General features: G+C 44.3%; 1 protein-coding gene across 1 annotated transcript; it reads right to left on the bottom strand.

Moving 5' to 3' along the window:
• Nucleotides 1-87,536: 87,536 nt before the first annotated feature.
• LOC130356349 (synaptotagmin-2-like) lies at nt 87,537-256,967 on the bottom strand. Its single transcript, XM_056557741.1, has 9 exons — nt 256,839-256,967; nt 216,998-217,186; nt 185,142-185,314; nt 158,055-158,177; nt 157,313-157,480; nt 146,844-147,011; nt 145,062-145,179; nt 127,659-127,792; nt 87,537-95,005 (listed from the first exon to the last, which is right to left on the bottom strand). The coding sequence occupies exons 1-9, from the start codon at nt 256,894-256,896 to the stop codon at nt 94,799-94,801; spliced, it is 1,338 nt and encodes a 445-aa protein (XP_056413716.1). The 5' UTR covers nt 256,897-256,967; the 3' UTR covers nt 87,537-94,798.
• Nucleotides 256,968-257,286: the final 319 nt, after the last annotated feature.

The raw sequence follows: 257,286 nt of genomic DNA, 5'->3' as shown, positions 1-257,286 counted from the left end.
GTTTAGTCTTGAGAAGAGACGTTTAAGGGGGGATATGATAAATGTATATAAGTATATTAATAGCCCATACAAAAAATATGGAGAAAAACTGTTCCAGGTTAAACCCCCCCAAAGGACGAGGGGGCACTCCCTCCGTCTGGAGAAGAAAAGATTTTGTCTCAAGGGGCGACACGCCTTCTTTACCATAAGAACTGTGAACTTATGGAACAGTCTACCTCAGGAACTGGTCACAGCAGAAAAATGTTACAGCTTTAAAACAGGGTTAGATACATTCCTGGAACAAAATAACATTAATGCTTATGAAGAAATATAAAATCCCATCCCTTCCCCAATATCGCGCTACACCCCTACCCTTCAATTCCCTGGTTGAACTTGATGGTTGTATGTCTTTTTTCAACCGTACTAACTATGTAAACAATATACCCCCCGGTGACCCCCCGACCTATGATGGCCCCGACATACGATAATTTTAACATGCGACTGCATCTCAGAGGCCATCACATGTTGAAGGCAGCATCAACATACAATGCTTTTCTATGTCGGGGCCATCGCATAAACGGCTATCCGGCAGCGCAGACTGCTTCAGCTGCTGCCGGATAGCCGTTTACAGTGCCCCGTGTGCTCCGGTTATGGTCTCTTACCTGTCCTCGGGGCTCCGGAGTGTCCTCTTTGGGATCCCCTGCATCGCCGGTGCTCTCCTTCGTAGTCATCACGTCACCGCGCACGCCGTCCCGTCATCCAATAGGAGTGGCATGTGTAGTGACGTGATGGCGGTGACGGAGAGAGCGGATCCCGGAGAAACAGAGACGTCCGGAGTGCCGGGGACAGGTGAGTATAACTTCCTATTCTTTCCATTGCACAGATCCCTCAACATGCAATGGTTTCAACAAACGATGGTTCATTTGGAACGGATTACCATCGTATGTTGAGGGACCACTGTATACGTGTATATATATATATATATATATATATATATATATATATATATATATAGTAAATTTGGGTAGCCGTATTAGTCCAGTGATGCAGATGCAAATCAAAAAATGTTGCAATATCTTGTAATACCTTTTTTATTGGACTAACAGAATTTTTTAGAGACAAGCTTTCGGGATTCCTCCCTTTATCAAGCCCAAAGCAAATCTAAGCTCACAAGCAGAAGACACAGGTTACATCTCACAAATATGCAGGGGTTAAGGCAATAGATGTGAAGAATTCACACTAAGATGGGCCATAAATTGTCCTGCTACAGGAACATACCCTACATAGTTTGCCTCATCACTGAACAAAATCTTCTTTATAAACTGAGGGTCCTGTTCCAATTTTTGTTTTGCCCATTCTGCAAATTCAGTGCCATCTGGGTCATCCTCGTTGAGATGCTGCAGTAGCTGGAGTTTGTAAGGGGGCCATTTGTGAGTAGCTAATATCCGCCGAAGGGATGTTCGACTAATGCCACTCTTCAGTGACATGCGGAGAGTGCTACGCTGTGGGCTCTTGCTGAATGAAGCTAGGACAGCCACTGATGTTTCTTCATTAGTGACAGATTTCATGCATCCACATTTTGGCAAATCCAACACTGAACCAGTTCACAAAACTTAGCAAGCAGTTTGCTAACTGTAGCATGGGAGATGGGTGGTCCGTAGGGTGTCTTGCATTAAAAATCTGCTGCAATGACCCGGTTACTGCGTTCACCAGACATCAACCAGGAGCGGATCCAGAGTCGAGTCTCGGGAGGGGCACTATTAAAGTATTTTGTGTTGGCAGACAGAAAACAAGGTGTTGCTTACGGAACTTACAATATTATTAAATGTATCATACAGTCCTAACCTTGTTTAAGACTCTTAGGCCATGTTCACATGTCAGAATAATTATCAAATATACCAATTGCCGCAGAATGGGAAAGTGCTAAAGAAGTTTTTACCATTTAAAACTACAGCTTCCAGTATGACCTAAGTAGTGGTAAGGGGATGCTGGGAGTTGTTGTTTCACCCATCATTACTGCAGAACTTCTTCAGTGACTACAGCTCTGATGGGACACACACAGGAGGATACAGAATGACATCAGTGACTACAGGTGACGTCTTCTCTATAGTCTTTCCTTATTTAATTCAGATGTACATACCACCGGGACTTGTTTCAGCTAAATGTTCTCCCTGCAGAACCTGATGCCCAGACGTCTCCTCACTATGTCAGCGGATTCTGATCCTCTATATGAAAACAATAATTATTAGAATACTGCCAAACACTGTATTCTTCGAATATAATACTGGCACATACCTTCTGAATATAATTCTGACACACTGTACCTCCTGAATATACAACACACTGTACCCTCTGAATATAATACTATCACACACCGTACCCTCTGAATATGATACTACCACACACTGCGCCATCTAAATATAATACTACCACACACTGTGCCCTCTGAATATAACACTACCACACACTGTGCCCTCTAAATTTAATACTAACAAACACTGCACTCTCTGAATATAATACTACCACACACTGCACTCTCTGAATATAATACTACCACACTGTGCCCTCTAAATTTAATACTACCACACACTGCACTCTCTGAATAGAATACTACCACACACTGCACTCTCTGAATATCATACTACCACACACTGTGCCCTCTAAATTTAATACTACCACACACTGCACTCTCTGAATAGAATACTACCACACACTGTACCCTCTGTATATAATACTACCAAACACTGCACTCTCTGAATATAATACTACCACACACTGCACTCTCTGAATATACTACCACACACTGTGCCCTCTAAATGTAATACTACCACACACTGCACTCTCTGAATAGAATACTACCACACACTGTACCCTCTGTATATAATACTACCACACACTGCACTCTCTGAATATAATACTACCACACACTGTACCCTCTAAATGTAATACTACCACACACTGCACTCTCTGAATATAACTTGCTGTGCAGTGCACACTCTGAATAAAATACCCAAATGTATTGTGGCCCATAAAAAAATGTACCACCCCAGAAATTCCTCATAATCTACAATATACTTCTGAAATGCAAAACACTCTGTGCCTTCACATATAGTAATAATGCCCCATCTTGTGCCCCTACATATAATTATTATGACCCGTCCTTTTCCCCCCACATAATAATGCCCTGTGCCCCTAACATATATTGCCCCCTGTGCTGTGCCCTTCACATATAATTCCCCGTTCTTTGCCCCTCACATATAATGCCCCATCATGCGTCCCTCACATATAATGCCCCCTGTGCTGTGCCCCGCACATATAATGCTCCCCGTGCTGTGCCCCTCACATATAATGTCCCCTGTGCTGTTCCCCTCACATATAATGCCCCCTGTGCTGTGCCCCTCACATATAATGCCCCCCATGCTGTGCCCCTCACATATAATGCTCCTGTCATATGCCCCACACATATAATGCCCCCTGTGCTGTGCTCTTCACATATAATGCCCCCGTTCTTTGCCCCTCACCTTATAATGCCCCATCATGCACCCCTCACATATAATGCCCCGTGCTGTGCCCTTCACATATAATGCCCCCGTTCTTTGCCCCTCACATTTAATGCCCTCATCATGCGCCCCTCACATATAATGCCCCCTGTCCTGTCCAGTCAGGGGGCATTATATGTGAGGGGCACAGCACAGGGGGCATTATATGTTTGGGGCACATGACAGGAGCATTATATGTGAGGGGCACAGGACAGGGGGCATTAAATGTGAGGGGCGCATGATGGCGCATTATATATGAGGGGCACAGGATGGGGGCATTATTTGTGAGGGGCACAGCACAGGGGGCATTATATGTGTGGGGCACAGCACAGGGGGCATTATATGTGATGGGCACAGAACAAGGGGCATTATATGTGTGGGGCACAGCACGGGCATTATATGTGAGGGGAACAGCACGTGGGGCACAGCACAGGGGGCATTATATGTGTGGGGCACAGCACAGGGGGCATTATGTGTGGGGCACAGCACAGGGGGCATTATATGATATAATGCCCCCTGTGCTGTGCCCCACACATAATGCCCCCTGTGCTGTGCCCCTCACATATAATGCCCCCTGTGCTGTGCCCACACATATAAATTATATGTGTGCGGGGCACAGCAAAGGGGCATTATATGTGTGGGGCACAGCACAGGGGGTATTATGTGTGGGGCACAGCACAGGGGGCATTATATGATATAATGCCCCCTGTGCTGTGCCCCACACATATAATGCCCCCTGTGCTGTGCCCCCCACACATATAATTTATATGTGTGGGCACAGCACAGGGGGCATTATATGCGAGGGGCACAGCACAGGGGGCCCCCCCTGTCATGTGCTCTTAACATATAGTGCCCCCAGTGCTTTGCCCTGCAGCACCTCACATAAAAAATTCCCCTTTCTCTCCCCCTCCAATACAGTGGCACATATTCCAAATCCCAAATCCCCTGGGCCTTGAGCATACTCTTCTTACTTACTGCATGCTGGCCGCGGGGACAGGATTTCCGGGCGCCGGCGCGATGATGTGACGTCATCGCGCCGGCCTACAGAGGATCGCGTCCCCGCAGCTCACACGCTGTGTACTCACAGCGTGTAACTGCCTAGGTTAGTGAATGGTGGAGCGGAAACTTACAGCTTCGGCTCCACCATTCTAGGGGGCGGGGGACAGCAATCTCGGGGGGGGGGGCAATTGCCCCGTTGCCCTCCCCCCCCCTGGATCCGCCACTGACATCAACACAATTTCTATCCGCTCCTCACGTGCTAACCTCGACGACATGTCAATGGCTGTAAACAAAGATAAACTTGAAATAACTCATGAAAGAATAAAGTTACATTAAAACCAAGCACATCATTGTTTTTCTTGTGAAATTCCCAATACGTTTTATGTGTCACATGACCCTCTTCCTATTGAAAAAACAAAAGTTGGATTCAAAATGGCCGCCATGGTCACCACCCATCTTGAAAAGTTTCCCTCCTCACATATACTAATGTGCCACAAACAGGAAGTTAATATCACCAACCATTCTCATTTTATTAAGGTGTATCCATATAAATGTCCCATGTGTGTGTGTGTATATATATATATATATATATATATAATATGAAAAGTTAGAAATTAATCTTGCATTCACCGTTTCTGTAGATAATTCTTCATACGTTCAGAGAAGAGGGAGAACAGCACTGGGTCCCAGCTGTTTAGTGCGGGTGATCGCCCGGATAACCATATATATGTTAGCCTTGACAAAGGCTAACATATAGCCGAAACGTTGCACTGCTGGTAACAAATAAAAAGACAACAGCTTGCTTTACTTTGGAGTCTGCTGCTTTTGTGCTGTGACCAATTAGTATGTGGATAATTCTTCATGCGGTTATTCCGTTCTGGCAGGGAGATCCGGGTGATGCGGGACACTCAGAGCCAAACAGCCGTTTTCGCACACAGCCGTGCACTTCTTCCACCCTCAATTAGGTCACTGCATGTGTGAAATAAAGAAGGGGAAGCTGTCACCAAGGGAACGTATAAGCAATTAATCCCAAGTGTAATAAAACAGGTTAAAAAGGCAGACCATCTCTGCAAATAACTTTCTATTCAGGACAATAAACTGAGCAATGGAAAAACTTTACAAGAATCAATTCTTTCATTTAACCCCTTAACGACGCAGGACGTATATTTACGTCCTGAGCCGGCTCCCGCGATATGAAGCGGGATCGCGCCGCGATCCTGCATCATATCGTGTCGGTCCCGACGCTCATCAACGGCTGGGACCCGCGGCTAATAGCACACATCGCCGATCGCGGCGATGTGCGGTATTAACCCTTTAGAAGCTTTGACCGCCGCTTCTAAAGCGAAAGTGAGTGACCCGGCTCAGTCGGGCTGTTCGGGACCGCCGCGGTGAAATCGCGGCGTCCCGAACAGCTGACCGGACACCGGGAGGGCCCTTACCTGCCTCCTCGGTGTCCGATCGGCGAATGACTGCTCCGTGCCTGAGATCCAGGCAGGAGCAGTCAAGCGCCGATAACACTGATCACAGGCGTGTTAATACACGCCTGTGATCTGTGTAAAAGATCAGTGTGTGCAGTGTTATAGGTCCCTATGGGACCTATAACACTGCAAAAAGAATGTAAAAAAAAAGTGTTAATAAAGGTAATTTAACCCCTTCCCTAATAAAAGTTTGAATCACCCCCCTTTTCCCATAAAAAAAATAAAACAGTGTAAAAAAAAATGAAAATAAACATATGTGGTATCGCCGCGTGCGTAAATGTCGGAACTATAAAAATATATCATTAATTAAACTGCACGGTCAATGGCGTACGTGCAAAAAAATTCCAAAGTACAAAAAAGCGTATTTTGGTCACTTTTTATACCATTAAAAAATGAATAAAAAGTGATCAAAAAGTCCGATCAAAACAAAAATCATACCGATAAAAACTTCAGATCACGGCGCAAAAAATGAGTCCCCATACCGCCCTCTACGTGGAAAAATAAAAAAGTTATAGGGGTCAGAAGATGACATTTTTAAACGTATAAATTTTCCTGCATGTAGTTATGATTTTTTCCAGAAGTGAGACAAAATCAAACCTATGTAAGTAGGGTATCATTTTAACCGTATGGACCTGCAGAATAATGATAAGGCGTAATTTTTACCAAAATATGCACGGAAGCCCCCAAAAGTTACAAAATGGCATTTTTTCTTCGATTTTGTCGCACAATGATTTTTTTTTCCGTTTCGCCGTGCATTTTTGGGTAAAATGACTAATGTCACTGAAAAGTAGAATTGGCGACGCAAAAAATAAGCCATAATATGGATTTTTAGGTGGAAAATTGAAAGGGTTATGATTTTTAAAAGGTAAGGAGGAAAAAATGAAAATACAAAAACGGAAAAACCCTGAGTCCTTAAGGGGTTAAGGACCCAGCCCAAATATACCTTAAGGACCCGGCCATTTTTTGAACATCTGACCACTGTCAATTCAAGCATTAATAACTCTGGGATGCTTTTACCTTTCATTCTGATTCCAAGATTGTTTTTTGTGACATATTCTACTTTATGTTAGTGGTAACATTTTGTCGATACTTGTATAATTTCTTGGTGAAAAATTTCAAAATTTGATGAAAATTTTGCTTTTTTTTTTTTTTACTTTGAAGCTCTCTGCTTATATGGAAAATGGATATTCCAAATAAATTATACATTGATTCACATATACAATGTGTCTACTTTATGTTTGCATCATAAAGTTGACATGTTTTTACTTTTGGTACAAGTTCAGCAGCAATTTTCCAATTTTTCACAAAATTTTAAAAATCTGAATTTTTCAGGGACAAGTTCAGTTTTGAAGTGGATTTGAAGGGCCTTCATATTAGAAATACCCCACAAATGACACCAATTATAAAAACTGCACCCCTCAAAGTATCCAAAATGACATTCAGTAAGTGTGATAACCCTTTAGGTGTTTCACAGGAATAGCAGCAAAGTGAAGGAAAATATTCAAAATCTTCATTTTTTACACTCGCATGTTCTTGTAGACCCAGTTTTTGAATTTTTACAAGTGGTAATAGGAGAAAAAGCCCCCCCAAAATTTGTAACCCAATTTCTCTCGAGTAAGGAAATACCTCATATGTGTATGTCAAGTGTTCGGCGGGCGAAGTAGAGGGCACAGAACGGAAGGAGCAACAATGGGATTTTGGAGAGTGAATTTTGCTGAAATGGTTTTTGGGGGGCATGTCACATTTTGAAAGTCCCAGCAGAAAACCCCACATGGCATACCATTTTGGAAACTACACCCCTCAAGGCACGTAACAAGGGGTCCAGTTAGCCTTAACACCCCACAGGTGTTTGACAACTTTTCGTTAAAATCGGATGTGTAAATGGGAAAAAAATTTTTTCACTAAAGTGCAGTTTTCCCCCCAAATTTACCATTTTTACAAAGGGTAATGGGAGAAAATGCCCCCCAAAATTTGTAACCCCATCTCTTCTGAGTATGGAAATACCCCGTGTTAGGACATCAAATGTTCTGCGGACAAACTACAATGCTCAGAAGAGAAGGAGTCACATTTGGCTTTTTGAAAGCAATTTTGCTGAAATGGTTTTTGGGGGGCATGTCGCAATTAGGAAGCCCCAGTGGTGCCAGAACAGCAAAAAATACCCACATGGCATACCATTTTGGAAACTACACCCCTTAAGGAACGTAACAAGGGGTACAGTGAGCCTTAACCCCTTAAGGACATAGGGCGTATCCATACGCCCCCGTTTCCAAGTCCTTAAGGACCGAGGGCGTATGGATACGCCCTGAGCATTTCCGGCCCCCACCGCTAGCCGGAGGGGAGCCGGGGCCGGATGCCTGCTGAAATCGTTCAGCAGGCAACCCGGCATATCGCCCAGGGGGGTCATTATGTCCCCCCATGTCGGCGATTGCCGCAGATCGCTGGACAATTCAGTCCAGCGATCTGCGGCGGATTCCGGGTCAATCGGGTCTCCAGTGACCCGATGACCCGGAATTACTGGCTGATCGGGGCCGTCAGAGACGGCCCCGAACAGCCAGAGCCTGCAGGAGTGAGGTGGCACTGGTGCCACCTCACGATCGCCCTGATTCGTCGGCCGGATTACCGGCCGACCAATCAAGGCGCCTGCTGTGGGTGTCACTCCCGCAACCCGCTCCGCCCCTCTTCCGGAGGACGTGAGCGGGTGCGGGAAGACGACCCCGGGTGCTGGGGACCCCGGTCCCCGGCACCCCTGTTGGGATCGGGGCCCCAGGAGCGACGGCGGCGGCGAGGGACAGTCCTGCAGTGTGGATCGTTGGAGGTGAGTGACAGCCTCCTGCTGTTGCTTAGCAACAAGGGCATTCTGGGAGCTGTAGTTATGCAACAGCAGGAGGCAGACCACCACAACGCCCAGCATGCCCTTATGGGCATGCTGGGACTTGTAGTTTTGCAACAGCTGGAGGCACATTCTTTCTATGGAAAAGTGTACCTTCAGCTGTTGTGTAACTACAACTCCCAGCTTGCACAATCAGCTAAAGTGCATGCTGGGAGTTGTAGTGGTGCATCTGGTGGTTGCATAACTACAACTCCCAGCATGCCCGTTGGCTGTCGGTGACTGCTGAGAGTTGTAGTTTTGCAACAGCTGAAGGCACACTGAGTTAAGTAGTAAACCAGTGTGTCTCCAGCTGTTGCATAACTACAATCCCCAGCCAAAGTAGTATGCCTCCAGCTGTTGCATAACTACAACACCCAGCATGCCCTTCCGCTGTCCGTACATGCTGGGGGTTGTAGCTTTTGCAACAGCTGAAGGCACACTGGTTGCAAAACACTGAGTTTGTTACCAAACTCGGTGTTTCACAACCTGTGTGTCTCCAGCTGTTGCAAAACTACAACTCCCAGCATGCACTGATAGACCGTCCATGCTGGGAGTTGTAGTTTTGCAACAGCTGGATGTTCCCCCCCCCCCCAATGTGAACGTACAGGGTACACTCACATGGGCGGAGGATTACAGTAAGTATCCGGCTGCAAGTTTGAGCTGCGGCAGATTTTCTGCTGCAGCTCAAGCTGCCAGCGAGAAACTACTGTGAACCCCCGCCTGTGCGACTGTACCCTAAAAACACTACACTATACTAACACAAAATAAAATAAAAAGTAAAAAAACACTACATATACACATTCCCCTACACAGCCCCCCTCCCCAATAAAAATGAAAAACATCTGGTACGCCACTGTTTCCAGAACGGAGCCTCCAGCTGTTGCAAAACAACTACTCCCAGTATTGCCAGATAGCCACTGACTGTCCAGGCATGCTGGGAGTTTTACAACAGCTGGAGGCACCCTGTTTGGGAATCACTGGCGTAGAATTCCCCTATGTCCACCCCTATGCAATCCCTAATTTAGGCCTCAAATGCGCATGGCACTCTCACTTTGGAGCCCTGTCGTATTTCAATTCAACAGTTTAGGGCCACATATGGGGTATCGCCGTACTCGGGAGAAAATGGGCTTCAAATTTTGGGGGGTATTTTCTGCTATTACCCTTTTTAAAAATGTAAACTTTTTGGGAAAACAAGCATTTTAGGTAAAAAAATAATATTTTTTTTTACATATACAAAAGTCATGAAACACCTGTGGGGTATAAAGGTTCACTTAACCCCTTGTTACGTTCCCCGAGGGGTCTAGTTTCCAAAATGGTATGCCATGTGTTTTTTTTTTTTTTTGCTGTCCTGGCACCATAGGGGCTTCCTAAATGCGGCATGCCCCCAGAGCAAAATTCGCTTTCAAAAAGCCAAATGTGACTCCTTCTCTTCTGAGACCTGTAGTGCGCCAGCAGAGCACTTTTCACCCCCATATGGGGTGTTTTCTGAATCGGGAGAAATTGGGCTTCAAATTTTGGGGGGTATTTTCTGCTATTACCCTTTTTTAAAATGTAAAATTTTTGGGAAACCAAGCATTTTAGGTAAAAAAAATCATTTTTTTTTTACATATGCAAAAGTCGTGAAACACCTGTGGGGTATTAAGGTTCACTTTACCCCTTGTTACGTTCCCTGAGGGGTCTAGTTTCCAAAATGGTATGCCATGTGGGGTTTTTTGCTGTCCTGGCACCATAGGGGCTTCCTAAAGGTGACATGCCCCCCAAAAACCATTTGTCGCTCCTTCCCTTCTGAGCCCTCTACTGCGCCCGCCGAACAATTAACATAGACATATGAGGTATGTGCTTACTCGAGAGAAATTGGGTTTCAAATACAAGTAAAAATTTTCTCCTTTTTACCCCTTGCAAAAATTCAAAAATTGGGTCTACAAGAACATGTAAGTGTAAAAAATGAAGATTGTGAATTTTCTCCTTCACTTTGCTGCTATTCCTGTGAAACACCTAAAGGGTTAAAACACTTACTGAATGTCATTTTGAATACTTTGGGGGGTGTAGTTTTTATAATGGGGTCATTTATGGGGTATTTCTAATATCAAGACCCTTCAAATCCATTTCAAACCTGAACTGGTCCCTGAAAAATAGCGAGTTTGAAAATTTTGTGAAAAATCGGAAAATTGCTGCTGACCGTTGAAGCCCTCTGGTGTCTTACAAAAGTAAAAACTCATAAATTTTATGATGCAAACATAAAGTAGACATATTGTATATGTGAACAAAAAAAAAATGTATTCGTAATATCCATTTTCCTTACAAGCAGAAAGCTTCAAAGTTAGAAAAATGCTAAATTTTCAAATTTTTCATCAAATTTACGGATTTTTCACCAAGAAAGGATGCAAGTATCGACAAAAATTTACCGCTATGTTAAAGTAGAATATGTCACGAAAAAACAATCTCGGAATCAGAATGATAACTAAAAGCATTCCAGAGTTATTAATGTTTAAAGTGACAGTGGTCAAATGTGCAAAAAACGCTCCGGTCCTTAAGGCCAAAATGGGCTCCGTCCTGAAGGGGTTAAGGGGTTAAAGGGGAACTCCGGTGAAAAACTTTTTTCTTTTAAATCAACTGGTGGCAGAAAGTTAAACATATTTGTAAATTACTTCTATAAAAAAAATCTTAATCCTTCCAGTACTTATTAGCTGCTGAATGCTACAGAGGAAATTCCTTTCTTTTTGGAAAACTGATGACATTACGACCACAGTGCTCTCTGCTGACATCTCTGTCCATTTTAGCAACCATGCATAGCAGATGCATAGCAGATGCATAGCAGATGCATAGCAGATGCATAGCAGACGTATGCTATGGGCAGCATGGTGGCTCAGTGGTTAGCACTGTTGCCTTGTAGTGCTGGTGACTTGGGTTCAAATTCCCCTAAGGACAACAATAAATAAAGTATTATTATTATAATAACGTCAGCAGAGAGAACTGTGCTCATCACAGAGCATTCCAAAAAGAAAAGTATTTCCCCTGCAGTATTCAGCAGCTAATAAGTACAGGAAGGATTAAGATTTTTTAATATAATTAATTTACAAATATGTTTAACTATCTACCACCAGTTGATTTAAAAAAAAAAAAAAGGTTTTCACTGGAGTACCCATTTAACTACCTACAGGTGTTTGACAACTTTTTGTTAAAGTTGGATGTGTAAATGAAATATATATTTTTTTTTTTCTAAAATGCAGTTTTTTCCCCAAATTTTACATTTTTACAAGGGGTAATAGGAGAAAATGATCCCCAAAATTTGTATGGAAATACCCCACGTGTGGACGTCAAGTGCTCTGCTGGCGAACTACAATGCTCAGAAGAGGAGGAGCGCCATTGAGCTTTTGGGAAGAGAATTTGTTTGGAATGGTGGTCAGGGGCCATGTGCATTTACAAAGCCCCCCCCGTGGTGCCAGAACAGTGGACCCCCCCCATATGTGACCCCATTTTGGAAACTACACCCCTCCCAGAATTTAATAAGGGGTGCAGTGAGTATTTACACCCCACTGGCGTTTGACAGATCTTTGGAACAGTGGGCTGTGCAAATGAAAAATGTAATTTTTCATTTTCATGGACGACTGTTCAAAAATATGTCAGACACCTGTGGGGCGTAAATGCTCACTGTACCCCTTATTACATTACATGAGGGGTGTAGTTTCCAAAATGGGGTCACATGTGGGGGGGTCCATTGTTCTGGCACTATGGGGGCTTTGTAAACACACATGGCCTTCAACTCCGGACAAATTTTCTCTTCAAAATCCCAATGGCGCTCCTTCTGTTCTGAGCATTGTAGTGCGCCAGCAGAGCACTTTACATTCACATATGGGGTATGATCTTACTCAGAAGAAATGGGGTTACAAATTTGGGGGGGATTTTTTCCTATTTTCCCTTGTGAAAATGAAAAATTTAGGGTAACACCAGCATTTTAGTGCAAAACATTTTCTTTTTTTCATTTTCCCATCCAACTTTAATGAAAATTTGTCAAACACCTGTGGGGTGTTAAGGCTCACTATAGCCCAAACTTGGAGCAGGAAATTTACTGTAAACCTGTCCGTGTGGATGTACCCTGTACGTTCACCTGGGGGGGGGGGGGGGGTCAAACCTCCAGCTGTTTCAAAACTACAACTCCCAGCATTACTGACAGACCGTGCATGCTGGGAGTTTTACTTTTGCAACAGCTGGAGGCACACTGGTTGGAAAACCTTCAGTTAGGTTCTGTTACCTAACTCAGGTTCTGTTACCATACCAGTGTGCCTCCAGCTGTTGCAAAACTACAACTCCCAGCATGTACTGATCACCGAGGGCATGCTGGGAGATGTAGTTATGCAACAGCTGGAGGTACGCAACTACAACTCCCAGCATGCCGAGACAGCTGTTTGCTGTCTGGGCATGCTGGGATTTGCAGTTTTGCAACATCTGGAGGGCTACAGTTTATAGACCACGGCACAGTGATCGCCAAACTGTGGACCTCCAGATGTTGCAAAACTACAAATCCCAGCATGCCCAGACAGCAAACAGCTATGTGGGCATGCTAGGAGTTGTAGTTTTGCAAGATCTTGAGGGATATAGTTTAGAGACCACTGTATAATGGTCTCAAACTGTATCCCTCCAGCTGTTGCAAAACTACATATTCCAGCATGCCCAAACAGCTGTCTGGGCATGCTGGGAGTTGTAGTTTTGCAACATCTGGAGGGCTAGAGTTTAGAGACCACTTTACAGTGGTCTCAGATTGTAGCCCTTCAGATCAACTTACCGGCTTCCGTAGGATCCAAGGAGCCGTCCTCTTCTGCCGCACGACATGCTGCCCGCCGATCACCGTCACCCGCTGCCTCCGGACGGGCAAGTGGACTTCGGCGTTCGGTCCCCTTCGTTTCCCCATTCTGCCCCGTCGATTGTGGGTGGGCAAGACGGGGAAAACGAAAGTTAACCCCCCACCCCCGATCTGCTATTGGTGGTCACGTCTAGACCACCAATAGCAGGGATTGAAGGGGTGGCACCTCTGCCACCTCACTCCTATCTTTTCAGGGGGATCGTAGGTGTCTTAGACAATCGCGATCCCCCTTATATTCCGGGTCACCCGGTCACCATAGACCCGTATGACCCGGAATAGGCGCAAATCGCAAGTGTGAATTCACTTGCGATTTGCGCCGATCGCCGACATGGGGGGGTCTGATGACCCCCCTGGGCATTTGCGTGGGATGTCTGCTGATCGATATCAACAGTCACCCCGGTCCGGTCCCTGCCCGGTGCGCGGCGGGGACCGAAATTCTCACGGGCGTATGGATACGCCCTGGGTCCTTAAGTACCAGGACGTCAAGGCGTATCCAGAAGCCCTAGGTCCTTAAGTGGTTAAAGGTGTATTCCAGGAAAAAACTTTTTTTTATATATCAACTGGCTCCAGAAAGTTAAACAGATTTTTAAATTACTTCTATTAAAAAAAATCTTAATCCTTCCAATAATTATCAGCTGCTGAAGTTGAGTTGTTCTTTTCTGTCTGGCAACAGTGCTCTCTGCTGACATCTCTGCTTGTCTTGGGAACTGCACAGAGTAGAATAGATTGAAAAAGATTAGGGAAGTGTGAGATGTACTCAATCTGGTGTGGTGACCGAGAACTTCAGTCTGGGTATAATCAGACTACTGAGGACGGACCTAGAGGGTCCGAAACGCATCTAGTCTTAAGGCAGTAGACACCATTGCAAGCACTATCATCACCAGCTGAACCACAGGATCATCACAGCGCGCCAGGATTCTATTACGCGCCCAACACGCTCACCGCCACGAGGAGAAGCCGAGCACCAGTGACCGCAGACAGCCACAAACAAGCGGCTTCGTTTCCAGAGTGAGGACCGATATCACAAAGTCCATAGGAGTGACCGGGTGAGAGGTACATAGTACCACAAGATATTTCTTCCCCCTTTCCACTACCCAGCCTTGCAACTGCTGGAGCTTCCTCCTTTTGGCCCACTGCCAATCCATGGCTCCCTCACTCTGTTAGAGACAGCACGCACCCTCGCAACATTGACACACTGTGTCCCATTGAATTGTACTACCAACTACGGTCGCAGCACCGCTACATTGTGACTTTGTTTCTTCTTTCTGGCATACGGTCGCAGTACCGCTACATTGTGACTTTGTTTCTTCATTCTGGCATACGGTCGCAGCACCGTGGACTACTTGACTATTTCACACATCTCTACGGCCGCCGTACCGAGAGCAATTGACTTGGTCTGTTATACCTTGCGGTCGCAACACCGGGTTCATTTACCTACTATTGCACATTGTATAACTATTCAGTGCTTTTCATCTACTGACCTTGTTATGAATTACATTTATGAATTATTTTAACTGTTTCATATGCATTGGAAAGTATAAGCGCTAGGGCCCAGCGTTTTTTCCTGTTTTATATTATTAAATTACAAATAAATTACGCTTTTATCTATCCAAGTAAGAGCCTTTTCTTTTATTTTCACCATCCTCTATCTCTCTTTCATCATCCCCCTTCTCCTTCAATCATTTCCTTCTCCCCTATACTTCTCTCTCCCATATACACCGATCAATATATACACACACATCCTGCAGTTTATACAGAAACACCTATCATCACAAACATTCATTATATACATACATATTCTCCAATTTATACAGTAACACTTACCATCCCCCTCTCCAATCATTCACAAACACCTATCAAGATACTTTTCTCCCCCATACTTTTCCCTCTCTCCCATATACACCGATCATTATATACAGATTCTCTAGTTTATACAGGAACACCTATCACCCTCTTTCATTATATATATATACATACCCTCAAATTTATACAAACACCCATCATCACCCTCTTGAATTATTCATAAACACCACTATCATCATTACATATTCACAGACAAAACCATATAACACATTTCCATCACACTCAAGACCTTGAGAACCAGTCACCCCCATTTATCTTTACAGAGTAGAATAGGTTTGCCATGGGGAATTGCTTCTACTTCTACTACTTTCTGGAGCCAGTTGATATATATATAAAAAGTTTTTTTCCTGATAACCCCTTTAATCCTGTCGAGCCTTGTGCATCAACCTGCAGGATTCAACGTGTCTCCCATTCATGTAGGAGGTCGTGTCGATCACCGTTAGGTGGAATATCTACTTTTTCTAAGCCTCCAAACCTCATAACCTCAGCATTGCTACCGTGTTCATTCTTAATGTGTTCCATTCTTGTATCTCGTGTAAATAACCTCCTAGATTACAGAAGACTAAATTTAGAAAGTTAATTTGTTTTCCCTTAGCCTCCTCAGCAGCACAATGTGGGGTGTGTCTCCGCCCCTGTGAGCAAATGGGACCTGGGATTTTTTAATGATTTAAATAAAAAAATACCCCGGGACCTCCCCCCCCCTGGTATAAAGCACCAGGATCGCACTAGAACAGTGAGTAGATTATAAAGCAAAAAGAAAATAAGGGAGGGAAGCTTGTGCTACTGAGGAGACTAAGGGAAAACAAATTAACTTTCTAAATTTAGTCTTCCCTAGCGTCCCTCAGCAGCACAATGTGGGGATCTAGCAAGAATCACCCCTAGGGAGGGTTTTCCTGCATAGCAGTTTGTATAATAGACTTAGCGAAAGTAGTTTCGCTAGACAAAAAGGTATCCACTCTATAATGTTTTAAAAAAAAAAAGTGAGTGGAGAGTTCCAGGTTGCGGACTGGCAGATCTGTTCCAAGGAACAGAATTACGCTCTGCCCAAGAGGCAGAAACAGATCTCGTAGAGTGCGCTCTGGTGAACTCTGGTGAAGTTAACCCTCTAGAGGTATAACATAAATTTATGCATTCGCATATCCATCTTGAAATGGATGGTTTAGATGCCTTGGCACCTTTCTTTACACCCTGGAATAAAATGAGGGGACCTTAGGCAAAAAAGAAGGTAGGAATCTCAGAAGGACTCTGTCCTGCAAGAAAACTGTGTAAGGTTCTGCCGCAGCTAATGCTTGAAGTTCACCAACTCTCTTGGCGGTGGTGACAGCTAGAAGTAGCACCACCTTAAGAGTGAGGAACCTAAGTTCCACTTCCTCTAAAGGTTCAAAGGGTTGAACACACAATTGTTGCAAGACCAACGCCAGATCCCAGGGTGTCACTGGTTTCACCGCTCTAGGACGAATTCTAGTGTTGGCCTTGATAAATGACTTTATCACTGGTTCCTGAAACAGTCGTCTTTGTAAGGTCGCCGACAGTGCGGCTAGTTGGACCTTGATGGAATTTGGAGAGAGACCTTTGTCAAATCCATCCTGTAAAAATTGGAGAATTGATGGAGTGGACGGAGAAGAAGCATTGATCTTCTTGGTGACACACCAGGAGAAAAAAATCCTTTTGATTCTAGCATAGGCCTTGTTGGTTGCCTCACTCCTAGAGTGAGATAGTGTTTCAAGGATGCGGTCCGAAAACCCTCTGGCTTTTAATAAGGACCTATCAACTTCCATGCTGTCAGATTGAGCGTCTTGAGATTGTGGCAGAATTGAGTGCCCTGAGACACAAGATTCTGCCTGACAGGAAGTTTCCAGTATATTCCCTTGCTCATCTGAATGAGCTGGGAGAACCAGGATCTTTTTGGCCAAAAGGGAATGATGGCAATCACCGAGGCCTGATCCTGCCTGATCTTCATTAATACCCTGGGTATCATCGAGATAGGAGGGAATATGTAGGCCAGTTTGAAATTCCATGGAATCGACATTGCATCCAGATAAAGAGGTTTGTCCATCTGGTAAAGGGAGCAGAACTTGTCTAGTTTGCGATTGGATCTTGTGGCCATAAGATCTATTTCCGGGAGACCCCAGCGGTCTATGAGCTGAAGGAATATATCCTGGTCTAGAGTCCATTCTCCCGGTACCGTAAGACCTCTGCTTAGACGGTCTGCTATGATATTGTGTACTCCCCTTATGTGGACTGCGGAGAGCCTGAGAACTCGAGTCTCGGCCCATCGAAAGATCTTTGCCACCTCCTGAAGCAGTGGAACTGATCTTGTCCCTCCCTGCTTGTTTATGTAGTAAACAGCCGACATGTTGTCCGTCCTTATTTTGACGGCTTGTCCCAGGAGAGAGGGGGCGAAGTGGAGAAGGGCATAATATATTGCCCTTAGTTCCTTTATATTGGAAGAAAGAGGAAGTTCTTCTGTACTCCACCAGCCATTCACCTTTCTCCCTAGCAGGTGGGCTCCCCATCCTGACCCTGATGCGTCTGTCGTTAAGATTGACCACTGAGGTTCTACCAGAGACATTCCGTCCTGGGGGTTCGCCCACCAGTTTAGAGATCTGCGGACTGTGGGAGAAAGTTTTAGACACCTCTCTAGAGAGGAACTCCTCCTGTCCCAGGCCTGGAGAACCTCTGTCTGGAGAGGTCTCATGTGCCAGAGTGCCCAAGGGACAGCTTCTACTGAGGAGGATAGGAGTCCTAGGAATCTCATGAGAGTCCTCAGTGACGCTTTGCGGGGGACTCGAAGGAATTGATATCCCCTAGATATCCTGTCCTTCCGTGCTGGAGACAGATAGATTCTCATGTTGTGGGAATCCAAGTAGAACCCTAAAAAGGTTATTTCCTTTGTGGGGAATAGTTTGGACTTCTGAAGATTCACTATCCAACCTAAACTGTGGAGTAAGTCTAGTGTGGTGGTGATGTGATGGCTGAGCTCCTCCTGAGTTTTTGCTAGAAAAAGCCAATTGTCTAAATAGGGTATGATTCTGATGCCCTGTCTTCTGAGAATCGCCATCATGGATGAAACCACCTTTGTGAATACGAACGGGGCTGTGGAAATGCCAAATGGCAGAACCTTGAACTGGAGATGATGGAGAATTCCCTTGATAAAGACAGCTATTCTTAGGAATTTCCTGTGCCCTGGAAATATGGGAATGTGAAAATAGGCGTCTTTTAGGTCTAATGACGCCATGTAATCGTCTCTCAGAATGAGGGATTTTACTGATCTTATAGTCTCCATCCGAAATTTCTTCTTGACTATAAATTGATTGAGAAACCTGAGGTCTATTATGAGGCTCCATTTTCTTCCAGGCTTGGGTACTAGGAACACTGGGGAATAGACCCCCATGCCCCTCTCGTGTCTGGGAACAGGTTCTACCGCAGAACTTGAGATAAGCTCTAGGATGGCTTCCTCTAAAGCCTCCTGTTTTGCAGAAGCTAGAGAGGGGGATATTAGACACCTCTCTGGAGGGAGATACGTTAGGGGAAGGAAATAACCATTCTCCACTACATTTATGACCCAAACATCTTTTATTAGAATTTTCCAAGCCTTGAGAAAAAAATGAAGGCGCCCGCCTACAGGTAGACTTCTCGCGTCAGAATTCTGGCTTCTTTGAGCCTCTGGCTCTTGATGATCCCTTCCTTGTGGATCCTGATCCTCTGCCACGTCCAGAACCTCTATATTGCCTGTTACCTTGTGGAGATCGATCTCTCCTGGGTTGATTATAGCGCCCGCGAAAGGACTTCTCTGATAAAGGAAGGTTCTTCCCCTTCTTATTGGAGAGCTCCTCCATAATGGTGTCAAGTTCAGGACCAAATAATTTAGCCGGATTGAACTCCAGATTACCAAGAATGTACTTGGAATGACTGTCTCCAGGCCATGGTCTTAACCAAAGAGCCCTCCTAGCAGCTGAAGAAAGGGCCATGTTTCTAGAAGCTAGCTTCACCTGTTGACAATTTGAGTCATATAGGTAGTCCATACCTAGGTTAACATATTTAAAGGACCTAAGTAAGTCCTGTCTACTGACCCCAGAGTCTATGTCATCCTGTATTCTTGAAAGCCAAGATCTCATAGCTCTTATGACCTCAAAGGAGGCATTCCCTACAGCACACTGGCTGGAAGATGCTGTATACGATCTTCTGAGAGTGACCTCCATGCGTCGGTCCATGGGATCCTTGAGACTAGAACCATCATCAGATGGGATAATGGTTCTCTTAGAAAGTTTGGCGATGGCGTAATCCACCTTTGGTGGGTTGACCCAATCCTTAGATCTTTCTTGATCCATGGGGTAAAGAGTTTTAAACTTTTTATTTATAACAGGTGCCTTCTCTGGGTTGATCCATTCTGCTTTCATTAAGTCTAGGACCGTGTCCTCAATCGGGAAAACTCTAGGCCCCTTGGAGGTAGAAGGAGCGTCCTCGCAGGTGGCTGGTGCATTCTCTGCTTGCACAGCTCTGATAAATTTCGGAAACTTCTCCATAGGAAAAAATACTTTCCCCTGTAGCTCCTCTTCCTCTGAACTAGATGATTTTGTCTCATCTATAACCCTGAATTCTTCATCAGAGTGTACAACTACAGGCCTATCGCTTAGTCTGGGCTTCTTCTTAGGAGGAGGAGTGTCACGATGCCGGCTGGCAGGAGGTGGATCCTCTGTGCCAGAGAGGGATTGGCGTGGACCGTGCTAGTGGACCGGTTCTAAGTCACTACTGGTGTTCACCAGAGCCCGCCGCAAAGCGGGATGGTCTTGCTGCGGCGGTAGTGACCAGGTCGTATCCACTAGCAACGGCTCAACCTCTCTGACTGCTGAAGATAGGCGCGGTACAAGGGAGTAGACAGAAGCAAGGTCGGACGTAGCAGAAGGTCGGGTCAGGCAGCAAGGATCGTAGTCAGGGGCAACGGCAGGAGGTCTGGAACACAGGCTAGGAACACACAAGGAAACGCTTTCACTGGCACAATGGCAACAAGATCCGGCGAGGGAGTGCAGGGGAAGTGAGGTATACATAGGGAGTGCACAGGTGAACACACTAATTAGAACCACTGCGCCAATCAGCGGCGCAGTGGCCCTTTAAATCGCAGAGACCCGGCGCGCGCGCGCCCTAGGGAGCGGGGCCGCGCGCGCCGGGACAGGACCGACGGAGAGCGAGTCAGGTACGGGAGCCGGGGTGCGCATCGCGAGCGGGCGCCACCCGCATCGCGAATCGCATCCCGGCTGGAGGCGGTATCGCAGCGCACCGGGTCAGTGGATCTGACCGGGGCGCTGCAGTAGCGAGAGTGTAGCGAGCGCTCCGGGGAGGAGCGGGGACCCGGAGCGCTCGGCGTAACAGTACCCCCCCCCCTTGGGTCTCCCCCTCTTCTTGGAGCCTGAGAACCTGAGGACCAGACTTTTGTCTAGGATATTGTCCTCAGGTTCCCAGGATCTCTCTTCAGGACCACAGCCCTCCCAATCGACCAAAAAAAAGGTTTTCCCTCTGACCTTCTTGGAGGCCAGTATCTCCTTTACGGAGAAGATGTCCGAAGAGCCGGAAACAGGAGTGGGAGAAACAAGTTTGGGAGAGAAACGGTTGATGATGAGTGGTTTAAGAAGAGAAACGTGAAAGGCATTAGGAATACGAAGAGAAGGAGGAAGAAGAAGTTTGTAAGAGACAGGATTAATCTGGCACAAAATTTTGAAAGGACCAAGATAGCGTGGTCCCAATTTGTAGCTGGGAACACGGAAGCGGACATATTTAGCGGAGAGCCATACCTTGTCTCCGGGAGAAAAAATGGGGGGAGCTCTTCTTTTCTTATCAGCAAACTTCTTCATGCGTGATGAAGCCTGTAAGAGAGAATTTTGGGTCTCTTTCCATATGGTGGAAAGATCACGAGTTAACTCATCCACAGCGGGCAAACCAGAGGGCAAGGGAGTAGGGAGGGGGGAAGAGGGTGACGGCCGTACACCACGAAAAATGGGGATTTGGAAGAAGATTCAGAGACTCTGAAGTTATACGAGAATTCGGCCCATGGTAGAAGATCTGCCCAGTCATCCTGGCGGGAGGAAACAAAATGCCGTAAATAATCACCCAGGACCTGGTTAATTCTTTCTACTTGCCCATTGGATTGAGGATGATAAGCAGAAGAAAAGTTTAATTTAATCTTGAGTTGTTTACAGAGAGCCCTCCAGAATTTTGACACGAATTGGACGCCTCTATCCGAGACGATCTGCGTGGGCAACCCGTGAAGACGAAAAATGTGTACAAAAAATTGTTTTGCCAACTGAGGCGCTGAAGGAAGACCAGGAAGAGGAATAAAATGTGCCATCTTGGAAAATCGATCAACGACCACCCAAACAACAGTGTTGCCACGGGATGGGGGTAAGTCTGTAATAAAGTCCATACCAATCAGAGACCAAGGCTGTTCGGGGACAGGCAGAGGATGAAGAAGACCAGCGGGCTTCTGGCGAGGAGTCTTATCCCGGGCACAGACAGTGCAGGCCCGCACAAAATCAACAACATCCGTCTCCAGAGTCGGCCACCAATAGAAACGAGAGATGAGTTGCACGGATTTCTTGATGCCCGCATGGCCTGCGAGATGGGAGGAGTGACCCCATTTGAGGATTCCGAGGCGTTGGCGTGGAGAGACGAAGGTCTTCCCTGGAGGAGTTTGCCTGATGGAGGCTGGAGAAGTGGAGATCAGGCAGTCAGGAGGAATGATGTGTTGCGGAGAGAGCTCTACTTCCGAGGCATCCGAGGAACGAGAGAGAGCATCGGCCCTAATGTTCTTATCGGCAGGGCGAAAGTGAATTTCAAAATTAAACCGGGCAAAGAACAGAGACCATCTGGCCTGGCGAGGATTCAGCCGTTGGGCAGACTGGAGATAGGAGAGATTCTTGTGATCGGTGTAAATAATAACTGGAAATTTTGATCCCTCCAGCAGATGCCTCCATTCCTCAAGTGCTAATTTAATGGCCAGTAGCTCTCGATCCCCGATGGAGTAGTTCCTCTCCGCCGGAGAGAAGGTCCTAGAAAAAAACCCACAAGTAACAGCATGCCCGGAAGAATTTTTTTGTAGAAGAACCGCTCCAGTTCCTACTGAGGAGGCATCAACCTCCAATAGGAAGGGTTTAGATGGGTCAGGTCTGGAGAGCACGGGAGCAGAAGAAAAGGCAGACTTGAGCCGTTTAAAGGCGTCTTCCGCTTGAGGAGGCCATGACTTAGGATTGGCATTCTTTTTGGTTAAAGCCACGATAGGAGCCACAGTGGTGGAAAAATGTGGAATAAATTGTCTGTAATAATTGGCGAACCCCAAAAAACGTTGGATAGCACGGAGTCCGGAGGGGCGTGGCCAATCTAAGACGGCAGAGAGTTTGTCTGGATCCATTTGTAGTCCCTGGCCAGAGACCAAGTATCCTAGGAAAGGAAGAGATTGACATTCAAACAGACATTTCTCCATTTTGGCATAAAGTTGATTGTCACGAAGTCTCTGAAGAACCATGCGGACATGCTGGCGGTGTTCTTCTAGGTTGGCAGAAAAAATCAGAATATCGTCCAGATACACAACAACACAGGAATATAAGAGATCACGAAAAATTTCATTAACAAAGTCTTGGAAGACGGCAGGGGCGTTGCACAGGCCAAAGGGCATGACCAGATACTCAAAGTGTCCATCTCTAGTGTTAAATGCATTTTCCATTCATCCCCCTCCATGATGCGGATGAGATTATAAGCACCTCTTAAGTCCAGTTTGGTAAAGATGTGGGCACCTTGGAGGCGATCAAAGAGTTCAGAGATAAGAGGTAGAGGGTAGCGGTTCTTTACCGTGATTTTATTAAGACCGCGGTAGTCAATGCAAGGACGTAGGGAGCCATCTTTTTTGGACACAAAGAAAAATCCAGCTCCGGCAGGAGAGGAGGATTTGCGGATAAAGCCCTTTTTTAAATTTTCCTGGATGTACTCAGACATAGCAAGAGTCTCTGGGGCGGACAGAGGATAAATTCTGCCCCGGGGTGGAGTAGTGCCCGGGAGGAGGTCAATAGGACAGTCATAAGGCCTGTGAGGAGGTAGAGTCTCAGCTTGTTTTTTGCAAAATACATCAGCAAAGTCCATATAGGCCTTAGGGAGACCGGTTACAGGGGGAACCACAGGGTCACGGCAGGGAGTACTGGGAACCGGTTTAAGGCAGTCCTTGAAACAAGAGGTACCCCAGCTCTTGATCTCCCCTGTGGACCAATCCAGGGTTGGGGAATGGTGTTGAAGCCAGGGTAGTCCAAGGAGAATTTCGGAAGTGCAATTGGGGAGGACCAAAAACTCAATTTTTTCGTGATGAGGTACGATGCACATTAGGAGGGGCTCCGTGCGGAAACGTATGGTACAGTCCAATCTTTCATTGTTAACACAATTGATGTAGAGGGGTCTGGCGTGACTGGTCACCGGGATGTTGAACCTGTTGATGAGAGAGGCCAAAATAAAATTTCCTGCAGATCCGGAATCCAAGAAGGCCATAGTAGAGAAGGAGAAGGTAGAGGCAGATATCCGCACAGGCACAGTAAGACGTGGAGAAGCAGAGTGGACATCAAGGACTGTCTCACCTTTGTGCGGAGTCAGCGTACGTCTTTCCAGGCGGGGAGGACGGATAGGACAATCCTTCAGGAAGTGTTCGGTACCGGCACAGTACAGGCAGAGATTCTCCATGCGGCGTCGTGTCCTCTCTTGAGGTGTCAGGCGAGACCGGTCAACTTGCATAGCCTCCACGGCGGGAGGCACAGGAACGGATTGCAGGGGACCAGAGGAGAGAGGAGCCGGGGAGAAAAAACGCCTCGTGCGAACAAAGTCCATATCCTGGCGGAGCTCCTGACGCCTTTCGGAAAAACGCATGTCAATGCGAGTGGCTAGATTAATGAGTTCATGTAGGTTAGCAGGGATTTCTCGTGCGGCCAGAACATCTTTAATGTTGCTGGATAGGCCTTTTTTAAAGGTCGCGCAGAGGGCCTCATTATTCCAGGATAGTTCTGAAGCAAGAGTACGGAATTGTACGGCGTACTCGCCAACGGAAGAATTACCCTGGACCAGGTTCAGCAGGGCAGTCTCAGCAGAAGAGGCTCGGGCAGGTTCCTCAAAGACACTTCGAATTTCCGAGAAGAAGGAGTGTACAGAGGCAGTGACGGGGTCATTGCGGTCCCAGAGCGGTGTGGCCCATGACAGAGCTTTTCCAGACAGAAGGCTGACTACGAAAGCCACCTTAGACCTTTCAGTAGGAAACTGGTCCGACATCATCTCCAAGTGCAGGGAACATTGTGAAAGAAAGCCACGGCAAAATTTAGAGTCCCCATCAAATTTATCCGGCAAGGATAGTCGTAGGCCTGAAGCGGCCACTCGCTGCGGAGGAGGTGCAGGAGCTGGCGGAGGAGATGATTGCTGAAGCTGTGGTAGTAGCTGCTGTAACATCACGGTCAGTTGAGACAGCTGGTGGCCTTGTTGCGCTATCTGTTGTGACTGCTGGGCGACCACCGTGGTGAGGTCGGAGACAACTGGCAGAGGAACTTCAGCGGGATCCATGGCCGGATCTACTGTCACGATGCCGGCTGGCAGGAGGTGGATCCTCTGTGCCAGAGAGGGATTGGCGTGGACCGTGCTAGTGGACCGGTTCTAAGTCACTACTGGTGTTCACCAGAGCCCGCCGCAAAGCGGGATGGTCTTGCTGCGGCGGTAGTGACCAGGTCGTATCCACTAGCAACGGCTCAACCTCTCTGACTGCTGAAGATAGGCGCGGTACAAGGGAGTAGACAGAAGCAAGGTCGGACGTAGCAGAAGGTCGGGGCAGGCAGCAAGGATCGTAGTCAGGGGCAACGGCAGGAGGTCTGGAACACAGGCTAGGAACACACAAGGAAACGCTTTCACTGGCACAATGGCAACAAGATCCGGCGAGGGAGTGCAGGGGAAGTGAGGTATACATAGGGAGTGCACAGGTGAACACACTAATTAGAACCACTGCGCCAATCAGCGGCGCAGTGGCCCTTTAAATCGCAGAGACCCGGCGCGCGCGCGCCCTAGGGAGCGGGGCCGCGTGCGCCGGGACAGGACCGACGGAGAGCGAGTCAGGTACGGGAGCCGGGGTGCGCATCGCGAGCGGGCGCCACCCGCATCACGAATCGCATCCCGGCTGGAGGCGGTATCGCAGCGCACCGGGTCAGTGGATCTGACCGGGGCGCTGCAGTAGCGAGAGTGTAGCGAGCGCTCCGGGGAGGAGCGGGGACCCGGAGCGCTCGGCGTAACAAGGAGCAGTGGTTAATGAATCCTTCAATTCTTTGATGGAAGAAAAAACGAAATCCTTAACCCAGCAGAACATGTCCTGCATAGAAGGCTCAGTGTCTGGTGGTAACCTGGGGCGACATGTGGAACAAATAGGATAATCGTATCCGGCTGGAAGGGGAGTCTTGCATGAGTTACACTCCAAATGCTTCCTCTTGTGGGAGGATTTCCCATGGGTCTCCCTGCGCCCTCCTGAACCTCCTGAATCCATAGAAGACATCTAAGAGGTAAGAGAAAGGATTTAAAATGTAAGGAAAAAAATCAACTCGCAAGTATAAATGAACTCCTCCTACCAGGGCAGTAAGAATACGTATTTCTCAGGTATATTAAGTGTGGAAACAACACACCGAATAGGGTAAACGTCTAGTAGCTTTCAGACAATAGTCTTCTGGCTCCAAGAGACCAGAGCCAGGCTAGGGGGCGTTTAAATAGCTGCAAATTGCACTAAAAAATATAAGCCCCTCCCACTTCCGGGTCCTGTGCCCGGAAACTTAATAATAAATCAAATCTCTTACCTCAACTCTAGGAAACCTTTACCTAACCATATCACCTAAGCACCCTTGATCTCTAACATATTTGGGCTCCCCCTAATAAGAACCGACTCTATACTGCTCTGTACGGATCCGCCGGAAGTGACGTCCCGCAATCCTCGGGCTACAGGAAAATGGCGCCGAAACCGGAAGTGCGGCTAGCGTGGGGCCCGCGAATCCTCCCGGACCCAGGAAAGATGGCGGCGTGCAGCAAACCGGCGGATCACCTGCAAGAAAGGAAAAGAGAAAAGAGAAAGTAGGTAGGGGGAGCGTGGACGTCCATGCTCACGCTAGGACAGACAAAAAACTCACTGTTCTAGTGCGATCCTGGTGCTTTATACCAGGGGGGGGGGGGGGGGGAGGTCCCGGGGTATTTTTTTATTTAAATCATTTAAAAATCCCAGGTCCCATTTGCTCACAGGGGCGGAGACACACCCCACATTGTGCTGCTGAGGGACGCTAGGGAAGGCACTGTTCGCATTGGAACGGCAATAATTGCAGTGTCCGCATTTTTTATTTCCTTTTGGAAAGCTTCTAGTGAGCCAATTTTCTTTGTTTTTCTTACTTTTTAGATTATTATTCTTGTTGTTAATATAATCTTGAATAGTCTTGTTTCGTCTATATGTGATTATAGGTTTTCTTTCTGCAATTTCTTTTAGTTACGGATCTTGTTCAATAATGTCCCAATATTTCCTTATGGTTTTATTCACATATTTATTCATTTGGGTGTTCTTAAAAGAAAAAATGAACTTTTTTTTTCAGATTTTTGTAATCTTCTTTTGGACCCTTGTAGAAGTCATGCTCTCCACTTTTTCATATGCTGACTGTATTACTGCTTCAGGATAACCTCTTTTCTCTAACTTTTTTTTAAGTTCATTTGCTTGTGTTTGATAGATGTTTGGGTTAGTGTTATTTATTTTTAACCTAATAAATTGACTGAACGGAATACCGTTCAGTACATGGATCAGGTGTGAACTTGCATAATGTAGTATAGAATTTTTTGCTATTTGTTTTCTGGATCCTTGTATTTCTAGGCAGTTGTTTGTCGCTACTAATTTAATATCCAAAAATTCCATATATTTCCATATACGCTTGTAAAGATCATATTTACTTTATTCACATCATTTAGATACTCAACAAACCTCCTAAAATCCATTTATGTTCCTTCCCAAATTATTCATAGATCATACACATATATGTGGTATGACTTAATGTTGCTTACAAAGGGATTTGATAAGGCATAAATGTATTCTTTCTCCATAATCGCTAGAAATAGAGGGGTATTCCAGGAATTTTTTTATTTGACTATGCTACAGGGGCTGTAAAGTCAGTGTAGCTCATAGTAACATAGTTCATAAGGTTGAAAAAAGACCAAAGTCCATCAAGTTCAACCTATAACCCTAATGAGTCCCTACTGAGTTGATCCAGAGGAAGGCAAAAAACCCACATACTAGAGGTAAAAATTCCTTCCCGACTCCAAATATGGCGATCACAATAAATCACTGGATCAACGTTCTGTCCCTATAGATCTAGAATCCATAACCTGTAATGTTATTGCTCTCCAAAAATGCATCCAGACCCCATTTTAACAGATCCCTCTATTACAGAGTTCACCATGACCACATCCTCAGGCAGAGAATTCCCCAATCTCACTGCTTTTACAGTAAAGAACCCCCATCTGTGCTGTCTATACCTGTGTGTGACGATTTTCTCACAATTCTTCTGTGATATTCACTCTGATATTTATTTTTATCAGCATACAAAATGACAGTTGTCTCAGATTTTTCCCAGCTTACAATGCGGCCGAGACCTGACTCACTAGTCAGCTGATGACAGGGAGCCTGTCTGTTTCAGTGGGTGGAGGGATCGCTTGGTGGAAGAGGGATCAATCTACAAATAATGCAACAGCTGTAGGCACCCTGATTGAAAACCACAGATCTTTTTATGGATGCAGCTCATTTATGTTTCAATGGGTGGGGTGGCTGATGTGTGGGAGGGAGGAAAATGGAATTGCGGGATTTGTAGAAAAAAAAAAAAGAAAAGTCAAACAGGAAATACAAGTTCACAAAAAGCTAGCCATAGTGTTATGGTAATCTCACAACATAGCCATTTAGCCCCAAGACAAGCACAGATCCTTCCTAAGCATATCCATTACTGCCTGCCAGGTACGTACTAAAATCACCTTATGGTGGATAACCCCTTTAAGTATGAGCATAATGGCATCACATACAAAATCTATACACTCTGGGGTTTTGTCTGTGGAGGCAAGAAGTGTCCGGATAACCTGTACATCCGCATCATGAGGGAAGGAGGTGTACAGGCTCTCAATGTCAATAGAGGCCAATGAAAAAGAATCCTGCCAAGCATAATCTTCAAAAAAAAAGAATAATATCTCCTGTATCCTTGACCTAGTAGGGCATTGTATTTAGAAGAGGACATAGCATCCAATCTATGTATTTGGATAGATGCATAGTCGCAGAGCCAATCCTGGCCACAATCGGGCGGCCGGGAGGCTGGCTCTGCGACTTATGCACCTTAGGAAGCAGATACCACTTTGGTTTTGCGGGATGCAATGGAATGAGTTTCTCTGAAGTTTTCTCACTAATTACTCCTTTATTCACATTAATTCTCAAAAGTGAAGCTAGCTGGGAAAGATTTTTTTTAGTAGGATCAGTTTTAATTTTCTCATATACTGAGATATTACTCAGTTGACATTCTGCCTCTGCTTTGTATTGTGCAGCATACCAAACTACGACACCTCCTCCTTTGTCAGCCCAGCTCTCTAGAATGTTATCTTGTTCTGCTAGCCATTTCAGCTCTTTAAGCTCCTGTTCAGACAGATTTTTCATGCTATCTGGATAGATTAAACATTTCAAATCCTTTAGTACAGCTCTGTTGAATAAATCAAGGGAACTCCCCTGCTGTATGGGGGGATTGAACTTGGAGGGAACTCCTCCTATGAATAAATTAGGTGTAGAATTTTCATCCATGACTACTATTTCTTCTTCGTCGGCCAGATTCGCTAAGGTGTGTATATTTGCTAGATATTGCGCATCACACTCTTGTATAACCCTAAAACCTAAAAGAAAGAACTGATGTCCAGTGCTTGCTCCTGTATAAAGGTAAAATTCTTTATTCAATTATAACACCAACAGGTACAGAAGACACAGTAGTCACAGGTAGGTGATGCGTTTCAGCCCACCAAGGGGCCTTAGTCATACTAAAACCTAAAACCTAAAGGACCATGTGACATTATGCTTCACAAGGTTTCAATGATTCATCTCGTCGTATTGTGAACTTTTTCTCTTGAAGAAATTTATACAGTACAAGTAAATTTTTCTTATAGATTTAAACATGTCAATTTCAAATTTTGTGTGATCAAAATTTTATATAATCCCCAAATGTAATCCTTTTGCTAAAGCACCAAAACAGTCTGGAGACAGCGCCACATTTGTAAGATTTATTATGTTGTTACTTTTCTCCAAGAAACGCTCTTGCGTTTCTAGTATCTCTTCTGTTCGTTTTCTCTTCTTATGTTTTCCTCTCCTTGTTTTTCACCTAAAGGGAGATCCATCTGATCTTTATTAGGTATGTCTCTTGGGTTCTCATCGGACATACTGTTGTCAGAATCTGTTGTCCAATAATCATTACTTCTTTTTTTGTATTGCATTCTTCTATTCACTTTATTTTTATTTCTAAAAGATGTGTTATCCTTCAGTGAAAAAAAACGATGTAAAGCTTTTCCATTGCTCAGCTTATTGTCCTGAATAGAAAGTTATATGCAGAGATGGTCTGCCTTTTAACCTGTTTTATTACACTTGGGATTAATTGTTTATACGTTCCCTTGGTGACAGCTTCCACTTCCTTATTTAACACATGGGTGCAGTGACGTAATAGAGGCCGGAAGAAGCACACGTCTGTGTGCGAAAAGGGCTGTTTGACTCTGAGCGCCCCGCATCCCAGGGATCTCCCTGCCAGAACGGAATTACCATATGAAGAATTATCTACAGAAACGGTGAGTGCAAGCTTAAAGGGGTACTCCGGCCCTGAGACATCTTATCCCCTATCCAAAGGATAGGGGATAAGATGTCTCACCGCAGGGGTCCCACCGCTGGGGACCCCCGCAATCTTGTATTCACCACCCACCTGTTTGAACTGCATGCCACGGTGCCAGCTCACAAACAGCCGGGTGGTGACCACGGGGTCGGAGTATCATGACATCACGACTCCGCCCCCTTGTGACGTCACCACCCCCCACCCCCGCTATGCAAGTCTGTAGGAGGTGGCGTTAAAACCAAACAGAACAATCCACATGAAAGTGCAGGTAGGTAGTGAGGCACCATAGCGGCTCTAGGCCATACGGGGGTGCCCGTGCATGGTCCTTGAAATGGCAGCTCACAAAAGGACCGTCTGCCAGGATAACAGGGACAGAGCAACAAGTCCCAGGGATGCACAGCCCCAGGAGGTCAGACCCCAGAATGAGGAGCAAAACAGAAAAAAAATGGGGGGAGAAAGGGGATAATACTCAGCTGCAACTTGGGGTCAAATGTCCAGACCAGTAGGGTGGTGCAGCGTCCTCAAGAAGACTCAGCAGTAAGGGGATCCTCGCTGGCACCACACCCAGTCAGCAGCTTCTCCTGGGTCAGTGAAAAAGATAGCTCAATCACCATCCACCACACGGAGCCTGGCCAGATAGGCCATGGAATAGGCGATTCCTAGGTCTCGCAGCTTCTGTTTAACTTCCACAAATGTAGCCGTGCGGCGTTGTAAATCTGTGAAGAAATCAGGAAAGATAGAGACCCTGGCGTTGTCATAGGTAAGGTCAGGAGCCCTCCATGCCAGCCGAAGAATAAGATTACGGTCGTGAGTATGCGGGCCAGTAAGGACCTTGGAGGAGCCCCAGGAGGAGGCGGTTTCGCAGGGACGCGGTGTGCCCGTTCCACAATAAAGGTATTTAGAATATGGCGCATCAGAGAAGGGGTACTCCAGTGGAAAACTTTTTTTTTTTTTTATCAACTGGTGCCAGAATGTTAAAAAGATTTGTAAATTACTTCTATTAAAAAAATGTAATCCTTCCAGTACTTATTAGCTGCTGAATACTACAGAGGAAATTATTTTCTTTTTGGAACACGTTGCTCTCTGCTGACATCTCTGTCCATTTTAAGAACTGTCCAGAATAGGAGAAAACCCCCATAGAAAACATATGCTGCTCTGGACAGTTCCTAAAATGGAAAGAGATGTCAGCAGAGAGCACTGTGTTCCAAAAAGAAAAGAATTTCCTCTGTAGTATTCAGCAGCTAATAAGTACTGGAAGGATTAAGGTTTTTTTTAATAGAAGTCAGTTACAAATCTGTTTAACTTTCTGGCACCAGTTGATTTAAAAAAACAAACAAGTTTTCCACTGGAGTACCCCTTTAAGCCACTGCTCCACAAATGCCCCCGGGTAGAGCCCTCAGATCTCTCAGGCATGCCTATGTATATTGTTCCTTCTCAGCCTGTTTTCCATGTCATCAGCCTTCTGCCTGCAGAGCTCAAGCTGAGATGTCATGTCAGTTATGAAGCCAGGAATAGGAGCAAGCATGTCTTCAACAGTAGAAATCCTCCCCTCAGCGTGGGTGACCCTCTGCCTCAGGGCTTGCATATCTTGCCTCAGGAGACCCATGTCTATCTTAAAGGGGTACTCCGGTGTAAAAAAAAAAAAATTTAAATGAACTGGTGCCAGAAAGTTAAACAGATTTGTAAATTACTTCTATTAAAAAAATCGTAATCCTTCCTGTACTTATTAGCTGCTGAATACTACAGTGGAGATTATTTTCTTTTTGAAACACAGAGCTGTCTGCGGACATCATGAGCACAGTGCTCTCTGCTGACATCTCTGTCCATTTTAGGAACTCTGGACAGTTCCTAAAATGGACAGAGATGTCAGCAAAGAGCACTGTGCTCATCATGTCAGCATGTGTCATGTGTTTCAAACAGAAAAGAATTTCCACTGTAGTATTCAGCAGCTAATAAGTACAGGAAGGATTAAGATTTTTTAATAGAAGTAATTTACAAATCTGTTTAACTTTCTGGCACCAGTTGATTTAAAAAAAAAAAAAAAAGTTTTTCACCGGAGTACCCCTTTAACCTCCTCAATCTTGCCTGTAAGGGTAGTCTGGCAGGAGGTGATATGTGATTGCAGCGAGCAGCAGCGTGGGTAAAGGAGCTATCTCCTCTGTGTCCTGTCCGCACCACCTTTATTGAGGGCACGATCATGCTTTGGTGGCATCCCCAGCAGATGTGAATGGGTACGGACCGACAGGTGAACCAGGATCAGGTCAGGATTTCTCCGGGAGCGGGAGCTACAGCACAGTGTGTCCGCTCATGTCCAGTGCAAGCCACGCCCTTTCCTGCAATTCAATATTTATTCCTCTAATTCTGTATATTTAAAAATATCCCATATGTGGCCCTTTTGCGCTACATGCCTCACATACCAGGCTCAGACATGAATGAGCACTTTGTGGATTTTGGCACTCTTTTATTTAGGATATTTTGTATACCTCTTATCAAGATGCAGAGGCCTTTGGGTTCCAAAATATTTTTGCGGGGCATTGATGTTTTAATTGGTACCATTTTGGGGTACATATGTTTGGGGTATGTATATTGTATGAGGTGGTACAGATAAAAAAAAAATTAGTTTTGCCATTGTTTTTTATTTAATTTTTTTTACTGTGTTTTACCGAACCGCAGACTAAAAATAACATGTTATTTATACTGCATGAAGAAGCATGCAGTATAAATAACATGTTATTTTTAGTCTGCGGTTCGGTACAATACCTGATTTCTATACGTTTTTTATGGTTTATCACATTTACATCACAAAAATGTTTTAGTTAAAAAATTTGGAGTGTCACTATATTCTGAGAGCTGTAACTTTTTTTCATTTTTTTTTTACCAATGGAGCTGTTGTGAGGGCTTATTTTTTGCAGGATAAGTAGCGGTTTTCAATGGTACTATTTTGGTATATCGGACATTTTGATCACTTTTTATTACAGGATTACCAAAAAGGAATAATTTTGGCAAGATTACTCTTTTATTTATTTATTTTTACAGTGTTAACCATGCGGTATCAATGACATGGTAATTTTATTCTGCAGGTCGGTATGGCTCATTTATGTACTTTATTTGATGGTTTATTACTTTTACACTATAAAAACTTTTTATACATCACCTTTTTCTGAGAGCTGTAGTTATTATTTTAGTTTTATACCGACAATGTTGTGTGATGGCAAATTATTTCTAGGAGGAGTTGGCGCTTTTAGTGGTACCATTTTGGGGTACATGGGACATTTTGGTTACTCTTCATCTTAGTTTTAAAAGGTGGCATTGATATTAAGCCATACATTTGGCAATGTTTTTATCAATTTTTAAATAATCACAGACTAGCATTGCAAGATGTGGCTGATAAAAAAGAATAAAGTACTATGTAGCAAAACTGTTTAATTGGATGTGTGAAAGTGAATGACTGGATGCACGTGCAAATTGAGGAATACAGTGGTGAATGAACAGAGGAAAAGAGTAATTATATATAAGGATAAATATCATATAGCTACATAAATATGAGTGTAAAGAGTAATTATATATAGTATAATGTAATATAGTATAATATAATATGGATGAGGAGATGGAAGGTAAAAAGAAGCAAATTATATACTGACATATTACTGCCATAGTGAAACATAGCTGTAGGCATGGTATAGAACCTGTTTCCAGTAGGTTAGAACATTATTGGTATTCAATTATAACGTTATTGTGTCACAACAAGTAGAAAAAGACCTGGATAGAGAAATGCCAACAAATGAATGAAAATGAAAAAACACATGATTAGCAAATAGATTCATAGATATTGGCTTAACCCCTTAAGGACTCAGCGTTTTTCCGTTTTTGCATTTTCATTTTTTCCTCATCACCTTCTAAAAATCATAACGCTTTCAATTTTGCACATAAAATAACATATGATGGCTTATTTTTTGTGCCACCAATTCTACTTTGCAGTGACATTAGTCATTTTACCAAAATATCCACGGCAAAACAGAAAAAAATTCATTGTGCGAAAAAATTTAAGAAAAATGCCATTTTGTAAATTTTGGGGGCTTCCGTTTCAACGCAGTGCATTTATCGGCAAAAATTACACGTTATTGTTATTCTGTAGGTCCATACGGTTAAAATAATACCCTACTTATATAGGTTTGATTTTGTCGTACGTGCAGGGAAAAGTATACGTAAAAAATTCTCATTTTCTGACCCCAATAACTTTTTTATTTTTCTGCGTACGGGCCAGTATGAGGGTTCATTTTTTGTGCCGTGTTCTGAAGTTTTTATTGGTACAATTTTTGTATTGATCGGACTTTTTGATCGCTCTTTATAAATTTTTTCATGATATAAAAAGTGACCAAAAATACGCTATTTTGGACTTTAGAAATTTTTTGCGCGTACGCCATTGACAGTGCGGTTTAATCAACAATATATTTTTATAGTTTGGACATTTCCGCACGCGGCAATACCACATATATTTATTTTTATTTGCACAGTTTTTTTTATGGGAAAAGGGGGCTGATTCAAACTTTTATTAGGGAAGGGGTTAACTGACCTTTATTAACTTTTTTTTTCACTTTTATTTGCAGTGTTATAGCTTCCATAGGGGGCTATAACACTGCACACACTGATATTATACACTGATCCCTGCAAAGCCATAGCGATGTCTAAGCACCGGAGTACCCCTTTAACAATAACTAGCCTCTATGAGTTTAACAGGAAAAAACGTAAAAGCGCTAAGTGCGTATATGACACTTAAATTAGATAAATAAAACAAAAATCCGAAACCTTAAGGACCTCACCAGAGATACTGGTGCTTTATTGTGGGATGATAATAAAATATATAAGATATGAACTTCCGGTTCTGGCGCCAAGCTGTGCGGACGTGCGGCACCTCGGCTTCTCTTCCGCCAACGATATACCAGGCCTAATCACTCGCATTCTGTGGCTCAAATCTCACCTTACCTATGGGCCGTACAGATAGCAATAAAAAAGGAGTCTGATTCTTGAGAAACAGGAGCGGTCGTTCTGGCATGGCTTTCTCTCCAGCCTCCAGCAGGGCTGCTTCCCCATCCCCCTTGCTCTCGGGGCTTCTGGAAGGGGAAGAAATCACTGAACGTTCTGGCACTGACTACGCAGCTTTAGCAGACACCATGGTGGAGTGGATATTACCGAGGGTGAAGGAAGCTCTTATAGCCACAATGCAATCCACGCTCCAGGATATTCGGCACTCAGTATCTCAGCATGACTCCAGGCTGACCGCAATAGAGGAACGCATACGAGTGGCTGAGGAGGCAGGGGATGCTACGAGGACCTGGGTCTCAACTTTGGAATCTGAATGTCGACGCTTATGGGATGAAGTGGAGGATCTAGACAACAGGTCCCGCAGAAGCAACCTTCGGATAATCGATGTTCCGGAATCAGTCCTGGCTGCTGACCTGCTACACCTCTATAAGTACCTTATCCCCAAGAAGTCACCAGACGCCGCAAGCTACTCACACCGTTATGTACTGCCCAGTACAAAAGAACATTTGTTTTGCCCTCCTCTACCCAGCCCTCCTGCGGGTGTTCTTCAGAGACGGATCGATGGCGACGTACCACTCTCCTGATGAAGCTAAGGCTGGCCTGTCCAATATCCTGGGTCATTCATCGGTTCATTGTGCACACAACTCAGCTGGATTGCCTCGTCGAGTACGGGAGGCATCGCCTGGTCCCTCTGGACCTACATCCTCTGCTTCTGTTCCACCTGTTGACAGAGATGCCAGAGACCCCTGGCATCTCCCACCAAAAGATCGTAGAGACCGTTGATTCCTTCACTCATTGCTACCTTCGGCTACCGTAACACTTGCTCACGGGTCACTTGGGCCTGTTGCACCCATCTGTGACCGGCAGGAGTCGGACACCCTGCACTTCAACAAAGACCCTGCTACTGGACAGGCCTGTATATTGTTGCCCCGGCTGCTAAATATTTGTGTTATTAGTTAGGGGGGGTAGGGGGGTGGTAGGCATTAAGGAGTGGGTAAGGTATGGTTGGGGTAGGAGGCAGATATGTTTTATAATTAACAATTGTCTGCTCATATTACAAAAAAAAAAAAAACGCTATTTCTATTTACAGTTGTTGAACTATGTAATGTTTAAACTGCCTGGCATGGCTCGTCTGAGCCATACTTCTACTGAGCAGTCAGTGGCCCAATGGGATTGTTACTATTCTATCATTGAATGGACAAAGTTCTGAGTATGTGCTCCTGGGACCCGAGAGAAGGTGCGGGGGGGGGGGGGGGGGTTGCATCTTTTCAGCGTTTCCTAGTCTGAGACACACTCCATCAAGGGAGGGAAGTTCTGTCTACAAGTTTGACGTAGAGAATTTAGAGTATGATATATTTATTTCACGTGTTTAGAGGAGAGGTTGCTTATGTGCTCTTATTGGGATGTGCCCTGATAGCATGGGATTAGTGGAAGTCCACAGGGCAAGGTGTGATACTGACCCTCAAGGGGGAGGGGGATTCACCCATCAATCTTTGAGATTTGGTTCTCTGGATGTTAGTTGAGGGGGAGGGGTTGGGAAGGGGGGTCAGGGGGTTTAGCTTTTCTATTTCTGACTACCTTGAGTGTCCCGTTCTATGTGTCCTAGCCACTGCATCCTACCTTTTAAACTTCCATGCGGATAGTCTCATGGAATGTGAAAGGGTCCCCTCAAAAGCGCAGCTTGGTCTCCCCCGCCCCCCCCCCCCCCCCCCCCCCCCCCACCCACCCCCCCCCCCCCCCCCCCCCCCCGTAACATCACTATGCTTAAAGACGGATCTGGCGCGTGCCATAGAGATCCAAAAACTATTAGTGGGATTCTTTGCAGCTACTTTCTTGACCTTTATTCCCAGCCATAACAGGGACCGGATAGTTTAGGAGACTGGTTGTCTCAGAGCTCTCTCCTCACCCTGACAGAAGAGGAGAGGGAGACCCTGGCGAGACCGATTCAGGGCAAGGAACTGAGGAGGGTAGTGAAAGGATTGCAGCCCCATAAGGCCCCGGGACCCGATGGGTTTTCAGGAGACGTCTTCAAAATCCCGCTCCAGGAGGTCTTGCCTTCTCTCCTTTCCCTTTACAACACTTACTTATCTGGAGCGGATATGCCAGTTTCATTCAATACTGCCTATATCAGGGTCCTACCTAAGCCAGGGAAAGATGTGTCGCAGCCAGAGGGCTATAGACCCATATCTTTGATCAATGTTGATCTTAAAAAAGTCTCCAAGATCTTAGCTGACAGGTTAGCTGGTGTAATGCCTCGACTGATTTCCCTGGCTCAGGTGGGATTTATCCAAGGTAGGTCAGCTGTGTCTCATATCCGCACAGTACTAGTGGTCTTGGATGACATCAGTTTGCACCCCCACAGCTATGCTCTCCCTTGACGCCGAAAAGGCCTTCAATAATGTCCGTTGGGATTGGCTGTGGGCGGTTCTCCGGAAAATGGGCTTTGGGTGTCTGTTTGTTAATTATCTGACAACTTTATGCAGGACACCAGTGGCACGTATTCACACCATGGGATTTCTGTCTGATCCCTTCACTCCTCAGAAGGGGACGAGACAAGGGTGTCCCTTGTCCGCTCCTCTTATTTAATTTATTCATAGAGCCCCTATCTAGGAAACTAACCGAGGCTAGGAATATTCAAGGAGTGTCAGTCCGGGGTAGCAAGGTGTCCCACACACTTTTGGCAGACGACCTACTTTTGTTCATGGGGAACCCAAAGGGTGACTTGGATTGGGTTTTTAATTATTGGGAAGACTTTGGGAGGGTGTCTGGATTTAAAGTCAACTCTTCTAAAAGTGTTCTGCTTGATTTGTCCCCAACCCCAAATGCTCTGTCGGAAAGAGATTTATCGATATCTTAATCTCTCAGTCGCACTTCTTTTAAATACTTAGGTATCTGGGTGGGTCATACACCGTCATCCCTCTACACTCTGAACTATCCTCCTTTGCTGAGAAAGATTGTGGAGGAGCTGAACCGCTGGTCTTCTCTCCCCTTGCCCTTAATGGCGAGGTGCCTCAAGCTTCTCCAAGTTACTATACCCCATGCAGACCATTCTGGTCCTGCTGAAATGTGCTGATATTCAAATGCTGACCACGGCTTTCACGAAATTTATATGGGCAAATAAAAGACCATGGATAGCCCTCCGTAAGCTAATGCTCTCAAAGGAAAATACAATTTATTGTGTCTATACAGACATTGCATTGACTGGTTGAGGGGTGGCTCTTGGTTCTCTAATACTGGGTAGGAAGCGCACATGGCACTGCCGTGGACTTTGCCGGATTTGCTCCATACTAAGTTTGCTGCTTTGCCGACATACATCCGCGGTAGTGTTTTGCTTCGCTACACTATTGTAGCATGGAAACAATGCAGGGATTTGATGAAGCTGCCCTTCTCTTTAAGCAAACACATGCCGATATGGTGCCGCCCAGAGTTTCCACTGGGACAGACCAATAGCTTATAGACTAGGTGGAAGACGGCAGGAATTCTTCAAGTCAGATGCTTACAACACCAATTCGAACCCCGTTATATGTCCTTTTCAGAGTACTCTGACACATCATCTGCGGGAGAGCATTATCTTCTTTACTGTCAATTGCTTGCCTTTCTGAGACCGCGCCTGTCCGATCTCTCTAAGGAACATGTTAACGCTTCATTTCTTCCTCTGAACCTTACCACTCTCTGTCCTGTCTCTACCGCTACCTTAAATGTCAGGGGAGTGATGCGGTTCAATCTTCGCTCATTAACTATTGGAAGAACAAATTGGGAGTGTTGGATTTATCCCTACCTATCTTCTAAGATTGGGCTAAAGTCAGGAAGGTGGTGACAAATGAGGGTTGGAGGGAGACGCAGTTTAGGCTAATGCATCATGCCACATATAGTTTTACGTTACCCAAAACTGCTAACCGTCCAGATAGACTGGAACATTGCCTGAACTGCGGGGAGTTTAGGACAGATCTCCTACATGGCCTGGTGCTCTGCCCAGTCATGGCTCGCTTCTGGACAGACCTTTTTCATTTAATGTCTAACAAGCTGACTATACATCTTCCGATCTCGCCTAAAGTTATAGGGGGAAATTTATCAAAACCTGTAGAGAGGAAAAGTTGCTGAGTTGCCCATGGCAACCAATCATAGTTACATAGTATGGTTGAAAAAAGACATACGTCCATCAAGTTCAACCAGGGAATTGAAGGGTAGGGGTCTGGCGCGATATTGGGGAAGGGATGGGATTTTATATTTCTTCATAAGCATTAATGTTATTTTGTTAAGCATTAATGTTAATCAGATCGCTTCTTTAATTTTTCAGAGGCCTTTTCAAAAATGAAAGAAGCAATCTGATTTGTTGCTATGGGCAACTCAGCAACTTTTCCTACAGACAGGTTTTGATAAATTTCCCCCATAGTCCTTCACTTTCTCCAGATGATATACCAATAACCTTGCTTGTCCATACGATCATACAGGTGGCGAAATGGTGCCTGCTAGCCCATTGGCTGGATCCGAGAATGCCTACTGTATCTGAGGTCATATCTCAATTGAAACAGTATATGTTCCTGGATCAAACTGAAGTGGCTTGGACAAAAGTAAATTCTGGCAAGCAATTTTTTGAGAAGTGAAAGGCTTTCATGATAGCTTTTCTAACTGACGTGGAGATTACCCAAGTAGTGGAACCATTCCGCCACACTGTTTGGTATCAGACTAGAGCGCTTGCAGGAAATCTGGGTAGATTGCACTAGCCTGACTGCCCCTTACCCGCTAGATAGGATGACTGCACAATTCTGTTAGTCAGTTCTTTAGAAGTGAGGAGGTGATAGTTTGGAGGGGACCTCAGCTTTTCCCCTTTTATTTTATAAAAAAATTTTCTTTAGCTTTTACTGGCTTGAGTTATAGCCACAGCTTTTTGCTTAGACGAAAGGACGTGGCACTCAAGGTCCCTGGGACCTTTGGGGGGAGGGGGGATATCTATCTGTTGGTTAGGAAAGTTTGTTTGAATTATACACGATAAAATACATTGTTATGATTTGGCAGGCTGGAGGTGGATCCACTGTGTCAGCGAGGGATTGGCGTGGACCGTGTTGGTGGACCGGTTCTAGGGTTGCTACTGGTTTTCACCAGAGCCCGCCGCAAAGCGGGATGGTCTTGCTGTGGCGGTAGCAACCAGGTCGTATCCACCGGCAACGGCTCAACCTCGCTGACTGCTGAGAAGGCGTGGGACAGAAGGACTAGACAGAGGCAAGATCAGACGTAGCAGAAGGTCGGGGCAGGCGGCAAGGTTTGTAGTCAATGAGGATAGCAGAAGATCTGGAAGACAGGCTTTGGACAACACTAACGCTTTCTCTGGCACAAGGCAACAAGATCCGGCAAGGAAGTGCAGGGGAAGTGAGGTAATATACACAGGGAGCAGGTGGAAGCCAATTAGACTGATTGGGCCAGGCACCAATCACTGGTGCACTGGCCCTTTAAATCTTAGAGAGCTGGTGCGCGCGCGCCCTAGAGAGCGGAGCCGCGCGCGCCAGAACATGACAGCCGGGGAGCGGGACGGGTAAGTGGCTTGGGATGCGATTCGCGAGCGGGCGCGTCCTGCTATGCGAATCGCATCCCCATCGTGAATGACAGTGCAGCGCTCCCAGTCAGCGGGTCTGACCGGGGCGCTGCAGAAAGGAGAATGCCGCGAGCGCTCCGGGGAGGAGCAGGGACCCGGAGCGCTTGGCGTAACATACATGAACAGAAGGCAATAGACCCATAATAAATTAAATCAATTTCCCTACCCACCCACCCTCGTGCACTTATGCCGAAACAAGGGTAAGGCCCGAAGCTATAGTTTGTAAAATTTTGAAAATGCTAATAAAACTGTAAAGAAAAAAAAAAATGAAAAAAAAAAAAAAAAATATATATATATATATATATATATATATATATGCATAAAATATATGTGCAGGATTAAGGTGGCAGATGAAAGTTCCTGTTGAATATCAGTTAATCTGGCATCTACTACTCCGGCACTGGTGGCAGGAGATGGTAAAGTCTGTGGCTATCAGCCTAAATGCTTCACTGTCACTGACACAAGAAACATGTCTAAAGAATGGTATATATAAGTACTTATTGATCATCTCCCCAAATACATTGTGGATGTCCTGTATAGGGTCAGCTCTAAAATCGTGAGGATGGCTGGCACTGTCTGTGACAGTCCCTCTACACTGCACCGCTGCCGCACTCCATTTTAGTTAGCGGAGAATAGACACTTGTTACTCCGATCGGCAAGACCGGAACACCAGCGGAGAGGCGTCTGACGTCAGGAGAAGGTCCACGTGGGGTGAGGTGTTGGGAGCAAAGGCCGGCTGTTTGATTGAAAGTGCATGAACGGGATACTGCTATTCAGTTCTTTTCCAAAGATGGCAAACTTATTGCAGTAGTAGTGCGTATTCAAAAGTCCACAATCTAAACGTGTTTCAGGGTACTAATACACGGCCCTTCCTCCTTTTTTTATATATATGTTATATATTTCATTATCATACCACAATCATGCACCAGTATCACTGGTGAGGTCCTGAAGATTTCGGTTTTATTTATCTAATTTTCTTAATAGCACCTAGGGGTATAGGTGAACATACGATCTAGCCTCGGAGCTAGGAAAATACGCCCCAGTACGGTTACACCTGCATTAGGCGTTAAAAGCCGGTGACTAGGCCTTTTAGTGCTCACACTTACTGGCCCCTATTAGCTTCAGAGTAATGTACTCCAGTACAGTTGCAACATAAAGTGTCCACTCTCTCTCCCTCTCTCTCTCTCTCTCTCTCTCTCTCTACTGTCCCTGTCTATCTGCCTGCCTGCAGTGATGTGGGCATCAGTTGAATTGATTCGCCGCTGTAAAGATCTTTCTCAGGAAAATCCTAAAAAATTTGGATTCGTCCGATTCGATTCGCTCATCTCTATAAATAACATTAAACTATACTGCACTAACACTAACTAACCAACTATATAATTATCATAAATACCATTAACTAATAAATTGCAATGTAAATTCTCAGATCTTTCAAAAAACTCTACACAATGCAGTAATTGCATCTTAATCTTCATTGAAAGAAATTTTTTGCCGCCTATCCCTCCCCAGTGCCTCAGAGAGAAACCCAATGGGCTGTAAAACTAAGATATTGTCCCTGCCCATGTCTTCTGGTCCAACCATCCATTGTCAGATGCACCCTGTCGCTAACAGCGTGATCCAGTGACAGGGATACATTATGTACAATGTGCTGGCCTAGGGCAGGGACACCGGTCCTGGTGAAGAAATGGCGGCTGGGGACATGCCATCTGGGTTTGGCCTGCTCCAACATCTGCCTGAATGGATTGCTGTTCACAAGATTAAAGGGCAGCAGATGTTGAGCAATAACCCTAGCCAGAAGCCTAGTGAGTGAACACATGCATCGCTTCCTGGGTGGGGGGGGGGTAGGGCGCTGTGTGTTCAAATACGTCGACAACTGGCAGCTGGTGCTGAACGGCAGTGGAGGACATAGAGGAGGGTGCAGTGGAGGCAGAGATCTGGCTGCCGGTACCAGTACCTCTACGAGAGGGAGTGGGGGAGTAGGAATTAATGGTTGGAAGGGGTTGAGGTGTCTGCAGTACAGTGGCAGGAACTGCTGTCCCCTGCACACTGCTGGTGGCGCTGCTACCACCACCCCACATCTGTTCCCACTCCCACCAGTGGTTGACTCTCAGGTGCTGGGTAAGGGCAGTGGTACCCAGCCGAGCCACAAACCTCCCTATCCTCATCTTGGCATGGCAAAGCTGATAAATGACTATAGCAGCATCATCTGCTGCCAGTGTGAAGTAAGCCCAAATAGGTGACTTACACACCGACCTCCTGTCAGATGGGGTGGTGCTGACTGGCACCTGTTCGGGCTCAGTGCGCACAGGTGGAGCTGGCTGCTGTGTCTTCCTGCTGCTGCTGACTCCTCCTGCTGCCTTTACCAGTGGAGCCTCTGATGCTGGTCTTCCTGGTGACCTGGCACACCGTTTCCCTAGGCTGCCTACCTTCCTCGTCACTGCTGCAGTGAAATGACAAGGGAGGTGACACCCACCTCTTCGCCCCCTGATATGTCAGACTCAGAGCGAAACTCTGGTGGACTGAGGGGAACAGCAGACGTGGAGCCCCTGACCTAGGTGACTAGGTGCGGGGGTTTGTTGGCTAAAACCACCCGCATCAGCTGGAAGGGATGTCACAGGGGTACTGACAGCCGTTACCCCCTCCTCCTCCTCCATTCCTTCCAAAAGGTCCTGAGCATCAGTACTGAAATCCAATTCATTACCTCCCCCAAGAAGTCGCTCTCACTGTTGCTGTGAAACAGGAAAAGTCTAGATTCTTGGGAGCTGGTCCTACAGGTACCGGAGTGCTGCTGCTCAGAGCTGGGGTAGAGGAATCCGTGGCACTAGCTTGTGCCACGAGAGCCACTACTACCTCGGCATCCTGAGAGGAAATGGGGCGGCTGCCACCACCAAACATGTCCCTAATGAGGCGGATGCCCCTGACACCTGTGCCCGACCCTCTAGAGGAGCTGCCCCGTGCTGGCTGTGGTCCAGCACTGGAACCGACTCCCCTGAATGGCCATGTGAACTACACATAGTAGCGGTGGGGAAAACTTTATTGGGATGGGGACTCTGGGGCAAAAATGTTATGAATAAACAAATGTCACTAAGACAAAGACACTGACGCAAACACTAGTAACTACACCAACTAAACAGTAAAAAACTAACACTGATGAATGTTTTTTTTAACTAACCAAAGACAATTACGCAGACACTGACACAGACACTACTAACTACACCAACTAAACAGTAAAAAACAAACTAAAAACTAACGCTAATAAACTCTTTCAACAGTCAAACCATGAAGCTTTTATTAGGTAATGAAAGCACAACAAAGGAACAAGTCATCCCAAAAGGATGGCGAAATCGCGGGCCAACAAGGCCAAGCGACATCAAAACAGATGAACACATGGTGTACACGACGTACAGTTAGGCATAGAAAAAAAACATGAAATGCAAAGCAATCAGGGTATTACATACCAGTAAGAATGAGACATGTGTTGTTCACTCGGGGTGGGAATGAAAGAGAAATTATGTTAATACAAGGAAAAGCAATGAGTCATACTGGGACAGTGCGTGGAAGTAAGCCACGGTTCCCACACCTCTTCAAAACGGTCAACAGAGTACTCTCTAATGGCAATAATCTTTTCATTCAGCATAATGAGGTTCACCCTTTGTATCACAGTGTTGAAGTGCAGCTGAGGCTTTTTCCATTGGGAGGCTATATGTATGCGGGTAGCCAGTAGAATCAGCTGGATTAAGCGGAAAGGTTTAAACTTCATCCTCAATGGTTTAACCCCTTCAGGACCAAGCCCATTTTGGCCTTAAGGACCAGAGCGTTTTTTGCACATCTGACCACTGTCACTTTAAACATTAATAACTCTGGAATGCTTTTAGTTATCATTCTGATTCCGAGATTGTTTTTTCGTGACATATTCTACTTTAACATGGTGGTAAATTTTTGTGGTAACTTGCATCCTTTCCTTGTGAAAAATCCTAAAATTTGATGAAAAATTAGAAAATTTTGCATTTTTCTAACTTTGAAGCTCTCTGCTTGTAAGGAAAATGTATATTACAAATAAAAAAAAAATTTATTCACATATACAATATGTCTACTTTATGTTTGCATCATAAAAGTGACGAGTTTTTACTTTTGGAAGACACCAGAGGGCTTCAAAGTTCAGCAGCAATTTTCCAATTTTTCACAAAATTTTCAAACTCACTATTTTTCAGGGACCAGTTCAGGTTTGAAGTGGATTTGAAGGGTCTTCATATTAGAAATACCCACATAGTTACATAGTTACATAGTTAGTATGGTTGAAAAAAGACATACGTCCATCAAGTCCAACCAGGGGATTGAAGGGAAGGATGTAAGGGGATAAGGGAAAGGGATGTAGTTTTATAATTCTGCATAAGCATTAATGTTATTTTGTTCCAGGAATGTATCTAACCCTGCTTTAAAGCTGTTAATTGTTCCTGCTGTGACCAGTTCCTGAGGTAGACCGTTCCATAAATTCACAGTCCTCACGGTAAAGAAGGCGTGCCGCCCCTTTAGACTAAACCTTTTCTTCTCCAGACGGAGGGAGTGCCCCCTCGTCCTTTGGGGGGGTTTAACCTGGAACAGTTTTTCTCCATATTTTTTGTATGGGCCATTTATATACTTATATACGTTTATCATATCCCCCCTTAAACGTCTCTTCTCAAGACTAAACAATTGTAACTCCTTTAATCGCTCCTCATAGCTAAGATGTTCCATGCCCCATATTAGTTTAGTCGCGCGTCTCTGCACCCTTTCCAACTCCGCAGTGTCCCTTTTATGAACAGGCGACCAAAACTGTACAGCATATTCCAGATGAGGCCGTACCAATGCTTTATAAAGGGGGAGTATTATGTCCCTGCCCCTCGAGTCCATGCCTCTTTTTATACATGACAATATCCTGCCGGCTTTGGAAGCAGCAGCCTGACATTGCATGCTATTCTGTAGTCTGTGATCTACAAGTACACCCAGATCCTTCTCTACCAGTGACTCTGACAGTTTAATCCCCCCTAAGACATACGATGCATGCAGGTTATTAGTACCCAGATGCATAACTTTACATTTATCCACATTGAACCTCATTTGCCAAGTGGATGCCCAGACACTTAGTCTATCCAAGTCATCTTGTAACTTATGCACATCCTCTATAGACTGTACCGTGCTACAAAGCTTGGTGTCATCTGCAAAGATAGAAACAGAGCTGTTAATACCATCCTCTATATCATTGATAAATAAATTAAACAGCAGCGGGCCCAGTACTGAACCTTGGGGTACACCAGTAATAACCGGGGACCAATCAGAGTACGAATCATTGACCACCACTCTCTGGGTACGATCCATGAGCCAGTGTTCAATCCAGTTACAAACTAAAGTTTCCAAGCCCAAGGACCTTAACTTACCTGTCAGATGTCTGTGAGGGACAGTATCAAACGCTTTGGCAAAATCCAGAAACACTATATCCACAGCCATTCCTCTGTCAAGGCTTCTACTCACCTCTTCATAGAAGCAAATTAGATTGGTTTGACAACTTCTATCCTTAGTAAACCCATGCTGGCTATCACTTATAATACTATTATCCCCTATGTATTCCTGTATGTAATCCCTTATAAGTCCTTCAAACAATTTACCCACAATGCACGTTAGACTTACCGGTCTATAATTGCCTGGCGAAGACCTAGAGCCCTTCTTGAAGATTGGTACCACATTAGCCTTGCGCCAGTCCCTTGGCACAATACCAGACACCAGAGAATCTCTAAATATCATGAACAAGGGTACAGATATTACTGAACTTACCTCTCTAAGAACTCTTGGGTGTAGTCCATCCGGCCCTGGAGATTTGCTTACATTTACTTTACTTAACTTACCTTGTACCATCTCTACATTAAGCCAGTTCAGTACATTACATGATGTGTTACCAGCACTGACCTGTCCAATGTCAGCTCCTTCTTCCATAGTATATACAGAACTAAAGAACCCATTCAGTAGCTCTATATCCGCCTTCTCTTGATCGCCCGTGACAACCTCCCCATTATCATTATTAAGGGGTCCTACATGCTCTGTCCTTGGTTTTTTTGTATTTATATATCTAAAAAAATATTTAGGATTAGTTTTGCTTTCTTCGGCCACCTGTCTCTCATTTTGAATTTTTGCTGTTTTTATTACATTTTTACAGATTTTATTAAGCTCCTTGTACTGTTTAAATGTTATAGCTGACCCATCAGATTTGTATTTTTTGAAGGCTATTTTTTTGTTGTTTATTGCTCTTTTAACCTCATTTGTCAGCCATGTAGGATTTAGTTTTAATCGTTTATATTTGTTCCCCTTTGGTATATATTTAGCTGTATAGTTATTTAGAGTTGATTTAAAGATGTCCCATTTACCTTCTGCATCAGCATTTGAGAACACCTCCCCCCAGTCTATGTCCTGTAGTGCAGCCCTCAACCCAGGGAAGTTTGCCTTTTTAAAGTTATATGTTTTTGCTTTCCCCGTCTGTCTTTGTTTTCTACATTTTAAGTCAAAAGTAACTATATAAAAGACCCCATTATAAAAACTGCACCCCCCAAAGTATTCAAAATGACATTCAGTCATCATTTTAACCCTTTAGGTGTTTCACAGGAATAGAAGCAAAGTGAAGGAGAAAATTCACAATCTTCATTTTTTACACTCGCATGTTCTTGTAGACCCAATTTTTGAATTTTTACAAGGGGTAAAAGGAGAAAATGTATACTTATATTTGTAGCCCAATTTCTCTCGAGTAAGCACATACCTCATATGTCTATGTAAATTGTTCGACGGGCGCAGTAGAGGGCTCAGAAGGGAAAGAGCGACAAGGGGATTTTGGAGAGTACGTTTTTCTGAAATGGTTTTTGGGGGGCATGTTGCATTTAGGAAGCCCCTATGGTGCCAGAACAGCAAAAAAAAAACACATGGCATACCATTTTGGAAACTAGACCCCTTAAGGAACATAACAAGGAATAAAGTGAGCCTTAATACCCCACAGGTGTTTCACGACTTTGGCATATGTAAAAAAAAATATATTTTTTTTCACTAAAATGTGTGTTACCCCCCAAATTTCACATTTTTCCAAGGGTTAATAGCAGGAAATACCCACCAATATTTGTAACCCCTTCTCTTCTGAGTATGGAGGTACCCCATAAGTTGACCTGAAGTGCACTATGGGCGAACTACAATGCTCAGAAGAGAAGGAGTCATATTTGGCTTTTTGAGAGCAAATTTTGCTCGGGGGGCATGTCGCATTTAGGAAGCCCCTATGGTGCCAGAACAGCAAAAAAAAACACATGGCATACCATTTTGGAAACTAGACCCCTTGAGGAATGTAACAAGGAATAAAGTGAGCCTTATTACCCCACAGGTGTTTCACGACTTTTGCATATGTAAAAAAAAAAAAAAAATTTCCACTAAAATGTGTGTTTCCCCTCAAATTTCACATTTTTGCAAGGGTTAATAGCAGGAAATACTCCCCAATATTTGTAACCCCTTCTCTTCTGAGTATGAAGGTACCCCATAAGTGGACCTGAAGTGCACTATGGGCGAACTACAATGCTCAGAAGAGAAGGAGTCATATTTGGCTTTTTGAGAGCAAATTTTGCTCAGGGGGCATATCGCATTTAGGAAGCCCCTATGGTGCCAGAACAGCAAAAAAAAAAAACACATGGCATACCATTTTGGAAACGAGACCCCTTGAGGAACGTAACAAGGGATACAGTGAGCATTTGCCCCCCACTGGTGTCTGACAGATCTCTGGAACAGTGGGCTGTACAAGTTTTCATTTTCACGGACCACTGTTCCAAAGATCCGTCAGACACCTGTGGGGGGTAAATTCTCACTGCACCCCTCATTACATTCCGTGAGGGGTGTAGTTTCCGAAATGGGGTCACATGTGGTTTTTTTTTTTTTTTGCGTTTGTCAAAACCGCTGTAACAATCAGCCACCCCTGTGCAAATCACCTCAAATGTACATGGTGCACTCTCCCTTCTGGGCCTTGTTGTGAGCTCCCAGAGCACTTTGCGCTCACATATGGGGTATCTCCGTAGTCGGGAGAAATTGCGTTACAAATTTTGGGGGGCTTTTTTCCCTTTTACCTCTTGTGAAAATGTAAAGTATAGGGCAACATCAGCATGTTAGTGTAAAAAATTTAATTTTTTTACACTAACATTCTGGTGTAGACCCCAACATTTCCTTTTCATGAAGGGTTAAAGAAGAAAAAGCCCCCCAAACCTTGTAACGCAATTTCTCCCGAGTACGGCGATACCCCATATGTCGCCCTAAACTGTTGCCTTGAAATACGACAGGGCTCCAAAATGAGAGCGCCGTGCGCATTTGAGGCCTAAATTAGGGATTTGCATAGGGGTGGACATAGGGGTATTCTACGCCAGTGATTCCCAAACAGGGTGCCTCCAGCTGTTGCAAAACTCCCAGCATGCGTGGACAGTCAACGGCTGTCCGGCAATACTGGGAGTTGTTGTTTTTCAACAGCTGGAGGCTCTGCTTTGGAAACAGTGGTGTACCGGACGTTCTTATTGGGGGAGGGGGGCTGTGTAGGGGTATGTGTATATGTAGTGTTTTTAACTTTTTATTTTATTTTGTGTTAGTGTAGTGTAGTGTTTTTAGGGTACAGTCACATGGGCGGGGGATTACAGCGAGTTTCCCAGCACAAAATTTGCTGCATCTCAAGATGCGAGAAACCCACTGTAAAAGCCTCGCCCATGTGAATGTACCCTGTACATTCACAGGGGGGGGGGGGGCACCAGCTGTTGCAAAACCACAACTCCCAGCATGCATGGTCTGTTAGTGCATGCTTGGAGTTATAGTTTTGCAACAGCTGGAGGCACACAGGTTAGGAAACACTGAGTTAGAAACAGACAATGTTTCCCAACCAGTGTGTCTCCAGTTGTTGCAAAACTACAACTCCCAGCATGCCCAGACAGCTGAAGGGCATGCTGGGAGTTGTAGTTTGGCAACATCTGAAGGGCCAGATGTTGCTGAACTAAAACTCCCAGCATGCCTGGACAGTCAGTGCATACTGGGAGTTGTAGTTTTGCAACAGCTGGAAGAGCACAGATTGGAGACCATTATACAATGGTCTCCAAACTGGGGCCCTCCAGATGTTGCAAAACTACAACTCCCAGCATGCATGGTCTGTTAGTGCATGCTGGGAGTTATAGTTTTGCAACAGATGGAGGCACACAGGTTAGGAAACACTGAGTTAGAAACAATGTTTCCCAACCAGTGTGTCTCCAGTTGTTGCAAAACTACAACTCCCAGCATGCCCAGACAGCTGAAGGGCATGCTGGGAGTTGTAGTTCGGCAACATCTGAAGGGCCAGATGGGAGTTGTAGTTTTGAAACAGCTGGAAGAGCACAGATTGGAGACCATTATACAATGGTCTCCAAACGGGGGCCCTCCAGATGTTGCAAAACTACAACTCCCAGCATGCCCAGACAGCCAAAGGCTAGGCATGCTGGGAGTTGTAGTTTTCAGACTCCTAGAAGCAGCAGTGAAGATCTTCACTGCTGCCTCTGAGGACCACATACTTACCCGTCGCTGCTCGTCCACGTGGCCGGTCCCGCGCTGCTCCTCGGTCCCGCCGCTGGATCAGGTAAGTCCACCGGTCCCCACGTGTTCCCCCCGTGTGCCGCAGGTCCCCGCGAGCCCCTGCAGCCTTCGTCCCCCGTTCTGCCCGACTTCCAGGGGCGGGCAGTGCGGGGGATCTGAACTTTCACCCCAGATCACTGTGATTGGTCCACAGGGACCAATCACAGTGATTGCTGACCAGGACCATCAATGGATGGTCCTGGGGGTGAAGCAGAAGTTGTCCCCTGCTGGAAACAGCGGGACTTCTGCCAGTTAACCCGTGCGATGCTGCGCATCGCCGGGTTAACTGCATGTCATTTATAAACGCCGGGATGCGCGAACGCACTGCACAACCCGGCGTTTATATATGACATTCTGCGGGAAGGGGTTAAAACCTAGTAGGCAGAAGGCAGGTGTCCTAGCGACGGTGCACAAAAATATAGAGGAAAGGAGATTTAAAATTCTAACCCATAAATCAGTGACCACAGGACATGACCACCATACATGATACATGGTCCCATGAAGCCCACAATTTCGGAAACATAAAGGGGAAACTGATGGATAAATAACGTGCAATTTAGCGGGGACAAAGTAGGTTCTGTGCAGAACTTTAAGTGCTGTCTCCATCAAGGACACCTGCCAGCTGCCACGGCTCAAGGAGGTGCAACAGTCCTGCCATTGTGACAATGTCAGGGTGATGCCTCAGTCTATTTCCCAGTCAACCATGAAACGGAGCTTGTCGTCTCGCGGAGGGGCGTTCAGGTGAGAGTATATAAAGGAGAGCATAGGTATGCTCTCCTTTATATACTCTCACCTGAATGCCTGTCGGGCGTAAAAAAGCATGCTTGATTCAAAAAAGGTAGGGGAGATAGCACCGAGAGAAATTACTTGCGAGCGAAAGAAGGATAAAACTTGTTTGGCACGCAGAAATTCAGTGGGGGGGAGGGGGGGGGGGTGAGTGTGTTAAGTGAAAGTTTTCCAGTGTAGGAAGCTGTTGCCTTACCAGTACATCATGTAGGCGGAGTAACTTACCCTGCACCCACCAGGAAAAATTTTGCGCAGTCAACCCAGGAGGGAAGAGAGGATTAGAAAGAATAGGAAGGAGGGGAGAAACAGGAGACTGAAGCTGAAATTTGAAGCGCACCTGACGCCAGAGAGACAGCGAATATAAAACTACCAGGGCTGAGGAAGGGAGTAGACCAGTCAGGGGGCAAGAAGTCCACATGAATGCCCTATAAGAGTACGGATGGAGTAAAGAGTCCTCCAAGGTGACCCATCGAGGAGCCCCCTCAGTTCGGTTAATTAGTGCGAGTTGCGCAAGCCTAGCAGCGTAATAGTACTTAAGAAAGTTGGGGACTGACAGACCACCAACCTTTTTATTATAATGCATCATAGAGCGCGCAATACGGGGGCGTTTATGTGCCCAAATATAGGCGAAAACGTCCCGTGACATCGCGGTTGACTACCGGTATGGGAAGGGAACAAAATAAATATAGAATCCAGGGCAAAATTACCATTTTAATCACGTTTATCCGTCCTGTCCAGGACAGATAAGGAAAATCCCACTTAGTCAGGTAAGAGCGGATAGAGGCGTACAAAGGGTATAGTTACATTGGTATAAAGAGGAGACAGATGGAGTGAGCTTAACTCCTAGATAATTCAATCCTCGGGACGCGTCCTGGAATTTAAAATTATGGGCAATAAGGGCCTTGAGGTGTTTTGGTACATTACAATGCAAGATTTCTGATTTGGAGACATTCACCCGAAGACCAGAAAGAGCAGAAAAGGAATCAAGAAGAGAGAAAAGGTTCGGCAGGGACACCAGAGGTTCAGTACGCGCCAGAAGTAGGTCATCCGCAAACAATGAAGTCTTGTATTCGGATGAAGCAACCACAACACCCCGAATATCCGGATGAGCTCTGATTTTAGCGGCCAGAGGCTCCATCACCAAGGCGAATAAAGCCAGAGATAGAGGGCACCCTTGCCTGGTGCCTCTGCCGATGGAAATAGGCTGAGGAGAGGTAGATGGGAGTTTAAGAAAAGCTTTAGGAGAGGAGTAGAGATGAGACAAAACACTCACAAAAGGTCCAGAAATTCCAAATTTGTTCAAGACCGCAAACAGGTACTGCCAAGAGACACAGTCAAAGGCCTTTTCTATATCCAAAGATATTGCTGACATAGGGACAGAGTGGGCGTGCGACCATTGTATGATGGCGATAATTTTCCAAATATTATCAGGAGCCTGACGGCCCGGCACGAAGCCCACTTGGTCTAAATGTATCAAGCTTCGCAGGTATCTGTTAAGGCGGGACGCCAAAATGGAAGTCAACAATTTCAAATCAATATTAAGTAAGGAAATCGGTCTGTAATTAGCCACATCTAACTGATCCTTGTGAGGCTTGGGAAGCACAGTAATAAGTGCGTCCAAAAACTCAGAAGGAAGGGGAGAGGAGGACATTAAGGAATTATATAGGTTCAGTAAATGAGGTATTAACAAGGGTCTGAACTTTTTATAGTAGGCCGCGGACAGTCCATCGGGCCCCGGAGACTTGCCAGCCTTGAGATGGGAGATAGCATGTTCAATCTCTTCCACTGTTATAGGGGCATTAAGCGACTCTCTGGCATCAGGAGAAAGAGTTGGGAGGGAAACAGAAGACAGAAGAGAGCGAAGCGTGTCCGTGGAGGAAGTGGGGCGAGAAGGTTCAGTATAGAGATTAGAGTAAAAGGAGTGGAAAGCAGAGGCTATTTTGTCAGGGTGGGAGGTACGCAGTCCAGGGCGTATTTGCAAGCTATGTACCCTATTGAATGTGGTAGTGCGTTTCAGCATAGAAGCCAGCATGCGGTCAGGTTTGTTAGCGTACCTGTAGTAGGACGCCTTCGTCCACCTCAGCACTTTCTCTACCTTAGTGGATAGAAGAGCATCCAATTGTACTCTGGTATCGCTCAACTCCCTATAAAGAAACAGTGACGGGTTTTGCTGGTGCGCAAATGTAAGGCTATGTAATCTAGCTTCTAGCGCTACCTGGGTCTGAGTCCTGTCCCGTTTGATACCTGTGGCCAGGGAAATAATTCGGCCCCTAATAAAGGGTTTATGGGCCAGCCAAACCCACTTAGGGTCCACGTCAACACAAACGTTAGTGGCAAAGTAAGAGCAAAGATCGTCTGACAATTGTTGTTTTACTCTGGAAATAGTAAGTAGCGCCTCATTGAAGCGCCACCGAAAGGGGGAACGGAGGGGGTTCATGAAGTTAAATGCTGCAAGCACCATATCATGGTCCGACCAGGGTGTGACTACATGTCTAGCATACAACAATTGGGGTAAGGATGTAGTATTGGTTAGGATCCAATCAATGCGAGTGTAGTGCCCTTGTGCAGGAGAATAATATGAATAGCCTCTGGTAGAACCATTATATTCTCGCCAAGTGTCTGCTAGAGAGTGTGAAGTAAACAGGGAAGAGAGTGTGCGCTGTTGGGTCCCGGACCTACGGAAAGGAGTCGGGTTAGACCTGTCCAATTTACCATTAAACACTAAATTAATAGTCCGACGCTGAGCCAGCCTGTTATACATACAAAAAGGCTGACAGAGACCTGTCCAAGTCAGTGCCAAAAAATAGGGAGTGGATGTGCCACCACGAAAAAAATAGTGGATGGGGGAAGTACACAGGCACCACGGTGCATACGCACCACTTCCAGGAAAGTAAACAAGGGGTCAGTGGGGTGATCTGAAAAAGTTAAAATAAAAAGTCCCTCCCGAGGATGACTAGGGGTCTCCGATTATTCAAAGATAACATGGAAAGCAGTGGCAGGAGGAGGAGGCTCACCAACCGGTACAAGGAGGTCAGCCTAGTGGGTCAGAAGGAGCCTCGGGTGGCGGAGATCGGTGGGCCCTGGCGACCGGCTGCCACATCCGAGCGGGGCGTCCAGGGCGTTGAGGGAGCAGAGGGAGATCCAGCACTGCAACATTCTCGCGGACCAGGGCAGCTCTAGCATCCGAGAGGGTTCGAACTGTATGAGTGCGGCCATTCATCTGGAAGGTGAGGGAGAATGGAAAACCCCACCTGTATTTCACTCCATCTCTCTGCAGGGCCAAGGTTATCGGGCGAAAGTCTCTGCGACGCGCCAGGTCTGAGTATAAAGGCACAGAGGGGGGCAGACCCGGCAAGGCGGACAAATTTTGTGCGGCTTGCAATAAAATGTCTCTCACCTCTGGGTAGTGGCGCTTCATTATGATGTCTCTCGGCAGGTCCAAGTTCTTAGGCCTGGCCTGTGCTCTGTGGATCCGATCCAGCCGTAGGAGCTCCGGCTCCAGCTGGGGAGCTAATTCAAAGAACATTGCAGTGACAGTTTTAGAGAGGTCAGTAACTTCCTCAGGCAGCCCCCTTATGCGCAAGTTCGCTCGGCGGGAGCGGTTCTCCAGATCCTCTAGTTTCAGTTCTAGGGCCTGGAGTTGAGCGGAATGATCCTCAATATTGCGTCTGTCAGACTCAACGGTGTCCACCAGCTCATCCACTTTGGCTTCTGTGTCCGCCACTCGCTGCCCCAGTTCATGTATCTGGGAAGTGATATCGGTGACGGCCTTAGCGAGTTCAGACTGGAATAGGGTCTTGATGCGGCTGAACATAGCCGCTGGAGTAAGATCCTCACAAGCTAGAGCTTCCTCCTCGTCAGAGTGAGTGGCCCGCGAGTCAGCGCGGGATGCCGCCATCTTGGTCTGCACCCTTGCCCTGAAGATATCAGGTATAGATTGCGAGAGGCGCTGTGTCTTCCTCTGGCTTCCTCTTCGTTGCGAGCGGGGCATGTTCCCCCACAGAATACAGCAAGTCTCTGGCGAAACGGAGCCGTTATACAGCGCTGAGTAAGGCTGAAAGCTCAGGTCGGCGCGGAGCTCACATGAGGCACGTCCTACCGGCGAGCTGCGCGCATTCGCCTCCTAACAATCTCTTTTAAACCAAAGACAAAGGCAAAATTCGCAGACACTGACGCAGACACTACTAACCAAACAGTAGACAGCAGACACCACCTAAACAGTAAAAAACTAACTAAAAACTAACACTTATAAAAAAAATTTTTACACAGACACTAAACTTAAACACACCTAAAGCCTACACTAAACTATACCTAAACCAACTAACTCTGTACCCTACACTAGAACCTATCTGCTAAAATAACCTACTCTATCTGACACTATCAATTCACTGGATAATTTGCTTTGCTTTTAAAAAAGCACAGCCCGGACAGTATTAAATCTCCTCTCACAACCACATGAAACAAATGAAGCAAAAAAACGCTGCTGGGAGGAATCTCATATAGTGAAGGGGTGGGCAACTTTCCTATTGGTTGCTAGGGATGTTGCTAACCTCTGACAACTGTATTGGCATCATTGGCCCACAAGCTAAAAGAAGGGACGGATCAGTGTCCTCTGGAAGTGACGATATTCGCGAACAAGCTGGAAGCAGGGAGGGATGATCACTGTGATGTGTACTGTAAAAAAAAAAAATTAATATACGTAATTCGCGAATATATAGTGCTATATTCGAAATATTTGCTAAATCGCAAAGTTGCAATATTCACAATAAAAATTTGCATTACCAATATTTGAGCTGAATACTATTGAAGATAATGAATATGCAAAGATGAGGGGCGGGCTTAGGAGCTTTACTAGGGGGAGGGAGAGGCAGCCAGTCGACATGGGGGAGACGCCTTCACTGCGCTATTTATAGAAGAAATCCCAGAACTTTACAGACAAATATCTCTGCAGCCAGTTAACGAAAATGAGTAAGTGACCCCTTGTTGAAATCCTGTTCACCCACACTATAACCCTGTGTATTGGGCTTAGTGTGGGTTTACAGGCTGACAGTTTTCCTTTAATGGTTAAAATACCAACATAAAAGCTTGCACCAATGACTGACTGTCCATGGCCATCAGCTGCTGAAATGAGCCAGCAACCACTGAGTATGGAGCAGGCTCATACACCCTTAACTCCATGATATATATACCATCATCTACGACTAAGGCCCGGTAGGGCTGAAACGTGTCAAAGAAGGAGAACTTCACCTGTGTCATGTCTGTCTTGCACTACACCTTTGTACATGGATTTTAAAAGAGGAAAATAAAGTGCATTTTTAAACTGCCAGTGCTGTGAAGTTCTCTTTGGATTCTGTTTCTGGACGGTGGGAGAGAACCGACACACACCTCACGGATCAGGTTGACATATTACTGGGAGGGGCTGGAGAAGACCCAGCAGTCATGGTGCACATTGGCACCAATGACAAAGTAAGAGGTAGGTGGAGAATTTTACAAATGTATATACACACACATATCCACGCTTACATGTCCTCTCTTGGCAGCGTCGCACTGTTTCAGGTGGTCACTGTGGATTATGTGATCCACATCACGTCCTTTTGTTAACCCTATTTGTGCCCCACCTATTTGTCTTACTAGTAGGTTTTCTGCTGCTTCTATTATACTTGGTGACTTAGAAACAAACCCCGATCAGTAATTTCTTGTATTTACCTCCTCCCTTTATTTCCACCCCCAGAGACTTAGCATGATCAACCTCACCAATGTCCCATTGGCCCAAGACAGGATTTTTTATATAAGCAAACCACTCCCCCCTTTTTTTTTTTTTACCTGTGTGGTCATTTCTGAACAGACTGTACCCCTTTATATTAACAGCCCAGCCATAGTTCGCATCCAGCCATGTCTCACTTATCCACACTATATCATAGTTTTCTTCCAACATTTCTACTTCCAGTTCCAGGTGTATGTATACTAATGCCAGAAGCCTCAATGATATTTCATTTCCTTTTTCGACTTATGACTGATCTAACCTCGCCCACCGATCCACCCCCAGTTTTATTACCTATCCCCAGCTCTCTAGCTACACTATCTTCCCCTTCTATATGGTAGTTACTCCCTTCCCCCCTCCCCAGTCCCTAGTTTAACCTGTTGGGGACCACGGGCGTATCAATATGCCCTTGCGTCCTGGTACTTAAGGACCAAGGGCGTACCTGTACGTCCGTGGGAATTTCGATCCCCGCCGTTAGCCGGACGGGGATCGGAACAGGATGCCTGCTGAAATCATTCAGCAGGAATCCCGTGCAAATGCCTGGGGGCGATCGCTGCAAATCGCCGATCAATTCAGATCGGCGATTCGCGGTAATTCCGGGCTGATCGGGTCTCTGATGACTGGGTCAGAGACAGCCCCGATCATCCTAAAGGATAGGAGCGGGGTGGCAGGGGTGCCACCTCCTCCTATCCCCTGCGATTGGCCAATCAGGACTGATCGGCGAATTGCAGGGCAGGGGCAGTGCTGAACGTTCATTTCACCCTCTCTGCCCACCCCTGGATGTCGGGGCAGAGCGGGGGAACATGGCAGTGATGTGGATGCAGCGGGGACCACTGGCGCCGGTTGCCTGGGTTCACACGGGGACTGAGGACCAGGGACCGGCGGCTGACAGGAGGCGGCAGGCAAGTGGAGGCAGCTGCGGCGGTTTCACAGATGCAGCAGTGAAGATTGCCGCAAAGTAATCTTCACTGTTATACCTGGGAGTTTCAAAACTACAACTCCCAGCATGCCCAGACTGTCCAGGCATGCTGGGAGTTGTAGTTTTGTAACATCTGGCACTTCAGATGTTGCAGAACTACAACTCCCAGCATGCTTGGACAGTCTCAGTATGCTGGGAGTTGTAGTTTTGCAACATCTGGAAGGGCACTGTTTGAAGACAACTATACAGTGGTGTCCAAACTGTAGCTCTCCAGATGTCAATTCAAAGCATCCCGAGACTGTCCAGGCATGCTGAGAGTTGTAGTACGGCAACATCTTGCCCTTCAGATGTTGCCAAACTACAACTTCCAGCATGCCTGGCCAGTCTGGGCATGCTTGAAGTTGAAGTCTTGCAACATCTGGAGGGCTACAGTTTGGAGACCACTACACAGTGGTCTGCAAATTGTTCTCCTCCAGTTGTTGCATAACTACAACTCCCAACATGCCCTTCGGCTGCCTGGGCATGCTGGGAGTTGTAGTATTGTAACAACTGGAGGCATTCTGGTTGGGAAACATTGTCTGTTTCCTAACTCAGTGTTTCCCAACCCGTGTGCCTGTAGTTTTGAAACAGCTGGTGGAACATGGGATAGGAAACACTGAGTTAGGAAACAGACAGTGGTGCCGAAACACTGTGGTAGTCTGTTATCTAACTCAGTGTTTCCCAATCCCAACCAGTTTGCCTCTAGCTGTTGCATAACTACAACTTCCAGCATTCATGGTCTGTCAGTGCATGCTTGGAGTTGTAATTTTGCCCCCCCCCCCCCCCACATCAATGTACAGGGTACATTCACATAGGCGGGGGTTTACAGCAAGTTTCCCGCTTCAAGTTTGAGATGCGGCAAATTTTTGGCTGCAGCGGGAAACTCACTGTAAACCCCGGCCCACGTGAATGTACCCTAAAAACACTACACTACATTAACCCTAAATAAAGAGTAAAACACTACATATACACTACACCCTTACACTGTCGCCCCCCCCCCAATAAAAATTTTAAACATCTTGTACAACAGTTTTTCCAAAACAGAGCCTCCAGCTGTTGCAAAATAACATCTCCCAGTATTGCCGGACAGCCATGGACTGCCCAGGCATGTTGGGAGTTTTGCAACAGCTGGAGGCACCTTGTTTGGTGAAAACTGACGTACAGTATTTTTGGTGGAGGAGGCAAGGGAAATGCTTGCATCCAGGTACACCCCTATGAAAGTCCTTAATTTAGGCCTCAAATGTGCATGGCGCTCTCTCACTTCAGAGCCCTGTCTTATTTCAAGGCAACAGATTAAAGCCACATATGGGGTATCTCCATACTCGGGAGAAATTGCGCTAAAAATTTGGGGGGGCTTTTACCCCTTATGAAAAGGTAAAGTTGGGGTCTACAACAGCCTGTTAGTGTAAAAATTTACATTTTTTACACTAACATGCTGGTGTTGCCCCATACTTTTCATTTTCATAAGAGGTTAAAGGAAATAAAGACCCACAAAATTTGTAACACAATTTCTCCCAAGTATGGAAATACCCCATATGTGGGCGTAAAATGCTCTGCGGGCACACAACAGGGCTCAGGAGTGAGGGCGCCATGTACATCACCTAAACTGGTGATTTGCACAAGGGTGCTGGTTACAGCAGTTCTGACATAAACCCCCAAAAAATAAATACCCATATGTGACCCCATTTTGGACACTACACCCCTCAAGGAACGTAACAAGGGGTATAGTGAGCCTTAACACCCCACAGGTGATGTAATTTTTCATTTGTACAGCCCACTGTTGCAAAGATCTGTCAAACACAAGTGGGGTGTAAATGATCACTGCACCCCTTGTTACCATCCTTGAGGGGTGAAATTTCCCAAATGTGTGCCATGAGGGGTGTTTTTCGCTGTTCTGGCACCATGGGGCTTCTAAATGTGACATGCCCCCATTTCTGCAAAAACCATTTCAGCAAAATTCGCTTTCCAAAAGCCCAATGTTGCTCCCTCCCTTTTGAGCCCTCTAGTGCACCTGCAGATCTTTTTACATCCACATATGAGGTATTTCCTTACTCTAGACAAAATGGGGTTTAAAATTTTGGGGGACATTTTCACCTATTACCCCTTGTGAAAATGAAAAATGTGGGGTAACATCAGCATTTTTGTAAAAATAATAAAAACTTTCATTTTTACATCCAAATTCAACGCAAAGTCGTCAAACACCCTACGGGTGTTAAGGCTAATTGTACCCCTTGTTATGTTCCTTGAGGGGTGTAGTTTCCCAAATAGTGTGCCATGTGGAGTGTTTTTTGTTGTTCTGGCACCATGGGGGCTTCCTTAATGAGACATGCCCTGCAAAAACAATTTCAGCAAAATTCGCTTTCCAAAAGCCCAGTGTTGCTCCCTCCCTTTTGAGCCCTCTAGTGCACCCACAGATCACTTTACATCCACCTATGAAGTATTTCCTTACTCGAGAGAAATTAAGATTTTGAATTTTCACCTCCACTTTGCTGCTCTTCCTGTCATTTTGAACAAGTTGAGGGGTGCAGTTTTCCTAATGGTGTCCATTATGGGGTATTTCTAACATAAAGACCCTCAAATTCAAATATTTGAAAATTGCTGCTATACTTTGAAGCCCTCTGATGTCTTCAAAAAGTAAAAACATGTCAACTGTATGATGCAAACATAAAGTAGACATATTGTATATGTGCATCAATATATAATTTATTTGGTATGTCTATTTTCCTTACAGGCAGAGAGCTTATAAGTTATAAAAATGCTAAATTTTTATGAAATTTGGGAATTTTTCACCAAGAAATGATGCAAGTATCGATGAAAATTTACCACTAACATAAAGTAGAATATGTCACAAAAAAAACTATCCCTGAATCAAATTCATAAGTAAAAGCATCCCAGAGTTATTAATGCTTAAAGTGACAGTGGTCAGAATTGCAAAAAATGCTCTGGTCCTTAGGGTCAAAATGGGCTTGGTCCCTAAGGGGTTAAACGCTCCTCCACCCTTCTTGCCATCTTCTTCCCGAGCACAGCTGCACCTTCCCCATTGAGGTGCAGCCAGTTCCTACGGTAGAGCCTGTATCCGACAGCGAAGTCAGCCCAGTTCTCCGTGAACCCAAACCCCTCCTTACTAAACCAGCTTCTTAGCCATTTGCTTACCTCCCTAATCTCCCGCTGCCTCTCTGGTATGGCACGTGGTAAGAGTAATATTTCCATAAATACTACCTTGGAGGTCCTTGCCTTAACCCCTTCCCGACCTATGACATACCTGTACGTCATGGGTGGCAAGGTGTTCCCGACCCATGACATACAGGTACGTCATGAACATTTTTGCCGCTACTCGCGGCATCCCGCAGCGCCCGGTAAGATGGTGATAGCCAGCCATCTTACCATGCGACCACGGGGGGTTTCATCCACCACCCCCCCCCCCCCCCCTCAGCGATCGCTGCTATCAGCTGGTCAAATCTGATTTTTTCGCTATGAAAATACTTAGCAGCGCGGTGTGTGAGTCCCGATCACGGGGATCGGGACATACACCGCTCTGCTAAGTGTCCCTGACCCGTCCCCCGGCATCACTTACCCGGCCATGCGATGTCCCGAGCGGTCCCGGCGCGAGCGGAGCGGCGTCCTCCAGGCGGTCCCGGCGGTGAGTTTCCGGCAGCAGTGCGGCATCTTCATTGGCAGCAGTGAGATCGCCGTAAAGCGATCTCACTGCTGCCTCTGGGAGTTTCAAAACTGCAACTCCCAGCATGCCCAGACAGCCTTTGGCTTTCTGGGCATGCTGGGAGTTGTAGTTTTGCAACATCTGGAGGTCCACAGTTTGGAGACCACTGTATAATGGTCTCCAATCTGTGCTCTTCCAGATGTTGCAAAACTACAACTCCCAGCATGCTCAGTCTGTCCAGGCATGCTGGGAGTTGTAGTTATCTAACATCTGGAAGAGCACAGATTGGAGACCATTATACAGTGGTCTCCAAACTTTGGACCTCCAGATGTTGCAAAACTACAACTCCCACAATGCCCAGACTGCCCAAGCATGCTGGAAGTTGTAGTTTGGCAACATCTGATCCTTCAGATATTGCCGAACTACAACTTCCAGCATGGCTGGGCAGTCTGGGCATGCTGGGAGTTGTAGTTTTGCAACAACTGGAGGCACACTAGTTGGGAAACATTGTCCGTTTCCTACCTCAGTGCCTCAAGCTGTTGCAATTGTTGCAAAACTATAACTCCCAGCATGCACTGACAGACCATGCATGCTGGGAGTTGTAGTTTTGCAACAGCTGGAGGCACACTGGTTTGGAAACACTAAGTTTGGTTGCAAAACACTTGAAAGTTTATTACTTAACTTAGTGTTTCCAAACCAGTGTGCCTCCAGCTGTTGCAAAACTACAACTCCCAGCATGCACGGACAGCCAAAGGGCATGCTCGGAGTTTGCAACAGCTGGATGTTTGCCCCCTCCCCCCAATGTGAATGTACAGTGAGTGCTGCAAGTTTGAGATGGCGCAAATTTTGCGCTGCAGCTCAAACTCCCAGCGGCAAACTTGCTGTGAACCTCTGCCCATGTGACTGTATCCTATAAACACTACACTACACTAACACTAACCTAAAATAAAAAGTAAAAAACACTACATATACACATACCCCTACACAGCCCCCCTCGCCAAAAAAAATGAAAAACGTCTGGTACGCTACTGTTTCCAAAACGGAGCCTCCAGCTGTTGCAAAATAATAACTCCCAGTATTGCCGGACAGCCATTGACTGTCCAGGCATGCTGGGAGTTTTGCAACAGCTGGAGGCACCCTGTTTGGGAATCACTGGCGTAGAATACCCCTATGTCCACCCCTATGCAAATCCCTAATTCAGGCCTCAAATGCGCATGGCGCTCTCTCACTTTGGAGCCCTGTCGTATTTCAGGGCAACAGTTTTGGGACACATATGGGGTATCGCCGTACTCGGGAGAAATTGCCTTACAAATTTTGGGGGGCTTTTTCTTCTTTTACCCCTTATGAAAAGGTGAAGTTGGGGTCTACACCAGCATGTTAGTGTAAAAAAATAAATTTTTCACACTGACATGCTGGTGTTGCCCTATACTTTTCATTTTCACAAGAGGTAAAAGGGAAAAAAGACCCTCTAAATTTGTAATGCAATTTCTCCTGAGTACGGAGATACCCCATAAGTGGGCGCAAAGTGCTCTGGGGGCGCACAACAAGGCCCAGAAGGGAGAGTGCACCATGTACATTTGAGGTGATTTGCACAGGGGTGGCTGATTGTTACAGCAGTTCTGACAAACGCAAAACAATAAATATCCATATGTGACCCCATTTTGGAATTTAATTAGGGGTGCAGTAATTAGACCCCATTTTGGAAACTACACCCCTCACGGAATGTAATTAGGGGTGCAGTGAGCATTTACACCCCACTGGTGTATTACAGATTTTTGGAACAATGGTCTGTGAAAATGAAAAATAAAATTTTTCATTTGCACAGTCCACTGTTTCAAATATCTGTCAAACGCTAGTGGGGTGTAAATGCTCACTGCACCCCTTATTAAATTCCATGAGGGGTGTAGTTTCCAAAATGGGGTCACATGTGGGGGGGGGTCCACTGTTCTGGCACCATAGGGGCTTCCTAAATGGGACATGCCCCCCAAAAACCCTTTCAGAAAAACTCACTCTCCAAAATCCCATTGTCGCTCCTTCCCTTCTGAGCCCTCTACTGCGCCCGCCGAACACTTAACATATGCATATGAGGTATTTCCTTACTCGAGAGAAATTGGGTTACAAATTTTAGGGTGATTTCTCTCCTTTTACCCCTTGTAAAAATTCAAAAATTGGGTCTACAAGAACATGCAAGTGTAAAAAATGAAGATTTAGAATTTTCTCCTTCACTTTGCTGCTATTCCTGTGAAACACCTAAAGGGTTAAAACACTTACTGAATGTCATTTTGAATACTTTGGGGGGTGCAGTTTTTATAATGGGGTCATTTATGGGGTATTTCTAATATGAAGACTCTTAAAATCCACTTCCAACCTGAACTGGGCCCTGAAAAATTGCGATTTTGAAAATCTTGAGAAAAATTGGAAAATTGATGCGGAACTTTGAAGCCCTCTGGTGTCTTCCAAAAGTAAAAACTTGTCAATTTTTTTACGCAAACACAAAGTAGACATATTGTATATGTGAATAAATATGCAATTTATTTGGAATATCCCTTTTCCTTTCAAGCAGAGACTTTCGAAGTTAGAAAAATGCTAAATTTTCCAAATTTTCATGAAATTTTTAGATTTTTTACCAAGAAAGGATGCAAATATCAGTGAAATTTTACCAATAACATAAAGTAGAATATGTCACGAAAAAACAATCTCGGAATCAGAATGATAAGTAAAAGCATTCCAGAGTTATTAATGTTTAAAGTGACAGTGGTCAGATTTTCAAAAAATGCCCAGGTCCTGAAGGTGAAAATGGGCTGGGTCATGAAGGGGTTAAAGGGGTTTTCCAGGCAAAACCTTTTTTAATTAATATAAATCAACTGGCTCCGGAAAGTTAAACAGATTTGTAAATTACTTCTATTAAAAAATCTTAATCCTTCCAATAGTTATTAGCTTCTGAAGTTTTCTGTCTAACTGCTCAATGATGATGTCACGTCCCGGGAGCTGTGCATGATGGGAGAATATCCCCATAGGAACTGCACAGCTCCCGGGACATGAGTCATCAGAGAGCAGTTAGACAGAAAACAACAACTCAACTTCAGAAGCTAATAACTATTGGAAGGATTAAGATTTTTTAATAGAAGTAATTTACAAATCTGTTTAATTTTCCGGAGCCAGTTGACATATAAAAAAAAAGTTTTGGCCTGCAATACCCCTTTAAGCTTGCGGCCTAAGTGCCTGAAAATCATTATGAAGGACCAGGGGCGGACATATCTCCTGTGCAGCAGGTTCAGCTGCACAGGGGCCCAGCGTGTGAGGGGGCCCGCCCTCACACGCTGGGCTGGTCCTACCATCGGACCCAGTGCACAGGGCCACCATCAGGGGGTAAACCCATACACTTGTTTGGGGCCCGGAGCTTCAGGGAGGCCCAGACGTCCCTGTACTTTTTTTTTTCCGGCTAGTCAGTGAGTGACTGCGACTGTCACTCACTGACTCCTGGCTGGGTACCTGTCAGAACTATGACCGGGCCTCATAGTCTGGGGGGCGCAGGCCCCTTAAGAAGTACGGCAGGGCCGGACAGGCCAGGGGCTGATGGGAGTCAACGTGCCCCGCGCAGGCACGCACGTCTACTCCAGTCACCTGACCTGTCCCGGCGCGATCTCCAGTCCAGCAGCCTCCCGACGGATCCTCCCCGTGCAGTGGAACACTGTGACAGGAGCAGTAGCTGCACCGAACCCCGGCAGGGTAAGTGAACGGGGGGGGGGGGGGGGTTAGATGGGGGCTATGTTGTTTGCAGACTACAATGGTGATGAGAGGTGCAGGGGAACAGGTGCTTGGGGTGTTATAGGGGTGATGAGAGGGAGGTTATGGGGGTGATGAGAGGTGCATGGGGAGGTTATGGGGGTGATGAGAGGTGCAGGGGGGTGTTATGGAGGTGATGAGAGGTGCATGGGGAGGTTATGGGGGTGATGAGAGGTGCAGGGGGGTTATGGGGGTGATGAGAGGTGCAGGGGGGTGTTATGGGGGTGATGAGAGGGGGGTTATGGGGGTGATGAGAGATGCAGGGGGGTTATGGGGGTGATGAGAGATGCAGGGGGGTTATGGGAGTGATGAGAGGTGCAGGGGGTGTTATGGGGGTGATGAGAGGTGCAGGGGGTGTTATGGGGGTGATGAGAGGGGGGGTGTTATGGGGTGATGAGAGGTGCAGGGGGGGTTATGGGGGTGATAAGAGGTGCAGGAGGGTGTTATGGGTGGTGAAGAGAGGTGCAGGGGGGTGTTATGGGGGTGGTGAGAGATGCAGGGGGGGTTATAGTAGTGATGAGGAGAGGTGCAGGGGGATTATAGTAGTGATGAGGAGAGGTGTGGGCGGGTTATAGTAGTGATGAGGAGAGGTGTGGGGGGTTATAGTAGTGATGAGGAGAGGTGCGGGGGGTTATAGTAGTGATGAGGAGAGGTGCGGGGGTTATAGTAGTGATGAGGAGAGGTGTGGGGGGGTTATAGTGGTGATAAGGAGAGGTGCGGGGGGTTATAATAGTGATGAGGAGAGGTGCGGGGGGGTTATAGTAGTGATGAGGAGAGGTGTGGGGGGGTTATAGTAGTGATGAGAGGTGCCTGGGGGAGGGTTATAGTAGTGATGAGGAGAGGTGCGGGGGGGTTATAGTAGTGATGAGGAGAGGTGTGGGGGGTTATAGTAGTGATGAGGAGAGGTGCAGGGGGTTATAGTAGCGATGAGGAGAGGTGCGGGGGTGGTTATAGTAGTGTTGAGGAGAGGTTTGGCAGGGGTAATGGGGGTGATGAGGAATGATGAGGACACAGAGGATAAGAGGTATTATATTTAGTGGGTATAGTGTGTGGCAGGATTATATTTAGTGGGTACAGTGTATAGCAGTATTATATTCAGGGTACAGTGTGTGGCAGGATTATATTTAGTGAGTACAGTGTATAGCAGTATTATATTCAGGTACAGTGTATAGCAGTATTATATTCAGAGTATGGTGTGTGGCAGGATTATATTTAGTGGGCACAGTGTATAGCAGTATTATATTCAGGGTACAGTGTATAGCAGTATTATATTCAGGGTACGGTGTGTGGCAGGATTATATTTAGTGGGCACAGTGTATAGCAGTATTATATTCAGGGTACAGTGTATAGCATTATTATATTCAGGGTACAGTGTATAGCAGTATTATATTCAGGGTACAGTGTGTGGCAGTATTATATTCAGGTTACAGTGTGTGGCAGGATTATATTTAGTGGATACAGTGTATAGCAGTATTATATTTAGTGGGTACAGTGTACAGCAGTATTATATTCAGGTTACAGTGTCTGGCAGTATTATATTTAGGGTACAGTGTGGGGCAGTATTATATTTAGTAGGTACAGTGAATAGCAGTATTATATTTAGTGGGTACAGTGTATGGCAGTATTCTATTCATGGTACAGTGTGTGGCAGTATTATAATCAGGGTACAGTGTTTGGCAGGATTATATTCAAGGTACAGTGTGTGGCAGGATTATATTCGGGGTACAGTGTGTGGCAGGATTATATTCAGGGTACAGTGTGTGGCAGGATTATATTCAGGGTACAGTGTGTGGCAGGATTATATTCAGGGTACAGTGTGTGGCAGGATTATATTCAGGGTACAGTGTGTGGCAGGATTATATTCAGGGTACAGTGTGTGGCAGGATTATATTCAGGGTACAGTGTGTGGCAGGATTATATTCAGGGTACAGTGTGTGGCAGGATTATATTCAGGGTACAGTGTGGGGCAGTATTTTATTTAGGTTACACTTTCTGACAAGGTTATAATGATTATTGTCTTCATGCAGAGGATGAGGATCTGCTGACAAAGTGAGGAGCCAATGATGTCCGGATGTCAGACTCTGCAGAGAAGATGGAGCTGGAGGAAGACCTGGTCTCTTGACGAGATGAAGAAGAAAAGATTACAGAGAAGATATCACTTAAGTCAGAAGACGTCACTCAGGTCACTGACATCATTGTGTGTTCTTATGACTGTCCCATCAGAGCTGTAGTCACTTGTAAGTTCTGCAGTGATGATGGGTAAAACTGTGTCCAATCTGTGTCTCTTCAGCTGTTACAAAACTACAACTCCCATTGCCAGAGGCTCTTCAGACATGATGGGAGTTTTAGCTTTCCAACAGCTGGAGAACCACTTCAACCAAGGTGATCGGTGGGGGTCTCAGGCCTTGAGTTGTGTAAGGGGCCCCGAAATTTCTGATGGCAGCACTGCCAGTGCACATATGACAGGGAAACCAGTCTTGCCCAGTCACTAAACTGCTACTTACATCTGCCCATGGGGACTTCCTGGCTGAGGTGTGTGCGGTGAGTGACGTCATCGCAAGCACCTGGACGCTGACGTCCAGCGCAGAGCGTTCGATAACGTCACTTATAGCGCGCACCTCTGCCAGGAAGTCCTCTCAGGCAGATGTAAGTAGTGCAGGCAAGGTAAGAGTGTGTGGGTGAGTGAGAGTGTGTGTGTGTTTGTTTGTTGGGGTCATCCTACACTACCTTATGTGGGGAATCTATGCTACCTAATGTGGGGAATATATGCTATGCTACCTAATGTGGGGAATATATGCTACGCTACCTAATGTGGGGAAATTATGCAATGCTACCTAATGTGGGGAATATATGCTACATAATGTGAGGAAACTATGCTACCTAATGTGGGGGAACTGCTGCCTACCTAATGCAGATTAATGTGAGTTGCAGTGCAATTTTATGGCATATTACTTTTTTTTTGGGGGGGGGGGGGTGGCACAGGCACATTCTTTGCACAGGGGCCCTCTGTTGTCTGTGTCCGCCCCTGTAAAGGACACTCCACCTACCTCTTACTTTTTCATTGGTGTCAATGTGCACCATGACCGCTGGGTCTTCTTTAGCCCATCCCAGTAATCTGTCAACCCGATGCGCGATGTGCTGAACTCACGTGTTAGGCAGACAATACACTGTTCGACGATCCTTGGTATTTGTGACAGATCGCCCTATCTGTCCCCCTAATAATGGAGTCCCCCACTACCAGCACCTTTCTGGCCTGCTCTGCCCTCCTCCTTCCCTCCTTACTGGAGCAGACAACCCTCTGGCTTTCAGAAGTAGTGTTTTGCTGCAGTACTGCTAGCTCTAAACTAACATCCCCCTCATCTGCCAACAGGGCAAACTTGTTGGTGTGTGCCAGATCAGGACTAGCCTCCCTCCCCTACCCCTTTTTCTAAATGTAACCTAGCTAGCTGTCTACTGTCCTGCACCTCCATGCCACTAACCTCCCCCACCTCTGCCTCAAAGAGTGCCTGCTCAGTGAGCAGCAGACTCCTCTTCATATTATCAATTATTATAGAGTGCACAAGCTCACATCTCACACAGCCATATGCCCCCCTCAAACGGCATTCAAGGAACGCATACATAGCACAAGATGTACAATGGACTGCATTTTCAAACTTGGAGGACAATGTAAACCTCCTAAGGTCACTAGAAAAGTCACTTATAATTTACACCTGACTAAAGGTAGCTGTTTACGTTCTGTTATGCCCTTGCATAACAGAACTTAAACAGCTACCTTTATTCAGGTGTAAATTATAAGTGACTTTTCTAATCTCAAGTCATTCACTTAGAACTTGCTTCACTTTAAAATTGTGAACACACACCAAGCGCTCACACCCCTCACTATCTAGATTGCTTTGAAAGCAGTCTTATTCTCAGGCAAAATGCAAAAGCTGCTGTACTGCTCTTCCATGCCAAGGACCAGAAATCTGCTACCAGGTGCAATGTATCAGCTCCTAGTTAGTAGCCACTCCCCTCAGCTACACAGCAAACTCAGCAAAACTGTTCAGAACAGATAACACACAGCAAACGTGTGTATAAACAAATCACACAGTCCAATAGTTATACTGAATCCCAAAGCACTCACTAAGAAATCACTTTGAAAATGGGCAAACACATCATCACTTGACCCAAGTGCAGGATCCAACAAGAGGAGGTTGAGATCGCTGTGAGTGTTAATTTCTGAACCCACAAGGTCTACAAAAAATTTTAAGTGTAATTTTGACTGTCTGTTTTTTCCTATACATTTGTGAAATCCCCATAACTAGATGGCCTCCATGTTGGAAAATGCAGTCCAATGTACATCCTGTTCAATGTATGCAATCCTTGAACAACAGTTTGAGGGTGCATATTGTTGTGCGAGATGTGTGCGAGTTGTTCGTTTGGAAGCCCAGATCCTGCATCTAGAGGGGCGACTGGCAACAATGAGAAGCATTAACAACATGGAGAGGAGTCTCGTGCTCACTGAGCAGGCACTCTCGGGAATAGAGGTGGGGGAGGACAGTGGGTTGCAGGACAGTCAGGCAGTTAGCTGGGTTACAGTTAGAAAGAGGGGTAGGGGAAAAAGTGTCAGGGAGGCTAGTCCTGAACTGGCACACCCCAACAAGTTTGCCCGCTTGGCAGATGAGGGGGATGCCATTACAGAGCTAGCAGAACTGCAGCAGGATACCGCCTCTGACCGCCAGGGGGGTGTCTGCTCCAGTAAGGAGGGAGGGAGGAGTACAGGGCAGGCCAGACAGGTACTAGTGGTGGGGGACTCAATTATTAGGGGGACAGACAGGGCAATCTGTCACAAAGACCGGGATCGCCGAACAGTGTGTTGTCTGCCTGGCGCACGAGTTCGGCACATCGCGGATCGGGTTGACAGGTTGCTGGGCGGGGCTGGAGAGGACCCAGCAGTCATGGTACATATTGGCACCAATGACAAAGTAAGAGGTAGGTGGAGTGTCCTTAAAAATGATTTCAGGGACTTAGGCCGCAAGCTTAAGGCAAGGACCTCCAAGGTAGTATTTTCTGAAATACTACCAGTACCACGAGCCACACCAGAGAGGCAGCGGGAGATCAGGGAGGTAAACAAATGGCTCAGAAGCTGGTGTAGGAAGCAAGGGTTTGGGTTCATGGAGAACTGGGCTGACTTCGCAGTCGGTTACCGGCTCTACCGTAGGGACAGGCTGCACCTCAATGGGGAGGGTGCAGCTTTGCTTGGGGAGAAGATGGCTAGAAGGGTGGAGGAGTGTTTAAACTAGGGACTTGGGGGGAGGGAACCTACAGCAAAGAGGGGGAAGATAGTGTAGATAAAGAGGTGGGAATTATAAATGCACCTGGGGGTGGAGCGGAGGGAGGGGTTAGAATAGTTAATAGAAATAGGCTTCATAGGAAAATAAAACTTACACCCTTGAATCCCATTAACCCCAATAACATAAAGGATGGAAATGTAAAGTGTATGTTCACAAATGCCAGAAGCCTAGCAAATAAAATGGGGGAGCTTGAGGCCTTGTTACTGGAGGAACATATTGATATAGTTGGGGTCACTGAGACATGGCTGGACTCCTCGCATGACTGGGCTGTCAATCTGCAGGGGTTTACATTGTTTCGCAAGGATAGAATGAACAGAAAAGGTGGTGGAGTCTGTCTGTATGTAAGAAGTGGTATGAAAGTCAGTGTGAACGATGCCATAGTGTGTGATGATTTTGAGGAGGTGGAATCACTGTGGGTAGAATTACAAAAGGAGGGAAATACTGAAAAAATAATATTTGGGGTAATCTACAGACCCCCTAATATCACTGAAGAGATAGAAGGTCGGCTGCATAAACAAATAGAGAGGGCCGCCCGGGCAGGTACAGTGGTAATAATGGGAGATTTTAACTATCCAGATATAGATTGGGGTCCGGGGTTGGCTAAAACTACAAAGGGGCGACAATTCCTAAATTTATTGCAGGATAATTTTATGGGCCAGTTTGTGGAGGACCCAACAAGAAGTGATGCCTTGTTGGATCTGATCATTTCCAACAACGCAGAGCTGATTGGTAATGTAACTGTGCGGGAAAACCTTGGTAATAGCGACCACAATATAGTTACTTTTGACTTAAAATGTAGAAAACAAAGACAGACGGGGAAGGCAAAAACATATAACTTTAAAAAGGCAAACTTCCCTGGGCTGAGGGCTGCACTACAGGACATAGACTGGGGGGAGGTGTTGTCAAATACTGATACAGAAGGTAAATGGGACATCTTTAAATCAACTCTAAATAACTATACATCTAAATAAATACCAAAGGGAACAAATATAAACGATTAAAACTAAATCCTACATGGCTGACACATGATGTTAAAAGAGCAATAAACAACAAAAAAATAGCCTTCAAAAAATATAAATCTGATGGGTCAGCGATAACATTTAAACAGTACAAAGAGCTTAATAAAATCTGTAAAAATGTAATAAAAACAGCAAAAATTCTAAACGAGAGACAGGTGGCCAAAGAAAGCAAAACTAATCCTAAATATTTTTTTAGATATATAAATGCAAAAAAAAAAAACAAGGACAGAGCATGTAGGACCCCTTAATAATGATAATGGGGTGGTTATCACAGGCGATCAAGAGAAAGCGGAGCTACTGAATGGGTTCTTTAGTTCTGTATACACTATGGAAAAAGGAGCTGACATTGGCCGGTCAGTGCTGGTAACACATCATGTAATGTACTGAACTGGCTTAATGTAGAGATGGTACAAGGTAAGTTAAGTGATATAAATGTAAGCAAATCCCCAGGGCCGGATGGACTACACCCAAGAGTTCTTAGAGAGGTAAGTTCAGTAATATCTGTACCCCTGTTCATGATATTTAGAGATTCTCTGGTGTCTGGTATTGTGCCAAGGGACTGGCGCAAGGCGAATGTGGTGCCAATCTTCAAAAAGGGCTCTAGGTCTTCCCCAGGAAACTATAGACCGGTAAGTTTAACGTGCATTGTGGGTAAATTGTTTGAAGGACTTATAAGGGATTACATACAGGAATACATAGGGGATAATTGTATTATAAGTGATAGCCAGCATGGGTTTACTAAGGATAGAAGTTGTCAAACCAATCTAATTTGCTTTTATGAAGAGGTGAGTAGAAGCCTTGACAGAGGAATGGCTGTGGATATAGTGTTTCTGGATTTTGCTAAAGTGTTTGATACTGTCCCTCATAGACGTCTGACAGGTAAGTTAAGGTCTTTGGGTTTGGAAATTTTAGTTTGTAACTGGATTGAACACTGGCTCATGGATCGTACCCAGAGAGTGGTGGTCAATGATTCGTACTCTGATTGGTCCCCGGTTATTAGTGGTGTACCCCAAGGTTCAGTACTGGGCCCGCTGTTGTTTAATTTATTTATCAATGATATAGAGGATGGTATTAACAGCTCTGTTTCTATCTTTGCAGATGACACCAAGCTTTGTAGCACGGTACAGTCTATAGAGGATGTGCATAAGTTACAAGATGACTTGCATAGACTAAGTGTCTGGGCATCCACTTGGCAAATGAGGTTCAATGTGGATTAATGCAAAGTTATGCATCTGGGTACTAATAACCTGCATGCATCGTATGTCTTAGGGGGGATTAAACTGTCAGAGTCACTGGTAGAGAAGGATCTGGGTGTACTTGTAGATCACAGACTACAGAATAGCATGCAATGTCAGGCTGCTGCTTCCAAAGCCGGCAGGATATTGTCATGTATCAAAAGAGGCATGGACTCAAGGGACAGGGACATAATACTCCCCCTTTATAAAGCATTGGTACGGCCTCACCTGGAAAATGCTGTTCAGTTTTGGGCACCTGTCCATAAAAGGGACACTGCGGAGTTGGAAAGGGTGCAGAGACGCGCAACTAAACTAATATGGGGCATGGAACATCTTAGCTATGAGGAGCGATTAAAGGAGTTACAATTGTTTAGTCTTGAGAAGAGACGTTTAAGGGGGCATATGATAAACGTATATAAGTATATTAATGGCCCATACAAAAAATATGGAGAAAAACTGTTCCAGGTTAAACCCCCCCAAAGGACGAGGGGGCACTCCCTCCGTCTGGAGAAGAAAAAGTTTAGTCTCAAGGGGCGACACGCCTTCTTTACCGTGAGGACTGTGAATTTATGGAACGGTCTACCTCAGGAACTGGTCACAGCAGGAACAATTAACAGCTTTAAAACAGGATTAGATACATTCAAGGAACAAAATAACATTAATGCTTATGAAGAAATATAAAATTCCATCCCTTCCCCAATATCGCGCCACACCCCTACCCCTTAATTCCCTGGTTGAACTTGATGGACATATGTCTTTTTTCGACCGTACTAACTATGTAACTATGTAACTATGTAACTTCTGGACCCTATACTAACCAATAGGCCAGACACAGTATCCAAGCTAAAGGTAGGGATAATCTTGGCAATAGTGACCACAACATAATAGCCCTGATTTACAATTGTAAACCCGACATGTTTTGTCGGGTTGTGCGCCAGATTCTGGCACATTGCACCAGAAATTCTGTCAGCACCAGAATGTGCACCAGAATTGAAAAAAAAAAAACAACTAACTCTCCATTTTACAGAAAACCAGAAAAAGGGGTGTGGATGTCGGTAAATGGGGTGTGGCTACCAAAAAAGTTGTTTCCAAAAATTGGAGGGAATTAAAACCCTCAAAGAAAACTACACTCCACTTAGTAAATCAGTGCCAATCAGTTTTCATTTATCCTATAAGAGGATGTCCACTGGTGGGGCTACAAAAACAATAAACTTTAGGAAGGCCAATTTCCACCAACTAAGAGAGGACCTCAGATTGGGACTGTGCTAAATGGGAATTTTTTTTCAGGTAACCCTGGTGAGATTTTATGTAAAGCTCAGGCAGAACTGAGACTATATTTATTGGAGGCAGCTAATAACAGAAGAATGATGCAGAAACAGGTGCTATATGCAGAAGGGGAGGCTGCGGGGCAAATGCTCGCTAATATTGTTAAAGCTCAAGAATCTCCATCAAATATATCTCTTCTGATAGATGAAGAAGGGGCAGAGGTTTAGACCTATAAAGCTATATTAGAAGTCTTAGCAAAATACTATTCGCAACTGTATGTATCTAGAGTGAGGATGGGTTCCCATCAGATGGAGTTCTTGAAAGAAATAAAACTCGCTAAACAAGGGGAAAGAGAGTCCCTAGAAGCAGAACTCACACTAAGAGAGCTAGAGCAGGCAGTTGCTATGGCTTCAAATAATAAATCACCAGGAGTAGACGGCCTGCCAGCAGAAATGTATAAAAAATATGGGGACGTTATTTGACCTAAATTATTAGACACCTTTAATTATGCATAAATATCAATGCGTGAGGCGATTATTGTGGTCATACTGAAGAAGGGAAAGGACCCCCAAATACCTGCATAATACAGGTCGATTTCATTGCTTCATTACTGGCTAAAATGTTGGTGATACGCCTGAATAAAGTTATAGGAACATTAATACATCCTGATCAAACAGGGTTTATCCCAACCAGACTGGTTGTGTCCAATATTAGATGTCTTTTTCTGAGTATGCAAGTCCCTCTGAACTCCCCCAAAGACAGGGCCATATTTTCCTTAGAAACAACAATTTAGTAAATGGGGGCTCAACTATACCTAAATGTGCATAAAACCCCGGGGTGCAGCTCCAGTGAAAAAAGCTTAAATAACAACAACTGAGTAAAGGTAATCACTGGCAAAAAAAAAGCGCACACCACCAATAATATAGTGAGAAAATACAAAAAAAAATCTTTATTTGTACACATATCAACAAAGCCATATGAAGAGAGACATTTAAAAACACTTAAAATATCTCATTATAGAGCATAGCACAACCCTGGGGAAGGGCCATGAACCCCCTCCCACAAGGTAAGTGACCCCGTCCATAATGAACACTCTGTACAATGAATGACAAAGAAAAACACTATGTCACAGCCACCTATCCTGCCCCTAAATAAGAAAGAAATTATAACAATAAAGACAGTGCTAAATAATACTTAGGCAAGAGACAGAGATGGACTTCCAATGTGTAGAGGGACGGGATCACGCCAGAGCCCCACGCGTTCCGTTGCAGAGCAAATTCCTCAGGGGTGTTGTTTAGTTTTTTTTAACTAAAACCATATACGGGAAACGGATAGAAAAAACTTGGTGTGAAACCACCCAAACAATGATTCTGCCGCTTGACTGCTCATGCCTGGATCTCAGACACTGAGCAGTCATTTGATGTGGAGCAGTTTTTTTTAAAATTAATTAGCTCTGGTTTTCTATTCCTGGATAACCCCTTTAATTAAATTTTTAACCTCTCCCTGTCCTCTGGTATCTTTCCTTCCTCCTTCTCCTCTTCCTGAAACACCATGTCACAACCCCATTACTGAAGAAACCATCTCTGGACCTGTCATGTACAGCTAACTATTGACCTGTCTCTTATTTCCCTTTCATCTCCAAACTTCATTAGCCTCTTAAGGACTCAGGGCGTATCTGTACGCCCTGAGTCTGCTCCGTTTCTATAACACGGGGCCACGGGCAGTTGGTGGTGGTGGTTGTGATGGTTTCTTCAGTAATGGGGTTGTGACATGGAGTTTCAGGAGGAGGAGAAGGAGGAGGGAAAGATACCAGAGGAGAGGGAGAGGTTAAAAATTTTGTTAAAGGGGTTATCCAGGAATAGAAAACCAGAGCTAATTAACCCCTTAAGGACCAAGCCCATTTTCACCTTAAGGACCAGGCCAATTTTATTTTTGCGTTTTCGTTCTCGCCTTCTAAAATCTGTAACTCGTTTATATTTACATCTACAGACCCATATAAGGGCTTGTTTTTTGCATGACCAATTGTACTTTGTAATGGAACCTCTCATTTTACCATAAACTGTACAGCGAACCCTAAAAAAAATTTTTAGGGAGGAAATTTAAATGAAAACCAAGATTTTGCACATTTTGGAGGGGTTCGTTTTCACACTGTACAATTTACGGTAAAAATGTATGTGTTCTTTATTCTGTGGGTCAATACGATTAAAATGATACCCATGGCTAGATACTTTTATATTTTTGTACCGCTTGAAAAAAATCTAAAACTTTTTGTACAAAATCAGTAATCTACAATCGCCCTATTTTGACCACCTATAACTTTTTCATTTTTCCGTATATATGGCGGTATGAGGGCTAATTATTTGAACCATCATCTGTACTTTTTTTTTTAGATACCACATTTGCATATATAAAACTTTTAGATAATTTTTTATTATTTTTTTAAATAAAATGTGACAAAAAAAGCAGCATTTTTGGATTTTTTTTATTTTTTACGTTTACACCATTCACCGTACGGGATCATTAACATAATATTTTGATAGTTCGGACATTTACGCACGCAGCGATACCAAATATGTTTATAAAAAAAATATTTATGCTTTTTGGGGGTAAAATGGGAAAAACTGACAATTTTAATTTTTATTGGGGGGGGGGGATTTTTCACTTTTTTTTACTTTTTATTTTTACATTTTTCAACTTTTATTTTACACTTTTTATGTCCCCATAGGGGACTATTCATAGCAATCAGTTGATTGCTAATACTGTGCAGTGCTTTGTATAGGATCACAGACCAGATCAGAAGACCCCGGGAGACGGCCGGAGGAAGGTGAGGGGACCTCCGGCCGCCATGCTGGACGATCGGATCCCCGCGGCAGCGCTGCGGGCGATCCGATCATCCATTCAAAGTCCCACAATGCCGCAGATGCCGTGATCTGTATTGATCACAGCATCTGAGGGGTTAATAGCAGACATCCGTGCGATCGTGGATGTCGGCCACTACGGGCGGGTCCCTGGCTGCTGCTAGCAGCCGGAACCTGCCGTGTATGACATACACAGGACGTGAATGTACGTCCTGGTGCGGGAAGTCCCGCCAAACCAGGACGTATATTTACGTCCGTGGTCGTTAAGGGGTTAATAAAGTGTCTATCACTGACCTCTGTGCAGACATGACCCCCTATTTCAAAGCTAAGGCTGGGTTCACACTACGATTTGTAACTACGGTTCCCGTATATGGCTGGGAGGGGGGCGGGGCTTAATCGCGCGACCGCACTCAGCCGTATAGGGGAACCGTATTTAATGCATGTCTATGAGCCGACAGGAGTGACCACGTTTTTGCCTGCGGTCAGGAAACCGCATACGGCCGAAAAAGCAGCCAACCGGAGGCTGTGGTTCACTCCGGTCGGCTCATAGACATGCATTAAATACGGTTCCCCTATACGGCTGAGTGCGGGCACGCGATTAAGTCCCGTCCCCCTCCTCCCAGCCATATACGGAAACCGTAGTTACAAATCGTAGTGTGAACCCAGCCTTAGCTTTGAAATAGAGGGTCATGTCTGCACACAGGTCAGTGATAGACACATGCACTTTAGCCTAAGGAGAGAGTTAATTGTCAAGGTGTTACTGACAACAAGATTATTTACAAAATAATTCCCCATGGGCATATCTGACATCAAAGCACATACATGGCTATTAACCCTGAAATTGAAATGCTTTGTTGGTCTTTTTGGGGAGCACTCTGTGTACCAGCATATCAAGCCTTCCTTTAACAGCATGCCAGACTCCGGCACATATATTTTTTTTCTTTTTTTGAAGACATTTAATTCCGTCTGAATAGCCTTTTGCAGAGGGTGAGACAAATTGTTATGGCCATGTAACTTGAGAAGTGAGACTGGATGAGATGCTCCATATGTGTGACAAAGAATGTTTTTAACTTTTTGAGGACGAGACTATGCAATTGGTCAAAGATGAAATCAGCAACCATAATCTACCATATGGTGTGGTTATTTGTTATTATTTGCTGTCTGAAAGGGGTGGTAACTCCGGTTGTAAGAGGCATACTGGAACCATACTATCTAAACACTAGACTCCAAGGGCTTAAACCGATTCTATGAAGTTATACAGCTTGTTTACATTGTCTAACCATTGCTTGAGTAGTGACTTCTGGAATCATTCTTCCGCCTTTGTTCGGATTAGCCTTTACTGGTTTTGAGTATGTTCCCAATAAAAAATTTTGTATGCAACAATGTTAATATACAAGTGCAGCCCTCAGCCCAGGGAAGTTTGCCTTTTTAACCCCTTAAGGACCGAGCCATTTTATACCTTAAGGACCGGAGCGTTTTTTGCAATTCTGACCACTGTCACTTTAAACATTAATAACTCTGGAATGCTTTTAGTTATCATTCTGATTCCGAGATAGTTTTTTCGTGACATATTCTACTTTAACTTAGTGGTAAAATTTTATGGTAACTTGCATCCTTTCTTGGTGAAAAATCCCAAAATTTGATGAAAAAAATGAAAATTTTGCATTTTTCTAACTTTGAAGCTCTCTGCTTGTAAGGAAAATGGATATTCAAAATATATTTTTGTTGGGTTCACATATACAATATGTCTACTTTATGTTTGCATCATAAAATTTATGAGTTTTTACTTTTGGAAGACACCATACGGCTTCAAAGTTCAGCAGCAATTTTGACATTTTTCACAAAATTTTCAAACTCACTATTTTTCAGGGACCAGTTCAGTTTTGAAGTGGATTTGAAGGGTCTTCATATTAGAAATACCCCATAAAAGACCCCATTATAAAAACTACACCCCCTAAAGTATTCAAAAAAACATTCAGTAAGTGTATTAACCCTTTAGGTGTTTCACAGGAATAGTAGCAAAGTGAAGGAGAAAATTCAAAATCTTCATTTTTTACACTCGCATGTTCTTGTAGACCCAATTTTTGAATTTTTGCAAGTGATAAAAAGGAGAAAATTTTTACTTGTATTTGAAACCCAATTTCTCTCGAGTAAGCACATACCTCATATGTCTATGTTAATTGTTCGGCGGGCGCAGTAGTGGGCTCAGAAGGGAAGGAGTGACAAATGGTTTTTGGGGGGCATGTCGCCTTTAGGAAGCCCCTATGGTGCCAGGACAGCAAAAAAAAACACATGGCATACCATTTTGGAAACTAGACCCCTCAGGGAACGTAACAAGGTGTAAAGTGAACCTTAATACCCCACAGGTGTTTCACGACTTTTGCATATGTAAAAAAAATATATATTTTTTTTACCTAAAATGCTTGGTTTCCCAAAAATTTTACATTTTTTAAAAGGGTAATAGCAGAAAATACCCCCCAAAATTTGAAGCCCAATTTCTCCCGATACAGAAAACACCCCATATGGGTGTGAAAAGTGCTCTGCTGGCGCACTACAGGTCTCAGAAGAGAAGGAGTCACATTTGGCTTTTTGAAAGCGAATTTTGCTCTGGGGGCATGCCGCATTTAGGAAGCCCCTATGGTGCCAGGACAGCAAAAAAAAAAACACATGGCACACCATTTTGGAAACTAGACCCCTCGGGGAACGTAACAAGGGGTAATTTGAACCTTAATACCCTACAGGTGTTTCACGACTTTTGCATATGTAAAAAAAATATATTTTTTTTACCTAAAATGCTTGTTTTCCCAAAAATTTTACATTTTTTAAAAGGGTAATAGCAGAAAATACCCCCCAAAATTTGAAGCCCAATTTCTCCCGAGTACGGCGATACCCCATATGTGACCCTAAATTGTTGCCTTGAAATACGACAGGGCTCCAAAGTGAGAGCGCCATGCGCATTTGAGGCCTAAATTAGGGACTTGCATAGGGGTGGACATAGGGGTATTCTACGCCAGTGATTCCCAAACAGGGTGCCTCCAGCTGTTGTAAAACTCCCAGCATGCCTGGACAGTCAACGGCTATCTGGCAATACTGGGAGTAGTTGTTTTGCAACAGCTGGAGGCTCCGTTTTGGAAACAGTGGCGTACCAGACGTTTTTCATTTTTATTGGGGAGGGGGGTTGTATAGGGGTATGTGTATATGTAGTGTTTTTTACTTTTTATTTTATTTTGTGTTAGTGTAGTGTAGTGTTTTTAGGGTACAGTCGCACGGGCGGGGGTTCACAGTAGTTTCTCGCTGGCAGTTTGAGCTACGGCAGAAAATTTGACGCAGCTCAAACTTGCAGCCGGATACTTACTGTAATCCTCCGCCCATGTGAGTGTACCCTGTACGTTCACATTGGGGGGGGGGGGAACATCCAGCTGTTGCACAACTAAAACTCCCAGCATGTACGGTCTATCAGTGCATGCTGGGAGTTGTAGTTTTGCAACCGCTGGAGGCTCCGTTTTGTAAACAGTGGCGTACCAGACGTTTTTCATTTTTATTGGGGAGGGGGGCTGTGTAGGGGTATGTGTATATGTAGTGTTTTTTCCTTTTTATTTTATTGTGTGTTAGTGTAGTGTAGTGTTTTTAGGGTATAGTCACACGGGCGGGGGGTTCACAGTAGTTTCTCGCTGGCAGTTTGAGCTGCGGCAGAAATTTTGCCGCACCTCAAACTTGCAGCCGGATACTTACTGTAATCCTCCGCCCATGTGAGTGTACCCTGTACATTCACATTGGGGGGGGGGGGGGGGGGACATCCAGCTGTTGCAAAACTACAACTACCAGCATGTACGGTCTATCAGTGCATGCTGGGAGTTGTAGTTTTGCAACAGCTGGAGGCACACTGGTTGTGAAACACCGAGTTTGGTAACAAACTCAGTGTTTTGCAACCAGTGTGCCTTCAGCTGTTGCAAAAGCTACAACCCCCAGCATGTACGGACAGCGGAAGGGCATGCTGGGTCTTGTAGTTATGCAACAGCTGGAGGCATACTACTTTGGCTGGGGATGCTGGGGATTGTAGTTATGCAACAGCTGGAGACACACTGGTTTGCTACTTAACTCAGTGTGCCTTCAGCTGTTGCAAAACTACAACTCTCAGCAGTCACCGACAGCCAACGGGCATGCTGGGAGTTGTAGTTATGCAACCACCAGATGCACCACTACAACTCCCAGCATGCACTTTAGCTGATTGTGCAAGCTGGGAGTTGTAGTTACACAACAGCTGAAGGTACACTTTTACATAGAAAGAATGTGCCTCCAGCTGTTGCAAAACTACAAGTCCCAGCATGCCCATAAGGGCATGCTGGGAGTTGTGGTGGTCTGCCTCCTGCTGTTGCATAACTACAGCTCCCAGCATGCCCTTTTTGCATGCTGGGAGCTGTTGCTAAGCAACAGCAGGAGGCTGTCACTCACCTCCAACGATCCTCGCCGCACAGGTCAGTCCCTCGTCGTCTCCTCCGCCGCCGCTGCTCCTGGGGCCCCGATCCCAACAGGGGCGCCGGGGATCGGGGTCCCCAGCACCCGGGGTGCACGTCCCGCACCCGCTCACGTCCTCCGGAAGAGGGGCGGAGCGGGTTGCGGGAGTGACACCCGCAGCAGGCGCCCTGATTGGTCGGCCGGTAATCCGGCCGACGAATCAGGGCGATCGTGAGGTGGCACCAGTGCCACCTCACCCCTGCTGGCTCTGGCTGTCTTACGGCCCCGATCAGCCAATAATTCCGGGTCACCGGGTCACTGGAGACCCGATTGACCCGGAATCCGCCGCAGATCGCTGGACTGAATTGTCCAGCGATCTGCGGCCATCGCCGACATGGGGGGTCATAATGACCCCCCTGGGCGATATGCCCCGATGCCTGCTGAACGATTTCAGCAGGCATCGGGGACCGGCTCCGCTCCAGATGGTTGCGGGGGGCCGGTAAAACACATGACGTTCTCATACGTCATGTGTCCTTAAGGACTCGGAAATGGAGACGTATGAGAACGTCATGTGTCCTTAAGGGGTTAAAGTTATATGTTTTTGCCTTCCCCGCCTGTCTTTGTTTTCTACATTTTAAGTCAAAAGTAACTATATTGTGGTCGCTATTACCAAGGTTTTCCCGCACAGTTACATTACCAACCAGCATTGTTGGAAATGATCAGATCCAACAAGGCATCACTTCTTGTTGGGTCCTCCACAAACTGGCCCATAAAATTATCCTGCAATAAATTTAGGAATTGTCACCCCTTTGTAGTTTTAGCCAACCCCGGACCCCAATCTATATCTGGATAGTTAAAATCTCCCATTATTACCACTGTACCTGCCCGGGCGGCCCTCTCTATTTGTTTATGAAGCCGAACTTCTATCTCTTCAGTGATATTAGGGTGTCTGTAGATTACCCCAAATATTATTTTTTCAGTATTTCCCTCCTTTTGTAATTCTACCCACAATGATTCCACATCCTCAGAATCATCACACACTATGGAATCGTTCACACTGACTTTCATACCACTTCTTACATACAGACAGACTCCGCCACCTTTTCTGTTCATTCTATCCTTGCGAAACAATGTAAACCCCTGCAGATTGACAGCCCAGTCATGCGAGGAGTCCAGCCATGTCTCAGTGACCCCAACTATATCAATATGTTCCTCCAGTATCAAGGCCTCAAGCTCCCCCATTTTATTTGCTAGGCTTCTGGCATTTGTGAACATACACTTTACATTTCCATCCTTTATGTTATTGGGGTTAATGGGATTCAAGGGTGTAAGTTTTATTTTCCTATGAAGCTTATTCCTATTAACTATTCTAACCCCTCCCTCCGCTCCACCCCCAGGTACATTTATAATTCCCACCTCTCTATCTACACTATCTTCCCCCTCTTTGCTGTAGGTTCCCTCCCCCCAAGTCCCTAGTTTAAACACTCCTCCACCCTTCTAGCCATCTTCTCCCCAAGCAAAGCTGCACCCTCCCCATTGAGGTGCAGCCTGTCCCTACGGTAGAGCCGGTAACCGACAGCGAAGTCAGCCCAGTTCTCCATGAACCCAAACCCTTCCTTCCTACACCAGCTTCTGAGCCACTTGTTTACCTCCCTGATCTCCCGCTGCCTCTCTGGTGCGGCTTGTGGTACTGGTAGTATTTCAGAAAAGACTACCTTGGAGGTCCTTGCCTTAAGCTTGCGGCCTAAGTCCCTGAAATCATTTTTAAGGACACTCCACCTACCTCTTACTTTGTCATTGGTGCCAATATGTACCATGACTGCTGGGTCCTCTCCAGCCCCGCCCAACAACCTGTCAATCCGATCCGCGATGTGCCGAACTCGTGCGCCAGGCAGACAACACACTGTTCGGTGATCCCGGTCTTTGTGACAGATTGCCCTGTCTGTCCCCCTAATAATTGAGTCCCCCACCATAGTACCTGTCTGGCCTGCCCTGTACTTCTCCCTCCCTCCTTACTGGAGCAGACACCCCCCTGGCGGTCAGAGGCGGTATCCTGCTGCAGTTCTGCTAGCTCTGTAATGGCATCCCCCTCATCTGCCAAGCGGGCAAACTTGTTGGGGTGTGCCAGTTCAGGACTAGCCTCCCTGACACTTTTTCCCCTACCCCTCTTTCTAACTGTAACCCAGCTAACTGCCTGACTGTCCTGCAACTCCGTCCCACTGTCCTCCCCCACCTCTATTCCCGAGAGTGCCTGCTCAGTGAGCAGGAGACTCCTCTCCATGTTGTTAATGCTTCTCATAGTTGCCAGTCACCCCTCTAGATGCAGGATCTGGGCTTCCAAACGGACAACTAGCACACATCTAGCACAACAATATGCACCCTCAAACTGTTGTTCAAGGATTGCATACATTGAACAGGATGTACATTGGACTGCATTTTCCAACATGGAGGCCATCTAGTTATGGGGATTTCAAAAATGTATAGGAAAAAACAGACAGTCAAAATTACACTTAAAATTTTTTGTAGACCTTGTGGGTTCAAAAATTAAAACTCACAGCGATCTCAACCTCCTGCTTTCAAACTCCAGTTTTTGAAACTCCTCTTTCACGCCCCCTCTTACACAACAACACTCAGAAAGAGCAAGCTCTTTTATATATTGTCTGTTTTTATATTGTTTGTATTTGTGCATTTTTATTAATGTGATATGGGCGTCATATGTATTAGGATATTCATTCTTGTTTTGTGAATGGTATAACTTTATATAGCATTTATACTATTGCAGTGTATTTTGTTTTAACCCCTTAATGACGCAGGACGTATATTTACCTCCTGCGCCGGCTTCCGCGATATAACTTTGTGACCCCGTGTCATAACAGGTCGGTACCGGCGGCCATCAACAGCCAGGACCCGCGGCTACTACTGGACATCCCTGATCGCGGTGATGCCCGTTATTAACCTTCAGACGCTGCGATCAACATTGACTGCCGCATCTGAAGTGAAACCGAAACCATCCCGACAGCTCAGTCGGGCTGTTTGGGACCGCCGCGGTGAACTCGCGGTATCCAGAACAGCCTTCTGCATGTCCGATCGCCGAATGACTGCTCCGAGTGTGAAATCCAGACAGGAGCAGTCGAGCGGCAATAATACTGATCAGTGCCATGTTAATGATCAGTTTAGGAAATCAGTGTGTGCAATGTTATAGCCCCCTATGGGGGCTATAACATTCCAGGAAAAAAGTGAAAATAAGGTGTTAATAAATGTGATTTAACCCCTTCCCAAATAAAAGTCAGAATCACCCCATTTTTCCCATAAAAAAACTATGTAAATAAATATAAACATATGTGGTATCGCCGTGTGCCTAAATGTCCGACCTATAAAACTTATCATTAATTAAACCGCACGGTCAATGGCGTACACGTACACAGTCCAAAATAGCATATTTATGGTCATTTTTTTATGCCATAAAAAAATGAATAAAAAGTCAGATCAAAACAAAAATGGTACCGATAAAAACTTCAGATCACAGCACAAAAAATGAGCCCTCATACATCCCCATATGCGGAAAAATAAAAAAGTTATATTGATCAGAAGATGACATTTTTAAACATATACATTTTCCTGCATGTAGTTGTGATTTTTTTTCCAGAAGTACGACAAAATCAAACCTATATAAGTAGGGTATCATTTTAACCGTATGGACCTACAGAATAATGATAAGGTGTCATTTTTACCAAAAGATTCTCCAATTTTGTTGCACAATGATTTTTTTTTCAGCTTCGCTGTGGATTTTGGGTAAAATGACTAGTGTCACTTCAAAGTAGAATTGGTGGCACAATAAATAAGCCATCATATGGATTTTAAGGTGGAAAATTGAAAGGGTTATGATTTTTAAAAGGTGAGGAGGAAAAAACGAAAATGAAAAAATTGAGTCCTTAAGGGGTTTAATCATAACATAGTTCATGAGGTTGAAAAAAGACCAGAGTCCATCAAGTTCAACCTATATCCCTAATGAGTCCCTAATGAGTTGATCCAGAGGAAGGCAAAAAACCCTCATACTAGCGGTAAAAATTCCTTCCCGACTCCAAATATGGCAGTCAGAATAAATCCCTGGATCAACGTTCTGTCCCTATAAATCTAGTATACATAACCAGCAATGTTCTTACTCTCCAAAAATGCATCCAGACTCGTTTTGAACTCTTTTACAGAGTTCACCATGACCACCTCCTCAGGCAGAGAATTCCACAGTCTCACTGCTCTTACAGTAAAGAACCCCCGTCTGTGCTGGTGTAGAAACCTTCTTTCCTCTAAACGTAGAGGATGCCCCCTTGTTATAGATACAGTCCTGGGTATAAATAGATCATGGGAGAGATCACTATACTGTCCCCTGATATATTTATACATAGTTATTAGGTCTCCCCTAAGCCTTCTTTTTTCTAAACTAAATAACCCTAATTCTGATAATCTTTCTGGGTACTGTAGTCCTCCCATTCCCCGTATCACTCTGGTTGCCCGTCTTTGAACCCTCTCCAGCTCCACTACATCTTTCTTGTACACTGATGCCCAGTACTGTACACAGTATTCCATGTGTGGTCTGACTAGTGATTTGTACAGTGGTAGAATTATTTCCTTATGGGCATCTATGCCCCTATTGATGCACCCCATGATTTTATTAGCCTTGGCAGCAGCTGCCTGACACTGGTCACTACAGCAAAATTTACTGTTGACTAAGACTCCTAAGTCATTTTCCATGTCAGTCGTCCCAAGTGTTCTCCCATTTAATACATAATCCCAGCCCGGATTTTTCCTCAATCAGAATAAGTACCATTAATAACCACCCTCTGTTCCCTATCACTGAGCCAGTTACTTACCCACTTGCACACATTTTCCCCCAGCCCCATCCTTCTCATTTTATGCACCAACCTTTTATGAGTCACCATATCAAATGCTTTGGAAAAATCCAGATATACGACAACCAACGATTTCCCCTGGTCCAGTCTGGAGCTCACCTCCTCGTAGAAGCTAATCAGGTTAGTTTGACAGTCATGAATGGGTTAATTTTGAATATTAAGTGGACATATTTCCATCACCTGTCATGCCTCATGAAGCAGCCTGCGAAACGTGTTGCATCTTGGGAAAAAGAAACCTGTGTATGCTCTTACCTTTAGTCTGGTCTGTTCAGCGCTGTGAATGCCCACCTTCTCCCGAAGCAAGTTCATACCAGATTCCATATGTATTAAGCTTAGACCAGTATACTTCCTGTGCTAAGTAGCTGAAAAGGCTACTGCCTAAACATGTTCTGCTTATGTGACGGTGTTGTGTTTTAAAACAAACATGCTACCTGCTTACATTATCAGTAAGTTGTTGCTTTTCTACACACTTTACTATGGGACCTCCTCGCTCTCCTTGATAACAACTATTTCATATTTAAGTCTCTTTTCACACCTATGCATTTGTGGTATCTAGCCGATGTACCAGTTGTTTGTGGCATATTATATAGAAAAATGCCCTCTTCCAGGTCACGGTCGTAATTGGCTATACATATATATTTCTAATATTGCGTAGGGACGCCAAAAGACAAATCCACCCAGGGTGCCTTGCAACCTAGTGCTACTTCTGACCTACTAACTGGTTATAAAAAGATAAACCTGCACCACATTTGTTTAAATAGTTCTTTATTAAGTTGACATCTTACAAAATAACAAAGACAAAACAATATTTTTACACAAACATTAAACATTTTGAGGTGAACAGGAAAGCATAGCCCATAAGATACCTTCCAATAATATCACCTCCTCCATTTTCAGAAAACACTGAGACAAAGACAATAAACATGCATATTTATTCTGAATGTACCCCTTCCCAAGGTACACTTCTCTTAAATTATGGCTTTTATATCATAGCAGAAATTCTTATACAGACAGCACAAGACACAAGAAGGATTCATCCTTGGGCCAGGGAAAAGGCCATAATCTATTGCATGGATAAAGGTCCATTAACATTTAGCAGTTTACGAGACATCACCCAGACATACACAAGTTGAAAAAAAATTATTAAACACTGACCCGCCCAATTTCAACATGTATTTATATTTTATATATATTTTATATATATGCATGTATATATATATATATATATATATATATATATATATATATATACACACATATACTATAGACTCTAATTCCTCTTTGCATGCATACATTCAAAAATATAAATAGAAAAACTGACTCCTAGATGTATCCAAAAAACTAGTTTTCAGAACCTTTATATTGCCTATATTATCAAACTTATTCTTCATGAGCAAAAGGCTATGTGCACACATGTTGACAGTGGCTGATTTTAAGAAAAATTGGCACCAAAGTGAAGAGGGCAAAGACAGTTGCCAGTGGGATGCATTTAATGCCAAAGAAACAAGCCACACTGCTTTAGCAGGGTATTTACAGGAAATATAAAGCCCAAGATGTCTGGCTACAAATTTGCTTTAAAGGGGTTATCCAGGAAAAACATTTTTTTTATATATATCAACTGGCTCCAGAAAGTTAAACAGATTTGTAAATTACTTCTATTAAAAAATCTTAATCCTTTCAGTACTTATGAGGTGCTGAAATTGAGTTGTTCTTTTCTGTCTAAGTGCTCTCTGATGACACGTGTCTCAGGAACTGTCCAAAGTAGAAGCAAATCCCCATAGCAAACCTATTCTACTCTGTGCAGTTCCTGAGACAAGCAGAGATGTCAGCAGAGAGCACTGTTGCCAGACAGAAAAGAACTCAACTTCAGCAGCTGATAATTATTGGATTTTTTTTAGAGAAGTTATTTACAAATCCGTTTAACTTTCTGGAGCCAGTTGATATATATATAAAAAAGTTTTTTCCTGGAATACCACTTTAAAATGAGAATGGTGCACATTTTTCATTAAAAACAGGCACATGTAACAGTGAAGGTAAATGCTTAAATAGCCTTTTTGGAAACCTGTTTATACAATGACAAAATAAGGGTTACACAGTACATGTGAATGTTCTTTGTCCTAATGTTCACTATGATATTTGAGATAACAAGAAATGTATCATGGCAGTAAACAGGTTAAAAGATGAGTAAATTTTTGGTCTCACTCAATATGTGCAGCACACACCTATGCCCCATGCTGTTATGTATAAATTGTTACATGCATACTATATACAATATATCAAACATACATTCAATTCCTAACCACCCATACACTTATTTGAACATAGAGAATGTGAAGTATGTGCCACAGTGCTTAGCATGCATAATATAGCTGCTTTTCTCTGTCTCCTTTCTTCATTCATGTACAATTATTTGCCTTGCTCCTATAGCATTTTATCTTTATTATCTTTATAAATTAAAAAATACACTCCACCTTCTGTTTCACTACTTCTGTCTATTATTACTTTTGACTGTTTCTTCAAACAGTACTGAAAAAAATCAAACAATTACAAAAAGAAAATAAATAAACTCCATTTTCTTATAATCCAAGCGTAAAGTAAAATATATTGCTGAACCAGGCCTTAGTTCTACAATGAATCACATTTGAACATTGAATTTCTTGACTTTTCGGTATTTTTATGGCTTGAAATGTTATTTTGAAATGAAGGATATTTAACACCATTAGTTTGCCAACATAATACAATACGGCTGCATTCACATCTTGACATATCCATTGAATTCATACAATACAATCCTTGAAAATTGTATAGAGTCGTATATCTAGACATATCCATTGACTTCTATTAACAAATCGTATCTAACACATGCACCCATTTTAGTCCATTTACATTTTTTGCCCGATTTTTTGTCGGATGGAAGATTTTTTGTTCAGATTAAAAAACAAATTTTTATTTATCTGTTTTTTTAACATCATTGTCTATGCAAATCATATTAAATTGTTTCACTGTACGGTTCAATCCCTTCTTTAATTGGGCACAATAATTTTTTTTTTTTACACATGCGCAGTAGTCTGTCTGTCTAGGTCGGTCTGAGTGGAACCATGAAGACACCAAAGAAGCTGGTAAGCACAATACACCTTTGATGTGCATAGTCTACTGTATTCACCTTGATCTGTACTTGTGGAAAGGGCAATTTACATTGGGTATTTATCAGGAGTAATGGTTCATTCATGTAGCCATTCACTTCCATCACTGTTGGCAGCACATTGCCTATTTACACAGGAAGATGTTCTATATACCTGTATAAAAGATGAGATCAGCTGACTGCAGGGCATTTTACATGGGGCAATAATAACCACGTAAGGACCTTAAAGGGATACTCTGCTGCTCGGCGTTTGGAACAGACTGTTCCAAACACTGGAGCCAGTGCTGGGAGCTCATGACGTCATAGCCCCGCCCCCTAATGATGCCCCACCCCATCCCCTCAATGCAAGGATAAGGGAGGGGGCGTGACAGCCGGCATGCCCCCTCCCATAGACTTGCATTGAGGGGGCGGGGCATGACATCATGAGGGGCAGGGCTATGACGTCACGATCTCCCGGCACTGGCTCCAGCGTTCCAAACGCTGAGCAGCAGAGTACTCGAAGCTTTGTTTTGGATGAAGGAATCCAGAACTGCATCTAACTGTAAAAGAAAATATATAAATTTAAAACAGAGCAAGGTCTTCATAAAACTCAAAGGGGAGAATTTATCAAGGGTGGTGTAGGGGAATGATTTTTCTATTATTTTTTCTACTATTTGTGTGTTGGTAATGTGTACGTGCACCAAATTTATTAATTGGTTGCATGGCAAGTGATAAATATGGTGCTAGTACACTTCTTTTTTTTTTCTGAATTACACTTGAGTACACTACTTTGTATGGTTCCCCCTTTACAACTTTTTCTGCAACTTTTCTGCTTTCCACAGCCAGTTTTGTAAGCCAGGTCAGGGCTGTAGAGCTGCGACAAATTGAGGGCTCTGCAAAAAATTGTGCGACTTTTCACCAAAAGTCACACAAAATAAATTCATGACCACTGCAGAAAAACAGCTTGATTTTGACATACCTGCACAATCATGAGAAAATTGTGTGCTTGAAAAGTCGCTAAAAAGTCATTGCATTAAATCTAGAGACACATTTAGAGTCAAAATATAGTATACATACAATGATAAATTCTCCCCGAAGTGCTTAAATAAAAGGCCTTTTAGTTACAGCCCTAACAAAAATACAAAAATGAAAACACATTTTTCAATCTGTCTCTAACACTCTTTGGTGACACCTCAAAAAGGTGCAGCATTCAAGTCATACTTTGTGTTACAAACATTTTTCATATGTATTCTGTAGTTGCGCAAAACGTTTTTAAAACGATAGCCAATAAGAAGATTTTGGCTGCAAAACAAAGTTGTTAAAATAAATTGCAGCATATGCTTTAAACTGCACCCTACAGACAGTTTTTTGACAACATTTTACAGATTGTATAATGTGTATGTAGTAATAGTAATAAAAAGACACAATCAGTGGCCTCAGTGTTCTCTTCATGCACGTACAGCATGTGATTGCTGAGACCAGTGATAGACTGCAGCATCACGGAAACAATTGGTGTCACTGCAGCAAGCCTAGCTGTGGACACTATAATGGCAGCAGGGCTCAATTTAGGGGTGAGTAAAGCCTTATATCTTTTTAGTATCAGTTTCAGCTTGTATTACAGTGTCCCTTTAAAAAAATAACTTTTGACATGTCACAGAGACATGAAGAAAGCTTTGATCGCTGGGATCTTTGTCCAGTTGCACTAAATGGTCCCATAGACTTCTAATGGAGCCATCTTGTGCAACTGGTCAGAGAACAATGCAATCCAGGAGATGAAGCACACAGGCGGGTGCTTCTCTGATCCTAATGATCGTGGGGGTCTTTGCATTAAAACCCCAAATGATCAAAACTTTTGACAAAAACTTTTGACATGTCTCAGAAACATGTTTTGTTTTTTAAATCACAGGTACATTTAAATTGTTCTATATATTAGCACATTTTGCCAATTCAATGAAGACTATAAAAATAAGGCAGGTTGTAAGATGCTTTAAAGGACATCCGCAGCCCGTTAACACTTATCCCCAGTATAGGGCATAAGTGTTTGATCGTAGGGGGTCCAAACACTGGGGCCCCCCCGCACAGGGCTGCGGGTCTCCCATCCAGGAGGAGTGCCGGCCGCAGTATGACGTTGCAGTCGACACGCTTCATCCATGTAACTCTATAGGAGAGGCGGGGAGGCAGTGTTCGTGCCTCTCCCATAGAACTGTATGGGGACGGGGTGGGGAGGGGGCGTAACCGTCTACCTCTCAGGTTGACGCTACGCGCATTAGCACTCATTAGCCCCGTTTAGAAGATCAGGGGGGTCCCAGTGGTCGGACCCACCACGATCAAGCACTTATCCCCTATCCTGTGGATAGGGGATAAGTGTCAAACGGCTGCAGACGTCCTTTAAATATTTGTAAGTACCTTTTATTTTATTACATTAACAGCTTCATGAGTGCCAACAATAATCTGTTTCTAATCTAATAACAGGAGCAAGTAGATTCTCATCCGGGTCTGGGAGAAACATAGTAGGGAATAATAGCTCACTGCTCTGCTCTCCATGCATGGCCAATGATGATTATCTCCAGTAGTGCAGTGCACCCTGGGACATGAAGTCCACAAAGCAAACACTGAACTGTAGTGCTTGTGCAAAGAATTCAAACTGATGGCCTACAAAGTAGTCAGTTTGCATTTTCCTACATGACTTAACAGGAAAAACAGCAGGAATACATATGTAAATCTTCTTTTCTAAGCAATTGCTGTATAAATAGTGCATAAAAGCTAAAAAGAACTTATAACTTTAAGTGTTGAGCTACAAAATCTGTCACCAGTGTCACCTGCACTAACCTGTCAGTACCGATAGATAGTGCAAGTGACACTGATGACAACGGTACTGACCTTGTCCCGTTCAGTGGCGGGGATCTTCGGTAATCTCCTCCATTAGCTCCGCTCTGGGCACCCGGCTTGGGGCATGGGTGGAGCTTACTGACATCACTGCTGCTGTTCTCTCACAGCGGGACCCAGCAGGGAGCAGAAGTGACATCACTAAGCTCCGCCCATGCCCCAAGCCGCAGCTGCTCTCTGCAGCGTCTCGCAGCAGCGGTGACATCAGTAAGCTCCGCCCGTGCGCCAAGCCGGCTGCCGGGACTAGAGCTAACAGAGGAAATTACTGAAGATCCCCGCCATGGAATGGGACAAGGTAAGTACCGTTGTCATCAGTGTCACCTGCACTATCTGTCGGTACCAACAGGTTAGTGCAGGTGACACTGGTGACAGATTTCCTTTAATATATCAATAAACTCTTCTATGGCTAACTTACAGACATAAATAATGTATTTAAACTTAGTGTTTTTTATGCATAATAGATTAAAGGGGTACTCAGATAGGGGATAAGATGTCTGATCGCAGGGGTCTTGTTGCTGGGGACCCCCGCAACCTCTCTGCTGCACCTGGCGTTGATTGAGAGCGTTGGAGGCTTGTGACGTAACGGCCATGCCCCCTCCCATAGACTTGCATTGAGGGAGCGTGGCTATGATGTTACGAGCGGACGTGACCGTGACGTCACGAGCCTCCGCCCCGCATCGCTAGTTGGATGTCTGGGGTGCTGCAGCCTTTGGATAGGGGATAAGATATCTAGGGGTGGAGTACCCCTTTAATCTGAAGTCTACATAGATGTATTTCTAGTATGCTTAGCCCATTTATCTTTATCAAGTCTGAATTATTTTCTAAACTCACCACAATCTTTGTCATTAAACTGTAATATTATCTATGAAATAGAGAAAATATATTTCTAAAAATAAAAAAATACATCAAAGTGACAAAATAAACAAATTATTTTTACCTTTGTTATCTTTCATAGTAACACTTACAGGAGACACTTTTTCCTTGCTTTATGCTAGTTGTCGCTATTTTGGGTTGACAACTTTTGATCTACAGATCTACAAATCAAAATATACTTTTTTATCTAAATTCTAAAAACATAACTGCTCTGACCTGTGTCATCCTTATAGGCCACCTCTTCTTCTGTCCATTTACAACAACCAATGGCTTTGTGCAGCATTTTAAATATTTTCTGTTGCCCGGTAAGTATTAAGTAGTGTCATTACCATAATTATTGTAATAGCTATTTCACTATGTCTACCAGGTCTTGCCATGTTATATTGGTGTACATCCTAATAAGCAATATTATGTTGGTGAGTATGCACTTTACCTTGTTACATCTTTGTGAAGAGGTTTGTTGGAAGACATTTCAATGAACAAGAGTAAATGAGAGCCAATGTAGCACTCTCATTAAAATACAGCAAAAACAAAAGAGTAACCATTGTGAGGTTAATCTTGTTGTAGTGACCTCATAGTTAAGTATAATGTGTACACATACTACAGGAAATATGAATCTCGCTTTTGATATCAAACATAAGGAAATGTCTTTCATCCTTCAAGTTGTAAGCATATGAACTGTTTTTCAATCCTTAATAAATGCCTACAAAAAGTTATGAAGTATATTTCTTAGCTATTATTCATTTAATGCAGATGGATATTTCATTTACACTATTTACTGTGTTAATGATGGTGACTGTATATATTAATATATTTTAAACACATATTTTTGGAAGACTAATATGTCACACAGTTTTTCTTTAACTTGTAAGAATATAAAATTGCCTAGAACACATAAAAGAGTGAGGCATAGCCCAAATATGATTTTGAAGTTGACCCCAAGAAACTTCAAAAACATGTACACCAAAACTGCCTTTTTCATTGATGATACTTCTTTATGTGTTCATTAAGTCTTGGCTGCTGTGTTGTAGGGAGAGCCTGGGGGTTAGCAGAAGGTGCTTGTTGTCTGCATAGCAGAGTGTGAGGGTCAAAAGCAAGGAATAAGGGAAAAAAGATGTGTAAAGGGCTCATTACTTCTTGGAGCCCAGTGCTAGGTCCACTTCCTCTTCTGGCTTAAGTGGGTGCCACTGAGCTATGGGACGTCGTGGATTGGCCAGCATGTCAGACCAATGACGAAGTTCAGTTCCTGTGGCACTGCATCCAACAAAGACCTTGCCAATTGCTTCATTCTTACCCAGCTTGTCATAGTCCAAAACAGTAATTACAACTTGCACTTTCTAAGGGAAATCAAAACAAGGAAAAAATGTTATCCAGGAAATAATAAAATGTCCCATAGTTATGACATAGAAAATAATTATTGCCACATTTAATGCAATTATAACATTAAAGGGTACCTCTCATCAAATAAACTTTTGATATATTTTAGATTAATGAATGTTGAATAACTTTCCAATAGCATGTTAATGAAAAATATGCTTCTTTCTATTGTATTTTTCCCGATCAGTCCTGTCAGCAAGCATTTCTGACTCATGCTGGAGTCCTAAACACTCAGAGCTGCCAGCCTGCTTTGTTCACAGCTAAACAGGCTGTGAACAAAGCAGACTGGCAGCTCTGAGTGTTCTCCTTTGTGAACAAAGCAGACTGGCAGCTCGTAGTGTTTAGGACTCCAGCATGAGTCTGAAATGCTTGCTGCCAGGACTGGTAGGGAGACCCCTAGTGGTCATTTCTTCAAAGTGGAAAATTAAATAGAAAGAAGCATATTTTTTAATAACATGCAATTGTAAAGTTATTCTGCATACATTAATCTATAATATATCAAAAGTTTTTTTTGATGAGAGGTACCCTTTAACCCCTTCATGACACAGCTAGTTTTGGCCTTCATGACCCAGTCCGTTTTTTCTCTGTCTCTTTAAGTGGTAATAACTTTGAACTGCTTTTACCTGGCAAAGTGATTCAGAGATAGTTTTTTCAAGACATATTGTACTTTATATTAGTGGTAAATTTTTGTTGATACATGAAGCGATTTTTGTGAAAAACTCTAAAATATTGTGGAAAACTGGAAACATTTTCATTTTTCTATGTTTGAAACTGGGTGCATTCACACGGAGTAATTCAAGAGGAATTTACTCGAGTAATTCCTCTTGAATTCTCCGCTACAAACTAATGCACATCTTCTCTGCCCATTGACTTTAATGTTATTTCCGCTGGCCTGTTCACACTGCGGAAATTCTGCTAGCAGAATTCCGACACTGAATTCCTTTCCGCTTGAAGAAAGAACATGTACATTCTTCAAGCGGAATCCGCTAGCAGAAATCAATTCAAGTCAATGGTAAAAAAAAATTTCGCCCAACATCGTTTTTTGATGCGGAATTCGTGGACAATTTGCGCGCAATTTGCATGCAAATTTCCCGCGAATTTTGCGCGAAAATAAAATTATTTTTTCCGCCTGTAAATTTTTCGGCGTGAATTACTCTTCATTTACTCCGTGTGAACACAGACAAATAGTCATGCCAAATAAATGTAGTTATTAATTCACATCCACAACATTTCTACTTTATGTTGGCATCATTTGTTAAACATTCTTTTACTTTTTTAAGACATTAGAAGGCTTATTTTATTATGAAAATTTTTTCTAATTTTCTACTAAATTTTTAATATATATGTGTATATTGTACATATATTTATATACACACACATATATATATATATTTTTTTACTTCTGTACAACAGCTCCCCCTAGTGTCTAATGCACAAAAGATGCAGCAACAGGTTTAGGACACTAGGGGAAACTGTACAACTAAACAGCTCCTTTACATGAAAACATTTTTTTTTACATTTTTTACTCTTGCTTCACCCAGAAGTGAAGCATGCAGGTGGGCACAGCGGGCACAGCCCTTACATTACTTATTAGGTGTACTTCCAGTACTTATTAGTTCTTTTCTTTTTGAATTTCCTTTCTGTCTGACCACAGTGCTCTCTGCTGACACCGCTGTCCTTTTTAGGAACTGGCCAGAGAAGGATAGGTTTGCTATGGGGATTTGTTCCTACTCTGGACAGTTCCTAAAATGGACAGAGGTGTTAGCAGAGAGCACTGTGGTCAGACAGAAAGGAAATTCAATAAGAAAAGAACTTCCTCCTGAACATACAGCAGCTGATAAGTACTGGAAGGGTTAATATTTTTAACAGAAGTAATTTACAAATCTGTTTAACTTTCTGGCACCAGTTGATTTATAAAAAATATATATATTTTTTTTTCTTTCACTGTGTGAATCTGTTTATTGGTTACTGTTGTTTCTATGGCATTTTTCCTATTACAAGCCATGTCATTATTTGATCATATGATTCACGAATATATCCAGGGGGATGTTATTTTGGAAAAAATATAATATTACAGGTTATGGATTTATGGGGATAGAATGTTGATCCAGGGATTTATTCTGATCGCTATAATGTAGTCGGGAAGGAATTTTTCCTGTTTTTTTTTCCCTTCCTCTGGATCAACACAGTAGTGTTCTAGGTTGAACTCAATGAACTCTTGTCTTTTTTCAACTTTTGTAACTGTGTTACTATCATTAAGAATGTGGAAATGTTTTTTTTTATACCTCCAGACAATTTCAGAGCCCAAGACTACAGCAATCATGATACAGATTTACCTGTAGTCTCTTGGGCTAGAAAGTTGCCAGGAGATTAACCCCTTAAGGACTAAGTCCATTTCCACCTTAAGGACCAGAGCATTTTTTGCACATCTGACCACCGTCACTTTAAGCATTAATAACTATGGGATGCTTTTACTTATGAATTTGATTCCGAGATAGTTTTTGCTACTTTAACATAGTGGTAAATTTCCGTTGATACTTGCATCATTTCTTGGTGAAAAATAAAAAAATGTCATGAAAATTTTGAAAATGTTGCATTTTTCTAACTTTGAAGCTCTCTGCTTATGAGCAAAATAGACATGCCAAATACATTATATATTAATTCACATATACAATATGTCTACTTTATGTTTGCATCATAAAGTTGACATGTTTTTACTTTTGGAAAACATCAGAGGGCTTCAAAGTTCAGCAGAAATTTTCCAGTTTTTCACAAAATTTTCCAAATCGGAATGTTTCAGGGACCAGTTCAGTTTTGAAGTGGATTTGAGGGGCCTTTGTATAAAAAATACCCCACAAATGACCCCATTATAAAAACTGCACCCCTCAAAGTATACAATATGACATTCAAAAAGTTTGTTAACCCTTTAGGTGTTTCACAGGAATAGTAGCAAAGTGAAGAAGAAAATTCAAAATCTCCATTTTTTACACTAACATGTTCTTGTAGACCCAGTTTTTGAAATTTTACAAGGGGTAAAGGGGAAAATGCACCCCAAAATGTGTAACCCAATTTCTCTCCAGTAAGGAAATACCTCATATGTGAATGTAAAGTGCTCTGTGGGTGCACTAGAGGGCTCAGAACGAAGGAGCGACAATGGGATTTTGGAGAGTGAATTTTGCTGAAATGGTTTTTGGGGGGCATGTCGCATTTAGGAAGCTCCTATGGCTTCATAGCAGCAAAAAAAAACACATGGCATACTATTTTGGAAACTACACCCCTCAAGGCACGTAACAAAGGGTATGGTGAGCCTTAAAACCCCACAGGTGTTTGACGACTTTTCGTTAAAGTCAGATGTGTAAATTAATTTTTTACAAGAGGTTATAGGAGAAAATGCCCCCCATAAATTGTAACCCCAGAAGAGAAAGAGCACCATTGGGCTTTTGGAGAGAGAATTTGTTTGGAATGGAAGTCGGGGGCCATGGGCATTTAACAAAGCCCCCATGGTGCCAGAACAATGGACTCCCCCCCCCCCACATGTGACCCTATTTCAGCAACTACACCCCTCACGGAATGTAATAAGGGGTGCAGTGAGCATTTACACCTCACTGGGCTGTGCAAATGAAAAATTCAATTTTAAATTTTCATGGACCACTGTTCAAAAAATCTCTCAGACACCAGTGGGTGTAAATGCTCACTGTACCCCTTATCACATTCCATGAGGTGTGTAGTTTCAAAAATGGCGTCACATGTGGGGGGGGGGGGGTCCACTATTCTGGCATTATGGGGGCTTTGTAAACACACATGGCCTTCAATTCCAGACACATTCTCTCTCCAAAAGCCCAATGGCGCTCCTTTTCTTCTGAGCCCTGTAGAGCACCAGCAGAGCACTTTACGCCCACATATGGGGTATTTATATACTCAGAAGAAATGGTGTTACAAATTATGGGGGGCTTTTTTCCTATTACCCCTTGTGAGAATTTGTGAAAAAAAAATTGGGATAACACCAGCTTTTTTCATTTTCACGAAAATTCTTCAAACACCTGTGGGATGTTAAGGCTCACTATACCCCTTGTTACGTTCCGTGAGAGGTGTAGTTTCCAAAATGAGGTCACATGTGGGTGTTTTTTGTTTATTTTGCGTTTATGTCAGAACCGCTGCAACGATAAGCCACCCCTGCAAATCACCTCAAATGTACATGGTGCTCTCACTACTGAGCCTTGTTGTTGTGCGCCCGCAGAGCATTTTACATCCACATAAAAAATAGTGTAAAAAATAAAAAAAAGTTTACAATAACATGCTGGAGTAGACCCCAACTTAACCTTTTTATAAGGGGTAAAAGGAGAAAACACCCCCAAAATTTGTTAGGCAATTTCTCCCGACTACAGAAATAACCCATATGTGGCCCTAAACTGTTGCCTTGAAATACGACAGGGCTCTAAAGTGTGAGAGCGCCATGCGCATTTGAGGCCTAAGTTAGGGATTTGCATAGGGACGGAACCAGATGCAAGAAGTAGACTTGCCTGGATACCAAAATTACCCTACGGCAGTGTTTCCCAAACAGGGTGCATCCAGCTGTTGCAAAACTCCCAGCATGCCTGGACAGTCAATGGCTGTCCAGCCAGCAATACAGGGAGTTGTTGTTTTGCAGCAGCTGGAGGCCCTGTTTAGGAGACAGCGCTGTCCCAGAAGTTGTTCATTTTTATTAGGGGGGGGGGGGGCTAACTGTTCAGGGGTATGTGCATATGTAGTGTTTTAGTTTTTAGTCTGTGTAGGTGTAGTGTAGTGATTTTAGGGTACATTCACACAGGCGGGGGTACACAGCGAGTTTTCCGCTGGGAGTTTGAGCTGCAGTGGAAAGTTTGCTGCATCTCAAACTGTAAGCCCCCGCCCGTGTGAATGTACCCTGCATTAACATGGGGGGGGGGGGGGGGGGGGGGGTTGGGGGAACCTCCAGCTGTTGCAAAACTGAAACTCCCAACATGCCCTTTGGCTGTCCATGCATGCGTGGGGTTGTAGTTATGCAACAGCTGGAGGCACACTGGTTGCAAAACTACAACTCCCAGCATGTGCGGTCTATCAGGTACTTTGAAACAGCTGGAGGCACTCTGGTTGCGAAACACTGAGTTAGGTAACAAACTCTCAGTGTTTCGCAACCAGTGTGCCTTCAGCTGTAGCAAAAACTACAACTCTCAGCATGCAGTGACAGCCGAAGGGCATGCTGGGACTTATAGTTATGCAACAGCTGGAGGCATACTACTATAACTTCTAGCATTCCCTTTGGCTGTCCGTGCATGTTGGGAGTTGTAGTTATGCAACAGCTGGAGGCACACTTTTTCATAACTACATAACTACAACTCCCAGCATGCCCAGACAGTTGTGCCTGCAGCTATTGCAAAACTACAACTCCCAGCATGCTGTTTGGCTGTGCATGCTGAGAGTTGTTGCTAAGCAACAGCAGGAGGCAAACAGTGCTTAAATCCTGCTGTTGGAACCCTCCGCCACAGACCGCTGGGACCGCCGCCTCAGGAGACCGCCGCCGCCGCTCGGGACCACCGCCATACCGGACCCCAGGTGAGCCTTCCCACACCCCCCACTGCCAATCACCCCCTCCCTCCACCGCCAATCACCCGCTGATGCACCCCAGCAGGACGGGTAATTGGTCGGCTGGTTCGGCCGACTAATCATGCCGATTGTGAGATGGCACCACAGTAAGCCAACCTGTTTAGATTGGTAGAAATTTTGTTAATTGGTCTGACAACATCTGTATTCTGTCTGCATTTACAACTGCAATAGTCACTATACTTTCATGTGCTAATAGCAAACCAGAGACTTTAAAATGAAGTAAATCTATTGCAAAAGTAAAGTTTAAAGGCACAGTGATCAAAAATCCATTCATCTGGCTAAAAAGCTGTAACATCCTACACTGTGATAAGGAGACTGTATTCTATTTCATGGAATCCAAGTGTCCAGAGGTCTCATTCTTGCGCTACAGGAACAACTCAATTGACAAAAAGGTCAATGGAGTTCACAGGGGACACCAGGTTAGCTACACCACCCTGCTACGTGACATATATAATTCTTATCATTCCTGTGGTCATCAAAAAGTGACTGCAGTTCTGGTGGTGACTGGAGTATAAGACATGATGTAAGAGCAGAATAGTGATTGCAGCTCTTTAGGTGGCTGGTGTATATGACGTGAGGTAACAACATAATAGTAAGGGCAGCTGTGGAGGTACCGTATATACTCGAGTATAAGCCGAGTTTTTCAGCACGATTTTTCGTGCTGAAAACAACCCCCCTCGGCTTATACTCGAGTGAACTCTCCACCCGCAGTGGTCTTCAACCTGCGGACCTCCAGAGGTTTCAAAACTACAACTCCCAGCAAGCCCGGGCAGCCATCGGCTGTCCGGGCTTGCTGGGAGTTGTAGTTTTGAAACCTCCGGAGGTCCGCAGGTTGAAGACCACTGCGGCCTTCGACATCATCCAGCCCCCTCTCACCCCCTTTAGTTCTGTACAGGACTCACCTCCGCTCGGCGCTGGTCCGGTGCTGCAGGACTGTCCGGTGAGGAGGTCGTCCGGTGGGATAGTGGTTCCGGGCTGCTATCTTCACCGGGGAGGCCACTTCTAAGCGCTTCGGGCCCGGCCCCAGAATAGTCACGTTGCCTTGACAACGACGCAGAGGTACGTTCATTGCCAACGTACTTCTGCGTCATCGTCAAGGCAACGCCTCTATTCTGGGCCTGAAGCGCGGAGAAGAGGCGCCCCCAGTGAAGATAGCAGCCCGGAACCACTATCCCACCGGACGACCTCCTCTCCGGACAGTCCTGCAGCACCGGACCAGCGCCGAGCGGAGGTGAGTACTGTACAGAACTAAAGGGGGTGAGAGGGGGCTGGATGATGTCGAAGGCCGCAGTGGTCTTCAACCTGCGGACCTCCGGAGGTTTCAAAACTACAACTCCCAGCAAGCCCGGACAGCCGATGGCTGCCCGGGCTTGCTAGGAGTTGTAGTTTTGAAACCTCTGGAGGTCCGCAGGTTGAAGACCACTGCGGGCGGATGATGACAAGAGGATGATGAAGGGAGGGTGTGGGATGATAAAGGGGGGGGGGGATGATGAAGGGGGGGTGTGTGGGATGATGACAAGGGGATGATGAAGGGGGGGGGGTGGGATGATTACAAGGGGATGAAGAAGGGGGTGGGGATGATGACAAGGGGATGATGAAGGGGGGTGGGGATGATGAAGGGGGGGTGTGTGGGATGATGATGAAGGGGGGTGGGGATGATGACAAGGGGATGATGAAGGGGGGTGGGGATGATGACAAGGGGATGATGAAGGGGGGGTGTGGGATGATGACAAGAGGATGATGACAGGTGATGATGATGAGGGTCTGGATGATGACAGGCGGTGATGATGATGAGGATGTTAATGACGGGGGTCTGGATGATGACAGGGGGGGGATGATGTATTTCCCACCCTAGGCTTATACTCGAGTCAATAACTTTTCCTGGGATTTTGGGTTGAAATGAGGGGTCTCGGCTTATACTCGGGTCAGCTTATACTCGAGTATATACGGTACCTGGAGTATAAGACATGATGTAGGAGCAGAAGAGTCACTGCAGCTTAAAGGGGAAGCATAGGAGGGTGTGGTCACCGGGTATGTCAGTGTGTGTTTCTGCCTTTGAGTAAGATTACAGTTTGAGTAATATGTTTTTTTGTTTGATTTTTAAATTTAACTACTGTAATAAAATTTTAAAACTTTTCTAAAAAAAAAAACATTATTATTGATCTTTAAGCCATGTTTTCTGGATGTTCCATTTTCATCATAGTAATGTATATTTTGATAGCTTTGACATTTCGGCACACAATAATACCAGTTTTTCTGTAAATAATGCCGCCGTGTACCCACAATTATTCATGCCCACGTGCTCCCACAATTATTGATGCCACTGTGCCCCTCAATTATTCATGCCACCATGCTCCCCAATTATTGATGCTACCGTGCCTGATGGGAGTTGTAGTTTTGTAGCAACTGGAGAGTCACAGGTGGGGGAACACAAAAATTTACCTGAGAGTTTGTCTTCCCGTCCCAGGTCCCACACTGCTCTGGCTTCTTCTAGTCAGGCCTGGCCAAAGCAGATGATGCAGGCACCGCAGAAGCGCCAGGCAGGGAGCAGAGTGTTCCGGGCTGCGACTATTCATTTGTATCAGCGTCTTAGAGACTCCTATATTAATGAATGAGGGGAGAACCGGTGGGCAGTCCAGATGACTCGCGGCTGTGGTTCGGATCTAGACCACGGTTCGCCTTTAACGGGGAAAGGATGGAAAGGGGGAGGCTCAGCAGTGTTTTTTTTTGTTTTGTTTTTTAGGTGCAGTGAAAAAAAACTTATCCCCTATCCAAATAAGTTTGGATTGAGGCCCCGGCAGTCTGCCGGAAGCAGCTGTTCCGACCCCCGCAGGATCTCTATGGGATACATGGAGGGGGCATGCCGGCTGCGGCTCAGTGCGGGGGGAGGGGGCATGCCTCCTTCCAGCAGGTTGCCGTGGCCCCGTTCAGGAGATAGCGATGGGTCTCAACGGTTGGACCCCCGCGATCTATAACTTATTCCCTATCCTTTGGATAGGGGATAAGTTATCTTTCACTACAGAACTCCTTTAAGTGGTACACCAGGGACCAGCTCTATATGGAGAGCTTTGGGTGACCAAGTTGGTGAGTATCATGTATTTCTTTATTTTTACTACACCTCCCAGGAAATAACTGCTGTCACTGCAGCATCCCCAAAAAATGTTTTGGAAGTCCTGGATGGAGTTTCAAAGTTAAGACCATGAATAAAATGTTTGGGATCCTCTACAGCAGCGGTACTCCACTGGTGAACCGCGGTCTAGATCCGAACCGCAGCCGCGAGTCATCTGGACTGCCCACCGGTTCTCCCCTCATTCATTTGTATAGGTGTCTCTAAGACGCTAATACAAATGAATAGCCGCAGCCCGGAACACTCTGCTCCCTGCCCGGCCGCCCGGCGCTTCTGCGCTGCCTGCATCATCTGCTTTGGCCAGGCCTGACTAGAAGAGGCCAGAGCAGTGTGGGAGCTGGGACGGGGAGACAAACTTTCAGGTAAATTTTTGTGTTCCCCCACCTGTGACTCTCCAGTTGCTACAAATCTACAACTCCCATCAGGCACGGTAGCATCAATAATTGGGGAGCATGGTGGCATGAATAATTGAGGGGCACAGTGGCATCAATAATTATGGGGGCACAGGGGCATGAATAATTGTGGGTACACGGCGGCATTGTCGGGGCACAGTGGCATCATTTATTGTCGGGCACAGTGGCATCATTCATTGTTTTACGGTAGTGTTTGTTAAAATTATATTTGGGGACATAGTGTGTGGCAGTAATATACCAGGGATATAGCGCGTGGCAGTAATATTTTCAGGGGTATAGCATGTGGCAGTAATATACCAGGGGCACAGCGTGTGGCAGTAATATATTCAGGAATAGAGCATGTGGCAGTAATATTCCATGGGCACAGCGTGCGGCAGTAATATATTCAGAGGCACAGTGTGCAGCAGTAATATATTCAGGGGTACATCATGTGGCAGTATTATTTTCAGGGGCACAGCTGTGGCAGTATTATATTCAGGGGTACAGCATGTGGCAGTATGATATTCAGCGGCACAGTGTGTGGCAGTATTATATTCAGGGATACACAATACGGAAGTATTATTTTCAGGGATACAGTCTCTGGCAGTATTCAGAAAATACAGGAAACAGTAGGTTTACATCCTCCAGACTTCAGTAATTTTGCCTATTTCCTTCATGGCATAGCGTGTGGCAGTATTATATTCAGGGGTACATCATGTGGCAGTATTATTTTCAGGGGCACAGCTGTGGCAGTATTATATTCAGGGATACACAATACGGCAGTATTATTTTCAGGGGCACAGTCTCAGGCAAAATTACTGAAGTCTGGAGGATGTAAACCTACTGTTTCCAGTATTTTCTGAATACTGCCAATTTCCTTCATGGCACTGCGGCCACTAGGTGTGAACCAGGCCTCAGCGCTTTGCTTGGACCTTTACCAGTGGCAGACCTGAATAAGCGGACCCTCACTAAACATAGTTGAGTACCCCTGCTCAACAGGTTCCTGAGGAAGTTGTCTTAGGACATTGGAACATGTGGAGGTTTCAGCTGCGTGCTCATCTATCTGCCCTGAACTTCCCCATCTGGTTTGATGTCTATGATCTGTGACCCTTTGTATTTGTGAGGTTGTATACCATTATTATGTATTTGTTGTAATCTAATATGGCTTGGTTTCACTGACCATGATTTTAGTTAACACATAATTATACACCTATAACCAGTCTATTGGGGGTAGATGCATAATGCAGTATTGGGGTTTGAGTGCCCTTGGGGAGGAATCCATGGCCCCTACCCCATGTGGAGTTTTTTGCCCTTTCATGGGTACTTTTTAATTGGTTTTAGAGAGTTTCCTTGTATTTTGTACCATGTGTAATTAATAAAAAATTTAAACTTTTATGATTTGGTGTGCACCATTTTGGAGTGTTTTCCTTTTTTTCTTCTTTTGGAATTGTAAATATTATTCCAACATTATGGTAGCAATTATTATTAACTTATTTGTTTGAGCCCCCCCCCCCATTCTTTATATTTTGGATTGACCTCTACAGGTAATATCATTTTTCTCAATGCCCTATGTTTATTCAGCTAGTTCTCTTCTTCTAGTGCCTTGTTACTTTTTCACACATTCCCATTTCTCTTTTCCGCCTTCCTGTTCCTTATTCCCTTTCAATTGCTGTACTATTATATTTCTGCAAATTATTTTAATTGAAAACTAATACAATTTTTATTTGAGGAAAAAACTCTTAGTTTTGTTATTCAAAACATAAATATGTCTGAATTGACATCAGTTTTTTAGATTTGGATATCTTTTAGGTTACATTCACATGTGACAAATTTGGTGCATTAATCTAAATAAGATTGTTTTGACAGCAAGGACATATATTTCTACAGGCCTGTTCAGATGAATGAGACAATGGCCCTCATTTACTATTCTAAACCCGACTTGTTTTGTCGTTTTTTTTTGTCGCATCTTTGTCTGCGACATGTCGCAGACATCGTGCGCCAGTCTGCGACATGATGCAACATTTTTTCCCGACGGACCCGATGTGGATTCTCCCAAACCCGAAAAAGCGGCGTAACCCGACATTTCTGAGCTTTCCCACGTATTTACAAAGGTTTCCAACCCGAATTTGTTAAATTGTTGTGGATTTTTCCCCGACAACTCAGAGGAGTTGGAAACCAAAACCTACAAAACCCAGTGCGACAAGCAGGATGCGACATAATAATAAATACCAGGGGAAAAAAGCAGTCGAGTAAGGAAGCAAGATAGACTTACAACCCGATTTTCTAAGTAAATGAGGGCCAATGTTTGTGAGAATTTACCCTGGTTTGCTACTCATCCTGAGTTATAAAGATCAAGTGAAACTTTAAGTCAATAGGGAACTGCAAAATGCCAAATCCACTTGTAGGTTTTCAGTTTGGCGTTTTTTTTATCCTTTTGGCGTTTTTGGGCTCCTTGGCAGTTTTTAACCTGTTAAGGACCCAGGACGTACCGGTACCTCCTGTGTCCGCTCCCATTCTATAATGCGGGGCCACGGCCTCTACCAACACCGTGGCTAATAGTGCGCAGCACTAATCGTGGTGCCGCGCACTATTAACCCTTTAGACACGGCATTCAAAGTTGAACGCCGCATCTAAAGTGAAAGTAAAAGATTGCCGGTTAGCTCAGGGAGCTGTTCAGGATCGCCGCGGTGACACATGGAGGGTCTCCTACCTTGCCTCCTGGTGTCCGATTGCCGAATGACTGCTCAGTGCCTGAGATCCAGGCATGAGCAGTCAAGCAGCAGAATCATTGATCAGTGGTTTCCTATGAGAAACCAATGATCAATGTAAAAGATCAGTGTGTGCAGTGTTATAGCCCCCTATGGGAGCTATAACATTGCAAAAAAAAAGTGAAAAAAAGTGAATAAAGATCATTTAACCCCTTCACTAATAAAAGTTTGAATTACCCCCCTTTTCACATTTACAAAAAAAAAATAAAATAATAAATAAAAATAATAAATAAAAATAAACATATGTGGTATCACCGCGTGCGGAAATGTCCAAATTATAAAAATATATCAATAATTAAACTGCACGGTCAATGGCGTATGCGCAAAAAAATTCCAAACTCTAAAATAGCGTATTTTTGGTCACTTTTTATATCCTATCAATGCATAAATGGTACCACTAAAAACTTCAGATCACGGTGCAAAAAATCAACCCTCATACTGCCCCATATGTGGAAAAATAAAAAAGTTATAGGGGTCAGAAGATGACAATTTTAAACGTATACATTTTCCTGCATGTAGTTATGATTTTTTCCAGAAGTACGACAAAATCAAACTTCATAAGTAGGGTATCATTTTAATCGTATGGACCTACAGAATAAAGAGAAGGTGTCATTTTTACCGAAAAATTTACTGTGTAGAAACGGAAACCCCCAAAATTTACAAAATGGCGTTTTTTTTTTCAATTTTGTCTCACAATGATTTTTTTTCTGTTTCTCCATAGATTTTTGGGTAAAATTACTGATGTCATTAAATAGAATTGGTGGCGCAAAAAATAAGCCATTATATGGATTTTTAGGTGCAAAATTTAAAGAGTTATGATTTTTTAAAGGTAAGGAGGAAAAAACTAAAATGCAAAAATGGAAGAACCCCTGGTCTTTATTTGGTTGAAAAACGACCTCTTGTCGAGACTTTGGCATTTTTTCGGGAAAATCTTGGCGTTTTTCTCCCATAGAAGTCTATGGGAGTGAAAAAACGCCATGTGCGTTTTAACTTTGGCGTTTTTTCAGGCGTTTTTTATTCTTTTTTGGACTTCTGCGATCCAAAAAAGTGATGGAGATACCTTTTTTTATTAAAATTTCATAGGGTACCATTAAAAAATAATAATAAAAAAGATAATGTAGTGATGGAAAAAATTGTATTTAACGAAATGTATCTTTATTCTAACAAAATTTTAATTCATTTTTAAACAGGGATCAATTTATGTGGGTGGGTAGGGCACTAAAAATATAGCCGACAATAATAAAAATGTAGTGTGTGTGTTTTTCACTTAATTTTTTTTTTTCTTTTAGGTAGTACTACTCCCAGCATGGAAAACACTGTTCCATAATGGGAGTAGTAGTAGTACCTGTACTAATTGAAAGATCGCCGGGGTCTGTTGCGATCCTCCTGTATAATGTATAGATGCGGCTGGCCGCTTTTCTATGGTCCCCTGCACTGACGTATATATACATGTATTCATATTTCCTGCAGAGAGCTGTGATTGACCAGATGGTTCCAGTCCATCACAACTCTGTGGGAAATATGAATAGGTGTATATATACGTCAGTGCAGGGGACCATAGAAGAGCAGCCGGCCGCATCTATACATTATACAGGAGGATCGCAACAGACCCCGGCGATCACAACAGACCCCGGCAACAGGACTAATATTTCCCTCTTTAAGTTCTTACACAGTGTGTTAGTGCTCTTTTTAGCTTTACCCACAGTAGTAATATCAACCACATAGTTAATTAAAAAAAAAACACTTGTTTCCCTTACGTCCTAACCAGCAGCACAAGTGGGGTGTTCTGCCCCTGTGAAGCTGGCAGGACGGTGGAATTTTTAATTCCGCCCAAGTAATTAAAGACATAATTAGACCCCCATATAAGGCCTCCTCCCCTAGGCCACATTGCTTTTTTTCTGTCCTGTGCAGGACAGCAGGATGGTGCAGGCTCTGGCTTTTTTAACAGAGCCTGCATGGATTCCCTTTCCCCCTCTTTTATATGTGGGGAAGGGGTTGTTTTATATAGGTTTGCAGCTTGCTGCTCCCGCCCCCCCTTTTTTTGTCAGCTTGGACGGCATTCTGCGCTGTCCAGGCTGACATTATACACTTGACTGTCTCTATGACCCTGGACTCCGGTCCGGGCTCGTGGACGCAGTAAAAAAAAAAAAAAATTGAAAAAATTCTTATTTGCGGGTGACGCTGTCCGGGGTTCCGGTGATCCCCCTGCTTACTCGGGCAGACCGCCCTTACCTTTTTTTCTCTTGCTGTCTCCGCTCTGTGTCGCTCCGGTCCTCTGCTGAGTGCAGGGCCACAGACCGAAAGTGCGTCATCTGACGACTTCCGGTCCGGCTTCGGAGCCTCCAGCGCTGTTTGCGCTAGTTTTAGTAAGAATTTTAGTTAAACATTCTAGATAGCTTCCCCTTCCAGGGTAAGGAAGGGGCTCAAAGTAAAAGCCATTACTTTTGGATCGATTTTAAAAATCGATCTGCTAGGTACTTTTACTTCCTGGAGGGGCGGGGCTTATTTTAAATTTGCTGCCCTCTCCCCTATTTAAGGCAGCACTGGCTTTCATTTGGCCTCTTGCTGCCTTTCTAGCCTGACTACACTTAGTGTGGTCCCTGCTATTCTTGGTTTTGTAACGAGCGTGTCTATTTGTCAATAGGTACACTTTTTTCGCTTGCGCTGCAATGGTAACTGATCTGGTCTCTTTCTAACCTATTGTTCTTATTTCCAGAACTATGTCCACTCCTCCGTCGAGTGATCCATTCTGGTGGTCCCAAAACCGCTTCAAAGAAGCGCCATCTAACTTGTGCTGACTGCGGTACACCGCTGCCTGATTCATATGAATATAACAGGTGTCCTGGATGTCGTCCACCTGCTAATCCGGCTGAACCTACAGTCCAGGACATGTTCATCTGGATGAAGGAATTCATGGGGAATTCCAACAACGAGATAAAAAATTCCCTCGCTCCTAAGAGACTTAGGTCCGAGTCTGGTCCTCCTTCTGTGGAGGAAGATTCTGTTATGTCCGTGGGCGATCAGTCAGAACAGTCAGTAGAGGAAGTAATCCCTCCGCCTCTTTTTCCTGCGGAAAAGACGCAGAGATTACTTAGATCCATCCGATCAAGGGATCAGGATGTTGATCAAGGGGAAGCCTCAACATCCACCTCTAGAGGACCATTGGTTTTCAAAGTGGATGACACACTTAGGAAGCTGATGAAAGCCGAGTGGAAGCACCCAGACAAGCCTGCTGTTGTCACCCGGAGGTTCAAGCTAATGTATCCGCTATCAGAAGCTGAATCGAATTCCTGGGTTCCACCGCCAAAAGCGGATATGGCAGTTAACAAGCTGTCCAAGAGAGTGCTAGTTCCTACGGATGATGGCAGTAACCTCCAGGACCCCCTTGACAGGAAAGTGGATTCCCTGCTAAGACGCAACTACAGTGACCTCCCGACTTACGATGTCCCCGACATATGATCATTTCAACATACGATGGCCTCTCAGAGCCCATCGTATGTTGAAGGCAGCATCGACATATGATGCTGCTGTGTGTCGGGGCCATCGTACAAACAGCTATCTGACAGCGCTGACAACTTCAGCAACTGACAGATAGTTGTTTAATGTGCCCCGTTCTGCCTCCTGTTACTCACATGCTGTCCTGCTAACTCACGCAGGCTTCCACTGTGAGCTCTGTGTAAGCCCCCCCCCCCCCCCCAGTGCAGCCATAGCCAATAGCCTGCACATCTTGCTGCAGGCATCCAATGAGCTGCTGGCTGCCCTCCCCTTCCTTTCCTATAGAGCTGTAGTCGGCAGGATTGTAATGGAGGACATTCTGTCCCCCTGAGGGTATTTAAAGAACTGTAAAGTACTGTATGCGATGTCACACATCACATACAATACATATACACACTATACACCCCATACATCAATGTTTCCCTATCAGTGTGCCTCCAGCTGTTGCAAAACTATAACTCCCAGCATGCCCAGACAGTCAATGGCTGTACATGCAAGCTGGGAGTTGTAGTTGTGCAACAGCTGGAGGCACCCTGGTTTGTTAAACACTCCCCATACACTCCACATACAATGGTCATCCCAGAACCAATTAGCAGTTTCCCACAGAGATATGTATTCAACATACAATGGTTCCTAGGCCCCAGAACCAATTACCATTTTTACATAGACATATGTACTCGACATATGATCGTTTCAACATATGATGGTTCTCCTGGAACCAATTAATATCATATGTTGAGGGACCACTGTATTCGGCAGCTTCAGCGTCTGCCTCAGTAGCCGTTGCTTCGTATGAGGTTGCGGACTTCGTCAAGGAACGCGTGCTACGCATTCATTATGAGATTGCAAATAATGTGTCTAGGGAGGATATTCTGGACAGCTTCAAAACGCTACTTCTCGGGATGGACTTCTTGTGTGAATCATCCCAACAGCACCTTAAACTTGCTGCCAAGTCCATGGCGCTCTCATCATCAAGCAGGCGCCCCCTGTGGTTGCGTCCCTGGGTTGCAGATAATACTTCAAAATTCAACCTCTGTGGGATGCCCTTTGAGCCTAATTGGTTCTTCGGCTCTGAGTTGGATCGAATCATGGAGGGTTTTGCGGACAAGAAGGGTAAATGTCTTCCTGTACAGTCCTTTCGTGGCAAAGGTAGAGCCAGAGGGGGGAAGGTCCAGGGCCCTTCCAGATCCCAGAGACGCCAGTCTACTCAAAAGTGTGGTGGAGGACGCGGCCGGGGTAAAGACCGTAAGGCCGAGCTCCTCTAAGGTCCACCAACGTTTCCCCTCTCCCTTTCCCTCTAGAAGTTCAGGTAGAGAAGTTATCTACCAATCCCCCTCCGGTCGGAGGATGTTTAAGTTTGTTCCTGTCAACCTGGATGCAAGAAATCCAGGATCCTTGGGTTCTAGATGTTATTCAGTCGGGGTACAAGATAGATTTCATTTCCCCTCCCCCAAGGAAGTTTATTTTAACAAAGCTACTTCCTCAGCCAAAACAGGCTGTTCTAGAGGACTCTGTCCTCCAGTACCTAGAAAAACATGCTCTAGAAGAAGTTCCCCCCAATCAAAGAGGATCAGGGGTGTATTCCCCAATATTTCTGGTACCGAAACCATCAGGCGATTGGCGCATGATCACAGATCTTCGCTTCCTGAACCGGTTTATAAGAAAAAGACGGTTCAGGATGGAAACCATTTGCTCAGTAGTCAGTATCCTGGACCCTCAAGATCTTATGGTTACCATCGACTTGAAGGATGCTTACCTTCATTGTCCCTATATTTCCTGCTCACAGGAAATTCTTGAGGGTTGCTGTCACCATAAAGGGTATGGTGAAGCATTTCCAGTTTGCTGTTCTGCCTTTCAGCATCACCTCTGCTCCCCATACCTTTACAAAGGTGGTGGCTCCGGTGGTCTCTGCTCTGAGACTAAAAGGTCTAGAGATCATTCCTTATCTAGACGACTGGCTTCTAAAAGCCGCTACTCTAGACGTTCTACAGTCGCATCTTCAGTTGGCGCTAGATTTTCTCTAACGCTTGGGCTGGCTTATAAATTGGGAGAAATCCGAGATCAACCCATCCACCTCAAGGAAGTTTCTGGGGTTTGTTCTCAACTGCTCTCAGATGACTCTATCCCTCACTCCAGAGAGGAAAGATCGCGTCATAAGAGCTGCTGAGTTTTTGATGGTCCCTCGCAAGGTCCACATCAGAACTCTAATGAAGATGCTGGGTCATATGTCAGCGTCTGCAGAGGCAGTTCCCCGGGCCCTATGGTACCTCCGGCCTCTTCAAGATCAAGTCTTGATGGTCTGGAATCGCAACCCCAGAGGGTTGGACAAAAGGTGCACCCTGTCGACCGAAGTCCGTGCATCTCTCAGATGGTGGATGAATCTGACAGATGGAAAGTCATCGATTCAACCTCAGTGGATCACTTTGACCACAGACGCCTCCCTTCTGGGTTGGGGAGCCCATCTGGAGGAGAGCCCGATACAGGGCACTTGGACCCCTAAGGAGAGACTTCTCTCCTCCAACATGAGAGAACTGAGAGCAGGTCGTTTAGCTCTCCTTCATTTCGCTCCCCTTATTCTAGGGAAAGCGATAAGAGTCCGGTCAGACAACACCACTGTGGTGGCTTACATCAACAGACAGGGTGGCACAAAGTCCCAAGTGCTCCTCAAGGAGACTTATTCTCTCTTGGGCAGAGCTGAATCTAACCCACCTTTCTGCAGTCCACATCAAGGGGGATCTCAACATAGTGGCAGATCGTCTAAGTCCCGGGCTTCCAGTTCAAGGGGAATGGTCCCTGAACGAGGATATATTCAAGAAGATAACCCTAAGGTGGGGTATGCCAGAGATAGATCTCATGGCAACTCGTCTGAACGCCAAGGTGAACAGGTTTTGCACTCTCTACAAAGAGGACAACCCAGTGGCGATAGACGCTCTGTCCATTCCATGGAGGTTCAGGCTGGCCTACATATTCCCTCCACTTTCCATGATACCGAAGGTATTGATGAAAGTCAGGCAAGATCAGACCTCAGTGATTGCCATCATACCATTCTGGCCCAAAGGTCCTGGTTCACCCAACTCATGAGTCAGGGGTGTATTGGAGGCTTCCCCACGTGCAGAACCTTGTGTCTCACAACACAGGCTCCTGCCTAGATCTGAGGAGACTCAATCTGACAGCCTGGAGATTGACAGGACCCTACTAAGTAGTGGGTTTCCTGTGGAGGTCTTGAGAACAATTGCGCACTCTAGAGCAGAGTCTACAAACAAGGTCTATTCTAGGATAAAGATAATTTTCCTTCAATGGTGTACTACGAAAGAGGTAGTAACTCCAGATCCTCCTCTTTCTGCAATACTACAATTTCTTCAGGATGGCCTTGACAAGGGTCTTAGCCCATCCACTCTAAAGGTACAAGTCTCAGCACTCTCTGCCTTTTTAGGCAGATCTTTATCACAAGAGTCCCTAATCAAAAGATTCTTTATAGGAGCTGAAAGACTTAAACCTACAGTTCTCAGACCCATTCCCAAATGGGATTTGTCTACCGTTCTTAAGGGGTTATGTTCACCCCCCTTTGAACCTCTGGAAGAAGTAGACTTTAGGTTTTTGCCCCTTAAAGTCACCTTCTTATTGGCCATAACCTCAGCCGAAAGGATTGGCGAGCTTCAGGCCCTTTTGGCTTTTGAGCCTTATACAATTTTTCTCCAGGACAGAGTCCTGTTGAGATTTTTACCTACCTTTGTTCCTAAGGTCCCGACTTTCTCCAACACCAATCAAGTCATATCCCTTCCAGTTCTGTGTCCTAACCCATCCTCTCCCGAGGAAGCTGCTGACCATACTCTGGACATTTCAAGAATCCTCAGAATCTTCATCTCAAGAACTGGAGAATTCAGAAGATCCGAACACCTTCTTGTTTCCTTTTCAGGGAAGAACAAAGGTCTTAAAGCCTCTAAACCCTCTCTGAGTAGATGGATTAAGGAGGCAATCCGGGAGGCTTTTCTAGCCCAGGAGTTTACTCCTCCTGCCTTTGTCGCTGCCCATTCCACTAGAGCAGTCTCTACTTCTTTTGCTGAAAGGAAAGCTGTTCCTCTTGAACTAATCTGTGCTGCTGCCTCCTGGAGCACGCATAATACATTTATTAGTCATTACAGGGTTAATGCCAAACGTTCGGAAGAGTTGGCCTTTGTAGTCCCTCCCCATTTGTGTTGTTACTTGCTAAGTCCCCACTTGTGCTGCTGGTTAGGACGTAAGGGAAACGTTAATTTTTAACGTAAATTTGTTTTCCCTTAGTCCTAACAGCAGCACACAAATTTCCCGCCCATAATTTTGTTTTATTTTACTTGTTATTAAGCAATGTGACCTAGGGGAGGAGGCCTTATATGGGGGTCTAATTAAGTCTTTATTTACTTGGGCGGAATTAAAAATTCCACCGTCCTGCCAGCTTCACAGGGGCAGAACACCCCACTTGTGCTACTCTTACGACTAAGGGAAAACAAATGTTCGTTAAAAATGAACGCGTTTCCACCACACAGTTATTGTCAATTTATGTGGCTTTAAAAATATAAAAAATGTATATTTGATAAAATCTGCTTTCATGAAGGGCAGAGCAGACTCTCACGCTCTCCAATGCCATTAACAGCCTGGTGTAGATACACAATATCATCATTACACCACCTGTGGGATGCTGATGTCCATCTGGGAGGCTGCAGACTTATTTTAACTTTTTGCTTACGAAAGAGAATAAACAAGCTCCCCGTACCACTATCGTTTTCAACTGCATTCTTGACCAGGAGATGCAAACACAGTTGAAAATTGCACAATTACACAGCCAACCAATTGCAAAGTATGGTAACCTGGAGCAGATGATCCATTTCTTATATCATTAAATTGGTGCTAAGGCTGGAATTCCACTTGTTTTTTTTTTTGGGGAGGGGGGAAACGCCAAGAAAAATGCCAATTCTGCCGCATGGCATTTTTCCGGCCAAAGAACTCTGCGGTCAGATCTTAGCAGTAAATCAATGAGAAATCGCTAAATTCTTTTTCCACTTGGCGTTTTTCAGTTTGGCTTATTTTTTTTTTTATCCTTTTGGCATTTTTTTCACTCTTTTTTTAGCTCCTTGGTGGCTTTGCAAAGTCGCAGCATGTTGAGCCAATGGCGTTTTTCTCCCATAGAAGTCTATGTGAGTGAAAAAAAGCCAAGAAAAACGACATGTGGGTTTTAAAGGGGTAGTCCAGTGGTGAAAAACTTATCCCCTATCCTAAGGATAGGGGATAAGTTTGAGATTGCGGGGGGTCCGACCGCTGGGGCCCCCTGCGATCTCTCTGTAAGGGGGCCAGGCTCTCCGGCCAGATAGCGGGTGTCAACCCCCGCACGAAGCGGCGGCCGACACGCCCCCTCAATACATCTCAATGGCAGAGCAGGAGATTGCCGAAGGCAGCGCTTCGGCTCTGCCATAGAGTTGTATTGAGGGGGCGTGTCGGCCCCTTCGTGCGGAGGTCGACACGTCCCCTTCCCGCGGGCTCTCGGGGCGCCGTACAGGAGATCGCAGGGGACCCCAGCAGTCGGACCCCCCGCGATCTGCAATTTATCCCCTATCCTTAGGATAGGGGATAAGTTGTTAACCACTGAGTCACCACTGGACTACTCCTTTAACTTTGGCGTTTTTGCAGGCGGTTTTTATTCTTTTTTGAAATTTATCTTTTTTATAACAAAATGTTTATTTTTTAATTAAATTTGTCCGACAATAAAAATGTAGTGTGTGTGTGTTTTTCACTTTTTTGTCTTTATTTTTTACATTTTATTAGGTAGTACTACTACTCCCAGCATGGAACACACTGTTCCATGATGGGGGTAGTAGTACCTGTACTAATTGACAGATAGCCCCGGGTCTGTTGCGATACTTCTGTATCATTTATAGATGTGGCCGGCCGCTCTTCTATGGTCCCCTGCACTGTCGTATATATATACACCTATTTATATTTCTCTCAGAGAGCTGCGATTGGCCAGATGGTTCCAGCCAATCACAACTCTCTGTGGGAAATATGAATAGGTGTATATATATATGGCAGTGCAGGGGACCATAGAAGAGCGGCCGCATCTATACATTATACAGGAGGATCACAGTGGGTGTCAGGAATGACCTGCACTGTGATCTTTCCTTAACTACAGGTACTACTGCTCCCAACATGGAGAACACTCTTCTCCATGCTGGGAGTTGTAGAACCTGCATTAATAGACAGATCCCAACAGGTGTCATAAGTTACACTCGCTGCGATCTGTCTATTAATGCAGGTACTACAGCTCCCAGCATGGAGCAGAGTGTGCTCCATGTTGGGAGTAGTAGTACCTGCAGTTAAATGGGTACTCCGGTGGAAAACTTTTTTTTTTAATCAACTGGTGCCAGAAAGCTAAACAGATTTGTAAATTACTTCTATAAAAAATTCTCAATCCTTCCAGTACTTATTAGCTGCTGAATACTACATAGGAAATTATTTTATTTTTGGAACACAGATCTCTCTGCTGACATCATGACCACAGTGCTCTCTGCTTAAGAACTATCCAGAGTAGGAGAAAGTCCCCATAGAAAACATATGCTGCTCTGGACAGTTCCTAAAATGGACAGAGATGTCAACAGAGAGCACTGTGGTCATAATGTCAGCAGAGAGCACTGTGTTCCAAAAAGAAAAGAATATCCTCTGTAGTATTCAGCAGCTAATAAGTACTGGAAGGATTAAGATTTTTTAATAGAAGTAATTTACAAATCTGTTTAACTTTCTGGTACCAGTCGATTTAAAGAAAAAAAAAAAAGTTTTCCACCGGAGTACCCCTTTAACCCCTTAAGGACCGGAGGTTTTTCCGTTTTTGCATTTTCGTTTTTTGCTCCTTGCCTTTAAAAAATCATAACTCTTTCAAATTTACACCTAAAAATCCATATGATGGCTTATTTTTTGCGCCACCAATTCTACTTTGTAATGACGTCAGTCATTTTGCCCAAAAATCTATGGTGAAGCGGGAAAAAAAATCATTGTGCGACAAAATTTAAAAAAAAACGCTGTTTTGTAACTTTTGGGGGCTTCCGTTTCTACGTAGTACATTTTTCGGTAAAAATGACACCTGATATGTATTCTGTAGGTCCATACGATTAAAATGATACCCTACTTATATAGGTTTGATTTTGTCGGACTTCTGGAAAAAATCATAACTACATGCAGGAAAATTAATACGTTTAAAATTGTCATCTTCTGACCCCTATAACTTTTTTATTTTTCCGTGTATGGGGCGGTATGAGGGCTCATTATTTGCGCCGTGATCTGAAGTTTTTAACGGTACCATTTTTGCATTGATAGGACTTATTGATCGCTTTTTATTCATTTTTTCATGATATAAAAAGTGACCAAAAATGCACTATTTTGGACTTTGGAATTTTTTTGCGCGCACGCCATTGACCGTGCGGTTTAATTAACGATATATTTTTATAATTCGGACATTTCCGCACGCGGCGATACCATTTATGTTTATTTTTATTTTTATTTACACTGTGTTTTTTCTTTTATGGGAAAAGGGGGGTGATTCAAACTTTTAATAGGGAAGGGGTTAAATGATGTTTATTCACTTTTTTTTGCACTTTTTTTTTGCAGTGTTATAGGTCCCATAGGGACCTATAACACTGCACACACTGATCTTTTACATTGATCACTGGTTTCTCATAAGAAACCAGTGATCGATGATTCTGCCGCATGACTGCTCATGCCTGGATCTCAGGCACTGAGCAGTCATTCGGCGATCGGACAGCGAGGAGGCAGGTAGGGGCCCTCCCGCTGTCCTGTCAGCTGTTCGGGATGCCGCGATTTCACCGCGGCTATCCCGAACAGCCCACTGAGCTAGCCGGCATGCTTTCGGTTTCACTTTAGACGCGGCGTTCAACTTTGAACGCCGCGTCTAAAGGGTTAATAGCGCGCGGCACAGCGATCAATGCCGCGCGCTATTAGCCACGGGTCCCGGCCGTTGTTAGAGGCCGGGCCCGAACCGCTATGACGCGGGGCCACGCCGTGGCCCCGCGTTATAGATCGGGAGTGGACACATGACGTTCCAGTACGTCATGTGTCCTTAAGGGGTTAAGAACAGATCACAGTGGGTATCACTCCTGACACCCGATGCGATCGTCCTATCTATTGCAGAGATGCAGAGCGGCTCTGTACAGAGCTCGCATCTCTGCACTATACTGCGGCCAGTGATATGGATAGGACATCATATTTCCCGCTGAGAGCAGTGATTGGCTGCAACCATCCGGCCAATCCCCACTCTGGGCAGAAAATATGAATAAGTGATGTTCTATTAACATCAATAAAATATACGGAGTATAGTGCAGAGATGCGAGCGCTGTAATGAGCTGGTCCGCATCTCTGCTATATTGTGGACGATTGCATCGGGTGTAACGACACCCGGGGCGATATGTCTATTAGTACAGGTACTACTACTCCCATCATGGAACAGTCTGTTCCATGCTGGGAGTAGTAGTACTACCTAAAAAATGTAAAAATAGAGGGGGGGGGAAAAAAGTTTGTTTAACCCCTTAAGGACCCAGGACGTACTAGAACGTCCTGGCACCCTGGGCTTTAACCCCTTAAGGACCAGGCCATTTTATACCTTAAGGACCGGAGCGTTTTTTGCAATTCTGACCACTGTCACTTTAAACGTTAATAACTCTGGAATGCTTTTAGTTATCATTCTGATTCCGAGATTGTTTTTTCGTGACATATTCTACTTTAACTTAGTGGTAAAATTTTATGGTAACTTGCATCCTTTCTTGGTGAAAAATCCCAAAATTTGATGAAAAAAATGAAATTTTTGCATTTTTCTAACTTTGAAGCTCTCTGCTTGTAAGGAAAATGGATATTCAAAATATATTTTTTTGGGGTTCACATATACAATATGTCTACTTTATGTTTGCATCATAAAATTTATGAGTTTTTACTTTTGGAAGACACCATAGGGCTTCAAAGTTCAGTAGCAATTTTGAAATTTTTCACAAAATTTTCAAACTCACTATTTTTCAGGGACCAGTTCAGTTTTGAAGTGGATTTGAAGGGTCTTCATATTAGAAATACCCCATAAAAGACCCCATTATAAAAACTACACCCCCTAAAGTATTCAAAAAAACATTCAGTAAGTGTATTAACCCTTTAGGTGTTTCACAGGAATAGCAGCAAAGTGAAGGAGAAAATTCAAAATCTTCATTTTTTACACTCGCATGTTCTTGTAGACCCAATTTTTGAATTTTTGCAAGGGATAAAAAGGAAAAATTTTTTACTTGTATTTGAAACCCAATTTCTCTCGAGTAAGCACATACCTCATATGTCTATGTTAATTGTTCGGCGGGCGCAGTAGAGGGCTCAGAAGGGAAGGAGCGACAAATGGTTTTTGGGGGGCATGCCGCATTTAGGAAGCCCCTTTGGTGCCAGGACAGCAAAAAAAAAACACATGGCATACCATTTTGGAAACTAGACCCCTCAGGGAACGTAACAAGGGGTAAAGTGAACCTTAATACCCTACAGGTGATTCACGACTTTTGCATATGTAAAAAAAATATATATTTTTTTTACCTAAAATGCTTGGTTTCCCAAAAATTTTACATTTTTAAAAAGGGTAATAGCAGAAAATACCCCCCAAAATTTGAAGCCCAATTTCTCCCGATACAGAAAACACCTCGCATGGGGGTGAAAAGTGCTCTGCTGGTGCACTACAGGTCTCAGAAGAGAAGGAGTCACATTTGGCTTTTTGAAAGCAAATTTTGCTCTGGGGGCATGCCGCATTTAGGAAGCCCCTATGGTGCCAGAACAGCAAAAAAAAAACACATGGCATACCATTTTGGAAACTAGACCCCTCGGGGAACGTAACAAGGGGTAATGTGAACCTTAATACCCTACAGGTGTTTCACGACTTTTGCATATGTAAAAAAATATATTTTTTTTTTACCTAAAATGCTTGGTTTCCCAAAATTTTTACAATTTTAAAAAGGGTAATAGCAGAAAATACCCCCCAAAATTTGAAGCCCAATTTCTCCCGATTCAGAAAACACCCCATATGGGTGTGAAAAGTGCTCTGCTGGCGCACTACAGGTCTCAGAAGAGAAGGAGTCACATTTGGCTTTTTGAAAGTGAATTTTGCTCTGGGGGCCTGCCGCATTTAGGAAGCCCCTATGGTGCCAGGACAGCAAAAAAAAAACACATGGCATACCATTTTGGAAACTAGACCCCTCGGGGAACGTAACAAGGGGTAATGTGAACCTTAATACCCTACAGGTGTTTCACGACTTTTGCATATGTAAAAAAATATATATTTTTTTTACCTAAAATGCTTGGTTTCCCAAAATTTTTACAATTTTAAAAAGGGTAATAGCAGAAAATACCCCCCAAAATTTGAAGCCCAATTTCTCCCGATTCAGAAAACACCCCATATGGGTGTGAAAAGTGCTCTGCTGGCGCACTACAGGTCTCAGAAGAGAAGGAGTCACATTTGGCTTTTTGAAAGTGAATTTTGCTCTGGGGGCATGCCGCATTTAGGAAGCCCCTATGGTGCCAGGACAGCAAAAAAAAAACACATGGCATACTATTTTGGAAACTAGACCCCTCGGGGAACGTAACAAGGGGTAATTTGAACCTTAATACCCTACAGGTGTTTCACGACTTTTGCATATGTAAAAAAATATATATTTTTTTTACCTAAAATGCTTGTTTTCCCAAAAATTTTACATTTTTTAAAAGGGTAATAGCAGAAAATACCCCCCAAAATTTGAAGCCCAATTTCTCCCGAGTACGGCGATACCCCATATGTGGCCCTAAACTGTTGCCTTGAAATACGACAGGGCTCCAAAGTGAGAGCGCCATGCGCATTTGAGGCCTAAATTAGGGACTTGCATAGGGGTGGACATAGGGGTATTCTACGCCAGTGATTCCCAAACAGGGTGCCTCCAGCTGTTGTAAAACTCCCAGCATGCCTAGACAGTCAACGGCTATCTGGCAATACTGGGAGTAGTTGTTTTGCAACAGCTGGAGGCTCCGTTTTGGAAACAGTGGCGTACCAGACGTTTTTCATTTTTATTGGGGAGGGGGGTTGTATAGGGGTATGTGTATATGTAGTGTTTTTTACTTTTTATTTTATTTTGTGTTAGTGTAGTGTAGTGTTTTTAGGGTACAGTCGCACGGGCGGGGGTTCACAGTAGTTTCTCGCTGGCAGTTTGAGCTACGGCAGAAAATTTGACGCAGCTCAAACTTGCAGCCGGATACTTACTGTAATCCTCCGCCCATGTGAGTGTACCCTGTACGTTCACATTGGGGGGGGGGGAACATCCAGCTGTTGCAAAACTACAACTCCCAGCATGTACGGTCTATCAGTGCATGCTGGGAGTTGTAGTTTTGCAACCGCTGGAGGCTCCGTTCTGGAAACAGTGGCGTACCAGACGTTTTTCATTTTTATTGGGGAGGGGAGGGGGGCTGTGTAGGGGTATGTGTATATGTAGTGTTTTTTACTTTTTATTTTATTGTGTGTTAGTGTAGTGTAGTGTTTTCAGGGTACAGTCGCACGGGCGGGGGGTTCACAGTAGTTTCTCGCTGGCAGTTTGAGCTGCGGCAGAAATTTTGCCGTACCTCAAACTTGCAGCCGGATACTAACTGTAATCCTCCGCCCGTGTGAGTGTACCCTGTACGTTCACATTGGGGGGGGAACATCCAGCTGTTGCAAAACTACAACTCCCAGCATGTACGGTCCATCAGTGCATGCTGGGAGTTGTAGTTTTGCAACAGCTGGAGGCACACTGGTTGTGAAACACCGAGTTTGGTAACAAACTCAGTGTTTTGCAACCAGTGTGCCTTCAGCTGTTGCAAAAGCTACAACCCCCAGCATGTACGGACAGCGGAAGGGCATGCTGGGTGTTGTAGTTATGCAACAGCTGGAGGCATACTACTTTGGCTGGGGATTGTAGTTATGCAACAGCTGGAGACACACTGGTTTACTACTTAACTCAGTGTGCCTTCAGCTGTTGCAAAACTACAACTCTCAGCAGTCACCGACAGCCAACGGGCATGCTGGGAGTTGTAGTTATGCAACCACCAGATGCACCACTACAACTCCCAGCATGCACTTTAGCTGATTGTGCAAGCTGGGAGTTGTAGTTACACAACAGCTGAAGGTACACTTTTCCATAGAAAGAATGTGCCTCCAGCTGTTGCAAAACTACAAGTCCCAGCATGCCCATAAGGGCATGCTGGGAGTTGTGGTGGTCTGCCTCCTGCTGTTGCATAACTACAGCTCCCAGCATGCCCTTGTTGCATGCTGGGAGCTGTTGCTAAGCAACAGCAGGAGGCTGTCACTCACCTCCAACGATCCTCGCCGCACAGGTCAGTCCCTCGTCGTCTCCGCCGCCGCCGCTGCTCCTGGGGCCCCGATCCCAACAGGGACGCCGGGGATCGGGGTCCCCAGCACCGGGGGTCGTCTTCCCGCACCCGCTCACGTCCTCCGGAAGAGGGGCGGAGCGGGTTGCGGGAGTGACACCCGCAGCAGGCGCCCTGATTGGTCGGCCGGTAATCCGGCCGACGAATCAGGGCGATCGTGAGGTGGCACCAGTGCCACCTCACCCCTGCTGGCTCTGGCTGATCGGGGCCGTCTCTGACGGCCCCGATCAGCCAATAATTCCGGGTCACCGGGTCACTGGAGACCCGATTGACCCGGAATCCGCCGCAGATCGCTGGACTGAATTGTCCAGCGATCTGCGGCCATCGCCGACATGGGGGGTCATAATGACCCCCCTGGGCGATATGCCCCGATGCCTGCTGAACGATTTCAGCAGGCATCGGGGACCGGCTCCGCTCCAGATGGTTGCGGGGGGCCGGTAAAACACATGACGTTCTCATACGTCATGTGTCCTTAAGGACTCGGAAATGGAGACGTATGAGAACGTCATGTGTCCTTAAGGGGTTAAGGACCCAGGACGTACTAGTACGTCCTGGTGTTTCTCCGGTCTCTGCCGTGCCCCGGGCAGAGATCAGAAGCGGATGCCTGCTGAAATGCTTCAGCAGGCATCCAGGGCAAATGCCGAGGGGGGCCTTGTCTGCCCCCCATGTCGGCGATCGCCGCAAATAGCGAGGGAAATCGCCCCTGCGATCTGCGGCGATACCGGGCTGATCGGGTCTCTGGGACCCGACCGCCCGGTAATTTTGCATGATCCCGGTTGTCACAGACAGCCAGGACCATGCTGAAGTATAGGAGCGAGGTGGCAAGCCTGCCACCTCCTCCTATCCCCTGCGATCCATCGGTTAGCTAACCGACCAATCGCAGGGGGGGCGGTTACTTCCTCCTGCCCTGCCCGGCCCCTGGAAGTCCGGAGAGAATGGGAGGAAGACCGGAGGACAAGGTGGGGGACGGGGGAGTGCTGGGGCCCGGCCCCGGTACTTACCTCGTCCCTGAAGACCCGGATCCAGACGACGGAGATGGCGGCAGCGGCGACAGGTGAGTGGATCTTCGGCGGCGTTGCGGGACCTTTGCAGCAGTCCAGACCGCCGTAAAGCGATCTGGACTGCTCCATCTGGTCCCCTTACACTACAACTCCCAGCATGCCCAGACAGCCCTTGGCATCTGGGCATGCTGGGAGTTGCAGTTTTGCAACATCTGGAGGTCCACAGTTTGGAGACCACTGTGCCCTTCCAGATGTTGCAAAACTACACATCCTCAGCATGCCCTTACTGTCCTGGCATGCTGGGAGTTGTAGTTCTGTAACATCTGGCCCTTCAGATATCGCAGAACTACAACTCCCAGCATGTCTGGACAGTTTTGGCATACTTGGAGTTGTACTTTTGCGACATCTGGAAGGGCACAGATTGGGAACCACTGTATTAGTGTTCTGCAAACTGTAGTCCTCTAGATGTTGCAAAACTACAACTCCAAGCATGCTGGGAGTTGTAGTTCGGCAACATCTGGCTCTAAAGATGTTGCCAAACTACTACTTCCAGCATGCCTGAGAATGTTTGGGAGTAGTGGTTTTGCAACAACTGGAGGCACACTGGTTGGGAAACATTGTCTGTTTCCTAACTCAGTGTTTCCCAACCCGTGTGCCTCCAGCTGTTGCAAAACTATAACTACCAGCATGCACTGATAGACTGTGCATACTGGGAGTTGTAGTTTTGCAACAGCTGGAGGTTCCACCCCCCCCCCCCCCCCCCCCCACATGGGCAGGGGGCTTACAGTGAGTATCAGGCTGCAACTCACAGTGAGTATCAGGCTGCAAGCTTGCGATGCAGCAAATTTTGCGCGGCAGCTCAAACTCGCAGCGGGAAACTCGCTGTAATCCCCCGCCCGTGTGACTGTACTCTAAAAACACTACACTACCCTACACTAACACAAAATAAAATAAAAAGTAAAAAACACTACATATACACATATCCCTACACAGCCCCCCTCCCCTCCCCAATAAAAATGAAAAACGTCTGGTACGTCACTGTTTCCAAAATGGAGCCTCCAGCTGTTGCAAAACAACAACCCCAGTATTGCCGGACAGCCGTTGACTGCCCAAGCATGCTGGGAGTTTTGCAACAGCTGGAGGCACCCTGTTTGGGAATCACTGGCGTAGAATACCCCTATGTCCACCCCTATGCAAATCCTTAATTCAGGCCTCAAATGCGCATGGCGCTCTCACTTCGGAGACCTGTCGTATTTCAAGGCAACAGTTTAGGGCCACATATGGGGTATCGCCGTACTCGGGAGAAATTGCCTAACAAATTTTGGGGGCTTTTTCTCCTTTCACCCCTTATGAAAAGGTGAAGTTGGGGTCTACACCAGAATGTTAGTGTAAAAAAATAAATTTTTTACACTAACATGCTGGTGTTGCCCTATAATTTTCATTTTGACAAGAGGTAAAAGGGGAAAAAAGCCCCCCAAAATTAGTAATGCAATTTCTCCTGACTATGGAGATACCCCATATGTGGGCGCAAAGTGCTCTGGGGGCGCACAGCAAGGCCCTGAAGGGAGAGTGCACCATGTACATTTGAGGTGATCTGCACAGGGGTGGCTGATTGTTACAGCGGTTTTGACAAACGCAAAAAAAAAAAAAAAAACACATGTGACCCCATTTCGGAAACTACACCCCTCACGGAATGTAATGAGGGGTGCAGTGAGAATTTACACCCCACTGGTTTCTGACAGATCTTTGGAACAGTGGGCTGTGCAAATTAAAAATTTTGTACAGCCCACTGTTCCAAAGATCTGACAGTCACCAGTGGGGGGAGGGGGGGGGGGGGGGGGTAAATGCTCACTGTACCCCTTGTTACGTTCCTCAAGGGGTCTAGTTTCCAAAATGGTATGCCATGTGTTTTTTTTTGCTGTTCCTAAATGCAACATGCCCCCCAAAAACCATTTAAGAAAAACGTACTCTCCAAAATCCCCTTGTCGCTCCTTCGCTTCTGAGCCCTCTACTGCGCCCGCCGAACACATTACAAAGACATATGAGGTATGTGCTTACTCAAGAGAAATTGGGCTACAAATATAAGTATAAATTTTCTCCTGAATTTTCTCCTTCACTTTGCTGCTATTCCTGTGAAACACCTAAAGGGTTAAAACGCTGACTGAATGTCATTTGGGATACTTTGGGGGGTGCAGTTTTTATAATGGGGTCATTTGTGGGGTATTTCTAAGATGAAGACCCTTCAAATCCCTGAAAAATTGTGAGTTTGGAAATTTTGTGAAAAATTGGAAAATTGCTGCTGAACTTTGAAGCCCTCTGGTGTCTTCCAAAAGTAAAAACATGTCAATTTTATGATGCAAACATAAAGTAGACATATTGTATATCTGAATTAAAAAAATATTATTTGGAATATCCATTTTCCTTACAAGCAGAGAGCTTCAAAGTTAGTTAGTTAGTAAGTTTCAAATTTTTCATCAAATTTTGGGATTTTTCACCAAGAAAGGATGCAAGTTACCACAAAATTTTACCACTATGTTAGAGTAGAATATGTTGCGAAAAAACAATCTCGGAATCAGAATGATAACTAAAAGCATTCCAGAGTTATTAATGTTTAAAATGACAGTGGTCAGATGTGCAAAAATGGCCGGGTCCTTAAGGGGTTAAAGTCCTATACAAGTCAATGGGAAATATATGTTACTGCATAACTTCCAAACAGCTGGAGATATTTCGATAATACTTCGTCACATGTTATTTATATGTCCACTTAAAATATAAGATAGTTAATTTAACCCTTAACTACCCCCATTTGTGAGGGTTGGGGTTTTTGTTTAAAGTCCCATGCAAATCAATAGGAAATGTATGTTCCCACATAACTTCCGTACGGCTGGAGATATTTCAATAATATCTGGTACACATATTACAGGTCGGGATATGAGGACGGGATGGGAGGTCGAGATAGGAGGATGGCATATGAGGATGGGATAGGAGGACGGGAGAGGAGGTCAGGATAGGAGGTTGGGATAGGAGGTCGGGATAAGAGGTCGAGATAGGACGTCGGGATAGGAGGACGGGATAGGAGGTCGAGATAGGAGGTCGAGATAGATGGAATGGATAGGAGGACGGGATAGGATGTTGGCATAGGAGGTCGGGTTAGGAGGTCGGGATAAGAGGTCGAGATAGGAGGACGGGATAGGAGGTCGGGATAGGAGGACGAGATAGGAGGACGGGATGTGAGAACGGGATATGAGGACGGGATAGGAGGACGGGATAGGAGGACAGGATAGGAGGTCGGGATAGGAGGACGGGATAGGAGGTCGGGATAAGAGGACGGGATAGGAGGTCGAGAGAGGAGGTTGGGATATGAGGATGGGATATGAGAATGGGATATGAGGATGGGATAGGAGGTCAGGATAGGAGGTCAAGATATGATGACGGGATTGGAGGTCGGGATAGGAGGTCGTGATAGGAGGTTGGGATATGAGGACAGGATATGGGGTTGGGATATGATAACAATATATGAGGACGGGATAAGAAGTCAAAAGCTTCCTCCTTTGTTTATTTTCCTCCCCAACAAGGATAAGAAAGAAAAAAAACGGTTGTAACTAAAATAGAGAAATGACTAAGGTAGTTAGAACTGACTCAGCATTTCTCTTTCCTAGATGGATAGAAAAGCTGAGGACAATATTTTCATGATGTGAATAGTAGTATGTATCTATAAAACATCCTGCCTCTTTTATCTTGCATTCTTATAAAATATGTTATTATACCTGGATTTGCTCAAATGGAATCTCAAAACTAAAGGACTCATTGAAGTAAGGGTTCAGGGTCTTCTTTTTTACAGTAGTTTTTTTCTTTTTAAGACGCTTTCCATTCTGCATGAGGTGAATCTTTACATATGGATCTAAAATTGAATAAGAGAAACAAAGTTAAAAAGCTATACAATTCCACACTACAACCTTCACCTGTTGGTTAATCTCAGGGACCTCCCGTCCATCTCACAATTCCCAGCCTGTCTTTTTACAGGCACATTCAAATGTCTCTACAAGCTGTGGGCTGATCTCAGAGACATTGCTGGCCATTCTGGCAGAAGCCTCATTGTGGACTTCAAATACTAGCAAGACTTATTCCAGGCACATACAAATATCTGCACAACTGAGCAAAGCTGTCATAGTATTTTGATCACTGTGAACGCAACAAAGTGCCTTACTTACATCTACAGGGTTTAAGTGTACACACAGAATATATATACCTGTTGTAAGCTAACATATAACACCCCTAAAAAGCACTAGTGCTAATACTTCTGTATTCTTTCTTTTAAAAAACACACATTGGGGAGATTTATCAAAACCTGTGTAGAGGAACGGTTGACCAGTTGCCCATAGCAACCAGATTGCTTCTTTCAATTTTGAAAAGGCCTCTGAAAAATAAGAGAAGCAATCTGATTGGTTGCTATGGGCAAACATACATTTATTTTGATCAAGATATTCCAAAATAGCATCTCTTAGAAAACCCTCAACCAATTTACATACAACAGAGGTTAAACTAACAGGCCTATAATTCCTGAGTCACCTTTTGATCCCTTTTTAAATATTGGAACCACATTTGCCATGCGCCAGTCCTGGGGAACAGTCTCTGTTACTATAGAGTCCCTGAGTATTAAAAATAGGGGTCTGTCTATTACATTACTTAATTCCTTTAGAACACGGGGTGAATGCCATCTGGACCTGGCGATCTGTCTATTTAGATTTTTTTGTAGCCAGCACTGTACTTCTTCCTGGGTTAGACAGGTGACCTGTACTTGCTGTATTTCACCTGGCATTTCATTTTCCTCGATGAATACAGTGGAGAAGAATGTGTTTAATATATTTGCTTTTTCCTGATACCCGTTTATAATTTCTTCTTTATCGTTTTTTAAAGGGCCCACACTTTCATCTTTGACCTTTTTGCTATTTATATAGTTAAAGAACATTTTGGGGTTAGTTTTACTCTCTTTGGCAAAGAGTCTTTCTGTCTCTATTTTTGCGGCTTTTATCTGTTTTTTTTTTTTACATATTTTAAATTTTTCTCTATAGCTTTTTAATGCTTCTTCACTGCCGTCCTCTTTTAGTAGTTGAAATGCTTTATTTTTGTCATTTATTGCCCCCTTAACGGTTTTATTCATACATATTTCTTTTATTTCTGACCCTTTTATTCCCATAAGGTATAAACATCTTACAGTGAGAGTTTAAGATATTTTAAAAAGTCTCCCTTTTAGTGTCAGTACTCTGTACTTATTAACAATCTTCATTGTGCATTTTGTCGACGCTTGGGCATAGACAGAGATCGTTCAGACGAAACTTAAAGTCACTCTGCTGACTATATTGCGCATAAGTGAGTACTTAGAGTACCAGTAAGAGCAGTCTCATTATACATATGCGTTACTGGTAGGTATCCAACATAGATCGGTCTCGATGTTCACATGAGTTATTGATAGCTATCTATATTACCAATTCTCATTATATCTTTAGTATATACTGTTAATAACAGTATACATAAATACATAAATTATCTCTCATAAATTAGTCTATGTGGTACAATATTATATGTTAAAATATCCTATTAGAGCAACATAATGAATTAGATCTTATAAAAGGTATTACTACCTATATGGATGTATCTAATATTCTATTGCATTAATGAATATTAGATACAGCCATATAGGTATTCCTATTATTTATATTGGATACCTACCAGTAACCCATATGAATGATGAGACTGCTCTTACTAGTACTCTAAGTACCCATGCATGTGCAATATAGACAGCAGAGTGACTTTCAGATCTTTCGTCCAAAAGATCGCTGTCTATGCACAAGCGCTGACAAAATGCACAATGAAGATCGTACGGGGCATGCGCGTTACTACGGATGCGCCCGTACATTGAAGTCCACAGCTAGAGTGCAGAACATGCGCAACTGGATGTCAGAAGTGCGTGTGTATAGATGTGCCAGATGCTGGTGCCAACCACTGACGTATTGTCAATTGATTGGACCGAGCCGGCACACCGTATATGAGGCCCACACAAGCGCTTAAAAGAGGGTCTGTGAGACGCCAACAGCTCAGTGCCTGATGTCCCCTTGATAAATCTAGCATGTCTAGCAAAACGTCAGGGCAGACGTTAGGAATTTAACACAGGCAATGTACTGATAAATACTATGCTCGTTCTAAAAATCTAACTATATTAAGGAACAGATATAGTTATTAGTGAACAAGCTTCACTGAGAGTTGTACGTTGGCACCACCTATTGGGCAAAACTCAGAATACATCCAGTGCATTTCCTGAACATTTGTACTACTCTAATTGTTATTTTGATCTTTGGGTATATTAATAATGATAATAAATTAAGTTTTGGGGGGGGGGGGGGGGGGGTCTTTAGTTTAGGGTACTTTTCCCTGAAGGGGATGTTCCCCCCTCTCCCAAGGGGATTGGATAATACATCTTGACCTGCAGCGCTAAAACAGTCTACCTGAACACCATCTCATTTGCGACGTTCCAACACGGTGGAACTCAATGTACAACATTTTGGACCTCCTGCAGCAGCGCAAAGCAGTGACAGACTTCTTAATGCAGCATGATTTTCAGCTGAGGCATTGCCAGCTAATCAGAGACACCTGTTGTGTGCTCAGGCCTTTTGTAGAGGCAACAAGATTTTTCAGGAAGAACAACAGTTTAATTAAAGGGGTACTCCGGTGGAAAACTTTTTTTTATCAACTGGTGCCAGAAAGTTAAACAGATTTGTAAAATACTTCTATTAAAAAAATCTTAATCCTTCCAGTACTTATCAGCTGCTGTATACTACAAAGGAAGTTATTTTCTTTTTGGATTTCTTTTCTATCTGTCCACAGTGCTCCCTGCTGACACCTCTGTCCATGTCAGGAATTGTCCAGAGGAGGAAAAAATCCCCATAGCAAACATATGCTGCTCTGGACAGTTCCTAAAATGGACAGAGGTGTCAGCAGAGAGCACTGTGGACAGAGAGAAAAGAAATCCAAAAAGAAAAGAACTTCTTCTGTAGTATACAGCAGCTAATAAGTAATGAAAGATTAAGATTTTTTTAATAGAAGTAATTTACAAATCTGTTTAACTTTTTGACACCAGTTGATTTAAAAAAATGTTTTCCATCGGAGTACCCCTTTAATAATGCAATGCTGCTGATATTTTGTCTGGAGAAACACTAACAGTGATGATTGAGAAAGAAGGGAAGGAGGAGAGTTAACATCTGGCTGGCAGCAGTATGGATGTTCTCCTTGAGGAGGAGTTGGATGATTAGGAAGTGGGATTTGAGGAGGCGGATTTGGAGATGGAATCTGTCAAAGAATAGGGGATAGGAGACAAGGAACCTACACCAGTCGGCACTGATGATGATAATGACGAGGTCCATGACCAACCTTGGCAATATGGGATGGAGGCGTAACAAGCTGGGCCCTCAGAAAAGCTGGCAAGGATAGATATCTGGATGCTTTCTTACATGCGCAGTGACAGGTCTATTGTACTGAATAGACACACTCTGTATAAAGCCAAAATGGGGGAATTATTTTCACCTTTTGAGAATGAGGCTAAATTGGATTTTTATAAGAAGCTACGCAGCCAGCTTTCCACGCTTTACAGCATCAAACACCTGCTGAACAGGGGTCCAGTTTCTGTTCTCTGATGAGTCAACGCTCCACTCCCTCTGACAGTATTACCCCACCAAGAGGCAGGAGCAGCAGCATCTTCACATTGAAGTACAAGATGACAATGTTTTTGCATCCGTTAATCCCCCCTGACATCAATCATCCTAAGGGATGTAAACCACCACCAAAACAACCAGTATAGGCATACCTAAACGGTGCCCTTTCTCTGACAGACACCATGAACTGTCATAAGTTTTCAAGAAAGGTTATACAACAAGTTTTAGCACGTGTGCCAAATATGGATAGTGTTTCATGCCACCTAGACGCAGCGCTTTGATGATATTTGTGCTGTTATCAGTGACCACTTTTCCTAATGTCAGATCACAAAAAGAGAGCGAGGGGAGCAGCTCCTCTGCTGTGTAGTTTTTCTCATCCAGGCTCAGCAGATATAACAGCATTGTAGTGCTTAATTTTCAAGCGATGAGTGGAGGGGGAGGAGGATAAGCTACACTCTTCCTGTGGAGTGATATCCATGGAGGAGGAGGACCTGCATGCGGAGGAGGATAGGCAGGTGGTGTCAGCAGTTGACTGTGATCAGCGCAACTGTGGAGGGATTGCCACAATTTCCTGGCCTTGTTGCGGTGAAGCCTCGTTTTGCAGGATATTGACCCAGTGGGCCATAAAAGACATGTATTGGCCCTGGCTGTAGCTACTACTCCAATTATCTTCCATGTCTACAGACAGACAAGTTCATGGAGTGGCCCACCCTCTCCGCCACATGACTGTGCAAAAAGCACAGATGGCTTTTTTGGCTAAATAATGGCAACTAGGTATGTGCTACCTGGGCTGGGCACACCCCATTAGTTGCCTGAAGGCCACGGGAGCGCTTGCGCCAAAAACAACTTGGCCAGGTGGGAATTGAGGCTCACTACAACTGGGTGATTGGGACCATACTGTTGTCTGGAGGACATGGATTCTCCAATGGATAACTTAAAGGATTGGGTAGGAGGAGGAAGAGGAGGAGACAACACTGATGAGGCAAATCCCGATAATGTGTTGCCTGTGGATGAGGCCTGGCTGTTAGACAGTTGGGAGGGATCTGGAGGACAATCCTTGCCATCTTTGCCAGCTTTTCTGAGGGCCTGACTTATTTACCCTCCATCCTATACTGCCAAGGTTGGTCATGGTCCTCTTCATTAACAGTGTTGCCTTGTGAGGGTCCCTTCCTGAGAGTCCATCACAAAATCCTCCTCCTCAGGTCCCACTTTCTCTACCTCCTCATCCAAGTCCCCCTCCTCAAGAACATCTGTACTGCTGCCAGCCAGATAGGAACTCTCCTCCATTCCTCCTTCTTCAATCATCACCTATAGCGGTTGCTGTAAAAGGAATATCAGCGACAATACGTCACTACTTCCCTCAACACAAGAGAATAACCTGACACTGTTCCTAGTTCATTTCCGCCCTCTCAGATAAAGCATCAATCTTATTCCTGACAGCTTGCACCTGCCCGGTGGTGCTCATTGCACAACAATATTCAGCCCATGCAGTATATTTTACTTAAAGAAAGATATGCAGGGCAGTCACCATTTCAGATTAAAAATCTTCCTTATTCACATGACAATGTAACATCAGTGCACACAGAACAGAAATGGATGTCCAACAACAGGGGAGCCTCAACAAGCACCTCAACTGGCCAACTGTGGGAGAGTCAAATCGCTTGTATAGTGTGAAACGGCACCATTGCCCAGACGAACATCCCATTTTTGTCCGTCCATTTCTGTTCTGTGTTTACTGATGTTATGTCGTCATGTGAATAATGAAGAATCTGGAGCTGCAATGGTGAATGTCCTAAATCTCTTTCTTTAAGTGAAATATATGTCACTAATTCTGCTGTTTTCCTTCCAGAGCTTGTGACTGGTGTCCCTGATTAGCTGCCAATCCCTCTGCTGAAATTCACACTCCCTGGGCTAGTGCTATCCTTCTGTATAGCAATAGGGGGGAAAGCAAGGACAGAGAAGAGGAAATACAATGTATCGTACGGACAGTTCCACAGTGTCATGTGACTGTAGACACATGACTGTAGACACATTACCTTTGCCAAACATAGTTTTGGAGGATAGTTTGGATTTGGAGGTTAGTTTTCTAACAAGCAAGTAGGTATAAGGCAAGTTTGATTTACCCCATAAAATGTAGATGCTTAAGAAGGCTAATGCACGTGTAAGGCAGACACTTTTTAGCGCCCTGCTATGTCCCAAACAGAAACATCACAAAAACTAGCTAGTAATCCAAAACCTTATTACCAAAAATTACATAACTCCACATTACAAACCCCCCCCCCCCCCCCCCCCACACACACACACCCTAAAATGTTATAGCGTGGTCTACCGTATATAGCTCACTATAAACTCCACATGGCATTATCACTCCCCAGGCAGCTTCTCTAGATAACGGTGATGTCACTGGTATAGTGGCGCTAAAATGTTTTCACGTGGCTAATCCCTGTGAAATGTATGCCCTTATTAAGGCGCTGCTATGTCCCAAACAGGAGGATGTAACTGATGTTTGCTGAAACCAATAATATTCACAAATAATGTATTCACAGGGCTAATCCCTGTCACATGCACAGCTATTTAACAATTAATGTGCTTCTATTTTACAACAAGGAAGACACAATTTGCATTTTATTGAACCTGCAAAATAATCGTGCAGTATTTTTAAGAGGCTGATGCGTTTAAATTGTGCACGCTTTTTAGTCCGCTGCTATGTTACAACCTGTAGGTACACTGTTTTTGCGCTTAAACTCTGTAGATGTGAGTAAAGCGCTGTGCTGTGTTTTAGGGCACATAGCATATGTATTGCTATGATACAGGTCAGCCACAGCACAGCTTTGCTCAGTTCACTGCTTGGTCAGTTTTTTCTTTTGTACCAGCCTTTAGAAAGGCTTGCTGGGCTTTGAGATACAAGTTGAGGCTTGTGTATGAATGGACAGGAGATCCCCCTTTGATCAGCTTACACACAGAGGCTGCTGCTGATGACTTCTTTGCTGTGTATCCTTGTATAGTCCCTATAAGATTTGTGCACTGCAGATGTTATAGATTAGGAATGGATTCTACTCCTAAATGAGCATTGTGGCTTTGGTTCTCTTACACACCCACACACACACACACACACACACACTATATGTTTTTCTTTGTTCGCTATCTCTGTCCAATCTCTATCCCTATCTCTCTCTGTCTGCATGTCTGTCCATCTCTCTCTTTCTCTCTCAGACTGAGTGCAGGGAACAGTGTGTGAGCCCTTATGGCTGTGTAAAACTTTTTTCTTTTTTGCACACTTTTACTGGTTTGTGCAAACCAAATGGGTGAAAGCTCTAAAGTTCAACACTAGTGAGGAATTTAGATCTCCTGTGCCAGATGCCACTGAATAGACACTACACCGCCCCTGCTGTATGTTGGCTTCAACAAGAAACACAAGTTCGCCACCTCCTGCTGTACGCTGGATACTACAGGAAACACTTGTCAGCCACCTCCTACTGTATGGTGGATACAAGTCAGCCATCTTCTGCTGTATGCTGAATACTAGTAGTAACACCAGTCCGCCAGCTCCTGCTGTATGCTGCCTACTACAATTACACCAGTCCACCACCTCCTGCTGTACGCTGGTTATTACAGGGACACCAGTCTGCCACCTCCTGCTGTACACTGGCAAGTACAATTCTGACCAATCCACTTGCAGCCAGACCTACACATACACAACCCATCATACATAACCCCCCAAAAAAGGATAATTTTTTTTCCTGTTTTTCATACAAAAGCTATTTCTTTTTTACTATTTTGGGACACCAATTCTGTTGCTTCTCTCAAAAAGGGAAAATGTTTGGGATGCCTGGAAAAATCCATGTCATCTTCTTCACTTGGCAGACTCAAAACCTGTTACTTCTAACAAAAAGGCATCATTTTTGGAATGCCTGAAAAAATCCATGTTGTCTTCTTCACTTGGCAGTCTAAAAACCTGTTGCTTCTACCAAAAAAGGAAACATTTTTGGAACGGCTGGAAAAATTCATGCTGTCCTCTTCACTAATTTTAGGCTTGCAAAAAGCCACTGTGTCTTCCGGTACCTCAGTGTGCATTTAACCTGTTGGGGATGAAGGGCGTACCTGTACCCCCTTCGCCCACTCCCTTTCCATAATGCAGTATGGGAGCTATAACATTGCAAAAAAAAGTAGGAATAAAAAGTTAATAAAGATCATTTAACCCCTTCCCTAATAAAAATTTGAATCACCACCCTTTTCCCATAAAAAAAAAACCTGTGTAAATAAAAATAAACATATGTGGTATCGCCACCTGCGGAAATGTCCGAATGATAAAAATATATTGTTAATTAAACCGCACGGTCAATGGCGTACGCGCAAAAAACAAAACAAAAAAAAAGGAAAAAACTAAAGTGTAAAAACGGAAAACCCTCCGTCCCCAAGGGGTTAAACACCAGCAGGCATCTACAAACAACCAGGGATACTTTATGCAGCCTAAAAAAAATCTATGAGCACATTAATCAAGCTGTTAGTTATCATCGATTCCGGCATGTCACCAAAACTCCTAGATGAATACATTCCTAGCAGTGTTATACTGGGCTTTAGAGTGTGTATAGGGGCTTATTTCATTGTTGGTTTGCGACAAACTAGTTCAGCTAAAATCGAACATTTAGCAAAAGTTTGCAAGCCCGGTGAGTCTAACTTTTCAAAAGTTCACTCATCTCTACTGCTGACAGACTGACATAGATTTACTCTCTTTAACCTCTGCCCGCTCCGGATGTAAGAAGCGTGCTCAGCAGCTGAGCGCGCTTCATACCCGTTGCTAATAGCAACCGGAACCCACCAGGTAAATCCCATTCCCGGCTAGCTCAGTGGCCAGATGGGGACCACTGCAGCAAAATCGTGGCGTCCCGATCAGCTGAGAGGTGGCTTGCCATTCATTTGGCGCTCCCTTGCTACAGCCAACCCGGACAGGCTGTAGCAATGAAGCACTGATAACACCGATCAATGATGTTCTATGGAGCAGCATTGATCAGTGTATGCTATATAAAGATTGCATTTTATAGTCCCCTATGAGGGACTACAAAAATTGTAGAAAAAAAAAAAATATATATATATATATATATATATATATATAAAAGTAATACATGTGCATAAACCTCTTCCCTAATATAAGTTTGAATCACTGCATATCAATGGAAACCTCTAAAGGTTGCAAAATTGTGTTTTTTGTTTTCAATTTTGCCCCACAAATAATTTTTTGTTTGTTTTACTGTACATTTGGTGGTAAAATGAGTGATGTAATTACAAAGTATAATTGGTGGCGCAAAAAACAAGCCCTCATATGGGTTTGTAGATGGAAAATAAAAGAGTTATGTCTATTAGAAGGAGAGGAGATTGAAAACACAACTTCAAAAATAAAAATTAGCTTGGTTCTGAAACAGATAATGACCTATTAGTGTTTAATGAAAATCTCAGGAGTAATGATAATTGCCATCTGAATTTACCACTTCCCACTTTCCTTTCTATAACAAAACAGTGCACAACATTATAAACATCTGCATCAGGGGCAACTAAAATACAATCACGTGTCTCATCATGTTGCTGATCACCAATAAACTCTGATGGCTTTCTATTTACAGAATTGTCTGTGTCTTTTTTTACTGCTTCTGTGTGCTCTGCCCGCCCAGGTAAATGTTGTGTCCCACTACCGGAGTGGGTCCTGTCAAGTAAACATTGCTTCAGGGGCCCATGCCCTGCTGCTCAGGTGATGCCTTAATATTCATTATAGTCTTTATAGAAAATATTCCAGCAAGCGACCACACCATTCTACAAGTGTTCCCCTTCAAGAAGGAGTCAGAAATTCCCAGCTGTGGGCACAGGAGCCGGTGAGTCGACGGGCCACACAGCGCTAGTATGGGATAGATACAGTAGAAAGCCTCTGGCAGACGGATCCCGAGGGCTAGTTCATACCATGGCGCTGTAGCCTTAATTGGACACTATCAGAACCCTAGTCAGTGTGGGAGGCCTCAAAACTAAGTCTAAAGCCCCAAGTCTGCAACAAGTAAAGTCAAGTGGGTGTAAAATAATGCAAGTCCCAGCAAGTCTACAGAGCTCTCAAGGGTTACTCTGCATCTCCTCTACTCTAATCTGAACTGTGAGGATTGTAACAACCACTACTGCCTTAGTAAAGACAGTTATCCGTAACCTGGCATCGGTGTATTTATTATCCCAGGCCTGGCCCAGGAGAAGCTGTCGGATCATTGGACCGTGTAGGTTAACGGTGCCCTGGTGTCACATAGTGATACATCTAACCACCCCGAGTCACGTACCACAGTCTGAATAACTTCCTGTGGCTGTCACAGAATTTTTGGTGTCACGAACAGGATTCGGGTGTGTGCCTTACTCACAGTGAAACCCCCCAGGTCTGAACTATGTCTATACTGCAAAAGCACACAGGCGTGCAACAATGTATGTGCTGGACTTTGTCTTTACAAGTGTTTCAAGAGGTGCTATTGAAAAAGAGGGGAAAAGAAAAGTGTATTGTCAGCCATATTGTCTGAAAAACTGTGTATATTGCCTGCTGTGTGCAAGCTGCGCCACTAAAGTAAAGTTCCTGCAGCACATGCAAGGGTTAATTGGTTTCCGGGATCTCCCACGCGTGCTAAGAAGAAAGCTCTGCCCACTACCAGCCTCCGGGAGCAATGCCTACTTCCCAACACCAAGGAGGAACCAAAGGTGCCGCCCTGTGATTCACAGCCGAACCTTACAGGTAGTTTCTTGTGCACCGCCATCATGAAAATCCTGTGGCTGCCGCAATCATCTTCACCATTCCACCACAACCCTAAACTATCTGTCAGCATCAGCCATCACCAGCATAGTGCTGCACAGGGCTGTCACTCTATAGCCTGCTATTGTCTGCAGTTGTCAGCCACCAAGTGCATTGCTGCAAGTACCTGCAAAGGTACTTGGGGGAGCATCCCAAATCACTATAGCCAAATACTCTGTGCCTTATCCAAGCTGCTGCAGCACTTCAGAAAATCTCTTAAAGGGCCATACATATAATGTCTCTTTAAGCGATAGAGCACTGACAATTGCCAGCATGTCTGAACCAAGTACCAGCAGATTATCGGGCACAAGCGCCACATCATCACCTGCGACAAGTGCACCACCTATCCTACCCATCAACGCTGCGTCTTCAGCTAATTCCAGTGTTCCAGCTGTTCCAGTTACCTCAGCCGCTGCTCCTATACCGGTCTTCATTGGGAACCCTACGCTCCCCACATACAGTGGAGACCTCTTCACCCTGCAGGACTTCAAAGAGAAATTCCAGATCCTCTCAGAATTCTACAATTTCCCTTTAATCCTACAGTTGTGGTTACTGATGGGTAAGCTCCAAGGACTTTGAGGGAGCCCATACCTGGCCTGCAGAACGCATCTGACACTGTCCAGAAGTTACCACACAAGTTGCCACACCTGCTTCTACCTCACCTCCTGCTCCGCCCCTAGCTCAGACCCCGCAAGCTGTCGCCTCAGTCACTGAGTTCCAGCATATCAAGCAAGATCTAGCAGAACTAACTAAAGCAATTAAGGAGCTTGTTGTCAAACCTACTCCATCCTCAAGGAGGTCATCTTTATCAAGGGACCACCACCTAGCCGAACCTGCCCCCAGACAGCTAGGCTACCGTGCACCTCCAGACAAAATTTTAGGAGCGGTAGGTCTTATTGCACCAGTCAGAAACACGGCCATTGGAATAGCCAGTGCTGGGATTTAAATAGACTGCCCCTGAGGTCAAGGAATCTCTACCACGCCCCACATCAGGATGTCTTGAGACAGAATTCTCCCTCTACATTGTGCCCTGCCCTGTAGTTGTTGAGGGCGTACCCTTACAGGCCTTGGTGGACACAGGGTCACAGGTGTCAAGTATCCCCAAGAAAGTGTTCTACCAACATTGGGACTCTGATGAGTTATGTACCACATCTGATATCTGATGTTGATTTCAGCTTGTTAGCGAGTAACCCACAGTTCAGGTGGAAAGTTATGTGTTTACTGTAAATGATGAGGGGGCTGTAGAATTCATTTTGGGGATGAATATTATGAGAAATTGTTTCATGGAAATTATGGATGCATTGCATGCTTCTATCCCCACTGCCTCTTCCTCTCACAAACAGGCCCTGCAACATCACCTGAAGGCGAGATCTGTTGAGAGATCTGTCGAGTTCGTATTCAAGATGCGAGGTCAGTGGTACTGCAACCCAGCACAGAGACTGTCCTTTGGTGTAAAGCTTGTCCCGGACTAAAGAACTGGGATTACCAAGCTCTCCTTGAGCCCATCCAAACAGAAAGTCACCCACGTCACCCGATGTTAACGGACAAGTTCCTGTCAGATTGTAACATAGTAACATAGTTCATAAGGTTGAAAAAAGACCAGAGTCCATCAAGTTCAACCTATAACCCTAATAAGTCCCTACTGAGTTGAGTTGATCCAGGGGAAGGCAAAAAACCCTCATACTAGAGGTAAAAATTCCTTCCTGACTCCAAATATGGCAGTCAGAATAAATCCCTGGATCAACGTTCTGTATAAATCTAGTATACATAACCAGCGATGCTATTATTCTCCAAAACTGCATCCAGCCCCTTTTTGAACTCTTTCACAGAGTTCACCATGATCACCATGAACCCCCCGTCTGTACTGGTGTACAAACCTTCTTTCCTCTAGATGTCGAGGATGCCCCCTTGTTATGGATACAGTCCTGGGTATAAATAGATCATGGGAGAGATCTCTGTACTGTCCCCTGATATAGTTATACATAGTTATTAGGTCGCCCCTAAGCCTTCTTTCTTCTAAACTAAATAACCCTAATTCTGATAATCTTTCTGGGTACTGTAGTCCCCCTATTCCCCGTATTACCCTGGTTGCCCATCTTTGAACCCTCTCTCCATGTGTGGTCTGACTAGTGATTTGTACAGCGGTAGAATTATTTCCTTGTCATGGGCATCTATGCCCTTATTGAAGTACCCCATGATTTTATTAGCCTTGGCAGCAGCTGCCTGACACTGGTCACTACAGCTAAATTTACTGTTAACTAAGACTCCCAAGTCCTTTTCCATGTCAGTCGTCCCAAGTCTGCTCCCATTTAATACATAAGCCCAGCCCGTATTTTTCTTCCCCATGTGCATTACCTTACATTTATCAGTGTTGAACCTCATCTGCCACTCCCCAGACCAAACTTCCAACCTTTCCAGATCCATTTGTAACAGTGCACTGTCCTCTATAGTGTTTACCACTTTACAGAGTTTAGTATAATCTGCAAAGATTGATACTTTACTATTCAACCCCTCTTCCAGGTCATTAATGAATATATTAAATTGGACAGGACCCAAGAGGACCCCTGTGGTACCCCACTAATAACAGTCACCCATTCAAAATAAGTACCATTAATGACCACCCTCTGTTTCCAATCACTGAGCTAGTTCCTTACCCACTTACACACATTCTCCCCCAGCACAATCCCTCTCATTTTATACACCCACCTTTTATGTGGAACCGTATCAAATGCTTTGGAAAATTCAGATATACGACATCCAGTGATGTACAGGATTGGTGAATCTGGGCGACACACCCGCTCTACAAGTACACCTCTGTTGCACAGCTTTATTTCCTCCGACCCCAGGACATCATGAAGGAGTGATTAATCGCCAAGCAGCAAGTGACTACCACCACAGGGGATCAAAACAGGACCAATCCAGAACCCTGGTGGGCGCAACTTAATATAGGCGATGTCACTACTCCTCCAGAACAAGTCAACAAGGTACTAAATGTCACAAAAAGACATCATGCATTCAGCAAACATCCTACTGTCTTTGGGAAAACCTCCCTGATACAACACTGGATTCACACGGGCGAAAATCCACACATCAAGGAAAGTCACCGGCCGGTGGTGACAGTCTTGTACCAGAACACAAAGAGAATGTTGGCTGAAATGAAAGTGGCCGATGGGACACAAGAGAGCCAGAGTCCCTGGGCCGCACCACTTGTGTTGTTGGTCAAGAAAGATGGGGCGATCCGATTCTGCGTTGACTAACGCAAACCTAATAACATCACAAACAAGGATGCATACCCCCTCCCACGGATCAAAGAATTGCTCACAGTGTTGGGCTCTTTTGCCTATTTCTGCACTCTGGATTTAACCAGCAGATACTGGCAGGAATCCATGGTGCCAGTAGACCAAGAGAAAAAGGCCTTCACCACTCTAATGAAACCTATACGAGTTCAAGATTATGCCGCTTGGGCTGTGCAATGCCACAGCAACCTTTCAGCATCTGATGGAGAGGTGTCTTGGCCATCTGACCTTCCAAAGCGTCCTCCTGTACTTAGACAATGTCATTGTCTAATCGAAGACTTATCAAGAACACTTAAAACATCTGTGTGACGTCTTTGATGAACTGATAAAGCACAGCCTCAAGATTAAGGCCTCAAAGTGCCATCTGCTAAAGCCAAAATTCCAATACCTCAGCCATGTTGTGAGTGCGGAAGGAGTCTAGTTGGATCCCGAATAAATGGCTTCAGTATAGAACTAGCTTACAAGAGATTCCTTGGGTTCCCTGGCTATTATCGCTGCTTCATACCACACTTTGCGCATGGGTGGAACCACTGAATGCTATACTACAGGGATGTGCAAAGGAGAACAACAACGGAAGACTCTCCATCGCCTGGGCTGAAGAAAAGAAAACTTTTTGAGCCCTGAAGCTCTAACTCACTCAACCTCCAATCCTGGCATATCCGATTTCGGCTTTACACGGATGCAAGTTTCCAAGGCCTCGGAGCCGTCCTATCCCAAGTGCAGGACAACCAAGAATGTGTAATTGCATGTGCCATTCGAAGTCTGCGAGGAGTAGAGAAAAATTATAACAACTACAGTTCATTCAAACTGGGATTTCTAGCTTTAGGATGGGCTGTGACAGAAAAATTGAAGGACTATCTTGTGGCTACACTGTTTACTGTATAAATCGACAACAACCTGAATATCAACACTGCAAAACTTGGTGCTAAAGAGCAAAGATGGGCTTCCAGATTAGCGAACCACAGCTTTACAATAAAATATCAGAGCGGAAAGTCAAATGTCAATGCTGACGCCCACTCAAGGATGACAGATGGCGAAGAACCACCGTAAGAAGACCAGTGGGAGGATGTGGAAATGCCACCGTTCAACTGGTTTGTGAACCAAAACCATAACATTACTGCCATAGTAGAGGGTGAAACAAGGCTAGAGAAGCTCTCTGAAGATCTGTCCACATGGAGGACCATCCAGAGCGAGAGTCGAGTCTTGGGTGAACTGAGTAACTACCTCACAGAGGGGAGGGTGCCCATACAACTACGTCGAGCTCCACCAGACATCAAGCTCCATCGCCTTTGGCGACAGAGGAAGCTTATATGTGTCCAGAAAGAAATGCTGTATCACTACACTCTAGATCCCGTCTCTGGCAAAAAGCTATATCAGATCCTGACCCCAGGAGGGATGCCAATATGGTCCTTGATGCATATCATGACCATTCAGGACACTTCGGGGCCCACAAGACAGAAGCCACCATCAGAAGACGGTTCTATTGGATTGGAATGCGATGAGATATTGAGCGTAGGTGCAACTAGTGCTCCGCCTGCAATGTCACTAAAAATGGGCAAAAGAATGACAAAGCACCCCTCCATCTCATCCACAGTAAGAGACCGAACCAACTTGAGGCATTGGATCATGCAAAGTTGGCTCCTACCGGCTCAGGGTACACCTATGCTTTGACGATGGTCAACCATTATTCAAATTGGTTAGTTGTTGTTTCGGCCAAGGATCTCACTGCCAAAGACCACCACACAAATGTTCTACACCAAATGGGTCCAGACTTTCAGTTGTCTAGAATCAGTCCTTACTGACCGGGGACCGGCGATTGAAGCCCAGCTGTTCTAATAGCTATGCCAGTTCCACGACTGCAGGAAGCTGCGAACCACAGCCTATCACCCACAGTGGAATGGACTGTGTGAGAGAGTCAACCAAGTGTTCATTCACATGTTGCGGACAGCATCGGTGACAAAGCAAGAAGAGTGGCCCCAATTGCTGCCACAATTGGTTGAAATCTAAGGATATGTGTAACTTACTATTGTCAGTCAGGTACAGTAGGCCGAAATGTATAACGTCAAGTGAATTATGAATATGGTGTATAATTGTCTATATTATTAAAATGTCTCGGGTTAGGACTGCTTTTTGTCAGTTGGTACATCTATATAAGTGCTCCAGTCCATAAATGCATATATATATATATATATATATATATATATATATATATATGTACACACACTGTTTGTGTTAGGGGTGTTATAGCGCACCCATATATAATGTCTTGGTCAGGATGTATTACCTATTTGTTCTTTGTTTTCCTTGCTAATTGTTTTCTGGCATGCATGAGGTGCACCCCAAATTCAAGGGGATCAAATTTGGCTGTAAATTTGCGCAACAGATGGTGTCTGTCTGTCTCTTGTCGTGTCCTTTTGGTTTGGCCCTGGGGTGTGTTCAACTTTCTTTGTTTCTTTGCGGGAGAAGATGCTATAAGCCAATGGGCCCCGTGGCAAAGGACTGGTAGTGACTGTATCCTACAGCAGCTTTGGCCCGAATCTCAGAGTCACCTTGTTAGTGAAAATGCACACAATCAAAGGAAGAGCTTCAAGAATTGTTACAGGTGTGTCTGTCTCATGTTTGTTTGTCTTGAGTGTTTGTATATTCACAATAAAAGAATGCTTTCATTTTAGTATGTCTTTATTTGGTGAAGTGTAATAAAATGCTATTTTCATAAGTCCATGGTATAAATACTGGTGATAGCCAAAGTGCGGAGCTGAGCTAAGCGGTAAGAAGCCGGTGAAGGAAAAGCCACGCGAGATTAATTCAGAGTTTTACCAGAGTGAGGGGAATAGCGGTGTCCTGTGCTCCCCTCAGTGACATGAGTTAAAGTGCACTCGGCAGTCTGTAATGAATTTGTGATGGTACAAGCTATTCTGAGGTACACTCTCCTCATTTTTTCTTTACAATACGAAGTAGTAACTGCTAATTTCAGGTAAAAATCGGTGGCAATTAAACAACAAGCGAGTGGTCAACATCAAAGGCACCAAGCATACAGTGTTATCTCTCCCTGGAAGGAACTCTTTGCACTTTCTACCAATCTACGAATCTCTTAACGCACACTGTTGCCTCTTACAAACACTGGTTTTATAGGATACCTGCTGTATATTTAGGAAAAGGCTGCTGAAGTCAGTAACTGCCCTATGAACAATGTACTTGGCATCACTGCAGGACTTTTTGTAGAGGATACCAGAGCAAAGGCAGAGCTATTTTTAATTACAGTATATAAGAACCCCTAAAAAACAGTAGATTAAATCCAGCTAATGTGCCACTGCTAGTAAATAAACAGCAAAGATAAAGTATTCAGCAAGGGTTATGACTCACCTGACAAACCACCAACATCCATCTTTTTCAGATTTTTAGCTTCTAGAATGCAGACAGTTAGTTTTCCAGCAGTTGGAACATATCGTAGAGAAATGCAGATATCTCCAAGTTTTTCAGGCTTAAGGTATAAAGTGAAAGAAGATTATTTCAGAGTCGAGATACAGCAAAGTTACTTCTTTTGGAACAAACTTCCTAGTTCCTGGTTTTCCAGCTCATGCCATCACTCACTGTCCATTAAAGTTAAACAGTGTATTCTAAAGGTACATTGACCAGTACCGGTTTTGCTGTGGATTTGACACTGTGGATTCGATGGCGCAAATTTGATGCAGTGTTCAGTCATTTAGTTACATTTAATTTACCAGCATCAAATCTGCAGTGTTAAATCTGCAGCAAACACGGTACATGAAAAGTACCTTTAAAATGTCACTTTCATTACAGAAATAAATGGTAAGACAAATGTGAGGGGGTCACAACCAGCAGGAATGTCACAGACACTTTTTGTAATACAATAAAAGTATTTCATTTTCTTATTAAGAATAGGCACATACACACCTGGTGGGATAACACGCTTGAATTTTACAGAATACCCTAACACAATTTTGATATGTCCCTTTACGTGGGTCCAAAGAAGCTTTTGCTGCACTACTAGTTCTCAATGAGGGCATGTTGTGCCCAAGACAGCTGACAACTCTAGCCTAAACATTGCCACTGACACTGTGTGTTTCTACTCTCTACCACAGCCTACCCTGCCTCAGCATTCTTTGTGAATCTGAACCATCCACCTGTCTATAATGTCTGTTAACTGTCACCTGGTGTTTCCATGGGTTCTGATGACCTGTTCTCTGCTGTCTTTCACAGGAATTACCTCCCAACCATGGCAGCTGCAAATGTGTATACTGCCCTACACTGTCTGAACCAGAAAGTAGTGTAGGAGGTATGTCGGCACTTCTGTGTTTCTTGTGGTGGTGCACGAGGTGAAGGTAAGTCAATAGTAGTAAGATTGGTACCCAGAACTCACCACTGTTGCACAATAGTGAAGCTTTATCTATCTATATTGTGGTACAGGGACGCGTTTTGGTATAAATGCCTTCCTCAGCTGTCTGCCTCAGAAAGGCACTTATGCCACTTGATTTGAAATGGGTGTATTATATTACAAAATACAGTCTTCAACGCTACCCACACTGCAAACAACTGAGTTATTGCCTGTTATATGTCCTAATTTTTTCTGCTCTTCATCCCTTAAAAATACCATATCAATGTCCTGAGGGATAATGCTAAATTTTGAAGACACTTCGAGAATCTGTGCAGGGATGTTTAATGTTCCAATACTGTTCCTGTTAATGTCCCTACTGGCAATGCCAATTACAGGCACCTTATAATCTAAAGACACCTAATCTAAAGTCCCCAGATCCTCATCCTCCATATGCACAATGTTAGCTCGTCCCCTAACAGCCTCCTTTCGTCTGTAAATCGATGCATTTCCGACTTCTGCCCACTCTTTTTTAGACTTATGCATCTCCGACTTCCGACCACTCTTGTTTAGACTTAGGCATATAGAAATGCAATCCTTGTCTTGTTTCATAGCCATGAGCTAAGAAGGTTATGCTATTAAACAAATCTGCAGAGGGGACCATATTAATGAGCCCTGAAATCTTTACAGATAACTTAAGAAATGAATTAGAAAAAAGTGTTACATTTATTTAGATTAAAAAATAAAATGTAGAAATTCACTAAGTTTCACTAGTTTATAGTTGAGCATAAACTGCTTTTTTTTATACCTACCTCCTCCTTTTCTGCACTCTGCAAGTCTCTCCACTCTTCAATTGGCTGTCCAAGGTCTACAGTGTTCATCGGAACTTTTATCTCTCCAATAATATCATGCTTAGAAAATCGATCAAAGTCATATATAGACATACACAGGGTCTTTCCACCAAGCTCTTGATATGGAATCTAAGTACAAGAAATGTACACGTTAAAGTTAAATGTAATTATACATATAAAACAGTTAAATATAGAAAATTTAATATTTCCTACTATAAATAAATGTATATAATGTAAGAAAAGACAAATTAGCAGCACTGTAGACTTTATGGCCTTGTATCTGTGAAGCCCTGAGGTCATAGGGTTAAAACTAGTCAGAACAACACACTCCTATGGAGTTTATTCGTACTCCCCATTTTGGCAGGCATTTCCTCCTACATAAAACAAAGTTTATTTGTCAAAAAAAAAACATTAACATATCACTGATAAATGTATGTTTCAACTAACACAGCTTTTTATGTCATTAAAGAGAAATTCAAAGTTGTGTGGTCGTCACTTGTATATAATGTTCTAGTATTGGATTGCTTTATTACTGGAAGCTGGATATTAGAAAATATATTAGAGCAGGCAAAAAAAAAAAAACACACAGACACCCTTAAAGTGTACCTGTCATTAGCAAGAAATGTTTATATAATGTAGAAAAATACATTATATGTATATTTGTAATATACATTTATTAAAATATGTGTATTTCTGCAGCATTATTATTCAATTTATTGTCTTTTGTTTATCCTTTGTTACATTCTAAAATCCTTTAATAAAAACCAAGTTGAAATATATAAAAAAAAAAAATATGTGTATATTTTTGTCCCTGCAGCTATTGTCTGTGTCTCTCTATAAAAAGACCAAAAATATACACATATTTTAACCAATGTATATCACAAATATACATATAAAATTATTATCTACATTATATAGAAAGTTTTTGCTAACAAAAGGTACAGGGAGTACAGGTGCAGATACAAATCTTCCACCTCTCCATCTAGTGCAATAGTCTCCTAATACATTAGAGCAGACTAAACTGCTCATTGCCGCCATCAGAGCAGTATAGGCAGTACTGCCATCAGGGGCCCAGGCAAGTTAAAAAAAAAAAAAAAAAAAAAGGGGCCTATTGCTGCCACCATCCGCCTCCAACAATTCAGGAGCGTAGTTTAGCGGAGCATGTCCCCCGAATGCAGGGAGGAATCTGTCACCTGAAGTGTATGGTCACACATGCATATTTTTGCTGCAGATCTGCTTCAACAGAAAATACGCACGTGTGACCGTACCCGTACAGAGCAATCTTCCCTTCACCGTTATTCAACAGATTAAGGACCTTCCTGTAAGTCACATGACCTTGCAGGTCCTTCAACAATGTAAACAGGAAGAGGACAGGCAAGTAAGTTGTGTGTATAAAGGATATCTGTGTGTAAGTATGTCTTATCCTCTTATCATCTCCAGAGCTGCAGTCATTATTCAGCTGTTACATCATGTGTTATCCTCTAGTCACCTCCAGAACTGCACTCACTGTTCTGCTGTTACATCCTGTCTTATCCTCCAGTCATCTCCAGGGATGCACTCACCATTTTGCTGTTACAACATTTTATCTTCCAGTCACCTCCAGAGCTGCACTCACTATTCTGCTGTTATGTCATGTCTTATCCTCCAGTTACCACCAAAGCTGCACTCACTATTCTGCTGTTACGTCATGCCTTATTCTCCAGTCACCCTCAGAGCTGCACTCACTATTCGGCTGTTACATCATGTTTTATCCTCCAGTCACCTCTAGAGCTGCACTCACTATTCTGCTGTTACATTGGCCCTGATTTACAAAGAGTGGATTGTAGGTTTCTTTGTTGGTTTTAATTCCCTACAATTTATTTTCCACGGTATTTACTAAGGTTTCCCTACATTTTGCACTTTTCCCTACATTTTCCTTTTTTTACACATGCTCTGAGCTGTGGGGTTTTCCTAAGCTGAAATCCACTACATTTTCTGAGGAAAACTGACGATAACGCCCCTTTTTCAGGTTCTCTCAGTAAAGTGGCATTATATCTAGCACAATGAGACAGAATATGGTGCACAACCCAACAAAACATGTTGGGTTTACAATAGTAAATCAGGGCCATTATGTTTTATCCTCTGGTCTCCTCCAAAATGGCACTCATTATCTGCTGTTACATCACGTCTTATCCTCCAGTCACCTACAGAGCTGCAGGCACTATTCTGCTCTTATATGCCAGTCACATCCACACCCTACACAACAAAAACTTCAAAACAGCATTTTTTTCCTCAGCCCCCCCCCCAGAAATAAGATTTTTGGCAAAGTATAATAGCTACATTATACGTTCAAGACAGGGACAGGTAAAAGTGTGTGCGGGAAGGGGGGCCCAGGTACTCCAGCAGTAAGGGGCCCCAAAGTTCTTAATGGCATTCCTGATACTGCCTGATATTGTGATAAGAGAGGGAGTAAAGAGCAGAGATAAAACATGATTTTACAAAGATTATTCTGCATATGTGATAGTGTTTTTACCCGTCAGATCCAACAAAAATTTTTTTTATATACCACTCAGTACCTAATCCTGACCATGTACATCTAATTTTTATGTGTCTAGCACCTTTATTTATTTTTTTATTACACTTTTAATTTAGCTCTCTAGTCTGAATGCCTCTCAAAGGGAGGGGGCGTGGCCTCACTGTGCAGGTCTCCACCCCCTGCCTCAGTATGCTGTCTCACATCTCCCCTAGCATTAGCAAAACTACAACTCCCAGCTTGTCCTCACTGACAGTAGAGGGACACAAGCTGACAGTGGGGGGATCTTTCCTCCAGCTGTGAGGCCAGCGCTCATAGCTAGCAATCAAGGAAGTGTGTCCATGACATAAGGTGATGACGCATGGACACAGAAGGACTAGTATGTGTCCAAGCAGGCAGGGGGGACAGTTGTTTGACTGGCTTTTCCAGTATGAAATACTGAAAATTTTCTAATGAAAGCAATTGCAAAACCTATTGGTACATGCTTTGCAACATATCAAAGGCTTTTGTATCTGACAGTGTCCATTTAAATTATCATTTTAGTGCCCATTATCATTTTAATGGCGGCAGCATGGGCAGAATAGAAAAATAAAACACTTTGCTGGAGTTCTCCTTTAAAAAAAAAACACAACAGATTTTCATGGAAAAACATCTGGCAAAAAAAAACAAGTGTCTGTAATCAGGTGAGAAAAGATGATGTTGATTAATTTCACGTCAGTAAGAAATTAATAGCCATTTTACTTCTAAGATCAATAGAACTCAATGTTAAGAGAAATCTAAAAAGTAAAGCATTTCCTCTGTAGCCCCTAGAAAGTACTGGAACGATTAAGATTTTTTAATAGAAGTAATTTACAAATCTGTTAAAATTTCTGGCACCAGTTGATCCACGGGAGTACCCCTTTAAGTCAATGACAGTTATTCATTTGAACAGAAAGGGAGAGAAGTAATGTGGCAGAAACATACTTTTTTTTAAATATAAAAAAAAAAACATTTTTATAAAAAAAAAAAATTAAGTTCATGGAAGGGGCATATTTAGGCTGGCACTCTACAAAGTCATTCATGACCTGTGGTAAAAATTGTCACAGCAGTGTCCTTGAGTTAAAGGATATTGTAAATTACATTGTATCCATCACATAATTTTTTTTTTTTACCCACATATCACCAAAAAGCTCTAACCAAAACAAGACAGGATTTCTAACAAAAAAAAAAAAAAAAAAAAAAGATGCAACTGGATGTCAGGAAGACAGTAAGAGAAAATAAGGGACCTTTGTTTAGTTGTATAAATAAACTACCTATCTCTATTGCTGGCTAACTAGAACTCAGAGAAGAGCAAATGCAGTGATGAAACTCCATCCCCTCCCTTTGCAAAGCCAGGGGCATCAAAGGAAATGTAAAATGTAGGCTGCAGCAGGAAACCATTTCAGTGGGGAAATCAAAATCAAAATGGCAAACAACCCATACCTGCAACATCAGTTAAAATACAAAAGGCATACACAAAAATCTATGCAATATTCTCTAATGCCTATACGGCACTATATAAGCAACAAGAAAAAATATCCTAGAGTGCATCATTAGTTGTTTAAAAAGATAGGTCCAGATTTATCAATCTGTCAGACAAAAACTGGAGTGATAACAACCAATCACAGCTTAGCTTTAATCCCTAAAGGACCACGGGTTTTTCCATTTTTACACTTATGATTTTTAGAAGGTTATGAGGAAAAAACGAAACACTTTACATTTTTCACCTACAGACGAGGGCTTATTTTTTGTGCCACCAATTGTACTTTTTAATGACATCAATCATTTCCCACAAAATGTACGGCAAACCAAGAAAAAGAATATTTGTGGGGAAAAATTGGGGGAAAAAAAGTCATTTTGTAACTTTTGGGGTCTTCCAATTCTACGCAGTGCACTTTTCGGTAAGAATAACATCATATATTTATTTTGTAGGTCCATACGGTTACAATGATACCCAATATATAGGTTTTTCTTTATTTCACTACTTGAAAAAAATTATAACTACCGTACATGCACCAAAATTTCTATGTTTAAAATTGGCCTATTCTTACCCCTACAACTTTTTTATTTTTCCATATACAGGGGCTATATGAGGACTAATTTTTTGCGCAATGATCTGAAGTTTTCTTTGGGACCATTTTTGTTTTGATGGGACTTTTTTAATCGTTTTTTAATTTTTTTTTTAGAGTATACAAAGTGACAAAAAATCCGCAATTATGGACTTTTGATTTTTTTTTTACGTGTACACCAATGACCGTACGGTTTAATTAATGTTATATTTTTATTAATCGGACATTTACGCACGCGGCAATACCAAATATGTTTATTTAAATTATGTTTTTATATGGAATTTGGGAAAAGGAGGGTGTTTTAAACTTTTAATAAGGAAGGGGTTAATGTGTGTTTTTAAATTTTTTTTTACTTTTACTAAACTTTTTTTTTTTTTTTTTACACTTTATTAGTCCCCTCAGGAGACTTTTAGGAGTAATAATTAGATTCCTCATACAGATCAATGTGGTTCCATAGAACCACATTGATCTGTGTGATCTGCGGTCCTGCCAGGCTTTATCAATGCGAGAGTCGGGACCTCTGGCTACCTCCACAGTGGGTATCCCCCCACGATCGCGCTTCGGGGGTGGGGGGCGATCCACCCCACTGGACCAAAAGGGAGCGTTTACAGGGTTCTTTAGACGCCGCTGTCAACTTTGACAGCAGCGATCTAAAGGGTTAATAGCCGCCCGCGGTGATCGCATGTCGGCTACAAGAATCAGCTGAGGGCTGGCCGGTATGACGCAGGCTCAAGTCGGGTGCCCGTGCCATACCCGGTTAACGGCACATGTGCATGGTCATTAACCAGTTAATATCTTAACAAGCTCTGATAAGCTGAGCTGTGATTGGGCAAATCAACCAAGTTTTTGTATTGGACAGAATGATAAATCTGGACCATAGTGTCCATTTAAACAGGACTTAAACATTATGGGGGAGATTTATCAAAACCTGTCCAGAATAAATGTTGCTGAGTTACCCATAGCAACCGGTCAGATTGCATCTTTAATTTTTGAAAATGCCTCTGAAAAATTAAAGAAGCAATTTAATTGGTTGCTATGGGCAACTGGGCAACTTTTCTACTGGACAGGTTTTAATAAATCTCCCCCATATGTGTTCCAACTGAAAATTGTTAGTCCTCACAAAACACAAAAATAAATCAAAAAATATATTTAAAAAAATTTGAAATGGGCACTGTCAGATACAAAAACTTTTTATATGTTGTACATCTTGGCAAAACATTAGCCTTTCTAATATACTACATATGAAAATGTTATTTCTTTTTATAGAAATCATGGCTTATAAAATCATGGCTTTGTCCAAGCTGAAGCACAGGCATGGACAAAGTCCAGTAAGTGATGGTGGGCTAGCACTCCTCTGTGCTCTCTCCTGTCTGATAGTACTCTGTGCTCTCTCCTGTCCTATCAGACGAGAGAGCACAGGAGAGTGCTGGCCCACCCTCACTTACTGGACTAGTTCGGACATTTACACACATGGCTATATCACATGTTTATTTTAATATGTTTACATATTTATTATATGGAATTTGGGAAAAGGGGGGGGGGGTGATTTAAACTTTTAGTATGGAAGGGGTTAATTCACATTTATTAACTTTTTTTTTTTTTAAACACCATTTTTTAGTCTCCATGAGACTGTTACATGCAATCTTCTGATTACACACACTGTTCAATGCTATGCCATCGCATAGCATTGATCAGTGTTATCGGCTCTCTGCTGCTCCATGCCTGCTCAGCAGTCTGGAGCAGCAGAGAGCCGATAACACTGATCGGACGGCAAGGAGGCAGGTAGGGACCCTCCCCCGTCCTCTCACATGTTCAGAACGCCGCAATTTAACAGCTGCTGGGAACTGTTTAAATTTACTTTGATTGCCGCATCTAAGGGGTTAATGCCGGGCATCACCACGATCGGTCCAGGCCCCTTCCGTGAGCCCGCATCATAGAAGGGGAGCGGGACCAGGACTACAGGTACGCCCTTGGTCCCCAAGAGGTTATACATTGGTTACAAACATATATGACATTTACATCAACAACACAGTGCTCTTTGCTGTCAGAGTAAAAAATAGCAAGATTTCACTGCTTTCAACTATATCTTGTCAGGGGTTTGTGGCTGCACTGCTGGTTGCCAGTAAGGAAGTTCATACCCAACTCCTAAGATAAATTATGTTATTTACATGACTACACATAATTACAATTAGTTATATAAGCTGTGGGATGAGGTTTCAATGGATTCGATCCGTTTTTTCAGCACAGATGCTCAATTTCATTGATATCTGGGGAGTTTGGTGTCCAATTCAACACCTTGACAATTTTGTCCAAGGCATCATCTTGCTGAAGGGCAGGCTATACTAATAGATCCATCATGGCAGCAACGGAGGCCTACTGCTGGCTTCCTGCTACCTATATAGCTGCCATGATTGCTATTGATTGCTGCATCTATATAGTTAAATGGCTAGCATTAAATGGTAAAAGTCAGCTGCAGATGGCAGCCGCCAAATATGGCTTGGCATCGGAGCCCACTCTATACTTCCTCACCCAACTCAGGTCAGTAAGGTGTGACAACTTGCGCTCCGGCCAATCACAACTTGCGCTCTGGCAAATCCGGCCGTGAGCAATGCCCTTCTCGTCCCCATGCAAATCCCAGCCCGTCACTCACCTCCATCCTCTGCTGCTTCCTCTCCAGCTCGTGTGCCCCCGCCTCCTAGGGGGGCACATGAGCAGGAGCTGAGAGAAAGCAGCAGAGGACGGAGGTGAGTGAAGGGGCTCTAAGATTTAAAAGGCCAGTGCGCCCGTAATTATCTGTTGCACCTGTCACACTGTTATAAGTTTTTGTACCTCCCAATTACTACTGCAGGATCTTTGTTTACTTAAAGAAAACGTTCTTTTGAGTTGCCTTGCCGTTTTCTGACCTCATTGTTCCGTAACCTGACCTTGCTCTTTTGCCGCCTGCCTACGGACCTCCTGCTACATTCCTGACTACACGCCTGTGCCGCCTGCCCTGACCTCGATTGGCCGTATCCTACCTGTGCCACGAACCTCCTCAGCTGCCTGTGTGGTCGATTCATGCCAGGTGTAGCGACCTAGGTGCTGCCTGCTGCTGCAAGTCCATCCCACTTTGTGGCGGGCTCTGGTGAAAACCAGCGGCACCTTAGACCCCGGTACGGCCCGTGTCATCTGACACAGGTCCAGGGGATCCACTACCACAAGCGTTCTTGTCTACTAAACTATGAGTGTTACAGTAAGATCCGGCCATGGATCCCGCTGAGGTACCTCTGCCAGAAGTCTCGGATCTTCCTTCCGTTGTGGTGCGCCAGACTCAGCAGTGGGCCCAACAAGTGCAGCAACTTACACAACTGTCTTCTATGATGCAACAACTCCTAGCCATGCAGCAGCAACTGCAGCATCCACAACCTGCTCCAGTGTCTCCACTGGTTCCTGCAGCGTCTTCAGGCACCAAGTTGCATTTACCTCTACTCTCAAAGTATGATAGTGATCCTAAGACATGTAGAGGCTTCGTTACACAGTGCTCTATGCATCTGGAGCTCATGTTGGACCAATTTCCAAGAGAACAAGCTATAGTGGCCTTTGTAGTCAGTCTTCTGTCCGGAAAAGCCTTGGCCTGGGCTACACCTCTTTGGGACTGCGGTAACCTGGTTACCTCCAACTTGACGGCATTTCAGGTTGAATTCCGCAGTGTCTTTGAATAACCCGCACGTGCAAATTTGCTTTCTAATGATGCCTGAGTTCAACCTAAAACCCTACTGTGGTGATCCAGAGGAAGGCAAAAAAACAGATGCTGATGCCAAACGCCCCTTGGAATAATTCCTTTCAGACTCCAATATGGTAATCAAAAAAAGTCCCTGGATCAACAATTTTAGAGTCTTCTGGAAGCTACCTGAGGGGAGGGGACATGAAGAGTCAAGGTGAGACACATTCTACAATGCTGCCATGCCTCATCCGATATAACCAAATAATGACAGGACAATGGCTGGCCATGACGATTCTATGTACTCTGCTTCTCTGTGAAGGGTACATTTATCTTGGTAAGATAAAAATGGATTCATATTTGATCTTATTGATTATTTATTTGATAGGGGTTGTTAATCCCTTAACAACCCATGACATGTATACACTTCATGGTGCCATTAAGGATGTATGGCACAAGCTCCTAACTCAAGCCCTTGCTATACGGGGAAGCTCTGAACTTATCCACTGTTGAGATAGCTGGATGGCTTACCTCTGCTTCTGTCCCATCTGTGGTTTGGCTATTGATAGAGCCTCTCTTGAGCAGGCTCTATCAATCGAGCTCAGAGCACACAGATGCAGTTTTATTGAACTGCATTGATCTGTATGAGGAATCTAATGATTTTTCCTAAAAGTCCCCTAAAGGGACCAACAAAGTGTACAAAAATTATTAAAGATATAACCCACATATATTAACCCCTTCCATATCAAAAGTTTAAATCACCCCCTTTTCCCATACTCCATAATAAAAATATGTAAACATAATAAAAAAAGAAACATATTTGCTATCTCCATGTGAGTAATATCGTCTGAACTATTAAAATATCACATTATTTATCCTGTTCTGTGAACGTCGTAAACTTAAAAAAAATTCCAAACCCCAGAATTGCAGTTTTTTTAATCACATCAGACCCCAGAAAAATAAGTAAAAAGCTATCAAAAAGGACAATGGTACCGGTAAAAACTACAGATCATGGTGCACAAATTAGCCCTCATAGAGCCTAGTGAACATTTAAAAAAAAAAAAGTTATAGGAGTCAGAAAATGGTAATAACATTTTTTTTTTTTACTTTAGAATTTTATAAAATTAGTAAAACATGATGCAAAGAATACAAATTAGGTATTGTTTTAATTGAGCCGGCCTTAAGTAGCAAGATTACATGTTAGTAATCTTGAACGCACGTTGAATGGCCTAAAAAAGAAACCCTCTCCCCCCCACAATGCTATGAAAAAATTTACAAAAACATTACAAAGTACAAATCGTCCAACAAAAAACAAGCCCTTATATGGGTGTATAGGTTATTTAAAGGCGCTATTGCCATTAAAGGGCAAGGAGGGAAAAAAGAAAGTGCAACAATGAAAATTGGCCCAGTCCTTAAGGGGTTAAGACATATTTTAATATGTAGATTAATTACATTTATTTTATTAGATTAATTCAATTAATTATTAATTTTTATAGAGAGATTGTAGTCTTAGGATGCTTTAAATGCCATATTCTACCTGCAGAGGAATCTGTGATTTGGATCTATATTATAGCCATAGATTATATATCTTGTACTTTGTCTTGGTTTTGTAGCTAGAAGTGCGTGAAGTGGGTATATATTGCTTAAAATTTCTGTATATCTATCAATTAGATGTTGCCCATCTAATTCCATAGTAATATACCTCCTATATGTATAGGATATCTGAACTAACCTTGTGACTGATGTTATATTGAGACATGGTTACTAACTTCTGTGACTTGTAGTTGTACTGTATGTAGTTACTAACATTAGCTTATAATGCTTTATTAATATTCTTCATATATTCATCATTGTGCTTATATACTAATTTATGTTAATTAATAATAACCGATAATTCTGCATATATAATGCATATATTTTTTTAATACCATTGTATTATTTAATTATATTGCAAAACTACCAACACATTGTTATTAGTTTTGATGGTTCTGGCTGATCAGCATATATCGCTTTTAACATTCTAAGCTACTCCTATACTTTTTTACCTAATATATTATTTCTAAAATTTTGCAATGCACTCAGTGGTTTTTTCACATATTTTTTATATATAAATGTTTAACATAACTTTTACCTTAAAAGTGAAAGTCTCATTGAAAATTGGGTTAAGTGTTTTGCGATGAACTTTCGTCTCATACTTTTTTTTCTTATCTGGTAAAAAGAAAATCTTTACATAAGGATCGGAAGTTCCTCCCATGTCCAATGCAGGTAGTTCTGTAGCCTGTATGACACCAACTTGGATCTGTTTAGCAAAGAAAAAGTAGATATTTTACATGTGTTACAGTACTTCCTTGCAGGTTTATGAGTCTTCTGAATGCAGAACCATGGACATTTTATCATAAGCTCATAATGAAGAATGCACTGGAATAACTATTTTAATGGCTATGGCTCACATCTTTCTCTCTGAGGTTGTTTCTCTTGTCTCCGCTGCAAAAATGGGGTACTGATATTTCCATGCCATTTGTCTCAGGTATGAGCTGCACCTGAACCTACACCATCACCTTTTGCATACATGCATACATATATAAAATGTGCCCTGAAACCAACACTGGCAGCTGCTGTAAGTATGGTAGATGTGAATCTGTAGTAGGAACACTCTTTTTAGTGGCCCCAATAAACACCACCATACAAAAATGGAATTTGTATTGACTGTTTTTCTGTTCTATCTGTACATAAAACATACTATGCTGAATTATTAGTACAAATGTGGATACAAGTACACCCCAAGACTAATGGCACATTTGTGGTGGTGGAAAGGAGGAGGGGCACATTTTACCTTTAACACAAAAGGGGTTATTTTACCCAGTTGTTTTTACCTGGTTATTTTGAAAGTCATAGTCCAAAGAAAATTGTAGCTTTCCAAGCTTCTCTTCTTCTTTTTCCTCATCCTCCTTGTCTTCACCTTCCGTTAAACCAGTTTCTGCATCATCATCATCATCCTACAAAATCTGATGAACAAAGAAGTGTAAGTTATTTTGCAATGGAGATTCAAGGATCTTAATAAATCATCAATTTGTCATTTAACTACTCTTTGACAAAATTTGCATTTAACATTTTTTCATGAAATTCAGTTCGTTCCCGCTGGGGACATTCATGCTACATGTGAAGATTACTGGATAAAAAATAAGATAAAAAATCTGACACTCAAGGATATGGAGAATTGTCAGCAAAAAATTTACCATAATAAGTGTCTTTATTGCTACAATTGTTTTTTGTTGTTATACTGATTTATTAAAGCGTTTTCTGCTAACAGACCCTTTAGCACTTTCACCTTAGAGCTGACAACTAAATACTTTCAGTATCTATATTAAGAAAGAGAAATCTTGTGGCTGATTGTGCCTGTCCTTTTTTCAACACATTTTTACAGACATATGCCTAAGTTAGGGCAACTCTAGGCAACCAATATGTTCTACTGTATAAAATAAAGGGAACACTATGATAACACATCCTAGATCTGAATGAATGAACTAATCGTATGAAATACTTTTGTCTTTACATAGTTGAATGTGCTCACAACAAAATCACATACAAATTATCAATGGAAATCAAATTTATCAACCCATGGAGGTCTGGATATGGAGTAACAAAATCAAAATGGAAGACCACACTACAGGCTGATCCAACTTTGATGTAATGAAGTCCAGTGGTGAAAAACTTATCCCCTATCCTAAGGTGTTGGTGGATGGAGCGAGACATGATGTCCCAGATGTGCTCAATCGGATTCAGGTCTGGGGAACGGGCGGGCCAGTCCATAGCATCAATGCCTTCCTCTTGCAGGAACTGCTGACACACTCTAGCCACATGAGGTCTAGCATTGTCTTGCATTAGTAGGAACCCAGGGCCAACTGCACCAGCATATGGTTTCACCAGGGGTCTGAGGATCTCATCTCGGGACCTAATGGCATTCAGGCTACCTCTGGCAAGCACATGGAGGGTTGTTGCAGGCAGCAGAACGTTCTCCACGGCGTCTACAGACTGTCACATGTGCTCAGTGTGAACCTGCTTTCATCTGTGTACAGCACAGGGTGCCAGTGGCGAATTTGCCAATCTTGGTGTTCTCTGGAAAATGCCAAACGTCCTGCACGGTGTTGGCCTGTAAGCACAACCCCCACCTATGGACGTCGGGCCCTCATACCACCCTCATGGAGTCTGTTTCTGATCGTTTGAGTAGACACATGCACATTTGTGGCCTGTTGGAGGTCATTTTGCAGGGCTCTGGCAGTGCTCCTCCTGCTCCTCCTTGCACATAGGAGGAGGTAGCGGTCCTGCTGCTGGGTTGTTGCCCTCCTATGACCTCCTCCACGTCTCCTGGTAGCACCTCCATGCTCTGGACACACTGACAGACACAGCAAACCTTCTTGCCACAGCTCACATTGATGTGCCATCTTGGATGAGCTGTACTACCTGAGCCACTTGTGTGGGTTGTAGACTCTGTTTCATGCTACCACTAGAGTGAAAGCACCGCCAGCATTCAAAAGTTACCAAAACATCAGCCAGGAAGAATAGGAACTGAGAAGTGGTCTGTGGTCACCACCTGCAGAACCACTCCTTTATTGGGGGTGCCTTGCTAATTGCCTATAATTTCCACCTGTTGTCTGTTCCCTTTGCACAACAGCATGTGAAATTGATTGTCAATCATTGTTGCTTCCTGAGTGGACAGTGTGATTTCACAGAAGTGTGATTGACATGCAGTTACATTGTGTTGTTTAAGTGTTCCCCTTATTTTTTTGAGCAGTGTATATATGTATATATATATATATATATATATATATATATATATATATGTGTGTTTTATTTCCTCAAAGCTTAAAGCGTTACTGTCATTTAATTAAATTTGTGACATGTTGTCCAGACATGTCAAAAGTTTATATCGCACTTTATCTCACTCTTGAGTTATAAGCCTGGAAAGTGCACGGCAATGCACTTCACTCCTCAACTAGCCGCTCTGTCCTTTTTACTCCATAGACATGCAGTTAAAGGTTGGGGTTTGAGTGACAGCCACGAAGTAAGGTGCACAACAAATAATGCTATTTGTATCCACTCCTGTGCTAGTTTTTTAGCTTGTAAAGAAAAATAGAAGTCTATGGTGGTTCAAGCACCAACATTTCATAAAAAATGGTGTAGCCTCAGCATGCTGCGGTTTTGGAAAACTACCTTGAGCCTAAAGATGCTACAAAAGGGTGAATGCTAAAATGCTAAAAACAATGCCATGTGGGTTATACGTTTAATATTTCCATTTTGACTCCCATCTAACTTCTTGCTGTAACATTTTGTACTCTGGTGTAAAAAAAAAATGTTTCTAATCAACTGGTGCCAGAAAGTTAAACAGATTTGTAAATGACTTCTATTAAATCTTAATTCTTCCAGTACTTATCAGCTGCTCCATGGGAGATGATCCGTATCCACAGGAATTGCTCCCTTGAGAGCGATTTCCTGCAGGAGCCCCAACAGACTGCCACCCGTTTACGAAAACAGGGGTTTTCCCCGTGTGATATTGATCGAGGTATCAGAATGGCCTCAGACAAAACACAGATCTTACAGATCTTATTACTACTAAAAATAAACCCAGGGCTTCTGTGGATAAAACGACAACACCTATCACATTTGTTACGACTTTCAGTGAGGAGTATAGAGAGATTTGTAACATCCTACATAGATACATGCCACTTATTAAATCTGATGTGGCATACAAGGAAGCACTTAAATATGGATATAGGGGTAGTTCAAGGAGGGCCCCCACTATAGGGCAGATCTTGTCTCCAAGTCTTTTTGTTCAGAACAACATTAAAAAACCTACTTGGTTGGCACACCAATTCTCCTACCGCTGTGGATACAGCAGATGCATATGTTGTGGTGTTATGAAGAATTCTACCAGTGTTTCCTCCAGGGCTGTGGAGTCGGAGTCGAGGAGTCAGATTAAATTTTGGGTACCTGGAGTCGGAGTCGGCAAACAATGCACCGACTCCGACTCCTACTAAATTTAGATTGGAATAAAAAAAAATAGAAAAAAAGCAAGTTTAAATGTCCCAATTCACAAAAAGTTATAATTAATGACTTCTCTACTGTAAGAATAAAGATCAATGCATGCAGTGCCTCATGTAACCGCAAAACGAACACTTTAAGTGACGTTGAAGAAGCATGCTTTTCATGTGCTTCACTATATGGCACACAATGCACAATTAGGAGTGGCAATACTAATACTTTCCATAGTGTTGTGTTCTGCTGTTACAGGGAACCCATGGGTAACCTAGCCTCTCACTGATAAGGGATTAAGTAACTATGTTTTTTGCAGGACTAGAGACACTTGTATAAGTGTAGGGAATGGAGGGTCAATAGTGCAAGACTGAAGCTGTAAACCATTGGAAAAACTGCTGCCATTCAGCTAAGGCTATAAAAACGTGTAAACTCGATTGTAAGCTTAAAGGGGTACTCTGCCCCTAGACATCTTATCCCCTATCCGAAGGATAGGGGATAAGATGTCAGATCGCCGGGGTCCCGCGCAGTTCGCTCTGTGCGTAATGACGGGCGATACAGGGGCCAGAGCATTGTTACGTCATGACCCCGCCCCTCATGATCTCACGGCCCCTGACATAGACTTGCATTAAGGGGGCGGGCCGTGATGTCACGAGGGGCGGAGCCATGATGTCACACTGCTCCCTTGTATTGCCCGTCATTACGCACAGAGCGAACTCTGAAAGCGCGGTGCCGCAGCGGCGATCCCGCGGGTCCCCAGCAGCGGGACCCCGGCGATCTGACATCTTATCCCCTATCCTTTGGATAGGGGATAAGATGTCTAGGGGCAGAGTTCCCCTTTAAACTTTAAACATGACTATGGGATTCTACTTAGGAAATCATGTTTTATAATAAATGCCCCTTCCTGGATCCTCCCACTGCCCTATCTTCAGCAGCAGATCAGCACACAAACTGTTCAATACAGTAGACTGTTGGCTTCCCAGCCAGTAGTCCTGTGGTAATGACATGTATGTTGCCTTTCTTTCCTTCAAGGAATGTATAAAATACATTTGCATATTAATACAGAGGAGTCGGAGTCGAGGAGTCAGAGTTGGAAGTACAAAAAACTCCGGAGTCGGAACATTTATCTACCAACTCAACAGCCCTGGTTACTTCTTTTACGTTTGATAAGAAAGAGTATAAAATCCAACAGTTTATTAATTGTAACACAGCATGTGTTTTTTATGTTTTTACTTGTATATGCTGTGTTCAATATGTGGGGTGCTCCTCTAATCCCCTCAGGGTCCGTGCGTGCAAACATTTATCAGAAGTTGCCCATTTCAGTTTGAGACATGTCTCCATGGTCTCCAAGCAAAGCTGTTTTTCTGTCTTATATACAGCTTTTTTCTTTCTTGCAGTATAAGGGTACATTCACACGAGCGGATATGCAGCATATTTTACGCTGTAGATCCGCCGCTGAAGGACCCTCTGTATTCTGCTTTTACATGTGCCTGCTCGGAGCGGCAATACGCCGCTACGAGCAGCCACAGTGCGACGTGTGAGTCGCCGTGCGCATGCACAGTATACTCGCACATTGCGGCAGCTCTCGGCCTAGCTCATTGAGCAGGGGAAGCGGCCGCGATGTGTGCGAGTACATGTGTCTGCACGTACTCAAGTATCCTACAGAAAGTACCTAGTGCATAATTCATAAAAAGACTACCATACATCATATATATATATATATATATATATATATATATATATATATATAGCGGTTGTAAACAGAATTATAGTGCAAGTAGTGCAAAGGAACATAGTCACAAGTATAAACTTAGCCATACATGATAAATAAACAGGCACAGGATACAGGAGCGACACCACCCCAACGCAGCGTTTCGGCATAACAAAGGTTTCTGTAGGATACTTGAGTGATACCCTTGTTTGATCCTCAACCCCCCCTCGGGTGGACATTCTCCTATTTTAAATGTTATGTTGCCAATAAAATTGTGTACTAATTCTTATAAAATAATAAGTGACTCCAGTTTTTCCTTTTTTGTGTGTCTATTATATTCAGGAGGTCACAAAGCACACATATTATAGAGGGGGATACTACGGTATATTTAATACTTAATTTAGCACCCATGCTTTATATATAATTCCCCCCCCCCCCCCTTTTCGTTATCTGAAAACTAAGCATACTATATCAGGCTGAGATACCTCATGTATGCAGACAGTATTATACATGAAGCTACACTTTATGGGGCGCAAACGACCGCCAATAACACTGATCAATGAAAAGCTATGGCTTTGCAGTGAACAGTGCTGGCAATCAGTGTATGCAATGTTATGGGCTATAATGCTGCAAAAGAAAAGTGTAAAAAAAAAAAGTTAATAAATGTGATTTAACCCTTTCCCTAATAAAAGTCCAAATCACCCCCCTTTCCCATTTAAAAAAACAAAACATGCAAATAAAAATTAATATAAACATATGGGGTATCGCCGCGTGCGTAAATGTCCGAACTATAAAAATATATCATTAATTAAACCGCAGGGTCAATGGCGTACACACAAAAAAAATCAAAAGTAGCGTATTTTTGGTCACTTTTTATATCATGAAAAAATGAATAAAAAGCGATCAAAAAGTCCAATCAATACAACTTTTGGTACCAATAAAAACTTCAGATCACAGCGCAAAAAATGAGCCCTCATACCGCCCCGTATGCGGAAAAATAAAAAAGTTATAGGGGTCAGAAGATGACAATTTTAAATGTATAAATTTTCCTGCATGTAGTTATGATTTATTCCAGAAGTATGACGAAATCGAACCTACATAAGTAGGATATCATTTTATTCGTATGGAGCTAAAGAATAAAGAGAATGTGTCATTTTTACCGAAAAATTTACTGTGTAGAAACGGAAGCCTCCAAAAGTTACAAAATGGCGTTTTTTCGTCAATTTCGTCACACAATGATTTTTTTTTCCGTTTTGCCGTACATTTTTGGGTAAAATGACTGATGTCATTGCAAAGAAGATTTGCTGGTGCAAAAAATAAGCCATCATATGAATTTTTAGGTGCAAAATTGAAAGGGTTATGATATTTAAAAGGTGCGGAGGAAAAAACAAAAGTGCCAAAAATGAAAAACTTGTGGTCCTTAAGGGGTTAAATTTGCACAGGCTACAGTACATGTGAATTTCCCCTACGGGTACGTTCACACAGGCAGATTACCTGCGGAATTTCTGCAGCGTGTTTGCAGCGGAAAATCCGCCGCGGATTTTGCTATCATTGACTTCAATGGATCTGAAGGAAAATCTACAAATCTGCCTCTATTGCAGATTTTCTGCTGACCCATTGAAGTCAATGGTAGCAAAATCCGCTGCGGAAATTCCGAAGGTAATTTGCCCGTGTGGATGCACCCTTAGGGTACGTTCACACGTACGCAGATTTGATGCGCAGGATTTTCTGCTGCAGCTTTCAATGTAAACTAAATGACTGAGCACAGCTTCTAATCGGCAGTTACAAATCCTGCGCATCAAATCTGTTGCCAATGGCATTCTAGTAAAAAAGCCAGATTCTCAGCAAAATAGGACAACTGGACTGCTTCATTTCTTATGTGTTCTCCTCCTCCATCTGTTGTCTCTCTTGGTCCTCCTCACTGCTGCCACCAGACTCAAGGAGAAAGAGTCATGATGTTAAAGGCTCAGCACTGTAGACTGCAGGGGAAGGGGTTTGCTGCTGCACCTCCATGATCTCATTTTTTAGAGCAAGCAGCTCTATCTGCACAGTTTGCATGCACATTTATATTGTTTTCAAGTTTTAAAAAATGTGACATCTTTGGTCCAGTGCAGTGAAAAAAGATGACAGGATTTAGAACGTCTTCTGTATCACTCCATCTACTGTGAGGCTGGTTGGTTGTAGTGGATTGGAAGCACCTCATGGCTGAAGATGGAAAGATACACACTCACTGCCGCTTCACAGTAGAAAGTTCTTCAAGGACACTCTATTGTTCATGCTTTAGGTTCTGGTGGGTCTGACAGGGTTGCAGTTACTGGCCACTTTTGCTCAAGAAGTCTGTCAAAGATGTTCCATGGTACCCATCTCTATCTGCTTTCCATCAACTTGATGGCTTTACTTTTTCTATAGTTTTCAACTAGTCCCTGCCACTGACAACTAGTCCCTGCCACTGACAACTAGTCCCTGCCGCTGACAACTAGTCCCTGCCGCTGACAACTAGTCCCTGCCACTGACAACTAGTCCCTACCACTGACAACTAGTCCCTGCCACTGACAACTAGTCCCTGCCACTGACAACTAGTCCCTGCCACAGACAACTAGTCCCTGCCACTGACAACTAGTCCCTGCTACTGACAACTAGTCCCTGCCACTGACAACTAGTCCCTGTCACTGACAACTAGTCCCTGCCACTGACAACTAGTGCCTGCCACTGACAACTAGTCCCTGCCACTGACAACTAGTCCCTGCCACTGACATCTAGTCCCTGCTACTGACAACTAGTCCCTGCCACTGACAACTAGTCACTGACAACTAGTCCCTGCCACTGACATCTAGTTCCTGCCACTGACAACTAGTCCCTGCCACTGACAACTAGTCCCTGCTACTGACAACTAGTCCCTGCTACTGACAACTAGTCCCTGCCACTGACATCTAGTCCCTGCTACTGACAACTAGTCCCTGCCACTGACATCTAGTCCCTGCTACTGACAACTGGTCCCTGTCACTGACAACTAGTCCCTGCCACTGACAACTAGTCCCTGCCGCTGACAACTAGTCCCTGACGCTGACAACTAGTCCCTGCCACTGACAACTAGTCCCTGCCACTGACAGCTGTTTCTTTAATAATACCCTGATTCTTTAACGCATCTGATTATAACCAGTGTGGCCATTAGTGCTCAAGGATTTTTCGAGGGATGGAGCTGTCAACCATGGACAGCTCCATCCCTTACAGCTGTTCCAGGGCTCTCTGCTGCCACTGCAATGACTAGATGAACTTATGTGGCACTGGCTTCTGCACAGCTAAACAACAGGCACAAGGAATTGTCACGAGGTAATGGCAAAAAAGCTCTTTATGTCTAGCTAACTCACAATCATATATAAAATATATGAGTAGTTTAGACAGAAACAGCTTTTCACCTGCAGGACACATTATTCATTTCCTTCCCCTGTTAACCCCTTAAGGACTCAGGGTTTTTCAGTTTTTGCACTTTCGTTTTTTCCTCCTTACCTTTTAAAAATCATAACCCTTTCAATTTTCCATCTAAAAATCCATATTATGGCTTATTTTTTGCGCCACCAATTCTACTTTGCAGTGGCATTATTCATTTTACCGAAAAATCCACAGCAAAACGGAAAAAAAAATAATTGTGTGACAAAGCATCATTTTGTAACTTTTGGGGCTTCCGTTTGCACGCAGTGTATTTTTCGGTAAAATGGTCAAGATGGTTAAAATGATACCCTACTACTTATTTAGGTTTATTTTGTCGTACTTCTGGAAAAAATCATAACTACATGCAGGAAAATTTATACGTTTAAAAATTCTCATTTTATGACCTCTATAACTTTTTTTTTTTTCGCATATGGGGATGTATGAGGGCTCATTTTTTTGCGCCGTGATCTGAAGTTTTTATCGGTACTATTTTTGTTTTGATCGCTTTTTATAAATTTTTTAATGGTATAAAAAGTGACCAAAAATACGCTATTTTGGACTTTATAATTTTTACATGTACGCCATTGACTGTGTGGCTTAATTAACAATAAATTTTATAGTTTGGACATTTACGCACGCGGCGATACCACATATGTTTATATTTATTTTTATTTACATAGTTTTTTTTATGGAAAAGGGGTGTGATTCTGACTCTTATTAGGGAAGGGGTTAAATCGCATTTATTAACACTTTTTTTTGGCAGTGTTATAGCCCCCATAGGGGACAATAACATTGCACACACTGATCTCTTACACTGTTCACTGTCATGCATTAACATGGCATTGATCAGTATTATCGCTGCTCGACTGCTTCTGCCTGGATCTCAGGCACGGAGCAGTTATTTGGCGATCAGACACGCAGGAGGCAGGTAGGAATCCTCCTGGTGTCCTGCAAGCTGTCCAGGATGCCATGATTTCACCACGGCAGTCCCGAATAGCTCGACTGAGCTGCCGGGATGCTTTCGGTTTCACTTCAGACAACTTTGATCGCCGCGTCTGAAGGGTTAATACCGGGCATCACCGCGATCGGTGGGATGGCTGCCGGGACCGGCCAGATATGACGCGTGACCCCGTGTTATATCGCGGAAGCTGGCGCAGGACGTATATTTACGTCCTGTGTCGTTAAATAGTTAAGCTAACATAATTACAGGATATGTTAACAGTTAAGATGTTTTAACTTGTTTTTATATGCCCAATGTACATAGTTATTAAAGTATTTTTTTTCAGATTAATCGATTAAAAATCTATTGATTAATCGATTTGGAAAAACATTGTTAGTTTTAGCCCCAAAATATTTGCTGTTCTTGCTATTTAAAAAAAAAAAAAAAAAAAAGCACATTATAATGTGGTTGCCCAGTACAGGAGTTGCACCCCTGTACCCTTGCTGTCAGGCAGACTCTATTGTGGTGTCCCCTGAGTCCCTCTTTAATCCATATAAATGTAAATGGTTAATTATGCCTTGTGTTATCTATTTTAATGTCTTTATAATGTTATGTGCCTTTAACCCCTTCATGACCCAGCCCATTTTCCCCTTCAGGACCTGGGCATTTTTTGAAAATCTGACCACTGTCACTTTAAACATTAATAACTCTGGAATGCTTTTACTTATCATTCTGATTCCGAGATTGTTTTTTCGTGACATATTCTACTTTATGTTATTGGTAAAATTTCACTGATATTTGCATCCTTTCTTGGTAAAAAATCTAAAAATTTCATGAAGATTTTGAAAATTTTGCATTTTTCTAATTTTGAAAGTCTCTGCTTGAAAGGAAAATGGATATTCCAAATAAATTACATATTGATTCACATATACAATATGTCTACTTTATGTGTGCATTAAAAAATTGACAAGTTTTTACTTTTGGAAAACATCAGAGGGCTTCAAAGTTCCGCAGCAATTTTCCAATTTTTCTCAAGATTTTCAAAATCGTACTTTTTCAGGGCCCAGTTCAGGTTGGAAGTGGATTTTAAGGGTCTTCATATTAGAAATACCCCATAAATAACCCCATTATAAAAACTGTACCCCCCAAAGTATTCAAAATGACATTCAGTAAGTGTTTTAACCCTTTAGGTGTTTCACAGGAATAGCAGCAAAGTGAAGGAGAAAATTCTAAATCTTAATTTTTTACACTCGCATGTTCTTGTAGACCCAATTTTTGAATTTTTACAAGGGGTAAAAGGAGAGAAATCACCCTAAAATTTGTAACCCAATTTCTCTCGAGTAAGGAAATACCTCATATGCGTATGTAAAGTGTTCGGCGGGCGCAGTAGAGGGCTCAGAAGGGAAGGAGCGACAATGGGATTTTGGAGAGTGAGTTTTTCTGAAAGGGATTTTGGGGGGCATGTCCCATTTAGGAAGCCCCTATGGTGCCAGAACAGTGGACCCCCCCACATGTGACCCCATTTTGGAAACTACACCCCTCATGGAATTTAATAAGGGGTGCAGTGAGCATTTACATCCCACTGGCGTTTGACAAGATATTTGAAACAGTGGACTGTGCAAATGAAAAAATTTATTTTTAATTTTCACAGACCACTGTTCCAAAAATCTGTCATACGCCAGTGGGGTGTAAATTCTCACTGCACCCCTTATTACATTCAGTGAGGGGTGTAGTTTCCAAAATGGGGTCACATATGGATATTTATTGTTTTGCGTTTGTCAGAACTGCTGTAACAATCAGCCACCCCTGTGCAAATCACCTCAAATGTACATGGTGCACTCACCCTTCTGGGCCTTGTTGTGCGCCCCCAGAGCACTTTGCGCCCACATATGGGGTATCTCCGTACTCGGGAGAAATTGCATTACAAATTTAGAGGGTCTTTTTTCCCTTTTACCTCTTGTGAAAATGAAAAGTATAGGGCAACACCAGCATGTCAGTGTAAAAAAATTATTTTTTTACACTAACATGCTGGTGTAGACCCCAACTCCACCTTTTCATAAGGGGTTAAAGAAGAAAAAGCCCCCCAAAATTTGTAAGGCAATTTCTCCCGAGTATGGCGATACCCCATATGTGTCCCAAAACTGTTGCCCTGAAATACGACAGGGTTCCAAAGTGAGAGAGCGCCATGCGCATTTGAGGCCTAAATTAGGGATTTGCATAGGGGTGGACATAGGGGTATTCTATGCCAATGATTCCCAAACAGGGTGCCTCCAGCTGTTGCAAAACTCCCAGCATGCCTGGACAGTCCGGCAATACTGGGAGATGTTATTTTGCAAAAGCTGGAGGCTCCGTTTTGGAAACAGTAGCGTACCAGACGTTTTTCATTTTTTTGGGGGAGGGGGGCTGTGTAGGGGTATGTGTATATGTAGTGTTTTTTACTTTTTATATTAGGTTAGTGTTAGTGTAGTGTAGTGTTTTTAGGGTACAGTCACATGGGCAGAGGTTCACAGCAAGTTTGCCGCTGGGAGTTTGAGCTGCAGCGCAAAATTTGCGCCATCTCAAACTTGCAGCACTCACTGTAAACCTCCGCCCATGTGAGTGTACCCTGTACATTCACATTGGGGGGAGGGGGCAAACATCCAGCTGTTGCAAACTCCGAGCATGCCCTTTGGCTGTCCGTGCTTGCTGGGAGTTGTAGTTTTGCAACAGCTGGAGGCACACTGGTTTGGAAACACTAAGTTAAGTAATAAACTTCCAAGTGTTTTGCAACCAAACTTAGTGTTTCCAAACCAGTGTGCCTCCAGCTGTTGCAAAACTACAACTCCCAGCATGCACGGTCTGTCAGTGCATGCTGGGAGTTATAGTTTTGCAACAATTGCAACAGCTGGAGGCACTGAGGTAAGAAACGGACAATGTTTCCCAACTAGTGTGCTTCCAGTTGTTGCAAAACTACAACTCCCAGCATGCCCAGACTGCCTAGGCATGCTGGAAGTTGTAGTTCGGCAATATCTGAAGGATCAGATGTTGCCGAACTACAACTTCCAGCATGCTTGGGCAGTCTGGGCATGCTGGGAGTTGTAGTTTTGCAACATCTGGAGGTCCACAGTTTGGAGACCACTGTATAATGGTCTCCAATCTGTGCTCTTCCAGATGTTAGAGAACTACAACTCCCAGCATGCCTGGACAGACTGAGCATGCTGAGATTTGTAGTTTTGCAACATCTGGAAGAGCACAGATTGGAGACCATTATACAGTGGTCTCCAAACTGTGGACCTCCAGATGTTGCAAAACTGCAACTCCCAGCATGCACAGAAAGCCAAAGGCTGTCTGGGCATGCTGGGAGTTGCAGCTTTGAAACTCCCAGAGGCAGCGGTGAGATCGCTTTATGGTGATCTCACTGCTGCCAATGAAGATGCCGCCCTGCTGCCGGAAACTCACCGCCGGGAAGCACCACCGCCGGGACCGCCTGGAGGACGCCGCTCGCGCCGGGACCGCTCGGGACACCGCATGGCCAGGTAAGTGACGCCGGGGGATGGGTCAGGGACACTTAGCAGAGCGGTGCTAAGTATTCTGATAGCGAAACGCTGCTATCAGCTAGTCAGATTTGACCAGCTGATAGCAGCAATCGATGGGGGGGGGGGGGGGATGAAACCCCCCGTGGTCGCATGGTAAGATGGCTGGCTATCAGTGATAGCCACCATCTTACCGGGCGCTGCGGGATGCCGCGAGTAGTGGCAAAAATGTTCATGACGTACCTGTATGTCATGGGTCGGGAACACCTTGCCACTCATGACGTACAGGTATGTCATAGGTCGGGAAGGGGTTAAAAACTGTACAAGTATTTAAATACAAGTATTGTAACCAGGAAGGTACCAGTGATCAATAGGGTGACCTATAGGACCCCTCCAGAGTCTCCCCCATATAAACCCTGGGAGGAGCTAGCTAGTTAGTCTAGAGTCTTAGTTGAGCTACAGTAAAGTCAAGTCCTGAGAGAGTGTCGGGTGTCCTGAGGAAGCCCAAGGCCTACTGCACAGCAAATTGTCCAAATCCACTATAAGCCCCAGCAAGCCCTAGAGTCTCTGAAGTCACAGGTCACCTCCTTGGGCCTAACTGAGCCATCAAGACTATTACACCTGTCTATCTCACTAAAGCTGCTGTTGTTCTGTAACTTGGCATCAGAGTCATTATTTGCCCCCGCGCCTAGTCCAGGATCCAGCGACATACCTTTGGGTGGTGCAGAGGTAAAACCACGCCCTGGTGTCACAAACACAAGGGGTTAATGGCATCTGCCCCTAGGGTAATAACATCTGCCCTTCATCACACCCTCACCACAATAAATGTGTTTAATCCCTAAAGGTCAGTTTTATTTCAGGCATTGATTCCTGGTGTGAAGGTCTGTCATGTAAGTGAGCAGATAAGCAGCTAATACAAATTGGAAAGCGAGTCTAAGTGAGTGGCTGCCATTAGTGCCGTGAACATGCACAAGGTTCGTGATGAACATAGGGGGGCACCTGCCTGGATTACCTCCATCTGCTGTCCTCAACCTTGTCACCTTAGTATTTTTTTGTTATTGGTATTCAGGTTGTATACCGTATTTATGATTGTTCTGGGGGGAGAGTATATATACATATCATTACATTATTTGCAAGGTTGTATGAGTCAGGATAGATGCTGAAATAGAGCAGGTGGCCTGGGAGGGGTCTTTAACCCCTTAAGGACTCAGACTCTTTTCACCTTAAGGACTCAGCAAATTTTCGTTTTGAATTTTCGTTTTTCCTCCTTCCCTTCTAAAAATCATAACTCTTTCAATTTTGCACATACAGACCCATATAAGGGCTTGATTTTTGCATCACAATTGTACTTTGTAATGACATTACTTATTTTATAATATAAATTGCGGCGCAACAAAAAAATTATTTGTGGGGTGAAAGAAAAAAAGAAACACAATTTTGTAAATTTTGGGGGCTCCCGTTTCTAGGCAGTGCACATTTTGGTAAAAATGACACCTTATCTTTATTCTGTAGGTCCATATGGTTACAAGGATACCCAATTTATATAGGTTTTATTTTATTTTAATACTTAAAAAAATTATAAACTACATGCACCAAAATTAGTATGTTTAAAATTGGCATCTTCTGACCCTACAACTTTTTTATTTTTCCGTGTACAGGGCTAATTTTTTGCGCCGTCATCTATAGTTTTTAAGGGTACCATTTTTGATATGATGGGACTTTTTGTTCGCTTTTCATTAATATTTTTATGGTATATGAAGTGACCAAAAACGCACAATTTTTGACTTTGGTATTTTTTTACATGTACGCCATCGACCGTGTGGTTTAGCTACCCTTATATTTTAATAGATCGGACATTTACGCACGCGGCGGAAAAAGAAAAGTGGAAACTAGCCGGAGAGAAAAGAGGCAACTGGAACTGGACAAAGGATTTGATGAATGACCTGGATGAAGTACAGCTATGTGCTTTTTCTTTTACGAACAAATAAACTAAATGGGATGAGTGCACTAATCCTTATAATGTTTACCCGCCTACTTGGTGAGAATTGTAATGCATGGACTATGTGCAATAAATCTGAATATGTGATTTCAACATATACTGCTGATCAGCTGGTAGAACCTATATGGTAACTAACAAGAATTCTTGTGTATATATACTACCAGGAGGGGTGCGTGGACAAAAATATTTGTGGAGGCAACCTATAGGAACTGTTAAAAGTGAATATAACATATTTGCCTGCTTCTTGTAGTGAGCGATTGGATATAACTCAGGAATGCATGGTCTGAATTTGATCTAAAGTAAAATGGTGTAACTTATACTAGTTTTCTCCTAATGCACTTATGTGGATACTGTGAGACACATAATTTAACCATACTATATAGGACAATATGTGATATTTTTGGCAGCAACGTGGCTAGTACGTGTATAGATAAATGTCCAGGAATGGCAATCCTCTGCTAAGGACTATTTGCTAATAAGGAGAACTGCTAACATAAGCTAGCTATTGCTTACTAAGGCTCTTACTATTGCAGACCCAGCCCAAATATATTTTACTACATAATTGGGCTTCCTCTACAATAACAGTTCATTCCTGTAAGTTTCTGAATCCACAACCAATAGTGGTCAGCTGACTGCCAGGCTGGCTTCAATAGCTACTATGTATGTTCACTTTTATGTAACTTAATATACACTGGGATAACTTAGCTTGTGTTATTCTTGATATCCGTGGGTCCAAACAAAAAATATTGAAAAAAGTTAATTTTGTTTTAGCAGCGAGCAGAAGACAGGTAAATATAGTGAATTTTGTTATTGGACTACCCCACCCCATCAACCATCCTATAAGACATTGAAGTATGCTACATTGGTAACAAAAGTTCATGTGATATTACCCCAAATTCCTTATAAAATTGCATGCGCAATTATTCTCAGCCTAACCTAGTTGCTCTCTTTTAATTATAAAAGCCCTTTACTTTTCTGTGTAAACATGCCCAAGTTAGCCAAGAAACAAGCAAATGTTTTTTATGGGTGATGCAATAATTTTTGTGGGCGTAGAAATGCTTGTTTGTTGGCACCACATCTAATCATTTAAACAGGGGATGTCTTGCTAACTGAGAGATGAACAAAGGCAGAACTGAGCATTCATCCCCCAACTGTATGCAGTTGCCTGTGTGAAGGGCCTTTAAAAAATGGCTGACCATTGCTCACAATGACCGTAATCTGCCTGTGTAAAAGAAACTTCTGTCACACATTAACCTGACATACTTTTCATTTGTTACCACAGTCCATAAAAGAATCAAATATTAAGAATATCCTTAGGGTATCAGAGTACAAAAGGGACACATCTAACCAAACCACTATGTAGAAAAAAAAGATGTGGGCATAGCTAGCCCTTCACACAGTATTTTTTTCCATAATTAAATACAATTGCTTGAAATACCAATCATGCATATGCACTTACCAACATAAGGAGTTTTCATGATGCAGCAATGGAACATATAGACATCAGATGATGACAGTAGAAAGACAAGAAGGCAAAAGAAGAGAGGAAAAGGAGCTGCAATTAGTTTTTTTTAAGGGGGGGGGGCTTTTTGTATGGTTGATACTGTATGTTGCAGTAAAATTTATAAAGACCAAAATCATTAACGTGTTAGCGGAAAATAAAGCTAAAGAAACAGAAGATTGTTTTAAACAAAAATAAGGTGTTTAGTTTATTAAAATACAAGCCATTTCATATTTCATTTAGATTATCTGAAGAAGTTTCACACTAAAACGATAAAGTCAAACCATGTTTTTTTTCCTATTACATATATTGTGATATATTGATTATGTGGTCGAAGAAATGCAGTGTCGATCCATAGGACCCCTAATGATCCAAGCAATGCAGCCTATACCCCTGGGATTATAGGACCCCTAATGTAAAAGCCAATTTTCCAAATTTTGGGAAGAAAAAAATAATGCAAATCTGTAAATCAAAATAGATCTCTTCTCCAGATTCTAGTAATTATAACCTATACAGATATTACACTCCAGATATGTATTTAGGCCCATTATTAACTAATTTTAGTGAGTTAGCCATGGTAACTTCTTCTGAAAGGGAGTCCCACAATCTCACTGCTCTTACAGTAAAGAATACCTTTTTTTTCTAGACCTAAAGGATGCCCCCTTGTTGTTATTATTACAGTCTCATGTATAGTTGATCATGGAAGAGATCTCTGTATTAACCTTTGATATATTTATACATAGTAATTAGGTCCCTTCCCTTGGACTTCTTTTTTTCTTAACTAAATAACCCCAATTTTAATCCCTTTTAAGGGTACTAACCTCCCCCATTTCCATTCCATTAATCTGGCAGCCCACCTTTAAAGGGGTACTCTGGGGGAACTAAACCCATAGCCCATCCTTCCCCTCTCACCAACCTATGTATTTGTCTAAATATTGTTCATTAGCTATACAGAGCAGTTTCCCTCTTTCAGCTGTCACTTACTTGCAGTGAGTGAGAGAAATGTCATTCTCAAATCCACCTTGTCTCCTCACTGAGACCTAGCCCCCACCCTTCAAGACAACACCACGTGATGATTTCTGTCTGGTCTGGAGCTCTGGCTTCACAGCCACACCTCCCCTCCCACTTCTCTCCCTGTGTGAGAAGCTTGTGAGCTGTGAGAGAAAAGCAAGGAAGATTCTCAGTAACAATTGAGCACATAGCTGCTGTTTTTCTGCTGAAGATCTAATCACTGACTGCTGCCATTCAGAGCACACCATGATTTATTGCTGGGGGAATGATAGTCTGAAAGAAAAGACCTGTACAGTGTGTGTGAGCTGCAGTGTAAGCATGCAGTGTAAGCACACAGATAGTGAAAGCAGTTGTCTGGCAGCAATTACACAGAGCTGCACTGAATTCTGGGAGTTGTAGTCTGTGCTGCAAACAAGGAAAAAGTATTTAGGACATCAGGGGCCACATGGATAACTACAGGGGACACAGAACAGGTATTGTGGTTGCTTTGGTGCATTTTTATTTTTATTAACTTCCCTGGAGTACCCCTTTAAACCCTCATCAGTTCTACTATATCTTTCATGTATACTGGTGCCCAAAACTGTACACAGTATTCCATGTGTGGACTGACTAGTTATTTGTACTATGGTAGAATTATTTCCTCATCGTGTTTATCTATGTCTCTTTTTATGCAACCCAAGATCCTATTTGCCTTGACAGCAGCTGCCTGACATTGGTTGCTATAGTTAATTTTACTGTCAACTAGAATTTCTAAATACTATTTAATACCCATTTTATCAAGTTTTTCCCAATTTACTAAGTAATCCTAGCATGGAGTTTACCTCACTATGTTCATAACCTTACAATTATCAGTGTCAAACACCATCTCCCACTTCTCGGTGCCTATGGACACGTCAGCCCTGACCCTAGGAGCATCTTTCAAATTGTCCTTGATGTGCACCCCAGCTGCTGTTTGCCATTTTTTGTATGTCACAATATCATCCTATGGTTGTAGAGTGACACTGGTATGAGTTGATGGTCTTTTTCGCCCTCTGCATTCTTTTTACCATACGGCTGGTCCCATGGTAAGTGGATTGTGTTGACCACAGCAGTGGTTTCTATACTTTTCCTCGTTAAATAACTTTGGTTCAAGTAATCACCTAATCAGTACCTCAATAAAGTAAAATAAGGTGTGCCTGTGTAGAAATGTAAAGAGATATGTGAATAAGTTCCTCTAAAGAAGGCGCTGGTACCCAAAGATGGAGGTATACGTCTTTATTTGCTACGCGTTTCGATCCCGAACCGAAACGCGTAGCAAGTAAAGAAGTATACCTCCATCTTTGGGTACCAGCGCCTTCTTTAGAGGAACTTATTCACATATCTCTTTCCATTTTATTTCTCCGGACTGACCAACATCACACCGGGAAGTTCCTCGTGGCAGCGGTTCCATCTGACTTTCTGCATCCAGACGCTACTGTAGGTGTTGTGCTCTGAGCGCAACACCTAGGGGTAAGAACCCATCTTTGTGTTACCTCTTTCACTTATGATAAACGGTCCTCCATAGGGGCGCACCTCTTGTTGTTTTTCCTCGTTGATATATTTGTGTAGAAATGTAACAGACACTGGAATGGAATGGCTTGCATACATGTATAGATGCTAATAAAAATAAAAAATAAATGAGGACTGGTCTTTTTAGAGTTTATTGTAATCATAAAATGCAAAAGGGACATCCTTATTTATTAAATTGGAAATATTTATATTCTTAAAGCTATGCCAAACTTTTAAAAGATTCTGAAAAGAGGGGTCTTTATATTAAGGGATTGAGCTGGTTGAAAAATTTGTGGAAAATTTGTAATGTTTTGATAAATTTAGAGAGCTGTTTTGCTAATGTTCTTGAGTTTCGGTGATGGTGGTGGAATCCATAATAAAATATTATTTTTATTTCCCAGGAGAGCTAGTTCTATTTCAGTCTAGTGACTGAAATCTAGGTAACTGGGTAGAAAGATTAAAATGGTATTCCAGTATTTTTTTTTTATTTGACTATGCTACAAGGGCTGTAAAATTACCCAGTTCTAGGGTTTTCCCCAGGTTGCAGTGTGTCGAGACATGATATCACTAGTCAGGTGTGCAAAGCCTGTCCTGCTTGAATGGGTGGAGTGACTGCTGGAGGGGAGAGATTATTCTGCAACAGCTAGAGACACCCTGGTTATAGAAAAACCTGGTCTTTTGAATGGAATGCAGCATTTGTGTTTCAATGGGTGGGATGGCTGATGTGTGGGAGGGATGAAAGTGATCTCAAACTTACAAACAAGGAACTATGGGATGTGTAGTTTGAGAGAACAAAATCCAAAAGGAAATACCCAGTTCACAAAAAGATAGCCATAGCATTATGGTAATCTCACAACATAGCCATTTAGCCCTAAAACAAGCACAGATCCTTTCTAAGCATGTTCACTACTGTCTGGCAGGTACCTACCTGTCTGTCTGGCAGGTATTATCTCATGGTGGAAAACCCCTTTAATGAATTATGATTTAGAAAACTTTATTTTAAAGTTAGCCACCTGGCCAATAATAAATTATGTGGGGTAAAGCTATGGTATGGTTAGCACTTTAGATTAATGAATATGTCAAACACAGCTGTATGGCTGACTGGTTGCGTTATCTGTGCTTTTCCCTTTCAAAGTTACAGAGGACCTGTGGTAAAAAAATTAGTTAGTGTAATGTCCGTTTATTTGTTTTTGCATTTTTTTGACATTTTATGCCCTGTTCAGACCTTTTTTTTTTTTATCATGCGTTATCTGTTTTCTGTGCTTTTCTTCCAGGAGTTAAGCTGTTCATCCAATTGCAAGGAGGGTGTGCCTATATAACTCCAGCTCAGTCTGTATTCTTTGCTGGTTATTTAGTGCAACACACTTTGTCTGCTTGTGCAATAATTCTGCTATGATGTCTGTGCTTTATACTTCTATGTCTGCTTGAGCATTTACCTTGTATTTATCTTTATGTGATCTGAGTTTTAGCCATGGTTAATTAGTCTTGTTTAGTAGATTTTAGTCTGTGTTACATTAGTCGGTTTTTAAGATTACATTTCCGTTCTGCTATGTCGCTGTTCACACTGAGCTTTCTTGTATCAGTTTTCTGAGTTTTTGTAACAAGACATCCCTGTGACCTCTTAATGGGACTCTAGAGAATTGCGTTTTAGTACACGCTATCTCCGTGCTCCATGGTGGACTCTGGGAGATTGAGTTCTAGTATCAAGATATTCCTGTGTTTTCTGGAGGATTTAGTTTTTATTCCTGTTTTTATTCCTGTAGTCTGTGTGGACTCCATTTCCCAGTCTTGTGTTCTGGACCTAATCTGTTTATTAGTTATCTGTGTCCAGTGTGAACAGTGTTCTACATTTACATCCTGTTTGGTTGATCTGATCTTTGTCCTTTTGTACTTGTATCTGTTTGTGAACAGGGTCCTATGTTCTTGATCAGTTTGCCTGTTTAGATTCTGCCCTGTTAGTATTTGTATCCTGTCTGGTAGTTTTACGTTTCTGTTTCTGGCCTGTGACCGACTATATATATTAATTGTTTTTACGCCACTGCACTGTAGCGCAGGGAGGGACCGGCGCCAAGTTGTCGATCCATCTCTTATGATGGATGGCCAAGACAGGCAGGGAGAGTGTTTTTAGGGTCAGGTTAGGGCTTACTCTCCCTGTTCCCTAAGTCGGTCATGACAGATAGTGTATCCTTAAGAAAGCTTAGGGGGTCATCTTGAGTGCTAGTAAGGTGAGTAGCAGGCCACAACTAAGTGTATGTTACGCCGAGCGCTCCGGGTCCCCACTCCTCCTCGGAGCGCTCGCAGCATCCTCTCATTCGCAGCGCCCCGGTCAGACCTGCTGACAGGGTGCGCTGCAATATCACTCCCAGCCAGGATGCGATTCGCGATGCGGGAGGCGCCCGCTCGCGATGCGGGTCCCGGCTCCCGTACCTGACCCGTTCCCCGTCTGTCTTGTCCCGGCGCGCGCGGCCCCGCTCCTTAGGGCGCGCGCGCGCCGGGTCTCTGCAATTTAAAGGGCCACTGCGCCACTGATTGGCGCAGCAGGCTTAATCAGTATGTTCACCTGTGCACTCCCTACTTATACCTCACTTCCCCTGCACTCCCTCGCCGGATCTTGTTGCCATTGTGCCAGTGAAAGCGTTTCCTTGTATGTTCCTAGCCTGTGTTCCAGACCTCCTGCCGTTGCCCCTGACTACGATCCTTGCTGCCTGCCCTGACCTTCTGCTACGTCCGACCTTGCACTTGTCTACTCCCTTGTACCGCGCTTATCTTCAGCAGTCAGAGAGGTTGAGCCGTTGCTGGTGGATACGACCTGGTTGCTACCGCCGCTGCAAGACCATCCCGCTTTGCGGCGGGCTCTGGTGAATACCAGTAGCAACTTAGAACCGGTCCACCAACACGGTCCACGCCAATCCCTCTCTGGCACAGAGGATCCACCTCCAGCCAGCCGAATCGTGACAGTAGATCCGGCCATGGATCCCGCTGAAGTCCCACTGCCAGTTGTCGCCGACCTCACCACGGTGGTCGCCCAGCAGTCGCAACAGATAGCGCAACAAGGCCACCAGCTGTCTCAACTGACCGTGATGCTACAGCAGCTATTACCACAGCTTCAGCAACAATCTCCTCCGCCAGCTCCTGCACCTCCTCCGCAGCGAGTGGCCGCTTCCGGCCTACGATTATCCTTGCCGGATAAATTTGATGGGGACTCTAAATTTTGCCGTGGCTTTCTTTCGCAATGTTCCCTGCACTTGGAGATGATGTCGGACCAGTTTCCTACTGAAAGGTCTAAGGTGGCTTTCGTAGTCAGCCTTCTGTCTGGGAAAGCTCTGTCATGGGCCACACCGCTCTGGGACCGCAATGACCCAGTCACTGCCTCGGTACACTCCTTCTTCACGGAGATTCGAAGTTTCTTTGCGGAACCTGCCCGAGCCTCTTCTGCTGAGACTGCCCTGCTGAACCTGGTCCAGGGTAATTCTTCTGTTGGCGAGTACGCCATCCAATTCCGTACTCTTGCCTCCGTAATGAGGCCCTCTGCGCGACCTTTAAAAAAGGCCTATCCAGCAACATTAAAGATGTGCTGGCCGCACGAGAAATTCCTGCTAACCTGCATGAACTTATTCATCTTGCCACCCGCATTGACATGCGTTTTTCCGAAAGGCGTCAGGAGCTCCGCCAGGATATGGACTTTGTTCGCACAAGGCGGTTTCTCTCCCCGGCTCCTCTCTCCTCTGGTCCTCTGCAATCCGTTCCTGTGCCTCCCGCCGTGGAGGCTATGCAAGTTGACCGGTCTCACTTGACACATCAAGAGAGGACACGACGCCGCATGGAGAATCTTTGCATGTACTGTGCCGGTACCGAACACTTCTTGAAGGATTGTCCTATCCATCCTCCCCGCCTGGAAAGACGTACGCTGACTCCGCACAAAGTGAACTCTGCTTCTCCACGCCTTACTGTGCCTGTGCGGATATCTTCTTCTACCTTCTCCTTCTCTGCTATGGCCTTCTTGGATTCCGGATCTGCAGGAAATTTTATTTTGGCCTCTCTCATCAACAGGTTCAACATCCCGGTGACCAGTCTCGCCAGACCCCTCTACATCAATTCTGTTAACAATGAAAGATTGGACTGTACCGTGCGTTACCGCACGGAACCTCTCCTAATGTGCATCGGACCCCATCACGAAAAAATTTCCTAGGATACTTGGTCTCTTGCCAGGGACTACAAATGGACCCAGATAAACTTTCTGCCGTCTTAGATTGGCCACGCCCCTCCGGACTCCGTGCTATCCAACGTTTTTTGGGGTTCGCCAATTATTACAGACAATTCATTCCACACTTCTCCACTATTGTGGCCCCTATCGTGGCTTTAACCAAGAAAAATGCCAATCCTAAGTCCTGGTCTCCCCAAGCGGAAGACGCATTTAAACATCTCAAGTCTGCCTTTTCTTCTGCTCCCGTGCTCTCCAGACCTGACCCATCTAAACCCTTTCTATTGGAGGTAGATGCCTCCTCTGTGGGAGCTGGAGCTGTCCTTCTACAAAAAAATTCTTCCGGGCATGCTGTTACTTGTGGGTTTTTTTCTAGGACCTTCTCTCCGGCGGAGAGAAACTACTCCATTGGTGATCGAGAACTACTGGCCATTAAATTGGCGCTTGAGGAATGGAGGCACCTGCTGGAGGGATCAAAATTTCCAGTTATCATATACACTGATCACAAGAATCTCTCCTATCTCCAGTCTGCCCAACGACTGAACCCTCGCAAGGCTAGTTGGTCGTTTTCTTTGCCCGTTTTAACTTTGAAATCCATTTTCGCCCTGCTGACAAGAACATTAGGGCCGATGCCCTCTCTCGTTCTTCTGATGCCTCTGAAGTAGAGGTCTCTCCGCAACATATCATTCCTCCGGACTGTCTGATCTCCACTTCTCCAGCTTCCATCAGGCAAACTCCTCCAGGGAAGACCTTCGTTTCTCCACGCCAGCGTCTCGGGATTCTCAAATGGGGACACTCCTCCCACCTCGCAGGCCATGCGGGCATCAAAAAATCCATGCAACTCATCTCTCGATTTTATTGGTGGCCGACTCTGGAGACTGATGTTGTTGATTTCGTGCGGGCCTGTACTGTCTGTGCCCGGGATAAGACTCCTCGCCAGAAGCCTGCTGGTCTCCTTCATCCTCTGCCTGTTCCTGAACAGCCTTGGTCACAGATTGGTATGGACTTTATTACGGACTTGCCCTCATCCCGTGGCAACACTGTTGTTTGGGTGGTCGCTGATCGATTTTCCAAGATGGCACATTTTATTCCTCTTCCTGGTCTTCCTTCAGCGCCTCAGTTGGCAAAGCAATTTTTTGTACACATTTTTCGCCTTCACGGTTTGCCCACGCATATCGTCTCGGATAGAGGCGTCCAATTCGTGTCTAAATTCTGGAGGGCCCTCTGTAAACAGCTCAAGATCAAATTAAACTTCTCTTCTTCTTATCATCCCCAATCCAATGGGCAAGTAGAAAGAATTAATCAGGTCCCGGGTGACTATTTACGGCATTTTGTTTCCTCCCGCCAGGATGACTGGGCAGATCTTCTACCATGGGCCGAATTCTCATACAACTTCAGAGTCTCCGAATATTCTGTTAAATCCCCATTTTTCGTGGTGTACGGCCGTCACCCTCTTCCCCCCCTCCCTATTCCCTTGCCCTCTGGTTTGCCCGCTGTGGATGAAGTGACTCGTGATCTTTCCACCATATGGAAAGAAACCCCAAATTCTCTTTTACAGGCTTCATCCTGAATGAAAAGATTTGCTGATAAAAAAAGAACTCCCCCCATTTTTGCTCCCGGAGACAAGGTATGGCTCTCCGCTAAATATGTCCGCTTTCGTGTCCCCAGTTACAAACTGGGACCACGCTATCTTGGTCCTTTCAAAATCTTGTGCCAGATTAACCCTGTCTCTTACAAACTCCTTCTTCCTCCTTCTCTCCCTATTCCCAATGCCTTCCATGTCTCTCTCCTTAAACCACTCATCCTTAAGCGCTTCTCTCCCAAAGTTGTTTCTCCCACTCCTGTTTCCGGTTCATCTGACGTCTTCTCTGTGAAGGAGATTCTGGCCTGCAAGACTGTCAGAGGTAAAAGATTTTTTTTGGTGGATTGGGAGAACTGTGGCCCAGAGGAGAGATCCTGGGAACCTGAGGACAACATCCTAGACAAGAGTCTTGTCCTCAGGTTCTCAGGCTCCAAGAAGAGGGGGAGACCTAAGGGGGGGGGGGGTACTGTTACGCCGAGCGCTCCGGGTCCCCGCTCCTCCCCGGAGCGCTCGCAGCATCCTCTCATTCGCAGCGCCCCGGTCAGACCTGCTGACCGGGTGCGCTGCAATATCACTCCCAGCCGGGATGCGTTCGCGATGCGGGAGGCGCCCGCTCGCGATGCGCGTCCCGGCTCCCGTACCTGACCCGTTCCCCGTCTGTCTTGTCTCGGCGCGCGCGGCCCCGCTCCTTAGGGCGCGCGCGCGCCGGGTCTCTGCAATTTAAAGGGCCACTGCGCCACTGATTGGCGCAGCAGGCTTAATCAGTATGTTCACCTGTGCACTCCCTACTTATACCTCACTTCCCCTGCACTCCCTCGCCGGATCTTGTTGCCATTGTGCCAGTGAAAGCGTTTCCTTGTATGTTCCTAGCCTGTGTTCCAGACCTCCTGCCGTTGCCCCTGACTACGATCCTTGCTGCCTGCCCTGACCTTCTGCTACGTCCGACCTTGCTCTTGTCTACTCCCTTGTACCGCGCTTATCTTCAGCAGTCAGAGAGGTTGAGCCGTTGCTGGTGGATACGACCTGGTTGCTACCGCCGCTGCAAGACCATCCCGCTTTGCGGCGGGCTCTGGTGAATACCAGAAGCAACTTAGAACCGGTCCACCAACATGGTCCACGCCAATCCCTCTCTGGCACAGAGGATCCACCTCCAGCCAGCCGAATCGTGACAGTGTATATGATTGCATAATGAATCCTGCTTCCTGAGAATGCTTCTTGAAGCATGTTTCCCTGTTATTTGATTAATTGATCAGACACTTTTGTGGGCCATTATGTGGTGATTGGTATACATTATTATAGTTTCTGAATGTCCAGAAGTGGGACTTTTTTTTTTTTTTTTTGGCCTTAACATTTATGTACACCCTTATGTACAATGCCGCGGCATTGTTTCCCTCTTTGAACGTTGCGTCAAGAAGAGAGCTGTGCCTGCCTTTGTCGCGATGTTTTATGAGAGCAGGTTTTTTGCCCATATGATATGGGTGAACTTATTTAGATTGACAACGTTTATATATTTGGGGTTTCATATAACATCTCTCGGTGGTTCGTTTGGTTTTAGTCTCTAAAAAAGCACCATGTTGATGGATGGTGAGTTTTTGGAGTAGGTTATAGTGGAAGTCTGTATTTTTTAAAAGGTTGAGTGGATTTTGCATCTTCAAGAGTATTGATTAAACAACCCCAAATAACCTGGACGGGTAGCAGAATGGCTAGCTAGGAGAGCAGAAAGAAGAAGAGCACATATTGTTACAATCAGAAGTCAAGGGGTTAAACAGGTTCACTGGCCAATGGTCAGCGGCAAGGAAAGCAACACTGACTTGCAATCTACAAATAAATGCTTAAAAGATTAACAAAAATAAATCCCAGAAACAGACAAGTCTTAGAAAAAATTTGCAGGTGAAAGGTATCATTTATTTGGGTTGGGTTATATACCGGTAAATATGACTGGCTTAACTGCAGGTACTACTGCACATTCTGCTCCATGCTGGGAGCTGTAGTACCTGCATTAATAGACAGATCGCAGCGGGTGTCAGGAGTGACACCCGCTGAGATCTGACCTTAACTGCAAGTACTACTGCTCCCAACATGAAGCACATTCTGCTCCATGCTTGGAGCTGTAGTACCTGCATTAATAAACAAATCGCAGCAGCTGTCACTCCTGACACCCACTGCGATCCTCCTGTATAAGCTATAGAAGCGGTTGGCCGGTCGCACTTCTCTGGTCCCCTGCCCGCACTGTATCTTTCTTTGATGTGAAGTTCACTTTACATCACAGATTTCTATATGCCGCTGAGAGAAGTGATTGGCCAAAAACTTACCCTCAGGGTGGTTTTGTTTTGGCAAAAGTTTAGTTTTTTTTGCAAATTTTGAAGTTTTTCCAAATTTCATATGATTGCAAATTTTCAAACTGATTTATCCAAAAGAATCATGTACAACATTTCTATTTTCATGGTTAGATAAGAAAAAAATTACTGATTTTGATGTCATTAGTTTGCATGATGGTAAAACTATTAACTTAGTCACCTGCCCGCCAGATCCTTTCATATCCTTCATGTTTAGTGCATTTTTCATCCCTTTTCCTTTCTCTTTTTTTCCTTTCTTCTTTTTGCAGCAGCATTTCTTGCATATACAGAAGCAACATGTGATGATCAATAACCCAGCTACCACTGCTATAGCTATGATGGCCCATGAAGGCACTATAATCAAGAAAAATATAGTAAAAAACAAAAACAAAAAAAAAACATTGAGAATTTGTTTTTGGCATATTAGCATGTGACACAAACATACATTATTTCCTAAAGGAACTCTACATGACCCCCTGTCAATGTTTACATGCAGTGAGACGGGGGTCACATTTTCTTAGATGGTAGATCCTGCCTCTTGACAGCAGGTATTTTATCTTCATCTAGTTACCCCTTGCAGAACACACAGACATTTCCAGTAATAGTTATACATACATTTTACACAGCTTGTCATTATACCTGCTTCTCTACAAATACCCATAACATGCAACAGCCATAGTGAGCACTTTGAATTCTTCTCCAGAGACCATCCCTAATAAAATGTCTGATTAATGCAGAAGATTTATGTTAGTCAGAAAGAGCACTCTCCACATGCTGTTCATTGTCAAGAATGATTAATTCCAACTAGACCCACAATGCCATGTGCATGGACCTGTTAGGCACAGGGCTGTGGAGTCGGAGTCCGAGTCGGAGTCGAGGAGTCGGACGAAATTTTGGGTACCTGGAGTCGGCAAACAATGCACCGACTCCGACTAAATTTAGATTGGAATAAAAAAAAAAAAAAAAAGCAAGTTTAAATGTCCCAATTCACAAAAAGTTATAATTAATGAATTCTCTACTATAAGAATAAAGATCAATGCATGCAGTGCCTCATGTAACCGCAAAACGAACACGTTAAGTGACTGTGAAGAAGCATGCTTTTCATGTGCTTTACTATTTGGCACACAACGCACAATTAGGAGCGGCAATACTTCTACTTTCCATAGTGTTGTGTTCTGCTGTTACAGGGAACTCATGGGTAACCTAGCCTCTCACTGATAAGGGATTAAGGAAATATGTTTTCTGCAGGACGAGAGACACTTGCATATGTGAAGGGAATGGAGTGTCAATAGTTCAAGACTGAAGCTGTAAACCATTGGAAAAACTCCTGCCATTCAGCTAAGGCTATAAAAACTTGTAAACTCGATTGTTAGCTTAAAGGGGTACTCCGCCCCTAGGCATCACAAGGGGCGGAGCCGTGATGTAGCGATGCTCCGGCCCCTGTATCGCCCGTCATTACGCACAGAGCGAACTCGCTCTGTGCAATAATGATAGCGCGTTGCCGCATCGGCGATCCCGGGGGTCCCCAGCAGCGGGACCCCGGCGATCTGACATCTTATCCCCTATCCTTTGGAAAGGGGATAAGATGTCAGATCGCCGGGGTCAAGCTGCTGGGGACCCCCGGGAGCGCCGCTGCGGCACTGCACGCTCATTACTGCACAGAGCGAGTTCGCTCTGTGCGCAATGAAGGGCGATACAGGGGCCGGAGCATCGTTACATCACAGCTTCGCCCCTCATGTCACGGCCCGCCCCCTCAATACAAGTCTATGGGAAGGGGCGTGGTCGCCACGCCCCCTGCCATAGACTTGCATAAGGGGGCGGGGCGTGATGTCACGATGGGCGGAGCCATGACGTCACGCTGCTCCATCCCCTGTATTGCCCATCATTACGCACAGAGCGAACTCTTTCTGTGTAGTAATGAAAGCGCGGTGCCGCAGTGGCGATCCCGGGGGTCCCCAGCAGCAGGACCCCAGCGATCTGACATCTTATCCCCTATCCTTTGGATAGGGGATAAGATGTCTAGGGGCGGAGTACCCCTTTAAACTTGACTATGGGATTCTACTAGGGAAATCATGTTTTATAATAAATGCCCCTTCCTGGATCCTCCCACGGCCCTATCTTCAGCAACAGATCAGCACACAAACTGTTCAATACAGTAGACTGTTGGCTTCCCAGCCAGTAGTCCTGTGGTAATGACATGTATGTTGCCTTTCTTTCCTTCAAGGAATGTATAAAATACATTCACATATTAATACAGAGGAGTCGGAGTCGGGGAGTCGGAGTCGGAAGCACAGAAAACTCCGGAGTCGGAACATTTATCTACCGACTCCACAGCCCTGGTTAGGCAGGGCCAAAAGGACTGTACTCTAGACTTAAAGAGTACCTGTCACCAAATACAACTTTTAATATTACCTTGTGTAATTAGCAGACACTTTTCCATGTACTTGCTTTTAAAATTATCAACATAAATATGTTTAAAATGTAATAGAAAAAACGGCCACTAAGTGTAGCTGTTCTGTTCTATGCCTCTATTAATACAGTGAGTTTGGTCACCTCCAGGCCTGGCACTCAGGAAGTGTTTCTCTGCACTGAGCTGGATTATCAGCTGCACAGAAAGTGAAAGCTCCACAGATTCTCACAGAATGCCGCACAGACTGACAGCTGAAGGAGAGCCTCACTGATAGCAACACAGACTGAAACATGCACAGAGCCTTCTGTTCATCAGAGCACTGCAACAAGGTGAGGGCAGAAGTTGTCCAACAGCAGGCTTCAGTGATGTCATGCCTGTTAAGAAATGCCCACTTTCTCCTGCTGGGGAAATTGCACTATGCGAGCAAGAAGAACGGTATCATACAGAGCTTTTTAAAGCTCTGAAATAGTTTTTAAGGGCAGGAGGGGTGTAAAGAGTAGTTAGGGAACATAGCCTGAGGTAGTTGAGAACAGTTTATTTAGTGACAGGTACTTTTAAAAGCCACTAGCAACTGTTTTCTCCTTTTAGAAGCAATACTTCCAACAGAGCATACCTCTGAAATGTGACTTGTGTTGGCAAATGCCATGATGCCATATATTTTGAGAAAAAAACAAACCTTGGCATGCCGCTACATAAATTTGTATGCGCACTATACAGTATAGGCCATTATTTCATGGGTGACATATTGGCATTTAAATACCAGATAAAGTCATGTGCTTGAGCAATAAACACATCTTATTAAAAGGGACCCTGTCATCACTTTCATGCTGCCTGAACCACAAGTCATTGGGGTGGTTCCTGGTTACTTCTGCTACTTATCTTGTTTAATAGATCTCTCCCTAAACCCAAAAAAGAGGTAGATCTATCAACCAAGGTTGGTAATCCAAACGTACTACTAAAAAGACAAAAAGGAGCGCTCCATGGTGCAATAAATAACATATGTGGGAACGCTAAAAATGATAGAGCGCTTACCAATGAAAGTTGTGCAAATGCCAGCACAACTTGGATGATAGCATGAAGCAAATCCCTCTGCTGCCACTCCACAATAAAAGCAATTAAAAAACCAATGACCTCCAGACCTCCGCCCTCAGGGCGCTGAGGGACCAGGCAACAGTTGAAGCAATCAGCTTTATTCCCAACATGCAACGCGTTTCGCGCTAGTGCGCTTCATCAAGCAGGATGAGGATGCCTGATGAAGCGCACTAGCGCGAAATGCGTTGCATGTTGGGAATAAAGCTGATTGCTTCAACTGTTGCCTGGTCCCTCAGCGCCCTACTATCCACTGGTCTGGAGGTCGTTGGTTTTTTAATAACCAAGGTTGGTGGCATGCAGATGAAGATTCTTCATCATCCTACATCATTATCCTGAAATGCCACTAAAGCAGAGGGCAGATGTTTACCTTATGCTGAAACACGTCTGACCAAATGAATAACTGGAGAATACGTATATAATAAATATTATATGACCAGTCCTCAAAGGATAGTAGAGAGAAATATAGAAGAGAAGAAAAGAGAAAAATGCTTGCTTAATAATGTGGTAAATATATAGTAAAAATAGTAAACCTGAATCAAGGTTAAGAATAATAGGAACAATATTTATTAAATATCAAACCTCACACCTGGGCAGGGCCCTTGCACCAGATGTTAGCATAGAAAAAAGCATGAAAATAGAACAACCACCTAAAAAATGAGTATATTTAAATGAGATAAAAATGTCCGTATAAAAAGAAAGAACTAAGAATGTCCGTATATGAGAAAGTTCAATGATATCATATCACAGTTCAGGGAGCGATAAATTGCAGTGGCATAAGTTCAGGAAGTGGTAGTTTGCAATGTACTTAGTATATTGTTAGATAGTACCTGTGAGTCGGGATATGGTTCACTTACTGACAGTATACAGCCGGCATCCGGGTGATATATATTTTTATGGCTACTGAGGAATGAGACTTGAAACGCGTAAGGACTTGTATTTTAACCAACTATTTATTACAACCACCTTTATATGACTTTTATAGCTCGTTTTTAGTCTGGGCAGTGCTGCAATACCCCATTTATTGGGCCACTGCTGATCGTGCGCGCAATCCTCTCTCCTCCAAAACACGAGGACGCAAGGAATTGGGGTTTATCTATCACCTTGCTACATCTACCTTAATTGGCCCAGACGCTCTCCGTGGCAGCCTGCACATTGCTGGGATCACATACCGAGACTACATACCTGTACAGAGACCAAACTCTGTGCCAACGCCGATACCTGCCCTCACTTTGAGACTGCCACTCTAGAGGATGCAGGCTGTATACTGTCAGTAAGTGAACCATATCCCGGCTCACAGGTACTATCTAACAATATACAAAGTACATTGCAAACTACGGCTCCCTGAACTTATGACACTGCAATTTATCGCTCCCTGAACTGTGATATTATATCATTGAACTTTTTCATATACAGACATTCTTAGTTCTTTCTTTTTATATGGACATTTTTATCTCATTTATATATACTAATTTTGTAGGTGGTTGTTCTATTGTCATGCTTTTTTTCTATGCTTTTTTCTATGCTAACATCTGGTGCAAGGGCCCTGCCCAGGTGTGAAGTTTCATATTAAATAAATATTGTTCCTATTATTCTTTACTTGTTCCTATTAGGTTTACTATTTTAACTATATATTTACATTATTATTAAGCAAGCATTTTTTTCTCTTTTCTTCTCTTTCTTCTATATTTCTCTCTACTATCCTTTGAGGACTGGTCATATAATAATTATATACATATTCTCCATTTAACCAGGTCTTTTGGGATTTAGACCAATCCAGTTAACCTCAGCTACACATACCCCATAGATTTCCAAATTCATAACTGCAATTATTATGTGAGCATAACATATTCAATTTAAGGATAGTCTATTTTATCTATACATTGGTTTTAAGAATTAATTTATTTATACAATAATGTGTTATTAATGGTCATATGAATTATTCTAAATGGATTGCTGATCCCTGTTTTATTCACTGAATTAAAGTGTACCTGTCATAGTGCCAAAAAAGTGATGTGTTACTCAGTACCTAATCCTGATCATGTACATATCATTTTTATGTGTCTAGGACCTATATATCCCTAACAAATAGTATTTATAGCTTGCTCACTTGCTTTGTCTTCTTGCCATGTGTCCATCTCTCTCCCTCACTGTGATGACTCATCTGCTCTGAATCTGAGAGCAGCCTGGCAGTCTGCAAATCACTGCACAGTAGTTTTTATGCATACATTTTCTATCTGTTCCCAGAAAAGCTGGATGCCAATCAACATGGCTGTCACTATGTGTGTCATTCAGCTTTCACAGACTCTTAAATGTCTGATCAGCTTCATTGTCATTCAGGAGTCCGAGAAAGCTTTGGCTGTTAAAGCATTCTGGGAGTTGTAGTTTGCAATGGCTGGAGCTGCAGTGTTTGCAAAGCATTGTTAGAGCAGTGTTGCCTTTAGCTGTGGCAAAACTACAACTCCCAGCATGCCCACATATCCTCTGTCTGTAGTTTTGCAAGAGCAGGAGGCACACAGCTGGAGAATACACAGCTCTAAAACTGAGTTTTACAAACATTGTACTCCCAGCTGTTGCAAAACTACAACTCCCATCATGGGAGTTGTAGTTTAGCAACAGCTGAAGGCTGTAGTGGGGCAGCAGTGATCTCCTATACTGGATACCTGCATGCTTTAAAGACGGTATTCAGTATGCTGCAAAATACAGAGTAGTCTGTCTGCATAAAGATAGATGACCCCTAGTGGCGGCTATTTTTTAAAATTTTTTGTAAAATTGACTTTTTATTTTTAATAAATGTAAATTTAAAAAAGTAATCTTATTAGAAATACTACAAAATATAAAAAGTTTTTTATAATGACAGTGCCTCTTTAAGCTAAGAATTATTTTTGGCCAGAAGGACAGTGCAGTATTCTTTCAAGAACAATTTATCCAGTAAGAGCTTCCTGACTGGTATAAAGGAAAATATTGTTTTTTAAATTTTTTTATATTAATTGTTTTTTTTAATTAGAGCTTGGAGGACCTATTCCTGAGATTTCATACTGAGAATATCTTATGGCATATTGGGTTTCTATACATATCAGTTAACCTCAGTTACTTTTGTTTGATTACTGTGAGCTGCATAGTTATACTTTTTTTTGTCAATCTTGCATGAAAGTGATGACAGGTTCCCTTTAATGGTTATGATAATGAATATGTCCTTCTCCACATGAAGAATGAAGAAGCAGTGCAGCATGTCATCTGGCCTATCAGGATTGGTTATCATGGTTGCATCCTTTGCTTGATAGATTACTCACAGGCAATCTAGACCTTCTACCATGAAACAAACTGTCGAAAAAGGTATGACGGGCAGCGAACATATTTTATATGTTGATACTTTGTCTGATCTCCCTCTTTAGCAGAATCCTAATCTTGTCCAACTTAGCAATGTCCTCGATCCATATTTTTGGGTAGAGTTAGAGGTTTCTACTTCAGACCATGGCCCTTATTTACTTAAGAGTGTTGTGTAGGTTTCTTGGTGGGTTTTAATTCCCTACAATTTATTTTCCACGGTATTTACTAAGGTTTCCCTACATTTTCCACTTTCCTGTCGGGTTTTCCTGGAATCCACCACATTTCTGTGGAAACCTTAGTAAATATGTTGGGTTTTTGTGAAAATGTCGGGAACACGCCCCTCTTCGGTGACCCTTTCCCCAACGGACACGCCCCTTTTTCGGCTTTTCTTTGCAAAATGGAGAGTTAGTCTGGGTTTTTTCAATTCTGGCGCACAACCGGACAAAACATGTCGGGTTTGCAATAGTAAATGAGGGCCCATGTGTTTTGAGATAATACCCTGAAGTCCTTTTCACAATTGCAGGCAGATCCTGTGGTACCCAGAGAGGCCTTTTATAGGTATCCAGAGCTTCAGCATACCCTTAACGCCCAATTTTCCTTCCCAGAACTCCCATTTTGGCCTATTCCCTAATAAATGTGCTGAAATCGCAGCCAAGCCAAGATAGCGCATACTCTTTTCCCAGCTAAAAGATATTGGAAATCCTAGTCACTGACTGTAAAGGATGTGGAAGAGATGTACCATATGTCAGTGTCTACCACAGCCAATAATAAACTAATTCAGCTCTATCTGATACATTAAACCAGAGCTTACTTTTGGCACTTAATCTGGACTTGTTTCTATGTTTTTATTCCTTTTGGCAGGAGGTTATTCAGTTACTTTCTAATTTAGTTGCTTCGTCCAGTCTTTTAGACCCACAGACTTGTCCATTTGGCATTCTATTTAAAGTGTACCTGTCATCAACAAAAACTTTTTATATAACTTGGATAATACCATTATATGTATATTTGTAATGCAGGCATTTGTAATATAATGTTAATGCCTGCATTTCCCGACTTTTGTCTCCACCAGGCTGCTACAGGAGATAATCCTCAAGCAGGACTGCAAGCAAGACCAGAAGGAGGACTTCTGGTGCTTGAACTTTTAGGGATTAATTTAACTCAAATAGTTAAAAAAAATTCATTAAAAAGTATAAAAGAAAGGTAATTATGTGCAAAATAATCTTAATTTATTAAAGTGCAGTAAAAAATATTCAAAGCGGACTGAGAGGCAGCTTACACCAGCAAGTTCACAGGATAATTAGTGACAGTTGTTTCACGCTATGCTTTTCTTCAGACTACTTCCCTTTTGGATCATGATTTAAAGGGGTACTCCACTGGAAAACATTTTTGTCTAAATCAACTGGTGCCAGAAAGTTAAACAGATTTGTAAATTAAAAGTAAAATTTCAACCACACCTCAAAGGATACGATCCTTCTGGGTACACAGTGAAAAGATGGTTTGAAAATAGTTAGTTTGAATAATGTATAGTTTTATTAAAATACAATCATAAAATACTTAAATAAAAAACAATTTTGACAGAGCAATGGTGAGGGTAATTAATAACCATAGGGCCCTAATGGTATATATTAATAATGATGCATGTAGCACTGCTGTTTTAAATGGATGGCCGACTATCCAGAATATGCTGGTGGTCCGGCAATCATATATCTGAATGTAAAGTCTCTATAGCAATTGAACTGGGCTGCCCATAGTCTTTAGACTATTGAATGTTGCTCACGTATCCGCTGGTCCCGGACAGGCCGAAGATGGTATGGATAGTAGTTGTTGATTGCGAGCGGTGGCTTGGCTGCAGAGCGTTGGGCTTAACCTGGTTTGGGAGCGGGGCTCTGGCAGGAGAATCCCACGCCAGAGGTCCGTAGCAGCGGCACGCAGCTGTTGTGGTGACGGACCCTCGCTGGCTTACTCCGATATTGGTGCTCGTAGTGGTAGCAGCAAGTGAAGCAAATCGATACGCCCGGTGAGAAGAAATCCCGGCTGGAGCTGCAGGTCTATGAGCAGCAGGTTTAAATTTATAAGCCGGCTTCTTTGTAGGCAGTGCGTCTTTAAGGTGCTCTGTTCAGACTGCGTCTATGCCTAGACGCGTTTCAGGATGCTTCAAATCGACCCCTTCCTCAGTAGGCGAGATTTGTATAAGCTTATACAAATATCGCCTACTGAGGAAGGGGTCAATTTGAAGCATCCTGAAACGCGTCTAGGCATAGACTCAGTCAGAACAGAGCACCTTAAAGACACACTGCCTACAAAGAAGCCGGCTTATTAATTTAAACCTGCTGCCCATAGACCTGCTGCTCCAGCCGGGATTTCTACTCACCGTGCGCATCGATTTGCTCCACTAGCTGCTACCACCACGAGCACCCCTATCGGAAGGGTGGTATCCCTGAGGTGTGGTTGAAATTTTACTTTTAAATTAATTTTATTTGGTCGGTGGGGACCAATTTATCAACCGCATTCAACCTCGGATACTAGGTTGTGAGCTGCACACATATTTTCATTTGTGTCAGATTTTTAAATTACTTCTATTTAAAAATCTTAATCCTTCCAGTACTTATCAGATGCTTTATGCTCCACAGGAAGTTATTTTCTTTTTGAATTTCCTTTCTGTCTGACCACAGTGCTCTCTGCTGACACCTCTGTCAATTTTAGGAACTGTCCAGAGTAGGAGCAAATCCCCATAGCAAACCTCTCCTGCTCTGGACAGTTCCTGATATGGACAGAGGTGTCAGCAGAGAGCACTGTGGTCAGACAGGAAGGAAATTCAAAAAGAAAATAACTTCCTGTGGGGCATACAGCAGCTGATAAGTACTGGAAGAATTAAGATTTTTAAATAGAAGTAATTTACAATTCTGTTTAACTTTCTGGCACCAGTTGAGTTAGAAAAAAATGTTTTCCAGTGGAGTACCCCTTTAGCCAGCCGGTTCCACAACATCATCCAAATGGGTGTTACCATAAAAACATTTAAAAACCTTAGAAGAAAAATACAAAACATCACACAGTGTGAATATGCATTTATACAATTACAAAATCACACTTAAAAGGGTATTCCAGGCCAAAACTGGCTCCGTAAAGTTAAACAGATTTGCAAATTACTTCCATTAAAAATCGTAATCCTTCCAATAGTTATTAGCTTCTGAAGTTGAGTTGTTGTTTTCTGTCTAACTGCTCTCTGATGACTCACGTCCCGGGAGCTGTGCAGTTCCTATGGGGATATTCTCCCATCATGCACAGCTTCCGGGACGTGACATCATCATTGAGCAGTTAGACGGAAAACTTTAGAAGCTAATAACTATTGGAAGGATTAAGATTTTTTAATAGAAGTCATTTACAAATCTGTTTAACTTTCCGGAGCCAGTTGATATATATAAAAAAAAGGTTTTGCCTGGAATACCCCTTTAAATCTGTTCATTTGTTAAGGCCCAGCACTCCTTCAGCATTAATTCTCATTATTAAATGCGCCTCTATTTGCAGAAGCTTCTTATGCCCCACTTTCCTTAGGAATGAGTTTCAGCTCTATATATTTAAGTTGTCTCTGGTCTTCTCCATGTTTTTCCCACATATGGTTAATTAACCGTGGAGCACCTTTTTTTTAGTTCTCAAAGAATATGCATGTTCTGGAAAGCGGGTTTTTAAAGGGGTACTCCGTCCCTAGACATCTTATCCCCTATCCAAAGGATAGGGGATAAGATGTCAGATCGCGGGGGTCCCGCCGCTGGGGAACCCCGGGATCTACCATGCAGCACCCACCTTTAGCGGCTTCCGGAACTGCTGGAGGTCCTCAGGCTGAGTCCATCTCGACCACGAGGACAGAGCATAGTGACGTCACGGCTCCGCCCCCGTGTGATGTCACGCTCCGCCCCGTCGATGCAAGTCTATTGGAGGGGCGTGACCGTATACTACGGTTTTAGGTCAGGTCACAAAACTGGATACAGTTCAAAAATGAGCCGACCGGAGTCACCGTTTGACTCCGGTCGGCTCATTAAAGTGAATGGGGTTCAGCACTGGTTCGGCTGGGGTACGGGAGAGCCCGGTTTGCCCCTCCCCCAGCCGGATCCGTCACTCGTAGTGTAAAACCGAGATGTGAATGCAGCCTAAGATTCTTAGTTTTACTATCACTGAACTTGTAACTCCATTATAGACAGGATAGGATCTCTCTAAATCTAATACCAATATTTGTTATTAACTTTCTTAATGTTGTTTGCTACTGGACTGTAATTAGATGTAAAGGAGAAACTAATTTTGTTTTTACTTTTTTTTCTTTCTTTTTTTTTTTTTTTTTTTTTAAGGTTCCCCTTTATCAATTCTTGACATTTTTCTAGGGCAGCTTTTTTCATCGCTACATCATACTCTGTAACTCCAATTCCTGAATCCTATAACCTTCAAAGTCACTGTTCACTCTATGCAAACGTAGAAATTGTCCATATGGGACTGCATTTTTAGTGGAGTGGAGCAGGGAATTACAAGCAGTAGGCTTTCTAAATCCTGTAGTAAAATTAGATGTCCATTAGTTATTTTCACTAAAACATCCAAAAATTCTAACTCAATTTTAGATGAAAACCTCAAATCTATTACATTAGTATCCACATATTCAATGAAATCACTAAACTGCTCTTTAGTCCCTACCCACACTATGAAGACGTCCTCCACAAACAGTACTAGACAACAAATCAAAAAGATATTTTTTATGTCAACACATACACCTTTTCAAAAGTATTAACATATAGATTAACAAATGTAACAGCAACTGGTGGGCTCATCATAGCAAGTAAATTTTTTGGGAAATACCACAAGCCATTTAAAGTGAATGCATTATTATTTAGGACAAAGGGCTGCATCATATAAAAAATTCATGCATTCCATACTTCTTCCTGATGCATTCAGTGATTTTCGAATGTCATTAACACCTAAATCCTGTGGCAGTATATAAACTTTTAATATCTATCGATGCAAGAATGCAATCTTCCTGGGGGGCGTGGCCTGCATGGGGAGCTGAGCAGACGTGTGTCCGCCAAGCTCCCGTTCACCTGCTCAATTTACCCTGATAATACACCCCTGACCCTCGGTGTAACTTACCTGATGGTGACGCTGAGCTCCGGTGTCCCCCCTGTGACGGTGGTGGTGCAGCTTCAGCTCTGTTCGGCAGTGTCGGGATATTGCTGTGGCCAGAGGACGGAGAAGTGAGTGGCGGTGGTGATCGGAGTGCAGGCGGCCACTGCATTTGACTGCAGGGGCTGCCCTGCTACTGTGGGTTGCCCAGAGGTGTCCCCCGCCGTTTGGAGACCCGGGTGGCTGCGTGGCTGTGGAGCAGAGGGCCACCATTGCTGGCCTTCGTGGGTGGGGCCTCGTCCTCGGCTTGGTTTCCAGGGTGACTCCCGCTGTTCCTGGGCTCCTGGGTCTGCAGAGCTGTGGATTAAGCTACTACTGAATGTTGCCAGAGAACTGTGGTGCCTTCCACTGCACTTGGAAGACTTGTGAATACTTCCTTTTTGTCCTCTTTATCTGGTCCCATCCCCCCCCCCCCCCCCCCCACCTGGGACTGTGGTTCTCCCTGCTTCTCTGTGCTTGCTGGGACTTATAGTGGCGAAGATTTGGCTCCATATCTGTGGTCTCCTTTCTCTAAGCTCCTTTAACACCTCTGGTGCTGGACTGTGCTACTGTTGTCTCTGGCTGTGCTTGCTGTGCTTTGTGGGGTCTAACATACTGTTGGAGTGCACTGATGTTCACCTCCTGCTGAAGACCTTCTCCTGAGGATTTTTATGCTATCTTACCTGGAGAGGATTGCCCTGTGAGATACGTGTGGTGTCCCTAGCTTTTGGTGCCTTACTTTGCTCATACTTACCCAGATAAGTGACTGTGTGCAGCCATGGAAGGCCTGAGAGGCAAATCCAAGCGTAGTAAGTCAGGTCAAAGGGTGTGAAGGAGAAGGGTCCAGCTCACAAAAAAATATGTAAAACCTAACTTTTACTTCACATGGTTAAAAACATGGAACAAAAAGAAAACAACAAAAACCCCATGGGTATGCTAAAATGAACGCCGACGCGTTTCAAACTTGCTAGGAGTTCTTAATCATGGCAAGTCATACAGGTAAAACAAAGGTTTTTATACTAGTGTACCTGAGTATGAAGGAGTGGCTCCCACAGAGACCGACGTGTGATGTCAGTTCCTGTGGAGCAAGGCCATGGAAGTTAATTGCCGCCAGGTGAGGAAACACCCTGACGTAAGATAGATAGGTAAACTGACAACCATACAGTAGTTCATAGCAACCTGTATCAAAGCAGACAGAATACTATACAAAAAGACTAGAGACAAAGAGGCCCAGCGTATGCGATACGCATCAACCCTAGTAGGTTCACATAGGTGGATATTTTAAAAGTATATATTCATAAGTATAAACGTCATACCAAAATGTAGAACTGCATAATGTGTATAAGTGCCAATACTCGCATAAGTCATAATATTACAAAGTTGTCATATATAGTGTCTACATCGGATCACAAATAGAAGACATAATAGATAGAAACTGAAATAAATTAGATTAAATAAAAGACACAATGTCTATGATCATCTACAGTAGAGATAAATATAAACTAATAATAAAACATATGTAGAAAATAGCAAGAAATAACCGTATCCATAGACACAATGCAAAAAATTTTGGAGACAAGAGCTAGTAAACCCTGTGAGTGAATAGAAAATGTTAGGATTCGGCTAGCTGGATGTGGATCCTCTGTGTCAGCGAGGGATTGGCGTGGACCGTGTCGGTGGACCGGTTCTAGGGATGCTACTGGTTTTCACCAGAGCCCACCGCAAAGCGGGATGGTCTTGCTGCGGCGGTAGCAACCAGGTCGTATCCACCAGCAACGGCTTAACCTCGCTGACTGCTGAGAAGGCGTGGGACAGAAGGACTAGGCAGAGGCAAGATCAGACGTAGCAGAAGGTCGGGGCAGGCGACAAGGTTCGTAGTCAAAGAGGATAGCAGGAGATCTGGAACACAGGCTTTGGACAACACTAAACGCTTTCACTGGCACAAGGCAACAAGATCCGGCAAGGAAGTGCAGGGGAAGTGAGTTAATATGGACAGGGAGCAGGTGGAAGCTAATTAGGCTGATTGGGCCAGGCACCAATCACTGGTGCACTGGCCCTTTAAATCTTAGAGAGCTGGCGCGCGCGCGCCCTAAGGAGCGGAGCCGCGCGCGCCAGGACGTGACAGTCGGGGACCGGGACAGGTGAGTGACTTGGGATGCGATTCGCGAGCGGGCGCGTCCCGCTATGCGAATCGCATCCCCGCCGGCAATGTCAGTGCAGCGCTCCCGGTCAGCGGGTCTGACCGGGGCGCTGCAGAGAGAGGAACGCCGCGAGCGCTCCGGGGAGGAGCAGGGACCCGGAGCGCTCGGCGTAACAGTACCCCCCCCCCCCCTTAGGTCTCCCCCTCTTTTTGTCGGGATATTTCTTCATCCGGGATGAGGCCTGTATGAGGGATTTTTGAGTCTCTTTCCAGATGGTGGAGAAGTCCCGGGAAACCTCATCAACAGCGGGCAAACCAGAAGGCGTGGGAGTGGGGAGGGGGGGAAGAGGGTGAAGCTGGGCACGGGGCAAAGTGTTACCAGGAAGGGGGCTATGAGGAGGAGACACAGCATAGTCCTGATAGGCCTTGGGGAGACCAGGTAAAGGAGGAGACACTGAGGTTTGACTGACGGGACTGGGAGCAGATGTGAGGCATTTTTTATGGCAAGAAGCACCCCAGCTCTTGATCTCCCCGGTGGTCCAATCAAGGGTAGGAGAGTGGCGTTGGAGCCATGGCAGACCAACGAGGACTTCAGAGGTGCAGTTGGGCAAAACAAAAAGTTCAATTTTTTCGTGATGCCGTCCAATACTCATGAGCAGGGGTTCTGTGCGGTAACGCACAGTGCAGTCCAATTTCACTCCGTTGACCGAGGAAATGTAGAGCGGCTTGACGAGACGGGTCACCGGGATGCAGAACTTATTCACCAAAGAGGCCAGAATAAAAGTTGCAGAAGAACCAGAGTCCAAGAAGGCCGCGGCTGAGAAGGAGGAGTTGGCAGAAGGAGAAATCCGCACGGGCACAGTGAGACATGGAGAAGCAGACTTCGTACCAAGAGACGCCACACCCACGTGCGTTTCCCAGACGTGGAGGGCGAATAGGGCAATCCACCAAGAAGTGTTCGGTACTAGCGCAGTACATACATAAATTGTTATCCCTACGGCGAGTCCTCTCTTCATGGGTCAGGCGAGACCGATCCACTTGCATAGCCTCCTCGGCGGGAGGCACAGGGGTAGATTGCAAAGGATACTGTGAGAGAGGTGCCCAGAGATCAAGGTCTTTTTCCTGGCGGAGCTCCTGGTGTCTCTCAGAAAAACGCATGTCAATGCGGGTGGCCAAATGGATAAGTTCTTGCAGGTTGGCAGGAATCTCTCGTGCGGCCAGCACATCCTTGATGTTACTGGATAGGCCTTTTTAAAGGTCGCGCAGACAGCCTCGTTATTCCAAGATAATTCAGAAGCGAGAGTACGAAATTGGATGGCGTACTCGCCTACTGAAGAATTACCCTGGACCAGGTTCAGCAGGGCAGTCTCGGCAGAAGAAGCTCGGGCTGGTTCCTCGAAGACACTACGGACTTCAGCAAAGAAGGACTGGACAGTGGCTGTGGCAGGATAATTGCGGTCCCAGAGCGGTGTGGCCCAAGACAAAGCCTTTCCAGACAGAAGACTCACTACGAACGCCACCTTAGACCGTTCTGTAGGAAATTGGTCCGACAACATCTCCATATGTAGGGAACATTGAGACAAGAAGCCACGGCAGAGTCGGGAGTCCCCATCAAATTTGTCCGGCAGGGACAAGCGGAGGCTAGGAGCGGCCACTCGCTGCGGAGGAGGTGCAGGAGCTGGCGGAGGAGATGGTTGCTGCTGTAGCAGTGGCAGAAGTTGCTGTAACGTGGCGGTCAACTGCGACAGCTGCTGTCCTTGTTGGGCAATTTGCTGCGATTGCTGGGCGACAACCGTGGGTAGGTCAGCGAGACTTGGCAGCGGCACCTCAGCGGGATCCATGGCCGGATCTACTGTTAGGATTCGGCTAGCTGGATGTGGATCCTCTGTGTCAGCGAGGGATTGGCGTGGACCGTGTCGGTGGACCGGTTCTAGGGATGCTACTGGTTTTCACCAGAGCCCACCGCAAAGCGGGATGGTCTTGCTGCGGCGGTAGCAACCAGGTCGTATCCACCGGCAATGGCTCAACCTCGCTGACTGCTGAGAAGGCGTGGGACAGAAGGACTAGGCAGAGGCAAGGTCAGACATAGCAGAAGGTCGGGGCAGGCGGCAAGGTTCGTAGTCAAAGAGGATAGCAGGAGATATGGAACACAGGCTTTGGACAACACTAAACGCTTTCACTGGCACAAGGCAACAAGATCCGGCAAGGAAGTGCAGGGGAAGTGAGGTAATATGGACAGGGAGCAGGTGGAAGCTAATTAGGCTGATTGGGCCAGGCACCAATCACTGGTGCACTGGCCCTTTAAATCTTAGAGAGCTGGCGCGCCCTAAGGAGCGGAGCCGCGCGCGCCAGGACGTGACAGCCGGGGACCGGGACAGGTGAGTGACTTGGGATGCGATTCGCGAGGGGGCGCGTCCCGCTATGCGAATCGCATCCCCGCCGGCAATGTCAGTGCAGCGCTCCCGGTCAGCGGGTCTGACCGGGGCGCTGCAGAGAGAGGAACGCCGCGAGAGCTCCGGGGAGGAGCAGGGACCCGGAGCGCTCGGCGTAACAGAAAATATACAATAGATATTGGGTTATTGGGGCCGTAACAGTAGGCAACGGAGATAGAAAAAAATATATATATATTAATCCACATTCAGCAATAAATATGACATTCAGAATGAAAATTACTCTGATACAACCATATAGCATGCCAGAAGAAAATGTTGGAAATAGTTACAATATCAATAGAGATAACTACTGGCACCTATGTAACAGGATGCAAATAAGGATGCAAATAATGGCACTGCCTTGTATAAGTAAAGATATATATATCTATAAAGTATAAAAAGACTACGTCAATAAATATACATGAGATCATTTTGATAGTTGAGTCCGTTGGGTGCACGGGAGTCCAGAGACAATATCCAGAATGCCTCCCGTGACATCACCAAACGGGCCCAATCTCCTCCCCTACGTGGTTGTGCAACTTTCTCTATACCCACAATGGTAATGGTCGAGGGATCACCCCCATGTGCCTCGCGGATATGTCTCGTTAGGTCAGAGGAAGATCGGATATTAGGTATTGTGTTAGTGGGCGAGATGTATCTCAGATGTTCTGATATGCGGGTCTTAAGCTTATGGGTGGTACACCCAACATACTGTTGTAGGCAATCATTGCAAGTAGCTAGATATATAACATGATCTGAGTTGCAATTGATTAGGTTTTTTATCTGATAGGTACAATTTGTGACACAAGATGTAAATTGTTTGGTATTCTGCACATACTTTCACAGAGGACACATTGGTTGGCTGCATTTATAGCATCCTATAGTAGAAAGCCAGGTGTTGGATGTCTGGGGGGAGCGATATTCAAAGGGTAACAATCTGTCTCTAAGGGACCGTGCCTTTCTAGCGACAGTTCTTACTCCACGTTGTAAAATAGTGGAGACAGTGGCATCTTGATAGAGGATGGGCAGATGTTTTAGCACTATGTTTTTAATAGCTTCAAAATCAACTGAATATGGTGTTGAGAACGTTAAGTTTTGATCACAATTTTCGTGGAGAGATTTTTTACTTGATTCGGATGGTTTGTTAGACAGAAAATGTGTTCTTGTTTTAGCATCTGTTATGGCTTTTGCTCGATGTAGTGTGTTTCGTTTGTATCCCCGTGCTTGTAAACGTGAGTCGATATCTTGAACCGTATTTCTGTAGGTGAGGATGAGATGAGGATGCTCTTCTTGCCCGAACATATTCTCCTAAGTTTCTAACGTAAGTTTTTGACTGTATGGGATGGCAGCTGTTGGCATGGAGAATAGTATTACCTGATGTAGGTTTCCTGTACATTTTTGTAGTGATGGTATTGGTAGTGTGATCTCCTATCAGCGTGACATCGAGAAAATTAATGATGTGATGTTCCAAGTTGGAAGTAAAACGGAGATTGAAATCGTTTTGGTTTATGTATTGAAAGAAACAAGCTGCCTCTTCTTCGGACTCATTCCACACTAGGAGGAGGTCGTCAATATAACGGCCTCACCACCCCACCGAGGGAAGTTAGGGGTGGACGGCCGCATAGAGGTAGACCTCCTCCCAGTGGGACATGTAAAGATTAGCTAGAGATGGGGAGAATTTGGCCCCCATTGGGCATCCAACCAGTTGTAAAAAAATAAAGACTATTGAATGAGAAATTTTTTTTGGTTGACACAAAATGTAGGACGTCCAGGACATAGTGAATGAGATCTGGTGAATAGTTGCTGTATTTGTCCATATGATATTTAACTGCATCAATTGCTTTACTGTGGGGTATACAAGTATATAGCGCAACTACATCACATGACATCCATTTGTTGTGCTTGTTCCACTTTATCTTTTCCATAGCTTGTAGTAGCATTTTTGTGTCTTGTATAAAAGCTAGAGTCCGGGTAACAAGAGGTTGTAGCAGATGGTTCTAACCAAGCTCCAACTCGTTCAAGAATAGAGTCAATGCCCGCCACTATGGGGCGTAAGGGCGGAGGAAACTTGTCTTTGTGGGTTTTAGGAAACCCATGGAAAATGGCACATTTGGGTGATGGAGGTAACATGTACTCCTTTTGTTTGTCATTAATTATACCAAGGCTGACTCCTTCTTGCAATAGAATTTCTAGCTTTTTTGAGACAAATTTACTGGGGTTAGTAGAAAGAGGTTTGTAGGTAGTCGTATCTTGTAACATTTGCATGATTAAATTATGATATAGAAGGCTGTAGAATACGACTACAGATCCTCCTTCATCCGCTTGTCTCACAATGATGTCTTTATTGTTAGAAAGTTGTTGCAAAGCTGTACGTTGTCGTTTATTGAGGTTATGTGTCATAGTGATGTCATTGTTGAGGAGTTTTTTTAGGTCCTGTTCCACTCTGTTTTGGAACAGGTCCATGCAGTCAGTGCGTGAATTAACCGGGTAAAATTGAGGGTTGCTGGTGGAGAAGGTGTCCTCTGTACTGTGCCGGGTGTCAGCAATGTCATCCAATAGGGGAACTTGCAGCTCATTAAGTGTAAAGGTTGCTACAAGATCCTGGAATGACACGTGCAGAGGTAAACAGCCTTCACCTCTGGAGGTGAGATGAGGTTTTGTGTCGGATGTTGCGTTGGAAGTAGATACTGTTTGTGAAGAATCCAATGAGTTATCCGTAAAAAAATGTTTTTTAACTGTAATGAGTCTGATGAATTTGTTAACATCCTTAATAGTTTGGTATAGATCTGCCCTTTGTGTGGGTACAAAATTCATTCACATGGACAAAACTTCAAGCTGTTCTTTACTTAGGATGGACGCTGACAGGTTAATTACAGAACATTCTGACTTTTGTGATTGAATTATTTTTGTTTCGCCTGGTATAGAGTTTCTTATGTTTCCGTCCCGATCACCTGTATTTCTTGGAGCTGTTGGTGTTGTATATCCTTTGGTTTTGCTTCTCTTTTTCTTGGTACCTACGTCTAAAAAATCCTGTTGTTGTTGATTGTTTTGTTGAGACTGGTTATGTGAATGATGAGTAGTATTCAAAGCCATATGTTGACAAGGTTGCTGCAATGAATTCTGCAAGTGGTGAGCTGAAGGTGGAACTCCGGTGGTGTGTCTTTGTCCATCCTCCACATCTGAGTAGTCCGTACCATAATCAGTGGATTCATATTCAGACGACGTGAAACTTAAATTTTTTGGGGGGACATTGGTTCGATAAGTAGTGTTTCTCAGGATTGATCTGGGGGGGGGGGGGGCGCTCTTTAGTGTACCAGGTATATACCACATTATTTGGTTAGGTTAGTATGCATTTTTTCTTGCAGTTCGGTTAGTTCGGGTAGATTATTGTAGTCTTGAAGCGATTGGGTCACAGAGGTTATGCTTGTTTCCAGCTGTGTGATTTTCTTATGCTCCCTATCGACTATCAGTCGCATCAGTTTAAAGGAGCAGTCACTTAAAATGTTGTTCCATTCCTCCTGAAAATTATCATTGTACGTTGCTGTGGACCTTTTCTTGATCCTGAGTCCTCTAGGGATCATTTGTTGTTCTAGATACTGTGTTAGAGTGGTGGCGTCCCACCAGATCCTTAACTGTTGTGTTTTCAAATGTTCCAATTCCCAAAACAATTGTTTCATATTTTGTGGTACATTGGTTGCATTTTGTCTAGAAAAAAATGTTTGCTACTTTAGATTTACGATCCACAATGGTTGATAAAGAAATATTTGCAATTGCCTCCGCCATATTGACATACTCAGGTGAATTGTCCATGTTGTGATTTGACGTATGGAAACTTAAAATTGAAATGAACTGACAAGTGAACCGTATTAGTGATACAGGCAAAAAACACCAGTAAAGTTAAATCCACATGTTCGTGTTCAAAAAGCATTGGTTATAAGTCCTCTGTATGCAGGAGCACGAACCTGAATTACGGCAATGCATATACAAAAAAAAGGTTGTTCAGCTCACCACTTGCTGAGGGCATCAGTAGAGCGCTGTCCGTGCTCCAAACCTCACGTGCAAAAAAACGCGTGAAAACCGCATGATAACAGCACATCCATCTACTAATGCCCTCAGCAAGTGGTGAGCTGAACAACCTTTTTTCCTCCTTTTTTTGTAATAAGTCAGGGGTTGGCGTGGTTCGCCCTTCCTCAAATGATGATGCTTCTTCAGATGATGGACCCTTTGAGGTTAGTGGTCGCTCCCAGCGAGACTCTGTGGCCCAGACGCCTCTTTCTACCAAAGTAGCGGCCAACGCTGCTAAAACGCTACGTCAGTTTTCCAGGTCTGAGGATCCGTCAGACAGCGCTTCGGCTGGCCAGTATGGGTCTTTAGTTCACCGTCCGCCTGATCACTATCCCATGCCTTCTCCTGAGCAGATACCATATGATGGGGCCACCATGGATCTTCACTTTATGGAAATATTGTCTACTATCACCTCCTGTCATACTTCTATGATCTCCAAAGTTGATGAGCTTAGAAAGGAGTTTGTCATTCTATGCCACGAGACGCAAAAGCTGTGAGCACTTCGGTAGGTATGTGATTTTACATTGTGCGATGTCTTGCTTCTGTTTCGCTTTAGTCTCTTTGTATGTGCCTCCTCCCTTTAATGTGGAATGGCTGCATACGCTTACGAATAAGCTGACTTTCCCTGCTAACCCTGTTCTTTATATAGGAGACTTCAATGTTTTTCCTGATCCCCGGCTTCATCGCACCAGTGCTGCGGACCCTGTCTCATCTTCATTGGCTTCTGGGACTGGGCCTTACTGACCTGTGGAGGTGGAAGTATGCGGATGACTCTGTCTTCTCCTATTATTCCTCGGTGCACAAGTCCCTTTTCTCGTATTGATCTCGCCTTTGCTTCAGCTGACCTATTGCCAGCGGTGAGTAAAGTGTGTTATACTAGTAGAGGGCTCTCAGATCATTCTGCCTTAATTGTTACATTATCCCTCGGTCCTCGTCCCTCCTCCCATCTGTGGAGAATGCATCCTGAGTGGCTCCAGGCGGAGAAAGTTTCTTCTGCCTTGGAGGTTGATCAATTTGACTATTGGGCCCATAATGTCTCCCATCCGGATGCTCTGATCCAGTGGGATGCTTACAGAGCGACTGTTCAGGGAGCATTTATGGTGGGAATTGCGGGTAGAAGGACGCCATTGGGAGCCTGTGAACGTGCGCAACAATAAGAAATAGGAGTCCTTGAGGCGGCGGTGGTGAGGGATCCTACTCCGGAGGAGGAAAGAGAGTGGGCTAAGGCACAGAGGTCTCTTTTGATTATACAGAAGGATCGGGTACATTTGAAACTGGTGGCGAGGGAGGCGGCCATATTTGAATTCGGGGACAAGAATAGTAAACTACTGGCTTACTGGTCTAGGGAGAGCTATCCTGTGGCTTCCATAACCTGTATACGTACTAAGGAAGGGACCCTTAGCTCTTACCCAAAGGTAATTAATGGGGTATTTCACTCCTTCTATAGTTCCCTATACTCCTCCTCCTCCAGGGTGGACCCTGAGGCTATTCTGTCCTTCTTGAGGGAGCTCCCCTTACCCCATTGACCTCGCTTCAGTCTTCTGGTCTTGAGGCCCCATTGACGGCTGAGGTGGTAACATAGTAACATAGTTCATAAGGTTGAAAAAAGACCTCAAGTTCAACCTATATCCCTAATGAGTCCCTACTGAGTTGATCCAGAGGAAGGCAAAAAACCCTCATTTTAGAGGTAAAAATTCCTTGCCAACTCCAAATATGGCAGTCAGAATAAATCCCTGGATCAACGTTTTGCCCCAATAAATCTAGTATACATAACCAGCTATATTTATTCTCCAAAAATACATCCAGCCCCTTTTTGAACTCTTTTACAGAGTTCACCATGACCACCTCCTCAGGCAGAGGTTTCCACAGTCTCACTGCTCTTACAGTAAGAACTCCCGTCTGTGCTGGAGCAGAAAACTTCTTTCCTCTAGACATAGAGGATGCCCCCTTGTTATAGATACAGTCCTGGGTATAAATAGATCATGGGAGAGAGATCTCTGTACGGTCCCCTGATATATTTATACATATTTATTAAGTCTCCCCTAAGCCTTCTTTTTTCTAAACTAAATAACCTAATACTGATAATCTTTCTGGGTACTGTAGTCCTCCCATTCCCTGTATTACCCTGGTTTTCCGTCTTTGAACCCTCTCCAACTTCACTATATCTTTCTTTTACACTCGTGCCCAGTACTGTACACAGTATTCTATGTGTGGTCTGACTTAGTGATTTGTACAGTGGTAGAATTATTTCCTTGTCATGGGCATCTATGCCCCGTTTGATGCACCCCGTGATTTTATTTGCCTTGGTAGCAGCTGCCCGACACTGGTCACTACAGTTAATTTTACTGTTCACTAAGACTCCCAAGTCCTTTTCCACGTCAGTCGTCCCAAGTTTGCTCCCATTTAATAGATAATCCCAGCCCGGATTTTTCTTCCCCATGTGCATTACTTACATTTATCAGTGTTGAACCTCATCTGCCACTTCCCAGCCCAAACCTCCAACCTATCCAGATCCATTTGTAACAGTTCACTGTCCTCTATTGTGTTTACCACTTTACAGAGTTTAGTAACATCTGCAAAGATTGCTCCTTTACTATTCAACCCCTCTTCAAGGTCATTAATGAATATATTAAATAGGACAGGACCCAAGACGGACCCCTGTGGTACCCCACTAGTAACAGTCACCCAATCAAAATACGTACCATTAATAACCACCCTCTGTTTCCTATCACTGAGCCAGTTACTTACCCACTTACACACCCAGTCCAATCCTTCTCATTTTATCCACCAATCTTTTATGTGGCACCGTATCAAATGCTTTGGAAAAATCCAGATATACGACATCCAGCGATTCCCCCTGGTCCAGTCTGGAGCTCACCTCCTCATAAAAGCTGATCAGGTTAGTTTGACAGGACCGATCCCTCATAAAGCCATGCTGATATGGAATCATACATTTATTCCAAAATAGCATCCCTTAGAAAACCCTCAAACAATTTACATACAACGGAGGTTAAACTAACAGGTCTATCGTCACTTTTTGACCCCTTTTTAAATATTGGCACCACATTTACCATACGCCAGTCCTGGGGAACAGTCCCAGTCCCTAAAGAGTCCCTGAATATTAAAGGGGGTCTGTCAATTACATTACTTAATTCCTTTAGAACACGGGGGTGAATGCCATCTGGACCTGGTGATTTGTCTATTTTGATGTTTTGTAGGCGGCACTGTACTTCTTCCTGGGTTAGTAGGTGACCTGTACTGGGGAGTTTACCTTATCACACTGTATTTCACCTGGCATTTCATTTTCCTCGTTGAATACAGTGGAGAAGAATTTGTTTAATATATTTGCTTTTTCCTGATCCCCGTTTATAATTTCTTCCTCATCATTTTTTAAAGGGCCTACACTTTCATTTTTGACCTTTTTGCTATTTATAAAGTTAAATAACATTTTGGGGTTAGATTTACTCTCTTTGGCAATGAGTCTCTTTATTTTTGCAGATTTTATCTGTTTTTTTCATATTTTAAATTTTTCTCTATAGCTTTTTAATGCTTCCTCACTGCCGTCCTGTTTTAGTAGTTTAAATGCTTTCTTTTTGTCATTTATTGCCCCCTTATTCATCCATATTGGTTTTCTTTTATTTCTGAGCCTTTTATTCCTATAAGGTTATACATTTTACAGTGAGAATTTAAGATATTTTTAAAAGTCTCACATTTAGTGTCAGTATTCTTGTTTTTGAGGACATTATCCCATTTTATATTGTTAAGGGCTTCTCTGAGTTGATCGAACTTTGCCTTCCTAAAGTTCATTGTTTTTGTGGCCCCTCGAGAGATTCCCTTATTGAAGGACAAGTTATAATGTATTATATTATGATCAATATTTCCTAGGTGTCCTTCTACTTGTACATTAGTTAAGGGTGTCAAGGGTTATAAAAGATCTGCCCTCTGGGAAGACTCCGGGCTAGATGGGTTGGTTGGGGACTGGTACAGGGTGAATGAAGAGAAATTGATCCCTACTTTGCTTAACCTATATGCAATGGCCTTGGAGTCTGGGGTCCTGCTGGATTCTATGAGAGAGGCCCTGATTGTAGTACTTCCGATCTTGCTGGACTCTTATCTTTCCTTTTCCCTCCTCAATGTTGATATCAAAAATTTGGCGAAGGTACTGGCAAACAGGCTTAGAGGGGTCATTTCCTCAGTGTTTCACCCTGATCAGACTGGGTTTATGCCAGGGAGGGCTCCCGATATCAATGTCAAATGACTTCAGCTTAACATCTCCGCAGCGGAGGAGGACGGATCCCTTGGCTATGTTGTTAGCCTTGATGTCTATAAGGCCTTTGATTTATTTGAACGGCACTATATTTGGTGTCTGATGCGTGTCCTCCACTTTGGACCTGTTTTTAGGAAGTTGGTCTGTTTGCTCTATGATGCACCTAGGGACCGAATACGCACCAATTTGGAAATTTCAGGCTCCTTCCCGTTGGGTAGGGGAACTAGACAGGGGTGCCCTCTTTCTCCCTTTCTGTTTGCTTTAGCTGTAGAACCTCTGGCGGCGGCTTTTCATGCCTCTGACTCCATTAAGGGAATACCTAGGGGTTCCCTGACTAAGAAGATATCCCTGTATGCTGATGACACCTTAGTGTACCTAGCCGATGTGGAGGGCTCCCTTGCTGCTCTGTTTGGTCTTCTGGAGAGATTTGGGGAGGTCTCAGGTCTGACGGTAAACTGGGTCAAATCATCCATTATGTCCTTGTCTAGGGAAGGGGTTTTACCTCCTACATTGCCTAACGGGTTGCAGGCTGTGTCTCGCTTTAGGTATCTGGGAGTGGAGGTCTCATCTAGTAATTCTGAGTTTATGGCCCTTAATTCGGATCCTCTTCTGGGTAATACGCTTACACGGTTACAGGCGTGGGACTCCTTACCCTTATCCCTGGCAGGTAGGGTTAATATTTTTTAAATGATTTTCCTCCCAAAGTTCCTATACTTTTCATCTGTTACCTATTATTCCTCCCAGGGTTTTTTTTTTCAAACTCAACAGGGCTCTGAGATCCTTCTATTGGCAGAGATCCTTCCGGGCGCCAAGGCAGAGGGGGGGGGGGGGGGGGGGGGGGGTGGAGACTAGCCACTCCTAATATGCATATAAACTATTTTCTGGCTTCACAGCTGGTGTACGCAGCCTGGTGGGTTGACCTGGACCTTTCTAATGCCTTCACAGCTTTATCGGGGGCTCTCATGGGTTCCTATGAGACACTGACTAATACATTGTACAGGTATGTTCCCTCTTAGTCTTTGCCAGCTCCTATTAAGACGGTGGCAGCGGTCTGGTCAATGGTTTCTGGGTGCTTCCCTCAATAGTTGGTGTCTCCCAGAGCACCGATGTGGGGTAATCCTCATTTGGAACACCTGGGGGAGTTGAAGGCAGCCGGATACTGGAGCTCCCAGGGACAAAAATTTGCCATGCATTTGTTTGGAGATGACTACTGTGTCTTTCCTTCCTTTACTGATGTTAGAGAACATTTTCATGTCCCTCAGGATGCTGACTTCAGGTATCTTCAGCTGCGACATGTGGTCTCTGCACAGTTTGGTTCCCTGGAAGTTACCCGTGTGTTTAATGATTTGGAATTGCTCCTGGGGACCACTACTTGGTCAAACCTCTCACTCAGAGTTATATTTTATTGCAATCAGTGGGTCCATACCCGATTGCTCTTGCACAGCTGAAGTGGGTTGAAGATGTTCCTAGTCTTTCTGTGGACATGTGGAAGGAGGTAGTTAAGACATATTACCCTACGGTGGTTAGTACCTGTGATATGCTCATTCAATCCAGGTTTATCCTACGTTTGTATTATACTCCCGTTAGACTACATCTCATGGGGGTCTCGGGGTCAGATATGTGTTTTAGGTGTGGGAGGGAGAGAGGCACTTTTTTGCATGCGGTTTGGACTTGCTCTTGTGTGGTGCCCTTTTGGAGAGAGGTGATGACGTTCATGGCAGACCATCTGGAATTCCCCTTTGTTTTGACGCCAGAAGTATGCTTGTTGGGGGTTATCAATGGATTAGAGAAGGGCTCCTATAGACGCATATTAATCCGTTTTCTCTTGTATTGTGCACGCAAGGTTATAGTGATGGCTTGGAAGAACGTGTCCTCCCCTCCTCTGGCTCGGTGGATAGCCTTAGTGAATAAATATGTTCCCTTATATCATGCTTTGTACATAAGTTGGAAATGCCCCAAAAAATTTGATAAGGGTTGGGTGCCGTGGATGATGTTAGATGTTTCTATGGATCCTCCAGTCCGTGGGACTCCCCTGCCTTAGGGTGGTTATGTGGATGATTGGCGAGCTCCCAGGTAATGTTCGGATGGGTGTGTGAGTGAATGGGTATGTCTGTGGTGTGTTATTACTGTGTTAGTGTTCTCCGTGGGGATACTCCTCACTCCCGTACTTATAGGGGTCTATGAATTCTGAATATGGACTGTTCCTTCTGATCCTGTCTATATCCTGTATTCTGGTCTGACTGTTCTGTTGGTGCGGGTGGGGAGGGTCCTCCCAGGACTGTTGAGATGTATGTTGTTAAAGGGTACCTCTCATCAAATAAACTTTTGATATATTTTAGATTAATGAATGTTGAATAACTTTCCAATAGCATGTTAATGAAAAATATGCTTCTTTCTATTGTATTTTTCCCGATCAGTCCTGTCAGCAAGCATTTCTGACTCATGCTGGAGTCCTAAACACTCAGAGCTGCCAGCCTGCTTTGTTCACAGCCAAACAGGCTGTGAACAAAGCAGGCTGGCAGCTCTGAGTGTTCTCCTTTGTGAACAAAGTAGACTGGCAGCTCGTAGTGTTTAGGACTCCAGCAGGAGTCTGAAATGCTTGCTGCCAGGACTGGTAGGGAGACCCCTAGTGGTCATTTCTTCAAAGTGGAAAATTAAATAGAAAGAAGCATATTTTTCAATAACATGCAATTGTAAAGTTATTCTGCATACATTAATCTATAATATATCAAAAGGTTTTTTTGATGAGAGGTACCCTTTAATTCAATGGAGAAAAAAAGAATAATGCAATCTTCCTGACAGTAGATCTAAGTCTCATTTTAGAATTTTCAGAATCTTACTGATATTTTAGTTAGAAGCACGTTTGATATGAAGAATAAAGAACAAGGTGATACTTGATTGAACAAAACCGCACCTGTGGGGACCCATAGATGCGGTGTGAGGTGTTTTTTTGCGCCCCCGTAGATCCATGCGTCCGCTCCTCCTCCAGCTCTCCGATCATTTCCGAAGCTAAAGCTGGGGGAGGGCAGAGCAAGGGGAGGGAGGAGGTTCACGCCCCCTCCCTCATCTCCCCTCCCTGAGCTCGGCTGGACGCAGATCTCTACGGCACGCCCCCTCCCTGAGGACATAGATCGCCACGGCAGGTCCCCTCCCTCATCTCCCCTCCCTGAGGACATAGATCGCCACGGCAGGTCCCCTCCCTCATCTTCCCTCCCTGAGGACGTAGAGCAGTGCTCCCAATGAGCTCTATGTGTAAAGGGGGACATACTGTACGGGCTAAAGGGGGACATACTGCACGGGCTAAAGGGGGACATACTGTACAGGCTAAATGTCCCCCTTTAGCCTCTACAGTATGTCCCCCTTTAGCCCATGCAGTATGTCCCCCTTTAGCCCATGCAGTATGTCCCCCTTTAGCCCATGCAGTATGTCCCCCTTTAGCCCATGCAGTATGTCCTCCTTTAGCCTCTACAGTATGTCCCCCTTTAGCCCATGCAGTATGTCCCCCTTTATCCCATGCAGTATGTCCCCCTTTAGCCTCTACAGTATGTCCCCCTTTAGCCCATGCAGTATGTCCCCCTTTAGCCTCTACAGTATGTCCCCTTTTAGCCCATGCGGTATGTCCCCCTTTAGCCCATGCAGTATGTTCCCCTTTAGCCCATGCAGTATGTCCCCCTTTAGCCCATGCAGTATGTCCCCCTTTAGCCCGTGCAGTATGTTCCCCTTTAGCCCGTACAGTATGTCCCCCTTTACACATAGAGCTCATTGAGAGCACTGCTCTACGTCCTCAGGGAGGGGAGATGAGGGAGGGGACCTGCCGTGGCGATCTATGTCCTCAGGGAGGGGGCGTGCTGTAGAGATCTGCGTCCAGCCGAGCTCAGGGAGGGGAGATGAGGGAGCGGGCGTGAACCTCCTCCCTCCCCTTGCTCTGCCCTCCCCAGTTCTAGCTTCGGAAATGATCGGAGAGCTGGGGGAGGAGCGGACGCATGGATCTACGGGGGCGCAAAAAACCACCTCACAGCGGCAACTGTTCTTGGTGCTCATTCATATTGTGCGGCAGTTCAGTAATCCTAGTAGATGTCCCTATAGAAATTAAAGGGGTAGTCCAGTGGTGAAAAACTTATCCCCTCTCCTGAGGATAGGGGTTAAGTTTGAGATCGTGGGGGGTTCGACCGCTGGGGCCCCCTGCAATCTCTCTGTACGGAGTTTTAACTATCTTGCTTTGCATGTTATGAGTCTCTCATATTTTAGTTTCACCTTTTAAGTTGCATTACTGAAAGAAATTAACTTTTGCACAATATAAAAATTTTTCGAGTTTCACCTGTATGTCCCTTAAACACTATTGGAACATGTTTATTCTTTGAGAAATAAAAAAGGTGCTCCACAGTTAATTGACCATATGTGGGACAAACATGGAAAAGACCAGAGACAACTTCAATATATAGGACTTAAAGGGGTTATCCAGGAAAAAAAAATAATTTTATATATCAACTGGCTCCAGAAAGTTAAACAGATTTGTAAATTACTTCTATTAAAAAATCCTCTCTGATGACACCTGTCTCGGGAAACGGCCAGTTTAGAATCAAATCCCCATAGCAAACCTCTTCTAAACTGGGCGTTTCCCGAGACAGGTGTCATCAGAGAGGACTTAGACAGAAAACAACAACCTTAATTTGAGAAGGTCATAAGTACTGAAAGGATTAAGATTTTTTAATAGAAGTAATTTACAAATCTGTTTAACTTTCTGGAGCTAGTTGATATATAAAAAAAAGTTTTTTCCTGGAATACCCCTTTAAACGCATTCCTCGGGAATAAGACGCTTCTGCAAATAGAGGCACATTTCATAATAAGAACTAATGCTCAAGGATTGCTGGGTCTTAAAGGGGTACTACAGCTGTCACGCCCCCTCCCATAGACTTGCATTGAGGGGTGTGACATCACACAGGGGCGGAGTCGTGACGTCACGATCTTCCGTCCCTGTGGTCGAGATGGACTCAGCCTGAGGACCTCCAGCAGTTCTGGAAGCCGCAACAGGTGGGTGCTGCATGGTAGATCCAGGGGGTCCCCAGCAGCGGGACCCCGATGATCTGACATCTTATCCCCTATCCTTTGGATAGGGGATATGATGTCTAGGGACAGAGTATCCCTTTAACAAATGTACAGATTTAAGTATGTTTTTGTAATTATATAAATGCATATTCACACTGTGTGATGTTTTGTATTATTTTTCTAGTAATCTTCTTAACCCCTTAAGGACCAGGCCAATTTTCATTGTTGCCCTTTCGCTTTTGTATCCTCCTTTTAATAGCCATAACCCTTTTATTTTTTCATCTACAGACCTTGTTTTTGCGGGACCAATTGTACTTTGTAATGTCTTTGTTCATTTTTCCATAACATATGCTCCAAACATGAAAAGATAAATAAATAAATAGACAGTATATATATATATATATATATATATATATATATATTATAATATATATATATATATATATATATATATATATATATATATATAAATATATATATATATATATATATATATATATATACACACACATTTGTGAGGTGAAATTTGGGGTGGTTCTTTTTTATGCCGTTCACCATGTGACATGTAATCTTGATACTTTGGGTTGGCACGATTAAAACCATACCCAGGTTGTATAGTTTGCTTAATATTTTACTAATTGTAAAAAGTTATAAACTTTTTAGAAAAAAAAATGGGAATTGCCATTTTCTGACCCTAATAACTTTTTTCTTTTTTTGTTTACTGGGCTGTATGAGGGCTCGTATTTTGCTCTGTGATGTTTAGTTTTTATTGGTACGATTGTGTTATTGAACGGACAATTTGATCGCTTTTTACTTAATTTCTCTCGGGATATGATGTGATACTAAAATGCAATTCTTGGGTTTGGTATATTTTTTTAAGTTTACCCCGTTCACTGTACAGGATAAATAAAGTTATAGTTTAATAGTTCAGACAATTACGCACATGGGGATACCAAATATGTTTATTTTTTATTATGTTTACGTACTTTTTATGCAGAACATGGGAAAAGGGGGGTGATTTAAACTTTTCATATGGAAGGTGTTAATTCATGTGGGTTAAACCTTCATTACTTTTTTTCCACTTTATTAGTCCCCTTTGGGGCTTTTGGGGGAATCATTAGTCAGGAGCCCAAGCCATACGCTCTTAAAGGAGAAGTGTCGTGGAAAAAAACTTATCCGCAGGCCCCAGCAATCTCCTGTATAGAGCCCTGGAACTGCTCCACAGCAGCATGTCATGACCCCCGCCTGAAGAAGGGGCAGCTACGCCCCCTTCATATAGCTCTATACGAGAGTAAAAGATAGCCGAACGTCTCTCCCACAGAGCTCTATGGTGTGGGGTCCCTACTTTGGGCAAGGGTCGCAACGCGCCGCTGTGGAGGAGAGCCGAAGATCCATATAGGAGATCGTGGGGGGTCCCAGCGGTCTGACCCCCCGCAATCTAAAACGTATTCCCTAAGGGGAAGGGGATACGTTTTTTTCCCAAAACACTTCTTTAACGGCAAACTGACGTTTCAGAGGTTAAATTACTTTCTTTTAAAATTTATGGTAACATCCATTTGGATGAAGTTGTGAAACCAGCTGGTTAAATCCAAGCGTGATCAAAAGGGGAATAGTCTGATGAAACGCAAAGCATGAAACAGCTGTCACTAATTATCCTGTAAACATACTGGTGTATGCTATGCAAAAAAAGGTGTATATGCACTCAACGCAGGGAAAACATCACCGAGTCCGGAATCACTGGAGCAGGTCTTGATGCTGTGGAGCACTACCGGTATAAGCTGCCTGTCAGCCCACTTGGAATGTTTTTGTTTTTTTTTAAACACTTTAATAAACAAAGATTATTTTGCACATAATCTAGGTGAGTGCCATTTACTGTTTCTGTACTTGGACTTTCAATTGCTTTATTTCTATATGATTGAGCAACCATTGGAGAGTGCAGTGTTATACCATCAGTGTTACCTGCTGTTTACTACCTAGTTGGAAAGGAGTACCCTGTAATATGCAATCCTGAGGCTGTGCTGACCATGTATTCTGGTATATAATAAAAAAATTATAATTTACAGTATTATTTGGTGCAGAATATAACACAGGCAATCATAATACTATGCAGTACACTTACATGGAATCTTGTTTATTTGATTCATAAGTTCCTGTTGAATTTTGCGGAATGTGTCAGCACTTTTATCCCCTGATCCAGCAACTGCAGTGGTGTTATCTTGTGAGACAATAGGTGCTTCTGTTGTGCTTGCCATTGTATGAGCTTCTGGTGGAGGCTCAGCCTTCTTGAACAAGTTAAAATGCATGATGGCTGCAAAAATACATTCAGAAAAATTTAACCTGACCTGAAGCAAAACCTAGCAAAAAAATCATTGTTTTAATGGAAAATGGCAATATATAATAAATATACATATAAAAAAAACATTTTTATAGTGTGAGTGCTCCTGCTCATTTTGTTTTTCAGAGCAGGGCTGGTGATGCTGATTCTAACCCAGGTTACCTTTTGTAAATTAGTTGTGCCATTCCCGAGATATATAGAAAAATATATACAAACCATCTTCTTGGGACCCCCATGTTGCACTGTTCTGCCTGCCCGCAGTGGCCCTGTGATACAGTCCCTCCATTAATATACATTTTCCTTGCTGCTGATACATGCTGTGAAATCAGCCTTATGTACAGCATGTTGCCATCAGTGTATATGCGCAGCATCCAGGGGCGTTGCTAGGGATCTTAAACATACAGGTCACGGGCCCACTGTGTTCCATCATGCTCAATAACAAGTACAACACAAGCCAGCATACTGTACTGCAACATCACTGTGTATATTATCCCTGTACTGTGACATCACTGTGTGTGTTATCCCTGTACTGTGACATCACTGTGTATATTATCCCCGTACTGTGACATCACTGTGTGTGTTATCCCTGTACTGTGACATCACTGTGTATATTATCCCTGTACTGTGACATCACTGTGTGTGTTATCCCTGTACTGTGACATCACTGTGTATATTATCCCTGTACTGTGACATCACTGTACATGTTATCTCTGTACTGTGACATCACTGTGTATTTTACAGTATTTCTGCACTGTGACCTCACTGTGTGTGTTATCCCTGTACTGTGACACAACTGTGTATTATCCCTGTACTGTGACATCACTGTACATGTTATCTCTGTACTGTGACATCACTGTGTATTTTACAGTATTTCTGCACTGTGACCTCACTGTGTGTATTATCCCTGTACTATGGCATCGCTGAGTATATTATCCCTGTACTGTAATATCACTCTTTGTGTATTATACCTGTACTGTGACATCATTGTGCACTTTATCCCTGTTCTGTGACAATACTGTGTATTTTCCCTGTACTGTGACATTACTGTGTATTATACCTGTGCTTTGACATCACTGTGCACTTTATGCAAGGAAAATGCATATTACTGAAGGGGGTGTATCAAAGGGACAATGTAAATGGGCACAGTGAGCTGAGGAACGCCCCCGAGTGCACCAAGAATAGGATTTAAGTATTAGCATTTTGCTATACATCCTGGGTATGGCTCAACAGATTATGAAAAGGTAACCCGCATTAAAATCAGAGTCCCCTGCACAATTACCCTGTATAATCAGGTTAGAGCAGGTGATGCTGCTGTCAGTTTCCCTTTGCACACATTCCGAATGCTGCATATTAAAGCCTTTAGAGTAGGGTCCCTCGTGACATATTTTTCTTAGCCTTAGGATAGAAGTATTTTTTTTCCAATAAATCTGTGTAAATTAACATTTTAACTGCATTCTATGTGGCAGTACATTCATGCCACATAGAATGCAGTTAAAATGTTAATTTACACAGATTTATTGGAAAAAAATACTTTTTATTTTTTTTTATTTTTGAACAATAAAAACATTTTTCACAGATAAATAACATTTTCATTGCCACCTACAGGAAGCCATACATTTTCTTGTTTTTCGATAAACATTAGGACATGATTCATGTGTGAGAGGTTTCATTTTTCAGGTGTACCACATTGGGGCACACATGCAACAGCTGACAGACTACCTTTTTTTTTTTATATTTACAAGGGGGGTTAATGGAAAAAAAAACATAATTTCCACTATTGTGTTTGTGGATTTTCACAGCATTTATTGTGTGATATAAATAAAATTTGTCTGAGCATGTATCTTCAGCCAGAAGGAAAACAGAATATCAGACTGAGCAATATTTGCTTTGCAGGATTGTCTGGCAATGGCAGAATTTTTTGCCTAGTTTATTTTTTTTATGTCTTAAATACAGAGCATTTAGAAAATCTTCAGACCCGTTCACATTTTGTTACTTTGAGCCTGTAATAATGAGTCCCATTATTCTGCCCTCAAAAGCCTCCATACTTTGTGGGTATAGTACAAAAAGGTTTGTACACCTGGATTTGGGGATTTTCTGCAGATCCCCTCAAGCTCTATCTGGTTGGATGAAGTCTGTCAGTGGACAGACATTTGAAGGTCTTTCCAGAGATGTTCGATTGAGTTCAAGTCAGGGCTCTGACTGAGCAACTCAAGGTTATTCTTAGTGCTGTCCCTAAGCCCCTCTTGTGTTGTCTTGACAGTGTGCTTAGGGTCATTTGTCTTGTTGGAAGGTAAACCTTTGCCCACTTCCCAACCAACCCAAATCCGGTGGGACATTTCCACTTTTCGGTTGTTGTCCTACCATCCTAAAATGGCACCCACATGTCCTCCATTTAACTGTAAATGCATCTTAATGAGGCATCTACAGTTAAATGTGGCTCTCGATAGGAAGTATGACAGGGTAAAGAGCCATTGGCTCCTCACCCTGTGAATCACGCACAGGAGGCTGAACCCTTCTTCAGCACTCTGGCGCACAAGTGACGTCAGACGCCAGAGCGCAGAGGAAGTGAAAAGAAGAGGCAGTGCGGAGGGAGCTAACGGGGAAGAAGAAAGGAGCAGCAGAAAGTAAGTATGCCAGGGGAAGGGGGGTATGGCTGGGGGACTGCTACCTAGCTAATGTGGAGGAACTGCAGAGCTGCTGCCTACCTAATGTAGAGAAACTGCTGTCTACCTAATATGGGGGAACTGCTGCCTAGCTAATACGGGGGAACTGCTGCATACCTAATGTGGGGAACTGCTGCCTACCTAATTTGGGGAACTGCTGCCTACCTAATGCTTTGAACATCTGTTGCCTACCTAGTGTGGGGAGCTGCTGCCTACATAAGGTGGGGGACTGCTGCCTTGCTAATGTGGGGGACTGCTGCCTTGCTAATGTGGGGGACTGCTGCCTTGCTAATGTGGCGGACTTCTGCTGCCTAGTTAATGTGGGGGACTTCTGCTTTCTACCTAATGTGGGGGACTTCTGCTGCCTACCTAATGTTGGTGAATTCCTATTACAAAGCTAATAGGGGGCTACCTACTACCTTCATAGCTTATATGAGGGTTTTCATATAGGGGACAGCTATCTGGGGGATTTATCGACAGGGGAAACTCTCTCTGGGGGCCCTACCTACTTGAAGCACTTATGTGATTGGGGAAACTACTTGAAGAGACCTGTCTACCTACTAGAATGGCCTAACTACCTATTGTGGGGGACCTACTGACTCGTCCCCAACCCCCCAAGGGAGGCATTATTACAGTTTGGAGCATTATAGATGCTGTAAAAGTGCAGAGCGGTGCTCGCATCATACACTGCAGGTCCCGGCTGCTATCAGCAGCTGGGGACCCGCCAGTAATTGCCGACATCCGCAATTGCGCGGATATCCGCCATTAACCCCTCAGATGTGCGGCATCTGCGGCAACGCCCATGTTAAAATTGATGATCGGATCGCCCGCAGCACTGCCGCGGGGATCCGATCATCTGTAATAGACTCTGGAGGTCCCCTCACCTGCCTCCGGCTGTCTCCCGGTGTATTCTGCTCTGATCTGAGATCGAGCAGACCAGAGCAGAAGATAGCCGATAATACCGATCAGTGCTATGCCCTATACATAGCACTGAACAGTATTAGCAATGAAATGATTGCTATAGATAGTCCCCTATGGGGACATAAAATGTGTAAAAAAAAAGTTGAAAAATGTAAAAAAAAGAAAAAAAAGGGAAAAATCCCCTCCCCAATAAAAATTTAAATTGTCCCTTTTTCCCATTTTACCCCTCAAAAGCGTAAAGATTTTTTTAAATTAATATATTTGGTATTGCCGCGTGCATAATTGTCCGAACTATCAAAATATAATGTTAATGATCATGTACGGTGAACGGCTTTAAAAAAATAAAAAGTAAAAAAAATGCTCCCATTTTATTCCAAACAAAATTTATAAAAAGTGATCTAAAAAGTTTTATAAATGTAAATGTGTTATCAATAAAAAGTACAGATAATGGCGCAAAAAAGGAGCCCTCATGCCACCTCATATACAGAAAAATGAAAAAGTTACAGGTGGTCAAAATAGGGCGATTTTATATTACTGATTTTGTACAAAAAGTTTGAGATTTTTTTAAGTGGTACGAAAATAGAAAAGTATCTAGCCATGGGTAACCTTTTAACCCCTTAACGACGCAGGACGTATATTTACGTCCTCCGCCGGCTCCCTCGATATGCCGCGGGGTCACGCGGTGTCCCCGCGTCATATCAGGTCGGTCCCGGCGGCTATCAACGCCCGGGACCCGCGGCTAATACAGGACATCACCGATCGTGGTGATGCCCTGTATTAACCCTTCATAAGCGGCGATCAAAGCTGACCGCCGCGTCTGAAGTGAAAGTATCCCAGCTGCTCAGTCGGGCTGTTCGGGACCGCCGCGGTGAAATCGCGGTGTCCCGAACAGCTTACAGGACACCGGGAGGGTCCTTACCTGCTTCCTCGGTGTCCGATCGACGAATGACTGCTCCGTGCCTGAGATCCAGGCAGGAGCAGTCAAGCGCCGATAACACTGATCACAGGCGTGTTAATACACGCCAGTGATCTGTGTAAAATATCAGTGTGTGCAGTGTTATAGGTCCCTATGGGACCTATAACACTGCAAAAAAAAGTTTTAAAAAAGTGTTAATAAAGGTCATTTAACCCCTTCCCTAATAAAAGTTTGAATCACCCCCCTTTTCCCATGAAAAAAAATAAAAGTGTAAATAAAAAAAAAATTTTAACATATGTGGCATCGCCGCGTGCGCAAATGTCCGAACTATAAAAATATATAATTAATTAAACCGCACGGTCAATGGCGTACGCGCAAAAAAATTCCAAAGTCCAAAAAAGTGTATTTTTGGTCACTTTTTATACCATAAAAAAATTAAGAAAAAGTGATCAAAAAGTCCGATCAAAACAAAAATTGTACCGATAAAAACTTCAGATCACAGCGCAAAAATGAGTCCTCATACCGCCCTGTACGTGGAAAAATAAAAAAAGTTATAGGGGTCAGAAGATGACATTTTTAAACATATAAATTTTCCTGCATGTAGTCATGATTTTTTCCAGAAGTACAACAAAATCAAACCTATATAAGTAGGGTATCATTTTAACCATATGGACCTACAGAATAAAGATAAGGTGTCATTTTTACTGAAATATGCGCTGCGTAGAAACGGAAACCCCCAAAAGTTACAAAATGGCGTTTTTTTTTCCGACTTTGTTGCACAATGATTTCTTTTCCGTTTCGCCGTGAATTTTTGGGTAAAATGACTAATGTCACTGCAAAGTAGAATTGGTGACGCAAAAAATAAGCCATAATATTGATTTTTAGGTGGAAACTTGAAAGGGTTATGATTTTTAAAAGGTGAGGAGGAAAAAACGAAAGTGCAAAAACTTAAAAAACCTGAGTCCTTAAGGGGTTAACCATATTGACCCACAGAATAAAGAAAACATCATTTTTACCGTAAAGTGTAAAGTGTGAAAACAAAACCCTCCAAAGTGTGCAAAATAGTGGTTTTCATTGTTATGTTATAAACAATTTTTCAATGTTAAATTATAAACGGGGATCAGGAAAATGCAAATATATTAAACAAATTCTTCTCCACTGTGTTCACCGAGGAAAATGAAATGTCAGGTGAAATACAGTGTGATAAGGTAAACTCCCCAGTACAGGTGGAAGTACAGTGCATTCACCCTGTGTTCTAAAGGAATTAAGTAAGGTGATAGACAGACCCATATTTTTAATACTCAGGGACTCTGTAGTAACAGGGACTGTTCCCCAGGACTGGCGCATGGCAAATGTGGTACCAATATTTAAAAAGGGATCAAAAGGTGACCCTGGGAATTATAGACCTGTTAGTTTAACCTCCGCTGTATGTAAATTGTTTGAGGGTTTTCTAAGGGTTGCAATTCTGGAGTATCTTAATTTAAAAAAATGTATGACCCCCCCCCCCCCCCCCATATCAGAATGGCATGGGGATTGGTCCTGTCAAACTAACCTGATCAGCTTTTATGAGGAGGTGAGCTCCAGACTGGATGTCGTATATCTGGATTTTTCCAAAGCATTTGATACGGTGCCTCATAAAAGGTTGGTGCATAAAATGAGAAGGATGGGGCCGGGGGAGAATGTGTGCAAGTGGGTAAGTAACTGGCTCACTAATAGGAAACAGAGGGTGGTTATTAATGGTACTTATTCTGATTGGGTGACTGTTACTAGTGGGGTACAACAGGGGTCTGTCTTGGGTCCTGTTCTATTTAATATATTTTTTAATGACCTTGTAGAGGGGTTGAATAGTAAAGTAGCAATCTTTGCAGATGATAGTAAACTCTAAAGTGGTAAATACTATAGAGGACAATGCACTGTTACAAATGGATCTGGACAGGTTGGAGGTTTGGGCTGGGAAGTGGCAGATGAGGTTCAACACTGATAAATGTAAGGTAATGCACATGGGGAGGAAAAATCCGGGCTGGGATTATGTATTAAATTGGAGAACACTTGGGACGACTGACATGGAAAAGGATTTAGGAGTCTTAGTTAACAGTAAATTTAGCTGTAGTGAACAGTGTCGGGCAGCTGATGCCAAGGAAAATAAAATCATGGGGGGCATCAATAGGGGCATAGATGCCCATCACAAGGAAATAATTCTACCGCTGTAAAAATCACTAGTCAGACCACACATGGAATACTGTGTACAGTACTGGGCACCAGTGTACAAGAAAGATACAGTGGAGCTGGAGAGGGTTCAAAGACGGGCAACCAGAGTAATACGGGGAATGGGAGGACTACAGCACCCAGAAAGATTAGCAGAATTGGCATTTTTTAGTTTAGAAAAAAGAAGGCTTAGGGGAGACCTAATAACTATGTATAAATATATCAGGGGACAGTACAGAGATCTCTCCCATGATCTATTTATACCCAGGACTGTATCTATAACAAGGGGGCATCCTCTACGTTTAGAGGAAAGAAGATTTCTACACCAGCACAGACGGGGGTTCTTTACTGTAAGAGCAGTGAGACTTTGGAATTCTCTGCCTAAAGAGGCTGTCATGGTGAACTCTCTAAAGAGTTCAAAAGGGGTCTGGATGCATTTTTGGAGAATAATAACATCTCTGGTTATGGATATTAGATTTATAGGGACAGAACGTTACTCCAGGGATTTATTCTGACTGCCATATTTGGAGTCAGGAAGGAATTTTTACCTCTAGTATTTGTTTTTTGCCTTCCTCTGGATCAACTCAGTAGGGACTCATTAGGGTTATAGGTTGAACTTGATGGACTATGGTCTTTTTTCAACCTTATGAACTATGTTACTATGTTATGTGCTCTGGCCACACACGCTGGCCGTGAGCGCATGGTCGCCTTACCTTCTGCTGCCGACGGGGCTGGGACTCGCATTGCGGGACGCGCCCGCATGCGAGCCCCAGTCTGTCACTCTCCGGGTGTTTCTCCTGCCTCTGCCTCTCTGCTCCGGCCCGCGTGACCCCCGTCCCCTAGGGGGCACGCGCGCCGGTGCTTTAAGACCTTCTGCTATCCAGACTACAAGTTGCCTTATCCCTCCTGTGCCTCGCATCTCACCAGCCGCCTATGTGGTCGACCCGTGCCAGGGGTAGCGACCTGTAGCAAGTCCATCACGCTTTGCGGCGGGCTCTGGTGAAAACCAGCGGCACCTTAGACTCCACTCCCTGGTATGGTCCGAGTCATCTGCCACACAGGTGCAGTCGATCCACATCCACCGGTCCTGTCTTCAGAAACGTGAATGTTACAGTAAGATCCGGCCATGTATCCCGCTGAGGTACCCCTGCCTGAAGTCGCAGATTTTCCCTCCGTTGTGGTACGTCAGTTGCAGCAGTTGGCCCAACAGGCGCAGCAATTTTCTCAACTTTCAGCCATGATGCAACAGCTTTTGGCCTTGCAACAGCAGCAGGTACAATTTGGCCCACTCCCAGCTCCAGCTCATGCAGTGTCCCCAGCAGCAGGCACAATCTGGCCCACTCCCAGCTCCAGCTCATGCAGTGTCTTCTGGCTCCCAGCTGCGCCTGCCTTTGCCTTCCAAGTATGACGGGGATTCCAAGTCGTGCAGAGGCTTTGTTACACAATGCTCCATGCACTTGGAGCTCATGTCTGAACTGTTTCCGACGGAACGTAGTAAGGTGGCCTTTGTCATTAGTCTACTTTCCGAAAAAGCCCTGGATTGGGCTACACCCCTTTAGGACCGTGATGATCCAGTATCCTCCAATTTGTCGGCATTCTTGGCAGAATTTCGCAGTGTCTTTGAGGAACCCGCACGTGCCTCTTTAGCTGAGACGGCATTGCTGAACCTCTGTCAAGGGAATTCTACCGTTGGTGACTACGCGGTTAAATTCCGCATTGTAGCCTCTGAACTTGCCTGGAATGATGAGGCATTGTGTGCCACATTCAAAAAAGGACTGTCAAGCAGGATTAAAGATGCCCTTGCAGCACGTGATCCTCCATCTTCTTTGACAGAACTTATCCACTTGGCCACACGCATTGGTGTGCGTTTTGCCAAGAGACAGGAGGAATTGCGCTTAGAGAAGGAACCTGCCCTCCTGACACCCGTGTTTCAACGTCCACCTCTTCAGTCTCCTGCACCTCTTGCCGAAGAGGCTATACAAGGAGATCGTTATCGTCTTACGCAACAGGAGAGTTCACGACGACACAAAGAGAATTTGTGCTTGTATTGTGCTAGCCCGGAGCACTTTCTCAAGGACTGTACAGTTCGCCCGCACCTAGAGTACGTGGGAGAGGCGTCCTAGGGTGTGAATACTACCTCTCCATGCTAAACTATTCCTGCACAAGTCTTCAGCCAAGTCTTCCTTCAGCGCTACAGCATTTTTGGATTCTGGATCAGCAGGTGACTTTATTGATGAGGCTTTAGTCCACAAGTATCATCTTCCCCTTACTCGGCTTGACAAGCCGTTGTTCATCTCCTCTGTCAATGGACAAAATCTGGACTGTAAGGTTCACTCAGTACTGAATCTCTCATCAAGCAAGTGGGAGTATTGCATAAAGAAAAGATTGAATTCTATGTTCTGCCACACTGTAATTCTGAGATTCTTCTTGGCCTTCCTTGGCTGCAACGCAATTATCCGCAACTGGATTGGAGAACTGGAGGAATAATTTGCTGGGGACAACCCTGTCACAATTTTTGCCTCCAACCTGTTCTGCGTAAAGTTGTTTCTAGTCTTCCTCCTTTTCCTGTTCTGCCGCCACCTTACAAAGATTTCGCTGACGTTTTCTGCAAGAAACAGGCTGAGTCTCTGCCTCCACATCGTCCTTATGACTGCCCTATTGATCTTCTGCCTAGTACCACTCCTCCTCGTGGGAGAATATACCCTCTATCAGTTCCTGAGACCAAAGCCATGGCTGAGTATATCCAGGAGAATCTCCAAAAGGGATTTATCCATAAGTCCTCTTCTCCTGCTGGAGCAGGTTTCTTCTTTGTAGGGTAGAAGGATGGCTTACTCCGTCCATGCATTGACTACAGGGGACTTAACAAAATCATGGTCAAGAACCGTTACCTTCTACCTCTTATCTCAGAACTTTTTGACTGTCTATGTGGTGCCAAGGTCTTGGACTTACGTGGTTCGTATAACCTCATTCGTATCCGCAAGGGAGATGAATGGAAAATGGCCTTCAATACTCGTGACAGACATTTTGTGTATCTTGTAATGCCTTTTGGTCTCTGCAATGCTCCAGACGTTTTTCAAGAGTTCGTCAATGATATCTTCCGTGATCTTCTCTACACCTGTGTTGTCGTATACCTAGATGACATCCTGATCTTCTCTTCCAATCTAGAGGAGCATCGTACTCATGTTTGTCTGGTTCTTCAGCAACTTCGGAAGAATCATCTCTACGTCAAACTGGAGAAATGCCTGGTCGAGAAATCTAAAGTCTTCCATTTCTAGGCTACATTGTCTCATCAGGGCCTGCAGATGGATCCAGATAAGTTGTCTGCAGCATTGGATTGGCGTCGTCCGTCGGGCCTACGTGGCATTCAACGCTTTCTGGGATTCGCTAACTATTATTGTTACGCCGAGCGCTCCGGGTCCCCGCTCCTCCCCGGAGCGCTCGCTACACTCTCGCTACTGCAGCGCTCCGGTCAGATCCACTGACCCGGTGCGCTGCGATACCGCCTCCAGCCGGGATGCGATTCGCGATGCGGGTGGCGCCCGCTCGCGATGCGCACCCCGGCTCCCGTACCTGACTCGCTCTCCGTCGGTCCTGTCCCGGCGCGCGCGGCCCCGCTCCCTAGGGCGCGCGCGCGCCGGGTCTCTGCGATTTAAAGGGCCACTGCGCCGCTGATTGGCGCAGTGGTTCTAATTATTGTGTTCACCTGTGCACTCCCTATTTATACCTCACTTCCCCTGCACTCCCTCGCCGGATCTTGTTGCCATTGTGCCAGTGAAAGCGTTTCCTTGTGTGTTCCTAGCCTGTGTTCCAGACCTCCTGCCGTTGCCCCTGACTACGATCCTTGCTGCCTGCCCCGACCTTCTGCTACGTCCGACCTTGCTTCTGTATACTCCCTTGTACCGCGCCTATCTTCAGCAGTCAGAGAGGTTGAGCCGTTGCTAGTGGATACGACCTGGTCACTACCGCGGCAGCAAGACCATCCCGCTTTGCGGCGGGCTCTGGTGAAAACCAGTAGTGACTTAGAACCGGTCCACTAGCACGGTCCACGCCAATCCCTCTCTGGCACAGAGGATCCACCTCCTGCCAGCCGGCATCGTGACAGTAGATCCGGCCATGGATCCCGCTGAAGTTCCTCTGCCAGTTGTCGCCGACCTCACCACGGTGGTCGCCCAGCAGTCACAACAGATAGCGCAACAAGGCCACCAGCTGTCTCAACTGACCGTGATGCTACAGCAGCTACTACCACAGCTTCAGCAATCATCTCCTCCGCCAGCTCCTGCACCTCCTCCGCAGCGAGTGGCCGCTTCAGGCCTACGACTATCCTTGCCGGATAAATTTGATGGGGACTCTAAATTTTGCCGTGGCTTTCTTTCTCAATGTTCCCTGCACTTGGAGATGATGTCGGACCAGTTTCCTACTGAAAGGTCTAAGGTGGCTTTCGTAGTCAGCCTTCTGTCTGGAAAAGCCCTGTCATGGGCCACACCGCTCTGGGACCGCAATGACCCCGTCACTGCCTCTGTACACTCCTTCTTCTCGGAAATTCGAAGTGTCTTTGAGGAACCTGCCCGAGCCTCTTCTGCTGAGACTGCCCTGTTGAACCTGGTCCAGGGTAATTCTTCCGTTGGCGAGTACGCCGTACAATTCCGTACTCTTGCTTCAGAACTATCCTGGAATAATGAGGCCCTCTGCGCGACCTTTAAAAAAGGCCTATCCAGCAACATTAAAGATGTTCTGGCCGCACGAGAAATCCCTGCTAACCTACATGAACTCATTCATCTAGCCACTCGCATTGACATGCGTTTTTCCGAAAGGCGTCAGGAGCTCCGCCAGGATATGGACTTTGTTCGCACAAGGCGTTTTTTCTCCCCGGCTCCTCTCTCCTCTGGTCCCCTGCAATGCGTTCCTGTGCCTCCCGCCGTGGAGGCTATGCAGGTCGACCGGTCTCGCCTGACACCTCAAGAGAGGACACGACGCCGCATGGAGAATCTCTGCCTGTACTGTGCCGGTACCGAACACTTCCTGAAGGATTGTCCTATCCGTCCTCCCCGCCTGGAAAGACGTACGCTGACTCCGCACAAAGGTGAGACAGTCCTTGATGTCAACTCTGCTTCTCCACGTCTTACTGTGCCTGTGCGGATATCTGCCTCTACCTTCTCCTTCTCTACTATGGCCTTCTTGGATTCCGGATCTGCAGGAAATTTTATTTTGGCCTCTCTCATCAACAGGTTCAACATCCCGGTGACCAGTCTCGCCAGACCCCTCTACATCAATTGTGTTAACAATGAAAGATTGGACTGTACCATACGTTTCCGCACGGAGCCCCTCCTAATGTGCATCGGACCTCATCACGAGAAAATTGAGTTTTTGGTCCTCCCCAATTGCACTTCCGAAATTCTCCTTGGACTACCCTGGCTTCAACACCATTCCCCAACCCTGGATTGGTCCACTGGGGAGATCAAGAGTTGGGGTCCCTCTTGTTTCAAGGACTGCCTTAAACCGGTTCCCAGTACTCCTTGCCGTGACCCTGTGGTTCCCCCTGTAACCGGTCTCCCTAAGGCCTATATGGACTTTGCGGATGTTTTTTGCAAAAAACAAGCTGAGACTCTACCTCCTCACAGGCCTTATGACTGTCCTATTGACCTCCTCCTGGGCACTACTCCACCCCAGGGCAGAATTTATCCTCTCTCTGCCCAGAGACTCTTGCTATGTCTGAGTACATCCAGGAAAATTTAAAAAAGGGCTTTATCCGCAAATCCTCCTCTCCTGCCGGAGCCGGATTTTTCTTTGTGTCCAAAAAAGATGGCTCCCTACGTCCTTGCATTGACTACCGCGGTCTTAATAAAATCACGGTAAAGAACCGCTACCCCCTACCTCTCATCTCTGAACTCTTTGATCGCCTCCAGGGTGCCCACATCTTTACCAAACTGGACTTAAGAGGTGCTTATAATCTCATCCGCATCAGAGAGGGGGATGAATGGAAAACGGCATTTAACACTAGAGATGGACACTTTGAGTATCTGGTCATGCCCTTTGGCCTGTGCAACGCCCCTGCCGTCTTCCAAGACTTTGTTAATGAAATTTTTTGTGATCTCTTATATTCCTGTGTTGTTGTATATCTGGACGATATCCTGATTTTTTCTGCCAACCTAGAAGAACACCGCCAGCATGTCCGCATGGTTCTTCAGAGACTTCGTGACAATCAACTTTATGCCAAAATGGAGAAATGTCTGTTTGAATGTCAATCTCTTCCTTTCCTAGGATACTTGGTCTCTGGCCAGGGACTACAAATGGATCCAGACAAACTCTCTGCCGTCTTAGATTGGCCACGCCCCTCCGGACTCCGTGCTATCCAACGTTTTTTGGGGTTCGCCAATTATTACAGACAATTTATTCCACATTTTTCCACCATTGTGGCTCCTATCGTGGCTTTAACCAAAAAGAATGCCAATCCTAAGTCATGGCCTCCTCAAGCGGAAGACGCCTTTAAACAGCTCAAGTCTGCCTTTTCTTCGGCTCCCGTGCTCTCCAGACCTGACCCATCTAAACCCTTCCTATTGGAGGTTGATGCCTCCTCAGTAGGAGCTGGAGCGGTCCTTCTACAAAAAAATTCTTCCGGGCATGCTGTTACTTGTGGTTTTTTTTCTAGGACCTTCTCTCCGGCGGAGAGGAACTACTCCATCGGGGATCGAGAGCTTCTAGCCATTAAATTAGCACTTGAGGAATGGAGGCATCTGCTGGAGGGATCAAGATTTCCAGTTATTATTTACACCGATCACAAGAACCTCTCCTATTTCCAGTCTGCCCAACGGCTGAATCCTCGCCAGGCCAGGTGGTCTCTGTTCTTTGCCCGATTTAATTTTGAAATTCACTTTCGGCCTGCCGATAAGAACATTAGGGCCGATGCTCTCTCTCGTTCCTCGGATGCCTCGGAAGTAGAGCTCTCTCCGCAACACATCATTCCTCCTGACTGCCTGATCTCCACTTCTCCAGCCTCCATCAGGCAAACTCCTCCAGGGAAGACCTTCGTCTCTCCACGCCAACGCCTCGGAATCCTCAAATGGGGTCACTCCTCCCATCTCGCAGGTCATGCGGGCATCAAGAAATCTGTGCAACTCATCTCTCGTTTCTATTGGTGGCCGACTCTGGAGACGGATGTTGTGGATTTTGTGCGAGCCTGCACTGTCTGTGCCCGGGATAAGACTCCTCGCCAGAAGCCCGCTGGTCTTCTTCATCCTCTGCCTGTCCCCGAACAGCCTTGGTCTCTGATTGGTATGGACTTTATTACAGACTTACCCCCATCCCGTGGCAACACTGTTGTTTGGGTGGTCGTTGATCGATTCTCCAAGATGGCACATTTCATTCCTCTTCCTGGTCTTCCTTCAGCGCCTCAGTTGGCAAAACAATTTTTTGTACACATTTTTCGTCTTCACGGGTTGCCCACGCAGATCGTCTCGGATAGAGGCGTCCAATTCGTGTCAAAATTCTGGAGGGCTCTCTGTAAACAACTCAAGATTAAATTAAACTTTTCTTCTGCATATCATCCTCAATCCAATGGGCAAGTAGAAAGAATTAACCAGGTCCTGGGTGATTATTTACGGCATTTTGTTTCCTCCCGCCAGGATGACTGGGCAGATCTTCTACCATGGGCCGAATTCTCGTATAACTTCAGAGTCTCTGAATCTTCCTCCAAATCCCTATTTTTCGTGGTGTACGGCCGTCACCCTCTTCCCCCCCTCCCTACTCCCTTGCCCTCTGGTTTGCCCGCTGTGGATGAAATATCTCGTGATCTTTCCACCATATGGAAAGAGACCCAAAATTCTCTCTTACAGGCTTCATCACGCATGAAGAAGTTTGCTGATAAGAAAAGAAGAGCTCCCCCCATTTTTTCTCCTGGAGACAAGGTATGGCTCTCCGCTAAATATGTCCGCTTCCGTGTCCCTAGCTACAAATTGGGACCACGCTATCTTGGTCCTTTCAAAATTTTGTGCCAGATTAATCCTGTCTCTTACAAACTTCTTCTTCCTCCTTCTCTTCGTATTCCTAATGCCTTTCACGTTTCTCTTCTTAAACCACTCATCATCAACCGTTTCTCTCCCAAACTTGTTTCTCCCACTCCTGTTTCCGGCTCCTCGGACATCTTCTCCGTAAAGGAGATACTGGCCTCCAAGAAGGTCAGAGGGAAAACTTTTTTTTTGGTCGATTGGGAGGGTTGTGGTCCTGAAGAGAGATCCTGGGAACCTGAGGACAATATCCTAGACAAAAGTCTGCTCCTCAGGTTCTCAGGCTCTAAGAAGAGGGGGAGACCCAAGGGGGGGGGGGTACTGTTACGCCGAGCGCTCCGGGTCCCCGCTCCTCCCCGGAGCGCTCGCTACACTCTCGCTACTGCAGCGCTCCGGTCAGATCCACTGACCCGGTGCGCTGCGATACCGCCTCCAGCCGGGATGCGATTCGCGATGCGGGTGGCGCCCGCTCGCGATGCGCACCCCGGCTCCCGTACCTGACTCGCTCTCCGTCGGTCCTGTCCCGGCGCGCGCGGCCCCGCTCCCTAGGGCGCGCGCGCGCCGGGTCTCTGCGATTTAAAGGGCCACTGCGCCGCTGATTGGCGCAGTGGTTCTAATTATTGTGTTCACCTGTGCACTCCCTATTTATACCTCACTTCCCCTGCACTCCCTCGCCGGATCTTGTTGCCATTGTGCCAGTGAAAGCGTTTCCTTGTGTGTTCCTAGCCTGTGTTCCAGACCTCCTGCCGTTGCCCCTGACTACGATCCTTGCTGCCTGCCCCGACCTTCTGCTACGTCCGACCTTGCTTCTGTATACTCCCTTGTACCGCGCCTATCTTCAGCAGTCAGAGAGGTTGAGCCGTTGCTAGTGGATACGACCTGGTCACTACCGCCGCAGCAAGACCATCCCGCTTTGCGGCGGGCTCTGGTGAAAACCAGTAGTGACTTAGAACCGGTCCACTAGCACGGTCCACGCCAATCCCTCTCTGGCACAGAGGATCCACCTCCTGCCAGCCGGCATCGTGACAATTATCATCAGTTTATCCCACATTTTTCATCCCTTGGTTGCTCCTATTGTGGCTCTCACTAAAAAGGCATCTAATCCTAAATCCTCGCCTCAAGAGGCTGAAGAGGCCTTCTCCCATTTAAAGTCTGCGTTTGCCTCTGCTCCCATGCTTACAAAACCTGATGCGGAGAGGCCCTTTGCTTTGGAGGTTGATGCCTCATCTATTGGAGCGGGTGTTGTTCTCACTCAGAAAAACGCCAAGGGCAAGAGTGTAACTTGTAGGTTCTTCTCCAAGACCTTCTCTCCTGCTGAGAGCAATTACTCCATTGGAGATCATGAACTCCTCGCTATCAAGCTAGCTTTGGAGGAATGGCGACATTTATTGGAAGGTTCTTCTCATCCGGTCAGCATCTACTCCGATCATAAGAATCTTCTATACCTTCAGTCTTCTCAGCGTTTGAACCCCTGCCAGGCAAGATGGCCACTGTTCTTTTCTAGGTTCAACTTCTTCATCCACTTCCATCCAGCAGACAAGAACATCAGGGCTGATGCTCTCTCCAGGTCCTCTGATGTCATTGGTTTGGACTCAACACCTAGGCATATTATTCCTCCTGGCCGTTTGATTCCTGCAGCGCCTGCCGAGATTCAGCAAGTTCCTCCGGGAAAATCCTTTGTAACCGCCAGATTGAGATGCAAGGTCCTGAAATGGGGTAATTCTTCCTCGACAGCAGGACATCCTGGAATACGCAAGACTCTACTTCTTATCTAACGGCACTACTGGTAAGAGTCCTGCAGGTCTTTGTCGAGGAGTTTTGTCACAGGCACATGTTACACAGGACCAAACAAAATCAGAAACATCACGTTCAAGATGGGGCATCTTGAACGTGATGTTTCTGATTTTGTTCGGTCCTGTGTAACATGTGCCCGTGACAAAACTCCTTGACAAAGACCTGCAGGACTCTTACAGCCTTTACCCATTCCAGAGACTCCCTGGTCCCATATCACCATGGATTTCATCACTGATTTGCAACCTTCTCATAATAACACTGTCATCTGGGTCATTGTAGATCGGTTTTCCAAGATGGCTAATTTCATTCCTCTACCAGGTCTTCCTTCTGCCCCGCAGCTGGCGAAATACTTCTTGTTGCATGTCTTTTGTTTACATGGTCTTCCTCAGCATATCGTTTCGGTGTGCAGTTTGTCTCTAAGTTCTGGCGAGCCCTTTGTAACCGTCTGGATATCAATCTGGACTTCTCCTCGGCCTACCACCCTCAGTCCAACGGTCAGGTTGAGACTTTTCTTCGGCATTTGTTCAGCTCAACAAGATGAGCTGAATTCTCATATAATCATAAGGATTCCGAGTCCACAAGGTCATCCCCCTTTTTTGTTGTCTACAGACTCCATCTCCATTCTCCTCTTCCTCTCCCAGTCTCCTCTGGTGTGCCTGCTGTTGATGAGATGGTCTGTGACTTCTCCACCAGGCAACAGACCCGACAGTGGTTGCCCAGGCTTCTTCACGCATGAAGGCGCAAGCGGATAAAGGTAAAAGACCTCCTCCGTCCTTCTCTCCTGGTGACATGGTGTGGCTTTCATCCAAGTACATCCACTTCAAGATCCCGTTACAAGCTCGGTCCCCGCTACCTTGGTCCCTTCAAGATTCAACAAAAGATCAATCCTGTCTCCTAAAAACTCTGTCTACCTGCTACGTTACGTATTCCCAATTCCTTCCACGTCTCTCTCCTCAAGCCTCTTGTCATTAACCGGTTTTCTCAGAAGAATCTTGTCCCCACACCTGTCTCCGGCTCATCTGACGTCTACAAAGTTAAACAGATTCTTGTTGCAAAAACTGTGGGGTAAACAATTTTTTTTGGCCGACTGGGAGGGTTATGGTCCTGAGGAGAGATCTTAGGAGCCTGAGGAGAATATCCTGGACAGTGACCTTCTTAGGAGTTTTCTCTCGTAAAAGGAGGGGGAGACCAAAGGGGGGGGGACTGTTACGTTATGCACTCCGGCCACACACGCTGGCCGTGAGCACACGGTCCCCTTACCTTCTGCTGCTGCGAGCCCCAGTCCGACACTCTCCGGGTGTTTCTTCTGCCTCTGTCTCTCTGCTCTGGCGCGCATGTCCCCGTCCCCTAGGACACGCGTGCAGGAGCTTTAAGATTTAAACGGCCAGTACGCTCATTAGTGTAATCCACCTGTGGCTCATTTACAAATTCCTCCACCCTCCTCAGTTCCCTGCCAGATTTTTGTTGCCTTGTGCCTTTGAGAAAGCGTTCCTCTGTATTGCCTTGGCGTGTATCAGAGCTCTTGCTCTTGTGACTTGACCTTGCTCCTCTGCCGCCTGCCTACTGAACTATCGCCTGCCCTGACCTACTGCTATCCAGACTACGAGTTGCCTTATCCCTCCTGTGCCTCGCATCTCGTCAGACGCCTGTGTGGTCAAGCCGTGCCAGGGGTAGCGACCTGTGTGCTGCCTGCAGCAGCAGGTCCATCCCGCTTTGCGGCGGGCTCTGGTCAAAACCAGCGGCACCTTAGACTCCGCTCCCTGGTACAGTCTGAGTCATCTGTCACACAGGCCCAGCGGATCCACATCCACCGGGGTTCCTGTCATCAGAAACAAGAGTGTTACATTCATTTAAATTTCCTCCCTAAAAAAAAAATTCTTTAGGTTCGCCATACATATTTTGGTAAAATGAGAGGTTTCATTACAATGTACAATTGGTTACGCAAAGAACAAACCCTTATATGGGTCTGTAGATGGAAATATAAAAGAGTTATGGATTTTAGAAGGTGAGGAGGAAAAACCGAAAATTTTAAAATAAGATTGGCCTGGTCCTTAAAGTCAAAATGGGATTGGTCCTCAAGGGGTTAATGATGGGGGTTGTTGTCAGTCACCTGATGTAACCGTATGTAAACACCTATATGGTCTGTAGTGTTAACCTGTTGGTGAGGTTGCCATGTTTGGGTGCATGACAACGGCAGCTTATTTAGTGAGAAGCATCTTGGATCACTCCCCTCTTTAAGTAAGTGTCAGGATGGGGGAGGACGTGGAAACATTACGGCCCTTATGGTGCCTATATCGATTTTGGCTGCAGCTATTGACCACTACCGAAATTCTCTCTGCAGAGCTTGCTGAATTTCTGACAGTTAATGCTGGAATGGCTCCTGTGGTGTGGGACTGTACTAGGGGCAAGGGGTTAGACTGCAGAAAAAAAACTGCTGAATATGGAGTCTCAGTATGCCATGAACCCCACTGCGACCACTAGGGAGTCCTGAGAGGAGATTCAGAGGGAAAATAAACTACATCTAGAATCTATGGATGAGCTCGATACATATGTTATATCATCTGCCTGATAGTGGTTCTAGTCCTCAAGCTGGGTAAGGATCCTCTATATGCAGTTTCTTACTGCTCTGATGTTAAATTGCTGGCAAGGGTTCTTGCCAATAGGCTGGGGAAGGAGGTACTCGCACTGTTGCATGTGGACCAAACCGGCTTTATGCCTAGTAAGTCCACTGTGGATAAAATCTGCTATCTATTTTTGAAGCTCCAGATGTACCAGTAAGAGCCAGGGGTACGGTCGATTTTTTCACTCAATGCTGCCAATGCATTTGACAGTGTCGAGTGGAGTTATCTGTGAAAAATTGGGGCCTGTATGGGTTTGGGCCCTATTTCATGAATATTTGCTTGTCTCCTTTATAGGGACCCAGTGGCAAGTGTGAGAGTTAAAGGGGTACTTCGGTGAAAAACTTTTTTTTTTTAATCAACTGGTGCCAGAAAGTTAACCCCTTAACGACCAAGGACGTATATTTATGTCCTTGGCCGGCTCCCGTGTCATATCGGGTCGGTCCCGGCATGTATCTGATGGCGGGACCCGGGGCTAATAGCGCGCGGCAGCGATCGCGGTGCCGCGCGCTATTAACCCTTTAGACACGACGTTCAAAGTTGAACGCCGCGTCTAAAACGGAAGTAAAACCTTCCCGGCTGCTCAGCGGGGCTGATCGGGACTACCGCAGTGAAAATGCGGTGTCCCAATCAGCTGGGACACGAGCGGATGTCCTCTTACCTGCCCCCGGCGTGTCGCCTCGGCGATTGATTGCTCCAAGCCTGAGATGCAGGCTTGAGCAATCGACCGCCGATAACGCTGATCATTGCAAAGCTATGGCTTTGCAGTGAACAGTGCTGGCAATCAGTGTGTGCAGTGTTATAGGTCCCTATGGGAGCTATAACACTGCAAAAAAAGGGTAAAAAAAAAAGTTAATAAATGTGATTTAACCCTTTCCTTAATAAAAGTTCAAATCACCCCCCCCCCTTTCCCATAAAAAAAACACCATGTAAATAAAAATAAATATATATGTGGTATCGCCGTGTGCGTAAATGTCCGCATTATAAAAATATATAATGAATTAAACCGCACGGTCAATGGCGTACGCGCAAAAAATATTCCAAAGTCCAAAATAACGTATTTTTGGTCACTTTTTATATCATGAAAAAATGAATAAAAAGCTATCAAAAAGTCTGATCAATACAAAAATGGTACTGCTAAAAACGTCAGATCATGGCGCAAAAAATTAGCCCTCATACCGCCCCATATGTGGAAAAATAAAAAAGTTATAGGGGTCAAAAGATGACAATTTTAAACGTATACATTTTTCTGCATGTAGTTATGAAGTACGACAAAATCAAACCTATATAAGTAGGGAATCATTTTAATCGTATGGACCTACAGAATAAAGATAAGGTGTCATTTTTACCGAAAATGTACTGCGTAGAAACGGAAGCCCCCAAAAGTTACAAAATGGCGTTTTTTTCTTCAATTTCGTCGCACAATTATTATTTTTTCCGTTTTGCCGTAGATTTTTTGGTAAAATGACTGATGTCACTGCAAATTAGAATTGGTGGCGCAAAAAATAAGCCATCATATTGATTTTTAGGAGCAAAATTGAAAGGGTTATGATTTTTAAAAGGTGAGGAGGAAAAAACAAAAGTGCAAAACCGGAAAAACCCGTGGTCCTTAAGGGGTTAAACAGATTTGTAAATTACTTCTATTAAAAAATCTTAATCCTTCCTGTACTTATTAGCTGCTGAATACTACAGTGGAAATTGTTTTCCCTTTGAAACACAGAGCTGTCTGCTGACATCATGAGCACAGTGTTCTCTGCTGACATCTCTATCCATTTTAGGAACTGTCCAGGGTAAAAGGAAATCCACATAGCAAACATGCTGTTCTGGGCAGTTCATAAAATGGACAGAGATGTCAGCAGAGAGCACTGTGCTTGTGATGTCAGCAGACAGTTCTGTGTTTCAAAAAGAAAAGAATTTCCGCTGTAGTATTCAGCAGCTAATAAGTACAGGAAGGATTATGATTTTTTAATAGAAGTAATTTACAAATCTGTTTAACTTTCTGGCACCAGTTGATAAAAAAAAAAAGTTTTTCACTGGAGTACCCCTGTAATGCGCGACTTTCTAGTGTTCTTCCTCTCTAGCATGGTACCCGTCAGGGACCCTCTTTGTCTCTTTGCTCTTTGCCCTGGCCATAGAGCACTTGGCTGCATTGATTGGATCATCATCGTCCTTGGTGGGGTTTAGGTACAGTGGGCTGGAGAAGCGGGTCACACTTTGCGGACAATATGCTGTTCATAGGCGACATGGCTGGCTCCCTGAGACCGGTACTGAATATAATTACAGAGTTTGGGTCATATTCTGAATTGCTTATTAACTGGCATAAATTAGCTGTTATGCCTCTTGACCCTCTCCCTCCCTTATACCAGGTGCAGGAGTTCCAGATACAGGTATTCTCTACCTTAGAATACCTTGTTTCTTGGTATTTAGATTACTCCAGTGGTGCAGGTTTATGTTCCATGTAAGACCCCTTTCACATTATAAAAGTTGCTCCGTTAAAAGACTCGTTATAAACTTCCATTAGAAAAGCCTTTAAAACGGATGTTAAACGGCTGTTACAAAATCCCATTAAAGTCTATGGGATTTTTTGATTATCCGTTATGACCCATTATAGCCCGTCATGAATAACGGATGTTATTTGTGACGGAAGAGAAAACGGCACATGCACTAATTTTTCTTCCGTCACAAGAAACGGGTAAATTAACAGCCGTTATTTTTAACATTGAAGTCTATGGCAAATGGATGAGCCTTTATGTCAGCCATTTGCACCTGTTTATAATATACGTTATTACTTCTGAGCATGCTCAGAAGAGGTGACATCAGCAGACTCCTGCAGTGCTGAGGGACTACTACTACTCCCATTATGGAACAGACTTGTTTCCATGATGGGAGTAGAAATTCCCCAGCTGCGGGAGTCTGCTGGTGGCTGGGGATTCTACATAAGTGTTTGTACTACAACCCCCATCATGGAACAGAGACTGTTCCATGATGGGGGTTGTAGCACAGGGGCTGAGGGATGGATCTGAGACCCGATGCAATTAGAAGTTATTAAACAGGGGGGTGGGCGGCATGCTGCACTCCCCTGCGATGTATGGTGTATTTTACTTTTAAATTCCCCCGCTGGGAGCCATGAATGACAGGTAAACTTCAGTGTGCCTTACTGTATAAATCACATTCCCCCCTTAAAGGGGTACTCCGGCGCTTAGGCATCTTATCCCCTATCCAAAGGATAGGGGATAAGATGCCTGATCGCGGATGTCCCGCCGCTTGGCCCCGTGATCGACAGTATCAGACCGGGAGTGAAAACGCTCCGGGGACTGATTTTAAACGGGGTGCGGCGTGTAAGATTACGGGGGTCCCCTTTGGTTAGGGGATAAGATGTCTAAGCACCGGAGTACCCCTTTAACCTGTTCAGGACCACGGGCGTACAGGTACGTCCTGACACCCTGGGTCTTAAGGACCAAGGACGTACATGTACGTCCGTGGGAATTTCGGTCCCTGCAACGCAGCGGGCAGGGATCCGACTGGGGTGACTGCTGATATCGATAAGCAGGCACCCCGCGCAAATGCCCAGGGGGGTCATCAGACCCCCCCATGTCGGCGATCGGCGCAAATCGCAAGTGAATTCACACTTGCGATTTGTGGGATTCCGGGTCATTACGGGTCTATGGTGACCCGGAATATAAGGGGGATCGCGGTTGTCTAAGACACCTACAATCCACCTGAAGGGATAGGGGGGCCACCCCTCCTATCCCTGCTATTAGGCGCCAAGAAGCGACGTCCAATAGCAGATCGGGGGTGGGGGGTTGTTAACTTTCATTTTTCCCGTTCTGCCTACCCACAATAGGCTGGGCAGAACGGGGAAACCGACGGGGACCGGCGCCGGAGTTCACTTACCCTGCGGGCGAGGCTGCGGGCGACGATCGGTGTCAGAGATCGGCGGGCGGCATGTCGTGCAGCTGGCTCCCTGGATCCGACGGAAGTCGGTAAGTTGTCTAGCAACATCTGGAGGGCTACAGTCCGAGACCCCTATACAGTGGTCTCTACACTGTTGCCCTCCAGATGTTGCACAACTACAACTCCCAGCATGCCCAGACAGCTGTCATGCTGGGATTTGTAGTTTTGCAACATCTGGAGGGTCACAGTTTGGAGATCACTGTGCAGTGGTTTCTAAACTGTAGCCCTCCAAATGTTGCAAAACTGCAAATCCCAGCATGCCCAAACAGCAAACAGCTGTCTCGCCATGCTGGGAGTTGTAGTTGCGTAACCTACAGCTGTTGCATAACTACATCTCCCAGGATGCACTTCGGCGATCAGTACATGCTGGGAGTTGTAGTTTTGCAACAGCTGGAGGCACACTGGTTGGAAAATACTGAGTTAGGTAACAGAACCTAACTGAAGGTTTTCCAACCAGTGTGCTTCCAGTTGTTGCACAACTCCCAGCATGCACTGTCTGTCAGTACATGCTGGAAGTTGTAGTTTTGAAACAGCTGGAGGTTTGACCCCCCATGTGAATTTACAGGGTACATTCACACTGGCGGGTTTACAATTAGTTTCCTGCTTCAAGTATGAGCTGCGGCAAAATTTTTTGCCGCAGTGCAAACTCGTAGCGGTAAGCTCACTGTAAACCCGCCAGTGCGAATGTACCCTAAAAACACTACACTACACTACACTACAGTAACACATAACAAAGGGTAAAATGCTACATATACACCCCCTCACTAAAAATGAAAAACGTTTTGTACAGCAGTGTTTCCAAAACGGAGCCTCCAGCTGTTGCAAAATAACAACTCCCAGCATTTCCGGACAGCCACTGACTGTCCAGGCAATGCAATCTCTAATTTAGTCCTCAAATGCGCATGGCGCTCTCTCACTTCGGAGCCCTGACGTATTTCAAGGAAACAGTTTAGTGCCACATATGAGGTATTTCCGTACTCGGGAGAAATTGCACTACAAATTTTGGGGGGCTCTTTCTCCTTTTACCCCTATATGAAAAGGAAAATTTGGGGTCTACACCAGCCTGTTAGTGTAAAAAAAAAACTTTTTACGCTAACATGCTGGTGTTGCCCTTTACTTTTCATTTTCACAAGAGGTAAAAGGAAAAAGAGTACAGAAATACCCCATATGTGGGCGTAAATGCTCTGTGGGCGCACAACCAGACTCAGGAGTGAGAGCGCACCATGTACATTTGAGGCCTAAATTGGTGATTTGCACAGGGGTGGCTGATTTTACAGCGGTTCTGAAATAAACGCCAAAAAATGAATACCCACATGTGACCCCATTTTGGAAACTACACCCCTTACAGAATGTAACAAGGGGTATAGTGAGCCTTTACACCCCACAGGTGTTTCAAGAATTTTCATTAAAGTTGGATGGGAAAATAAAAAAAAAATAAAAAAAAAGTTTTCACTAAAATGCTGGTTACCCTAAATTTTTCATTTTCACAAGGGAAAATAGGAAAAAAGCCCCCCAAAATTTGTAACCCCATTTTATCTGAGTAAGAACATACATGTGGATGTAAAGTGCTCTGCGAGTGAACTACAATGCTCAGAAGAGAAGGAGCGCCATTGGGATTTTGAAGAGAAAATTTGTCCGGAATTGAAGGCCACGTGTGTTTATAAAGCCAGAACATGTGACCCCCATTTTGGAAACTACACCTCTCATGTAATGTAATAAGGGGTACAGTGAGCATTTACGCCCCACAGGTGTCTTTGACACAGATTTTTGGAACAGTGGTCCGTGAAAATGAAAAATGTAATTTTACATTTGCTCAGTCCACTGTTCTAAAGATCTGTCAAACGCCAGTGGAGTGTAAATACTTACTGCACCCCTTATTAAATTCTGTGAGGGGTGTAGTTTCCAAAATGGGGTCATATGTGGGGGGTCCACTGTTCTGGCACCACTGGGGGCTTTATAAACACACATGGCCCCTGACTTCCATTCTAAACAAATTCGCTTTCCAAAAGCTCAATGGCGCTCCTTCTCTTCTGAGCATTGTAGTGCACTAGCAGAGCACTTGATATCCACACATGGGGTATTTCCATACTCAGAAGAAATGGGGTTACACATTTTGGGGGTAATTTTCTCCTATTACTCCTTGTAAAAATGTTAAATTTTGGAAAAAGCTGCATTTTAGTGGAAACATTTTTTTTTTCATTTACACATCCAACTTTAACAAAAAGTCGTGAAATACCTGTGAGGTGTTAAGGCTCACTGTACCCCTTGTTACGTTCCTTGAGGGGTGTAGTTTCCAAAATAGTATGCCATGTGGTTTTTTTGTGCTGTCTTGGCACCATAGGGGCTTCCTAAATGCGACATGCCCCCCAAAAACCATTGCAGCAAAATTTGCTTTCAAAAAGCCAAATGTGACTCCTTCTCTTCTGAGCATTATAGCTCATTTTACATCCTAACATGGGGTATTTCCATACTCAGAAGAGATGGGGTTACAAATTTTGGGGGGCATTTTCTACCATTACCCTTTATAAAAATGGTACATTTGGGGAAAAAAAATGCACTTTAGTGAAAACATTTTTTTTTCATTTACACATCCGACTTTAACGAAAAGTCATCAAACACCTGTGGGGTGTTAAGGCTCACTGGACCCCTTGTTACGTGCCTTGAGGGGTGTAGTTTCCAAAATGATATGCCATGATATGATATGCTCTTCTGGCACCATAGGGGCTTCCTAAATGGGACATGCCCCCCAAAAACCATTTCAGAAAAACTCACTCTCCAAAATCCCATTGTCGCTCCTTCCCTTCTGACCCCTCTACTGTGCCCGCCGAACACTTGACATACACACATGAGGTATTTCCTTACTCGAGAGAACGTGGGTTACAAATTTTGAGAGGATTTGTCTCCTTTTATCTCTTGTAAAAATTCAAAAACTGGGTCTACAAGAACTTGCGAGTGTAAAAAATGAAGTTTTTGAATTTTCTCCTTTATTTTGCTGTTATTCCTGTGAAACATCTAAAGGGTTAACACACTTACTGAATGTCATGGGGTGCAGTTTTTATAATGGGGCCATTTGTGGGGTATTTCTAATAGGAAGGCCCTTCAAATCCACTTCAAACCTGAACTGGTCCATGAAAAATTCCGATTTAGAAAATTTTGTGAAAAATTGGTAAATTGCTGCTGAACTTTGAAGCCCTCTGATGTCTTCCAAAAGTAAAAACATGAAGAAACCGACGAGTAAAAATACTCTGTAAAAATACATTTACAGTGCAATATTAAAATAGTTATTGTTTACAACAAACGTCACACACACGCAAAGGAAATACTTCCCTTCGCACTGCCAAAATAGCATTGGTTTAGCAGAGCTCCTGGGTACTGAAACCAGCTGGTTAGACGGGGAGGGGTGAGGTTGGCTATTGATAAAGAAGAGCTTCAAACGACCTTGCCCATCGAGAAAAGACGCTGGCAGTTTCACCAGAGATGGCGCTCATCAAATTTTGTTTTCTTCTCAGCTTAATGAACGATGATGCCGACTTGTAAAAAGTCCAATCTGAGAGCAGAAATGCCCAAGACTGATGCTCTTGTCCTTCTAGCCCTTGACATGTAAGGCCCCTTTGGGGTCATTCGACAATCTCAAAGTAGTGCAAAATTGCAAGAATGTGTTGCGGCATAAAAATATATCCTGTATAAAGTAAAAACATGTCAACTTTATGATGCAAACATAAAGTAGACATATTGTGTATGTGAATCAATATATAATTTATTTTGAATATTCATTTTCCTTATAAGCAGAGAGCTTCAAAGTAAAAAAAAAAAATACAACATTTTAAATTTTTTCATCAAATTTTGGAATTTTTCACCATGAAAGACTTCCTTGCGGGGATGCGCGCGATTGGTGATGTCATCACACACGCAGCACAGGACGTCAGGATGCTGACGTCCCAGGCGGCGCCTGATTTGACGTTACCTATCGCGCGTATCACTGCAAGGAAGTCTCGTTATAGACTGCTGCAGGGAGATGTAACTACAGTAACAGTGTGAGCGGACCTGTGCGAATTCAGAGTAAGTGAGTGAGATAAACTTGCCTAATATGAGGGCCTGCCTGATCCCCAGGGGCAAAACTATATTCTTAAGGGGCATAATTGTTTAAATACCGGGGATAATATCTATCTGAGGGCCTGTATAAACCTATTTGGAAACCCTATTTGGCTCCCCAGTAGGTAGGCAGGCCCCCAGGTAGATATGAACCCCATCAGTGATGGGGGTCATAGCTATCTGAGGCCTCTATACCTACTTTGGAGCCATACCTAATGGGGGTCATATCTATCTGGGGCCTGTCTTCATATGGGGGAGCCCTACCTAATTGGGGTAATATCTATCTGGGGGGCCTCAGGGATGTGGAAATTGTATCGCCCGACGCCCGGGACATGCAGTCCCGGGCGCTGGGCAGGTGAATTCTTCGGGCAAGCAGGGCTAAATGCCTAAATAATTCACAAATAATAGGGGAAATCAATTTTGCCCTGTAACTTAACTCCTATAGACTGCAGCTGTGTGCTGCAGTCTATAGCGAGCCGCGCAGGACGACAGCCTCCCGGCATAGGCACATACGATGACGTCACTCATCACGTGCCCCTCGGTCCGGACCGAGGATGCGGTCCAGTAACAAAAGTGACCGCCGAGCCCCTGAGCCTGCCAGAGTACACATGGGGCCGGAGTACAGGTAGCAGGGGATCAGAGAGGAGGGGAGGTTTGGTAAATAATGTGGGAGAGGAGAGGGGGGTTGGCTTGAAATATAATGACAGGAGGGGCATCAGATGGGAGGGGGATATAATGACACATGGGGCATCAGAGGGGGGGAATATAATGACCCAGGGGCATCAGAGGGGGGGAAATATAATGACACAGGGGGCATCAGAGGGGGGGAAATATAATGACACAGGGGGCATCAGAGGGGGGAAATATGATGGCGCAGGGGGCATCAGAGGGGGGGGGTAACATAATGGCGCAGGGGGCCCTACTTAATCCTTACCTGATAAAGGGACATACCTACCTGAAGGGGGGATACCTACTTAAAAGAATACTGTAGTGCAAAAAACCTTATCCCCATAAGTGATAGATCGCGGGGGACTGACCGCTGGGACAACCCCCCATCTCTTGTATGAGGCTCCAGCAGATGGCATGAAGGGAATGTTCCTTCCCTGCATGACAAGGCTGCTGAAATGCCCCCTCCATGTATCTATGGGATACATGGCGGGGAGGGCGTGTCGGTCGCTGTGTCATGCGGACAAGCCCCCATTCCTGCCGGGGCCCCTTACAAGAGATCGGGGGGAGGGGTTTCCAGCGGTCAGGATAAGTTATTTTGCACTGCAGTATTCCATTATTGGGGCGGACTTACTTATCAGGGACCCTATCCACCTAATGGGGTGACATACTGGTCTGCCTATCAAGTTTTTATTAATAAAAGACCTTATTTACATACTATTTGAGTTAAAATTATTTTGTACCAGGACAAGTGGATTGTTATGAGGGACAAGTAGATTCTGCTCTGTTTTAGTCCCTTGGACAAGTAGTTTTAAAAAAAAATTCCACACCCCTGGCGCTGCCTCATTCATATTTTCCCCACCGCCGCCCGACGGAGAATAGCAGTGGGGAATAGACTGACATGTCCCCACTGTGCGCTGAGTGAGACCTGGTGCGATCATTCCCTCAGGCCCGGTACTACAACCCCCATGATGGAACAGAGTCTGTTCCCTGATGGGGTAGTAGTACAAACAGTAATGTAGCCTCCCCAGCTTGGACTCCTATAATTGCCTGACTATGCATTTTTGGGAGCGGATGGGGTAGTCTAATTGAGGCAACTGTACTTTGATGGGTCATTCAAGTCTTTCCAATTACCGTATTTATCGGCGTATAACACGCACCTTTTAGGCTAAAATTTTTAGCCTAAAGTCTACCTGCGTGTTATACGCCGATAAGCCGCTGCAGTTCAATGATTTAAGGGTGCTTTAAATCAATGAACTGCAGCGGCTTTGCAGGTGCAGAGACCGCCAGCACTGCCGGCTTCTCTGCCCCTGCCTGTCCTGGGGTCTAGAGCCCTGCTGCCGGCCCTTCTCTCCCCCTGGCTATCAGCGCCGCTGCCCGTTCTCTCCCCCTGACTATCGGTGCTGGCGCCGTTAGCCGTGGGGAGTGAAGCGGCGCCGGCAATGGGGCAGTGGCGCCGACAGACAGGGGGAGAGAAGGGGCAGCGGCACCCATTGCCGGCGCCGCTGCCCCGTTGCTTCCCCCATCCCCGGTTGCATAATTACCTGTTGCCGGGGTCGGGTCCTCGCTGCTTCAGGCCTCCGGTGTGCGTCCCCTGCGTCATTGCTGTGTGCTGCACGGCGCAGCGCAATGGCGTCACTCGTCATTGCGCCACGCCGTGCAGTGCATAGCAACGACGCATGGGAAGCACACCGGAGGCCTGAAGCAGCGCGGACCTGACCCCGGCAACAGGTAATTATACAACCGGGGATGGGGGAGGCAACGGGGCAGCGGCGTCGGCAATGGGTGCCGCTGCCCCTTCTCTCCCCCTGGCTATCGGCGCCGCTGCCCCATTGCCGGCGCCGCTTCTCTCCCCCTGGCTATCGGCGCCGGCACCAATAGTCAGGGGGAGAGAAAGGGCAGCGGCGCTGATAGCCAGCGGGAGAGAAGCGGCGACAGCAGGGCTCTAGACCCCAGGAAAGGCAGGGGGAGAGAAGCGGGCAGCGACGACCTCTCTCCCCCTGCCTTTCCTGGGGGTGTATCGGGGTATATGCATGCGCACACACGCACCCTCATTTTACCAAGCATATTTGGGTAAAAAACTTTTTTTTACCCAAATATCCTTGGTAAAATGAGGGTGCGTGTTATAGGCCGGTGCGTGGTATACCCCGATAAATACGGTACATTGGCATTTCGATAAGTTACTTACTTCATTTTACTGTTATCTTCAACTCTGTCATGCTGTTGAGGTGCAGGGCAGATCGAGGTCTTTAGCTGCTCACTCTTGCCCCTTTTTGGAGTCTGTGGTGATGTCCCAGGATTCCTTGGGTGTTATCTCCTTTTATACGATGAGCTTCTAAGTGAATATCATCTAGGAAACCCCATACAGTTCAAGACAAATGGAGCTCTGATGTGGGTGGCCTGTTCTCAGAGGAGTGGGAAATGGCTTTCTTTTGCACCCCATTATTGTCCCTGTCCGAGGCTTGCCAGCTATTCCTACTCCATAGAGTGTATAGAATCCTGTTACTACTGCATAGGCTTGGCTTAACCTCCCTAGCGGTATGATTCCGTCTGGAAATTTGTACCAAAAGCGGTACAATTTTTTGCATTGAAATTCCACATCTCCCCCCGTCACATTCCCCCTCCCTTGTCACATTTCCCCCCCCCATATCACATTCTCCCCCTCCTTGTCACATTCCCCCCCCCCCTGTCACATTCCCCCCCCTTGTCACATTTCTCCCCCCCTTGTTACATTCTCCCCCCTCCATGTTACATTCCACTCCCCCCCTGTCACATCCCCGCTTGTCACATTCCTCCCCCCTGTCACATCCCCCCCTTGTCACATTCCCCCCTCTGTCACATTCCCCCCTATGTCACATCCCCCCCCCCCTTGTCACATTCCCCCCTCTGGTCACATCCCCCCCCCCCCCCCCTTGTTACATTCTCCCCTGTGTCACATTCCCCCCTCGGTCACATTCCCCCCTCTGTCCAATTCCCCCCCCCCCCCCTTGTTACATTCTCCCCTCTGTCACATTCCCCCTCTGTCACCTTGCCTTGTCCTGCAGCAGAATACACTAGGTTTGCCCGGCAGATTTCAAACCTAGTGTATTTGCTGCAGAACAAGCCCTTTCCCCTTCAGCCAATCACAGGCTTTACACCACTGCGGCCTGTGATTGGCTGAAAAGGGAAAGGTCCTGTAAGATGCATAGTGAAGAGAGCAGGGACCAGAGCGCACGGAGGGGAACGACATCTTCATGGACCGGGATTAGGTGAGCAAAATATTTTTTTATTTTTTTCCTTTTTATTTTTACACTTAGTTCAGTGTTTTCTACCAGGGGGCCTCCAGCTGTTGTGAAACTACTGCTCCCAGCATGCCCGGACAGCCTTTGGCTGTCCGGGCATGCTGAGAGTTGTAGTTTTGCAACATCTGGAGGCCCCCTGGTTGAGAAACACTGACTTTTAGTATATGTCTTTACCTGCTCTGGCCGGCCCCTGCCACGGGAGCCGACCCGAGCAGATAATCACATATTTTCCCTGGGGCTGCATCACTATATCGCAAAAAGCAAAAATCGCGATTCGATTGCTTTTGCGATATATTGTGCAGCCCGCACAGCAACTCTGCAATTCTACCCCGAGCGGGACTCGGGGTTACCGCTTCTAGCAGCGAAAATTAACCCCGAGTCACGCTCGGGAATACCGCTAGGCTGGTTAAGCTACAACTTCTTGTGCTCATGATGTGGGTGGTGGGATTGCCCTCCCTTCTGGCGGGAGGTCATATACATTATACATAGAGCTGCAGTATACAGGGGTTGTAGTTTAGCAACAGCTGGAGGCACCCTGTTTGTGAACAAATTGCTTTTTTCACTTTATGGGCGCTCTCCCATTTTTTAAATTTTATTTTCCTTGTTTCAGATATGTGAATACAGAGGACTACTTCAGATTCGAAGACTGCGACGATGACCAGCATTTTTTTCTTCAATAAAATGGTTAACGAGGGCTGTGGGAGAGTGTTTTTTGTAATAAAACATTTGTTAACATGTGTTTTTTTTTTTTTTCAATTGACTTTAAAGGCTTAGTAGTGCATTAAAAAGCTGGGGCTTAGCATTATCCACAAAAACAGCTAGAGCTACCCTGGTACCTACCACCACAGGGATACCAACAGGCCTGGAGCTTCAAGAATGGTGCTCCGAGGTCTATCGTTATTAAGGCTAGCGTTATTAAGGCTTAAAGGGGTTATCCAGGAAAAAACTTTTTTTTATATATATCAACTGGCTCCAGAAAGTTAAAAAGATTTCTAAATTACTTCTATTAAAAAATCTTAATCCTTTCAGTACTTATGAGCTTCTGAAGTTAGGTTGTTCTTTTCTGTCTAAGTGCTCTCTGATGACAGGTGTCTCAGGAACCGCCCAGTTTAGAAGAGGTTTGCTATGAGGATTTGCTTCTAAACTGGGCGGTTCCTGAGACACGTGTCATCAGAGGGCACTTAGACAGAAAAGAACAACCTTAACTTCAGAAACTCATAAGTACTGAAAGGATTAAGATTTTTTAATAGAAGTAATTTATTCCACTTTTAATTTAGCTCACTAGTCAGAATTCCTCTCAAAGGGAGGGGGCGTGGCCGCACTGTGCAGGTCTCCACCCCCTCCCTCAGTATGCTGTCTGCTCACATGTCCCCTAGCATTAGCAATACTACAACTCCCAGCTTGTCCTCAATGACAGTAGAGGGACACAAGCTGACAGTGGGAGAATTTTTCCTCCAGCTGTGAGCCCTGTACTCACAGCTGTCAATCAAGGAAGTGTGTCCATGACATAGGTGATGATGCATGGACACAGCAGAACTAGTATGTGTCCAGGCAAGCAGGGGTGGCAGTTTTTCCCCAAAAGTAAAAACAAATAAATGTAAAAAAAAACAGTTTGGACTTTCCCCTATTTTCAGCCAAAAAAACACAGCCTTCATTAAAGGGGTACTCTGGTGAAAAACTATTTTTTTATGAACTGGTGCCAGAAAGATAAGCAGATTTGTAAATTACTTCTATTAAAAAATTCTTTTTGGAGAACAGTGCTCTCTGCTGACATCACGAGAACAGTGTTCTCTGCTGACATATCTGTCCATTTTAGGAACTGTCCAGAGTAGCATATGTTTGCTATGGGGATTTTCTCCTGCTCTGGACAGTTCTCAAAATGGACAGAGATGTCAGTAGAGCACTATGCTCGTGATGTCAGCAGAGAGCTGTGTTCCAAAAAGAAAAGAATTTCCTCTGTAGTATTCAGCAGCTAATAAGTACTAAAAGATTTTTTAATACATAGTAACATAGTTCATAAGGTTGAAAAAAGACCAGAGTCCATCAAGTTCAACCTATAACCCTAATAAGTCCCTACTGAGTTGAGTTGATCCAGAAGAAGGCAAAAAACCCTCATACTAGAGGTAAAAATTCCTTCCCGACTCCAAATATGGCATCAGAATAAATCCCTGGATCAACCTTCTGTCCCTATAAATCTAGTATACATAACCAGTAATGTTATTTTATCTGGAGCAAAATATTGTAGCCTGCTCACCCCTCCATAATTTGAAGTCATGATCAGAAAGAGAGTCAGGGTGCTGCCAGTGCATTGCTGCCACAAACAAGGTGCATGCAGACCATAATAAAGACATATGCCGAAACGCATCAGTCTGTTTTTATATCATTTTTGTACCTCCTGTTGTTTTTAAGAGGATATGAATAAAGTATTTGCGTTTTAACAAGTGGTTCCAGAGTGCTGAGGGATCCTGGCTTCTTTCTAAGGAGTGTATTTTGCTATTTAGGCTTGTAAGAGTCAATAACAATAGTCCTTGCTCACCCTGGTAATGTTAGGCTGTTGCTGCTCAGTTAAAAGTTAAAACAAATAAATGCAAAAAAAAACTGTTTGGAGTTTCCCCTATTTTCTTTATCAGCCCCCCCCCCCAAAAAAAAATAAAAAAATAAAAAACATTTTATCTACAAAAATGCTGGTCATCATAGTAGTCCTTGAATACAAAGAAACATTCACGTATCTGAAATGAGAAGAAAAGAACAAAACTAAAAATGTGTTAGTACATTTTGGGCACTCTCCTATGGGGAGAGCACCGTTGAAGTGGATAAGCACTGTTCCCAGGGGGCCTTCAGTTGTTGTGAAACTACAACCCCCAGCATTCCTAGACAGCAGAAGGAAGAGGAGAGCACTGGGCACCGGAGCAGGACACCGAAGGCAACCCCGAAGCCCTGGAGGTTAGTAAAGATTTATTCATTTAGGCATTGTTCTGGGTATTTGTATTACAAAAACACGTGCGCACAAGACCGTATTAGCAGAACAAAAATTACATAGGCACTAATAAGCTGTAGCTAATAGAGTCCAACAACGTGCGCAGTCATAAGTTCTCGCAGTCTCACTCTCACGAGCAGAGCCCTCACTCCTTCTATTTGAATAGTGTGTAATATTGTTATGTCTGATACTTGTCTTTATTTGTACCCCAAAATTGTAAAGTTCTGCGGAATCTGTTGGCGATATATAAATAAAATTATAATTAAAATTATTATAAAATAGAAATGAAAAAATCAGCAAAGATCTTATAGAGCACTGATGCCCTCCAGTGGCAAGTAGTAGATGTGCACATATATTAGTAATATATAAAGTTCCAGAGAGAATTGGAATCTGGATGTGATGCTCAGACTCTCAATATCAAACTTTGCAAAGGAGTTGGTAGCTGAGTTGAGACCCTATATTTTGTGGTATACCAGGGAACTCTATAGGTAGTCTCCAGTTTACAATTTATAAGGTTAGGAGCTGCAGGGGGTTGATGCCCAGTGTCAGAGATCAATATTGCCCCTGGCTACCTTTCACCTCGACTGGGTGTCTGATATTGGCACTGCTTGCCACCTTTCCGTTGACTGCGGGGCTCTGGGAGACTTGTGATTGGGTCCTAGGTCTGGGGCGTAGCTATAGAGGTAGCAGTCGCACCGGGGCCCTGGTGCCTAAGGGGGCCTCAAAGCACAGCTTCCCCATAAGAGACCAGTGTTATAAATAGCATATGGGGCCCTGTTGCAGATTTTGCAACGGGGCCCAGAAGCTATAAGCTACGCCTCTGATCCTAGGTAAGCTGGAGTGAGGAGCCAGCTAATGTGAGGCTCCCAAAAAAAATGATGCCCTCCAAGTGTGTCCCATGGAAACTATTTAGAAGGAGTATGGTAGGGAGAAGTCTCTGAAAATGTCCGTAAGTCAGTATTTTGCTGGAAGCTGCAGCACCACAGATCTTGCTCTCTCAGTAGGAACCCCCAAAACGGTTAGCCTCCTCCTTCATGAGAAATGACCATAGGACAGATCACAGAGCATGCCCAGAAAAGCTTTGGGCCAGTCTGGGGCAATCTATTGTTTCTATATCCATGGGGCTTGCTGTACTGAATGACCCAGATTTATCAAATTGTGCGAGAGAAATAATGGAGTTATTTTCCCACAGCAACCAATCACAGCTCAGCTTTCACTTTACCAGAGCTCGTTAGCTGAGCTGTGATTGGTTGCTGAGGGAAAATAACTCCATTATTTCTCCCACAGAGTTTGATAAATCTTGGCCCATATCTCTAAATTACAATTAGAAAATAGAATCAGATTAGAAAAAAAATAACATTTCAGTGTTTGACTCTTATTAGTTAAAAAAATATATTTAAAAAATGTAGGCAATAGATTTACTTGAACTACCACATTCATAAGTTTTAGGGCCTATAACCCAATCAACGCCATAATGTCTATATGATACACTCTTTCACTTGTGCATCATAAAAAAAAAATCATAGTAGATTGCACATTATGAATCATGCTTAAGCCACAGCGGATATCACCGGGGTTGGGTCAAATATCCAAATCACCATGGATGAGTGAATTCATAATGAGAGAGAGGGGTATGAGAAAAAGGGATACCCCTCTCTTCCTGTCTTTTGGAGTAACCACCTCCTTAACAGGTTGGCTCCAACAACAATAACTACCTTTTCCTGTTCAACAGAGAAGGGAAAAAATAAAATTAAAGAGATGAAAAAATATGTTGCAAATATTTATTAGGGATCGATCGATATTGATTTTTTTAGGGCCGATACCGATAATCTGTGACCTTTCAGGCCGTTAGCTGATAACTTATACCGATATTCCGGTATAAGTTATTGGCTTTTACCCCCCTGCAGCGGATTTTGTGGGGCCAGAGACCGCCGCCGCCGCCCGCTTCTCTCCCCCTGCCTGTCCTGGGGTCCTCCCTAGTCCAACCACCACCGCCGCTGCCCCATTGCCCCCCCCCCCCCATCCCCAGTTTTATAATTACCTGTTCCCGGGGTCCGCACTACTTCTGGCTCTGGCGGCGTCCTGAGCTCTCACTGTGCACACTGGCGGTGACGTCGCGTTGAGGACGTCACTCGTCATTGCGCTGCGTAGCACGCAGGATGCCACAGGAGCCAGAAGAAGCGCGGACCCTGGGCCACAGGAACAGGTAATTATAAAACCGAGGATGGGGGAGGTAATGGGGCAGCAGCGGTCTCTGGCCGGGGAGGCGGGGCGGGACATTATCGGCATATCGGCAAGGTAATTGCCGATACCAATAATGTCCAAAATCGTGAATATCGCCCGATAATATTGGCCAAACCAATAATCGGTCGATCCCCAATATTTATGGACTGATCAATTTCCATGGTGAGCAAACAATGTTGCAATAGGCCCCCCTCTTAAAGGGGCTATATAATACTAGAGTGGATGAGATTGCAAACAATAATACAAAAATATCACAAAATGCAGAGCCTGCAGTGGCCATAGAGTACAACTACAACCATGTCATGTGGGGCATGGACAAGCAACTGGTTCTATTATTCAGACCCCAACTCCCAGTCCAAAAGTAACAACGGTTCATATTATATATCCTCAGTATGTTACAAAACAAAAATAAGCTCTGGAAAAATAGGGTTATAAAGACCTGGTAATGTTAACCCATATATATTTAAAGACGGTGTTTCACAAAGCAAAGTTGGTGAAATCAGATGTGTACCATATACATGTATGTAAAGGAGGACAAATGTGATTTGTAAAGTAACTTTTACATCCCTGAACAGTTTTCTCCCCCATGGACAAACTAGAAGACTGCAATAAAACTGAGCATGCCTGACCTACCTTATTGGGTGCTAACCATGAGCAGCAGGTAAAGACATTTTCAGAAATTGGCAAGCAGGAACTTCAATGAAACAGTGAATATCGCTAATGTAAGGCTGCAGAGAAAAGCTATGCTAATATAAATAAAGCACGTGCTCCCCTATGAATTGCAGCGTGAGCATGCCAGCCATTAGTATGTGCCCCAAGAAATGGAGGATGTACATGTAGCATAGATAAACGGCACCTCCTCTCCCAGAAGCAATAGCAATACGGTAAGGGAGAGTGTGGGTAGTGAAATACAAACTGCATCCAAGGGACAACTTAAAATGCTATACACACAGCTAGAATCAACAATGTTAGCGAAATAACATGCCATGAAATGTAATCCTAGTGCGTGATTATTTGCTACACTCAACAATATACTGAGCGCCTACCATTAAAACAGAAATAATACTAATAAGGTTAGAATATAATAGCACAGGGGAATCAGAGGCTGGAATATAACAGCAAAGGGGGATCAGAGGCTGAAATATAATAGCTCAGGGGGATCAGAGGCTGGAATATAATGGCACAGGGGGATCAGAGGCTGAAATATAATGGCATAGGGGGATCAGAGGCTGAAATATAATGGCACAGGGGGATCAGAGGCTGGAATATAATGGCAAAGGGGGATCAGAGGCTGGAATATAATGGCAAAGGGGGATCAGAGGCTGGAATAGAATGGCAAAGGGGGATCAGAGGCTGGAATATAATAGCACAGGGGGATCAGAGGCTGGAATATAATGGCATAGGGGGATCAAAGGCTGAAATATAATGGCACAGGGGGATCAGAGGCTGGAATATAATGACAAAGGGGGATCAGAGACTGGAATATAATGGCACAGGGGGATCAGAGGCTGAAATATAATAGCACAGGGGGAACAGAGGCTGGAATATAATGGCACAGGGGGATCAGAGGCTGGAATATAATGGCACAGGGGGATCAGAGGCTGGAATATAATAGCACAGAGGGGTCAGAGGCTGGAATATAATAGCACAGGGGGGTCAGAGGATGGAATATAACAGCACATGGGGATCAAAGGCTGGTATATAATGGCACAGGGGGATCAGACGGAGGAATAAAATGGCACATAGGGCATTGGGGGGGATAAAATGACAAAGGGGGCATCAGAGGGGGAAATAAAATGGCACAGGGGGTGATAAAGGGGAAATAAAAGGACACACGGGTGATAAAGGGGGGTAATAAAATGGCACAGGGGGCATCAGAGGGGGAAATAAAATGGCACAGGGGGATCAGAGGGGGGAATAAAATGGCAAGGGGAGATCAAAAGGGGGATGAAATGGCGCAGGGGGGATCAAGGGGGAAAGATGTGGCACAGGGGGTGATAAAGGGGGGGATGAAATGGCACAGGGGATGTACAGGGGGTAGCAGCTACATTACTAATGCTGATACTGGTATTACGTCGTGGATTGTCAACGCGCAATGCCAAACTTGCAATTGGCAGTGCAGCGAGGAGTGTTTCAACAAACTATTCACATCTAAAAAGGGTGTCACCAACATGAAAGCTCTGACTTAGGGGGTATAATTGTTTAGCCCTATCTGGAGGAGCCCTACCTGAGGGATCATATATCTACTTTGGGAGCTCTACCTAATGGGGAGCTCTACCTAATGGGGGTCATATCGATCTGGGGCCCTGTCTACCTACTTAGGAAGCCCTTCCTGCCTATCTGATGGGTGACATATCTGGGTACCCCTACATGCCTACCAACTGGGAAAAATATCTATCTGGGAACCTGTTTACCTACTGAGGGAGCCCTACCTGCCTGCCTACCTACCTGATAAGGGGACATACCTGCCTGAAGGGAGGACTACCTAATGGGGTGACATACTGATCCTCCTATTACGTTTCTATTAATAAAGACCTTATTTACATACTATTTTGGTTGAAATTATTTTATGTACCAGGACAACTAGATTGTGCTCCGTTTTAGTCCCTTGGACAATTTTCACTCCCCTGTCAAACCAGAAAATAAACAGTAGGTGCAAGGCATATTTTTTTTTATCAACAGGCTCCAGAAAGTTAAACAGATTTGTGAATTACTTCTATTAAAAATTTTAAGAACAGCAAATCAGGGGGTTGTGTTCAGGGTGTGCTTTAAAATGTAACTCTTATTCGGGTTTATGTTGAAAACCACCAAAAATTGTTTTTCAACCGGAGTACCCCTTTAACCTGTTGGGGACGAAGGTCGTATGCATACGCCCTTGCGTCCTGGTACTTAAGGACGAAGGGCGTATGCATACGCCCGAGGGAATTTCGGTCCCCGCCGCGCGGGATTGGACCGGGGTGACTGCTGATATCGATCAGCAGGCACCCCGCGCAAATCAGACCCCGATCATCAGACCCCTCCATGTCGGCGATCGGCGCAAATCACACAAGTCTATGGTGACCCGGAAAATAGGGGGGATCGTGGTTGTCCAAGACACCCACGATCCCCCTGAAGGGATAGGAGTGAGGTGGCAGGGGTGCCACCCCTCCTATCCCTGCTATTGGGCGTCTAGAAGCGACGTCCAATAGCAGATCGGGGGCGGGGGGTTAACTTACGTTTACCCTATTCTGCCCACCCACAATAGGCAGGGCAGAACGGGGAAACCGAAGGGGACCGGTGCCGACGTCCACTTACCCTGCGGGCGAGGCTGCAGGCGACGATCGGTGTCGGAGATCGGTGGGCGGCATGTCATGCGGCTGGCTCCCTAGATCCGACAGAAGCCGGTAAGTTGCCTAGCAACATCTAGAGGGCTACAGTTTGAGACCACTATACAGTTGTCCTCCAGATGTTGCAAAACTACAACTCCCAGCATGCCCAGACTAGCTGTCATGCTGGGATTTGTAGTTTTGCAACAGCTGGAGGGCTACAGTTTGGATATCACTGTGCAGGGAACTGTGGCCCTCTAGATGTTGCAAAACTACAACTCCCAGCATGCCCACATAGCTGTTTGCTGTCTGGGCATGCTGGGATTTGTAGTTTTGCAACATCTGGAGGTCCACAGTTTGGGGATCACTGTGCAGTGGTCTCTTAACTGTAGCCCTCCAGATGTTGCAAAACTGCAAATCCCAGCATGCCCAAACAG

This window comes from Hyla sarda, chromosome 2 (genome assembly GCF_029499605.1).
Source record: "Hyla sarda isolate aHylSar1 chromosome 2, aHylSar1.hap1, whole genome shotgun sequence".
Classification (NCBI taxonomy): domain Eukaryota; kingdom Metazoa; phylum Chordata; class Amphibia; order Anura; family Hylidae; genus Hyla; species Hyla sarda.
Note: the sequence above shows the minus strand (reverse complement) of the source record. Positions and strands in the feature narration are given on the sequence as shown.

What these genes read in the sequence shown, in the direction of transcription:
- LOC130356349 (XM_056557741.1), bottom strand. Translation starts at nt 256,896, where the DNA reads ATGACATGCCGCCCACCGATCTCCGACACCGATCGTCGCCTGCAGCCT. An exon ending in AGAGTGCAGAAAAGGAGGAG is followed by an intron (nt 145,180 to 146,843) that starts GTAGGTATAAAA and finishes TTATACCTTAAG; the next exon opens with CCTGAAAAACTTGGAGATAT. An exon ending in GGATGTTGGTGGTTTGTCAG is followed by an intron (nt 127,793 to 145,061) that starts GTGAGTCATAAC and finishes ATTCAATTTTAG; the next exon opens with ATCCATATGTAAAGATTCAC.